Source organism: Varanus komodoensis, unplaced genomic scaffold, assembly GCF_004798865.1.
Source record: "Varanus komodoensis strain SLA01 unplaced genomic scaffold, ASM479886v1 scaffold6_2, whole genome shotgun sequence".
Taxonomy (NCBI): Eukaryota; Metazoa; Chordata; class Lepidosauria; order Squamata; family Varanidae; genus Varanus; species Varanus komodoensis.
Window position 1 is genome coordinate 13,680,799 of NW_025336346.1, and position 236,697 is coordinate 13,917,495.

At 41.8% G+C, this 236,697-nt stretch overlaps 1 protein-coding gene across 5 annotated transcripts; it reads right to left on the reverse strand.

The window, feature by feature from the left end:
* Positions 1–74,690: 74,690 nt before the first annotated feature.
* Positions 74,691–185,924, reverse strand: BICD2 (BICD cargo adaptor 2). 5 transcript variants are annotated; one of them, XM_044451116.1, is made up of 8 exons: positions 185,383–185,924; positions 120,884–121,096; positions 92,358–92,510; positions 91,054–91,506; positions 88,639–89,658; positions 86,163–86,314; positions 80,395–80,560; positions 74,691–76,946 (listed from the first exon to the last, which is right to left on the reverse strand). In XM_044451116.1, the coding sequence occupies exons 1-8, from the start codon at positions 185,620–185,622 to the stop codon at positions 76,941–76,943; spliced, it is 2,403 nt and encodes an 800-aa protein (XP_044307051.1). In that variant the 5' UTR covers positions 185,623–185,924; the 3' UTR covers positions 74,691–76,940. The 5 variants fall into 5 exon arrangements, with proteins under 5 accessions (XP_044307051.1, XP_044307050.1, XP_044307049.1 ...); XM_044451115.1 differs by having other exon boundaries at positions 80,350–80,560; XM_044451114.1 differs by having other exon boundaries at positions 74,691–80,560.
* Positions 185,925–236,697: the final 50,773 nt, after the last annotated feature.

Below are 236,697 nucleotides of genomic sequence, written 5' to 3' on the forward strand. Positions count from 1 at the left end.
AAGAGCACATTGTATGGGATCAACACGCTGCAACTCACCACATGTTTCCAGCACTGTCTTTGAGTCAATGTGACATTTGATTTGAAAAGAAGAATGGGGGCAACCTGAAATAAAGGAATGAGATAATATTTACTTTATCCTTATGCTAAACAACAAACAAAAGTGTCTTGGCAGGGCTGACCTGATATTAAGATTGATGCATCTGCTCTAAAAGTCATCAACTTAAATATTCATCCTGATAACCATCATTACAGCAAGACAATTTGTAGGAGAAATGCTAAACTAGGCTTCTTCATAATCAATTCTTCAAGCAGTCTATTATAGTCTCTAAATTATTCTACAACTGAATGACTACAGGATTAACCATATAATTTTTAAAAACATCATAGTATTGTGGAGCGATTCAGCATTGGGCAAGGCACCAATTTTTTTACTCATGTCAATGGTAAATTATCAGTCTGAAACAGGCAATCATGCTTACAAAGCCTGATGTATAATAAGCATGTCATCATGCTTGCCAATATAATAACAGATTTACAAGTGACCAGAACCTCTTCACGCATTACATTATATTACATCTGTGAAGCGAGTCCATGTGATGACTGGGGCCATACTAGATACCCTGTTCCTGGTGCTGGGTAGTGGGGCCAGCCCCATCTCTGATGTTGATATGTTCAACACAGAAATGAGAAGAGAGGCACCTGGGGAGGCTAATTACAGGGGGTCATCCTCAGATGCTGTTGGGTGTGAGAAAGACAGTTGCTCTTGCCACACAGTCGCAAGCCCTCCTGACTGCGATTCAGAGGAAGAGGAGAAGCAGAAGGGGGGCTCATGTGGGCCAATTCCAGATGTTGTAAGAAGTGGAGGTGCTCATCTCAAGGCCAGACTCCCAGCTGCTTAGGCAGCCTCTGAGAATAACCAAGAGGTACAGTTCTGGGGGGGGGGGCTTAGAACAGGGGAGTCTCTGAGACAGACAGACCTCTTGATCGCATTGTTGACACAATGGAGCAGGCAGCGTGGAAGCGTGCTCCTTTCTAAAAGGCCTCTCCTGAAGGGATGGCACCCAAACATACTCATATGAAAAGTTTCTAGAAGTAAATACTAGACCGGGTTTGACTACCAGCTGCTTGCATGCTCAGAGGTTAATTCTGGGTGTTTGTGCTCCTGGAAAACACTTTGGCCAACAAAGAATGTTTTGCAAGAAGGGTCTGTGGCTTTGAATGTGTGCAAGAAGGAAACTTAGCTCTCCACAGATGCCCCACTCGATAGTAGCCATTGAGTCAAACCTGTCTATACAACATCAAGAACAGAACCAGAAGCACATTGTCCTGTGAACTCCTTACCTATGTGCAATGCATGAAGGAGCTAACACTGTTTAATATTTAAATGCCTACATATCACAATAGAGAACAAATTCAAACTTTTATGCCCACATCATGCAAAAGCAGATTACAGAAGAAATTTTGGATTTTTTGGTGAAATATTCAAATACAGCATTACATACTTTATTCATAGGCTTGCTTTGTTATTCTGTAACTACCAGTTAGGTTCTATTAGAAGTTAGCGTATAGAAAAGCACCAAAACATAACCCAGTATGTTTGGTTTTAATATACTAGAAGAAGATAATCAATACCTTATAAATATTAATGCTACCAGTGTTGGTACTGGGATTTCAGAGTAGGGCTGCATACAGAATAAAGCTTTAAGCTAACAGACTTATTAGTTCAAATGGACCTCATCAATTCACATAAGGCTAATAAATTTCTTCAAATAGTGTAAAAGCACTAGTGAGTGAACATCTAGTTAATGATTACAACATCACTTCCTTGTCGAAGGCCACCACCAATGTCTTAAGTAAAACAAGAAATGTACAACATTGTCTTAAAGAAAAATCCAATATTCTGCGATATATGAGGGGTCTTCAAAAAGTTTCCGCACGTTTATATTATCACTGGAAACAGTGAAGGCGTTGTCTGAGAGTGCCATGTGACTAGTCTGTCTGGCAAGCCAGCTGCCCTTGCAGTTTAGTGTAAGAGTGAAGATGGCTGCGAAACTTGTAAATTGCACCAAAGAGGAACAGTGTTCTGTCATATGTTTTTTGTGGGCAGAAGGTGTGCAAGGAGCACAAAAAGCTGGGACAATCTTCTGCGACTCTCAACACCTATTCTGGAAACCTCCTCGTATCAGGAACGTGGAACAACTGCCACAAGGGCAACGTATTGTGACATGCTTCAGAGAGAACTGAAACCCACAATCTGCTCTAAAAGAAGAGGAAATCTGTCAAAGGGAATTGTGTTGTTGCACGACAACACCTGCCCCCACACTGCAGCCCACACATTGGAAACCCTCAGACAATGGAAGTGGGAGGTTCTGGAATACCCAGCTTATACTCCGGATTTAGTGCCATCGGATTCCCACCTTCTTTGGACTGCTCAAAAAAGCTTTAAGGGGAAGAAGATTTTCATGTGATGATGAGGTGAAAGCAGCAGTGCATCAATGGCTATGTGCTCAACCAAATACATTTTTTGCTAATGGCATTAAAAAGTTGGTACGATACTGGGAAAAATACTTTGCAAAGTAAGGTGACTATGTAGACAAGTGCTGTGATTTGTTCTTGAAATTCTTAATAAATAAGATTTTATAAAGTGTGGAAACTTTTTGAAGAACCCTCATATGTAACTTCATTATACAATACAATCTTGTATCTCCTGCACACTTACACATCATCACCATTAATAATTAGTTTATATCAGAGGTATTCAACATACAGATTGCATGCTGCCTCCACTGGGCCCCATTGTATGGTCTCATTGTTCTTCACCGTAGTGTCCCTGCTGTCCCATACTGCAATACTCCACTGCTCTACATTATATATTCTGAAATGTTCTCATTTGAAAGCAAACAGCACACACATAACTATAAATATCTCTGATTAAAGAATATGAAAGATTTAAGTTTTAAGCTACTTCCATGGAAGAATAACAACTGATAACACTTTAAAAATTGAGCCAATATGACTACAACTGCTGCAGAAAGTACAGGCTGTCATAAAATTAAAGTTGAAAATGCTTAATTTAAGCAGACAGGAAACTTGTTTCATTGCATATCATCATCACACAACATTTGACTCTACAAATGCTGTATTCTCTTCTTCAGGGCCAATGTTTTCCAGGATTTCAATGTACAAGCTTTATATGAAACTAAAGGACAACTATTCGGTAGAAGACAGGCTCCCTAAGAACTGAGAAAGTGCCAACTAAATCCATATATCCCAGACACCTAATTATCTCATTGACCCGACCATGAGGCAGGGCTGTTATCAAGCTTGTTATTATTGTATTTTCGCTTCGGTGTGGTGCAGTGGTTAAGAGCACAGACTGGGACTCAGGCGATTTGGGTTCTAGTCTCCATGGCTCTCAGCCATGGAGCCAACTGGGTGATTCTGGGCCAGTCACAATCTCTCAGTCCAACCTACCTCACAGGGTTGTTTTGGGGATAGGACTGAAAGCAGGAGGAGGCGGATTATGTTAGCTACTTTGAGTTCTTTATAAGAAAAAAGAAGGGATAGAAACGAATAATAAAGCTCGCTCTCAGACAGGTAGAATTAGGGGAAATGCCTTCAAAGGCATGAGGTGTGACTATTTCCACCACATTTCATTTAAGAAATGGCATCATATTTGGCACTACCAAAAGTGGTATCCACATGATGAATCAAAGTATGTATAGAGTACTGGTCTGCTCCTGGCCCTTTACAAGCTGGCTTGCCCTAACCCTGATGTGTATTCGTACAATGCAGATGTGCACAGAGGAAGCCTTTGCACATGGCGCATGAATGCAGCCATGAGATCTGCAATCCCAGTTGCACTGAGTTCCAGGCCGGGCATGTGGTTGTCAGGTGCAACACAACAACTACCTCAATGTTGCGGTTTGTCAGCACGGCCCACCTGCTTGCTGCTCACGAATGAAAACAGCGCATGTCCTTCTTCTGAACAAGGCTCTGGAATGTTGCCGACAGCCTGACAAAAGTGAATCAAAGTAAAAGGAAGAGGAAACTCACAATGAAGAGACGCAGAAACCCCAGAGAGAGAGTAAAACCTTAGCGCTCAAGGAAAAAGCAGAAGTCGGAGGAGACAATTTCCTTCCATCTTTACTTCAGCAAAACTAGACCACCGCAGAAAGGTCAGAGTGAGTAACCCAGGAAGAAGCCCAGAAATAAAGGCACTTCCAGAAATTAAATGCACATTCCACGTCACATTCATTGTACCAGCCTTAAGTGACATCTCATTTCTTCTTCTGCTTTGTTGTACCTACCACCTTGCACATAACAGGAACTGAGCTTTTAGAGTTTTTTTTTAAAGCACACACAAATGCAAAACACTTTTCAATAGAAAAGGCTGATGCAAATCCACATTTTAAATCCCTGAAGAACTCTTTCTTAAAAAAGAAATGACTGTAATTTCATTTTACAGAGAAGCAGACGCTATTTTAAAACAGATTCCTTTAAAATGACTAATGTCTTCTAAGGTGTGCTAAAGCAGGGAAGCAATGTTTTGAATGAAAATGCAACTTTCAAAATTAGCTAGTTTGGAAACATGGAGTTCTAGAAGAACAACTGATCAAGCCATTTCTAGATTTTTTGGTACACTCCAATGTTCTAAGAGTACGATGCCTGGGATACAAGCACCAATACTAGTTTAAAGGTTAATTATGCTACTTGAGATGCGACCACCAGCAAAACAATATTCCAGAACACAAAGAAATAGCTAATAGAAAATAAATGTTTTTGCTGCTTCCTAAATAAAAACAACAAAAACAAAAGAGACCTGGAGATAATATCGGTGTAGGAAACTACCTGTGGATAATTTCACATGCAGAGGAAGCAGCCTAGAAGCAGCACTGCTTTGCTGTTCTTCGTGTATCAGAAAAGCAAGCTGGGATGCAGATGATATTAGCACACAGAAGGGGTACCAAGACATTTTAACAAATCTTATAAAATAAACCCACTGCTTCTCTAAAGTCTTTATACAAAGAGAGGTTCATGCTGTTAGTTTTTATTGGCAATGTGAAGCAGTAGCTTCATTCAATAATTTGATTACAAAATACATATTTTAAGGGTCATATTAAAAATAGATGATTTATTTTGGTTTATTTCAGTGGACTGAAGTCCACGTCGTCAGATACATACACTGTCACCCTCAGTCGGTAGATACTTACACCTGTAAGTCTAGAAAACCCTAAATTGCAAACAGTGAGGCCTAGAGGCCAGGAAATGTAAGAAAAGTGGACTTGTATTCAAGGCTCAAATGTAAACAAGACAAGTACACTTAATATTCACAGAAACAGTATTTTCACAGAGCATGTCCAGACAAGTAAACCATGCAGGTTTGACCAAGATGTGATGTAATCAAGTTTTGCTTCCAGGACCCAAAGGTGCTGTTTCTTTAGGTACCAAAAATGCAGTTCTACATGATGCAGATCATTTCTGGAGACTTCATCAAACCTAGTCAGTGCTACCTGAGCAACAGAGATCCTAGAAAGGCAAACAAATTAATCTGGAGTGAGCTATTTCATGCTGTATCCCTTCAGTGCAGAACTAACTATATTAAACTGCTAAGTTAAAAGTGGGGGGGCTTGCAAAACAAGCAGAGACACAAGGCAAAATGAATCATGAGACACTCCAGTGTGTGGGCTCAGACAGAGGTGAGATTCCTAGCAGTGAGCACAGATAAACCGTACCCAGCTCCTAAGGCCTGATGTCTCTTTTTGTCTTTCTTCTGGTTGCCCACTCTCCTTCACTCATGCCAGGGACAGGATAGGAGGAGTCAATCTCTCTCTTTTCCACATCTTGTTTGTATCAATTTGTGATTTTTGACAACAAATATGAGCATATATTTATATGAAGTTTTGTATGCATTTTCCCTCCTGCAGCCATCAGTCATCCAGTGCTCTCAGTATATTTTGGACTGCGAATACCCTAAGCTCCAATCAGAATACTAGAAACTATAGTCCAGCACATTTTAAGGGCATAGTCCTGTCCTAAGGAAGACATTTTTGCATTTTTTTATATAGAAAACAGTGTCCTTTAAGCGAGATCTTTCATAATGGCTTGTAAAACTATTCCTTGCAGGCCAAAGCTGTTTATTGTGCTTCGGTTGATTTGTACTGTATTCACTGTGGTAGAATCAAAGAGCATATTTCAAATCAATTTTACCCTTAAGAGATTAGATCTGTACCAGTTTCACAATAGAACTGCCACATCATAGTCTTTTTTCAATTAAAAAGGGGTTATACACCTAAAGACACCGGCTACTGTGCTAAATTTTGACACTCTTTCCCTGTACTATCACTTTATTTATTTATTTATTTATTTATTTATTTATTTATTTAAACATTTTTATGCCGCCCCATTCGCCGAAGCCTCGGGGCGGCTTACAACAAAAAATTTAAAATAACATTTTAAAATATATAATCTAGATGACCCTTGCCTCTCTGGCAGTAGAAGTTCAATTTGCCCGCTCTTCCCTGAACAGGGCAACCACTGAACTGTGGATGGGGTCTATCACAGGGACATCCCTTTAGCTATGGGGCTGCCCCGTAGCAGGTGCAAGAAGCCCTATACGCCACAGCTGTGCTTCTATTCGAAATGGGAGATGGCAATTTGTGCAAGCTCACATTGCTTTGATACATGCACAGAATGCCACTCTGCTATTACGGAGGAAGGCTCTGAGCCACAACTCCTAACATGGCAGGGCCAAGCAGGATGAAAATGGGCAGCAATAAAGGGTGCAGGGCCATGTGGATGTATGTAGGCATGCATGCATGCCTATTAAAGCACTGCCCTGAAGTCACCAACTTTCAGAAATGTGCACTGGACAACACCGAGTTTTATCCACCCTGCTGGTGGAAGGATTACTTTTTATAACCATAGAATTGTAGAGCTGAAAAGGGCCACCGAGTCCAACCCCCCGCCTGATACTAGACTCCAAGTTAAAGTATCCCTGACAGATGTCTGTCCAACTGCCTCTTAAACCCTATAATGTGGGAGAGCCCATGACTTTCATAGCTCACTGGTACCATTTTTTCCATTTTCTGAAACCACAGGAAGAATCCACCATCTCTTATACGGTTTCCACACTTCACCATGGCTTCTCTGATCATCCAGACTCAGGTTCTCCATTTTACCATTGCTGATACGGAAAAAGCAGTTCCTGGCATGAGTGGTCAGAGAAGCGGCTACATCAAGCATTTCATCACTGCTGCCCTCAGCTACTTAGCAGCAGTCATGTCATTGCTCACTTATTTCCATTGGCTGTGTGATATATCTTTCTCCATGTTTACTTTTGGAAACTGGGAGATGGTGCAAATATAAGATGGGGGGGATTGTGGCGAAACTCTTCCCTCCCCATTTGGTAAAAATCTCTGTGGGGGCTAGAAAAGCTGGGAAGCAGCAAAGGTATGCAGGTACATACTGAAGCGTTGTCAAATGTGTAAGGACACAGATTCAACAATTGCTCCAAATGGTTTGGCAGATTTAATCACATTTCTTGGGCAATAATTTGCTTTTCGCATGTTGTTGTGCATGTTTTACTCATGCAAATGAATCATGATTATGATAGTGCTTTGACATATCCCAAGTCAATTACTGCATGATTATACCAGCCAACTACCAATCCATGATGCATAAACCAACTACATTTCCACCTTCGCATTATCATCTCCTGGAGATAATAGCACGATATAGATATATAATAGCCTGCACATAGACTGGTGGAACAGCCGTGTTGCCTATCCTCTCCTACTCATCCTTAGTTTTTACCTTTAACTCTCACTGTGGCTGCCAGGGGAAACCATCTCAAGATGGTAGTCGATTTAATGGTCCCTCTATTAATTCAGGTAACCAATGCATCAGTATTCCTCACTGTTGCTACATCTTCTGTCATTTGTCCCTAGTTGCTATGTAGGATGTGATGAGTCAATGTCAAAAGAGGCGGCTAAGTGGCAGGCCTGGCTGCAATTTTCTTCTAAGCAGAGCAAACAAGAAAACCTCCCCCCTCCAATTATTACAGCAAATAATGATTTTTAAACTATACAGCTGAGAGATTTACAACAAGTTCTCAACATTGAACAGCAGAGATTCTCTGCCCCTCCGCGATAGTTCAAAAAATCTAGTAAAGTTTTATTTACTGAGCTTTGTCATCAGAAACATGGGAAGAAATCATTTGATACAAACTCTGGGTGATGGTACAACCTAGAAATACATAACCTATCAACATTTTATAGAGTACATAACATGTCAACATTTTATTCAGTAGCCCAAGATATTCTACTAGGATAGACAAAACAACCTTGTATGCTACCTGTTTATTATTATTACATTACATCATCCCTACCAGATACCATATTAATAATTACCTCATTATTGTCTTGAAACATTCTCCAGAATTTTCTTTGAAAATCTTTCCCTAGGAGATCAATATTAAAAAGTCATCTTATATATATGGTCACTCACCTCTCCTTTGCCACACAAATATGTAGGCTAGTACTCACAGACATTTTAGCATATCTAAACTCTAAATAGATAGGCTGACTCTAAATTCACTTATTCTACTGTTTGAAATAGCAAATTAAAACACTTTTCTTCAGGTTACAATAGGTAACTTCAAAAATGGATAAACTGTATGGAGAAGAATGCATGTGGAAGAAGCATGAGGTATCACAGCATGCTCCAGTTGCTCTTTAGCTGGGCTCAAGAGAAGGGAAATTACTCACTTTTGAACAGGACTAAAGCGTGTTTATGCAACACAAAATACTATGCCAGAACGCAGCTCATCAAAGGAACATGCCAACTCTGTCATATTGAGTAAAGTATGATGGCGCTAAACAAGAGACTAGTAAATATGCATATGAGCGTCAGGCCTGAGATTGTCAGCACTTCACACCCCTTTGCAGCCATTCCTGTTCAATGCTCAGAACTTTTTATGTGAGTTCTCCACTTCTCATAATGGTCAAACTATTGCCCTTGGGTCCATTCACAGAGTTATTTGCAAAGTTTTAATGCTATAAGGGCTCCGCCAATTGTTTTAAACTGTTTAACAATAACATGAATGAAAACAACTAAAATGACAATAATCAAACAAAAGCTAAATTAAGTTGGCAACAAAACAACACAACAGACCTAACAACTGAACCATGTTTGACTCAAGGCACAGTGAGGCCATGGGAAGCGTGCCCAGCAAGGGGATGCTTCCCATGCAAGCCAACAACAGCAGAGCTGCAGACCATCACTTTTTCCCCACTGCTGTGCAAGACAGTTAAACAGCACAATTTACATATGTCACAATTATAAAAGTAATTCCAGACTACAGTGAAAACTACTGTTGATTCAGAGTCTTCTTTGACAGAAGACCTATAAAGTCTAAGCAAATCTAAATGACTCAGTCTGAATAATAATCCTGACCCAAAAGGGATGCTCCTCTTTGAGCAACCATCCCCCCCCCCCACACACACACACCCACCATCACAAAAAGTGCTACTCCATGTCTTCCTGTGCCATGAAGGCCAAGGAACTGCAGATGCAGGGAAGCATAGGGTGGCTGGGAGCTTTGACCAGTTGCCTCAGTAAGACAGGAACATGTTGCCTTTCTCCTTCCCTTCTTCACACAATAAGCAAACATTTCACCCACCGGGAACATGAAAAAAGGTTAAAGCATTTGTGCACTGTATCATGGACTGCAGTAGGATGCACTTGCATTTCTGAAGCAAATGGACAGCATTCCCCATGTTCTTGTATTGCATTTGCAGAGATAGTAAACTGCTGCTTGAGGCACCAGTGGGCATGAAGCATCACTCGGTTTCTTCAGAGTACAGACAAGCATTTGCTCTGCTCTGCGGTGGTGCTGTGCAGCTGGCATGTGCAAACATGCAACACCAGCAGTTCTGAAGGACAAGGACACACATGTCTTCTGCACAACTCAAAGTTCCAGGTTGCCTCAGAGGTTGGCTGCAATCCTCAGAGGAGCTGGGAGGAAAAGAATTTTCCCAGGACCAATGTATTGTTTTCTGGCTCAATGTAAAGCATTGGGGCGTGGACTGGTTTTGAAAGCACAATTGAGACCCATTTGATCTACGTACAAAAGACCTTCTTCTGGTAGAGAGGAAAACAGCTAGAAATGGTAATATACAGTGCCCTGAATGCCTGGGCACCCTGTGGAGACCAGCTCAGGAACTGATATTATGTGTCTAGCTGCACCTACTACTACAGCAATGGAGACAATATTGCTTCATTTGCCCTCAGTAATGATGGTAACTACCAAACGTGATTGGCTGTGTATAACCGTGATGTCATATTTGTGAAGTGAGCCTTCATTGACTGGGACTGCAAAGGGAAGGAAAAGTAAATAGTTCAGAAGATGGGAGTGGGATCGGGAGAGGCAGAGGGAGAGGGAGCCAAGTGGCTGAAGCCATGTTGTCTTTTAAAGCCCCAGCATGATACAATTCGGTCAGGAGGAAGAGGCAGAATTTCATATAGCCTTGCTAAATAAGCTTGACTGAAAAAGGATATTCATGAATGGACACGAAAAACTTATTTGTGGCAGAAATACACCTTGAAGAAGCTGATTTATCTCCTTGTAGTTCACCTGTAGCCTTGCTTTCACATTAGTTTATACAATTAGAAAGTTCAGTAATGGAAAACCTACTTCAAAAGTGAATTTAACTGTCACTAGATCAATCATAAAAACGTAAGAACATAAGCTGAGCCATGTTGGATTTGACCAAGGGTCCATGTAGTCCAGCACTTCATACATGCAGTGGTATATCAGTTGCACACAGGATCCTTCAAACAGGATGGGTACGAGAAGTACCTGAACCAGCCTAATCTTGGAAACTAAGCAGGGTCAGGCATGGTTAGAATCTGGATGGGAGACCTGGTTCCTGCATTAAGCAGGGAGTTGGACCCGATGGCCTCCTAGGTTTCTCCAGCTGTATGATTCCCTAATATGATTCACCTCCACCTGCCCAAGCTCCTCAGCAACTTATGTATGCAGGCATGCCACCTCTTGTAAAGAAGATGGCACACAGCCAGCAAGGCCTGTAGCCAATGCTAGCTTTCTCCCTCGTGCATCTGTCCAATCCCTTTTCGAAGCCATCCAGATTGGCATTCATCACCACTTACCATGGCAGTGAATTCCATAATGATATATGGAGAGCCAGGGTGGTATAGTGGTTATGAGTGTGGGATTGGGTTCTAGTCTCCACTCAGCCATGGAGCTTGTGATTTTGGGCCAGCCCCAAACTCTTGGCCCAACCTACCTCACAGGGTTGTTGTTGTTGTTGTGGGAATAAGATGGAGATGAGGAGAATTCTGTAAGCCATCTTAAGTTCCTTGCTAGGAAAAAAGGCGGAATGTAAATATAATACATAATAAATAAATGAACAAACAAACAAACAGTATGCTGTGTGAAGAAATAATTCCTCTTACTTGTCCTAACCTATGAATCATGGGATAACCTCAGGTTCTAGTGTCATGGAAGAGGGAGTAAAATCTCTCCTTCTCCAGTTTCTTTGCATTATGCGTTATTTTAAACATCTCAATCATGTCTCCCCTTCCTCACCTTTTTTAAGACAAACAGTCCCAATTGTGGTAGCCATTCCACATGGGGGATGCTCCAGCCCCTCAGTCATGTTTGTTGCCCTTCTCTGTACTTTTTTTCAACTCAATAATGCCCTTTTTCAGGTAAGGCAACCAGAACTGAGCACAATAGTCTAAGGATATGTAAAGGGAGTGTGATCTTGGCAGCTCTATTTTCTATTTCTAATTATGTTGCTAATTATGCCTAACATGGAATTTGCTGTTATTCTTTACTCCAATGGAGGCTGTTCCAAAATGAATTATTCAATATTCCTTCTGGGTCCTCATTTATTACATTTCTACACCACTTAACAGCTCAGGGGTGGCCCAAACCAAGGCTCACCAGTTGCATACAGCTCTGTGGCTTGCAGAGAGGCCAAAAAAGCCAATACTATAGTAGGTCCTTACTGGCTTCTGGCATGGAGTGGGGAAAGGGCAGGGTAGGATGTGCCTGATCAGGCAAGGTGGAGAACTGAGGCCAAGGCCAGTGAGAAACCGAGCTGCTTCCTCCACAGGCCCTGCAGGAGCTGAGGGGACTGCATGACAGCTGCACTCCCAGGAGGACTGGGTCCTTGCCAAAGCTTCTGGCATGGCGGCTGGCAATACGATCTCCAGCCACCTCTGCTGCCAAGCGATGTTTTGCACCCGAGTTCCTCAGGCAGCGGTGTGTGGCCGCTCAGTTTCCTCCAATATTCAAGGCCCACTCCAAAAGGATTTTAGTCATTTTGTCTTAAAGGCATCACAGTGCCCTAACTGAAGTTTGCTCAGCAATAAGTCTTACTATGTTCAGTGGCACTTGCTCCTAGGTAAGTGTGCATGGAATCGCATTAGCTGAAATGCATGTGAATTGATCAGTCAAGCAATTTTGTCAGAAACAGTCAATGACTCATAGCCAAGATGGAGACTCACAAGACCTCCACAAGCAGTAACTAAGTCTGATAATTGCAGCAATGCCTGTTTGGTCATAAATAAATATTTGTTCATGTCTTGCAGCTCTCAAACATCTGGCTCATACATTCACTGTATGTGGCTCTTCTGTTGAGCAAGTCTGGCCATTCTGTAACAGCTGAAGTTCTCTAGGCAGCTCATAATAATTAAAACCATAAAATACAAGGCAATAAATTCCAAACTACAGTATAAAAATGAAAATAATTAACTGAAGGGAACCTAGCCACAATGCAAAGGTTTTTGAAATGCAATGCAAGATTTAAATCATTTACTTATGAACTGGGAAACTGGCACCAAAAAAGAACACCATAAAGGCCACAGGTGAACGTTGGTAGGAAATTTATTCTACAGTAAGGGGTGCCACAGCAGAAAAGGCTCTCTTCTTAGTAGCCACTCACTGTACTTTCTTTCATACTGTACTTGCAAAGAATGGTTGATGAAGTTTATTCCTAGGTGCCATGCAGCTGCATATGGGAGCAGACAATCCTTCAGATAACTTAGCTGAGTTATAATATGTTTAGTTCTATTTGCATTACCCTGCACTCAGAGCAAAATTTCCACACCATTTCCACTTGCAGCTAAAGTGCTTTCAAGGTAACAGAAATAAATGTGTCTCCTTACCAATATTACCTTAGTCTTTGAGCATGGGAAAATACCATTTGCTGCTAAACCACTGAGGGGAAGATTTTTTTTGCCATCCCTTCGATCAATAACTAACTTGAAGAATGTCACCTGGATACAACACAATCAGATGACATATGTTAGCACAGTGTATTCCTACTACTAAAACCCCCTTGCATAGAAAGGGTCTGAGATTCAACAGTGGGAGAGGCACTGAAGTTTCCTCTCAAGTTACTGAGACCTGTAGTCTTTCCCTTAATTATGGCAAAGGATCTCAGAGAATTGTCTAGCATTTCAAACATTTGCAGATGCAAAGGAGTACCAAAATACTTCGACAAGATTGCCATAGTGAGGTCAGAAGTATGGAATTGTGGCACTCAGGTATACACTAACCTATGGAGACCCCGAGACCCAAATTTGAGACAGGGATCAGAGAGGAGTGGGGCCTGCTGGGGAATAAGGCCAGAAAGACTGGCTCAATGTCCAGTGGTCCTTTGCCATGAAGGTGCATCATGAAGAACTGCTACCCAAGCAAGCTTTGCCGGAATTTAGCCACCTGAGGCAGAATTTAGCAAGGGTCACCATTTTCATCACAAATCAAAATCTGACTAATCCAAGCATTAAAACCCAATCAGATTAGAGGAACAGTTAATGAAAGTGATGACGTGGCAAAATAGAACTGTTTCTATGGTTTTCAGCACTTAATTATGCCATGGTTTTAATTTGGTTTTATGTGATGGAATCTGTTTGCCTTTGCTGCAGGTTCTCTCTTGATTTTATTAACTTTAACTAAAGTTCTTCCCTTGTTTTAATGCTTGCATTAAGTTTATTATGATTATATATTACCCATAGAACTTTGGTTATTGGGCATTTCCAAAAATAGACTGATCCAAGAGAACAAAATGCCAGAATCTCTGAACTGCTCCTCATGTCTTATGGGGCCATCTTTCCAAATTAGGCAATTCTTGCTTCAACAGAACTGCTCTTGAGCATTTCTATCTATTCCACAGAACAATTTAATTTAATAGAATCAATAAACAAATGTTCAAGGACCCTTATATTGGTTCCCCAATTGAAGAATGCAGCACCATAATCATTGGAACTGTGCCAACATGAGTAAGAAATCCCACCAAAACTATAGGAGGCTCTATTAACAATTCAATACTAAAGTTGTTCCCTGCTGAGGTGCTGCAGATGGACCGTAAAGAAACATTTGTAGGATATGGTATGTTCAATCTGATCAGTACAGGAGCCGAGTTTGTTGGCACAACGCACCTCTGACACTTCAGCAGAAATAAATTTTGCACAGGGAGTAAGGTTTGAACTTTATTTAAGGTTCCATCCAACATACAAACATTAAGGCTCAGTTGCTTTAAGTAGTATAAGGGTGACACCCACTTTTGAGAGATCCCTAGCATAATCTTCCTTTTAAATTTGCTTTTGTAAACACGCTTCTGCAATGCAGCTACTACAGTAGGAAAGCAAGGTAATCAATACCTCAAGACAAACACTGCCACTTGTACCCATTCCCTTCCATGTGTTAACACAGAGTGCAGTTATAATTTATGGACCAGTTCAGACACCCTGACAACCCAGAGCTGCTTCACACCTTGGGTACTGCCTGATCGGTCCTGCTGCCAGCACGACCGGCTAACAAAGCAGGGACACTCTGTGTGCCACGTGTGAAGCAGGAACTCTATCTTGCCCAGGGAGTTGGAACCCAGAGTTCCTGATTCTCACATGGCACCAACCAACCCAAGACGGGTACACCACTACATCGTTTAGCTATTCCTGCTTACAGCAAATAAGATCAGACAGCCTGCACCAGCACAATGCTGTGTTTCCATAACATCCAAGCCAGCCCCATTGGCATTAAACAATGCTATAGGAATGCTCCTGAAGACTGAATGGCACAACGGTAGGATTCTCATCTGATTTTGTAGCACAAATAGAAAAAATACATCCCTTTACCACCGAGTCGAAAATACCATGTTTGACATTTGCCACCCAAGCCTTCATTTTTCACACCCCCTTTTAAATCATTATGGAAGCCATTTGTCCAGTGTAATCCCACCTAGATTCAAACTTTCTAACAACCCTCTAGGACATCTGTTGTTAGTTCTTCATTCTAAACATCATGATGCTACACAAATCCTGAGACTGGCGAGGCTACTGTTGCACCGTTAACATCACACTTACTACCACCACCTGCAATTTCCAAAGGAAACAGCTCTATGCTGTTGACTTCTCCCTTATTCAAAACTGTACACAGACTTATAGGCACATTTTGAGAGACTGTTCCAATTCCATCCCAGGAAGCCATGCTAGACAGACAGGGAACACGGAAAGGGAGAGGTCACACTACAAGGAAACAGGAGAAGCAGCGTTTGAAGCAAATTACTCCGGCAGATTTTGCTCAGCTCTGGATGGATCTGCTAATAAAGTTCAGGCATCAGGATACAGAAGATAAACGAAAGCAACTAATATTTGGAGCAAGTCAACCCAAACGTAGTGCTTGTTATCTCCACTCAAGTTGGCAGGGACCCTTCTTAATAAAGTTATTTTACATGATGTATGTTCAGCTGTATATATACTTTCCTGATTGTCAACACAAAGGTCAGAGGCTGCTCTCCATGGATGTCATACACATACATGTGATTATTTTTATATTTGTCTATTCATGTAGCAGAAAAATTAGGCTATACAAAGAAAAGGAATGAAGAGGGTAAATCATGTGAAGAAGCAATGTGAAGAAAATGATAAAATAACACGTTCATAAGAACTGCATTAATAAAAAACTGTTCCCACATTATGAAGCAATATTTTCTAATTATTTATCAGTATAAAAAAGGCATGTGAAAACCCCAAGGTTTTCAGAGCATAGTAAGAAAATGTAAAACGGGAATCACGTTGTCATGGTGATTCTCCAATCATTATGCACTTCAGATTTAAAAAAATGCAAAGAAAAGCCTAGGTTTTTATTGCCATTGCACAAGTCAACCACACATTGTCTTAGTTTTACAAAAAAAACTATTAATGTGTAAAACTATGCATATAAAACACCATTCACAGAATCCAATAATGCATTCAAACAAAGGTACATAATTTTCTGAAAAGTTACTGACACACTGATTTTTGGTCTCCAAAGGTCCTAACGCAATGACCTTGGATAAGCAATCTAACATATCTTATACATGACTAAAACACAATTTATAAAATTGTGCAAATTTAATGCTCTGCCATTTTGTGTCTACTAAAAAGACAAGATTAAACTGATTAGGGTTTAAACAGGAAAGCCTCAATACCTAATACAATCTTTTAAATAATAATATCATTGATCCAGGTAATTAAATGAAGAAAAAAAAAAGGTAAAGACAGGCAATATCTAATATTGTTTTGTGCACACAAAATCTGGGATAGCACTCAATACAGCTGTGAATTTGCCTTTTTTCGTTTACTTTAAAAGACAATACCACAACAATGGAAAATCCCTGACATCTATTAAGAAACCATTTTCTAAACAATTCTGGCATATACATTAAAAGATCTACCAAAGAGAATGAAAGAGATTGAGAGAGAGACTGAGAGAGAGAGAGAGAGAGAGAGAGATTTGCATTAGACCACAGCCTGAGAGCTTACCCGCTATTCACCAGCAAAACCCAGCTAGCCATCTGCCCATTTTTTTTCCTTGAAATGGATTCAGGGAATTGCTCTGTTGACTTCAAGGAATGATCATCTGATAACACCTACCCACAAAGTTAATCAATTAATTAAAATAGCTTTTCCTTAGTAAGCAACGGGCTGACAGCAGGTCATATGAAGGTTGGCTCAGGAGTTCCTTCATTAGTGTCTCTTCAACAAACAAATTGTCCATCCAAAATGCTGCTTATATTGATATTCACTCAGAAGCGGTAGAAATACACTGAGCCCTTCACAATGCCAGCTTGCATGATGAAAGAGCAAAAGTAGTTTTCAGGCTGCAGAATGCCTTAAAAGGGTTACCATGGAAATAAATGTGGAAAGGGGAGGGGGCTCCCGGGATGACAAATGCGGCTTCTGAGCCGAGGCTGAATGGGGGCTGTGAAAGAGGCAGAGACTATTTTACTATTACGGCTAGGATTAGACTTGTGTTTGAGTTGGATTCCAATTGCTTCACTATGAGGATGAAACGGGGCTGTTTCTTTTTAAGAGACAAGGACTTGCCGCAGAAACATGGGATGAAGGTCTTCAGGCCAACTGCTGCTCTCTCTTGCCATCAGGAACTGGGACACCTGAAAAGTGCTTTATTTGCATTTCCACAGAGGAGTCTTTGTCCCAATTACCACGTTTTAAAATAACAGTGCCAGAGAGACTGAGCTTGCTGCAGAATTAGATAGATGCAATTATGGGGATGGGTTAAATCAAGAGCATGGGTTTTGGTGCTGAAATGCTGGTGCTGACAGTTGCAAATGGATACCTGAAGTCCTCTTTTCTACAGAAAAAGTCACTGTGTTCCAAAGCAAAAGACCCAGTTTTACGAGTCACATACCCTCTCCACAACAGCTGGCATTAGGGTTGTGTTCAGAATAGACAACATCACCAGCCCAGGCTGGTTCTTCCATTAAGCATCAGCTGAAACCATTCATGTTGGTTCAAGATACCTCCAATCTTTCTTTAAAAAATTGGTTCTTTCAGTTTGCAGGCACTGATTAAATGCCTGGGGGAGAAAGAATCATAACACAGAAAGAGACATAAGCCTCTGAATGTTATAACACCCATGCCACAACAATACTGCATAGCCAAAGCATAATTTATCTATGCTTTGTAGCTAAAATATCTGTGGATACACAAAATATTTGATGCCATTTATAACTTGTTATTGCACAAGCTATAAACCTCCAGAGGAAGGAGGGTCTGAGAGAACCCCTCTGATGTCTTGTCTGTAACGAAGAAGTGGAATTAACTATATCAGTCATCTCTGACCTGCTGCCCTCCATATGTCTCAGGACAACAAATTCCATCATGCCCTGCCAGTATGTGCAATGGTCAGGGATCATGGAAATTATACTGCAACTTCCCGCATCCTGATGCCATTAAGATGTGTTAGACTGTACAAAGAAAGACCACACTATGTTACTTAAGGCTTTGCATCTTTCTAAAAACGAATGACGCTACCAACTCAGACCATCTTCTATCCTGCCTTAAAAAAAAAAAACAAATTCAAGGCAGATTACAAAATAAATCATACAATAAATATAGTAACCAATGTCTCCTACACCCATATGTTTTATTTGTCCCTAAAGGAGTAGCACAACCATCCCCATTTCCAAATAAACTCTTCCATGTGCCTTCACGTCTCTGAAGTAAGGAGAATATATCTAAAGGCCATGTTTTTCCATCTCCTCACCACATGCATCAACTCAAATCCATGGAATGCACGCAAGGCAGCATCTGCAGAAAAAGAGACATTGGTATGGAAGGGGACCAGATACTGGGCAAAAAAATCTTTCCAATGTTATCACTTCCATATGGAATCTGCCACAAAGAAGCAGTTATTTGTTTCTGCAGTTATCAGAATGCAAAAACAAATCCAACCTTTCCCAGAGCATTACCACTTTCAAAGACTGGACAGAAAGAGTTCCAAGCAATTAAAAACCCAGCTAGCTGAAGAGATGCATTTAGTGGTCCTACTGTCCTACAAAATCCTAACCAAGGGTGGGGGAACACTTTGGCAATAGTTATATGGGCTTGTCATGTCAATAACATCCTATGGGACCAAACAGAAGCTTGACTAAATGGGTAATGGGGCCAGCAGCATTACTACTTAAAGCTATGACAGTCTAACACAGCCTTCCCTAACCTGGTGGACTACAACTCCCAGAATTCCCACCCAGCAGGCCACTGGCTGGGAATTCTGGGTGTTGCAGTCCAAATGTGTCTGGAAGGCACAAGGTTGGGGAAGGCTGTTCTAGCACAGAAGAGACAGACCTTCAAGCAATGAATGGATGGCAGTTTGTCAGAGAGTTGAAGACAGATGTCACTGCAGACAGAACACATTTTGGGATTTAATGCCAAGCACTGGTCCTTCATCAAACTGATCGTGTATGTTTCTCAAGCTCCTCATGCCTTAAATAGATGACATTAGCTCCCAGAAGCATGACCAGTACTACTACAGTAGCATCCTTTTGGCAAGGCTGGGTAATTACTTTCCTCCTTCCGCCAGCCCAAAAATACCCAAAGCATTTTGTTTGTTTTAAATTAAGCATGTGAAAACATGAATCATGAAATCCTGGGGCTGGAGGGAAGAAATGCAACTTCCCTCTCCCTTTCAGCCCTGCCCCACAACTGCATCATCTTTAAAGGGTTGTCTTATAAAATAAATCAACTGAAATCATACCACAACTACAGTCCACTATGGCATATTAAGCCACATCTGGCTGTGGTACTGCAGCTGCCCTACTGGATATTCAAGCTGCTGTGGGCAGTAGCCTGGAGTGTCATGCCAGGATATTTATCTGTTAAAAACCACAGCATAACCCTGCAACAGCACATGGGTTGACCAGGTTTGTATGGCACAGCAACCCACAGTGGTTTGTTCAGCTTGTTTGTATCAGAGTAGCTTGTCATGTTCTCCAAACTCAACACAATGATTTAGGCAGTGGTTAACCATGCACAAACCACCCTATAGCACGTTGTTGATATTGTTCTCTTGCAGGGGTTTGGACTCAATGGCTCTTTGGCCCCTTCCAACTCTGCTATTCTATGATTCTTACATTACATTGAGCCACAGTCGATTGTCAACATTGGTGGTTACAGGGTAGCTTAGGATGGTCCAAATCCAACATGGCTTTTTCCATTGTGGGTTGGATGTTGTGTGGTGTTGCATTGTGTTTTGAAATCAAACCAGCCTGAGAATCCATGGCTTGTAGCAGGATTGTTTAGGTGGTCCATTCTCAGGATAGCTTGTCATGATGCCCAGATAAGACAGAGTTGCTTCTGCATCACTTCTCTAAAATAGCTAGAGAGTAGTCTGGCAAGAGTGGTGGTGGACTCTGCTGGCTGCTTCTTACGATCTAGATAAGTGTTATCTCCTCAGTCCTGAAATAACAGCAGTCATTTAACTGCTCTACTTGGGTGCCTCCCTAGATCACATCCCCTTTTCCCTATTTTGGGGAGGTAAATACACACTTAATGGAATTTTCTTTATATTTAAGGCAATTTGCACAAATTTAGGTTTTGTTTTGTTTTTTTAACCTTTAGGGATATTTGTGCAAGTTTAACGTATTTTCTATTTCAGAGAAATTTGCACGTATTTCACTTCATGTATTTATTTTAATGGGGGAGTATAAATCTATCAAAGCACAGTAATTACCATGTTTTACTGCAGTAATTTCTGTGTTAAGCAAAGCAGTTATTAAGCCGTAGTAGATTTCCACAATCTCTCCAAAAGTGGGGGAAAAAATCATGTTAGCAAATCTACCCAAAGGTAGAAAAAATCTACAAAAAGGCTCTCCACTCCACTAATAAATACAAATGTGCCCATTAATAGAAAAGCAGAGGACAACCTGTGGAGGTTTTGCTACAAAGGCCCATGAGATATATTCCAGAAACAGGAAGAGTAAGGGGGCAGAAGCCATGGCAAGCCAATGTTGGTTTCTTACATTGCCTCAACCCAGCCATGATATTTCACCATGGTAAGTTTGGTCTTTAAAACCATGGGAGAAAACAAGGGTTTGTTCTATGGTTTCTCTTTATCACCATGGATTGCTTTGTTGTCTGAATCCAAGATCATGGTTTCCATGATCCTGATATGCAACTACCACAAAGTCCCCTGGAAAGAGCGGCAACTGAAAGAGTTACTCCAGCCAACTAAACCCTTTGTGCAGATCAATGAGAAAGAAGTAGGCAACATAGTCAGGGAGTGATGCAGCTTGGAAAAGAACTTCAAGTGCAGTGGCTGATGGGATACATGCCAACAGTGGGAGGCCTAAGCAGGGAGAACTAAAACCATGACAGCACAGCAGCCACTTGATTGTCCGTTGAGTACCTCATAGCAGAAAACACAAACCACAGCAACTACACAGGGTTGCTTGCCGTGCAGTGTGAACCCAGTCAGTGTCCGACTGGCTCTCGGGAGTGCTGTGAGTTTGATCGCTGTTTTCCCCTTATCAGCCAAATTTCTTTTATCTTCCCTGAGCAACTTTGAAGAAAATGGCTATTCTTCCTATATAATCAGAATGTGATTTAGCAATGACAGTTATATAGCAGTGTTCATCTTTCTAGCGTGATTAAGGTGTCTAGATGTGATTGCCTTGCCTCTAGGTAACTCGGCAGCCCAAATTCAGAACTGTGGTGATTTAGAAGATGGGATTTAAGTTTCCGCCTTCTTGTTTTCATGCTTCACTCCCCCTTCCCTGCCAATGGAAGGTTTAAAAGGGGTGGGGGAGACACTGTGCTTTGCAAAACCTACACCTACACACACACACACCATATATATCTATGGTTCAGCACAATGATCTGGTTTCTATACCATGCTAAACTACAGTACGTTGCAGCCATGGCTATAGCAGAGGGTCTTAGCAAGAGGTCCGAGCCAAGCATGGCTTTGCATGCAATTTGCAAACAAGGTCAGCAGCAAGGTATATTTCCCTATTTTATTGCAATGACTGATAGTTAAATTGGCAAAGCAAGAAGAAGCTGCATATACTCCCAGAGTAATTACACCCCAAGAAGGAGGGTGTAATTTCAGCCACCCCTTTCAGAGTTCATGGTCAAGCGCTGAAGTGGAGGTGGGTTTTGACAGCTGAAACATGAGAAGTGGTATTCCCACTCACGCAGAGGGCATACTGATTTGACTGCTTCTGTACTAGCTGCTGTCTTACCAATGCAACTTAAGGACGGAAACTGTAGTTCTAGGCATGCACACGCTTGCAAAAAAGTGATTTTTCAAAAAGAAATCACAACCCATTTGTACCAACTTAACACGCTTTCCCATTGTGAATCCCATTCGGACAGAACTGGAAACCTGGAAAACAGGGCAGCCAAGTGTTAGAACAATCCAGCAAAGGGGTCACCACAAAGCAAAAGGCTGCGGGGGGGGGGGGTCCTCCAGAGGGGATCTGAAATGCAGCACATTAAAATGGTGGCCTGTGCACTATTTGCCTTCTAGTGTTCTCATACCCACACTGACACGTATGTGTAAAATTGCCTCATAAGAATCTGTTTAATGTGGTGACATCTTTGTGGAACTCTCCTGCAAACAAAGGCTTTTCACAAATCAACACTTGAAGGACCAACGATAAAACAGCAAGAAACACCTGTACAGCCCAAGTGTGGATTCATTTGGAACTGCTACAGTTTAAGAAGTGTCTTCTCAGCATTGCTCCAAACAGAAATCAAATTTCTGTCGCAGTGTTAATGCAAGTGTTCCCTCTTACACAGATCCTGAGGATCAAGCTGGCATTAGAACCAAAATGTAGATCAGGTCTTGGACATGTAGACTGAATCAGTCAATCAAGGAAGACATTCAGACAAAGCTTGTTGACTGCTTGCTCCTATTTTCTCTTCTTCCTTAAAAACCTGTGCAACTTGTACAAAAGGAATTCTCCTATTAATTAAAGTAACAATGTTTCCCCACACCCACCCCATTCTCCTGACCAGGTTGCCACCCAACAAAAGCTACAGCTGATGAAACACGCACATGCTGTTGCTTGTTTCCTGACTGTCACAGCAAGATGACATCACTCCCAATCAGTTCTCCTGCCACTGCCGGGAAGCTTGTTGGATTCATTCAAGGTGCCAATGATCACATTTAAAGTCCATCACGCCTGCCGAACAGAGCCTTCACACTATTGGTGCTCTGCGGTTCTAGCTTTGCTCCTAGTACTTTTGCTACATGAAATTAGATTTTTATTCAAAAGAAGCAACACTTTAAGTCTCCAAGGCTTTGGAACAAATTATTTGGGAAAAATCAGGTTGTTCTTCCCTCATCGAGAAGAGGATATACCAATTTATTCCAGAAGGCTTTTGACTGATTTAGGTCAGGTTTTTCATTCTTGCTTTTTATTGGTGATACTGGTTTGTACTGTTTTTATGTGAGCTACCATGAAGTGTGTGTGTGTGTGTATATAAAGTAGCTTCAACCTCAGTTATTAAATTCCAGGTTGAATTAATACAAAAGAAATGGGTGTGCTTCAGCACTTGATTGCCCTGATGCATAATCTGTACTGGGGATAAGAAGCCACTGTTGCAATACAAGTTAGAGAAACAGAATGGTTTCCTATAGGTAAAGGTGTCAGACAAAGGTGTATTTTATCTCCCCACCTGTTCAATCCGTACACAGAACACATCATAAGGAAAGCTGGATTTAGATCAGAGAAAGAAGGAATAAAAATTGGTGGAAGATAAATAAATAATTAAGATGATACCATACTATTGGCAGAAAGCAGCAATGGATTGAAATAACTCCTGATGAGAATAAAAGGGGATGGTGCAATAGCAGGTCTGCAGCTGAACATTAAGGAAGCAAAAACCATGATTACAGAAGAATTACATTACTTGAATGTCAACAATGGAGAAACAGAAATTGTGAAAGACTGTGCCCCAGATCAAATCAAGTGAGAACATGGAACAAGCTAGAAGCTAATGTGATGAAACTGAGGCTGATGCATTTCAAGGGAAGGCAAGACCTCCTGAGAAAACAATCACACTAGTGCGAGTTGAAAGGAGTAGCAGCAGCAAAAACACAGAAGAGAAAATACAAGATGGATTTCATAAAAGAATCCATCACCTTGAGTTCACAAGGGCTGTGTAATGTTGTCAAAGACAGGGTATTTGCCATAAGTCTGAGACAATTTGATGGTGCATAACAACAACAAACTCTATACTGGGCTGCCCTTGAAGACAGTCTGGAACCTGCAATTAGTGCAGAATGCAGTTGCCATGCTGCTGACAGCAAGGAGGAGGTGGGCCTGTATCACACCCATTTTGATGCAGCTTCACTAGCTCCTTGTCCACTTGCCGGCTCAATTCACAATCTTTACCTTTAAAGCCCAATGTTGTTTGGGATCTCAGTATCTTCCCCTGTATCGCTCTGCCTGTACACTGAGCTCTCAATATGAAGCACTTTTCCAGCTGCAATGGAATGGAACAATGGCTCGTTCCAATACAATATTCCTGATGCCTATCATGATATTAATTTGGCACAAGCAAAGGGCCCCTGTATTTTTCAAGTAAGGATTACTGAGGTAACATATACAAAATTGTTTTGGATGTATTAAAACATCTATAAATAGTGGTTGTAAAATGAGACTATTGTATTCACAATCACTATCTATGCATGCAAAACCTGGACAGTAAAGGAGCTGTCAGGAGGAAAATTAATGTGTTCAAAACATGATGCTGTGGAAGAGCTTCGTGAATACCCTGGACCAACAGTAGGAAGAATAAGTGGGTCCTAGATCAAATCAAGCAAGAACTTTTCCTGGAAGCAAAAATTACAGAACTGTCATACCTGGGACACATCATGAGAAGGCAAGACTTCCTGGAGAAGACAACCATGCTGGGGAAAGTTGAAGGCAGAAGAGGAAAACAAACATGAGATGGTTTGACTTCATAAAGGAAGCCATAGTTTACAAGAGCTGAGCACGGCTATGAGGGCAGGATATTTTATAGGGATTTTATTCCTAAGCTAGAGGTAATTTGACAGCACATAACAAGAGCAACAAAACAAGAAAAAAGACGCTTACTGAAATAGCCAAGTAAAGGATTGTTAAACTTTGAGATGCTCTTCCTAAAAAAAGTGTTGTCCAAATAAACTATAAGAGCAGGATGGCTAGAGTTTAAGACAAGAAAATAAGAAGCAAATTTTGTGCAAACCCACCAGATTTGCCATGTAATTCATGAACATTGGCAATGTGAGCTTGAGGAGTAAAAAAAGAATTTTCATCAAAATGTAATGAGCCAGGAAAACAAGACAAGGAAAATTCAAGACAAGAAGCTTGTTACCAGAAGAAGAAAATGACACAACTATTTTTGTTGTTGTTCAACTTTGTCATATGCCTTTATCTACCCTAAAACATTTGGCCTCATTTTCTGTGGTTTTAGTGAAGCTTAAAAACAACATCATTAGTTATTTAGCATATTTACAGCAAATTACGTACTTCCGTGCCTCTGTGTCTCCTGTTGAAAGGAAGGAGGGCTGGAATTATAGCTACTGGTACTGACAGTGTCAGCTTAAACAACAATGCAGCTGGCTGATTTTAGCCCCTGGACTTAATGATTTGGGGAATGGGGATTAGATGGCCACATGCACTGCTTCATTTATGAAGCACACCTTTAACCATTCTCCCTACCCCCCACTCCATGCCTACCATTTCAAGTTCCACAACTCTTCATACATTCCTAATAAACAAAACAGAACCCTGTTTTCCACCCAGCTTAAAAATATGATTTTTTTTAATTCCAGTATCTAATTGTAGATTTAAAATAAGTTAAGTAGTTGCTGTACCCCTGTTCTTTGAGACATATATTTTGTCTTACAGTTTGTGTTTTAAATACTCTGTGACCATGTAATAAATATGATGATGACAAAAAACAAGGTTTGGGCAGGGTTACTTTTTTCCACACTAAAATGGTTTAGGAGCAAACTGAACTTCCAGCATGCAAACAGATATTCCATGTAGCCTGAAGGGCCTGATCATGCCTCATCTTGGAAGCTAAGCAGGGTCAGGACTGGTTGGAATCTGGATGGGGGACTTCAACGTTGTGAACCACCCAGAGAGCTTCGGCTATGGGTGGTATAGAAATATAATTAATAATAAGATATCACAATAGATGTGTCCATCAGACAGATCAATAACTCTTTAGTTCCAAATGTTTGGCTGATGTCTCTTTGGTGAACACACCACTAGAGGGCACTGTACTTCCATGCATATATCACTAGTAAAGGCAATAGTTCCAGGTTAAAACGCCACAATATACAAATTTGCTTGAAGGCACACTTTACTTTAAAGAGAAATAAGAAAACTAGTGTCTGTGAAAAAGCAGGGCATAATGTTCCATAGCACAGCATTAGCCCATGCAATTCTTCGCCACAGCATGCTGCGATGGTGGCCACCAAAGGTTTAAAAGATTCATGTTATAATTGAGAATGCAGTCTTTTAGAAGGCTACTGACATCAAAGCAGCGAGCACATCTTCCATGTCAAATAGCTACCAGTTTCTGGGATAAGCAAAAGAGGGCAGATGTTGCCTTCATCCCATGTGGTTGGCTCCCATCAGAAGATGTACTACTTCCCCTAATGCAGGGGTGAGGAACCTTCTTTGGAAATGGGTTCCATGTTGGGGAACACCAGGGGCAAGCCAATATCCTGAAGTGGTTTGGGCACCCTGCTACTGGATGGGGTCATACCGCATGATTGCTTTCCCACCTACACACACAAACCCTCCTCCATCCCTTCCCACTTTTTGCCTTCTTCTCTAAAGTTAACTATGTTTTTAAAGAAAATAAAAATAAAAGACCCGAGCAAGGGGAATGTGAGCGTTGTTTGTTAAACAAAAGAGCAGTGCAAGAGTGCCATTAATTTTATGCACCACAGAAAATCAATTCTGCCTGCGCTGGGGAGAGCCTGTGCACGTTGGGGTAGGAAGAAGCGCATTTGGATGTCAACCCTGAGCCTTTATTTTCCAACCATGCACATTTTGTCGGAGCTGCCACTATAGCAGCATACTGCAATCCAGCTCATTGAAGCATAACAGTTCCACTTCCTCACCAGGAAAACAGTGCACAGGCTGATCACACTGATTAGGCACAGCACAGTTCAATTGAAAAGTGCTGTAGAACAATGATTATCAAGAACAAGAGAAGAATATTGGCTGCTTTAGAGAAGGCCAACAACTGTTTTGCTGAAACAGTTTTATTTCCAGGCACTGAAACACATGCTGGAATCCTAGATATATTCTGATGAATCAAACTACGGCAATCATTTCCCTCTGAGGAATGTCAGGTGGGGACAGGCGAGGGTGGAGAGAGTAAAATCGACCCATTCACTTACGTGATGGGGTGTGGACAAACTCACATTACAGCACTTCAGCATATTCTTCTCTTTTCCACCCACAGCCGATATAAGCCATGTTCTGCTTTGAAACCAAATGTGAAGTTATGCTGAGCTGAGCCTAGTGCGGGCAATTCTGCCTTTTGCCAACAGTCCTGTGTTACTTCCCAAGGTGTTTCAAGGCGGAAGGTTCAAAAAGAAGGGGAATCAGCTAACACAAGTCTTGTTCTCCATGGTCAGAAAGTCACCACTGGAAACAAGCCATTATAACAGGACATTTGTCTCCACCACCAGCACCACCGTTCCCCAGAGCGCACTTGAAGCTCACCAGCTCTAGCATGCTTCACAGAAGCATCTCTCACCTCAGCCACATGGTGCTAAGAAGGATGCTAATCGTGGATGGAAATGCCCTAAGGACGGCAAGCAAGCAATTTCGGGTAGGTGATGTTAGTTATTTCTTGTTCTCTCTCCTGGAGGCAACTCATTCACTTCCAATTATAACACAACATGTTGACAGTGTTCAGCTTCCACCACACATTCAGCAGTTAACATGTAACAGATTCTCCCTTTTCAATTAGTGACATGGAGACAAAGATTGAAATGTAAAACATCTGCATTTTGTAGCGCACATGTTTAGAACTGCAGAGGAAAAGTGGAAAATGTAGGAGGGGTCTAATTACCAGTGGAAATTTATGTCACTTTCAGCTTCAGTCGTCAAGTGTCATCTGGTGGATGGATGCAGAATTGCACTGGCAGGAAACATCCTTACAGGACAGTTCTAATACTCAGCAGAGACGGTGCATAACCCTGAAACTTTTAATTGAATCGGAGCCTTGCTAATAACTTTGCAGAGAGGTAGATTCCACCTACAGTCAGAACACGTAGGTCTTGCCTGGTTGCCCATAACATAAATGCCGACAAAGTGCTTCACAAATGGTGTAATATAGCAGGATTTTGCTCCCAGGAGGGAAGGAAGCACACCATCACTCAGCCTGCTCTCAAGCTCTTAAATACAGTTGAGAGTACATCTGTCTGCACCAATTGTTAAGTCAGATGGATTCACAAGGTTGAACTCCACACCCAGCAAATGCCTAGGAGACAACCCTACATTCCTTCATGAAACAATCCACTATTTTTTATGAGCAAGTGGCCACTACTTGACCTCTGTGTTCCATCCTCGCTCTACTAAACCTCCCATTCATCAACTCCCACCCAGACCAGAACATCCTTCCCCATCCTCTAAGCCTCTTTCCCATATGGCACTACTCAGTCACCAAAGTGCTTTCCTTTGCCAAAAGAGCTGCCTGGGCATTTCCAAAATCCAATTCTCCTCTGCCAGTAGCAAAAGCCACCAATATAAGACACTGTCCCCCTTGGCTAAAAAGGCTCGAACACAAGAGGGTCCACGGTCCTTGATCTGTATTTATTACTTTATTTTTATACCACCCAATAGCCAAGGCTCTCTGCGCAGCTAACAAGAATTAAAAACACACAAACAAAAAATTAACATCAGACAATGCGAGACCCTTGGCCCAGCCCCTTTACTCACGGCCAGTATTCAGGTGCTGCGCTGTGGTTTCTCCACTGCTGCTCCAAGCACTTCTCCCAAGAGCCCTCACAGCTGGGCCTTCTGGCTACGGTACACTCTGTCCGCAGGCTGGGTCTTGCCTTTGCTCCAGAAGGCAGCCTTTCCTGCCCTCCCCACAGCCCTCTGTCAGATCACCACCTGGAGAAACTTTCATGTCAAGCATTTGGGGAGGGGGCCAAGGCCTTTTGCTACACCTGCAGGAAAGGCAGCTTTGGTTCACTCTCCTCCTCCTCCTCTTCCACAACCACCTGTAAGGACTTTTCTGAGCAAGGAGAGTAAAAGTCTCCCCAGTTCCACAAGTGGGTCAATTTCTTTCTTTCTTTTTTCTTTTTCTTAAGCTTTTGGCTGACATTCAATTCACAAAACAAAACAAAACACGCCTCCTGGACTGTTCTTCCTAGCTGCTGATGAGCGCAAGGCCGCTTCCTAGAAGAACCAGGTGTGCGTACAAAATTGATTTACCTCTGGGTGTAGAGCTCAGCTGCCTAAGAACAGCAGTATTGATCAGTTTAAAATAGTGTTTCCTGCTCAGATGGCTCCTTTCATGTAGGTTATAACACATCTGCTAAAATCCGGGGTGCCAAAGGGTAGCCAGAAGAGTTTTCATGGAGTAGCATTTGGACTTCAATATCTTGCAAAGCTCCCCACCCCTCCCCATAACTAGCAAAGCAACGAGTAATAAAGATAGTTTAAAACAGCAGACTGAATAAAACAGCTGCATGTTCTTAATTTGCAGTATTCTCATTTGTAGATTTAAATTTCTCCTGGGGTGGAATTTGGATTAACTTGACATAAAACTTCTTCTTTGTAGTTTTATTGCTGAGAACACACAGTCCTGTTATAAATATGGCAGAGCTTATGCGAAATGGGACAGTGTCCTGGAACATAATACACTGGCCCCAAAGGCACTGGCCTATCTGCCAATAAGCTACCATGCCAAGCAAGCTCAAGGTGTGTTTGCTGACATATCAAGCCCTATGTGATACATTCCTGCTTATCTACCTGCCCTGCCCAGATGTTGTGAGCAAGTGGGGATGCCTCCCTGACTGTGCCACCTGGCAAACTGAGAGGGGCTGCTCTGCACACTAGCACCCTGAGAGAGGAAGGCTGTGGATGGATTGAGTTTCAGCTTGTTAGCCCTCATCTGGTCCACTGCAACAGCCAGAAACACCAGTTCAGCACCTCCACAGCCTCACCTGCTGACTACGCAAAGGAGAAATAGAGCTGCGTCATCAGCATACCGATGGCACCACACTCCAGATCTCCAGATGACCCCACTCAGTGGTTTCATATAAATGTTGAACAGCATGGGGGACAGAACAGACTGAACAATGTTCTCCAAGCGCCACCCTCTGGAGATGGCCCTCCAAGTAGCAGGGAAACCACTGCAATGCCGTGCCCACTCCCCCTTCTTGGTCAGCTACTCTAGAAGCAGCCAGCTCAGAATCCCGACTGAAATGGATCCTGATAATCAGTCTCATCTGAGAATGCCTGGAGTTGATTGACAACCTCCCTCTCAAGAACCTTGCCCAGGAAAGGAATATTTGCTACCAGCCTGAAGTTGTTCAGCTGGGAAGATTCTTCAGAAATGATCTCTCTCGCGCTCTCTCGCTCTCTCTCTCACTCACTCACTCACTCACACACACTAATCACCTTCTTGGCCCAGCCCCTTATTTCTTCCTTGCTGGCTTTTATAAGCCAGGAGGAACAAGGAGCCAGTACAGGATGGTTGCATGAACCTGTCCACATCTTCAAGCTGTACCATCTGAAACTCATGCAGCAAAAGTGCACCAGGCTGTGCTCTGGATATCTCCACAGATTCAGCTGTTTTAATGCTGGAGTCCAAGTCCCAGAGGGTACAAGAGATTTTTTCCTGGAAGTTCCCAGCAGGCCTGAGATGGTTTGAAGATGTCCCTGGGGCCAGAATGTAATAAGCCCTGGTCAACCTTGAAAAGCTTCACTGGGAGGCAGAGGGAAGACTGAATTGAGGCAATGAAATATGCTTTGTTTGCCAGCTTCACTGCCTCAAAATATACCCAGTTGTAGGCACATACCAGGCTTCTGTTGCATTCACTGGGAGTTTTCCAGCACCCCTTGCCTCTTAAGTTATTTCACAGCTTTCAGCTCTGGGGAATCCTGGCCCCATGTCTCCCTGCACTGATTGGGACCCTCACTCCTTCCCACTTTGCCCTATGACCTCCCTTCCAGGCACAGGCCCATATCAACAAATGGAAGGGGAAGGAGAAATGGAGACCCTTGAGGTACCTCGAAGGGCAGACAAGAGGGTCACACCCCTGCCAGGATGGCCACCCAGCTGCAGGCCTGCTTTCAGGTCTCTTCCCCACCAGCCCCAGTCCTGGGTGCAGAGAGTTGTGGCTGGATTCTGCATGCACACTTCCAGTTATCCTCTTTACCGGGGCGTCATTTCGTGCAAACAGGGGTGGTCTCCAAGACTGGTTAGCACCGAAAAAATTAAACCACAGACTTAATCAAGCACAGATAAAATATTCCATTGTCTAATTGAATTAACATTCTCTAACATTCTGCAGTAAATAATGGCTATCCCACATCAGTGAAAAAGGAGTAATTCTCAATTCTATAGTCTCTGACAGAAACCAGGAAATTCTTAAGAGAGCCATATGGCAGGCACTTAGCCACATGTCAAAGTAGGAGAGGCATCTTTTAAATCTTTATAAGGAAAACCATCCAGAAATGGTTCTGAAGCATAGATACTGGAAAATTTTCAATCTTTTTTTTAAAGTTCTGCTTCACAGAAAATATAGATATCCTTAATATAGACCCTTGCAGAAGTTATTCTAATGAGTACATCTACTCCAAAGGTGCCAAAGTCTAGTTTGGAGACGCTCTCAGGAGCTGCATTCTAGTGATAGGCAAGGTCAAAGACAGAAGAACTGGTGCCCAAACACCAAAAATGCTCAAATATTTTAGCATAGTGCGCTTACTGCCAGTTAGCTAAGACCCAGGAAGGTATTACAACCTGTGGAAAACTGCGTAAATGTCAGGAAACACCAAGCAATAAGTTGTTGGGGGAGAAAGGAGTGGGCTAGGCAAAAGGAGTACGGCTACCTAGGGAAACCCAGAGGATGGGTTGGATTTGACCTCTAAGCCTGAAACTCCACATCTTTGACCCAGCTTATCAAGGAAATTACAACTGTTCTCTCTTACAAATTGCAAACTCACTGTACTTGTCTAGGTGTCATTTTGTTTGTCAAGCAATTAATTCTTCTCCTCCAAAAGTACATACAGGATTTAGCAGATCCTTACCCAATACCAAATTGAGGGTGCCCATCACAGGATCTTTTTAGTGGTGGTGACAACTTTGTGGAATTCTCTCCCTCTGAAGATCTACCAAACTCCTTCTCTACTTAATATTTAGATCTTGAAATCTATTCTGACTTATCTGATTATTAAATCTTTATCCCATGGCAAAGCCAATAGAAAAGGTTCCCTTTAGGAAGGTCAAGTAAGTGCATGACTCTGAAGTTCCTAAAACAAGGAAATGCTGTTGACTAAGGCTGCCACTTTTTGTTGGGGTTGGGATAGAAACAAGAGGTGGGGAAATCATCCATTTCTCCTAATGGTCTAAAGCAACCTTCTCTGGAAGTTTTGAGTCTGAATCAGAGCATAAATTCCCATCATCCTCAGCCAACATGGTGAAGAATGCTGGGAATTGCAGCACAGAGCTTGGGGAAGGCTGATATAAACAAAGCAAGACTAATATGAGCTTGGAACTTCTGAAGCCATGTTTAAGGATTAACACATACAGCAATGGTTGAAAGAACATCTGTATAGATACTGCTCTAATACGAATCCCTTCTCAGTCTCTCCACCCCCTCCTCCTCGTGACAGGAGAAATGCAAGGTCTTCAGGCAAGTGAAGAAACAAGGCTGATTAACGCAAGATGAAATCCAGGCAGCAGCTCCCTTTCAAAGCAAAAATGCCTCTCTGTTTGCTACATGCATTTCTGTTCCTGTTGATGTCTTAATTCTCTTCTAGAGTTTCTCTGGCTGTCAGAGTGTCCTGGGGCAATACTTGCCAGCGCTAGACTAAGTCAAATTGGCAGTGTGAAGAAAAAATATATCTCCCTAACAAAATTAACCATTAGGAATTTCCCGCAGAGCACCAGCTGGCAGAAGATGATTATCAGAGATGACAGACACGTTTTTCATCTAGCAGGCTGACCTACCGTTGCAAGAGCCAATGCAAATCCCATGACCACCTGGGCTCCCTAAAAGACAGCAGCGAGCAGGACCAGCAGACACAGAAGGGTCTAGGATTTCAAAATGAATCCAATTTAATAGAAATACTGAAAAGCGGTGAAATAAAGCAGGAACTCACTAATTCCTCGGGCCCACAGTCACGATACCCCAGCAAACTCTCACCAGACAGAGTCCTTTATATCAGCGGCCACAGAGTGACAGATGCTCTCTGGGGTCTGGATTGAAGGAATACAGCATGTCCCACGTCACAGCTGCTGTTCTCCATCAAAAGCCAAACCCTGGTTACACTTCTATGCTGCTTAACATCAGCCCTTCCAGACCCAGCATGGTTATTCCTCAGAAAACTACGTCCTCTTTATTAACTCCATTCTGCAAACCTCTGGTCTTCTCCGAAAGTTAGGATTTTTATTTTGGGTTTAAAATTTGCTATCTTTTTCCAATTGGAACATAAGGGGTGTAGACTCATTGAAAGAACAACATCGTTATCACTTCCTGGTTTTTATTTAAAGACACAACTAAAACCTACTGTGCCATCTAAACTGAGAGGTCCTTAACAACCCCTAATTAATGAGTAAGTGGAAAAGCGAACCAAAAAAACCAGATTGCAGTATCCTGTTTTTCCTGCTGGTATCATTAAATAGTTAAAGAAAAAATATTAACTCTTTTCTCTCCTTATGAAAAAAAATTAAAAGCTTCAAAATATTAGAGCCATGATCCAATGACACATGGGCACAGAGCGCTGAATTTTCCCCAAGCTTAGCCTTTTGGAAAATCCCCAAACTACTCTTTAAACCTCACTGATCTCCAAAACCAGTTTGAAGATTTCTCTTCAGAGCTGTTCAAAGGAGAACTTCACTCTTTTATATGTCTTATCCCAACACTCTCATTTTCCCTTTATTTTTCTAAAATTTTGCATTAAATCCCCAACCCAGTTTTGCATTTGGGAGCATTTAAATAGTAGTTTACCAATTTTTAGAGATTTGTGGAAAACACACCGATTCATAAATGGAAAGCTGCCGTAATACAAAGAGTTCCCTGAGACAGATGTTTGCAGAAGTTTCCTAGAATGGAATGGAATGGAAACTAGATGTATGCACAATAAGGTTCCCTTAATATATCTTAATTATCAACACCCCCCCTTCCACGAGAGGTCGTTGAGGCCCCACCAGTGTGGGTGTTCAGAGATAGGCTGGACATGCACATGGTGGGCATGTCGTGAGCGGAGCCGGCTAATGCCGGAGGTCAGACTAGATGGCCCGGGAGGTCCCTTCTGACTCGCTTTGTTTCTATGTTTCTAAACACACAACAAATTCATATTAACATCCAGGGATTCAATCGTTGCAATAGAGAGATCAAAAGGGATCTTTTTGATCTGTGTTAGGCACCCTTTCACTGCTTCACCATCTGCTCAGCAAGCACTGCATGGAAAGCATTGTCTATCCCTACGGTTCAGACAAGGTCTTATCTCTCTGCCCCCTGCTAATCCATTTAAGTGTGGCCTTTCCTTGCTCTCTGGCACCAGCAAATCACCAGGACAAGATTCTGCTGGACAGGAAGGGAACGGGGCATTGAGTCCACAATTGCTACAGGAAAACTCTTTCCATTCCCTGTGTAGTAAAACAACAGCACAGTTCTATGAACACAATACTTAATCTTTCTGTAAAACAAATGGCAGCACATGTTAATTCCTTGTAATCTATTAGCAAAATATAAATCAGAGTGGAGACACCAACCACATGTGTCAAAGTACTTGAAACAAAAACATTTTTACTATGAGCAGTTCAGCATGTTTCAGAGGGATGGCTACATTTGGCTGTATCTCAATATATTTAATTATGTGATTTTAAAAAATTATCTGCCTTCTCCTTGTCCCCCACAAATGGTGCTCATTTAATTTGAGAAAACAACAAAGACTGGGTTTGTTGAACATTAACAACTTTATTTTGAAATAAGCTTATCTTTAAGATGCCACAAGAATGTTTAGTATAGCAGACTATTACTGCTTTGAGAAAGAGGCTTTTAATTTAAGATCTATCCCAGGTAACAAAAGCCCAGTTCACACTGGCCCCAACTATGTACTAGTTGTAGTAAGTGGGCAGACACCACACTAGCCCATTGTAAGGGAAAATAGGCAAACGTGCATCATCTCAAACTCTTTTGAACAATTACAGTACACCTATGCTTGCTCACACTATAAACTACCTAGTCCTAAATAATGTCATATTCCACAAACAGAAAAGCCTTACAAAGTGCTAGGGCCATGGAATTTTCAAAATTCTACCACTTTACAGTTTCAGACATGAGTTATGCAGATACCACTGCACAGTAATTTTCCAGAGCAAACTTTTTAGTTTTCAGAAATACTAATCGACATGCAATGCTATCCACAGAATAAGTTCTATTAACTTCAGTGTAATTTACCTCCAATGCAAGGGAAGTTGTCTTTACAAACAAGCACAGCAAGTATATTAAAGTATTAAAGGCCTTTCAGGTTTGGCAATGACTGCTGAACACTGAATGTTAAATAGGCTTAATTTTCTTGCATACTATTGCAAATGCTTTGATACTTCTTTCCAGGTTTTTTTTTTAGTCATTTACTATATAGAATTGTTAACAACAGCAATTTTCAAATGATTTTGCACAAAGATCGCACTAAGAAAGTAAGACTAACAAATTACTATTAAAGAAAAATAAAGTCAGCTATAACCATGCTCATATTTAGTGTATATTTGTGACACTTCCTCAAGATGAGCCATTTGCAAATATAAGTTACTTAACCGGTATCTTCTCAAAATTGAAATAAAACTCTGTGTTTTCCACCAGCATATACTGAATTGCAGATTACACAGGTGGCCTGGTCTGTCACCCATCACTGCACTATCATCCATCAACAAGGCCCAACTTATGTACTGCTCTCATGTACTAGTTGGGTCCTGATGATTGATTTAAACAAGGGCAAGCAAGGGGATTCCTGTAACACAGGGCATGTCTGTGTGCTGTTGCTGCTACTTCATATGGTGAACTTCATCAGTTATATTGCATGGCGTATGGTTGCCATATGCAGAATTCTTGCATTCTAACTCTGAACTTATACACAACTGAACCAAGCATGAAGAATGAGGACCTGACCTCCAAAGCAAAGCATAGTTTTATGATATGAATACATGAATAGATTTCAGTGGGCTGTGCTAGCACAGCGAAAGTATTTGCAGGATGACAGAATATCAATTTACTTGGCCATTTCTATTTAGATGAGACAGGCATTTGAACAAGTTACATTCCCCAATCTACTATTCAGGTACTCAACAGCATCTCAACAGCCTAGTCTGGTTTAAGCTTTTTCTTTGTACTTCCACTTGGCAACACACAGCAGTCTAAAAGCAGCAGCTTCAGAGAGCAGCTTTCAGGCACCAGAGGTGACAATTCGTCCTTGTACAGAATGCAAAGAGTCACTTAGGTTTTTAGAATTCTGCTTACTAGTTCTGTTTAAATAAGAATCAAAGGGTTTCCATAGCACTTAGAAAGTAAGTCTGAAACATGGCTTAACTGTTAATGCTCCATGGGAAAACTTAATCCAGTCCATTAATTATTTTTCAATAGGAAGTAAGTTTGTTACAAGCCAATTTGTGGGACTGAAGCAGAAAAGGCTTTACTTTTTCCTCTGGATGACCTAAATGCTTAGACTCTTCAGTCATTATGAAGCTATTTTTCTAAACATATTCATTTCTAAAGATTAATTACTTTAAAATTAAGAATAGCCTAAAACTTCCAGAATTGGTTTGTCAAAAAGTCTAGAGAAGAATGTACACCAAATAATATTAAGACAGCTTATGTATCTCTCCATTCTTTCTACTCGCCAATATTCTCATTGGCATCTTCCCATACCTCCCAAAATGAACTATGGCTTTTTGGGATGTTATCCAGGTTTGAGGCTATAGTTTGAGAACCATAACCATGGTGCATGTAAATCATGATTATTATGTCAGCGGTACATAACTTAGTATAGCTGTAACCTTCAACCATGATTTACAAAGCAATTTTGCATCATCACCACAGCAGGTATCTTCAAAATGTGCCTTTACCACAAAAACTCTTATCCTTTGTAACATCTCTTGCAGAGGTATTCTCCCCACCCTTTGATTTTTCCACATTCTTCTGTGCTGAAACAGGGAATTATAATCGATTTGACTGGCCCTGTTTCTATCTGATGAACACAAGACATTGAACATCGTGAAGGTGCAAAGTATTTTTTTCTGGGGCACAAACTTAAGTAAACAAAAACAAATACTTGTTGGTTGCAGAAATATTCAGCCCTCTTCTGTGACATGCCTACTTGAGCTGTGGTGCAACATGCTACCTCCAGAAGTATGTTATTGAATGGCGTCCACCTGTGTGCAATTCCAGCACCAGTGCTCTCAGATTAAATACAGCTCTTCCTGAAAATGCCCAGAGTTTATTGGAAAGTGTATATAAACAAAAGACATCATGAAGACCAAGGGGCTATCAAAACAGCTCTGGGATAAAGTTGTGAAGAAGTACCAATCCAGGGGCGAAAAATTATGCAGCCAGCAAGTGCCAGTTTGCTTTTATTTACTTGCCTTTTGTGCCACAATAAAAATATTTTGTACCTTCACTGTGTCGAGTATGTGGGAACACCAAGATGTAACAATACCAATTCACTCCATTTCAATTCCATATTGTAACACATTTCAACTCCATGTTGTAATGCAACAAAATGAGGAAACCTCAAGAGAGGTTGAATAATTCTGCAAAGTTCTGTACACTTCGCAGGGATGGCCAGCAAATGAGCTTCTGCATAGTCTGAGAAGGTGCAAAATTGACCAGGAGATTCTCGCACAGCACCTTGAAGTTGGGTTTGTGTACCAAAATTTAGGCATCATATTGTTTAAAAATCTAGAGTATATATCAGAACTGATGGTGCTTTGTAGCCAAGAGTGGCCCTACCGTGAGGCAGAGTAAAGGAGTCATCTCAGGAGACGGGTGCCGGGACATAGCAGTAAGAGGATGGAGGAGAGATCTGTGTGCCACACAACCTGTTCTGAACCTCTCAAGTTCACCTACTGCCTTCAGGTGCCTTGGAGAATGCTGTCCCATTATCAATATTGAAGTCAGGCTTATCCATTACTCTAGTAAGCTTTTGTACATGGAACAGGAAAGGAACTGCACTGCTTTTAGTTCCAGGTAACAAAATGTCTTCAGCCAACCTTGTTAACGGGGATTTTTAATTAACAGAACCAGCCAATGGATTCTCGAACTGAATGGATGTCAAATCCAAAGTTAAAGCAAGAAATAATAATTAACAACATTCTAGTGAGGGGTACTCTCAGGAATTCCTGGCAGGAGCAATGGGAAGGGTGGCTCCAGGGGTAGGGAGCCATTATGACTCAGTGGGGGCAAAGAGGAAGCAAACAGATTCCTCGACAGGCATCTTTCAGGAAAAGGAGTGAGGGGGCCAAAATACCCACATTGAATCAAAGCAGCACCAAGATGAAGGGGGGCACTGCAGGTCTGCGCTAAAGGTGGGGAAGCCAGCCACCTTGCTCTGCATGAAGTCCAGCATTATACAAGTGCAACTGCTTTTTCCCCAGTTAAACAGGCACCATTAATTTACCAATCAAGAACCAAAGGCTGGCATAAAATGGTATTTGCATCACACCCCAGAGGTCACTATGATTCAGCTGTACAATATTTATGAAGTGCTCTGAGACAGCAGAATTATAAATGCTTTATTCATTCATCCCTCAGTCTGGCATAAAAATACCTTCTATAACTGAAAATTCATCTGACTCAGCCTAGGGGAAGCCATCAAACCAACACACTACAAGGCAATAAAGCATTTGGCCCGAGAGTATCAAGTTATTCATTTTAACATTTAAAAGATCATCCCTAAAATATTAACAATACCTTTCGGAATAAAACTGTTTCTAGCCAGTTTGGAGTTTTCTAGTGCCTTTAAATTGTGTCATCAAAAGCACTGCCATACAAGAAGCCAAATTAAATGGAATGTTTTTTCCATCCACTTCTTCATATGTAGAAGTCATTTCAAAAGAGTAACTCACAATCCTATGCTCTGTTACCTACGAGTAAGTCATATTGAAGTCAGTGGGAGTTGTTTCTGAATAGAAACACAGAAGAATTTACCATCACACTCCTGAAGTTTTTTTTAAATAACATTCTAAAATATTACATACTAAAATTCTAAATTCTGCTATTTATTTTAACTTTTTTGCCCTATCATATCTTCAGTTTATTTTCACAATAAACTAATTCTTGATTATGGTTTGTCCAGAAGTATGGAATGAACTGTTGCCTACATTCCACAGCATGGCACGGCAATCTTGGAATATAATAGCTATTGTCTAAGAACTGCATGAGCTTCCTTCAGTTTACCAACACTGTTTTAATGTACCAGTGCTCTCTTTTGCACTATGCATCCTGATAGCAACTTGGAGCATGTGGAACAGCTTTGCCAGGCTGTTCATTAACTGGTTCATTAGCCACCCCCAAAAGAAAAAAAACTTTGGGATTTAGAAACCCTAAATCTGTAATCAGGGCCATAAATACTGAAGGCAAAAAATGAAATGCTGCTTTAGAAATGATTCAGCTGTAACAGATTAAGAACACAAGTGCCCTTCTGGATCAGATCAACGGTCCGCCCAGCTCAGCATTCTGCTCATACAGTAGGCAACCGGACGCCTAGGGAAGCTCCCAACTTGGGCACCCACCCATCCCCCACTCCTGTTCCCCAGCAACTGGTGCACACAGGATGCCACCTTTGATATTAGAGGTAGCATATAGGGATCATGGCTATCCTCCATTATTTTTTTCTAATTCCCTTTCGAAGCCATCTAATTTGTGCCCATCAGAACAAAAAGTCATCAGTACAAAGACATCTCTCAAAGAGGATATGCATCCTTGCGGGAAGGTAGCAGAAACACTGATAAACTGGGAAGAAAGATGTGCTGATGAACTAACACATGATCATAAAAAAAAGAAAGAAAAATGTGCATCTCTGTGGGTTTACCTTGTTGCCAAGGAGGGAAATTTGGAAATACTGTCAAAAGAGTGAAGTCTGGAGGGCTACATCCTCTGTTGCACAAGAACACAACCACTTTCACAATGGAGTGTTCTATTTCTTTCTTCTCCCTTGCAGCCCTGCTCAACCCCCCTCCCCACTCTGCTCCGGAGGGTTTGTAGACTTATTTATGCGTTCATTTGTGAAAGTATTTCTATGCTGCTCCTCAACCAAAAAGGCTTGCAAACCATGAATTAAACAAGACACAGGTTTGTACAACAAGCCACAACATACAAGAGAAAGAAGCGGGAAAGCAAGTGGGGGAGGTTAATTACTTCAACAGGGCTAGGATGATGACTCTACCCCTTCTTTCATCCACCAGTTCGGCTTGCTGGAACATCTGCTGCTAGTGACCGTGAAGAAAAGGAGTCCTCATGAGGGAGGCTTTTCAGAAGGGCTGGTGCCATCGCCCTGCCATCCCTCAGCACATTTGTGAGGCAGATTTAGAGGGACATAGGTGGTTGCAGGGCAGAGGGGAAATCTATTTCACCAAGGGTTCCCTTCCACTAGCAGAACCTCACCACTAGATAACAATCCAAAGTCAATCCTCTTTCTCCTTTTCAGACACAGTTCTAACACAAACATTGCTCTGTGCAGGAAACCAAGTTGTTGCAGGCAGGTGGCTAGTCAAGACGATCCTCTGGAACGGTCTTGAACAGCCTCAAGCCCGTAACAATATAGCAATCTGGAAGAACACAGAGTTAGAGTGGCACCCCTGGGGCCACGCACTCTGGTTGCTAATTCTTCACTGTAAATGTTGGAACGAACAAGCAAGAATCAAGCAGAAGGAGGGTGACAGCCCTTCTCTGACCAATGTTTCTTCTAGAATTCTCCAAGTTCCCTTTTCAGCTGAAAAACCAAACATTTACCCAAGGATGAGATGAAAGAGCCAGTGTGGTGTAGTGGTTAAGAGCGTGGGACTGGGACTCAGATGATCTGGGTTCTAGTCCCTGCTCAGCCATGGAGCCAACTGGGTGACCTTGGGCCAGTCACAGACTCTCAGCCCAACCTACCTCACAGGGTTGTTGTGATGGGGATAAGATGGAGGAGGAGAATGATGTAAGCTGCCTTGAGCCCTTTGTAGGAAAAAGGCAGGATATAAATCGATAAATAAATAAAATAAATAAATAAATAAATAAAATATATGAGAGAGAGGCAGGCAGAAAGAACTGCAGTGAGAAAGTGGCAGGCACAAGACCATTTAAGGCACTCAGACACTACAGCAACTTCATACAAGTCATTCCATGCCCATCAGATGAGGAATACTGCCTGATGCCAAGTCACACCATTGGTCTATCCTCACTTTCAGACAGGGGTCCTTCCCAGGCCTAGCTTGGAAGTGAACCTGGGAACCTGGACATACAAAGACGCACACCACCATTGGCCATTTCATGTCTGTCATTCACAAAGTAATTTTCCGGTCAGTTAGGAGAACGGTGATGGAAATAGCTATTAATAGATCACTTTTAAGCCAGTCTTCAACCATTACCCTGAAAACATTAATCTTATTTTTATTTGATTATAGACGGGGAGGGGAGGATTTAAACATTCCTCCCTGAGGTAAGATAGATTTAAAAATATTTAAGGGCTTTCAGAATGGAAAACTGTGGGCATAGCAACCACCATAAATATCTTTATAATAACATAGATAGATTATTCTCCCGTGGAACATTAGTTTCCACATTAAAGCCGAATGATGCGCTGAAAACAAAAACAGTAGTCACTACTATTTATAAAACTACCATTTGACAAGCTTAACAAAAATGACAGAAAACTATTAGATACTATACAAACTTTAGAAAATTGTTTATGTAACTTCTGACTTACCAAACTGTTTGACTTACCATCCTCTATACTAAAGATCAAGCAGTACACAATGCATAACTACCTAGTCCAGACTTAACACATCCTTGCATGAATATGCATACAAACTGATATTTTTGTTTTAAACGTTTAGATGTTTAGAATGTATTCCGCTGTTGTGAGCCATCAAGTTGTCTCCAATTTAAGGGTACCCTATAAGTGAATGCCATCCAAAATGTCCTGACCTTGACAGCCCAGCTTGGCTCTTGTAAACTCAAAGCTGTGACTTCCTTTATAGAATTGATCAGATTTGGTCTTCTTCTGCCTTTGACTTTCACTAGCATTACTGTCTTCTTCACTGAGCCTTGCCTGCTTTGGATGAGCCCAAACTAGGATAGTCTCTGTTTCATCATTGTTCCTTCTAAAGAAAGTTCTGGTTTAATTTGATGCAGGATATAGTTGTTCGTCTATCAAACGAGGGTATTCTCAATCTTCTCCTCCAGCACCATGTTTCAAATGAATCCATTTTTTCCTGTCAACCTTCTTCACTGTCCATCTTTCATACACAGTAATCAGGAATACAATAGTGTGCGTTGCATTTGCCTCAATCTCCAATGAAATGTCCTTACACTGAATGTCTTTTTTAGATTCTTCATTGCTGCCCATCCATGTCTCAGCTGTCTTTGAATTTCTTGGCTACATTCTCACTTTGCATTGATGATTGAGCAAAGGTATGCAAAATCTTTCACAATTTCAGTTTCTTCATTGACACTGGAGTTGTGTGATTCTTCTATAGTCGTGATTTTTCTTTTCTGAATGGTCAGCTGCCATCCAGCATTTGCACTATCTTCTTTCATTTCATGGCTGCTTTCTGTCAGTAAGATGGTATCATCTGCATATCTTATTGAGTATCTTCCACCAATTTTCACTCCTTCTGATCCTAATCCAGCTTTCCTTGTGGTATTTCTGTGTACAGACTGAACAGATAGGGACATAAACCACAGTGTCTGATACCTTTACTACTGATATCCCTTTTCTGTCTTAGCAGTAGCTTCTTGACTGGAATAAGCATCAGGATGATCCAGTGCTGAGGTACTCCCATTTCTTTCAAAACTATCCACAGCTTCCTATGATCCACAGAGTTGAAGGCTCTGCTCTAGTCTATGAAGCATATACCAGCCTTTACTCACTGATCATACAATGGCAAGCTCTTCTGTAGACCCACCTTGTGGGGTTCGGGCAATTACCTATGGAAGCAACAGACTTTGCTTTAGATCTCCAAACTCAATCTCTGGGATTGAGAAAAAAAAATGAAACCCAACTTTAATCAATGAATGAGAATGGATTCCTGTTGCATTTAGTGGGTCTTGTGCCCAAATTCTGTGCTTAATATGCCAGTACTCATAAATAATTTCAAAATGGTCTTATCAAAGCTGAAGGCATTTTTTAATGCTTTACAAGCTGAAAAAGGATACAGCTTGTGATATGTAACTGGAGTATTAGAAGCAGTGCATTTAGGTCACTTCTGCTCTTAAGAACCTTTACCAGGTGGACTGGCTCAAGTTAAACTTGCTTCAAAAAATGCTAATTAAGGTAATGCCATGTTCATTCTTATTTTTATTCTATTGCTAGAGCTGTTACAAGGATGTATAACTAGCTTTTAAAATGTACCATATGTTGGAAAAGCTGTTCTAGCTACTGTATTATTATTCCTTTCAGCCTTTTTATATGGTAAATAAATTATACAAATTATAAGGATTGCTATTATGCACATGGAATTAGCACTTTTTTGCCAGTAATATTGCGCAGCTGCAGTGTAAGGCATAAGGTGCACATTTCATTCTTTTTTAAAACAAAAATGTTTCTCCATGTATGGATGTGGGGAAACTATTAAAACTTGAGTTGTCAGATTAAAATATCATGCAGCAAAGTAGTAACGGAGCCAAACTATCATATCTCATCATGTTGAAGTACTGACCAAAAATTTGGACGGTGCGGGTTTGCTCTTTACATCTGAGGGATCATTCCCCAAGATGTTATATTTTGTCCATAAATGGATCTGAACTATACTTTAATTAAGACCCTGTGTTACATTTCCTGTATTATGTATTTTAAGGCCTTTTTAGGAATAACACCAAAGTGATGTAGCATGCCTGCTATATGTCAAAGCAATATGATATGGCTGTTCGTGGTGGATTAGGTTATCAACTCCTACTAGTAAGATGACTACATATTATTTCTAGTATCAGAGACAATATGTCTCTGAATAACAGTTGCAGAACATGTGCATTGCAGTGTTCCTGTCCTCATGTCAGGACTCTGTCTCTCTACTGCTTTATGTTTAGCTCAGCAGGCAACAGACAGTCCTCCTCTGACATGTAGTTCACAGAGTGACATGAAGATTCACCTGCACTTTGGAATGACCCTTGCCAGCATCCCACAACTGAGTGTGAGTAGCACAGTCACGGTGTTTGTACATATCACACCGATATTAAGCTCAGATGCTTTACAGTTTTCATGATCTTTTCTTCACAGTTTCTGGTACCAACATTTCTGTGACTTGCAACCCACCTCATTCATTGGGACTCTCTCTATATATAAAAAACAAAGGCAAATAAGAAAATCTATTAGCATTTTTAACACCAGGCAATTTAAAATACTACAACAACCCTTCTTCATGCTTGAACAAACAAAAATATTTGATAGTACTTCTGAAAATCACTGTAGACCTCCACATTTCAGGAGTAACAGAGTTGGGAACATCTCTTCTGTTGATGTTACGTGTAAGGAAACTCTCCCTCATACTGGAAAACTGTGGCAGGGCAAAGGGAAGAAGAAAGTTCCTGAAAGTGGCACCCACGGCCTTTCTCATCACCTACCAGGTCCCCTACCACAAGTGGAGTTTAAAAGCAGTAAAAATAAATTCTGGAAACCAAGCACTTTATAAACAGGCTGCCTGGTTTGAACCATCCAACACCCAAAGCCGGTCCCTCTCCCTTGCCTGATTAGTTAAAGTGTGAGGAGGGCAGTGTGAGAAAGCAGGAGGGATACAGTGGGGTGTACAGTGGGGAGCAGGGAACTGTGAAGGAATTTTGGGGGAAGATAAGTAAAAGGAGCCGCAGGAGGGGAAGAAACACATGTGTGTGTGAGAGAGAGAGAAAGACACAGAGAATGAGGCAGAGATGTGGATGATTGAGATCCAGGCAAATCCCTCAAAGCTGTCACTCTGAGTAAAACAGTTTGAGGACAAAATGGAAGTTTGTGGTTGGCATTTCTACTGCCTAAGTAATGAGTTCATTCTTGTCTCAGCTGTGCCCAGATGGAACTTTACTCAGCACATCACTTTCTTCCCAACCAGCATGGCAGGCACTGGGTAGGCACAAAGATTGCAGGAGCAGCATCGTACAAAGCAGAGGCAGAGCTGGGGATCAGGGGGTGGCAGCTATGTATTGTATCTATCATCTCACTTTGTGGTCTCCAATGCAGATTTAATAGAAGTGAGAGACAAAATGGACCATCCCACGTGGAATGAGCAGCAGGAGAGGCAGCATGGCTGCCAGGCACTCACTGGCCCGCTGCACCCAGCTGCCACTGGACCGCTCCCCTCCAAGTTCATTATCCATACGCAACCATCCCTTCTGCCTTCCTCGGGCGCAGAGGTGTCAGCCAGGACACACCAATTGAAGAGGAAAGATAAAAAGCTCTTCCACTGGACTGCCTGGTACCAGCTGTTATTTGGCTTTCCCCTTCCAAGTATGATGTCCATCTGTGGCCCTTCTACCAGCCTTTATAACACTGAAATACACTGACAAGCCCCCATCCATGAGCCCAGAGGAAGGGCAAATATCTGAATGAAAGAATGAACAAGTAACGGCTATTTGGCTCCTCCTGCCACCTGTTGTTGTTTGATGAAAGCAGCACAGACCCAAGTTTTATGGGACTTGCATTTTATAAGGCACCTTAATGTTGAATAAAAGAGTAAAAGTATGCTAAATAGATTAAGCAATAAGACACACATGTGTTGCAACCTTGAATCTTTCTGGTAGGACCAAGCAAAATTCACTCAATAAGTGCCCCTGAATAGCTTCTAGGATCTGCTGCCGTATCTTATCAAAGGCCACAGATAACCTCTAGCATCAGTCTCTAAGTGGAAACCAGCCCAAGTCACATGCATGATCTCAGTGATTTATCCAGGCCTAAAAGTCAGGCTTCCAGGAATATCAGAAATTGGTGGTTTTAGGTGTCCTCAGACTCGCCAGGCCATTAACCATCCAGTTTGGTTAGCACACACTCCAGCATATCAGAGGGCACACAGGAGAGCACACAACAGTCACAAGGATCTTTAAACCCTGGGTTGTTGTGAATAAGTGAGGATTCTACTGCACACTGCCCAATCACTCCTGCAGGTCATAGAAATACCTCACCAACAAGAAGCTGTGGGTTATTTGTCTAGCTTGTCTGTTCCCAGAAAAGCCTCAGCTCCTGGTTCACACACCATGAGCATCCCTAAGTTGGTTAGCTGCTTCTGCTTGTGCCATGAACACTTGGGAAGCTTGTTTGCACACAACCACCCTAGACTTTTAAATAATTAAAAACAGGTTGCTGTGATAGGCAAACAGGGCCTGCAACAGGCAGAAACAAGAAAAGGCTTCTCTGCAGTTCTATCTGCCATAGCTGTATCTTTTCAAAATGACTAAGCTACAGTCAGTTGGCTTCATTACGGATAGACTTACATTCGCTCTTCCACTCCATACACCTTATTTCTTCTGGAAATTTGTGCTGCTAAAAGAGAAATGATGGATGTTTGGAAATAAATGCATCACTGATTAAGACCAACAAGTTCAGTGTCGTTCCTCAAAGTGTCTGGAATCCAAATGAGTCCCTAAGTCTCTAGGCCTTAGCTAACAGGGCTATGGCCCTGACATAGAGAAGCATCTCCTTCAAAAGGAGATGATCCACTATAGTGGATCATTTATTACCTCCATAACATCTGTTTGTTTCTCTAGATCTGTCCTAGTCCTCCCCACCAGTTTTTATTGTTTTTTAATACAGAAAAAAAACATAAATTCAGGCACATCACAATATCAATAATATAACATACAAAAGCCCAACTAATGAATGAAAAAGTAAGTAATACAGTGCCCCCACCACCCAGGAGACCAATAATACCTCCATTTTAATTCATATATTATAGCAATTAATAATATAATATGCTTTAATTATATCCATATCCCCTCCAAAAATTCATATAGTCCTGATTAGGCTGACAATCCTTACCTTCAATCATTACTACTTTTACAAAATCTTCCCAAGTTTCATTATATTTATTTGCTTTTATTAACCCTTTTTAATTTTTATTTCTGTTGTAAGTTTATCAATAATTACCATATTCCATATTTCATTATACCATTCATGCCTTTGCAAAACCCAATTCTGTTTCCAATATTTAACTATCACTAACCTAGCTTTCATTATCAGACTTAGGATCAATTCTTTTTTAACTTCAATTATTCTTGTTTTTCAATCAACAGCAATAACATCATTCTCGGTGACATTTCCAGATTTATATCTAAAATTTCTCTAATTTCATTAAACACCATAATCCAAATCCTTTGTATATTATCACAATCCCACCACATATGTTTGTAAATTCCAATCCCTTTCCCACATCTCCAACATATATTAGAGTATTTATCATCAATTAGATCTGTCCTAGTCCTAATGAACTCTGAGAACTGATCCTTTTGATAACCTAAGTCAGGGCTAGGCAGAAGGCAGCTCTCCAGATGTTTTGACTTCAACTCCCAGAAGCGCCTGCTGGTATGGCTAAAAGTCTGGGATCCTGGGATTTGAAGTCCAAAATGTCTGGAGAGCACCAGGTCTATTTAAACAACTTGATAGAGTTGTTTTAAACCATTTTAAAAACTTTAAAAAACTTTTAAATATATATTTTCAAGATATGGTTTTAAAACAGGAACAGGAACTTTAATTGCGGCATGGCATGCAGCTCCACTCCATCTCAGAAAATGCAGAAAAATATCTCTTGATACTATTCATTGCTGCCAGATAATTGTTCTGGAACTTCAAAGCTGCTCCAGCAACTTTGGATATAATAAAGCATGGGTCCTCAAACTACGGCCCACGGGCTGGATGCAGCCCGTCATGCCCATTCATCCGGCCCGCCATAGTTCATCACGCATGCGCCTGTGATGAGGCACCGGCTTGCTCACAAGGAGATCGTTTTGGACTTGCTCGGAGAAAAGGATCTCCTTGTGAGCAAGCCAGCGCCTTGCCGGGAGATCTTTTTCTCCGAATGAGGGGGAGACCATTTTGGACTCGCTTGGAACCCACACCCATTGCTGGGATCTTTCAACTGGCCCCCTATTCAAAAAGTGGCGGCCAGTGACAAGTGGGGTCCCCCAGGGCTCTGTCCTGGGGCCGATCCTGTTTAATCTTTTCATTAATGACATGGAAGAAGGGGTGAACAGTCTGCTGATCAAATTGTGGCCACAACTGAGGAGCAGGTACTCCAGATCCAAAAGGATCTGGACAGACTATGGAAGTGGGCAGGAGACAACAGGATGGCGTTCAGTGTGGATAAGTGCAAGGTCTTGCACTTGGGGCATAGGAATAGGTGTCGTAAGTACAGGTTAGGTGACAAGTGGCTGGAGAGCAGCACTTGTGAAAGGGACCTCGGGGTACTGGTTGACTGCAGGCTAAACATGAGGCAGTGTGATGCGGTGGTCAAGAGGGCGAACGCCATCCTTGATTTCATAGCCAGAAGTGTGGCTTCTAGATCAAGAGAGGTATTACTACCACTATATACGACTCTGGTGCGTCCGCAACTGGACTATTGTGCTCAGTTTTGGGCCCCTCATTACAGAAAGGATATAGCCAGGTTAGAGTCAGTGCAGCATAGGGCCACAAGGTTGGGGGTTGGTTTGCAGGAGGTGAGACTGAGGGAACTGGGTCTCTTCAGCCTGGAGAAGAGGAGACTCAGAGGGGATATGTTGGTGACGTACAGGTATGTGAGGGGATGTCACACGGAGGTGGGTAGAGACCTGTTCTCCCCTGCAGAGGAAGGCAGGACGCACTCCAACGGAGCAAAGCTCTGGGAGCCAAGGTCCCTTTAGACGCCAGGAAGCACTTCCTGACAGTTAGGGCCCCGAGGGTGTGGAATGGGCTTCCACGAGAGGTTGTTGAGGCCCCATCGGTGAGGGTGTTCAAGGACAGGCTGGACGTCCACGTGGTGGGCATGTCGTGAGCGGAGCCGGCTGGTGCCGGAGGTCAGACTAGATGGCCCGGGAGACCCCTTCTGACTCGCTCTGTTTCTATGTTTCTAAGTTTGAGGACCCCTGTCATAAAGGATAATGTGAACTGCTTAGCTTCCTCCTATTTGCTTCTGCAGCCTGGAAACACCCCTTGTATGGGGCTGAAAGCACCAGTACTGAAAAGACACTGAAACCTTGGTGCCTAGTCCTGGCTGCGTTAGTCCAGCAGCTCGCAGAAGTGGGAGGGATGACAGCACTTTTACAGAGTGTAGCACTATGTTGGATGCTGAACTTCAACATGTATTTAGCCCAATTTTTAATAAAGGAAATGGAAATTGTGACAAGCATGAGGTTTCCTATGTTCTAAAAAGGTATCTTAAATGTATCCTTATTTAAAACACTTGCAGAGATAAACAAGCCTATCTGAGAAACCATAATGGGTCAGTGGCTAGCAATGGAAAAAGCTAAGCAGTGTGACTACTCAAATTGGTTTTTTAAGTCTCTCTCTCTATACATATACATGTATGTATGTACACACACAGAAACACACTCACAAATGGAGCTGGCTTTGTAAAGGTTGGAATAGCCCTTAATTTGATAAAGTGATGCCTTTAAGCAAATTTGCCATCTGTCAGAATTGAACACATTTTGCCCACCCAGTCTGGGTGTAGGCAGTCCTAGGCACAACCCCTGACATTGCATACCCCTATAGTGCCCTAAAAGACAATTCCCATGAGTAGCGGTTGTTCTGCAGCAGGCATATAACTCTATCCCTTGGCCTATTAATATCTCCTGGTTTTAAACATTAAGGAAAGACAGAAAATGTTACTGTAGATTTGCTCACAATGGCCAGGTCTGCACATCACAGCAAACGGTTCTGTGCCGTTTCCAGCTTGCCCTTTTTTTAATGGATGTGTCTGAAAGACAATCACGCTCATCGAGACAACCCTCTTCCCATCTGCTGTTTTCTTGCTTCTCAGGCCTCCAGTCAGTATCCCAGGAGGCACCGTGGGGAGGCATAAGGCTCCTCGCTTTGACAGCCACAATTGCGAGCAGAGCTCAGTTCGCCATGGCTGTCAAGCGGCCTTTGAACAAACAGGGCTCATGCTTTGAAGCATCATAGAGAGGACAAGGAGCTAGTCTGGCATCTTCCCCTCCTGCTTCCAAGAGGAGTGCTTGAGCAGGAGTGGGGTGCCCAATCCATGCTCAGGCAAAGGGGGGGGGGCTGATTGAGGGCCTGGTTGGGAGCTGAACGTCACTGTGGATTCCCCCATGCCGGACTCCTCTTCTTGGGTAGTAGGCCATTCTTGGTTCTGGCCTCAGTACCAGAATGAGTTACATTTTGTGGTTTGGATGACACAACCAGCTATCATGGTACTGAGAAGCTATAGAGCAGACCATTGTTGCTATTCATGGTTTCTCAAAACCAAATATACCTTGCTGAAATAACATGATGGGGTTCAGATGACAATGTCATGCACAAGCATCAGTGCAAAGTGCCAGAGCGCACACAAACGGATCATAGCTTTGATGGGAATGCAAGCTCAGACAGAGTATTTATTTATTTATTCAAGCATTTCTATTAGAGAGTTCTCAGAATGGTGTACAGAATATACTTAAAAATATCAAATAACAATTTAAAACAAATTTAAAACAAACTTGCCTATCATAAGACAACCACATAACAATAAAATTTGACAGGCGTATAATAAAACAATAACAAAACAATACATAATAACCATTCCACCTGTACCAAAACAGTTTAAAAGCCAATAAAACACAATCAACAATTAAAATGTTGGGAGAATAAGATTGTTTTGACCTGGTGCTGAAACATAAAATGTTGGTGTAGGCAAATTCCACAGTTGTGTTGTGGATTCTCAGCCAGCTCCAGTATCAGATCAAGGTCATGGAATGTCTGGAGAGCAGAGAGAGGAGTTGTTAGTCCAGGTGGCTAAGCATATCGGCCAGCAGCCCATGGGAATGAAGAGATAGCAGAACAGGAGGAGAAGCTGTCAGCCAGGACTGACAGGAGCCCCAGGCTACCAATAACAGATCATCAGTAGTAGAACAGTCAGTCTGCTATAGAGATCCCTTCTCTTGAGGAAGTGACACCAGTTGACACCAGTTGCTGGAGAAGCAGGAAGATCACAAAAGGAACTCAGAGTGCTTCACCTGCAGGAATGCACAGGCAACCGAGGTATGAGGAGGAGGAAGACTAGGGGAAGTTGGAGAGGGTTCAAAACTTCACTCAGAATGTGCAACTCTGGAGCAGCATGTTTACTCAGGAGGAGGACTATGTCTCAAAACAGACATGTCAGACAACAAAGCTAAAACTCCACCATTGCTTGCCATGTTGTGCAAACTGTCCATTATGATTATTGTTGTGTGCTGTCAAGTCATCTCTCACTTATGGCAACCCTGTAAATGAAGGCCCTCCAAAATGTCCTATCCATGACAGCCATACTCGGCTCTTGTAAAATCAAAGAGGTGTGGCTTCCTTTATGAGGTCAACCCATCTCATATTTGGTCATCCTTTTATTCTTCTGCCTTTGCCTTTCACTAGCATTACTTTCTTCTCGAGGGAGTTTTGCCTTCGTGTGATGTGAGCAAAAGCCCCATTTTTGCTTCTAGGGGAAGTTCTGGTTTGATTTGAACTAGGCCCTACTTGTCTTTTTGTTGGTCCAAAGTATTCTCAAAGTTCTCCTCCATCACCATGTTTCAATTGCATCATTTTTCTTCTTGTCAGCTTTCTTCAATGTCCAGCTTTCACATAGTGAACAGGAATACAATAGCATGGATAATATTGGCCTTGACTTCTTGTGAAACACTTTTCACAATCTTTTCTAGTTCTTTTATTGCTTCCCTTCAAGGTCTCAGTCTTCTTCAACTTTCTTGGCTGGCATCTTCATTTGAATTAATGGACTGAGCCGAGATACGCAAAAATCTTTCACAATTTTGATTTCCTTATTGTTAATAGTTTTGTGCTTCTTCTGTAATCATGACTCTTACTTCCTTAGTATTCATCCTCAATGCTGCTTTTGCACTTTCTTGTCTCACTTTCATCAGGAGTTATTGCTACTGCCGCTGCCAGTAGTATGGTACCATCTACATAGCTTAAATTATTGATACGTATATCTTGCTCCAATTTTCACGCCTTTCTCCGATTCTAATCCTGCTTTCCTTATGTAATGTTCTGCATACATATTGAACAGGTTGGTAGATAAAATACATCCTAGTCTGACACCACTGCCTATGAGAAACTATTCTGTTTCCACTGTTACTAACAAGGGCTTCTTGTTTGTGATAGAAGTTGTACGTTGGGGCAATCAATTCCTAATGCACACTCATTTCTTTCAGAACCATGCACAGCTTTTCATGATCCATACAGTCCAAGGCTTTGCTGTAGTCTATAAAAGACAGACTATGTAAAGGGCAGCCAACATACATTTGTAAGATTCTGAGTGCCTCTTCCCTTTTGGAATCCAACTTGAACATCAGGCATTTCTCACATATAGGGCAATACTCTGTGTTGCAACACCTTCAGCATCACTTTGCTCACATGGGAATTTAGAGCAAGGACCCTATGGTTGATACACTCCTTTGCATCTCCTTTCTCGGGGACTGGAAAGCATATTGAACATTTGCAGTCTGTGGGCCACGGCTATGTTTTCCATATTAGTTGGCATTATTAATTAATGCATTTACAATATAAAATAACTCCAATAAGCCTAAGATCCTCTGATTATATATGCCAAGTTTCAGATGTCCAAACTTCACCATTTTAGAGGCATGGTGCTAATGCACAAACAGACACATTATCTATTATTATTATTATTATTATTATTATTATTATTATTATTTATAACAGTTCTAATTATAGTATCTTATAGACATGAATCAAGTATTTAACTCTAGATACTTTCTTTGTGCATATATATTGATAATGTCAAAGACACAACACATAATAGTTTTAAGCTCAAGCAAAAGTATGTCAAGATATTGTCTGCAGTTTTTAATTAAAAAAAAAAACCCTTCAACAATACAACATTAAGGTTGACTCTCACACTCTTATCCTGTACCACAAAAACTTCTGTTCCCTGCCTGAAATAAACAGAATCCAAGAACAGCTTAATCTTGCATTTTAACAGTTGTTTGGGCCATATTACAAGAACCTACTCTTAAGCACATTGGTACTTAATCCTCAAGTACCAATCCACCTTGGCTGGCAAAAAGGTCCAGGTTCAGCCTGAGCACAGTACTTGAGGACCTTTTCACCAGAATAACTTTCTCTTTAAAGATAACTTTAACATCACAGGTCTGGCAAGATCTTTAGAACTTGATTCAAGCTGGAAATACTCCAGAGATGCCTCAAAGTAAAAGATGCAATATGTACTTGTGTATTTTCAATATACAATAATTGAATGCTGCAGCTGCTCCAGTCTGCCAAATCCACTACACAATGAATTTAGCAGTATATCAGCAGGAATCAGAGACTGCCTGTTGTTAACAAGGACTGGTCTACAGGTCATCACCAAAGATGTAGGGGTATGCGCAAGAGGAAGAGAGATAAACAGTATCAGTACCCAAAACACTTGGAGCTACTAACAGAGTCACAGCAGGATTGTTTCTGTCCCAGAAAGCAAACAAAAGACAGAACTGAAGGACAGATTAGAAAAAGAGGGGAGGGGCTAAGTATATTGGATTTGATTTAAGAGTGTACAACTTTAGTCACCCACATTTCATAATATGAACAATCCTGACTGTCCCATTTCAAGATGAATTTTTATTTACATATCTGATATAGCTACATCCTGCCCATAGCCCTAAACCTTCAGTCCCAGGAATATCCTATCCAGGCAGGCCTTGAAAGAGCCACCCGACAGCTGGAAAACCACTGCCAGGGAGTAAAGAAACAGCAAACTGGATGGACCAGTGGGCAAACTTCTATCCTAGAGCCTGACTACTGCGGTGCTCAGAAGCTCACAGGATGACTTTGGGCCGGTCACTGCCTTTCACAGGGTTATTGTGGGGATGGGAATGGAGAAGATGAAGCAGTGAACCAGGTATGCTGCTGTAAGTTTCTTGCAAGAGCAGAAAATGATAGGATACAAATGCAATAACGCTAACTGAAAACAGTTACTTAAAAAGCAATAATCCTAATTAAAAATGATCAAACAGCAAAAATTCAATAACCAGAAGTAGATGTTACTGAAAAAAGTAGCATAATTCAACAAACCTCCCTATTAAGAAGCACAGTTTAAGACTTAATATCTTTTAAATGATAGAATGTCATGATAGATAGTCATAAAATTATAAATGGTGTGAATAGATAAGGCACACTTTCATAGTGCTAAATTTGAAGTCACTTAATGGAATGAAGGAGGAATGAGGACTGGCAACAGGGAGTGTACCTCCGTGCAATGCATCTGACTTCTGAAATCAGCTACCAGAAAGATACTCTGATAGCCAATAACTTCAGTTCAGCTTTTAAAAGAAATTAATTATACAGCAATCCTATATTCAGATTATGAACATTTATTTATTTATTTGTGTGCGTGCGTTTATAGACGGCCTATAACTGCCAAGGCCTTCCTAGGCGGCTAGGTTTCTGTGGAGTCCCAGCTCCAACTTCAGAAGCTAGCTCCAAGGTTGGACCTAGGACTCCAAAAGCAAAGAGCCCTCCCGTCACCCTTGTAGCGGCTGTGGAAAGAACAACTCCAGTTTGCAAGGATGGCCTCGAATAAAGGCTCAGGGAGGGAGAGGGGTCGGGGACAGGCTCCACCAGCATGGGAAGCTTTCTGATGGTGCTTCAGCCTCCTTTCTTTGCATGCTGTGGCAGAACATTCGGTCAAAACCAGCTAAGTGTTTCGCAGACGGACAAAGCATGGGGGTGTTTTGGTTCCACAATCCTCCAAGCTTAGATGGTGATGGGCAGCATCACTGGGGACACTGCCCAAAAGTTAACGAAGACCGCTCAGACAGAACCTCCATCTTCAAAGGCGACATACCAGGTACTCGTGGCAAAGAACAGGTGGCAAGCGCCATCACTCCCTGCCTTGAGAACTTCCCAAGTACCTCTGGCAGGCTACAGCTGCGCAACACCAGTTGAAAAACTTTTGGCCTGATCCAACAACGCCATTCTTAACTATGGGATATGGGGATTCCCAGTATTCCCTTTTCATGAAGAAACCTTACTCTAATCACCAATGCAATCATTCATATGTATGTCAACCCGACTCTTCTAATCACGTCAAGATGCGACCACATGGAGACGCCATCGGGTGCAAAGATAAGTGCCTTTCCTCCCTTAAAACGTCAACGTTTTAGAGCAAGCTGTTTTCCCCGCGGCAGGGCAAGAATCGATCGCTCCCATCGACTGAAATGCAGGACTTATTAGGAGACAAGCAAGATTTCACGGCTGGCAGCAACAAATACATATTGCTAATTCTGCGACCCTTCTACGTCGAAGTTTCACAGGAAAACCAATCCGCTCGAGCACATTCCTGCACAAGGCAGCGGCTCCCCGCCCCCCATCCTTAGGAAAGCATAGAGAGGAGTGTGCGGCGCGGGAGAGAGAGACAATAAAGGGCTTTGGCTTCGGCGCAGGTCCATTTGGCGGTCCAAACTCGAAATTTGCACGTAAAGTTTTCCTGAGGCAAAGGCAAGCATGCAAGCAGTGCTGGAGAGAGACGAGGGGGACTAGGCGGCGGGCTGCAGCGCCGTCCACACGAGCGGCTTCTCTTCTCCCCTCCTCCCCGAGCACAAAGCGCTGCCCGTCCCTGCCCACCCCACCCTCTAAAACTCACCCTCCGACTCCATCTCTGTTCAGCTCTAGCTGCAGAGGTGCCTCCGCAACTTTGCACGGGAGCGACGGGAGCTGCGGCGCGAGGCTGGGCGCCTGCGAGGACGCAGCCACAGAAGCCGATGGGGAGAGGAGGGGGGGGCGGAGGAGGAGAGCCGCTCCCCCCGCGGGGCTTCTTTCCGGCGGCTACAGGTCGCCTCGAGGCACCGGTCGGGGAGGCTGCACCGGCCGGTCTTGCGCCTCCCTCCGCGCCGCGCCGCGGGCGCTCTGCCGCCTCGGCCTCCACCCCGCGGCGAGCAGGGAGGCGAGGCTGCCGATGCGCTGCGCCGGCTGGGCCGGCCGCCGGCCCGGCGGGGAGGAACGTGCCCGGCCTGCCAAGGCGCCAGGTGCAGGCGCAGCGCCGCGGAGGCTCGGGGGGCGTCTCAGGTTCGGGTTTCCTCCGCTCCCCTCTCCCGCCCCGCCACGGCCAAGAGCGACCAGCCCCCTCGGCCTCTCTCGAGGCGCAAAGAGAGGGCCCGCCGGAGGCTCGGGAGGCCACCTGAAAGCTTTGCCCCTCGCTCGGCTGCAGGGCTCCCTTCCAGGAAAGGCAACCCTTCGATCCCCCACCGATTCCCGGAGGTAGGCCTTTTCGGTCTGTCGCAGCCGAAAAGACGCTTGCGGCACTGTTAGCCCTTAAAAGCGCGGCCATACTTTTAAAAAAGCCCTACAACTCCCGGTATTCCCTACCTATCTGAACTGGGGAATGCTGGAAATTGGAAGGCCTTTTTTCTGAGTAGGAAATCTTCCTCAATCTGCTGTCTTCGATATATTTTGGACTCCAGCTCTGGGCAGCACGACTCAGTATTCGTGCTTCTAGCCGGCAACCCAATGAATGAATACCATCCAAAATGGCCTTTCTTTGAATTTCAAGGCTGTGCCTTCCTTTATGAAACATGTCAGTCTCATGGTTGGTTTTCTTCTTCTGCGTTAAACTTTTCCTAGTGTGATTGTCTTTCTTCTTCCTTCTCATGATGTACCCAAATTAGGATAGCTTCAGTTTCACCAGTTTTGCTTCCAGGGAAAGTTCTGATTAGATTTGATCTAGGACCCACTTGCTGTCAGCCCAGGGTATGTTTAGAAGCCCCCCATTTTCTTGTCAGCTTTCTTCACTGCCCTGCTTTAACACTCGTAGATAGTGATCAGGGATACAGAATTGCAGATGATCTTGACTGTAGTCTCAGTGAAACATCATTACACTGATTGATCTGTTATAGTTCCTTCATTGCTGGCCTTCCACATCTCAGTCTTCCAGTTTCTTAGCAGTAGGCTCTCTTTGAGTTGATGAGTCAAGGAATTCAAAATCACAATTTCAATTTCTGCTTTGTTGACATTTGGGTTGTATAATTCCTCTGTAATCGTGATTTTTTTCATAATGTTCACCCTCAGTGCTGCTTTTGCACTCTCTTCTTTCACTCTCATCAGGAGTCATTTCAGCTTGTTGCTTTCTGCCAGTAAGATGGTATCATCTGTATATGTTCAATTAATGATGTATCCTTGGCCAATTTTCAGTCCTTCCTCTGATCCTAATCCAGCTTGCCTTATTATATATTATGTATACAGATTGAACTAATAGAGAAATAAATACACCTTTGTCTGAAGCCTTTGCCTATAGGAAGCCATTCTCCACCTTTTGTGTTAACAGCAGCTTGTCCTTTATGCAAGTTAGACTCAGGGCAGAAGCACTTTATGCAAGTGCTGCGGCACACACATTTCTTTCAGGACCATCCATAGCTTCTTATGATCCACACAGTCAAAGGCCTTGCTGTAGGCTTTGAAGCACAGACTGAACTTTTTCTGAAATACTGTTTTTGTTGGGTTTTGTGTGTGTGTGTGTGTGTGTGTGTGTGTGTGTGTGTGTTTGGCATGCCAGTAGCCGTTGTATATTTGCAATATGATCTTGAGTGCCTCTTCTCAGAATCCAGCTTGATTGTCAAGCATTTCTCACTTGGGTAGGGTAACATTTTGTGTTGCAACACTAATTATGGCAATTGTAATATACAACTGGAGAGGCACCAGGTTGGGAAAGACTGCCTTAAGGTGACACGAGATGGTGTGTTAATATTTTGTTGCATTCTTGCAAGAAATGTTGCAGCTCAGGGCCTCCTGGCAACTCACACACCCACCTGTAGCAGAGGTCAAACAACATGACATGACATGGTGGAGTAGCAAGCAGAATGGCCACTTAGACATCTCCCCCATGAAAAAAGGATAGACTTGCATAACTTTCTCATGCACCTTCATCACAGTAGGGAAGGTGGTGATCTGTGTGCCTGCTCAGGTTGCCTTCGAGGTGCCAGCTGTTGGAGGACCTATTGCAAAATGCTGCAAACATGCCTTACTGCTCTTTTTCTTTATTAAGCAGACTTGGACTGGACAGCTCTTCAAATACTGGACACATTCAAATTGAAGACTGTCCTCTTCAAAACATGGTCACACTGGTAGCAAGTAGCACACATGGCCACCTAGTAACTTCCTCTTATACTTCCCAATGTATTCACTCCTCAGTTGTCATTACAGTATAATAAGGTCCTATAAAACATGGACTAAATGTGTGCTCCTGTACAGAGTTTGATATGCCTTTGTTCTCCACAATTTCTGGCGTTGCTCTAGTAAGATCATACAATCTGTCTAGCTCTTCTGTTGAGAAGGAGAAAATGGGAAGTTGGCTAAACCAGGGATGGACTGCAGGTGATCTTTGCTCCCTGCTAAGTTCAGCTCCTGCCACTTTCCACCAGCAATAATACAGTATTTGTGGGGTCAAGGTGGTTTTAGTAGCACAGAGCACTAAAGCAATGAAAGGTGCGATCCTATGCATATGTAAACTGGAAAAAAGTCCTATAACACCTCACATTACCATGCTGGCTGGGGAATGCTGGGAGCTGTAGGACTTTTCTGGTCTACACATGCATAGGATTATACCCTAAATGTCGCTCCTTTGCATTCTAAATTGGTAGCCATTACGAAGTGCTGGAAGAGTTACATTTATCTTACGGACAAGTACAGTGTAAGCTTTGGAATGCAACTGAGCTGAGTGCCTCTGAATTTCTGTGGAAAACTGCCAATATTTCTTAAAAAAATAGGAATCCCATAGATTTGTAGTGTAACCAAGCAATGTGAGGGTGGAGTCTTAGGGCAAAAATGGCCTCTGTGCCTGCCACAGTTGTCCACCTTTGTCCTAAACCAGCTAAGTCTTGTGGTAATTTAAAGACCCCAAAAGCTGTTATAGCCTGGGTTTTTGTGATCTGCCGTTAAGGTCATGAGATGCTTTATATGATGATGTGGACTGTAATCTAGAAAGCTTCTGCTTTAATAAAGTGGTAGTGCTTAAAGTGCATTTAAGTGCATTTAAGTGCATTTAAGTGCATTTATATATAAATTCCTCATGAGATTTGGAGACTGCAAACCACAAGAGTTGGAAATTAGCATCTCCTGACAAGGTTTCCTATGAGAGCAATGTGTTGCATTCTCTGGTGAATGAGGTAATTCCCACAGTGCCCCTCATGTGCTTTTGCCATCATGTGATCTTCTACTGAATGTTCAGAATAGATCCTTTGTACAAAGTCTCCCTTATTTATAAATTTCAGGATGCTCACTTAGAACTAATTTTACAGAAGAATTTTCACATGAATATGAATTAATATTCTTGTATCCTAAATATTTTTGTGCTTGGCTAGTGAAATTCTTCAGAATGAGCCTTCATCACATGTAAAACAGAAACAGTAATGGAATTAAGATGTGATTATGCTATGAAAAGGGAACACAGATATTCTGATTCCTCCCCACTCCCGACAAACGCATTCATTTGTTCTTTGAAGATCTTTAGCACCCCACTGGATTTATTTTGTGACACTATCTGGAACACACAAGCAAAGGTGTTCACAGTGGATTCCTGAGTAAGAAAGCTCATATTTAAGGAACTCAGCTACTTGCCTCTGTGTTTGGAATATTTTGGAATATTTATTATTTGGAATATTTATTATTTATTTATTCATTGATCTTACATTCCACTATTCTAATCTGAAGACTCTCCAAGCGGGTAACAATATTTCATTAAAATAGCAACAATAAAAACAACATACAATAAAACAGAGAAATATGTAGCTGAGGTCAGATATCAATAAGTTAAAATATATTAGAAGTAAAAACAGTATAAATAATATCCAAGTATAAAATCAATTATTAAAATATCTAGAGGACTGTTTTGCCAAAAAGACTGTAAAGATGGTGCCAGACAAACTACTTTCGGAAGGCCATTCCATAGATGGGGCACAACCACTGAGAAAGTCCCGAAGTATGTTAATATGGTTCTATGAACATTGAGAAGATGAGTCACTGAGATGGCCCCTCCTCTATCTGCCATCCTCTTTACTTCTGTAAAGGATGGCTCTCCCGGAAGGGCCTCCTCACATGGAAGTAGGCAGTCCTTCAGGTATCCTGGTCCCTTATATGTTAGCACAAGCACCGTAAATTGGGCCTAGAGCTCAACTGGGAGCCAATGTAACCAACATAATATTGGGGCAATATGGGTGCACAAACTTGCTTGTACCAGCAGTTGTGCTGCCCTATTCTGTACCAGTTGAAGTTTCCAGACTGTTTTCAAGGGCAGCCCCATGCAGGCCGCATTAACAATAGTCAAGCCAAGAAATTACCAGAGCATGTGTGACTAGCTAGGCTCTACCTGTCCAGGTAGGGCTGCAGTTGATAGATGCTGCTAAAAGAATATATGTGGTTAAAGCCTTTGGCTAGTACAGATGCTGCTTTTTCTCACTATAAATTGTATTGGTGAACATCAGCACAAATCACTACTTTATTGGCCTTGACTTTTTTTGGTAACTTGCCACAATGTAATATCATGAAGGGTAAATACTTTGGAAGATTGTCATAACTTAAAGCCTTTTTAAAAATATCTCCACAGTTAAATCTGAAGGTTCCTTATACTGGTCCATTTAAGCCAATGTTGTTTTCTCTAACGGAAAAGCTTTTTCTCCAAAAGTTCTACCAGAGGGCCAAACCAACATATTTTTAAATCTTTGTCTAGCATCTATGTCTCTCTCTCTCTCTCTATATATATATATGTAGAGAGAGAGAGTTTTATTCTAGAACAAGCAGGGTTGAATTTCCTAATGTAGGAAGTTGGGTGAAGGGTTTTACAATCTGAATTGGGCCCTGCACCTATTATAAAGCAAAAATTAAAAAATGATGTAGCTGCTAGACACAGATTCAGAGTTATGTCCGTTTTGGCCCTGAGCTCCTTAGAGTAGAACTCTGTTAGGTGATCTGTTCATCCATTGCACTATGGACCCTCTCCTAGTTATGTTAACAAGTTACAACTTTCTACATGAGAATGTATATTGAATATAGTATTGCATAGTATTACAAATCTTGCATTATTATATGCAAGATACTTATACTTACATACTTTTCTGACAATAGGTCGCAGTACATGAAGTTGAAAACATTCTGTGGCTGGAAACCATTTTTAGAAAAAAGGCAGTGAGGCTTTCAGTACTTTTTCACCATGAGACCTAATGGGACGATTTCCAACACATAATCTGTGATTGGGAGAGTGGAAATTGGGAAAAAGGTAGAGAGAATGAATGTGAGTTGTTCCTGCCCTTACCTTCAAGATGAGGTGGGGTACAAATTTAAATAAGTGAACATGGTGATTAGATATGATCCAGTAAATCATGGTCAGCTGACTGTGGGGTGTTTATATGTCTTTGGTCTAGTAATATATAGCTGGTTCTCCAGCCCAAAAATTAGAGCGGTACCATTTTGCTTAAATGCTGAAGGCTTTAGATAGCATGTTTGCTTATAGCCTGTGTCTTTAGCCCTAGAAAGTGCCCTCATAGAGGCAGGCTGTCAATGAGCTCAAAACCTATACTCTCCTTAAAACAAAAATCAGCCATATAAACAAAACAGCAATAGTGAACAGCAGACCCGATAGCCTAGACTTAGAGCAGTGCAACAATAACGGGTTCTCCTGGGAAATATTCAGAGAGAAGAATATGTCTAAACAAAACCATTGTATATTTGTCAAACCAGCAATGTGAGGGAATCTCCCCGGGTGGAGGGTTCCCTCGCCTTGGCTCTGGTTGGGGGAAAGCCCAATTCCTTCTCCCTTTCCTTCTCACCCACCTCCCAAGACAATGGGAAACACAGCTGGACCTCCTCAAATGATCTCTGTGTGTGGGCAGGTCTGCACAGAACAGGACAGTCCCTTAGGTAATTCAGCTTTAATTTCCCCCCCTGTGTTACCACAGGCAGTCATCTGAAACAGATTAATAGTTCCAAACAGTTTGGGCTTCAGTTTCAAATATAAAAAAGAGTAAAGACTGAAAAACCACTGCAAAGGGTGCAGTCTTGTTCTACAAAGTGAACACAGTTGCTGTGTGTGCAGCCAGACCCTTCGCATGTCTGTTCTGAAGTAGGTCCTCCGTGGAAATTTGCCCCCAAATTAGTATCTTCCCGCTGACAACCCAGCCCTGTCCCAAGCACAAGCGGTAAGTTTTTTCGTTTTAAACACTAGGTGGCAGTGTTTCAAAATCTTCTGAATATTGTGCTGTACAGGATTGGAGTGTCAACCTCTAGCTGGCTCGTTTTAAAATGGTTCCTTTTAAGGAATCAAGTGCGTAAAAAATATTTAAAGGTACCACGAGCCTTGGGACTTTTTGCCACAATTTAATCTTTCTAACATTCTTCATTTACCAAACAAAAAAATCAAGGAACTTGCTTGTGAATTTTCTTGTGTATACATGAGTCCTGTTGTAGTTTAATGTTGATCCAACCCTTTCTCTGAGGATAAAAGCTCAAAGCAATGGTTGAGCCTCATAGCCACGCAATGAGGGCGGATATGCTCTGAGAGAGCAATTAGCCTAAGGTCACATGGTGGTGTTCCTAAGGCAGACAGCGATGCGCATGGGGTTCAATGTCTGCCACGCAAGCTGCTGCACATGGCATGCACTCCCTGTTGCCCCACAGGTGTTGCCACCTGTATTGCAAAACTGGAATCCCAGCAAAGGTCCAATAAGAGACTAGCCAGGGAAATGTTTCATTAGTGGTACATTCACATTCAGGGCAGTTATAATTACACCCAGCACACGATGGTTAGATTTCCATTGCTAGAATGCCAATCTTAGAGGGGAGTTGTTGACAGTCCCCATTAAGAGTAAGCAACTGTACTGGAATACTCTGGTGCTGTTGCCTCTTCAACATGGTATGTAGATGCACATGGTCTCTGAAAATACTACACCTCCCTCAAACTCTTCTCCTCCTTTGAAAATGGAGGACAATTTCACTACATTTCTCCATGAGAAGGATTAATTTTCAAGAGTTTCCTACAGGTGAGGCTCACCATTGGCTGTGGCTGTGGCACAGCTTCATTTTTTTAAAATTGAAGCTGTGATTGCTGGAGCCAGAGAGGTGGCGCTGCAACAGCATCAGCTGTATTGGCCAACTGGCTCCCATTTTGCATGTGCCACAGTGCAGGTGTGATGGGTGTAGTGTCTAGTCTGGCTCCAGGGAAGTGGTGGAGCCAGCGCTGGAAGTTTGCTTCTTCCATGAAAAAGGCTTCTATTTGCTCTGCCTTGTTCTCAGAGTGTCTTATGATATATTTTGTGATTTTTTTGAGCTTACCTAATCACTGTGAGGTAGCTGATGGTGCTGTGGGCATGTTTTCCTTCTGCTGCACCTCTAGATCAACTGCATGAGAACTACAGATAGTGTATTTGTATTCCATCCTTTCTCCTGTTTCAAGCAACCCAAAGTTTACAAGCAGTAGTGGGTGAGGAATCTGATTTGGTGGTGGGAATCAGGGCCGTCTTAACAGCATTATGGGCAAAGCAGTGTACTGGGGCCCCTACGACAACAACTACTGTTAATTTTGGAAGTTTTCCAATTTTCCAAGGATTAACATACACAGATTAGTATGGGGCCCACAGGCAAGTGCCCATCAGGCCCATGCGTTAAGATGGCCCTGGTGGGAATCTATCCGATTTCTTCAGATTGTCTCCCATCGCTTTCTCTCTTCTGTCGGTCCACCTCACCCAGAGTGTTTGCGAGGGAGTCTGGTTGGAGTGAGTTCAAGCTTCCACACATGTGACTTGTGGGCTGTGCGTACTTGCTCAAAGAACTAAAAAATTTCTGAATTTTGAGCATAGATTTACTTACATTGTGTAGCTTGCATAAAGATGCATGTACTTTGCACAAAGAATCCTCCAGTGTTCCTGAGTATCACAAACTTGTTCTCAGTTCAGCCCACTTCTTTGCCAGGGCCAAGCAAGGGAAAGAAATCCAGCAAAGACAGAAATGGACTTTGACCTGATCTTCACATTCTTACTTGCAAGGCTCTCCTTCTCTTCATTTTATCTGTACAACAACTCTTGATGTAGGCCAGGCTGATGGTGAGTGCCTGGCCCAAAGTCATCCAGGGAGCTGCATGGCTGAGTGAGGACTAGTACCTGGATCCCCCAGGTCCCTAGTCCAACACTTTAACCACTATATCACACTGCCTCTCATTCTCTTGATTGTGCAGTGAAAAACAACACACACACTCCTCAGCATCTCACAAGTAAGATAAACACAAGAAACTCAAAGCCAACCCATGAGAATTTTTTTCACCTTTGAATTTCTTTTGAAAACAATTTCCATTTTATCAAACAGCAGAAAAAATGTGGGATAAAACTTTGGCACAATACTAGTATTACGTTCCCTTTTATCACGAAAAGTTATCATAGGTGTTGCCTTGTTCTATCAACTATGTGGGCACTATGTTATTTGTGGAAAACTGGGATGACACAGTTTAGATGGATAGATACAGCCTGTGTTATCTCCCCGCCATCACTTTATCAGCAAAGCAAATATTTGGCCATCTGTCACAGCTATTGCCTCTAGTCTTCAGAATGATGGGGTGAATGAACCAATCTGCTGCTTCAGGACCAAGGGCAGGTGGTCAGCAAACATAATTTAGAAATGGCCAGTGTGGGTGATGGCTTCTAGTGCCCTCAAGCTGAACAATTCAGATTAAATGGCAGAAAAAGCCAGATGGGACCTCCTCATGTGCAGAGCATCAGATCATAGTCCCCAGCCTAAGGCCTCCTTACTGAAAAGGGAACAACAGCGCCATCCTATGCATGCTCAGAAATAAGTTCTGCAACTCCCACAATATCTTAATTAAAATGCTAATTGGCAACTAGCTGTCCTGGATACTTTGAGTGGAGGAAAGATTTGGGGACTTGCACCAAGTTCCATTGCCTCAGATCCCACTTTCTTTGACTCGAGGTTGCCAACCGGAGATGTGGCCCCTCAGTCAAATTTGGTCCAAGGAGCCCAGGTGACAATCTCTCTAATGTCCTACATGAGAAATGTAGATGCAAATGATGAGACTGCCCACTACAGTACCAACTAATGCTATTTTGTAAGCTGCCCAGAGAGTTCTCCTAGCTAATAGGCGGGGTAGAAATTCAACAAATAAGTGCTGCTTAGAGGGTCTTTATTTGTTGTCCTAAATTAAAAACATAAAACCAACAAACAAGTCCTCTCTGGTTCGTAGGAAAAGCTTTCTGGTTTTAACCACACAGGGAAGCAGAAGCTTTGAAGTCTAAATCCAGCTCCTCCACTGATTTTCTACACTCAGGGGAAAAGAATACACATGCATGCAAGAAAGGCATAAAATTAAATAAAGCTACATGTACTATTTGCAGGATTTCCCATGCTGTTATTAAGCCACCTATGAAGAATAACTAGTCCAGGTCACAGAAATAACATTTTTTTCTTCAGCATATGCTTCCTAACTACAGTGAAGCTACTTAACAATATGGATAAAACATGCAGTGTTTGATAGCTAGTCATAGAACTGCAAACTGGTAGATTGTGAAATCAGTATCAGGTACATACAGTGTTTCATATAGGACAAAATACTGCATTTTTAAAGAAAAAGTTCCAGGGTGCTGCCACATTAAGACAGACATGCTCAGAAACACACGCTTTTCTATTGGGAATCTTGGGGGTGGGAATCTTGAGCAAATAATGAGCAAAGGAAACTTTTATTATAAAATACGTGAAAGGCTGTGCAGGGAAGTCTGATAGTCTAAAAAGAAGGTGTTAGGTATAAGGTGCTGGTGTGCCTGGTTTCTTTCAGGATCTGACAACACTAATATTTCTTGTATATACTACAGACTCCAATGCAAGTAGATAAAGATGTCAGGCAGCAGTCCTATATGCCACCAGACTGGAAGCTGCAATTATATAATCCAATGCTGCATTGCCATCTGGTGGTTGCCTTGTACATTTCCCAATTATATTACTTGAGTAGAAAGGCTTGCTTGCACCCCTTATAATTTTCTCTTTTAGAGTTCTGGATCGGGGAAAACTATCCACTATAAGTTGCTGTTCACCACTTACTTCTTCATCATCATCATCATCATCATCATCATCATCATATTACTACAACTACTACTACGTTGCATTTATTTAGCTCCTCTCTTTTACAAGGAACCATTCTGTGCCTTTCGTTACTGCAGCAGGAAGCAGAAACCCAACCAGGGCAGCTTTTCCCAATATAGAAACACTGCCATGGAGTAACTGACAGTTACCCAGATGTTAAAGGCCTTCCAGCACTCCTAGGAAGAAATCTTCAATGGATTCAAATGAATTTGAATTTCTAAAAATCCAGTCCATTATTTCCTCAAATCATGTGGCTTCTACAGACTTAGAGATCTTTTAAAGACATTATTTTATTTAATTTTACTCAAACTTAGCCATGGGAAAAATACATTAAAAATACTGTACAAAACCGCATATATTCCCATAAGATAAATCATGGAATTATAAATTGTTCATGGATTTGCGTATTTTGGGAAGAATATGCTAAATTTGGAAGTGTGAATCTGGGCAACTCTTTAATTTGCACTACTGTTTATGAATGAGTAGATGACGGAAGGAGAGGTGCCTGACAGTCCATGCAACTACATAGAACAGATTTTACAATGTATATTACTACACCCAGTAGGAAAAGGTTAATCACTTCCTTACATTAGCAACACTCTTGCCATTGTACTCAGATGTGGTGCTTCTTACTGCATTCTGGCACTCAGCCTAATCTTTTTCACAGAAGTCATGTGGAGAAAATGAGGCAAGGAGAAACTATGGACCATGGATATTGCTTGGAGCGCTTTAGAGCAAAGCAAAGATATATAAAACACGTGAAACGTGTGTTATGCTTGCTTTCAAATGGTATGACACATACAAATGGAAAGCTTCATTCTTGGTTTTCTGTGAGTAACAGGGGGGTGTGTTCCTTAATTAGTTACACTCCAAGTAGAGTGTACTTAAATTCAGACTTAAGGCTTATTCATGTTTACATAGAAAACAGACTCGCAACACTACATTTTCTATGGAAACATGCATAAGATTGTGCCGTAGTCCTGTACGAGTTGAGCTACTGAAGTCAGCATGGCTAAATTTGGATCCTGGCCTTCTCAGCCCTCATTCTTGTTCCCCTCCCTCCAGCCACTTTGTGCTACAGGTACTGCCATTGCTCTGATGCCTCCTTATTTAAAGACAGATGGAGAGACCTTTCCTGAAAGGAATGAGCCAAAGCAAAATATTAGGGAAAAAACATGAAGTATGAAGCAAAGCAAAGCAGCCACTGCAGGCAAATGCTCTGAGGGGGAAAGGACAGCATCATCACCATCATCATCATCATCATCAATAATAATAATAATAATGGTTAGGTGTTTGCTGTCAGGGTGAGGCGGAGGCATTTGTGGAATATTCTGCCTCAGGTGTCAAAATAACCCAGGAGGGAAGGGGTGCTGTATGCTGTGGAGAGGAACGGGGGGCTGGGTGCACAGTTCAGGCACCAGCATTTCTTCAGCAGCCTATGAAAAGCTCAAACATTCAGAACGCATGTTTAAAATGGCTCCTGTTTAGATCACTGACTCACACAGCCACAGAGTGGTAAGAGCAGTTACAGTATATTTTATCCTCAAAGGTATGCTATGAAGAGAAGGCAAACGATGGCAACTTGTGGAACACCATGAGATTTCGACTGGGCAGAATAACATGTTTATTCATGTTGCCTCACCTGAATAAGGACATTGTTGAGTTGGACAAAGTCCAGAGAAGGGCAATGAATGTGTTCCAGGGGCTGGAGCAACTCTACTGTGAGAAGCACCTACAACAACTGGGGCTGTTTTATCTTGGGAAAAAAGCGAGGAAGGGGAGACATGATAGAGGCTTTTAAAATAATGTCTGTGGTGGAGAAAATGGAGAGGGAGACATTTTTCTCCCTCTTCAATATCACTCAAACTTCCCATGAAACTAATTGGTGGAGGGTTTAGGACAGAGAAAAGGAAGTACTTCTTCACATAATGTACAGCTGAACTACGGAATTTGTTGCCACAAGAAGTGGAGATGGCCACCCATCTGGTTGGTTTTAAAAGACGATTGGACAGATTCATGGAGGAGGAGACTATCAGTGGCTACTAGCCTTGCTGGCTGTGTACTACCTCCTTTACGCATCTGCATGCCCCAGTTGCTGAGGACCTTGGGTAGCTGGACGTGCACCCATCCTGCTTGAGTGATCTGCAGGCAGCTGGTTTGCTCCCATGTGTACAGAGTGCTGGACTAGATGGAGTTTTTGGCCAATCCAGCATGGATCTTCTTGTGCTCATATTACCTGATATTGGCAGCTATCTTTTAACATGCATCCCCTCAAATCCACATCTAATACCAGATCAAAACTAATACAGTGGTTCTCATGCTTTTTCCCCTCTGTAGAATAAAATAAAATAAATAAAAGCCAACAGAAGAAGGGGTTCTTTGCACCTAAAATAACCTTTAAGAGGCAAGCCAGATGTGAAATCTGAGCAAGCAGCAAAGGCGACACACAGGAAGGGAGACATGGGGAGAGGAAGCTCCCTGTATCCGATTCCCTGCACAGACAGCCTGGCGGTCATGAGCTGTGATCCATCGCTGTCACAGAAAGGGGAGATGGCAGGAAATGGTTCTGCTGATCAGCCAAGAACAGCTTATAAATTTGCAGAGGGCAATAATGCACTTGTCTAGGCTAACAGGAATAAACTGCTTGAAGCACGCACATATTTTCTTTTGGAGGGTGGGAGTACTGGTGGGGGTAGCTTTATGGCACAAGGACATGGCAAGACACTAATATAAGAATGCCACACACACACACACACACACGAGTTATCAGCTGCCCTTTGGAAAGGATACTAATTAGTTGTTTTATTTTAATATAGTGTATTTGTTACTTGTAAGCTGATTTTGAAGGATTTATATCTTGGATATAAATGATTTGGATTCTTGTTTATTAAACTTATATTCTGCTAAATTGGCCCAAGAACCTTCTAAGTCCAAGTCTCTTCAACATAATTCAGCTGGTTGGTTGTTTTTGTTCTTCTCCTGAAATCTGCATCTACTCAGCTGAAACAGAAGCTGAAAGTTTGGCCACCAGGCAGTGTGGCTGTGATGTGATATCAAATGTGTTTGTGTTTCTTTGAATTGGGAACATAGAGGGTGAAGTTTCTTGTAATAACATGGCTGAAAACCATTCTCAGGGCAAATGGTGTCTAGCACATTGTACAAAAGCATAACAAAAAGCACACTGCACAAAACATTTGGGTGTTCCTACAGAGAAGAAGTAACAGAAAGCATAGACAGATGCTGTGAGAAAAGTTGGTGAGTGAGAAATTTGTATTATTTGTGTGCCAGGACCATTTTAGTGGTAGTACAGAGTATAGAGAATATTCCGTATTATTTTATGCCTAATTTTATTTGGAAATAAAGATAACATTTTTTAAAATAATGAACGATCATTATATTTAAACAGTGTAACTAATTTCTCTGATGAATACCACAGCTCTTCCCTTTGTAAGTCCCTGAAAGTGCAAGCCATGCATGTTTAGACCAATGGAACAGGGGAGAGGCTTACAACTCCTAGCATGCTATAGCAAGCAAAGCAACATACACAGGGTTGTAAAAGTAGCAGCAGTAGTATGACTATTTCTATCTGGAAGTGGCCTTCTTCATTTATCTTCAATTTCACCTCAAACCACTAGGCATCACTGCTTTTTGGTTTTTACTGCTTTCCGTCTGGTACTTCACAGAATTTTTGCACCTATTAAATTTCTTCCTACCACAAACCTGGAAAGAGTCCAGGCTCCTTGGCCCTTTCAAAGAACTCAGCAGCCCTGTGGAATAAAAAGGGAAGCATAAGGAAAGATGGTGATGATTTGATTCATAGGTGTTCACAATAATTCTTTGGGAAGAGGAGGCAAAGCTGCCAAACAGTCGGAGGTTGTAACTGAGCGCCAGTGTGGTGTGGTCATTCAAGTGTTGGACTGGGCAACTGGAAGATCTGGGTTTTAGTCCCTGCTTGAACATGAAGCGCACCGGGTGACTGGGCCAGGTGCTCACTCTCGGCCCAACCTACCTCACAAGGTTGTTGTTGAAAGGATAAAATAGAGCTTTGAAAGCTGCTTTGGACTTCTTACAAGAGGAAAATGCAGTAAATAAATGCAATGTAATAATAATTTGCTACAACACACCTGTACTCTTTCCTAGGAAGAAGGGGGAAACCCTCCAATGAACACAGTATATCTACCTGAAGAGCATCATACAGGATATTTTATGGCATCATTGCTTATCCGACGCTGACAATTTGAAATGATTCTTCCTGAAATAATTTCCTTCATCTTGGAACCTCTAGAACAGTCTTCTCCAATTTGGTGCCCTCCAGATGTTTTAGCCTACAATACCTGTATTCTGGACTGTGCTGGTTGGAGCTGAATGATGTCCAAAACATCTGAATAGAAATCCTGGATTTTGACATTTTATTAATTCATTACATTATGCTTTATGATAGCTTATTTCCTTCCAAGGAAATAAAGCCAGCTTTATCTCATCATCACAACAAACATGCTGTAAGATTAGTTATGGGCTGAGAGTCTGTGACCTGCCCAAAGTCACCCAGGCAGCTCCATTGCTGGGCAGGGACTAGAACCCAGATCTCCCAAGTTCCAGTCTTGCACTCTTGACGTTTATACCAGAATGGCTCATTAAAATGTTTTTTATAAGACTGCAATTACTTCCTCAAAGGGAAGACCCCAGAAAGGCTTAACACATCCAGAAAGTGGGTGTGTTAACTGATAGCTGTGACTTCATTGCTAAAAATACGAATATGTAGGAGCAGGCTTGTGTTTTCCAAAATTAATAGATGGAAGAGTGGCTGCAAATGTGGTTAATATTTGGGCTCTACAAAGACTAGAGACTTGGATTCTTTTGTTTTTTGCTTTAAATGTGTGCAGGTATAGCCACAATAAAACAGGATATGTAAGGAGTGCATCTTTTGTGATAGAAGCTCCCATTTACGTGGAAGCACCAACAAGTCTGTGTACATGTTCTGAGTGCATGTGCACAGACTCAAGCTTAAGGCAGAAATTATATGCACAATTATTTGGCAGTTAATGTGAATTTTTAAAACATATTATGGGATAAAATGGACACATTCAAGCAAATGTTTCTTGCAGTCTGAGCATCTGCAAACCAGAACACCAGTTGTCCCATATAGAAACAGATTGTTTCTATGTTCTGCACTGGAGCATTACAAAATCTCATAAATATCCAATCAGGCCTGTAGGAATAACCGTGTTAGTTCTGCTTCATTTGGCCAATCAGTGGCTGAAAGAGATGGGCTTGGTGAGGTCCCTGATTTCTTCCTGACCACACCTGTGGACTAGAAGATAACTCACTAACTCTCTTGAGAACTGAGCCTGGAAGACTGAAGCCTGGACCACTTCTAGTCCAAGCTTAAGTCAGTGATCTGCACAGTCAGTCAGCAAGTGAGGGAGCTCATTGTACTATTGCTCATTTGCTTTAAGGCACTTATTGTCCTATAGTGTACCAAACCAAGGGCCTAACAGGCCACAGAGTTATTTAAAAGAGAGATATTAGGAACAGCAAAATGGATCGATAACCTTTTGTGGTATAATCTGTGTGTGCAGGTTCCTCTTTTCAGACTTTACCCCAAGACATGGGCAGTGGAAGTAGGAGCCAGAAGGCACAGCTCTGCTTTCATTCAGACATATTAATCACATGAGGTAATAATCCCTGAATAAGGCTTGGGTAGTTGTAAGCAATATTAAGAGTATCATTTGCTGCTTCTTGAAGGAAAAGCAGGCCACAGGCATAGTCCCCATCTCCAAAACTGCAATTCAGAAGCTAAAGCTGGCTTCTCTAGTTTCAAGAGGAAAAAAACCTTCATAACTTGAGTTTCAGGTTGTTTCAACTCTCAGAGACCATATTCAGGTATTCAACAGCCAATCAAATGTGTGAGGCATGAACTGTAGAACGAAGATGGGGACAACTTGGGTCCCCCCAGGCATTTTAGCTACAACTCCCATCAGCCAACATAGCCAATATTTAGTGAGAATGGAAGTTGCAATGGAGCACTTTTTTTAGCCATGCCATTGCTTCTACCAGAGTGATCCTATGGTCCACAGACAATGTCTAGAGGGCCATAGGATGATTTGGATTCCAACTCCAAGGTAGAAAATCGCCCCAATCGCAGAGCTGGAAATCTGTGCTCAGATTCCTCCCCATACAGTGCAGCTGATACAGAACGGAAGAGGAACCTCAGAGATAGTTTAGTTAGCATTCTGAAGGGGTGGGGAGGGGAGGAGACCACTGTTACCAAGATAGGACATACTCTAGCAGCACTGTAGCCTTGTTCCCTCCATTTCTGAAGCTCAGCCATCAAGTAGCCAGAATTGGCTCTCTAGCTGCTTTGCAGGACAGGAGTACAGAGGTGATATTCACCCTTATGCTCCCCTTCCAGGGTGCATAGGATGTCTGTAATCACCTAAGTTCAGAATTCTACAAGCAGCCTCACTGGATTGTGCTGAAAGTGTGTTAAACTGAATGTGCTTACAACTCCACTTCAGAACTATAACCTCAACATAGAGAGCATGCCTGAGCACCTCAATACATGATTAAGGCTAAGATTACACATTAATGCACTGGCCCACATTGTGCACATACATGCCATTGGTGCATAATATAAAATTTTTTGAAACATGACATAAGAGATTTCAGATGGTAGAGGTGAAACCACGAAATTTGACTAATTTAGATTGTAGAGAGGATGTAACAGGAATTTTGTGGCAAACTATTAAGCCAAAGTCTAGACTATGACTTAATTTTTTCTACTATGCACAGTGAATCGCTAGTGAGTAGAAATACTGTCCATGAAACTTGGTTGCGTTAATTCTCGATAGAAAGGTGTTGAGTTTGTGTTACTAAATCCAATTCTCTTTCTCTTTTTCTAGGTAACAGGAGGCATCACTTCTGCTATGTTCCTCTATCAGTCAGGGATGCAATGTAAGAAAAAATGAAACTGACAGACAGGCAAATAATTTCAGCACTTTTTGAAGTTACTAAAATAAAGAGAAAGCTCAACTCCAAGGATCAGTCAGCTAATTCTATAAAACCAGCATTCCCCATTCAGGTGCCCTTCCCACACAAGTGTTTGCCAAAACACCTGGCGGGCACTGGGGTGGGAAAGGCTGTTGCAGAACTATTCTGTTCTCATAGCAAAAGGTAACACTGTAATCCAATCCTATTTTGGATGACGAGGACATCACTACAGCCAAGCATCAAGCACTCAGCATTACATCTTCGGTTGTTCATGACAGGTGGGAGTGTGTGTTACATTTGTAGAAGATTACTTTTCCTGGGATAAAGTGCAATAACACCTGTTCTTACTGCTTCTAGGTCCTCATTTTACAATTCAAATGGCATCTAAATGGAACTGTTAATGTTATTAGTGATGCCTGATAATAAAAATGTGGAACATTTTGCTTCATGTACAATAGACACCTCTAAGTAGATGGAAAGGAAAAAGGAAAACTATATCATGACAGTTAATGTTTTTGATCCACTGGAGAACACTGTGGACTAAATATTTCTCTGAATTGTATTTACTTTGACTGAACTCTGTTACTGTTATAGGTTTATTGCAACCTTGGCCAGCCTGGTGTCTTCAAGGTCTTTTGGACTACAGCTCCAAGCATTTCTGAACATCAGACATACTGTGGATATAATGTGTGGAGGCTTATGAGAGTTCCCAGTCCAAAGTATCTTGAAGGCACCAGTTCATCAAGGTTGGTCTATTGCAATATTGCAACATAGAATAAATGGGATGGGAATAAAATGGAAACCCTCTTTTGCCACCACATAGGAAAGGAAGCTATTTTTTTCCATAAATTATAATACTATTAATAAAGTGAAATACCACTATAGTTTTCCTTGGTAATATATTTGGAGTATTTTAATTATGTCTGTGTGCATTTTATACTACGTAGCACTAAATCTAGCCACAGTTTAATCCCTTCTAAATCTGTTCCATTTCATTGGGAGACTTATGTATCCATGTTTAAATTATTGCCACTTAAATCAGTGGGATATAACTTTGGGTGGCTTATATTATGCAAAACTATCCAGAAGGGTAATGAAATATTCTTTGTACGTTATCAGTTTAAAAGTCCTGAAATACTTCAAGAAAGAAAATTAACATAACTCAAAAATACACCAGCCAGAATGTCTTCTTTCTCCTTTATTGATACTGCCAATGTGACTACCTTTACACAGGTAGATTGCTTTCCTATAAAACATGCACTCTTTTTCCATTAATTTAGAATTAATTTTTTGTCCTCTACACCTCCTAAAATTATCAATTTAACACAATAGTTGTACCTTAATCAGTTCCCACATACTCCTTTTAAGTAGTTACATTAGCTTCTTTTTTCCAGGTCTGTGTAAAGGTTACTTGGCAAAAGTACATGCATATGACAATAAAATGGAGACCAATCCACCACTAAAAGGTAATGCACATAAAACATAATACAGTACTTTGACATTTCAAATAAATACCCACATAGAGATGTAATTTTAAATGTAATCACTTAAGAATCAATACTGTAACCAAAAAGATGAAAATATAAGTCCCCACCTTCTAGGAATAATAAAGTTTCTTCCAGCAAACAGAAAGCCTTTCCCCATGTTAATATTATTATTATTACAATTACTACTCTCTTTGTATTTCTGTCTCTTTCTTTTTTATGAGGAAGAAGGTGGTTTCTCCTTCCCCAGAAGTACCAAATTTAATCATTCGAAGTTGGCCTCAACAAATAGCACCAAAAGGTACATCTTGTTGATGCGTATCTCAGTTTCTGTTTCCTGAAATCACAATGGATTAGATAAAACATGCAAGAGAAAAATATTAAATGCCTTGTTTTTCTTCTTCACATTTGCAAACAATACTATGGTTAACTGGATCCACCACCATACAAAGCTACCAGAACACCAAACATCCCAAGACATCTTCTGTACTGCAACCACAAATGTGTTAATACATCTTGCTTATTTTTGTTTCATAAAGTCCATTTTGGTTCATGAAATATATTCGGGTTTTGCTTTTAAGATTTGTTCATTTATTTTTTTTCTTCTGAGCCCCTGAATTTGCATGATGGAGTATCATTGACTAACAGAATTTTTTACAATTTGCACATATATCATCTATATAGTAGGTTCACCCATTAAAAATGTGCGGTAGGGGAGTTTGCTTTGCACTTATTGCTCCACATCGCTACTAGGTTTCAAAACCATGGTTCCTTTCTTCTCGCACAGACTAAGCTAGCCTAGGCTTCTCCCTTTAAAATTATGAAAGGCACTACCGGCAACAATTAAATGACAAAAAGGCGCTGAAATAGAACACCCTGGCGCTGACAACTTTAGAATTTGTCTTTCTAAAATGTACCACAATTTGGCACAATAAAACAAAGTAGTAACAAAAACAATTCCAATTTGGAATTTAAGTGGTATAGTTGTATAAAATTCTGTTAACCAATCATACACCATGAGATTTTTCCTAAAACCCAGACATTCTGGAAGTTATAGGTAACACTAATATTTATTTTCAAGTGCCTATGACTGTTTTAACCAGAGCAAAGTCAAGTTTTCTTCTTGTTACATTGAACTATTCCTAAGAATAATAATACAATATGAAAAAACCCCAGAATTTGAATACCCTGGATTTCTCAATTAACATGGCAGTCAAAAATCAGTAATTTAAAACAGATAAAGCTTAACATTTTATAATTAAAAAGAAAGAAAAAGCTGCTGATGCACAGCACAATATATAGTTTAGCAGAACTCCTGGTTTGTGTTGAAGCTCTTTTCTAAACACAGTGTAGAGCAAAACCATATAGTATAAACTCTGCCACATGCGGATGGGAAAACATCAAGCACAAGCCCAAAAAGAAGGGAGTCTATTAGCATAAGTCACTGGGTTTTTTCTTTAATATAAACTCTTCTACAAAAAGAATAAAAAGACGTTAAAGTAAATATCAAAAGATTAAAAGTGCACAGGTTTAAACAATCAGACCATTGTTTGTTTTGTTTTAAAAATGAATGCTTTATAATGAAATAAAGAAAAAATACCCATCTGAACATTTCTAAATAAGCCATAATAAGCTACCATGGCAATTATTACATTATGAAGTATTTTTCTTCAGCATTTGTAAGTTTTCTTCCTGCAGCAGCACTTAAAGGATAAAGCTGTATTTCTTTGTATCCAGATATCATATGCCAAAAAATAAAATGAAAAAACAATGCAGTTGCATACTGGAACTGATGTGTTTTTGCATTAAGTAAAAAACAAAATCAAGAGAGAGATACATTAGCAGTGGTTTCCATTCTTTGTGCAACGGGCTACCACCACTTCTAACCATAACGACACAGGTTAAGATACGAAGCTGCACTGTTGCAATGGCCTTCTTCAGGAACTACTCTACAGCTGGAAAGTGGAAAGTGACAAATAAAAACAAAAATATTAGAAATGAAGAAAAAAAGGTCATTCTTCAATTCAAGAAAGGAAAACTTAAAATGCACACAAATGTGTGCTGCAGGAAGTCCAGAGCACATTAGTCAGCTGAGGGGCATCTGTTAGTCTTCTAAGGTAAAGAAGCCAATGTAGCTTATGTGTGCTTCAAGCATCTGAAACAATGCTTTGCTGCACCGTCTGTTAGCAAAAGCTGTGCAGGAAGAAAAGTTCCTTACAAGTCCTGAAATCAAGCTATGCTGCTCAAGCAGAAGTAAACAGTAAGAATGCAAGAGAAGTTATCAATGAAGCTGTAGCCTCTCCAGAAACATGCAGGTCAGTCAGTGTATCATGCCAGCTAATACCGAGATCAGTCAAATCATTCAGGAGAAAAGTCCTGCTTGCAGAGGTAGGTGATGGCTTAGTAAGATTTCCATGCTTTATCTCCACTCAAAAAAGCTTTATGATATAGTTAGTTTTAGGAAATGAATAACCCAGTAGGTGCAAGTCTACCCAAACACAACCCCAGTGTACACACATGGACAAATCATCTTTGGAATTACTCCAAGTTTCTGTCCAGATTTTACCCCTAGTGAACACACACACATCCAGCTGTTTCATGTAAAAGTGCAGCTGGGCTGCTCCTGGGTACTACCCTCTAAACACAGATATTGTGAATGTCCCAAATGTAAAATGGGGCAAGGGCTGATAGGACTGAAGATTTGTTTGTGGGGATGGATGTGTGAAAAGGGTAGACATAACAATGGGAAGTATTACTAAGCCGGTTGAAAACTCTCCAGCTGGGAAAAACCTATATCCAGCAAAATGAACTGACACCCTATGGCCATCTCACAATACTGAAACCTCCATATTTCATATCAATTAACTTGAAAATTTGCCAATGCAATTGATTTCTTAAAAATTTCCTTTCCCCTTGTGAGTATTCTGTGTTACGAGCACCACCAGAGAAAAGGATCCACTTAGAATTGTGATTAATAGCTCCCCATCAATATGGAAGCAAAAGTGATTGCTGCTTCTAATGGAGCAAAATAGCTTAAGTGTTCTAAATGCCTGGTAATTTCCAAGGCATTTTGTAAAAGGGGGAGGGGTTAAAAAGGCCTTTTGGATTATTGTGCATCAAAGAGGAGAAAAGCAGGATTGAACATTGTTAAAAGGTGTTCTGCCCCTAAAAATCTCAAAACCTGCTAAATATCAATATTAAAGCTCAGATTTAGGAGAATACACTGTTTTCTGTAAATGTGGTAATAAAGCGAGGCATAGACGACCTGCCATTTTGACCCTAGGCAACCTATTGAAAAATAGCTCTCAAGTTTGCCAAATCTTCAGTAATACATTAAACTGGACCATTCATAATCATGTATAGCTTAGAATATATCACTTCAAATCATCCAGTTTCTAGATGTCAGGACTTTTTTTTACCGTCTCAGATTGCAGTTTGTTCTTCCTGTTTGTTTTTCTTCCTAATCTCTCGAGAGATCCAAGCACTACTTGGCTCTCCTTTGCTAGGGAAGCAGACAGCACTCCCCTTATTACCTTACAGCAACATTGCTTGATCTCCTAACTACTTTATAGGCAGAGTGGCAATACAGAGGAAGCAAGCTGCTGATCATCTAAAAGGAAAAGTGAGATGAGACAGTACAACACCGCGTTCACATGGCTTTGGGGGGGAAATAATTGTACGACTATCAGCAGACACAGCTGTGCAGTCCTGCATCACTCTTAGTAATATTCTAGGCATACAAAGTTACTTGAAAAGAGTACAAAATGAACAGGGCTTTACATTAAAATAAAGTTTGGGGCTAGGCACTTTTGAATCTTTTGTTTCTGCTGCTTCTTTTTTTAATGTGCCTCAGTGTGCTCCTTAAATTTACCACAATTTTAAAACCAACATTTTTCCTCCAGTCATGTATCATTCCCATTTCAATAGGCACCAATTATGAAGTACACTTTCAAAAAATCATCAGACATATTGAAATTAAGTGGCTTAAAAGGGCCCTTAAAAGTTCAATACCGGATGAAATTATCTTTTTATAGATTACATATATGCTAACCTACTTCACAATTATTCGCAAGAAAAAACTGATTCTTTAATTTCTGGTGCCTAGAATGTAGAGCCCTGTGAAATGTGTGCTTGCATAAGAAATGCAGTTTGCTTTTTCGCTTAAACAAAACTCAGAGCTCTGCAATACTATTCTATTAAAGCCTTAATACTGACAGTTAAGTAGAACTGCATTGCAACTTGACAATACTAGCATATACTCCTATTAATTCTGTATACGTACTTTGTGCAGATACAGTAATAATGGACGGAACTTTAATCACTTTAAAATCCCACTGACTGAAATTAGTGTTAAGCACTTGTTTAACTTTCTCACTGAAATCAAGGAGATTAAAATGAGTTTAATGGGCTAGGTGAAGCCCCATGTGTAACACATCTTCCTGGCATAAAAGTAACAACACGACACTATTGAAACTTTTGTAGTATGTGGTAATGTCTCTCGACACAACTGCTCTGAAGCACTGAGATCCTAAGTTTGCTTTCTCCTAGCAATAAGTTTTATTTCAGAACAGGCAATAATGCATACATATCCCCTTTCTTTCTTTTTTTAAATTGTGCAATTTTCTAGGTTAACTCTCTGCAGCCAAGTCAGTGATGACCACAGCATTTCAAAAGGTATCCTCCCTATTAGGCTGTCCCAGCTTGTACAGCTGATAAGAAATCTCTTCAAATTAGCTGAGTAATGACAATGGCAGCAACCCATTGTCAGTGTAGTTTTAATTTAGATTCAGCTCTCATTTTAAGCACAGTTTCTTAATACCATACTATAGACCTAATTTTAAGTGTTTCATTCCACCACTTCTCAAACACATTAAGCAAGGAGATCTCTTAGCCAGTGAAGTTAGCCCCCTTGCTCATCACCCAGGGAAAGGATCACATTTGTGCTATACAAGCTACAGTTAGTAACACCAGGTGCAATGAACCTGGCACGCACCTTTAACACTTACCCATAAACAGCAAAATCACAGTCGTTCATCATGGAAAGAGCCAAGTGCTTTTCCACCATTTCGTTGTTAACAGCATCCCCCCTCCCCATGCGTGTGAATCAGTTACAGTTAAGACCACTATAATACAGGCTGTATTACATGGTTTAACAACATACTAGTACAAACCACTCATCACTGCAACATTAATATAGTGGGGATTTATGCTGACATTCAACAGCACAAACAGAAGCATATTTATAGCCTCCTATTTTCCTTCTTAATCACAATAGATTTTATATTTCTCACTGCAAAACACCTGGTTATTAAGCACAGACCCTTCAGACCTGTCTCCACACGATCGTATATGACTTACGCTGGGGTTACTACTCTTGGGTTTGGAAGCGGATTTTGTGCGCACCCTTTTGGACTGCTCGTGGTCCAGCTCAAGATGCTCCAGGCGCTGAGTCAAAGCCAGCTTTTGCTGAATGGCCATACGAAGCAATGAATTCAGCGTCTTCTTCTCATCTTCAGCTGCAGCCAGCTGGCGTTGCATTTCATCCAACTGGGTGACATATTCATCACATCTGCAATGAGAGAAAGCACTTTTAAAACAATACAGTTTTGAATATTGGCTAGTTCACATTGTATTGCTTTTAGTCACTTTTGAAACTTCACAAGTAGTTTCACATGTATGAGCAGCAAAATCTGTAGGCCAAGAGAACACACTGATCTGAAGGACAAAGTATTTCCTGGCTTACATGTTATACTAATTATGCAAGTATATGGCTTCCAAGACTACATAGATAGTCAAAATTAATCAGCTCGAGAACTTACAACCATCTTACTTAAGGAGGTGCAACCTTTCATAAGGGGCATGATTTTTAGTCTTAACCGTGCATTCAGCAAATGAACCTTATACTCATACTGTCTTACATGCGCATGTGCATGTGTGAAAGAACTGTATCTTATCGGGAATGTTAGTTGCACATCCTCGGACCATGAAGTTAATACTATCCAAATTGGAATCTATTATTTCTGTACCAAAAATTGTTCTCCAGCTCTGCTCACGTAAAGACTACCATATTTCCATTTACATCTGTTCTCTGCCTAACATTAGGACCTGTGCATTTCAATCAGAACTGAGAGACAGAACTAAGTAGCATGTACACTTTATATATTTCTAAAATAGGGCAACATCTTGCTACTTTCTTCCAGTAGCCTTGAACGCACGTTGCACCACGCCCTGCCCATCATGAAGCTAATCCCATTATGTCTGCATAACTTCTGCTACATTACATTTGCAGAGTGTTAATAACTGCAGGCTTTGGAGCAACAATAAAAGTTATACCATGACAAACTGCATATTTCTTTCCACTAAAGCATTCCACTGTGAAGTTACTTTCTGTACAATTCATAATCCAGCCATTCCACTATGGAAATGCCTGCTTTCTTATTGTGTATCCTGAATTGCTGATCAAGTTTCAGAGTTTTTTTTACAGCCCACAGGTTCTAAAGCATATACTGTTGCAATAGTTTTAAACCGGAGCCATAATATAAATCACATTGCTCATCTTCAGTGGCTAGTGCAGTGGTAAGGAACCACTACGGATGCACCTTGTCAGTGTCCTCAGGCAGTACCAGCTGAAACTCATCCAACAAAAGTGGGCAAGACCATGCTGTAGATTCCTCCCCTGATTCGCCTGCTATAACACTGGAGTCTTAAGTCCTAGCAGGTGACAGAGGTTTCATCTTAGAAGTGCCTTGCAAATATATCATAGCAGGCCTCTGTGGATCCACAGCATCCTTAGGGCCAATTCACAGTAAGACCAGGGCAATTCTGAAATGCTCTGGTGGGTGGCTCAGAGTGGCAAACACAGCATATTTCACTCTCCCTGAATTTACTTGTCCGCAGGCACAGGTAAGTGTGGAGTTTTTCTCCATCTCCACTTATTTTGTTTCATTGCTCTCAGCTCCAGGTTATACAAGCTCCGTGGTGCAGAGAACGTTCAGGGCCAATCATGTCAAATCCCGGGGTCATTGCTGCATATTCCAAATCAGGGTTTTGATAGGAAAGCCAATTGTATCAGACAGAAAATACTTTCAATCTCTCCCTCATGGATGCAAGGAGAAAGAGAGGAGAGTTCTGGCAAGAGAGTTCTTGCAGAGTCTCTGTAATAACAGTAAAACATCGTATAATTCCCAGCCCCTTCTCACTGATATGTTACAGCTGCATGTATATGCTATAGTTGCTATTCGTATATTTAGATTCTGACATTGTACTGATTTGTCACTTGAACTGAGAATCCTGGCTTGTTGCTCCCTGGTTTATAAGAGGAGTAACAGTCAGGATTTCTGGTTTGGATGACATGCGTAATCACACTGGCTGGGAGAAACCAAGCAGGAAGAAATCCTGGTGTACTAGAATTGTTGCTTATTGTTTTGCGCAAATGCAGCCAGTGACTAGAAAGTTCTTGCCTCCGGTTTTCCCTGTCATAGTGTCAGCAAAGCCAATTTATTAAACTGGCACCATTAAAGGGGAAGAATACAAGACAAATGAAATTTCACTAGGTTTACATGCTTAGGTAGTACTGATACATCTTTTTCAGAATTACAAAGGAAAGGTTATTTAGGACTAAGGCTTTGATAGCAACTACATTCTTGCCCCAACAATAAAACAAGGAATTCAAGATTTAATGTACATGTTGCTAATTTTGACATATTTCAAGTAAGAAATGCAGCAATAAATTTGAAGTTTTTGGCATAAGAGAAAAAACAGCATAATGGCTGAGGATAAGGCAAAGCTCAGAACCTTTAAAATGCTGTATTTAGTGGCTATATTATTCTCTTTAAAATATACCAGAGATTAATCTGTTACTAGTTATATTACTAACTGCTTCAATAGAAGTTCAGCATCAGTATAGGTCATTAACAGTGCCACACACTATTACTTCTCCACATACATTTTTAAATAATCTGCAATTCAATGCTCTGTCTGCAAAATGATTAATTAATCCCGGGATATTTTCCAGACTGCATTTCATTATAACATGGCATGGCACAAAATCATTACTTGAAAGAGTCATCTGCCATTAATTATTCCCATACAACTTATTGCAGGCTCACTTATAATCAGAGTGATGACTTGTCAGCCATTCTCCTTAAAAGCGACTATGGAAAAAATAAACTTAGCAAACAGATCCTTGGGTAATACTCTGTACTAGATTATGCTCAGCAGCACTAAACTCTATTAGAAGTACAAATAGCTCAGTTTGGAGCAAGTTTATCAAAGAGTGATTTCCTTTAGGTTTACAGGGAATTTGGTTCCAGGTAAGTAGACTTGGGATTGCACCCTAAATGAGATTCAGAAAGCCCTCAATATTGTTTTGATTATTAAAAAGGTGGATAATAAAGAGAATGGCAATTAAAGCAACATACATGGCCTTATATGGGACTCTTAAGAGTCTCACACAGGACCATATTCCAATATATTTTGCATATACCCTACAGAATTGAGAATAAAAACAGCTGATTTGATCTTTATGCCAACTGTAATTTTCTAGAGAACCCTCCCTTTTCACTTTTAGGTCCCATCTCTAACCCATATGTTGAACCTTCAGCTGTTTATGATTACATTACCTTCCTGACATGACAAGCAACCAGTCTGGCTGCTTGCCAGGCAATGTGTGTGTTTTGACAACCTAGCCTCAAGAGTTTTCCTTGGAAAGTGTCATCCTGGCAGGGAGTTACAGGGAGTGAGAAATGCAACAGTTTAGATCTGGGTAGTCAGGTTCTGGAACCTGAGAGCACATCTGGTAATCTGAGAAACTCTCCAGGGCACCACCACAAACAGGCACACCTGCCTGCAGCCATCTGTCCTCCCTGAGACTGCCTCTGAGCCTCACGTAAGGCCCAGAGTCATGAACGGACAACGAGGACAGGAGCAGCTAGAGGTCCTCACTTTTCCTTTGAAGGCTTTGGCCTGTAAGAAATGTTGTTTTGTTTTGAGTTTTAAAGTAGGAAGGAAGAGGAGACTTGAAAGGCAACGAGAAGAGTGTCCAAGACTGCACTGGTGTCTACCAGTGCCAATTGTCTACCTCTGGATTAAATTATAGATAGTTTACAAGCCTTCAGCTAACTTTTTCTTTTATCCAGACCTACATCCCTTGCTTCATAGGGGTTAAAAATGCATCTTACCACAGTGGTTGTTTCATTCCCACCTCTGAGCTGCCTTCCTTTCTGCTTAAAGCAGGGGTCTCAAACTCAACTTACCTGGGGGCCGCTGGAAGTAGAGTCTGGGTGAGGCTGGGCCGCATCAAGTATTCCACCACCGCGGTGGTGGTGGGCCGCTCATCCCGCGGCCGGCCCGGGTGCCGCCGGCGCTTTGAAGGCCACAGGGCCCCTCCCCCGTGCCTCGCCCGTCCTGGCAATTGGCCCACGGGCTTGAGACCCCTGGCTTAAAGAGTGACTGGGAGCCTATGGCAGACATGCCATTGCACCAATTTCACAGGCACCATCCTATAAAAGGATGGCCTAGTCTTTTACTAAACACCTTATATTTGGAATTCAGGGAATCTATTCCAGGCCACCTCTTCTGCCAGAATGTCAGACAGAGACATGTAATTTCTGTTTCAACTTTGCCTCTTACTATAATTGCCAACAGCATGGAAATGATGACCTCATCTTTTTTTTTAACTGATAAGGCCATATTGGAAGTTAGAACCAACGTTTTCTCTGTATGACTTGCCTGCATGACTTGACTTCTACTTTATTGAGAACCGTAAGTGAAAAAGCTCCCAAGAAAAAGCAGGAAACTTAAGCTACAGGCGAGATCAAGGAAAAGTGGGGCAGAAACCATTGACTGCATAACATGATACATAATTCAATATGCAGGTACAGGGGCTGTGAATTTCTGTTTCTGGTTTGCTCTATCAACGATTCCTCTTAACACAACTCAAAATGCATGCTGCACAAACAGCACAAAGACAATGCACCAGGATACAATAAAAATGTCTTCCAAACCAATCATGTCAACAAAGGAACAAGGACAGGGATCCAATGAAGACATCCAACAACAGGGACATTTGATAGTCAATAATTACTTATTTGGACTTAAAGTAAAAGTTCACTACAAATTAATAATCAATACATAGGTACATGGTAGATGAAAGAGAAACAATAAAAAAACTCTGCACGTAGCACCGTTTGCTTTTTTTGTAATATATAACTTTGATATAATCATTCTTTGAATTTCCCTGAAGCCTGCCACATTTCCTATTTTAATCAGGGGTGCATTATAATACTTTCTTGAAACATATAGGACCCCATTTAAGAGAAAATAGCAGAACAGCCTTCTGCTCATCTCCACAACCTACCAATGTTACAAAGGTGAACCATCGCCCCATAAAGTCCACTGTTTTTACATACCAATCACATTTCCAGAATAACTTCCTTACAGCTATTTCCTCAAAGACTTTTCAGCTGAACTTGCACATATGTGACAAGGTTCTTCCCTATTCCCACAATGCTTATCCCCAACAATTTTGCTTTTAAATAGGAAGCCTGTGGCAGGTGATGATTTGCAAGCCACAAATAAAACACACATCATCCTTCATAGCATGTGATATATAGCCATGCCTTCCAGCAGCCGCACATCTGTTAATGAGAGAAACAAACCTTCTCCACACACCGTAGTCCAGTGATTAAACTGAATGGTAAGGGAAGGACAAGTCTGTTTATATTGTCACCTTTTATAAACACCTAACACATCCCTCTAAAGTTACCAGATTTTGTGTATGATTATTTATTGTTCAATTATAGCTACACCTTCATAATGTTTTAATTTTTATTTTGTTCTTTTAAAATATAGACTCACAACCCAACTTGCACTCACCTCCACTTTTATGTTATAAATAACACACATAATCAACTTTAGGAATTTCTGATTGGCTGTGTGTGGAATGCATATTGTTAAAGAGAACATCTTATATTTTTGTGTGAACCAGAAAAAAAGGAATTTACTACAGAAAATAATTCTGTGAATAATAATCTGCAGAAAATCATTCTCTCTCTCATTGTTATTAATCAATTAAGAAAATTATCTTTATACATCACAAGTTCGATAGAGTAGCAAGTAAGTTTTTCTATGTCTTCTATAACCTTCTTATATTGAATATCCTATGTATTTACCTTGTAGCAAACATGGCCCTCAGAGAAGAGAAGGTAGCAGCATCTTCCTTTAAAGCTTTCAGTTCATTACGCAGCTTCATCATGGTCTCTGTAACCATAGCCTTTTCATTTTCATACTTGCTTTTCAAGTTGGCAAGGGCAACCTCTGCCGTCTTGTTTGCAAAAAAACAAAAACAAAAACAAAAAAAGAGAAATGTTTGCAGTTAACGGAACTTTTTCATTAGTAATTGAATAAAGAGTATTTTAATCTGTTCAAATACCAAAATGGGTTTGCAGAAGAGTAACTCCACAGGAATTAGACAGTTCCATAGGACAATTAAATAAATCACATCTTATTACATTTGAGAATACTCTTCCCACAGATCTAAATAAGAAACAAAATAGCTAAGCAATAGGCATCCTACAACTTGACCCAGCTTTTGTCATGAAACTCTGAAGTGGACCGCTACTTTCCTCCTCCTACTGCTCACCGACTGGGCCCCATTTCTTACCCCTTCATCTCAGTGGCCAGTGCCCATCTGTAAATCATGGAAAGTGTGTTCTATGAAAGGAGAATATGAAAGGAAATAAGGGCCATTGGCTTAATGCCGGGCACAGGGAATTGCAGCTGCACCCCTCACCATGAACCTGAGGAGGACGTGCTTCCCGCCCGGCCCTTCCATCATGGACAGGGACTTTCCCTGGACCCCTCCCATCTCCTAGGCAACTGGAGCACCTGGAAGGGCTCCTCAGGCAATAAGTTTTGTGTGTGTGTGAGAGAGAGAGAGACAGAGACACAGAGAGAACACACAATATATTTTCAATATAATCACAATCTCTCACAGAACCCCGGTGACCTTTTGCAGAACCCACGAGTGCCAGGGACTCCCAGCCAAGAGGTTGCACCATGGATTTGTCCAATTTGCTTTCAAAGCCAGCCAAGTTAGTTGACATCACCAAATCTTATGGCAAGGAATTCATAAATTAATTGTGTGTTGTGTGAAAAAGTGTTTTGTTTTTCCCTTTGAAAATATGCAGTTAAGTTTATTTCACTGGAGGACCCAGAGCTCTTGTATTCTGAGTGAGGGGGAAAAATTCTCATTACCTGCTTTCTTTATAATATGCATAATTCTCTCTATTACATTCCCCCTCTCCCTGTATTGTCTTTTTTCCAAGATTAAAAAAAAACCCTGAACATTTTTATTCCCCAGCTATGACTATTTTGAATGCCCATTTCTCTACCTCTCCTAGTTTTAAGTTTTCTATTTTGAGATGGGACCAGAAGTTGCACACAGTATTTGAGATGTGGCTGCACCACAGATTTGTATACCACAGTTTTATTTTTACTTTCTTTCCTGATGATCCTGAGTATAGAATTTGCTTTTCTCACGGCTGCCACAAAGAGCAGATTCAAGGGAGGGTTAAATACATTTTAAACAGTATAACCTGTACGCAGGATTATAAAATACTTACAGAAATATACTTCCACGTGGTTGGAAAAAGTTTGCAGTAGAATGAAGTGGAAGAATGGACTGTGCCTCTTTAAATTACAGCTAGGTTTAGATGTTTCCAGAAATTTAAAAAAATGTAAATAACTACAACAAAAAATAACTAGCGCATAGGAGAAATCATTCTAATCTAACCTGTCATGGCTGATATGCTGGTTTTCTGCCTGTAAGTCTGCAAATGTCTGCTTCTAAGATAAGGGACATATTTAAATCTTTGATACCACCTCCACACCTTCAACTAAAAGTGGTACAATTGATCCCCCCATCTCAGTGGACCTGAATGACTTAACAGAAAGAAAGAAGCAATGGCAGCATGCGCATTCAACAACTGAGATAACTGTACATATGCCAACTTTTGATATCAAAAATACTGCCCACCCAGCTCCGAGAACGGGTACTGGGCAGAAGCAAAATGGACACTGGAACCTAGTGGGTCTAGGAGCTAAGTCAAAGTAAAAAAATAAAACTCACGTTAATGGATTTTTAGATCACAATGTCTAGTTATCTACTGCAGTGCAGTTTTGCATGTGAAACAACAGTCCCTTATTCAGGCAAGGGGAGACAAAGACTTGGAATGAAGGAGTTGCAGGCAGCAAGAGGTGGGAGGGGTGGGTTATAGGAGAGCACTCACATGCAGAGGAATTTACTTTCAAGAAGAGGGTTAAGAACTCTCTGGCTACCGAACTCTATGACACTGCAGGGATGGAGATCCTTGAATTTTAATATAATGTCCAACTCACATTCTCTGAGCCATCAGGAAAAGTTCACATTGACTGGGGCGTGATACAGCAGATGGCTCATAGGGGCTAGTGTGTATGCAGCTATTAAAATACTATTTGCATGTCTTGACTGAAAGAGTGAGCTAGCATTTCTTTTCATGCCTGGATTCATGCAGGTATTTATCTACTGAATTCCTCTTGTTTAAAATGCAAGATCTGTGTAAAATCTTTCTTCTACACACACGTGTGCACACACACACACTTGCCCACCTGTTTGCTGGCTTTCAGCACAGTTCTCAGAGTGGCTATCTGCTCTCTCTTGGTGCTTAGCAGGGACTTCAGCTTCAGGATTTCTTCCATAAGAGCCTCTTTGTCTTTGTCCACTACTGGTCCAAGTTCTTGAGTAGCCACCTGCTGCCGTGACAGCTCAGTTGTTCTATCTACAGCTGCTTGCAGATGCTTAATCTGGTCACGGATTATGGCAATCAGGTTGTAAATGTTCATGGGTTCCTTGCGAGGATCAGATACTGGTGATGGGAGAGATGAAACTGGAGAAGGACTACTGTCACCACTGCCACTTTCTGATTTTCCTAAGTCTATAGACAGCAGGCCTTTAGAGAGCAGGATTGGTGATCTGCGGCCTTTGCCTTCAGGGCTAGTGCGTCCTCCTTTGCCCTCTTTGTAGTAATCCAGCATCACCCTGTTTGGCGTTTCATTGTTGCACATGCAGACGTGATGGTACAGGTTGGCTAGCTCTTCGCTGAAGGTGACCAGCTCATCCTGGGCTACGCTAAGGCTGCCTTGCGTTTCCCCGGCAACATCACTAACTTTCTTGAGTTCCTTCTCCAATCTAACAACTTGTTCCCTATCTTGCCTACTAGATTTTTCCAATGAAGTTATTTTTTCTGTCAGAGCATGGGCTTCTGTCTCATACCTGTTCTTATCCTCTTCATATTTAGAGTCACACTCTTCATATTTGGCCTTTAGGCCTTTAAGCTCTTCTTTTAAGTCGCTAATCTCTGCCACAGCCACTTTGTACTTGCATTCTAGGATTTCTGGGCCATTGATGTCGACCTCATAATAATCTCCATCTTCATGGCTGTCCCGTTCCTTCTCATTGTCAAGCGCTGACTGACGTTCTTTGCTGATCTGGAGCTTTTTCATGGCATTGAGGTTCTCCGTAAGTCTGCCAACTTTCTCATGCTGCTCAGAAAGTGCCCCCCGAGTGTTCTCCAATTGTTTTTGAGACTCTTGGAGTGTAGACAACAAATTCAATTTTTCCCTTTCCATCTATAATACATAAATAAATAAATAACATTTACCTTCCTAAACATATAACTGATATAACAGCTGACATGAAAGATCTTAAACGAAGTTGAAAGAATAGTACAGATAGATATCTGCCTAAGGCCATAATTATCTAATGCGAGAGAAGTACAGACATGGGCTGACCTCTGATTTGACTTGATACAATTCACATTCATTACTTCAACTAGTTGTGTTCTGCATTTGCACACATAAGCAAAGGAATCAACCACTACTATTCTGCACAATGCTCAGACTTGGGCTTACAGGTGCATTCACAAAATGGGGAACGCTAAGGTATCATGCTGTGTTTTCAAAGATGATAGATCACACAGCATATGCATCAGTAAGAATGTAGCTGACTGCAAGAATACAGCAAACAGCATTACATTTTATCATTGTGTCTTCAAGCAACAACAGCAGCTATTTATGAATTGTTTAACCCATGAACCCAGGGACACATTCAAGCACCCTGACTCCTATCCCCTCACCCATTTTGCATTCCTGGATTGTTGTGACATTCAGACCCAGCACTCGGGATTGTTGAGAGTAACAACCCACAGTTTTAACCCAGAGACAACACAACCAATATGGGGAAAAATTGGGAATTCCTGGGTTGTTTCCCAAAGTGGGTGCAAAGTGGCAGATGAACAGAAGACAGTGTGCTCACTCATGTGCAGTCACAATTCCTGAGTTAAACAATTCATTAATTTGTATGTGTAAATTGGGCATTTTATATCTATTCATGGAGTTCTTTGCACAATCCTATAATTGGGCCTCTTTCTTCTGAAACATCAATAAAAAATACTTTGAGCACATGCTGAAATTTAGGAACATTTTCTTCCCCAAAACCAGTAGCTTAAGAATGGCAAAAATTGAACCAGAAAAGAAATAATCTATTTAAATGTATACATTGCTGTACAACTTCAATATCTGATGAAATGTGACAACACTCCTCTCCAATGAATTCTACATAAACCTGGGACAAAAAGAGGACTTCAAATTTAGCAGATTATTTATACTTTGTTCTGCTCGAAACACATACAGTATGAGGGAACATAAGTATGTAAGGCTAAGAAAATATTCAAGAATAGTCTGGAGACCTAAAAAATTACTAAAATTAATTCTCTCTTTTAAGTCCACTTTTTTGAAACCAGCGAATCAGTTTGCTGATATTTCAGGTATGTGTCAATAATATAGTTGATGATAAAAATCAGCCTGATACACATGTTGAAAAGATAAGTTCAAATATACCACATGTTATTTCACTGTACTAATAAGAAGTTCCCTGAAAGAAAACAGAACCTTCAAATAACATAGATTCTGTTGAATTCATAATTTCAGGACACTAATCAATACCTATTATTAATAAATATTTACCTGCATAAGCTGCTGTTTCAGCTTCTGAATTTCAGATATATTCAGCTCACTTAAAAGATCGGATACAAGACTAGGGGCTGGAGGGAAGTTCTCATTTTTCTTGGGTGTGGGTGCTTTATTATTGCCATTGTTGATTTTACTCAAGCAGTTCTGTTCGAAGCCGTTCACAAGTTCATCATTATTAGGCTCTGTAGTTTCATCACTGAACTTCAGTCCATCCAGAGAGATGTTCAAATGGCTGGTATACATGGAATCATTGATGTTCATATAATGAGACAGCTCCTTCCGGAGGTTACTTTTCTGTTCATGTTCTGTCTTCAGGGTTTCTAAGGCATCCTCAAGCTGGCGTTCAGATATCTCTTTTAATCGTATTGCATCTTCTAGCTGGCTGTTGAGGAATTCAGTTACTTCTTCGAGCCTCTTGATTTCATGTTTCAACCCTTCAAATTCCACCTATGAGATAAAAAGTGTCAGTAACATTTCTGAGACTAAGAAGTTAAAAAGAAAGTACTAAAATGTCCTGTAAATATGAGACCAAGAAAGTCAAGAATTGTTCTCCTTCTTAATATACTGATATTCCATGTTGTGTAATGCTGCATGCTGAGTTACAGCCTGCCTTACCTAACTTAAGATGTCTCCATTTTTAGATTTTAGATTGATTCATTAGAGAAAAATCAGGTTGTAACATCAGATGCATTTCAAATTTCAGGTTACTTTCAATTCCATATAAGATATGAAACTAACATGAATATATACAGTACTTAGCCATATATCCAAGAAATCACAGAATATGTGCCTACCACCTCAGAATAACACTTTTTGTATCTGATGAAGTTGACTCTGGTTCATAAAAGTTTTGTTAGAATATGTTTTGTTAGTCTTTAAGATGCCACAAGGCTCAGTACTATCTTTGCTGCAATACACTAATATAGCTGCCCTGCCACAAAATAAATTAAGTTATTTGCATTGAGTAAGTTAAAAAAAGTTGAACCTCGAGCAATCTTCCATACCTTGGTGTCCTCCAGATATTTTAGACTGACTTTAATCAGCTCTAACCATTTGGATGGCACACCTAATGATCAGGATGCTGGACAGTGTATTCAAAAATATTTGGAAGGCACCAGGGTTGGGAAAAGCTGCTTCATTTCACCAAAAAGTGAAATTGTAATGGGTGCACACTAAGCCAGTCATGCAATTTTCTTGAGTGAAGTCTGTGGCACTGGAGGCAAGCTAGAAGCTTTCCATGAGCACAAGAAAATCTGATATCAAGTGCCTTGCCTCTGAAAGCAAGATTTCAACATCACCTGATTCTGTTTCAGAACAGAAACTTGTTTCTGAAGGCAGATATTCTCCTCCTCAAGTTCAGTGTAATCTTGCAGCAAACGAGCTTCTCGGAACTTATACTCTTTGATGTCATCACGCAAGCGACCCCTCTGGATCTCCACATTCTGATTTATCTGCAACATACACATAATAATGAACAACTATTTGTCTTTGCCACAAGACCATGTGGTCTGAAAGGAACCACTAGGTATTTCACAAATTCCCCACTCCCCTTGCCACCACAAAGGCAATCAGGACATAAAGGGTAAGACATGAATTTATCTGTAAGACATCCTTTCAAAAGCAGTAACCTTCAAGATATTAACAGGTTTTAAAATTATACACTGGTAGAATTTCTTCAAGGTGGCCCATGTAGAATTTAAGCACCAGCAACATAACATGAGCACAGCAGAAGTAGGATGGATATCAGGAAATATTTTAAATGCGAGAACAGGTTGTTCTCTATTTCTTAAGAACAACATTGAGCAGAAAAGATATAGATTCTCTTTCCCAAGAGGTTTAAAAGACAGAGAAGGGGATGAATGTGCATCTGCCAGATATGATTTAATTGTAGAGAAGTCAGCTGATGCTTCTGTGAGTCTATGATTTATTTCAAATGTCTGTTGAACATCATCATCATGGCAGTGTGGGAGATGAAAAGTGAAGCTGTTATGCAATTTCAGCTAGAAAAGAACAGCCTAATACAGTTGTACCAACATACGATTTCCCACAATGGTCTGAAAAACAAAGGAATAAAGAGAAAAGAATTTCTGCAGTTGTCTTGCAAAAATGATGGTGTTACCATATCTTTGCAATCACTGACTCAATAGCATAGCCAGCATATAGCATGGCAACCTTATGCACTTCCAGCGGTGGTATATAGGTGAGAATTAATCATCAATTATTTTGCCATTCATATACAGCATCAAGATAGGAGTCCTTCTGCTCACACTCTCACTCCTTTGCATTTCTCCGTCATTGTCCAAGTTAATGTGTTTCATGTCTCCAAAACATGACAATCTGAAATAATCTTCAGCTTCTGCTTTCCTTCTATTACAAGCCACTGCCAGATCCTGTCATTTCTTTGTTTTTCAAGCCCTTCAAGATCAGGCTTTCCCTTCTTTTACATCACTTGCTGAAACCTATTCCAAACCTCCTTCCTGCTGACTTCCCTTCATATATTGTGCTGCCTCTTCTGTCAAATAAGCATCCTTCTGTTAATTACATTTCTTTCCCACTGTTACTGCAGCACTTCCCTCTCCAAAAGCATCTGCACTAGCAGGCCTAGGCATAGAAACAAAGAAACAGAGCAAGTCAGAACGGACCTCCCGGGCCATCTAGTCTGACCTCCGGCACCAGCTGGCTCCGCTCAAAGGACCAGCTCTAGTAATCCTAGGATGAATTTTATGCAGGATAGCATTCTTGCTTCAACATGGACAGAATGCTTCTTTCCCCACACTGTCTCAGTGCACAGACATCTGTTCACTTGGAAAGGCTGATGCTACAAGAAACAATAAAAGGCCAAGCACATCCAAATCAGAGTTCATGCAAAAAGGGCATATCCAGAATCAGTTGTTCCTTTGGAACCCAGAAGCAACAGCAGCTTTTGTTATGGAATAGCACAACCATACCTTCATGGCTCTTAGTTATAAGATGCCTCTAAGTATCAGTGGGAGATGGCAATGGGGCTCATGGCCCATTTGTGGGTTTTCACAAGGTTGGTCACTGTGTGAAGCAGAATCCTACACCAGACAGGACTTTGATCTGATCCAGCAGGGCTCTTCTTATGTTCTTCAGATAAAGCAATAAAGTACAAACATTTTTCAGTGCAGTAATTGAAAAAGAACAAGGTGGCTTAAAGAGGGGTAAGCAATAAGAGTGCTAGATGATTTTTAAATGCAGTGGGTTGATCAGATAAGAAGGCCTTGCCAGACACACCAGACAGGCGCTACCTGGGAGGAAAGCACCTCTGCTTTCCAGCGCCACCCACCGCAGTAGGCAAAGCACCTGGCAGAGGGCCTTCACTTGTGTCTACGTGAGCATAATGACAGCCTGATGAGGCAACACCACAGTTATCAAATGCATATACAGGAGAGAGGCAAGGACACAAAGAAACAATGTCTGCTGTTGGTGAATTCACCAGCCCAAAACTTCTGTTTAAAAATTGCTTGGGCTATGTGGAGTGGTCTAAAATGCATTGAGTTTTACAAAGCCTACATTTCCAGCTTCTAAACATCCTAATTTGGGTGGCTTCTGGGACAAGAGTACAGAGGCAATGCCAGCACAAGGGAGGAGCAGAAACTTTAGCAAAGGACTGAGGAAACTGCCAAGGGCTTATTGCACGCCTGTCTAATCTAGATTGCTAGAGATACATCTGAAAACAAAATTTATTTGGCAAGCTTATTGCTTGCTTTTCAGCAAGACTAAAATGCAAAGGATACAAGTAAAGACATGACAATATTAAGTACACAACAAAGATGGAACGTAAAATGAAGCTGAGAAAATAAAGTTCCAGCATTTAAAAAATGAATTGGTCTAAAAAATGAAGGTTGTCACCTACCACCCAAAAGAAAATGGTAGCTAATCCTATGGTAACTGCTAATACTAGCAAGAAGAAGACGGCACCACTAGTTTTCTGGTCAACATTTACCTGACTTCCTAGCAGGGGAGCAGAAAGAAAAGATAAAGGCTCAGAGCATGAACATAATACTATGCCGGTTCATGCAGCAGGAGGCAATAATTTAGGCACCATCCCATAGACCAACAAGATCTCCTTATGTCACCTGGTGCCAGCAACAGATCTTTCAGCATTCTTCACAGTTGGGCACAATCTGATGGGGATGCCCATAAGCTCTCAAGCTCTGGCACAAAGTTATCCAATGCAGAGTGGGAGGAACAACAGAGGCAACCTCTGCCCTGCCCCTCTCCCCCTGCATTTCACCCAACAGCCATTTTCTAGGAGTAGCTAGAGGAAAAAGGGAGAGGAAAAAGAGCCTCCAACGGCTTCAGGTCCTCACTACCCCAGTCTCCTACTGAACTGCCCCCTCTGACCTTAACCTTGGAGAAGCAGGCAGCATGCTTCTTTCCACATGGGCTGCAGCAGGATGGAGAAAAGGAACTCTGATTCTCAGCTCTGACCCTTACTTTGCAGCTGAGAATCCAAACTATCCTATGCCTTCTATGTTTAGGGACCACAGTGTCATTCCCCTGCCGTTACGACTCTATCAGTCTTACGACTCAATAGAATTACACACCTCACTATCGTTTTATCGACATTCTCTTTCTTCCCCGCATGCTGTTCCATTATTCTCCTGTTTTTTCTTTATTGATTTAGTGTTCTACCTTCACAATTGGTACACAGAAGAATATTATTAAATGACAGGCATTAATACAGTGTATGAAAGCTTCCTTTTTCAAAATATGCAGAAAGTGACTGTATATTTAAAAAATGCACTCAGCTGCTTTACAGGAGCTTTGCCTTAAACTGCTTCATAAATGCAGTAGATAGTTAAATATTTATTGGTACAGCTTAAGTTTATGAATCCTAAACATCCTGCCCTGTTTTTCACAAAAATATGCTATAAAATGACTCTGTCCAATGAAAACATTTTCACATTTATAAAAAAAAAAAAGGTGACTTTTTCAAGGACAATCCAGGATCCTGCTGGAAATTGACTGGATTTTCCAACTTCCCTGATCCCTTTGAAAATGCATGTGAAATTGCAGCAAAAAGCAAAGTCATATGCACATCAATTTCCATTTAGTATCTCAATCTTCAAGACAGGTACTACTTTAAAATACTTCTTACATTTTTCTTACAGTTTCCTTACATTTCAAATTGAACATATGGGGGTCAAGTAAATGTGAAGGGCTGGATAACAGTAACAACAACGACAACAATAATTCTGGACCTTTTTTCCTGTTTTTTCCCATAAGGACCACTTTCCTTCCTCCTCCACGCCCCCCTCCATTTTTTTACAAACTGAACTATTTTGGATTATTAAAAATATTACCTTTTAAAATAATACAATATTGCTTCAGGCCCTTTGCTCTTCCAAAATGTTTGTTAAACGCTATGTATGGCTATTTTATGATAATCAAACCTGAAATGAACTTCTACGACAAATGTCAATTTGTGTGCAAAAGATATATTATATTGTTATAAACAAACAGAATGTCAGGCAGGCAAGCCAAATAAATAACACTCTTTTGGGCTAACAAATTCTTCACAGCTGTGATTGATTTAAAACAATGGTGAATCTGTGACAGAACTGGCTGTTTTGTAACCATTCTGTTTCACTCCTTCACTGACTGAGGTAAGTTGCCTATTTTATGTGTTTCCTGCCTTTTGTTGTGATAACTGATGCCATTGGTTTATTGTTTTTATAATATATTGTATTAGGTTTTTTATTACATTTTATAAATTTATTTGATGGAGGGAAGTATAGAAATATTTTCAATAAATACTTTCTCTGCAATTTTACTTGCTATTGTTAATATATCAAGTGACAGAACTTGGAGATCTAGTACTAGTTACCCAGAGATTTAGCAGCAGATCTCAGTCTAGCCTCACTTAGGATATCTACTCAACAGTGAAATCAGTTCTCCAAAAGAGGATCCTTACTTAGTCAATATGGCATCATTTACACATGAGGGGTTATTATTAGAAGGCTTAAGGAAACTCAACATTTTGCCTATCCAAAAACACCACCAGCAGAGAAAGCCTTGAGGAGGGAGACAGCAAAACCAAAACAGCCCAGTGCTGACTGCCGGAGGGGAATGGTATCCTGGAAGCAGGCATAATCAGCAGGTCTCTGGACTAACACAGAATTCTTATTGAGCAGGTCAAGCACCAATTAATTTCAATAGGCAATACTGGTTCTTTAGTGATCACTGTCACATGTGCCCAACTATATTTCTGCACAGAATGCCCAGCTGGAACCAAGTGCGAAAGCACTTGATCAGATAGCTAAGATGCTTCCCCCAGATGTGTCTTGGCAACAGGAGCAGGGAAAAGACAATCGGACAGCTGATGACAGCAACAGTTTTTCAGTGACAAAGTTCAATTGTGTTGCTTCTTTTTTTTTTCAAATGTGCCAGAAACTGCCTCACAAACATGACTGACCTTGCCTGTTTTAATTCATGTAAGATTGTTCACCACAGTACAGCCACAGCTGTGACATCTAAATTTGGAAACATTATTCATTTTGGATAAGGGACCCAAGCCAGGCATTTGTTTAACTAACCCTTGTCACAAAACAAAAACAAACACCAGAAACACAACTAGCAGTCCAAGCAGAAGATTTTTCTGTATAGACAGCACAGCTAACATTGAAGACTATAATCGGACAGTTAACAGTTTACTACCAAGTTCCACCCTGCCATTCCTGTGTAGTTCATTCTGGTTGATGAAGATGTTGCTGCTGTTGGAAAAGCTGTTAAACCTATTCATGATTCCATGAAATAAAACGCAACATGCATTATGATAAAAAACCTGCCTAATTTCCTTCACCTGATACACAATCAATGTGCCTTTGAGCTGATGGGTAATTAAGTGAAACAAATGAGGAGATAAGGTAAATTGGACAGCTGTTAAGCTGTTTCTGGGTATTTGTTTTCCAAAGAACTTCCTCACTCTCCTAATTCACTAACAATTCGAAGTAAGAACTGCTTCTGAAAGAATCACAGAAGCTGCGGTGCATAAACATAAAGGAAATCCTCTTTCCCCACTCTCCGGGTTACAGTTATGGAATCACAGGGATGATGAAATTTTACATCTGCTTCATGCATTGCTTTTTAATGCAGCACACGTAGGATGCATTTTTCTTGATTTACTTCTCTAACTGAAGCATAAAATGATAATGGCCATGATCTGAACATCCAGAATGCAGAGCACTGCATGCCTCAGTTCTTCATTTTATGTTAATACTATAGAAGACTGGAGTATTCCTTTATGAAAAGGCTGCCTATTTTAAAAGCAACTAGAGCATTCAGAAGACAAAAGCATGTAGTATTTCTTGAATCTTTTTCACCTGCCTCTTTATCTAACCTTTCTCAAATCTTTCTCGAATCAAATCTGTGCCAACTATCAGTTTGGTGGAGGTGTGGAGACACTTAAGCAGGGAATCACAATGGTAGTGAATTGGTTTTGATGGATTATGTGTACAGCAGGAGCCATCTGGCTATTCCAGTCGGTGAAACAATGCACAGTTCCTTCACCCCACTGCTGCTCGTAGAGTTCATATTCAGGATTTCAAAAACACGAAGAGCCTCGATTCCGCCTTCATCTGCTTTTCTTCCATAAGCAATGATGTATTTGCAGAGTCTGAGCCTTTGGAAATCAGCATGAAGCCTACTGAGCTGCATGCAATTTGAAAGGACATTCCCAAACACACAAAATGCAGCTAAATTTGATATTCAATTTAGTGCAGATTGTAGTGATATCAGGTTGCATCAATGCACGGGTCTCAAACTCACGGCCCACGGGCCAATTGCCGGCACGGGGGAGGGGCCCTGCGGCCTTCAAAGCGCCAGCGGCTGGCCTCCGGATGAGCAGCCCACCACCACCACGGTGGTGGAATACTTGATGCGGCCCAGCCTCACCCAGACTGCCCCCAGGTAAGTTGAGTTTGAGACCCCTGCATTAATGCAAACCAAAATTTAGTTAATATGAAGCTGATGCAAGTGTAGTCAAGGTTACTGGGTTACTGTTAGTGTTTTAGATTTTCAGTGTTTTAGATTTTCAGTGTTGCTCTGTATGTCTCTGAACTCTTAGTTTGTATAACCTAATTTTTGCTCCATTCTTTTCACAAACCTAAGAAAATCAAAATCAAGAAATCAAGATAGGACAAGGCTTTATCCACTTTATTTCATGCATGCATTTACAGAGAAGGTTGTGAATCATAAACACGGTAATGGCAGCAAAACAAGAGTGGTTGAAGCAGGGACAAGAGAGGCCAGTTTTATCTTTTTGATGGTCCGGCACACAGACAAGAAATGTGCCATTCAAGCAATTGTATTTTAACTATATTGATTTATATTCAGCAGTTTACCAGGTCATGTGAAAACTCCATCAATATTATATTATACTGTGCAAAGCATCTAATTCAGTAGTGTGTATAATAGCGATTCTCTCTATAGTACTCAGAGACTTTATTAAAAATAAATGTAAATTATTTTATCCTTTACTATAATACTTTGCTAATAAACATAAGCAAACTTATATTTAACATTTTTCATTGCCTACTTCCATCGAGTTGCAACCAATTACCATATTTTACATAGAACTGTAACTTCAAATAGTATGAATTTGAATAATGTGGCCACTTTATGGAATTCATTATCTGCACTAATTGAGACATACCTGTACTTGCCTACAGCAAAACACTGCAGGGAAGTTCAGTAGAGGTGGAGTAAACTGCCTTTCAAAGAATCTTTTCTTCCATTACCTTGGCTGCTGACAGCAAACTATTTACAGTGGGTAAAACCAAAACAGATCACTGAGAGCTCCAACAGGATCTCTCCAAACTGGGAGAATGGGCATAAAAATGGAAAATGTAGTTCAACATAAGCAAGCGTAACATAATGGACATTGGCTCAAAAGCATCCTGGTTTCAAGTACAGGCTAATGAGATCTGAGCTAGCAGCAACTGAACAAAACAGAGATCTTGAGGTGTGGTCGACAGCTCAGTGAAAATGTTGAGCCAGCGTGTTGCTGCTGCAAAAGAGACAAACTCCATGTTAGGCATAATTAGGAAAGAAATTGAAAATAAAACTGCCAAGATCCTGCTCCCCTTATACAAATATTTGATGTAATGGACCTTAGAATATCATGTACAGTTCTGGTCAATGCACCAGAAAAAGGATATTATTGAGTTGGAAAAAGTGCAGAGAAGGGCTAGTAAGGGGTTGAAAGAACTCCCCTGTGAGAAACAGTTATAACTGAGACTGTTTAACTTAGAAAAAAGATACAGGGAAACATTACAGAGACAGTTAAAATTATGCATGATGTGTGGATAGGAAGACATTTTTCTCCCTTTCCCATAATGCTGGAATCTGGGGTCATCCCTTAAAGCTGACTGGCAGGAGATTTAGGACAGATAGAAGGAAGTACTTCTTAATACACTGCATAGTTAAACCATGGAATTCACTGCCATGGGAAGTGGTGATGGCCACCAATTCAGATGGCTTTAAAGGGGGATTGGACAAATTCATGGGAAAGAGGGCGCTCAGTGGCTACAAGCCTTCTTGGGTATGTGGCACCTCCATTATCAGAGGTGGCATGCCTGCATACACCATTTTCTTGGGCAGGCAAAATTCTTATACTACTACTGCTTGAGAGATCTTGTGGGCTGCTAGTTTGCCACCGTATGAGCAGAGTGCTGGACTGAGTGAACCAGCAGCAATTGCTGTATCAATTGGTTTGATACAGCAAACCTTTTCTTATGCTTTTATTACTGGGCTTTCTTCTTCAGGAAGCCCCAACAAGCTTTGGAAAAAGCCAAGGGGATCCACAGAACAAGTCTAGAAAATCAGTGAAAGCATGTTTAGTTGCTATTCACTGAAGAAGCTACTTGAGTACAAAAGGGGCTGCAATTTCAACCTCTTCCATTGTTGCTCTGTTCTTTCCAGCTTCCCACGTATTCAGAGCAAACAGCTACTCCTGTAGGCTCCCTGAAGGATCAGGTTTCTAATCTGCATGGAGCCCATACATGGGAACATACTTTGTGAACATCTGGGAAGCCAGAAAATGGTTGCACAACAACGGGGCAGCACTAAGGGTGTGGTTCCACATCCCTCTTTCAAGTCACACCACCTTTCGCCTTCTTTTAAAAAAACGTATTCACTCTGTGTGTTTATCCTGTTCAGTGCCTACGCCACTCTTGAAAGCGGCCTAGAAATAATTTTAGATTTAGTTTTTAGATGCACACAGAGTAAGGTTGTGTTAAAGCTAATTCTTGTTACCTAGTAGCACCTTCACTAACCCAAAATGCAATCTTGCAGAAAGACCTTGGGGGCGATCATAGACAGAGGCCCAGACATCAACAACTGTGCCCATATTGAGGCCGAGCAAGAGAAGCTACTGGTCTTCCAGGTTGAGCAGCTGCATGACTATCCTTTTCCTCTCCGCGTAAGGGTTATTTGGCACATGCATGGCTGAAACACCTACAGCACCTTGATCATACATCAGAAACGTAGCAAGTCCCTCTTCTCGACCCCATCCTGGCTTTCCTAGTTTATAGCTACCTGCCATTCCTGGATATGATAGCTATCACTCTTCGCTGTCAAGCTGTCTCTGGCTAATGGAGACCCTATGAATGAATGCCCACCAAAATGTCCTGCCCTTGACAGCCCTACTCAGCTCTCGTAAACTCAAGGCTGTGTTCCCTTTATGGAATCAATCCATCTTGTATTTGGTCTTCTGCCTCCGACTTTCCCTAGCATGATTGCTTTTTCCAATGTGTTTTATTTCTCATGACAAGTTTTGGCTTGCCAGCAAGACTAACCAAAATTTGTAGATCCCTACCTACCATTTGGGATGACCCAAAGCATGGCCTGAAGCTATAGTTCTAGCTATATTTCCATTAATCATAGTGATTTCTTTGCTGAAATATATTGTTTAAAAAAAAACAAAAAAACTAGCTTCGTTTACGCAGAAAACAACAGTCAAACTAAATATCTCTTTGCACTTGAGACGCTATAGTGAAAATCACTTTGGAAATGTCATATGAGGTGGTTACATAGCTTAGCTATATGCAATCATAGCCATTATTTCTCTCTGTACATGGAATTGCTGTGAAATGACATTGGAACTGTTAAGATTAGGAGAGGACAGAAATATTAACTACTGAAGAACCCGCCACTACCTCTCAGTCATATACTTTCTGTACTACAGAAAAGTATATATTAGGTATGGCCAGACTTGCTTGATGAAAGAACCACATGTGGTAAATGTCAGATGTCTGAGAGCCACAAAACATAAACAATATTTATTTGTTTGTTATGACCAAGCAGACATGTTTGAATAAACTGCAATATTATTTGTTTTTCGGCGCCATTTATTCAAGCGGCATTTTAACTGTTAATATTATTGGTTTTATCTGGCCAGGGCGGCTTATTTTATACTGTATTGTTGTATTTTTAATTTAATATTTATATTTTTAATTTATATTATAATTATTTTAACTTAGTGATGTGAGCCGCCCTGAGGCTTCGGCGAATGGGGTGTCATAAAAATGTTTTAATAAATAAATAAATAAATAAATAAATAAATGTTCTTTTGATTTTACACCCCCAACGTACCTGCACCCAGTGTTTCTTAACAACTACAACTCCCATCAATTCCAGCCAGCACGATCAATGGATGGGATTATAGGAACTGTAATCCAATAACAATTGGAGAGCTGTAGTATGGCAAAGGCTCATAGAAAGCATAATCCTGCACAGGTTTTAAGCGGGGGAAAAAAGCCCTGCAATGGCCAGCAGAATACTGGGAGCTGTAGGACATTTTTCCACTGAATATTGCACTTTTAAACATAGAAACTTACACCAGCAGCATCCCTCCAGCCATCGCTACCATTTTCACACCATGCTCACAAGCAGGCCCACAAGTAGCTGCCATGGTATTAGCAAAGAGGCCAGCATGACTAAAACACATTCTGAAGGGGAGGTGCTTCCTACAGTGGCCGATGTGGGACACCACGTGAGGACTGGCCATGCAGGCTGTCACTGGTGCTGCTGGACGCTGGGCTCGTTGGTGGGAGATTCCAGCACGGCAGCCTACACAGCCCCCTCTTCCTCCCTGTGGGGCAGCTGCTGGCCCGAAGAGTCTGAAACCAAGAGCAGCTCCATGCGTCAGGCTTTTTTGGCCTCTATGTCAAGCCACAAAATAAACGTGAAGAGCCACATGTGGCTCACAAACCTGTTTGGTCACACTTGGCATATACAGTGGTACCTCAGCTCATAAATGCCTCAGTTCACAACCAAATTGGGCCGCGAACAGAAATTTCAGGAAAAAATTGCCTCAGGTCACAAACTCTGCATCGGGTGATGACCACGATCAAGACCATCTTCCCCGCACAAGCACGATCGCAGCCATCTCCTCCGCCCGCCCCCCAGCACAATCGCAATCGCGGCCATCTTCCCCGCTCACGGTTGCAGACTGACCTGTGGTCACTTCCTGTGAAGCTTACTGAATAATGGCTCCAAAGAAAGTGCAGAGCAGGCAGGGTGGTAAACAGAAGGTGCAGAGCAGTAATGAAGGTGACAAGAACATGCAGATTTTTCACCAAAACTGACCCTGCAGCTAAGAGACAAAGAGAGGAAACCCCTAAAAGAGATCTCCCCAGTGTCCTTATGGAGGGGGACTCTCCCTCCAAACAATAACCTCCCCCACACCTATGTTAGTGTTCTCTACCGTACTGCACATTGTTACTTTGTTGTTCTTTGTTACTTTGTTTCAAATTTTTGTGATTAAAAAAATATTTTCAGAATGATTAACCTTATTTACATTGAACTTTATGGGGAAATTTGACTTGGCTCACAACCAATTCGGGTTGCAACCAGTCGTGGAATGGATTAAGTTCGTGAGCTGAGGTACCACTGCATATACACGACACCACTGGATATTTACTACTAAGGAGCAGAACGGGACAAGTAAACAAGATAGCTTTATCCTTGTGTCATGAAGATAGGTTGTTCAACTTTCTTCTCAGGAACTAGCAATCATAACAACTAAATTCATTTACTAATTAAATTATTTAATATTTTATTACTGTATTAAGTAACATTAAACATATTCAAGCGCCTGCACCCAGATTTTGTCTGTTTTGTATGAGATTCTGATGGTTGTACTCTCAAGTCTACTGCTCCCTCCATCGTCACAAAATGTCTTGCAACAGCCTATCTGTGGTTCCTCCCCCGTCCCCCTTTGGTATTGCTTATTGTATAACAGACTGAAGGTCAAAATCAAAGTCAAAGAAAGCCACAATCATTGCATGTACTGGGGGACAGGAACAAAGCTCTCCTACCAGCATGGAGCTTATGGTCACATAATGATTTAATTAAAAGTTAAATGATGAAGATAGATCTTCATTCATGCATAGTAAGAGCATTAATTCTCAAACAACTGCATACAACCAAGAAAGGGAACTTAGGTCATTAGGGTAACATTCAACATTTGTGAATCAAAGAATTAAAAAGCATTTCTGCATTGATACATTATTTTCAAACCCGTGTTTTCTGAAAATGGTGTGCATTCCAAATCAGAAAGCATTTTAGATTTCTGAATTTATCAGGGCCTATAGAGATGCTGCTTTTTAACACCCCTCTTTTTAATATATCAATGCACAACAACAATAGAGGAAATCAGAAACAGATGTCCCCTTAAATAATATGCAGTACAATCCCTGACTGCATTTCCATTACAATTCATCATCTCTGGGATGCTTTTTTCATTATGGGCTCTCAAAGGCTATAAATGATAAATGATAGCCTCTTACAGGGTAAAATACAACATTCTTATAATTATTCTAAGGGGAAGGGGGAAGACAAAGAAAGAAACTGTCAGTTTTAAATTGGCTTCAGCAAAGATGGGAAGACCAACAGCTGCCATCTGCAACAGTACACAGAGCCAGGTCCCCAGCAGTGGACTACTCTTCTCCACGTCTAAATCTTTCTGAAGCTAATGGAAGAAATGCCATTATTGTGTCACTTTATACTGCAATGCTTTCTGGTGCCTTAAAACCAAAAAGCAGTGGGGAAGAACCTTAGCTGACCTTTCTCATTTGGCAATATGTTTGATATGAGAATTCCTTTAGGGCACAAAGCTGCTCTCTAGCATTGCTGAAAAGTAATGGGTTTTATCTAACATTAGGCCTACTTCGAGCAAGCCCACTGAAAAGATGAGAATTAAGTTAGACTAAAATTGGATAGAACCCTTCAACTACATATGTTAGAATAAGTGAAAAGCCCTATTCAGGAATTCTATATCCAATCAAAGTGTTTCTTTGGTCCACAGATCTTTCCACAAATTGATACATAAAACAATTATTATTGTGAGACTGTTTAAAATGGTGAATTATTAGTACAACTATTACTATTAAAACAATTCTTTAAAATAGAGTAAGATAGTGGGATATGTAAGATAAGAAAACAGAATTAAAAAACACCAAATTGGAGCACAATTATATACTAAAATGAATGGAGCACAAATACGAAATGGAGCACAAATACACACTAAAACACAGTTCAGTTGCTGCCTCGGTGACAGGCACAGAAATCCTGTGCGATAGACACACATAGAAGGTTCACCCAAATTCTCTGCATTGGAAGATGTTCATCTAAACATCTTGGGACCAACTGTACCAAAAGTTATCTCCATTTTTTCTGGAATACACACTTATTTGCATATAGTTCTGCACGTGAGCCATGATGCATAGCTGCCCTCCAACATGCGGAGAGACTGAGAGGACAGCAACTGTTATTTCAATCAGGATTCCCACGCCCATTTGATCACTCCAAATACCTCTGAAAATGATACAGATGGATGGGTGGATAGACAGAGATATCTGTCCCTTGATACACATACACACACGTACACATTCCCCTCATCTGGCTGGTGCAAGTGAAGCTCAGACATTTGTATAATAGAAATTCATCACATTCAGCTGGCAGAACCTTAGTCAGTATTGTTCAGTCTTGGCCTGGCTTGACTCATAGGTAGGTCGACATAAACCACTTGGGAAATTTGAAGATGAATTGCTGGGTGTGTCCTCTCTACACACATTTTAATCCAGCACCAGATCAAGAAAGTATGCCTTCTGAGGCAAATAATAAAATGACACCATCTCCCACTTCACAGGCAGAAGCCAACCCAGTTGAAGGAATGGCATCTTTCACACAAGGGCAACAAGCCAGCTTAGGAGGTGCAGGCCAGGCTGCACAACACCCTTAGCCATGTCCTCCAGTGCTGCACTGCTGACCACTCCAGCTTTTGTTTAAAAAAATACAATCAAAAACTTCTAGGGAAAACATAGCACTTCTTGCTCTGTGTGGCTTCAGAAACCTCCGTGTTCCATGAAGAATCTCTCCCTCACAAGACACTTAAGGTTTATCTTCTATTATGAGCAGCAGAACTAGTAGTATTACATTTATACTCCTCCTTTCTTACTCATATAAGGATCCCAAGGTGGCTTACAAGGTTCTCTCCGTTTCATCCACGTGGCATCAACCTGTGAGGTAGGTTAGGCTGAGAGCCAGTGAGTGGCCCAAAGCCACCCAGCGAGCTTCATGGCTGAGGAGGGCCTCCACCCATTATTAATGCTCCACACCAGGGAAGGATAAGCCAGCTGGCACACTGCACCATACCAGTCTGTAGGTTAAAACAGGGTTCCCTAGTCAAAGATGGCAGAGTAGGCAAAGAGCTGGATTCAGAAATGGCCCGTCTTCCAGGGTAAAAGGAAGGTTGCTTACCTGTAACTGTCATTCTTCAAGTGGTCATCTGTGCATTCACACAACCCACCCTCTGCCCCACTAGCTGTTGTCAGCACAAGCCCCGCCCCCCATTGCTCTCTGGGCACCAGGCATGATCACTCATGCCTTCATCATGTTTTACAGCACCCTCGCATGGCTGGGATGATGTGGTCTTTAAGGCAACTGGAGGATTGGGTGCCCCCCTTTTATCCAAACCCCCGGAAGGGGGAGGTCAGGGCTCCCGCCCACCCAATGACTCTGAGTTGCGGAAGTTTTTTCTAATCCAGGTCTTGTGCTGTGCAGCAAAGTCCGTGTGTGTGTGATGCACAGAGACCATGAAGAACTTCCAAAGTGTTCTGTGCACAGCAGGCATCCTTCCTGTTACAAATTAATGGGGCTCTTTGCACACAGAGAGGTAAAGTGCTCTCTTACAATACAATCAACTACAGACAGTTTGCAGCTGTATTCCAATGGCACTGGGTAGGATCCCATGAGAACATACTCCATTCCCTCCTAGAATAGCCATGAAGTTATTTCATGTTATAACTATTCCTTAGACTTCCCACTGTCTCATTCTGATACCATCCTGTTTTCAAATGCCCTCTCATGTTGCATTATCTCCCTGAACATTTTCACAAAGTGTTATTGCTCTAGGCCAGTGATGGTGAACCTTCTAGAGACCGAGTGCCCAAACTGCAACCCAAAACCCACTTATTTATTGTAAAGTGCCAACACTGCAATAAAACCTGAATACTGAGGTTTTGGTTTAGAAAAATAACTCACAGCCAGTCCAAGCAATCTCAATCTCAATCTCAATCTCAATCTCAATCTCAATCTCAATCTCAATCTCAATCTCAATCTCAATCTCACTCTCCCTCTCTCTCTCTCTCTCTCTCTCTCTCTCATTCTCTCTCTCTCTCTCTCCTTGGCAGTGCACTGACCGGCCATGTGAAAGCTCGGACGAGTCCCAGCTAATGAGTCACGGTTTGTGACGTCATCGTCTGGCGCCACTACTTCTTTCCGAGCATGCACATGGCCCCTATGTGTGCTGTTATCTGATGCTCGGCTGCTGGGGCGATGCTGGGGCAACTTGGCTCACATGCTGACAGAGAGGGCTCTGTGTGCCATAGGTTCACCACCACTGCTCCAGGCTCTATCACACACACATTCTGGGCATGCAGTATGTAGACCTTGCATAATCTCACTCCCAGATTCTTCATGCTTACTAAGCACCAATTCGTGAAAAAATGTTTATCAGTTGAAGTTCTGGGCATCTCATAGGCCACCTCACCACATGCAACAAGAAGGACATCAGATCTGCAAATCACTATTCAGGATGTGCACGGACCCAGCTTAACTAGAATCCAAACCAAACTAGGAGCCCTGTTCTCCAAATGTTTACAATTTTATCCAGGTTACTTAGCTGCAGTGAATATATACAGATTTTGTTAAATCTATTCTGTTTCTTTTTCACATATTGGCCTGTGCCTTTTGTCCAGTTGTTTGCTCATTGGCAGAATCGGATATTTTCAAAGGATGGAAAAAATATTTGTTCAATTTGCACTAATGCACACTTGTCCTAATGTGCTCAAGTGCAAATCTCCCCAAAAGTTTTTTTTTAAAGGTTTAACAATCTATAGAATCCATGTAATTTGGAAAAAGATGCACCTCCATGGAATCTGCAGCTCAGATTCACAGAAAGCTGAACTTACTGCAGTTTTTCCAGCATCCCTGAACTGCAGCTAAAACGCCTGCTTATGTAATGCTTAATTGGTTAAGATGGTTTGCCTGGGGAGAAGGAACCATGAAGTTGTGTCCTGTTCCCACTGCTTATTTAATCAGGAATGTAGCAACTGTATTGACCCTAACTGACTTTAATGAGTGGGAGGCAGGGGGAAGGAACCTTATGTTGTTTACATGGGAAGTGTGATTCGCCTTGTTTTGTGTCATACTTGCATTTCTGGGTTGAATCAATCTCAGCACAATAACTTGTTTCCTAAGAGAGTCATTTTTTCTTCGTTTTGACTTTTTAAAAAATCCCTTAGAATTCTAATGTTTACTCTCTGGACATGGGCTTTAGCATATTAATTAAGCATATGCCTTCAGCTGCATGCTAAGCATTAATTCAAAAGACATCTAATGCCATTTTTCCTCATATATCTGCAGTCATTTCCCTTGCTTTGGGGTGCAGAGGCCGAGGAACACAGAGTACAGCTTACAGCATCTTAATTTCACTTATCCACTCTAACACAAATGCATAGATTTGTGGATAAAATTTCTGTGTGGGACTTTGTACATTTTTATACTTAAGGCTGTTCTGTTGCATTCTTACACTGCACTCCGCACTAGTTCTTTTCTTCAAGTATTTTTTTACCCCAGCCAAACACCACCTGTTCGGCATGAATTTTTTTTTACTTGTTCTCTTATTTTCTTTCATGTTCTTCTGTTCCTAACCAGGGAATGAGATTAATTCTGTGAATTCAGGATACACACAGCACACATGATTCATGAGCAACTGATACTGTGCTGCAATTATGACAAGTCGGGGCTTTTATTCTGAACTGTCAGGAGAACGAGTCAGATTTGTTCACATCCTTTCAGTCATGCTTTCAGCTGGGCTGACACTTGTAGCAACATCAACATGAGAGGGTATCTATCTCAGCACTCATTTTGGATGTTTAAAAGACCACTACAGCTTTTCTCGAACCAATTACCACTCATAGTTTTCCTTAGGAAGATCCAAATTCGTTGAGTTACTTACCTGCCATACCCTATATATTAGATATAGGTAATGAAGTTTAATGTTTTCACTGCTCCTTTTAAACAAGAACCATTTTGAAGGCAAATCTGTTTCCCCAAAACTCATAATTTAGACTTGGCTTTCAGGGCAGGCTTTAGAAAAACTCCACTTGTGAAGTAAGGTCTAACTTCTTGCCTTGCCCTGTTTCTCTGATTACGTTAGCAGTTTGGGAATACTAATACACAAAGGACTAATCAGCATTTTAGCTATAAATCATGTTGGGAACAGAAGTGTGTTCCTGACTTTGGGAATACTCTGCTTTCAATAATGATGCTAAGGCAGGTGCTTATGGGAACTTGGAGACTGGGAACAATTAGGCTACTGTGTATACAGAAAAGAGCACCAGACAGAGCCAATCTAGGCAGATGGGGCCGAACAGCAAGCTTAGCTGGCTACTATGGTGACAGTGCTGGCACCTAAAAATAAACACTAGCTGGAAATAAGACTCGTTGAATTAGGGCGAGGGGAGATTTATGTTCCTGTGTGGGGGAGAAGCCTCACATACAATCAAATAAATATTGCTGAACAGGTCAGAAACCAGATCCTTTTTTTTCTCCTCATCTGGCCATTTCCTGTGTTCAATTTGAATTTTACCTTTTACTTGAATTTGAAAGCTGAATTGACATTCAAAGAGGAAACGGATTTATTCAGAAGGGAAAATATTTTGTCGCCATCTTGTACAAAGGCCAGAAGCAAGGTGGATAAAAACAGGCAATTTCAAAACATGCATGTGTTTTTAAAAATTTAATTTGTTGTTAATTCTGTTGTTTATTTAAAATGACTCATAAATGAATCGCTCAATTGCTTGCTAACGCAAAAAATAACATGGTTACAATTAAACTGTATCATGAAAATGTTGAAGCTAAACTTAAGGGCTGCAGAAAAATGAACTTAGCTTCCAATGCAAAATGGGCATTAATCTCAGATTTTTGTCTCATGAAAACTGACCGAGTCCAACTTAACAACAACTGGTTCTTGAGAGTTCTGTTTCTCGGCCTAAACTCCTGTGTACAAAAGGCGCAGGCGACATAAGATGGTGATTCTGAGCTTCTTGGTGGTGGAGCTGGGCCAAGAAAGGCAGCCCAGCTAGTTCAGTCAGAAAGAAGCTATAGCAGCGTGGATCAAAATATATACAGCCGGAGTCCTGTATTCATGGGGACAGGTGCCAAGCCTCGAGTAGATGCCAGAAACCACAGGTAGTAGCAAACACTACATCCACGTTACAAACAATCCATACTTTTGAACCAAGTGCCATAAAGCCTTTTTTGTATTACTGCAAGAAATAGTCCTCACCATAGAGAGAAACAATGTGAAAGGGGAGAGAGAGAGGCCTTCAGATCAGGCCTTCCTGCCCTGCCCATTCAGAGAGGGAAATTTCTTCTGCATTCCCTTGCTGCAAAGAGGCAGCACTGGTGAGTTCATGTGGGGGACGACTCTAGACAGATTTGCCTTTCTTCCACTTTTGGAGAGGTCCTGCACCTCTAACCCCATGAATGTGGAAGCCCAACTATATGTGATTTGACTTACATACAAACCGCATTTAAGTGAACACACAGTAACTGGAGCAGCAGAAGCAGGGTCCTGCTGTACTTCAAGCAAAATAAAACTGGATTTTTAAAAATGTGTGTTTTTTCCATCCCATTAATATCAGAACTTGCTAGCAGCCATGAGCATTTCAATTTTGCTTGCTATTCTGTTTTTCTTGAAAGCAAAGCTGGAAGGAACATTGCTTAAAGAAAAAGGAAGGACAAAAGTGTGCAGTGCGATTCTCCCTAAAATGATGGCTGTAACCCTATACCCACTTACGTGGGAATGAGCCCCACTGAATTTATTTCTCAAGAGAAAGGGTAAGAATTGTGCTGCTATTTTCAAATTGTCATGATCATATGACAAGAGTCTATATTGGATGACTTTAAAGGCATTACGTCAATAAATAAGAAAGCACACAACATATATACAGTGAGAGAAAGAGATGAAAAGCCTGTTCTAAGATTGAAACTTTGCAAATGATATTCCATGTAGATGTAAATTAATATGGCTTGAGTAGTCAGACTAGCACAGTTGTTCAGGAAATGTATTAATAGTTTCAGTAGGAAATTTGATTTGAATCAGTGATCTTTAAGTCCACTCCATGTGCATTTGAAATAAGGGGCATGTGCAGGCCAAAAAGCCAGGGGGACAAAACCCCACTGAGAAAGACAGGTTTCCACATGCCACCACTGCCCCACACAATATGACCCAAAGGAAAGCAGCCTGCAGGTAACCTTGCAACCAGCAGCTGCAAGACTGCTGAAGAAATGCCATAACAGGATAATTCCAGCATGGTCTCTCTCCTGTGTCTGTTGGAATCGCCACATAACAACAGGGAGCAAGTAGGTCTTGTGGAAAGGGAAATTAGAGAAGCAGCTTGAAGGAGCTTCTGTTTGTTTGTCCTAAAAAGCAATGCAAAATTCAAAACTGCCAATCCAAAGTGTAAAAAACCAAAGCCAAACCAAAGCACTTACAGTAGACTAGCTTTCACAAGTCATGGGAACAGATGACTTAGTATTAGAGGTCATTAGAGGTATTTGAATCTGTGGCCAAACAAAATCATATACGGAACTGCAGCTTGAAGAATGAAGACAAGCTACAAAAGCTTGTTTATACTGGAACAGCAAAAAATATAATGCTGCAAAGAACTACATCATTTCCCTAGTTATTTCTCACCCTAAATGTTCCTTCTTTCATTCACTCCAAAGTTGGTGTTTGTGTGGCTTTTTTTTCTTTTTAAACCAACAAAAGAAAAGGATTTTGTATTAAGAGGGTCAAAAACACTTGGCCTTCCACAAATATATTTGTACAGCTTTCAGTGAATTTATAGCCCCAGGAGACTTTTACCAAACAAAAAAAAATCCTGATTGCTAATGTAAACTATGCAAGAAGAGGTAAAAGAAGGAGCCTTCCTATTATAATCAGAAAAGGGCATTTTGTGGATTAACTTCTGGTCTATTTATGCAGCCCTGCCTAGTAAAGATGAATGATCAAAACTGAAAGTAACAACAAAAAACTTTCCTAGAAAGCAGTCTCAGGAAAATTGCCCCTTGCCATGGTTTTAAAAAGGAGCAGAAATTGCTCATACCTTCCTGTTAACACTGAATGAATCAAGAGTTCTATTTGTCCAAACATGATTTAGAAAATGGTTAGAAAGAGCATTGTTGTTCAATTTCCTTTATTTATTTTATTTATTTATTAAAACATTTTTATGCCGCCCCATTCGCCGAAGCCTCGGGGCAGCTTACAAAAGGGAATACATTCCAAGCAACATTTGGTTGCCTCATAACATGCATAAACTGCAGAATTATTCAGTTTTTCACTTTATAGTGGAAATGAAGGTGCTATTTTGGAAAGTAGAAAACCATGTGGTTAAACTTAAGGAGCTGCAATCTCACTAGGAACCAGTGCTGTTTAATCATAATCTTTTTGCTAAGTGGAACACAATAAAAATGCAAAATATTTAATCTGAGCACGGTATCCTCTGGACAGCACCTTCCAGCATTTTTCACCATTGTTCATGCTGACTAAGTCTGATGGGAACTGAGGTCCAAAACATCAGCAGGATATGCAGCTCAGCAAGACTGATTTAGTTCAACGCTTTCTTTAATGGGATGGGCCATAGGCATTCTTCACAGCTTATTGTACAGCCTGGGCAAGCCTAGGAGAGCCCCACCCATGTTGGGATACCACATCAATCCCAAATGAGCTCACTGGAATGGGGAGAAGCTTTCACTTCATGATCCCAAAGCAGTCTCTATTCTCAAGGAAGAAGTCTTGGGCATCCCAACTTTGAGATGCTAGGGTTTGGACCTGGGACATGTTGCATACACATCACGTGTTTAAATATTAAGTCATGCTCCTTTCCTGAATGATGAAATGTGTGAATTAGTGGTACACTGTTGTTTCAGGAAACATAATCTGCTGAGCTAGCTCATGACAACCAGCCTCATCTTCAGGAGCCACCCTACAAGCATGCCTTAACAGGAACAAACTGGAAAACTAGTTGTCTATTTTTTTTTAAAGGACAGCACATTGGCAATTATCCCTTTTGCATCCTATGAATTAAAATATTACACTGTTTTTGGAAATGAGTGGATAGTTTCTGTGTGTGTGCATATGAACATGTGGCTACAGAATAAACATCTTCAAGGAGGACTGGTGTGCCTAGTTAAAACAAAAACCAACCCAAAAAATAGCTCAAAAACTGGCATGGGCTATAGAAAAGAGCTCTGAAAACACATACAACATATGTAAGAGATTTACCAATGTGGCTGCAAAACTGAATTCAAGCTGCATACAAATTACCGGACATGTAGTGCACCACTATGTTAACTGCTACTTTGACAGGGACCACTTAGTTTCACAGTCCCCTTTTCTGTATTCAGACATACACTCTGTAAAGCAGTCTATCAATCTCCCTGTAAAACATCCCCTTACCTATTAGAATTCTTAATCCCCGAGACAATTGAATGATGATGCTTCCAAACTGTCTCCAAATGTTGACATGTCTATCCACAGATCTCATTGAAAGTGCTGTTTGGTTTCCCCACTGTTCCACTACCTACAGCACTGCAGCATCAAGGTGGAAACACTCCACCACTCAGCAGCCATTACGACAGTCTTCGTATACATGCCCAAAAAGGGCAGGAACCTAACCAAAATCATCCCCAGGCATATGATGTCACAGAACTTATTAGGGATGATGTGCAGAGCTCAAGCATGAATCACTGTGTCCTAATGCCTTCTGGTTGTGCAATATGACTTAGTGCAGTGGAGACAGATGTGCTTCTGAAGTTGCAGCTGAATAGTTAGAGGGCTGCCCTGTAAGGTGCACAGTATGTTAACCCAGGACTGGCAGGTGATGGGCAGTGCATAACAGAGAAAGCCCCCTCTGTACGTTCCAGCCTTGCCCTGCACCCCCGAACCTACCCTTCCGCCTGTATGTATCCTATCATAAATGAAGCAATATACTGCCGTTCTGGTGAATGTCTATAGGTGACGTGTATGTGGTGGTGGGGGGGACATTATTCTCATCCAAAACCTCAGGCAACCAGTTCTTGGTTCTACCACTGATAGAAAATACTGGGCCAGTTCTGTTGTACTACTGAATACTGGGACTGGCTGAAGGCTTCTTGGAGGCTTGGCTTGGACATTAGAGGAAATAACGTAATGCTAAACTAGAAGGACTTTTGGTCTGATTATGCAGGGCTAAGAAAGCATCCCAACTAGCTGATGTCAAACACGGTAAGTCTTCTGACACTTCAAAGGGAGGGAGGTTTCTCATTAGCAATATACTGTTGCATTAGCGGATGTTTTTCCTCAGGCTCTCCTTGCACAGTCTTGTCTTGTTTTCACAGCTTAGCCTACTCTGCAAAACAGACCATCATGCAATTTTGCCTGCTCTGCAAAACAAACCTTCAAGCTTTCTCCTGACAGACAATGCTGCATTATAAATGGAGGCAGGCTGATAGCCCAACCATCTCTACAGAGAAATTCTTGACTTCTTGCAAAGATGTACAAAAGAAAGGTGATCTTTTTCAGTGGAACAAGTTATGTGGTTGAAAAATAATATTTATTGTTGCACAGAATCAAGCAAAGGAATACTTTGTACCTTTAAATGTTATATTGACTGGAATGTTCTGTCCAATGTGCTAATGGCTTTAGAACACTTAGTAGAAGACTTAGCATGCTAACAGAAGGTTTTGATCACAGCATTATCAAAGAAATGAGGCACATTTTGGGCTACAGATTACTCTTTTCCTCCCTAGACAGGAGGCTGAAAGAGCTGCACATGTGCATTTGTGTGTATGTGCATATGTATCCAATAAAATAAATCCTAGCAAGTAGCATTTGAACAGACATAGACGCTTGATTCGAACTGAAGAAAAATGAAAAAAAAATCCTATCTCCACCAAAACCAAAGCTTCAAATTGTGCTTTACTTTCTCCTCCACTTCAAGTCAATGAATAAAGAGTTGCTTTACCAACTTCACCCTTATAGCCCTGCCACTGAGAAACTTTTGTTCTGCGTTATGAAGACCTTCATCTGCAGCATGTCCTAATATGGAACGCAGATGAATTTAGACTTCACACAATTGTTTGTATTCTACTTAGAACAGACAAAATGAAATGAATGGTAGTTCAACTGGACTAATACTGGATAGAACCCACGGATCTGGTTCATATGATTGCTGTTGGTTAAAGAAACCATGGTGACCATTATGCCTGGCATGTGCCATTTGCCTAATCATCCGCACAAGCTTGTCATGTTATCTGAACCCAGGCAGTATGGCTTCTTGGAAGAAGAAACAACCCTACAACAGAGCATTGATAATTTTAGGGTTATTTCCCTATCCAAAAAGCCATGCCATCAGGGTTTGGACAACATCACAAGTTATACCCATGCAGATGATTGGTCAAATGTTGCCTAGAATGCACCACAACTTAGACAAGCCATCATGGTTTAAGCCACTGTGATGGTGTGAACGAATACAAAGTTACCACACTTATTTTGTGCCGTACAGCTGACTTATGCTTGGCACTCTCCCCTACAGTGCAGCTTCTCAGTATTAGTCAACTAAAACACCAGTGATTTAACTGCTGGAAATGATGGTGCAGGAGGAGGCTGATGCAGAAACTCTTTTGAAGTCTGCAACTTTCAGGCCTGCTCAAGCAGAAACATACAAAGTTAAAAATAGCCTGCATTTGGAGTTCACTCTGAATGGGTTAAAGGATTCTATAGAACTGTTCCAAAGAAAAGCCGATGTGTTAAAACAAATAGTAGACAGATGATGGATAGTTTTGGGGAGGTAAAGCCCAGATGTCTTTAACATTTTGGCTTCACTTTGTATACAAAAACAGAAAAATGAACCTGGGATTGGAGGATAAAGAATGGACCAAAAACATATATTATGTTTTTAAAACATACCTTTCAGAAATTGAAGCATTTAGGCTTTTAAGAAATCAAAACTATTTGTTGCTATCAGAAAGACTTTGGTTTAATAACACACATAAAATACACAATTCTTCTTGATAGTTCAAGGAGTGTTCCATGCACAGCCTGTGATTTCCTTTTATAAGCATGGGTGCCCAAATGTTGTTAGGTCACAGCTCCCGTCATCTTGGACCATGATAACTGGGGATGGTAGGAACTATAGTCCAGGAGCCTGTGAAGACCCAAGATTACACCAAGTGCAACTTTCATTCATCTAGGCAGCCCTCAGTCTCTCTGTCATTGTCATAAACAGAGAAGGTGCAGTAAAGCTTGCTGGGACTTGCACAGGGCAGCTATCATAAATCAAATGGGGAATATTCCAAATTAGCCCTAATGGCAAGTAGCCAACTCACAGTATGCTAAACTCAGAGAAGTGTTCCAAAAGACCAGCTCTCCTCTCTCATGTTGTGTGAATGAATACAAAAAAGACATCTTAGTTCCACTTTTAATAGCCCTGCAGTCTGGTAGCAGAGAAGCCAGGGAGAAATCATGATTACTTCGCTTTAATTACCCCAACAATTTACGTTGAAAATGCTGGGCCACTTCAGTTTTATGGATTCCAATGTCATGCTTTCCCTGTCATATGTGTAGCTAAGTTTCAAAGCATCAAGATTTAAAATAAGAAAAAATTGTTAAAGACAGACATAATTGGAAGGAAAGACAGGACCACTATTGTCTAGCATTCAGTGTTCAGCTATAGCTAACAGTAAATATTTCAAAAAGCAAATCAAGAAATACTTTCAATAGGCAGTAATGTTCCCATGTGCCATGGATTTCATCTCTTATACTGCTTTCATCTTAGTTTAAGCTTTGATCTTTTATTTGCATACAACCTCTTTCACTATTGTTTATATGGGGCACTTCTGGAATTCTCTTCCCTTCCAAATTTTCTGCACTAACAACTGTCACGGGAGAGGGGCCTGTCATTACTTGGCACAATAGCCCCAGTCATTTAGGCTCAAAACTGCTTGAGCCGGTCAGCTGATGAAAAACCTTTGGGTACCACATGAGCCACTTATTCTTAGCCGGTTGCTCAATGGTCCTGGCATCCTCCCTGACACAGTCAGCCCAAAATGGGAGACTCCAGCATTAACCAAAAGAGAGATTGTGCAGCAGTTCAAGGTCTTGTCTGCAAAACTAGATCGGATTTTACCAAATTCATCAAAGTTTCATATACGTAAAACTACCTAAAGCCAGGCAAGAGATAAAATTAATCAAAAGTACAAATAACCATTATTCCTAAGGTTGTTTCCTCCTCCTGTTTAGAGGAAACACCTGCAAAGTGCATGTACAAAACTTTTACAGTTTTTTGTTTTCGTGTACTGATGGTAAATACTGGTAGTAAAATGATCTGGTTCTGGTATTAAAACAATCAACTGCACTATTTTCATCCCAGAACCATCATTTTCCATATTGAGAATCTTCCTGCAACTTTTGTGCTCCTATCAGATAGCTATAATGGAAATGTTTTTTTGTGTAAAATGAATAGAAAATTGGGATTTTGAGTGCCTGTGATCAGTTCCAACCACAGCTGATGGACCAGTAACATCTGGACTGGTGCTACTGGATGCTCTGGACTTTTGGCCTCCTTACACTTTTGGCAGGAACTCAAGGCAATCTCTTTCAGAGAGACACAAATTCCAGCGTCAATAAAAAAATGAAACAGACTACATAATTGGAAGCAGGACGTGAAGAAGCCATATTTTCACTGCAAGAACAAGATGAGGAACAGAATGTTGTAGCAACCATGCACTCTTAATATCAAAATCAGGGAAAAGCTGAAAAAGATCACTCACTGCAGCATGCTGTTAAAATACAATTTCAATAATTCCTGAGAAACATAAAGTACACTTAAATAATAAATTTTCAGTACTGAACTCAACTGACCCTGAATCAGAATTGTGGACTGAAACCAGAAACACTAGTGGGGAAGAATGCCAAAGGACAATTCTTGCAGGATAAAGAAAGAAAAGGCCTAGATGAATGATGAAAGAAAAATACGCAATTGCTAAGGACAGGCGAGAAGCAAAAGCATGAGTTGACAGAAATAGGGTCAGAAACCTGAATGCAACTTTTCAGAGACTATCACAGTGAGACAAAAAGAAGCATTACAATGGTCTGTACAAAGAAATGTAAGAGAACAACAAAAGAGGAAAAACAAGAGAACTGTTCCAGAATATCCAAAAGAAATCAAAGGGTAGTTCAAACCTGGATTAGGAATGCTACAATTCTACGAAAGGAATATACTATTTTCTCAGAAGAAAATAAACAGGAGATGGAAAGAATATGGAAGAATGATTCCAAAAGAGATTAAAAAATGAAAGAATCCTTTGAGGAAGAATTGTATGGAAAAGAGCCCACAATATCAGAAAGTGACATGAAAGCTGCTTTGATAGAACTTGGAAGGAATCAAGCACCTGGAGAAGACAGGGTATCAATACAAACTGTTCCAAGCTGTAGGGACAGAATTGGTCAAAATCCTGACAAGAGCATACCAAAATTATGGAAGATAAAACAATGGCCCACAGACTGGAACTGTTCAATATATATTCCAGTTCCCACAAAAGGAGATGCACAAAAGTGCAGCAACTATAGAACCATCACACTAATTTCCTATGCAACAAAGAATTTAACCTACATGGAGTGACAAATACTCAATGATCAAGCTGCATTCAGAAAAGAAAGAAACATACAAAATGATATTGCAAATATATGTTGGCACTGGAGTGCACCAAAGAATTTCATAAGATCAGTCTATGCATTATAGACTAAAGCAAATCCTTTGACTGCTTGGATGTCAAGAAGCTAGGAATGATCCTGAAAGAAACAGGTGTGGCTCCGCACTTGGACACCCTGATGCATAATCTGTAATGTGGAAAAGAATCTGGAGAAATGGAATGGTTTCCTACAGACAAAGGTGTTAGACAAAGGTGTATTTTATCTACCTCTGTTCAATCTGTACACAGAATGTATTGTAAGGATCCAGAGGAAGGGATGACAACTAGTAGAATATGCATCAGTAATTTAAGATATAGAAATGATGCCATATTATGGCCAAAAGCACCAATGAATTGAAATAACTCCTGATGACAGTGAAAGAAGAAAGTGCAAAAGCAGCACTGAAGCTCAACACCAAGAAAACATTAGAAATAATGTGTACAGAAGAATTACACAACTTGTCAACAATGACGAAACTGAAATTGAGAAAGATTTTGCAAACTGTGGCTCAATCATCATTTCAAATGGTGACCGCAACCAAGACACCAGAAGACTGAGACTTGGAAGGGCAGCAATGAAAGAACTATGAAAAATCACCCAGTGTAAGGTTATTTCACTGGAGATCAAGGCCAAGACCATCCACTCTATTGAATTCCTGATCTCTGTCTGTGGGGCAGACAGAGATCAGGATGTACATTTGTTACATTCTGCTGAAAGACAGCTTTGTGAATACCCTGGACTAACAGAAAGAAAAACAAGTGGGTCCTAGGTCAGATCAAACCAGAATATTCCCTGGATGCTAAAATGATGAGACTGAAGCTGTTGTACTTTGTACACCTCCATGCTAAGTCCAGACTCACTAGAGAAGACAATCATGCTAGAAAAAGTTGAAGGCAGTAAAAGAGAAACTATGAGATGGACTGATTTCATAAAGCACTGCTCAACCTTGAGTTTACAAGAATTAAGCAGTGCTGCAAAGGACAGGAGACTGTAGAGGGCATTCATTCATAGGGCTGCCATAAATTGGAGACTTGATGGTACATAGCAAGAACTATCTATATCAAAAATTCTTGATGGGGGACAATTAAGTGAAAGCATATTACAGGCTCAAAACTTATGGTGGCTAGAGAATGTAAGAGATTTGCACATGATAGCTGAAGAACTCAAGGTCTTCCTTTACCGTCAGATACCGCTTCAGCACTTCTACTGAAATCAACTAAATTTGCTGTGCATGTGATAAGGTTTTTTTTAAGTGCTTCAAGGATGGTATTTGTAACACAGTTGCCTTGAACAGCAGTGTCAAGAGTACCACTGGACTTGAAGGCAAATTATAAAACAGAAGCAAACCAAGAAATGCCTTTAAATAGTCCCCAACATATCTAATTTAAGAAGAATTGACCACATAAATAGCCATGGATTTACAAGGGAATGTAACATGATGATTTCAGAGCTCTTTTAGCTCAGGCATTTTTGTGAAAGAACTACCCTCACCTCTCTCAGTTCCTGGGCAACAGAATTCAAGCGCTCATTTTCAGACTGGGTGTTGGCAAGGACATTCCTCAGCTGCTTTAGCTCTGTCTGCAACTCCATGACTTTTTTCATGTAGTACTCTTCTTTAGTGGCAGACTCCTGAATCAAGGTCTCTTCTCTGCTCTCTCCATCTGCTGCTACTTTCTTGTGGTTGGTGTGAGCCTGACCAAAAGCCTGAAAAAGAAATCAGTTCTCTGAGAATGATATTTGCATTTAAAATCTCACTGAAAAGCATTTACAATGTGCAGAGAATACCCTGGTTAAGAAGTTGATGAGCACAGCAGTGTGCCAGGCAGAAAGGTGGCAGCAAGCGGCTTCACACATGGCAGCATGCCCTTGACAGTTCTCTTCCGTTTCTAATAAGCGTATTTCCTTATGGGGCATGTCACGTGCTTGGGAACGAGAACTGGAATTTTCAAAATGGTGACCCTAAAGCATAAACAAGGGCATTTTTAAAATCATCCTTTCTGAACATTAGGATGATGTAAGTTGTGGGGTCTAACACATCTGGAGGACACCAGGTTGGAGAAGGCAGATTTAAACCATCCATCTGTAGCCTAGCTAGGTCTACACAACATTCCACTCAGCTAGGTCAGTAGTGTTTCCCAGTTGAAGATACAGCACTGGCATTGACAAACACAATGCAGTGAACCTGGAGACAAGTAAGGATTTATGCCAGGGCTTCTGCTTGTGTGTGTAACACTAACTGCAGAGCCACACAGGCACCTACCAAACCAAGTGATCTCTGGCACAAGCCAGAGAATATAACATCAGTACACTTCTGTTGATCACAGTGGACCTGAAATAATAAATTTAACCACTTCTTTTACCTTCTTTTTTTTTTGCCTCTTTTTTTCTAAGTTTATATTGATAATGTATTTTATTTGCAACAGATACATGCCAATTAAATGCAGTTAACACAAGAAAAAAACATTGGAACACAAATGAATACACACACAATTCCAGTGCATAATCCAATATGTAAGTTAGCATGTGGTTGTACAAAATTGAAAGTAGATTCTGGCCCTTATGTTCCACTGTGCAATAAAAACTAACAGAACCAAAAGGGGATCCACATTTGTTTCCTACCAGAAATGTATCACTGCATGTTTTGTACACTTTTGGCCACATTCATCTTAGAATGTCTGTCATTCTAATCTTCATTTTACTAGGACCAAATTGAAACAGAGGGTGCATTTTGCAAACAAAATGGAATATATTTTTCTTATAAGCTATAGTCACACCCAGTTGCAAGGGGATTCAAAATTGTTTGTAAGTGGGTGGGTTGTGAGGAAAAAGGGAACATGATTCTCTTGTCAAGTCAGCTTGGTCAGCTACCTCACTCTTATCTGGTCGTGCATTGCCAACTGCCTGGACATGGCGCAGGGATGGGTATATACATCTGGAAGCACATTCAAACAAGCATCCCACTGAGAGTAATGAGTTTAGATGAGTAGCTTCTGTATCACCATTAATCTCTTAATGAAAGTCATTCATATACATTGCATTGCTTATTTTTAAATAATTTTACTATATAATCAGAAACAAACAAAACCCACACATATTAGAGAGAGTCACAAATAAATATGAGCATGCTGCTCAAATAAATCTAAACCACTAGCACATGCCTAGCAATTTAAGTTATCAAATGCCCTGCAATCCAGTTTCCACTTTCATTGCATTACTTTCAATGGAATGTGCAATCAGAAGGGCATCCAGTCCACACCCTGCCTCACAAGGCAAAGCCTCCACAATTACGGCTGGCTCCCTGGCAGACCACTGCTCAGTCTATGGAGGCTGGGGAACAGCACCAGGAAGACGGATGAAATCTCCGGCACAGCCCTGCTTCCCTTCAATCAGACATGGGACCTTATGTGAAAGCAGAAGCAGAGTAGAACGAAAGCCTCACTGCACAGTATTGTTGCAGTGTAGAAGGGCAGGGAGTGACGGCCAACGGGAAAGTGTTCTCTCTTGCAGAATAATGAAATATAGATTAATGCAGTGCTAATGGTGATTATTGCTAAGGCTTGAAATGTGTTAGGCCTTATAAAGATGGGAGGAGTAGGGTGTAGTTCTAAAGTGATGAATGAAGCATTGCTGGGGAGACATTGCTATGTGCAAAGTCATGAACGTATTACAAGATACTGTCTTGTTTGTCTCAAGGAGCCTTTGCCCTGTATCAAATATTGCACCTACGTTTGCATTTTTCCAAGCATATGCTCATATGTAAAAGTCCACGTTCTACTTGGGACAGGTGACGACCTTTCTAGATCTGTTCAGAGAGGCTCTCTCCCTGAAATGCTGTAGATTCCTAATAAGGTGTGATGCACTGCATCCAACAGAACTGGCTAATGAGATTTCTTGATATTGTGGGGGGGGGGGGGGAATTGCTTCCGCACATGATTCAGGCTGGCAGCAGTGGAGGACTTTGTTTGCTCTTAGGCTACCTATAGCCAAATATGCAATGGGCATTCTGCATTTCCTACATGATTCCTAATTGTCTGGAAGCACACAGTAAAGATGACCTCCGGTATGCACAGGATTTATTGTCCAGCTGGTATTAATGTGTAACCCAGAAGTATAGCTACAGGAGACTCTCGGTTTACCAGAACTCAAGAACCAGCACTCTCAAAAACAAAAAATCAAAGAAATAATACTTTAAATAAAAATTAAAATAAAATCAATTTCTGGCAGATATGTAAGTTTAAACTTGCCCCCCCTCCACACACACACACCACACCTTGAGTAAGCCCACGTTTGTCTCTCCCTTGGCCAATTCACCATGTGTAACTACCAGTCCTTGGGATATTTTGTTATTCAAATTTTGTGCTCCCACCCAAGCCCAAGTCTGCCCAAAGGCACCTTGCTTACCCTCAAGCAGCAGATGGGAGGATGCAAGAGGCCTGAGAAAGGTGAGAGTTGTGCAGCGCTCATGGGGGAATTTAATGTCAGTCTGTCAACGATCTATGGAATTAAGGCTCAGTCTCAGAAGATAGAAGTTTCTCTGTATGTGTCTTAATTTGCTTTTAATTATTGTATTTCAGTATTAATATCAAACCAATACAGAGTTTATGGTATGGTATGTGGTATAGTATTAGTTAGGCCTATTTTTAATAGTAACTCTCACTCAAGCAACCAGAAACTACATTTATCCGGCATCCACCTATCCCCGGCATCCACCTATCCCCACCAGTGTCAATCTACTGTACTTACCTAGAAATGGTAATATCTGAATTGCACGTGCTATGTAAGATGCATATGCAGTGCAGTACATTGTTTGGATTTTATCTTCCCACCCACTTTATTGGTAATACACTATCTTTTCTGCTAACTACTAGAAGAGGAAAAAAGTGATTTCTTTACTAGTCTCAATCGTATCAGACACCTGTAATTAGTTCTTAGGAAGCCCAGTCACCAACAGATGTTTATAAAGAAAAGAGTTTTAACATTTTGAGTAGGCATTCTCTGGTAACAATCTGTCTGACAGATGGACTGGAGTAAATGAGATTAATAATTACTGTCTTTGACAATGTCTGTTCCAACCCAGTTCTTTCTAAGTTGGCTTTGGCTTTTCCAGGTGAATGAGTAAATTCAACATCCCAGTTACTATAAAAACAAGTTTTCATAGAGGGAAAGGTTGCTCATATGGTGCTATACTTCAGTCAGGTCAAGAGCAAAACAGCCTTTCTTCCTCCTCCAAAAAACCTCCCAGTCTATCCAGTTTTCCATTAACCATTTAGCCCTTAAGCCCATATCTGTCATCACAGGAGGAAGTTTATTTCTAACATGCACAAAACAAGCCTTAGGATTTCATTACTTCGACATACTAGATAGAAAGCATTCACTGATACAGTAATTATTGAATCAAGTAGGACTGAAACATGTGATTGAACATGCCTGTTCCATCATTCGTTCAAGGCATCCATTCTTACCAGGTGGTGGAAGTCAATTTCAGAAAAACAAATCAGAGAAATCAGAGACAAATACCCATTGAGTAAATGCTGGCCAGGTTTACAAAGCAGCCCCAAGGGAAATTAAAAAGCATCACATTTCAATAAAAAACTGAAACACCATCTGTGTGAGTTGCTGTCAAATTAATTTCAACTGTACCAAGCAGCTTAAAAGCCTAATGCCCGAGACCTATGCATGTCAAAAGGTAGGTACATATATATGTGAACACCCACAAGACACCAGTAGCTCTTTTTTGTTTCTTGTACTGTGTTCACAAGTTTGATGGCGGTGCATGATCCAGGCCTTCAGGTGTCAGCGCAGATGGAAGCTGTGGTCAACAGTGTCTGCTTTCAACTTTGGCTGATTTGCCAACTACCTCCCTTCCTGTAGGAAAATGACCTAAAAACAGTAGTGTACGCACTGGTAACTTCTAGGCTCGGTTTCCGCATGTTCTACATAAGGCTGTCCTTGTGCCTGTACCAGAAACTGCAACTAGTACAAAATATTGCAGCCAGGTTGGTCTCTGGAACATCGTGGAGAGACTACGTATCACCAATATTAAAGTCTCTACTGGCTGCCAATGTGTGTCTGGATACACAACAAGGTGTTGGTAATCCCTTTTAAAGCCCTTCATGGCTTGGTTCCAAAATACCTTCTGGAGCACCTTTGCCCATATATTCTGCCTTGCCTGTTAAAGTCCTCTGGGGATAATCTTCTGCAGTTTGTTTCTAAAAGATTAATGTCAACTACCCAGAGGACATTCTCAGTGATTGTCCCTCAGCTATGGAATGATCTGTCAGGAGAAATGTGCCAGTTCCCCCAGACTGCTACCTTCAAGAGGGAATTAAAGATGTACCTCTTCCAAAAGCCCTTTCCACATAAGTACCCAGATTAATTTATTATGCTTGCTTTTAGTTGAATTTTAATCATTGTTGTTTTAATTTATTGTAAACCTCCCAGAGTCTGAGAATAGAGTAGTATACAAAAATCAAAATTATTATGAATATAGGAGTTATTTGAACCCCCTGATCATTCACTGCCTTTTTTCTATCTTTTCCAGAACGGAACAGAAAAATAAAGTTTAAATAAAATACTAGTTTCCCTACCTGAGATAAATAAGTTCATTACAATGTGTTATTTATTTATTTAAACATTTGTATCCCTATATATTGTATGTATACCAAAATATATTGTTACAGAAAAGAATTATACATAGACTTCAACAAAGGCAGCCCCAAAATCATTATTTCTCTCCATTCATGAGTTATACCTAAAACCACTTATCTGGAAATTAAGTTTCAGTATCCTCCACCTATTGCATTATTGCAGGTAGCTATTGAGCCTTCCAATATTCTAGTATTAGTGTTTTAGCTGTTGAAAGCATACAAAATCCAGGTAGGGCAACCTTGCACTAAGTTCTAAGAGATAGGCACAGATAGTTAATGTAAATGTTAGCCAATTTTCTAGCACTTCCTAATAGAATTGCTATTGGGCACTACCAAACCATGTAAGAGAATAGTTAGCCATATTGCACCTTCAACAATCAGTCAATTTAATTAAGCCCTCACTGTTACAGTGTCAGTATATTCTTTTTTTTTTTCTGAACTTAACATAATCTAAAATCCATTGCTGCTTCTGAATAGATGCAAATGAAGCAATCCATTGTCAGGGCAAAACTGAGTGCTCGAATTGAGTAACCCATTCTTGCTTAAAATCCTATGTATCATATTTGTTTACTGACAATATACAATGCCTCAGTGTAGCCTCGATACTTCTGATACTTCAGGGGACTCTGAAGGCCTAAAATACAGGACCAAACCTAAGATTCTAACAGATGTTTCAGCTGCACATATTGCCATTTAGCCATGACTGGTAAATCATATTTAGCATGCAAAACAGAGAATGGCAGAAAATTATCACTGGGGCCTACATTCTGATCCAAAGTAACAATCAGCTGGTCTGTACAAAGATGCCAAACAAATATTTTTTGCCAATCTTTAAGTCCAGCTTTCAGCACAGAGGTAATTTTGCATGTGAAAATACATCAAACTTCAAATCTGGTGAGTGAAATTTTATGCCATTATGTTCTTACTCTTACATACCTAACTGTAGGAGACACCCTATTTCTTCTGGTCTAGTGAGAGACTAATGCAATGCATTTAAAGCAAGCATGGAGCTTTCAAAACTCACCAGAAAAATCTGAATGGAAATTATAATAATTTAGTAGAAATCAACAGATAGTCTCAATGATTCAAACAGAGAAGCCAAATCCACACTTTTTAGTCATTTTTAAGGATGTTCATGGCAAAATGGTACATCATAGGAATGTATGAATCAAAGCATTAAGTACAGTATTCCAAGTGTGGTAACATGACAGATTCACACTTGGACAATGTAATACTGACAATTTTACTTTCAATTCCTTCTCTAATTATGTTCAGCAAAGCAGCTGCAGAGGATCAACATTTTCACTGAGCTGTCCATTGTAACCCCAAGATATCTTTCTTGGTCACTCATGCTTACTCTAATTCCTTGAGTGCTTCATTATTATATATTTTACAGGTGGTCATAGATCTTAAGATATGCTTAATTCAGTAAAAATTGATGTTTTCTGATGTGACTGGATGTCACAAAGACTTTTTGAGAAGGGCTTAATTAAATTGGCCAATTATTAGAGGAACAATGCTAATTCTTCACTTCTTCATATGTTCTGATAATGCCCAATGGCAGCTCCTTCTAGCAAGAGGTAGTAAGTCGGATAAATCTTATGATTGAAAGTTCTTTAATATTCAAGGATACACAACTTGTTTGGAATCATTCAACCACCTCTTAGAATTTAAAGCAAGGTCAACATAAATGGATTTTCCATGTCCTTTAGACAGCTAAAAGACTACTATTACAACATTGGAAAGATAAATGATTACCTGAAATAACAGAATAGGTGAAGGATTTAATGAAATCCTTTTTAATATGTGGCCTTTAGGCATAATTTACCAATGGATAAATATGTGGAAATTTAGGCTGCCTTTGTTGATATTTATAGGTAATTATTTTAATAACAGTTGTGTGTTCTGTTATATAGTAACATATAGAGTTTATTATATACCTGAAATTAGCGCTATGGATCTTTTTATTCAAAATTGTAATGTTTCAGTTCTGTTCCTCTTTTAATGGTGTGGTCTGAGTTTTTATTAGGCAATAAAATAATAAAAATATGCAAATTCAGATTCCATCATAATGTATATGAGTTTGGGATTTTTGCCTCAATGTGCATCAGTTTATACTTGCTTACTGAAAAAATGTAGTTCATTTTCATATCTAAGAACATGCATTTATCCAATTTGCATCAGGGTAACTGATGGCACCCATTAGTACAGCATGCATATCATTCCCCGATTTCATTCTCTATATCAAGATCTCCCTGAGTATTTCACTCAGTGCAGCAATAGCATATCTATGCCCAGTACTAAATAATTTTGGAGGCTGGTTTTGAGACACTCACAAAAAGACTATCTCTTAAAAGTGCCTGGTGTTCTTGATACTGTGAGCCCTTTGATGGAGCAGATTTTGAGAGCCTGCCGTGCTTTGAGATGGGAGAATCATTCATCCCACTACATTCCACTGACAGAACTACTTTTATTTATCAATATGTAAATAATTTATCAATATGTACAACTAAACAAATTAATATTCACAATAAGATCACAGCTACAAGGTGTCCCAGACTGATTTTTAAAAGATCGCTTAGTAATTTGGTGGCTGTTTCAAACTGAGAACATTTATCATGTGGTCCTTACTAGTGGATAAATAAACAATTTATAAAGCCAAGAGAAACTGAATATTCATGTTCAGTGTGCCATGGGAGAATGAATTACAATGCCAGTCTTCAAATCCTGCATTAAGAAGGTCACTGAAAATAATTCACTGCCAAGTAAGCAATTCACTTCCCCTTCTAGTTATATATATTATCTGAAAACGGCTGGGATCACCCATGGTCAGAAGCCAAGCATGCTTTTTTTACTTACATAAAATCAGTAACCTTAGGAATTTACATACACCTGAAAAGTCAACACGTCCACTTTTTCACTGAAGGGTGAAAGAAAATAGATACACACTGGGCCTGTTCACATGTAACAACAGAACCCATGGACCATCTAGTGCAAGCAAGACGGAACAGGGCAAGCTACCTGCACCGCACCTGCCATTTCTGCTTTTACTCAGTAACCCTTTGTAGTTCCTAGCATCTTGCTCAAACCTGGTTTGCTGGGGTGATCAGGGGCTAGACCACCCAGCAGTTAACCCAACAACTAACCTGCTCTTCTCTGGTTCATGCACAACAGCCAGTGAATGACTTAACCAATATGCTGCAGTGTTATGTGAACCAGGTCAGTGGACTGAAATGAATCCAGTGCTGTTCATCTGGCAGCAAGTTGATCACTTCTTCTTCCTGGAGGCCTTCATGCACTTGTTCAACCAGTTCTCAAGGGCTGTGGGGGTTGATTTGGGACATATAGAATGGCAAGAGGGAGGGCAATGGCACAAGTCAAAGTGTGTTCACGCAACATTTGATTCCCACCCAGCATGACCTACCTCATCCCATTATAGCCAATTCTGAAAAAAGCTAAAACACTTAATTCAACCTACATCATATGCAATTAGCCAGTAACTAAAGAGAACCACCCAGGATCAGAACACAGACCTACTCAGCCCTTTCTCTCACAGAGGCCAAACAGATGCCTTCCTGGCCTGCTTGTGGGCTTCCCATGAGCTACATAAGGAAGGTTATATAAAGTCATCCAGAGCCAAAGTATGAGGGAAAGCAGAAAATTCTAGAAATGGCTTGCAATCAGCCAAAGAGCACCAGCAGTTGCTTCCCAGACAGAATAGCGGACACAGATTTTGTTCTCAAGAAGCTGTCACACTTCCAGTATCGTGTATGAATGGAACCTAATCATATTATTGAGGCACGTGAATGTGCAAGGCTCAGGAAAAAGAATGGAAATATTCCATTGCCCCTGCCCACTTGTCACAAACTTACGTTATGATACTTAAAAGTACAGAAATATATATTGGATCTCCAATTACTTTGCAACAAAAATAGTCTCAAAATGTTGATTTCATTTTCCACTTACTAGAAGTGTTCTCACCAACAGACATACTCAAAACAAATATAAATTGTGGTGCATTTACTTTGTTCCAATATAACAGGCCTTGTTGGTTTGGTTTTTTTAAATTTTAGAATGTGTTTGTATATGTAAAGTTTACATCTTTCCCTAGAACTCTTAGCCCTTTCTGTCATAATTGCGCAGAAAAACTGCTCCCAAGGACAACTCATTATGAAAAGGTTTAGCTATCCTCAAATCAATGTACAGTTTAAAGGATTTTTAGCTTTCAGGGGACACCTGCAGTCTCAGTTTCTAAGATATCATGCTGGCTGAACCTTTGTCTATCATTTTAATTGCATAAATCATGTACTTATGATAAGCAGTGTCTTTTATCATTTGTATCAACCCATTTGAACTTGTAAAGCATGGTTGCCATGACAAAACAACTTCCCCATGCCTTTTGAATGCATTTGATGTACACCTCAAATTTCTTGCTGCAACTTAAAAAGCAGACCCTTCCATTGTCATCCCTGTTTCTCAATAAAAGGCAAAAAATTTACTTCAATGATGCAGGTGCTGTTCTTGCACACACTGTCTGTGCTCACACAACACAGCAAACATCCATGCGTGATCACCATGATATGTGGTTCTTTACCATGACCTACCCAAAAGATGATCAAGGGGTTTCCAAGTTATCACAGTTCCCATCCTCCCATTGTTGGCACATATCCCATCAGCCATTGTGTCTGAAATTCAATCCCAAGATGCATTGCTCCTTCCTTCTTCCCTTATTGGTCCATACACAGGGATTGGATATGTTATGTTAAGCTACCCAGCAAATGGGGACTGCAGGTGGCGCAGTGGTTTAAACCGCTGTGCTACTGGGCTGGTTGATCGAAAGGTCGCCGGTTCGAATCTGCACAACGGGGCGAGTTCCCGTTGCTCCGTCCCAGCTCCAGCCAACCTTGCAGTTCGAAAGCATGCAAATGCAAGTAGATAAAAAGGAACCACTTCGGTGGGCAGGTAACAGCACTCTGTGCACTTCGGTGTTTAGTCATGCCGGCTATATGACCATGGAGACTGTCTGTGGATGAACGCTGGCTCCCTCAGCTAGGAAATGGAGATGAGCACCGCCCCCTAGAGTCAGGCATGGCTGGACTTAATGTCAAGTGGAAACCTTTACCTTTACCTTTTACCCTGCAAATAAACTCTTCAAGAGATCAGGCTCATTGTGGGTTGCTCTCCTACTCCTCCCTCCTCGTTTCTTCAGCTAGTATTCCAGTGTCCTTCATTATAGAACATTTTTCTCCCTTTCTCTTCTGATCGCTACCTACTTTCATGTTTGTTTTTGTCTTGTTTTGCAGTCTCAAAACAGTACAACTAGGGCATTTTTGGTCAGAAAACTGAGCAATGAGATAAAAAAATTAAAATATTAAATAAAATGTATTTATATGAACTAAATATGTTTATAATATCATTAATTTGTTTTGTTGGGGATTTTTTTTTTTGCAAATGCACAGGAGTATACTTACTGCAATCCAAAATAAGAAATCTTATGTTTCCTTGTTTGTAACCGCTGTCAAAGAGAAAGGAGAAGAACAGAAGGAAATAAAAAGAGACTGCTTATAGGCTAATTCCCTAAGCTATTAAATGAAAAGTTTTGGTAAGGAGAAAGGGAGCAGCAAAGAACATGCATCCAAAGTGACACCAGCTTGTCAATATGGTTCTCAATTATCCAGCCTCCCCAATTCTTCAATTATTCCAGAAAAGGTGGATAACTCCCTCACATTTTAGGGGCTCCTTTTTGGAGCACTTACTGCTGTAGGAACTGCAGCTCATAGAGTTGTAAAAAAATCTGCATAGAAATATATGCAAATGTAATAGATGGGAAGTAAATGGAGAGCAATTTTGCATACATTTAAGAGTTAGGTAGGAAATGGAGGAGGAATTGTGCCCCTGCACTAATGGAACAGCTAATGCAGATGCACAAAATAAAATGAACATAATTTTACAATGTCTTGGGTCTGAAAAAATAATATGGCAACCAGTGACAGCAGCTCCAAAATACCAGTTGGGTATCAGTGAAGAGAGTCTCACTGGTGACAGCATGAACAAGATTGCAAAGTATAGCTCTTGTCAAGCAAAGCAATTAGCCTATTTCCATGACTCACAATAAAATTACTCTGCCAGGTTCCCATAACATACCATTTTGGGTCAAACAATTACTAGGAAAAGCCATGGTTTGTCTGGATGGCTAGTTTCCCCAAATATGCCAACCTGAGTGAAGCAGTCTGGGTTCGGATGACACAACAAACCACCATGGCTACTTAACTATGCTGGGTTGTCATGGCATGAGAACCAAGTCAGTGAATCATCAAGAGAGCAGGCAGTTCACCAATGCTGCAATTAAACTGAAGTGTCAAACGCTCCTGAGATACATCCAGTCCTGTAAAGACTGTATGGAACTAGAAGCAGCTGCTCCTGTACACCCATTGAGGCAGCCATTTCTTTTCCATACAAAGGTGACTGGAACAGGAAATTTCCCAAAAACACGTGATACTTCTGTTTTCAGCATGTGACACCCAATAACCATCCAGATCATCTTAGTAAATTAATAATCTACCCCAACACATGGCATAATGTAGTACCCCATTTTATTTGGAACTTGATTTGTTAGGTCATAAGTAAGCCACTGGAAAATTGATATGGAACAAATTACTTGAAGAGGCAATATTGATTTGGGTCAAGTGGATGGGTTAGAGAAAAAAATCAATATAATAGTTCTTTTTATTTGGGGAGATTTAAACGGAAAATTAGTTGACTAGGCTTACTAATTGGCTTAGGATTCAAATAGTCTAATCATTATAGATACAAATTAACATAGGAAGAACTGTGGAATCTTTTGTCCTTTTTGTAACACATACCTACTTATTACTAAAAAAGAGCTCTCACATCCCACCAGCCTCCATTACAACACTGATGTTTGCTCATCTTTCCTAGTACTCACACAGAAAATATAATGGCCAATTAGCTCCCACACACGCACACACACCCTGAGCCCAGCCTGCACATCATGATGGAAATTCCTGGATAGTTTAACCAAAGAATTCCCAGGAACAAGTATAAGATGCTTCCAGTTTTAATCAACAACTCATTCTTGTGTTTCATAACATCCAAATGCAGAAACTTTGAGCTGTTTAAAGCTAGACAATCCACCGCTTACCAGCAATTGCCCATGGTTTGTTGCCAGGCTATCTCTTGGTTGTTTAACTCCTAAAGAACCGAAAGATGTAAGTTTGGATGTCTTGAAACAGCCTAGGAATTGGGAACTTCTGGGCTGCTAACAGAAATTCAAAGTTACTCATTTACAGCTCACAATGCCATTTGCCTGTAGCAACATCTGAATTAACCAACCCAGGAATTGCCAGCACAATGTGTTAACAAGTTTTGTTTTTTTGTTTTGTTTTGTTTTTTTTTTTTTTTTTTTTTTGACCAACAGTGCTACGGCAGACTTTCCTAACCTGGTACCCTCCAGATGTTTTCAACTACAGTTTTCATGATCCCAACCAATGGCTATGCTGATGTTGCTGACAAGAGTTACAGTCAAAAAGATCCAGATGTCACCATGTCAGGAAAGGCTGTCCTAAGGCATCTGCCCTCTGCAGCATCCACCATAACAAGATGGTAAGTAATTGTGGTCATAGGACACTAATGTTCCTGTCTATACAAAGGAACCTTAATTACACATCACAATGTCCACAGCATTAACAGCTCATAAGTAAGCAAATGCTGAAACTCTGCATTGACCAACATTTGCACAAGCTGCCAGTTGCAGCTTGTGAACAAACAGTTTCACTGCCATTCCAATGATAACCGCATCAGTTGATGATTCGCCAAAATCTTCAAAATGCTAAAGTAGGTTTCAGGGGAGAAGAAAGTTTGACACATAAAGAGCATGCCAGTTGAGAGCTACTAGTTTTTAACCTGCAAGACCCACAGGAGGCTAACAACACAAGATTAAATGTTATGTATGTGCATCATGTTTAGCAGCATAAACAGAATAGCAATTAAAGAACATTTGAGACTATCAGGAAGAATGGTGGTGGTGAATTCTAAAAATCGTAATTTGCTTGTCTCCCACTAGCTTATTTTAATAAGATTTCTAGCATAGCAATTAAAGCCTGATTAGGAATACTTTGTGCATCCTGCTGTGACCTTATATGTTACTGATGTATTTCTTGACAGACTAGTTCTGAGATGAAGCTCACAATATACCTATTTCTTCCCTCCATTATGATGTGTATGGAGTGGGGAGAATCACTCTCAGATTAAACTCAGACTAACACACCAAGTAGATGACAGATGATACATCCCCCCTCCTGATTTCGTGATGTATTTCAGTTTCTACTTCTGCTTTTCTTTCTCTTGCAAATAACCACACCCCTGGCAACATTTTCATTAAAAGCTGATTGCCTCCCCAGAGCATTAAGCATTAACAGAAACTTTGGTTCCAAATTACAGGAAGAGAGAAAATGCATTTCCCCACTCCAAACAGGAACTCTCTACAATGCCCATTATATAAATATTGTATAACCACTCATCCCTCAGCAGATGGGGGCACATAAAGAACAGTTCCCATGGCCATCAATGAACAGTGGAGGCAGTTATGCAGCACTGTCACATTGTGCCCAGTGTTTACGCATGAAGTACTATTTATGCAGGTTTATATGTTACTCTTAGAGGAGATCAACCCTGACTGCTCCTTAGAAGACCAGATCCTGAAGATGAAGCTCAAATACTTTGGCCACCTAATGAGAAGGAAGGACTCCCTGGAGAAGAGCCTAATGCTGGGAACAAAAGATGGCAAAAGAAGAAGGGGATGGCAGAGGATGAGGTGGCTAGATGGAGTCACTGAAGCAGTTGGTGAGAGCTTGAGTGGACTCCGGGGGATGGTGGAGGACAGGAAGGCCTGGAGGAGTGTTGTCCATGGAGTCGCGATGGGTTGGGCATGACTTTGCAACTGTCATACGTACATACAGCTCTTCAAGGGGAAGAAGATGTTCTGCTTAAGGTTCTTCATTTAGCTCTTAGAAGTTTGCAGCAGCTTTTAACTCTCAACACTGCACTGCTCAGTGCAATAAACATCAGCTGATTCATTAACAGTAAAAACAAATAAATTTGTTGTTGTTTGCACTTTTCCCTTGTTATTCTAGGACATGGCCACATATTTTATCTTAGAGGTAGTGATTCTTCCTCCTTGGCTATCAGAATTTAAAATCTAAGACACACATAAGGAGTATAAAGTAGAGAGTTCAGCATCATGAGAAATCCAGCATCTGCAGAATCTGAGCTTTCATTCAAAATAGAAGCATCTATTCCTTACAGATAATCAAGACAGGCATCTGATGACATCTCAAATGCTGAAGTTAAGGATTGCCAGTGGTCAGGCACCTGCTCACAGACAAAAGTCGAATTAACTTGGTTGTGTTCAATAAGTTAAAATCCCTCAATTTGTATAAGGTCATTTCATGAGTAGAATTTTTACTTTTATTTCTTTGTACTTTGAAACATTTGGATGTGAACATGGAATACATCAAGCTCTAATTCTACCATAGCAAGCTGAATTCCTCTTCTAAGATAGTACAGAATATTGAGAATCCTGACCCAAAAGGACACTGTCCCTGTGCAAAAAAGACAGACCAACAAGAATTTGATCCTGACTATAAAAACCTGCTAAAACCTGACCATCATGAGACCTTGGTAGCAGATGAGATATAAAAGTTACAAAAGTGGATATAAACAGTTTAAATAAATAAACAATCAAACAAACGTTTTTCTCTTAATATAGATCAACTCATGAATCGGGCCATATTACAGGAATTTTAGCTGACCTGTCAAGTCACATAGCCCCACACTGCCTGCTCTGACTGGCAGAGCCTCACCAACCTCGGGAGCCGAGATCTGCTGCCTAAGCTTTGCTACCGAAGATCTTTTAAAAGAGGGCTGAACCTCAGACCTTCTGCAAGCAAAGCATGTGCTCACCCATTGATCCACCAGCCATTTGTACAAACAAATATGAGGGAGGCTTAATGCAATAAAGAGTGTAGTTTTGAGTGCTAATCATTCTCATGTGGCAAGTGGGGGTGGGTGGGAGATAATCAGATTATCTACCATCCTCCCAAAGCTAGAAGCAAAGGCTTGAAGAATGGAAAAAATGGGATTTCCAGATCTTCTGACTGCTGTTTCATTAGGTCACTTGGGCTTACTGTCTTTTGTTGGCAATGCTCCAGACCTGAATACAGCAAGCCCCAGACGGTCAGACTGCCGTTAAATTTAATCCCCAGGGTTTGTTGTGGTGTGGACATCTGTCCACAAGCAAGTTCCCTGAAGCCATCAATTTCACTCACTTGGGAAACGAGTCATCCATCAACTTAGTAATTACTTTTGGTCTCTGCTGACCAAAAGGAGGCAGATCTGGACAGAACTACAGCTAGTCTCCTGAGCCCTCCTGTTCTGCTTATTAGCGCAATAATGAGAGACCATTCATAAAAGAGCACAGACATATCTATTTCATTCAAAGAGAGTCTGTACAAAAATAATGCTATCCTTCATTACAGTTTGTACTGGGTGGTCTTTTAATCAGTGTTGCAAAGAGGTTGCAGGGAGTGGCAATATGGACACATTAGCAACATTTGGCCTTAGAGATGTTTTATTTGCATGCCTTCAAATGTACTGTGTAGCACAGATCTTTGTAACTCCTCCACACCAGACACAAGTGGGGTCTCTGGGACATCGACTGCACTCATTAGAGGCCTGCATTTGTGGCGTCTGCACTTCCTTGCAGCAGTATGCTAGAGGCCCTGGTGAGACTTTAATTGGCCCCTGGCAGCTGATGCCCAGAAAACAACAGTAGGACTGCCTGGCTGCACATGTGGCGTGAACGGCAATGCTTTCCCTCTGCCCTGTGCAATCCTGACTGGAGCATCGGGATACTGCTCTCCGTTAAGGTTCATAAACGTACCCAATGACCCACACGTTCTGACAAGCGGAACAATTCCAGCCTAATCTTTTTTGCCTTTTCACGTAACTTGTACCAAGTAAACATGGCAAACACCACAACTGCACTCAAAAGGCAGGAGGCCTCTCCTATGATAATTATTTCCTAATGAAAAACTGAACAATGGGCATGTAGTTCAGGTAAACAGTGCTCCGAGCACTTCAAGGCTGGGAGATTTTATTTGCCAGTGCAATCCCACAGACTGCACGTGACCCGCCCGGCCCTGCAAATAGATTTGCCAGCAAATGGGTCACGCTGTCACACACAATGTGAGGATCTCCACTTGATCTGTTAAGGTTAAACAGATACTGCCAGCCAAGTAGGCCCAGCTACATTAACAAGCAGAAACTCCAAAATTGCAAGGGATATGTGTTGCAGCCCCCCAAGCAAGAAAAATAAGCAACTTCCTTAGCAGTCGTGACACACAAGGGCACCAAGCCAACTCTGTTTGTCGATAAACATAAAGATGGAAAAAATCGCTTGCTTATCTACACTAGGCTGGGAGTATACCTAACACAAATACTCAGTGTATTAACCACCATGGAAAATTTTAGTTTTTCCCTTAAAGCAGCCTTCTTGAATCAGTGCCCTCCAGATATTTTGAACAAGAGTCATTAGGGTGGCTGGACAGATGATTGGGAAAGCCTGCTTTAAAGGGGCTCTTGAACTGCAGCTGTGCTTCCCTCAAATTAAAACAAAAATACCCCACTTATCATTTAGGAGGATAGTATAGCTAGATTTTGTTCTAGATCAAGTGCTTACAAACTATCTATGCTTACAGCATACTACTTGGCTTATTCACTTGACTCCTATGAAGGTATTTGCTCTTGTCAGGACAAAATTAGCAAATCGCTGCCATAATTTGGCTGCTGAAAGCCTGATGGGTAAGAGACAAGGTGGAATTCCTGACCTGATCAGGAATCATTGTTACCCCACATACCCTGTCTTGTTCCCCACATACCTTAGATACGTGTGCTAGTCTTGAATGTCTTCCTTTTCCTTTTGTTTGTCTTAATCCATTCAACCCCCCTTTTTTTTTACTCTCATGTGTCTCTAGCAACAGCCTGCATGTTTCCCCCACCCTTCTCCAGACTGTGTGCGTAACTAATAGATTATAAAAGCATCCTTTACAGGATCTTTCAAGCCAGTCCCTGTTGGGGCTACCCACACACTGCATGTATTTCCTGTACATCTGAATAAACTGTAATGTTCTTTGGATTTTACACTCCCAAAGTACGTGAAATACACACAATGCAGCATGTAGGTGGCCCCAAAAGGATTCTGTACAGGATGCTCTTGTAACCTGTCGCACAGGTGGTGGGAGTGTGGGCGGGATCAGTTTGCAAGAGGCACATGATAGCACAAACAAAGAATTCAGTGAATTCAGACAAGGAGCAGGAGCTTGCAGGGCAGACGCAAATTAGCGTGTGTAGAAAGGGTACACTTGAGGAATCAAAACTAACAACATACTTTCCTAATCAGGATCCCATCTTGACAATCTAAAGTTGTTCCTCTCATGGCTTTCCATGGCCATACTATGACGGAGCTTTAGCTCATCTAGTCCAGACACATGCAAGGAGAGGAAGAAGCTGGCACATTCTAGCCCTTATACTCCCACAATTAAAAGAAGAACACGTGTGACATTTTATTTTCAGCTTTTTATCCCAAGCAGGAAGAACTCCCATTTTATCCTTGTGAACAGTCTGGGCCGGGCAGATGAAGACTGGGGTTCCCATACAAGCCAGCAAGATTAGGCCGCGAAATAAAATAACACAGCCACGCACATGCAAGACAGCGTTCATTTTTTGCAGTAGGGCAGATACCAAGGTCTGCCACATCACCCTGAGAACCATTTGCTCCTAAGATCCAATGTGAAATGGCCCACATCATCCCACTAAGGACATCTGAAGAGGCCACAGGGAATCCACTTGCTTCACTGTGCAGAAAAATGGCTTTGCTGTGGTATGGCCTTTCTCCCCAACTGTGAATACTTTGTGGACTCCCCTGTCACCCGCGTTCAAGGTAACTGTGACAAGAACTGTCTTAAGGGACCATTCTCATGGCCTGAAGACAAGTGTCTGAGGCACTATAAGGTACTTTGGATTTCCTGATTCTGAGATGGCGCTTCTGCGATCCACCCTTCTGCCCCATTCATACATGCTGGGTGCCTTCCCAAGGCTGGAGGAAAAGGCGACACTCGAATGGGCAGGAAGGGAAGGAGACTGCAGGGGCCAGGACTCAAGCTATCCTGGGGCTTCTCTGGCCTCCTTTCCTCCCACTCCAAAGCTCCTTTAGTACAGGCAAAAAGTAATGATTTCAAATTAATGTGTGTTCTGATCCAGGGCTTTGGCATGGAATTATTTCTACAGTAAAAAGGGGTAGCGGGGCCCTCTCACTAGACACATGACATCTCCCTGAGGAATTGGTAGTTAGGAAGACTTACCACAAAAGCATAAGAGTTTTAGCCAATTCTGCCTTTTACAATTTCATTTCCCATCACTTTAATCTTATCCTTAGAGATACTGCTGTAATGTATTCAAAAGGGCAGGAGGATTCAATGCAGGGAGGATGATACAGCTATGGGGTCAAAGGCTGGTCAGCAGCATGATCAGGACATGCATCTCTATAAACTGAAAACTAATCTGGGGTTGGCACAGTAACATCCAAGAGAGGAATCATCTCCATTAAATCAGGCTTTAGTGTATGTCTTGCATAGATGTCTTCAAATCACGCCCCCCTCCCATTGAAAATACCCACCCAACCATTCCTCTTATACAAACTTACCAGAATGTTCAAATATACCACCTTAAAACGTTTAAATTATTTGTTATATGCAAAACTGTACACTAATAAAGCAGCTAAATGTGCAATGCTACATGTTCAGCAGGAAGTGCTCCAGGAAAATATGCACAGGATTGAACTCTGGGGAAATTACTTCTGCGACTACTTCCCCCCGAAAAATGCTGAAATGCTGAACGACAGTCATGATGCTTATGCTACTGCCGGAATGCACTGCATGAAAATAAAAAGGTTTCTGATTAAGAAATAAGTAAGTTTCTGTTTCCTACTCTGCTGTAGACACAAGGTAGATATGGAAGGATCCCTGTACTTCTCTCTCTATTTTTGGCAGAAATAAGAACTGTAGGAAAAACCCAGGTCAGGGACCAGACTTTTTGAAAAATCTATTATATAAGGAAGTGTATTGTATAAATTCCACTATTTGATCGGCGATTTTTACTATTCATTACTAACAACTTGACAACCAAACAAGGCTTGGGTGAGAGACACCATACTTGGAAAACAGTTACTATCTAGAGCAAGACAGTCCAACACATGGCCCATGGGCTGCATGCAGCTCCCCAGGCCTTGTTCTGCGGCCCCCATGGAGCTCAGAGCTCCCCTTCCCTCACCACCACTACCTCCCCCCCCCGCCACCCCGTTCAAATCTCAGTGATAGCACAGGCATATTTGCTCCGAGCTCCGTCCCATCCTGGTCTCTTCCTGAGGCTGAGGCAGAGGGTGGGACAGGTTGGCAACCTCATGATAGTTCACCCCACCATACCCCTGTGCTGCTCCAGCTGATGAATGCAAAGGCTTGCTGGAGAGAGTTCGTCAGCTCAAATACAAGAGGCTCAGTGCACCAATTCCAAGGAGGAGGAGAGGCCGGGGAGGTTACATGGGAGGGTTTCTGGGAGGGAGAAACAGAGAAGAAAGGGTTGGGCCATCCCAGAAGAGTAGTCATTGTGCTTGGGCTGCGGTCGGAGAAGGAGCTGCCTGTGATCTCTAGAGACCACAGGCCCACAAAGCATTGCTTTTCATTTAGCTAGTCCTAAAACCCTCCACACAAAAATCCACTCCTAATTACACCAAGCATTCTTAATTTTAGCAACCCAATTGGAAGGTTGGTCTTTTGTTGCTGCTGCTGCTAATCTACTGAGAATCAGAAATCCATGCTGAACTGCTGCAAGACACTCAGATCAACCAGCAGATCCAGATTTACCTTCTGTCCACCCTGACTCTACATTAGACCAATTATTTATTGGTTTGAAATGCCTTCAAATATCCATAGCTTATATCACTTTCATTCTGTTTAGATTCAAGGATAGTGTACAGTCTATTAAATTGCAATGTACCCTTCAACAATAAATAGCTAAATCCCTCAATTCTTAAGAACATGACCAACTTGCCCTCTGGACTACTGATAGTGATGCAGAATGCCAGATCAATTCAGGCATTCATTATCTGTGATTTAATTGTGAAGGGGGTGTTGGCCAGGCATGCATACTGGAGACCTGGGTGAGGCAACAGGGAGAAGCCTCTTTCTCCTGCCTGTGCTCTTCCAGAAACTCAGTGTAGTACTGGCATAGACTTGAGAACTGGTGGCATAGTCTCTGTGGATCCATCTCCATGATCCATTGGAATACCAATTCTGGTTATTTATATCTTGTGTAAAGCACTAGGTGCAGATGAGGGTTTCTGCTGAGTACAGCCCACCTTGGTGCCTCACACTCTTTCTACCTGAGTTGACAGAAGTAGGTTGGATTTGGTACTGAAAACGTGCTGGATGATTATCCTCAAGATGCATGCCCAAAGCATGCACTGGTTTGGGCTAGCAGAACTCATGCCATCAACAGCCATGGGCTGTTCCAATAGGACACAGAACACAGTTCAAAGTTCTCTCAGTCAGGAGGATATCGATCTCAACAGGGGATTTAGCATCTATTCTGTTTTATAACATCAAACATTCTCCTGCTGACATTTAGATTTAAAGCAGCTTTTCCACCCAGCAAGGACAGTGGACCAATCAAATGGCACACCCCCAGAGGCTAATGGGTTCTGATGGATTTTAGAGAATTCTGGGTGATTTTCCTGCTGGTACAGACTGGCTTTCCTGCTGAGAGATAATTTGGAGATGTCACTAGCAATTGACATGATTATGCACAGGTAGCCTCTCTGCAGAGCTCAGACAGCTCCTCAATAAACACCTGAGCAGAGGGCAATGAAAGAAATGCCATCATCAAGAGCCATCATCAAGCTGTTGCAGTCAGGGTAGCAAAGAAAGGCTTCTTTCTCATTGTCACCCCTCCACAGTGTCGCTCTAGGAGGGCTTTCCCAAGGTGTATGGAATCCTGTTACAATCTGCCCCAGAGAGAGCTGGCTACACCCTCATGGGGGGAAGTCTGTGAGAAGATAAATAAACTTTGCAAATAAAGTTAGTTTGTCCACTGTGGAGACAAGCTTGGATGCCTGTAAGAGCAGCTTTACACTTAAGGTGGGATCCTGAACTCATCTCACCTTAGATATGCTAATATATTACTGTCCTGAAACTTGCTCCTGTTGTGTCTTTTGTGTTAATCCATGCAATCCTTTTGTTCTACTCTCATATGCCTCCAGCAATCACCCCCTCCCTCCTCCAAACTGTGTATGTAACTATGTGGTAGGTTAGAAACCATCCCCCACACACTCCATCTTTGCAGAAGCTTATGAGGAGAAAAGCTACATGCTGCATGCATTTCCTGTATGTCTGAATAAACTGCCTGTGCCCACTGCTTCTTGACACCCCCATGATTTAAGTCTTCACAGCCAGATAAATTCTAGTAGCAGAATTGTAAAGCACACGGTACTATTCAATTACCCTGAATACATGTACCGTAAGTCCACTGACAATGTGAACAAGACGCTTGGTCAGATTCAGCTGACCACTTATATTCTCGACTTTTGCTTCTCTTGGTGCATTCCATCTAATAGGGAAAGGACGTCCTGCAGGTAATTGAAAATTCTAGTTTGAAATAGGCAGTCTCAGCCTCTTTAAATATTGAGTAATTGGTTCACTTGTGAAAGATTTAATCTAAAGGGCACCCTAAACTGCCAACATCTCCTTCCAAGGCAATATGCTAAAATAAGTCATCACTGAAAAATTCCAGCCACTCTAGGATGAAAACTATTTTCTAGATCCATTTTAACTGAACCTCAGGCCTTGTTTTGGAAAAGAAACTGCCCGGATCACACTGAAGGAGGCCTCTGCTGGCTTTATTCGACCTCAGCGGTTACAATTTTATTTTATGCCACCAAGAACACATGTGCAAAATCACTATGGGAAACTGTATCTCTTTGTCTGGTAACTCTGTACACAAACAAGTTTGAGCTTATCTGCACTCACCTATAAGGAGAAATATTATCGCTTCCATTTGTCCTCAAAGTTTAGTGCAGCAGAGAAGAAATGGCCCTTACCTGTGACTCAGCAGAGTTAGCTGTGGCCACTTCTTTTGGCTGGCTAGCAAAGCTTGAGTTGGCATTGAGTATGTGGCATTGGTGCCTATGAATGTGGACTCTGAGACTGACCAGCTACGGTAGCAGGCTTGAGAGCCCGGCTGTCTCTCTTTCTTTGATCAACAAAGCAGGGGATTCTACTTGCTATACTGCACACACTTAGTTTGAGAACCTGCAGCTTTAAGCTACAGCCCCAGGAGGAAGAGCAGAGCTGCCAATTCTGGATCTGGCTGGGCAGTCACAACATTGGACTGGACTTGCACTAGTTAATGGGGGAAGGGACAGGGCATTTAGATTTTTTATTTCAGGCATCAAATATCCACATGGAACTAAACCTAAAGAGATCAGTGTGCAAAGATATGCCACTTTTTCATGGTCTCATTGTTCTCAGAGCAAAGACTCCACTGTGTACCAGGCACAAATTGGTCTCACATACACACAGTAGTCTTTGCAGTTCCGTTTTTTCAGCTGAGCTGTGGAACTATTTCTGAAATAACACAAAATGCACATGCATGCATGCTTGCCTGGCTAAACAGACATCTACAAGCATAAAGAAGGAATGCCGTTAGGGTGCTAAAGACGTTGCACCTTTCATTTTTACTCCCTGTCATTCGCTGCCAATCAGAGAACAAGTGTAAAACAATTTCGATGCTATGAAGTCTCAGAGCAAATCCAAGACGGCTTGCGCATGGAGAAGGCAGCAGATCAGAAACGCCAATTTTCCATTTACTCTGACGACAGACAGAAAAGCAACATAACCAACCAAGTGCTACATCCTTCTTCCCTACATACATGGACAGATTGTTTCACTGACCAGGTCTGATCAGGGTTTTTTTTAGAAAGTGGGAAACAGCTCATAGAGATACAATTGCAACTATTTCCCAAAAGTTATTAAAAATATGAAGAGGGGTGGGGGCAAAAGAGAAGTGCAACATGTTAACCAAAGTCTAGCATGGCACTGACATGACGTAACCTTTATTGCGCTGTGTGCGTCCTGGGATCAGAGCTCTCCTCGCAGCAGGCGCCAATTAAACAGTTCTGCTGGAAGTGTGAGAAGGAGCATCTTTAATGGCCTGTGGCGCGATGCTAGTGCCTGGCTGGGGGGCTGCGCAGGAGAGGGGCGAGCCTGCCTAGCAAATTCTTCCTCCTCGAAAGCTTTGCATGTCAGAGAGAGAGAGAGAGAGGGAGCATTCATGTTGGGAATAGGCAGGCTGCTCATACCACCACGAAGGGCCTACAGTTGTTTCTGTATTTCCAAGCCTTTGCCCATTTTAATGCGGCCTGTGAACAACACTGCTGTTCTCCCAGCCTCATACACATCCCCTCTGATGGAGGCACAAGTGATATGTGGCTCTGAAATGTCAAGCAAAACAAGGCCATCCTTTAATAAATGCAACACTGCCCTTTTCTCTGAAGTGAAAGCCTGATAGATGAAGCTAATTGTACTCAACAGATGAACCAACAGGAGGCATTAACTGTTGCTTTCACTCATTCACAGGCAGGTTCAGGGGCTGAATTTTCCCCTATTACATATACATTACCATGTACAGCACCCCACTTCACAATAAGACTGTGTTGGTAGCTTGCGAATGTGTATACATGATTTTCCTCCTCAAAGACAAGTATTGTAAGTCAGTCAAAGCAGTGCCAAAGAAAGGTGCAGGGAGAATGAGCAAAGGAGTGAAAAAGGGAGGGGGCAAAGAACTAATGCAGTCTGACTCTGGGAGTAGCTCTCCACTGCTGTCATTAAAGCAGACTGCCTCAATCTCCCCCTCCTCTTTAGGGAAAAAAAGAATTACACAATCCAGAAACATGACCCCCATTAGCTGGATTTGGAAGTACGAAGGAACATGAGCGAAATAAACTTTCCCTGCTGTGCCTTGGTTTCATTTTGTGTTCTAAAATACAAACACCATCACAGGAACAAAAGCTATGCCTTGCTCTCCCTTTTGCTTCTCAAATAAACTCTCATGTAACAAAGGGCTTTATTTGACATGCCTCTGGAAGAAGCCTTACATATTCTAGGTGACTAGAATGCAAAGAGAACATCTTGGGGTCACAGAAGGAATTGTGCAACAGTCAACTTTTTCAAGGATTTTAAGAAACTGAACATTCAATGAAACCCTTTTGAAGGGGACCTTAAAGACTGGTATAAGTGCTACTACCTCCAGGAAGAAGTGAGTTAACCCCTTTTTATTTGGGAACTGCCTTTATAGGATAAATAATTTCTTTGCGAGGCCTCAATGGCACAATTGAAAAGCTGTCTTCCACCACACAAAGCAAGCTGCCTCAACCACATGATGTGCTGCTCCCACAAAAAGCTTAGCACTGGGACATTGTCATGCACGGCGATACAGAAAAAATGCCATCACATTCTCGTATTCTGACAATTCCTGCTATTATTAAATGCAGTTCTGCAACTGTGGTTCTGTGCTGAAACAGCCATTTGAGAGCATGTCTGAATTTTTAAATATTAAGGTCATCCAAAGATGTGTGTCCAATAGTACTGGCATTATCACTGTAACATAAATCCATCTCAGTGGTAACATCCATGTTAGCTGGATGGTTTGTTTATCATCCTCCACCCTTTGTTTCTAAAATGTAGGTTAAAGCCATTTTTTTCTCCTTTACCATTTTCTTATTTCCAAAAAGTTTGCAAAAACAAAAAAAAAGGGGAAAATTGTTATAATTTGAATATAATGGTTAAATTATAGTAAGAGAACTGCCATAGATTTTTTTAAATATTCAGGAAAGAGACATGGCAAATAAATTGAAACTAATTTATTTATTTATGGTATGTCTATACCATTTGATTAGTTTAAACTAGTTTTAAATGACTCAGACCTGCATTGAAAGAAAGAGTAGTTCAGCTTCTGCTGCAAATCCAATCCCTAGAGCAGCTCTGTCTGAGCCACCAGATGCCATCAGGTGCAAGAGGATCACAAATTTTCAAAGTAATCACAGCTGCTCAAAGATAAGCATTGACTGTATCAGATCATGTCCTGAAAGCCCATTTCCCCTCTCAGATCAAGAGCCTGAGCAGGAACTCAACCACCAGCTTCAGCAGCCCCAAACTGGTACCCAATGGATGCTTAGGAATCCTTCTAAGGGATGCCCTGCCAAAGGGAGCGAGGTAAAAAGCTACTAAAAAGAGCATTTTCTCACTATGGCCCCCAGCTGTTGAATGCACTTCCCAGAGAATCTCATCTGGAACCTGCACTGTACTATTTCTAAAGCCAGAAGAGGCCCTTCTTATATTCTCAGGAATTTGCTCTGCCATATTTCAAATCCTTTATTGCATTTTATATCTTTTAACTGCCACTAGGTTTTATTTTAGTATTTAAGCTCTATTTCACAATGTAATTTTACACTTTCAATCTTTATAGTGTATGGTACAGCAATGGAATAAATAAATATATATATTCCCAAGCAGCAGGTCAAGAGCCAGGTGTATCAGGAGTTTGCAGCCTGAAACCTGGAGGGTACAGCCTGGAGGGTACCAGTTAGAGGAAGGCTGAACTATGGAGTGAACATACTTAGCCACTGTCCCTAAAATCTGTATTTATAGAATAAGAGCAACTGTATTGCAGTGGACAGCACTGGACAGATGCAAAGCCCCACTCAACCAATAAGTTCATGGGGTTACTGTGATATGAAGGGGAGTCAATGACACCATATATACTCCTTGTAGGGATGCAAAAGCAATCCAATAAATTCTGGAAGAGCCAGATATAGCAGATATAACAGAAGGGGTAAGCCAAAGTAATCCACAGATCTTTGCCGGAAAAATTCAGACATGACTACAGGACTCTTCATGCACTCTGGAGAGTTTCCATAGGACTGGGAAGTATGTGTGTGGGGAGCAGGGGAGCATTTGGGCACCAGAACCGAAGACGACCAATTCCACTTCAGACCAAGGGTCCATCGAGACCATCATGCTGTTCATACAGCAGCCAACCTGCTGGCAGCACATGACACCAAGTGCTGCAGCACCTGTTCATGATCCCCGGCAGCTGAATGCAGAGGCACCATCAGGACTTCTCTCCCAGGAATTTATGCAATCTCCTTTCAATGCTATTCAAACGGGTGGCTTTTACTACGTCTTATGGTAGTGAATTGCACAACTTTAGCCTGTGCTCAGTAAATATCTTCTGTTTAACTGTCCTGAACCTCCCACCAATGACCTGGCTTCTAGTACTGTGGGACAGGGAGTTGGCTTCCACTCCTATGTCTGAAATCTTTGACAAATGCTGCAATGATCAACCACTTTTCCCAAGGCAAGGAAACGAGTAGTTCTAAGATTAATTGCAAGGCATCAAAAGCCAAGGGACATTAGTCACAGTCAGGAAGGTCCTTCATCTGTCAGCATTTATTCTTCACAGCTTAAAATACATGTGAACTCTTTTGACCAGGAAACAGGAAATCAAACACCTTTGCCCTACAGAGTGGCAATCTGGTTTTGTTGCAAACAGTTGTGGCTGTAATCATTATTCATGGCCTTGAACAGACCTGGGCATTGTATGGCCCATGGGCCACATCCGGCCCAATGGCTGACCCTGACTGGTCCGCATGAGGTCACTGGCAAATTAAAAGTCAATGCAAATATATATCATCGTAATATAGATGCAAGCAATACAACTGCACTGCTTTTATTTTGAAGGATCTGCTAAATTGAATTGAATTTATTGCTTTTCACGTAATGTTAATGTTAATGTTTTTGTGAATATTCATTAAATAGTGTTGTTCTGTGCTCCACATTTTCATTGTATCATTGTAATGTTTCATTTACTGTTTTTATAGAGATATATACTGAGCAGAGCTGTAAGTGTATTGGTCCGGCCCTTAACAATTGTCAAAGTTTCTCATGTGGCCCCATTGGAAAATTAATTGCCCACCCCTGGCCTTGAAAGTGAGATCCTTGCTACACAAATGCCAAGAGAGCCCACCATACCAAAACATTTAATGAGGCATTTTTTTCACCACTTTTTCTCACTGTCATAGAAACTAGATGCCTCCTTACACCCTGCTTTTTGAGCAAGAAAGAAAGAGGAAGAAGGGGAAGGCCATGGGGCTGATGATCATTAAGATGGTAAAATTTGCTTTGCTTTCTGCAATCACATTATTTTATTTTATCACATTTCTATACCACTGAATAGCTGAAACTTTCTGGGCAGTTCACAAAACATACTGATGATACTGGAGAGACACTGTCCTTGTAAGCTCAAATATTGCTGGAGCTTCAGCTGCTACATCATCAGTGGTTTGAAACATTTTTAAGGGCACAATTCTATGTATGTTTAGGAACAAAGAAGTGCTACAGCTCCTGGAATTTTCCAGCCAGCCATGGAAATGCCATGGAGTTACAGGACATACGCATAGGATTTTGCCCTAAGTGGCATAAAAATAGGCAGGCATCCAGGACTCTTCAGAAAAAATAGCACAGTAGCTGTAGAGAAGAAGAAAATTAAAAGCCCCCGAATAATTTTTCTTTGCGTAATTACAGTACTCTTGGTTCATTCAGAAGAGAATTTAAAAAGAAAGAAAGAGAAAGTAAAGGCTTCACTAAGTAGTAATTTTGAATTCTTTTGAAAAATGTGCCAGGATAAGTAAGGTTTCCTCCCCAACACTGTTTTCTGAATCATCCTAAAGCACCAGTGAACTTGCTAATACCCTCAGTCTGCCAACAGCCTGCATCTGCACTTAATCCACTCACAGTTCAAGGCAGGGTCTCTGGGGCAACAGGATTTGCCACAGAAAAAGGAAAAAAAACCCTGAAGGGCTGAAGTAAATGCTTATATTTATCCTTATCCTGGGTTTTCAGCTCAAGTAGGAGAACTCTATGGCCATTTCACCTTCTATTCTCCTTCTGTAAATATCCTCGACCTTCATAGATATCCCCTATCTTTCTACACCAAGCAATTGAAGGAGCTCACGACAAAGGCCTTTTTCATATCAGTTCACAAGCATGGACTTGTGTAAGTTTCCACAGAACCACACAGTGCAGTAAAATATGTCCATGTATGAAAATAGGCACTGTCTGCAAATCAAGAGAGGAGTCAATAGTTAATATGCATATATAATTCTGCTTTTTAAAAGTTGCTCCCCAAAATGCAGCATCATTGTATTTAGGTATTGTGCAAGTCTACAGAAACATTTTTCAAGAAAGTCAACTTTGGAAAGATATATATTTTTAAAATGCTTGGGCTGATGTTTAAATGTTTAAAACCACCACCATCATCCAAACCTTAACTGACAATGTTCGAAGAGTATACACATACACACCCATGTGCTGTGAGCAAAAGAATGGGAAGATATGGGTAAACTACATCTAAACACTACTTTCCATGTCCAATAGAAGGGACATTTGTAATAACAGCAAGATCCACTGACTGAAGGGAAGAATGTTCTCTCAAAGAATTCACAAGGGTACGGTTGCCCACATTCTTAAAGGATGCATCCCCTTGCCTCAATGTTTGTCTCAAAGGTTGCTTGTTAAATATACTAGTGACAGCTACATGCAGAGCTACAATTCACTGTTTGCTCATGGGCATCTTGTATATCCTTTCACAGAGCTCAGTAGTCTCCAAAGAGTCAACATTGCATAAATCCCTCATTAGTTTTTGCATTTTTGATGCCAAAATTCAAACATCTTTTAAAGAAGCTAGACTGTGCTGTGCTACTTCCAAAAGGCATTATAATTTCGCTGTTAGCTCGACTTTTGCAACCACAAGAAGATATTGCAAATGTCTTTTCTATTCACAGGTAACCTGCGGCACAGCCATAAGCTCTCCCATCACCTGAGTTTGCACAAGATACCACCTGGCCATTGCTGCTGCCACATCCATCCCCCCCACCCACCACGTCTGTTTCTGCACTTCTCTTCACCTTTCTCATTTATCTTTCAGATAATCTGCCTGTTTCAACCATTAAATGGCTTGTGAGCAGGTTACCTAAAAGCCCATTTGCTCCCATATTTTCCAAGCCAAATTTTAAAATTGTCTTCACTAGGCCCACTCCAATGTTTCTATCTAAGGAGGTAAGCAGGAAGCTATCATGGAGAAGGCCTTTTTGGTAGTGGTACCCCAGTCACAGAAAAGCATTCCCAGGGAGGTTTCCTGGTGCCATCTTTGTGGGCTCTTTGCTCCAAGGAAAATCTTTTCGCTCATCCAGGCCTTCAAAAGTAACCCATTCCATCTGAGCCTCTCTGTGTTAAAATCTGTGCTTTAACTCTGGAGTTGCTGCCAGTTTGGGGTTTTGTTGCTGTACTTAGTCTGGTGTTGATGTTTTATAGCTTATTGCAGTTTATATTGGTTTTATTAGCCATGCAAAATATACTGTATGCTATGAAAAAGCATACAGATGTTATTGCAAAAAGATTTCGGCACAGGGAATGTTCTGTCAGATGCTACATGCCTGTATCCCCATTCAGCTCATTACTGGCCAAACTCTTTTCTGGATCCCCAGCCCAAGCCAAGCACAAATGATGAAGCTCAGTCCTCAACAACCACTGCTCCTTATTTTGGGGCCTTCGTCTCTCTGTTTCTTATTCCATTTCCACACCTCAACCCACTTCCGCTGGTCACTCTCAGAGTCTTTCTGTCTCCTCCATCCTGCCTGCATATCCAGTCTTTCTGCGCAACATCTCACTTCTTTCTTCTCTCAACACCCCGCCTTGGCCACAAACTGTTGCTTCCTTTTTCTGTGTTCTACTCTGGTCTAGTCTCCTTATTCCCCTTTAATTCCTGCCTGAAGTTTGAGTGGCCCAAGTTACATCGACAGCCTATCCAAGTGCCCTTGTCAACTTCAAGGTCAGTTGAAGGTCACCCAGTGGCCACTGCTCATGAAACTGGTGGGCTCCAAGACACAAACTATTATGGGATGACTGGTGCTAAAGCAACCAATACAAGGAATGTGACTTGAAATAAATCCAAATAAACTCTAACGGTCTAGAGCAACTGTGTGAGGGACTCAGCAGCCCACATTATGGTGATGTCATTAGTCAATAATGACTCAAGGTCATTCTAAACAAAGAAACAAACAAAACCAAATGGAAAATTCTTGCTGGAGATATATTTGGTCAGATGTCTCCAAGGAATAAGCAGTGCCAACAATTACTTACAAGACGAAAAACAGGAAAGAGTAGTTACTTTTACATGCCCTTATTTTTATCCAATAGAACCCCTTTAGAAATGAAAACCATGCAAGTACAAAGAAACAGAAGGCTCATGTGACATGACCTAACAGCACAGAAAGCTATTTTTGAACTGTTGGGTCAAAAATGCATTGGGGGAGGAAGAAAGCCAAGTACAAGTAAACTATTCAGTACTGATGCATATTCTCAGTCCATTCAAGCAGACTTCGAAGTCCTAATCAGTTGTTGCAAAGTTATATTTGACTCTCATGCACAATCGCCTTCTGGTAGGTTCCTCCATTAATCTAGCAAACCCCTACCTAATGCTGCTGCATGCAGAATCTTAGCTCCCTGAGAAACGAAAAGTCAGTTACATACCTATGAAACTCCTTACCAACCTTGCTTCTGCTCCGCAATCACAGCAAACCCTGCCTCAAATACAAAGCATTTTATCTCAGGGAAGCCATAGCCATAAAACAAAATAATAGTAAATCAAAGAAGTTTCTTACCAATACCGAACAGCAATGGTATGATAAGTGGGAGAAAAAAGCATGTATATACTTATATCTCACCTTTTTTTTCTTTCAAAGAACTTAAGGTAGTTTATATTATTCTCCTCCTCTTCTCAATCTTACCTGCACAACCTGTGACGTAGGTTGGGCTAAGAGTCTGGCCCAAACTCACCCAGGAGCTCCACGGCTGGGTGGGAACGAGAACCTCTCTCTCCTGAGTTCCATTCTTGCAGTCTTAACTGTAGGAAAAGCCCTCCCCATTCTGTTTACACAATGGCAAGCCAGCTGTTCGCAGGAAACCCAGAAGCAGAATATGAGTGAAACAGCACCTTGCTGCCCATGTTCCTCAGCAACTGGTGCACATAGGGAAACTGCTTCTGATACTGGAGGCAGCATATAGGCATTAGGCTACTAGCCCTGGTAGCTCTCTAAAGGGGAATTTGTCTAATCCCCCTTTCAAACCCTCCAAATTCTGGGTCATTGGTTAGGTACTGTGGAAGTGAATTCCATAGTTTAACTACACACTGAGTCTTTCTGTCCTGAATCTGCCACTGGTCAGTTTAATGGGATGACCCAGGTTCTAGTATTGTGAGAGTTGCAGAAAAATGTGTCCCCATCCATTTTTTCTACATCATGAATAAACTGTATACGGCTCTATCATGCCTCTCCTTCCCCAGTTTTTTCTCTAAGTTAAATGCTCTCAGAAATTGCAGCAATGATATGTTACCAGGATTTTATTCTTAGTGCAATACTCCAGTAACTACTTTCCAGCACTAACAAACTCCAGGACTGAACCTTACACTGAGAGCTCTTGATAACTCATAACTCCACACCACCTTCCAGAGCTGGCCAGTTTCCTCTCTTTAACTTTCAACATTTTTCTGTGGAAATTGTTTTCCCAGTTCCCCAGTCTCTTCCACAGAAAAAGATCTCCTTCTGCCAAGGTCACAAAACCATTTTTTGCCCATTTTTGTTGACATCTGCCTTGCCTTTCAGAAGCAGCCCAAAGAGATTGCTCCTGTGTGCTATTACTTCGTACATACTCCTAAAAGTTCAGTGTCTGGGCCACTGACACTGTCCATCTGCCTCAATATGGGCAGCCCTGACTGGCAGCAACTCTCTGAACCCAGGACCTTTTGCAGGCCGAGCAGGCGCCATGCCACTGAGCTATGGCTCCTACCACAGCTCAGGGATGGATCTCTGAGGGCGATGGGCTGGAGAGGCATGGGAAACTTAAGCACAAGAAAGAGAAATGGGAGATGAAACAAGGGGGCAGGAGGGGGAGAGTCAACCTTGCAGTGCAGGAAGCAAGGTTGGCCCATAAGCCTATCGCACAGGTCTCGCATAACCCCACTGCACACCATCAAGATCCACGGCTCTCCTCTCAGTGTACCAACTGAGAACTGTGATGAACTGGTAACCTGCCTAAACACAGAATTTGACCAGGCTGTGTTCATTATAGGCCCAAGTTCCTGCTTTTCAGCATTATGCCCTGCAGTCAGCTCTAAATGGAAGGGGGGACCTTCTGAGCCACAAGGATCAAGTTTCCAGACTTTAAAACAAAGCAGAGGCACAAACCAACTATGGAAGGTAATGTTAATAATCGTTTAAAGCTGCATCTGCTGATCGTGCTCTCAGAACATCGAATAATGATGTGGGTCAAAAGCCTGGCTTGCAGTTTTAAAGTTCAGCAAAAGTGCTCACCTGCTGTGGAGGCAGAAGCCCTGCTGCTATTACACTTCTAATTGCTGGGGAGTGGAACTCTTCCATACAAGGAAATCATTAATAATCTGCTGTGCACACATTTTTATAGTCCAGTTTGTACATCAAAGGGATACTTCACCTAAAGTCAAACACTTTTTCACATCTCATGGATGCTCTACTATAAAACTTAAATATATAAAGAGGCAGTTTTCACATTAGTTTTGTGCTGAAGAAATGAGATCTACAGACTTCCTTAGAATTCTTAACATACCACAATAAATAGAGCTTCTTTTCCACAGTCCTAATTTGATGCAATTTCACTGCTGTAAACACAAAAGGGCTTTCTGCAATGTTTTGAAGGCAATGCTGATGCAATGATGAAATCATCTTCTACAGATAATGCCTAAACTGTGCTGGCACATGCTCACTCGCTCCCCCCCCCCACCGCCACAGAGGAAAAATGTAATCAAAACCACTAGACAGATTTCAATGACCACAATATACAGATTTTACTTAGAGGAAACGTGTACAGTCATACAAAACATCAATCTACACAGCATACCTCAAAGCAGATTTTCTTGGGACACTGAAGTATACTGCTTTATCATGTAAATTTCACATATTCATCTATTGCAAGAGATAGGTGATTTCAGAAGCACCCCTTACACACACACACACACACACACACACAATTATATTGCAATGTAGGTATTTTGTCATTTTAATTTTAGTTTGGAAATGTTGCATTGTAATGTTTTTACTAAACTAAATAAATACATTCTTAGCATAGCTGTACAGTTCTGAGTAGAAGGAAACCTCAAGTCCCCAAGAAAATTATCCAAATTTTTAAACAGTGAAACAAAATGAGGTATACCTCATGCTGCCAATATGCTTTTATCCATAACAGAAAAGCTCAAAAACTAGAATAAAGGTATAATCTTGAGATTTATGTTTCCCCAACATCATCCTTCCCCAGCATCATCTTAATTTGAGACTGCTGCATGATTTCTATTAATTTGAGGTTTCCTTAAATTCAAACAAAAGTTCGCTGTTACAGCACTTTGGCTGTTGGGCGATATAAAAATTATATAACTAGATAAATAAATCAACTTTCCTCACACAACTTACAGAGCACTGATAACTTCATAGCCAAGCAGGTGATTAAAGTCAAGTGAGCTATGCTACTATGTATTACTTTTTGTCTCTGAAAACAAGACATATCCAAATGCAAAAACTCAATACAGCAAATGCAATTCCTCTCAAGAAACCACGAAGAAAGAGAAGCTGGCAGATTTACCCCACTGTAGAAGTATGTTCAACAATACACTGGGATGAAAGTTTCTTGATCATGACTCAGAAGCAAGGGAATCAGTTACAGAAACATTAGAATTACTAAAATGGATCAAAGGGATCGTCCCATGTTTTAAAAATGAAACCCAATAGGCCCCTCTTTGGGAAATGAGGCAGGATAAAAATAAACCATTAACTGGAGGCAGCAGTGAAATTGCTTTATTGTCTACTTTGAAGCTTGTTTTGCATGAATTTATCAAGTTACTTAACAGGGGCACTTCTTTTAAGAGGCTGGTCATGTCTAGTAACCTTTGCAGGTTTGTTCTCCAAGAATACTAAAGCTAAAAATAAACATATATCATGTTTTTATGGAACAGCTTGAGGAAAATTATTTTAGTGTGACTGATTTTACTGTTTGATTTTAATAGAAATTTATGTTGATAATTGTAATAGTCATTATTGATCTAAATATTTTGTAAGTCACATGAGGAGGCTCTTTCGTCCTACGGAAGGCCTACAAACATCTTCAAATAAACAAAAATATGTGCTCTATTGACTAATAAGTCAATTCCAACTCATGTATACAGGAGCAATTTACAATAAATCTGATTCATTGCTAGACACCAATGGTCACTACCACTGAATCAAGATAGAAGGAACATTTTCACTGTTTTCCTGAGGCATGTATGGGTATTTCTCCTGTACAGTAATGTTTTTAATCCTTTTGCAATTGTTTAGAACTTGTGCAATGCTGTACTTCTAATGCCTTCCACAAAATGAAATTAAGAAATCAAGCCGCTACCCACATCCAGTTAGCCTTTGACCCAGTACAGTAATAATGGCATCAATATGCTAATTACATACACAAAAATTAAGACCACAGCTGAGGTTGCCTTCCAACTATGGTTTCAGTCCCCTGGTCTATACATAGTTTGTGGCATTGCAGGTAATGTGAACCACAGCTAAAACAAGGAAACAAAGGATAAACTTACTAATTTGTTAGATTTCTATCTTGCCTTGCTTCCTCTTGCAAGGAACCCAGGGCGACACACTCTTCCTCTCTGTTTTATCTTCATAACAACCCTGTCAGTTAGGCTGAGAGTCAGTGCCTGGCCCAAAGTCACCCATGTCGTTTCATGACCAAGTGGGAACGAGATCCCATGTCTCTGTTCTCCCAGTCCAATATTCTAACAAGTACATCACACCGGTTCTGCTTGGAGTAAAGACCTAGAGCTAACAAGGAAGTGGGGGGAGCATAGCTTCAAAGAGTAGACTCCCAATTTCACCCCGCCCCCCCAATATTCATACCTGGGCCTTTCTGTAAAAAAAATTACCAAGACATCTTGTTTATTGCTGGGTGATTGTTATTCTTATTTTTAATTTTTTAGAATAATTCACAGTAAACCATCCCGACACTTTTAAGTATGGGGCAGTATAGACAAGTTTTAAATAAATAAATAAATAAATATTACAGAAGGCTAGTACTATACCAAACTTATACTTTGCTCTTTGTTACCACATTTCCCACCACCCAGTGGAATTAAGCCACAAATTTGTACACATGAAATAAATGCATACATGGCTCCCCCCCACTCCGGCATAACCAAAATGCATAATGATGGCCCTGCTGCAACAGTGGCCCACATTTGATACATGGTTTTTGGCAGGCTGGTTATTCAGTCCATTCTTAAGAAAGAACTGCAGAGAATATTAGTGAAAGATCATGAATGCGCAGATTTTTATTTGCTTGCAGATGGCAGCCACTAAATCGAAAACTTCTTATGATTTAATTTATCTAAGACCCCTAGCATTGTGCTAAAGACTTCATTGCCTACTGGATTCTATGTCTAATAAAAGAATGTCAGTTTTGTTTAATTAAACACAAGAGCAGTAGAAGGATTAATGCACACACACAGCCTGAGGCTTGTGGAGGACAACTCACTTGCCGGCATCCAAGACACAGTGATTTCCAATGAAGGCGGACAGCCACTGTACTCATGGCAAATCTGTATATTTTTTAAATTCCATGAAAGCTAAAAATAAGATTGAAAGATAGAATGATACTCTCCATAATCTGCACATTCAGCCTGCATTCACAATCTAGACCCAAAAAGTTCTGCTTCGGGACTGCCGCCACCATACAGCCAGGGGCCGGCAAAGCCTCACTTGCAGCTCACTCGGAAGCCAGGCTGCCTTGCTTGCCATCCTGCACTTTCTCTTCAGAGCAATTCCACCTCTCTTCCTCTGGATCATCACCTAGAATTTAGATTTATTGAAAAAACTATTCTACAATCTCCTTCTGTGGACATTTTCAGCACAAAGCAAGTGACAGAGGAAAGTGCTTTTGAAAAATTCCCTACCACACCTTCCTTTTGCTCTCTGAGCACCACTAAATTAACAGCTACTGTGGTACCTGTGCATACCAAAACACACGTGTGCTTTTAACACTAGGCTTCATGTTGCTGAGCAGCCGTCAGAGTAAATGAAAGATCATGCAGTGAACAGGAGATCTCAACCTCCGTTCTGATGTGGCAGCACAGTGATGTCACAAAGCCAATTCAGAGGAAGAGCAATATAACCCAGATCACATGGTATGAATACGCTTTCTGCCCTTTCGCATTGCCTCCAACTGCCAACAGCCTCACTTGCTTGTCTACAGCTGATTTCTTTCAAGTGTTATCTTCCCTTTCTGCTCAGCAGAACAAACTCTTTCCTAACTGCCCTCAATATTTTATGGCACCTGGCCACTTCTTGTTTATGTGCAAAATGACATCTTATGGCTTACAGATTATGAACTGAATAGTAATATACACATATAAGTAAGTCACTCAACAATAGTGAGTGATTTTTGCCTGCTTGCTAAAACAACAGGAGGGCTGATACTGCAACCACATTTATAGAAGCCGTGTCAAATTAGGCCTTTGTGTCATCCAGTATCAAAGCTGTTCACCTCAAACATAATTCCCATGGTAAACAACAATGAACAGTATAAAACAATTCCTACAGCCTCAAACAAATGGGTTCCATTATTAGCTTAAGCCATGGCTCTCCTTATTTGGAGAGAGAAAGATAAAGCCAATATATGTTCACACACACACACACACACACACACACACACACACCATTTCAATTTATTTCACCAGAACCTTTTATCATGTATTCCCTTTCTGAACCTTTTTGGGATGACTCTTTCTGCTTCCAATTGGAACCCATCTCCAAAGCAGTCTTGGCTTAAACATCACGTTAATACTGCTTAACAGTTCAACATTTTACCAACAGCCAATGGGAAAACATTCTTGCATTATGGGCATCTGTCTAGAGACATTCTCCGGGAACCCATGTCAAAATGTGCCAGCTTAAAAGATTCTTAGCTCAGTTTAAAATCAGAAGTCTTTGTGTCGTATCAATTAACATAAATCAAAACCCACAGAGAAATGCACATTGTAATGGCTTTATTTCTAACTAACAGGGATGTCATTCATTGCCCATCCCACTCACAATTTAACTGCTCTCTCATTTTTCATTTATTGCACCTTTAATCAAAGTCCACGGGTCAGAGGGCCAATTTAGGGCTGATCTCTGCCCACCATGCCTCTTCCACTCAGAGGGAAGAAAAGAGAATAGGCTGGTACCAGCAGCAGTGAGGAGCCAGATGGCAAATATTAAGAACACAATCTGGCATAATGGTTGCCAGTTGCCAACTACCACCTTTACCACGCAACTAGGCAGTAAAATCTCAGATTAGATCAGAAGTGGGAAGGTAATCCCATAATAAGGTGAGATACATATTGTGCAAAAATCAGATCTATTTGACATGAAAAAATATGTTTTACTGTCACAGTAGAGAGTCATCATAGTACAGCATCTTTTTTCTTTTTACTCCTATGCAGAAACAAGAGACAAGGGAAAATGACAAGCTCTTTCAGTGAGAACAACGATTTTTGCCTGTACTGCTGTTGTTAGATTGCTTATGCTTTTCTTCCTTTCAAAAATAGCAAAACTGAGACTTTACCCACAAAGCAAGTTATTGAAGACCATTGTTGTACTAAGGGAATGGCCACTGTCTGAAACAATAAGCTCTTTTTAGAAAGCCAGGGATTCATCCTCTTATGTGGCATGAGAGAGGGATTTAAGCTTAATTTAGCACCATTTAGAAAAGATTACCCCTTAATTGCAACAGAAGCTGGCAGACACAGGCAACAATGAAAAGCGAATCTTTTCAAATCCAGTGAATCTTTCTGTGCTGGGCAAACAGCATAGCCAGAAGAGGACAGAAACCAAGTGAATGACCAACAAAGGTTTTGTTTTCACTATGGAGTCCTCATCCAAGTCCTAAGGAGCAAGGCAAGGAGACACACACCACAGGGAGAAAAACAAACTTGAATTCTTTAGGAACAGCTGCCGGCTCTTTTGCATATACACCACTATCTCACTGCAGGCACAAACTCTTCATTCATCAACATGCAAATTAAGAGAAATGCAGGACAAGAGAAGTTGTCAAAATGTACAGGGAGCAACTCCAGGCTGCTGAAGGCTTGAGATGTAAATGGAAAGCTTAAGGGGGAAAAAAGCAACACACACACACCACAGAAGAAAGATAAAAAAGCAAAAACAATGCCTTATTGGAATGAAACACAGAGATTTTCACTCTGCGAAACCGGGCAAGATCAGGCAGCAGATATCCACAAAATGAAGTGGCAAAACCTGTCATGCAACATAACTACATAAAATTCCTGCTTTAAAGCAAATGCTTGTTCTGGGGTCTTTTAGAGAAAAAAAAAAACAAACCCTATGGATTATAAGGTGTGCTAGTCCCCTTAAAAAGCATATTATTTGGTGTTTAATGGTGCTTGCCATAAGAGCAGGGCACTGTCTCAAACCAAAACGCCACTTCCTTAAATGTTCAATATTAGGAACATAAAATTGCACTTTCTCCAGCAGCACACGCTCTCTCACACATATTCTCCAGGGGAATAAAAAGCAGCTCCTGTTCACAAATAACAGTGGCAAATTGTAGATTAACCAACCCAACATTTGCTGGCTTGTGAGCGGCATGCAAGCCAGAGGCCAGTCGCTTCCACACTGCATAATCAGCCTGATCAGAGGCTGTTGTATGATGTGTGAACAGAAACACTTTGGGTTGCTGAATCAGATGCAGACTCCATCTAGTCTAGAGCTGTCATCACTGCAGCCAATCAGCTGCCCACAGAAAACCCACAAGCAGCCCTGGTTACACTGTGGAATGTAGAAATGACCCGGGAAGTTGACGAGATGGCTCCTAAATCAGAGAGCATGATGCTAAGGGGTGGCTTTTAAACAACTCAAACAAACAAACAAACAAACAAATGCCCTCCCTGTTGCTGAGCTCATACTGTTTCATGGTACAACCCAGAGCTGAGAGCTATGAAACAATTTAGGAGATGGCTTGAGTACAGATGGAGGAAAACTCCCAGTGAATGCAACAGAAATCTGGTACGTGCCTACAACTGAGCATATTTTGAAGCAGTGAAACAATACTGGGCTGCCTCTCCAGTTTTCTCTCTGCCACTCAGCAGAGCTTTTCAGGGTTGTCCACGGCTTATTACCTTCTGGCACTAGGAACATCTTGGAACTATCTCAGGCCTGCTATAATTTACTCGCTGGGCATGTCCAGGAAGGAATTCCTTGCATCAATGAGGACTTGGACACCAGAGTTATAGCAGCTGAATCTGGAGATGTCCAGAGAGCAACCTGCTCTGGTTTTATTGGGGAAGTATCAGTTGGTATTGCTTGAGGATGTGGGCAAAGTGCCCAGACAGGTTCATACAACCATCCTGTACTGGATCCTTGGTGCTCCTGGCTCATAAAAGCCAGTAAGGAAGGAATAAAGTGCTGGGCCAGGGAGGTGATCAATGCTTCCTTGTGAGAGGGATGGTCCCATGCTGCCTTAAAGAGGCAGAGGTGAGACTTCTTCTGAAGAAATCCTCCCTTGACCCAGATGATCTGAGTAATTTTAGGCTGGTAGCAAATATTCCTTTCCTGGGCAAGGTTCTTCAGAGGGTGGTTGCCTATCAACTCCAGGCACTCCTGGATGAGACTGATTATCTGCGTCCATCTCAATTAGGGCTCAGGCCTGCTTTTGGTATGGAAACGGATTCGATCAACCTGGATGCTGACCTATGCTAGGAAAGAAACAGGACAGGGTTGAGATCCTATTAATGCAACTGGACTTCTTGGCAACGCTTGTTCCCATCAATCATGGTATCCTTCTAGGATAACTGTCTCAGCAGGGAATGGGGGGCACTGCATTACATCCCCAGAAGGTGTATGCTTCCGGTCCCAATTCCAGGTTCTGGTTTTAACCTCTAAACCTTACATGACTTAGGACCACAATACCTGTTGGAGCACCTCTCTGAACCATGATCTACTTGGTCACTATGGTCAACCTCTAGGGCCTTCCTCCAAGTGCCAACTGCAAGGCAAGTATGGAGGGTGGCAATTAAGAGGAGGGCTTTCTTGGAGGTGGTCCACCATGTACAGCTTAACTTCCTCACTGGAGCCTGCCTGGTGCCAAATCCTTTCAATGCCTGGTTAAGACAGCCCTCTTTTCTGAGGATTTTAAGAACTTACTTGGCCATGTGAGGCCTGTTCTTTGTATTGTCCATTTTCATCATCTGTTTTTAAGTGGTTTAAAACCTTTTTCTTAGTTGTTGCCATTTTATTGTATTTTTATCATTTGTTTTCAGGGATTGTTTAAACTGCTCAGGGAGCTTTGGCTGTGGAGTGGTATAGACATGAAATAAATAAATAAATAATAGTAATGGTCGGTAGCCATTGATAGCCTTCTCCTCCATGAAGGCTAGTCCAGTCCCCTTTTAAAGCCATATACATTGGTGACAATCACTACATCTGATGGAGGTTAATTTCATAGCTTTAAACTACACACTGTGGGAAGAACATCCTTTTATCTGTGACGAATTTTCTACCAATCTGGTTGGTGAGATGATCCAAGAGTCGAATATTATGGGAGAAAGCAAAAAAATCTGCTTTCTCACTTTTTCCACTTTATGCATAAATCTGTATCTAAGCTATGCAATCCAAGATGTTGCGACCTTTTATTTATTTATTTTTAAATAAATAAATAAAAATTGTTTATATTTAGTTATTTAATTTTTATACTGCCAACAGCCCAAAGGCTAACCTTTCATCATAGGAGAGATGCTCCAGCCAGCTGATAATTTTAGCTACCTTTTCCCCAACCCAATACTGACCTTTTACAGGGCCAGAATGGTACACAGCATTCCAAGTGTAGCTGCAACAAGCATTTTCATAATAAGATTATGAACTTAGCAGTTTTATTTTCAATGTTCTTTTCCTTATGATGCCTAGCATGGACTTTGTCCTTTCCAAAGCAGCTGCCAACTGGATTGGCATTTTTACTGAACTAGCCACCAGAACCCAAAGATCTCTTCATTGGTCAGCCATTGATAGCTCGAAGTTGAAATCCCATCTGCTTATAATTGGGGGGGGGGGGGGAACACGCCTTACTTTACACATGCTTGCACGGATCCACATTTGCCATTTTGATGCCCATTCTTCCAGTATGGAGATATCCTTTTAAAGCTCCTCACGGTCCACTTTTGTTTTAAGCACCCTAAATAATTTGTTATCAGCAGCAAACTTGGTCACTTCACTGGTCTCTTCTAATTCCAGATCATTTATCCATAATGGAAAATAACTGGTTGTAATACAAACCCTGCGGGACCCTACTCAATGCTGCTCCTTTAATGGATTAAACAATCCAAGTTAACCTAAAAAGAAATAATTCATTGAATTTGAACTGTTTAATTCAGGCTTATTTAAATCATGCTAGATTGTAATCAGTGTCAGCCACCACACTAAAGCGGTCCATGGGTTCTGGGTAGTGTAACCATGCTAAAACCCCACTCTCCCTAGGTTCATATGTATAACAAGTCCCAGCAACTGCCTGATTTAGCCTGAAAATCCAACATTCCTGCCAACATGTAGCACAATTCATCGTGACTTGAAAAGTCACAGTAGACCATCATGATCATGCAAACGTGATCATTCTCAGCCATAACAGACAAGGTTGAACTAGAAAGAGCAACATGACAGAAGCCAGTTTGATAAGTTTGCCATAAAACGTCCCCAAATCACTCAAGAAAAGCTAGAAAACTTTACAAAAATCAGACTAGATTGGTTTGCAACTCTAAGCCATTTTTCTCTTTTTATTTCAACATCAGCATACATTCTAGCTTAGTTTGTATAAATAAATAGGGGGAGGTTGAAAGAAGAAACCCACTTCAAAATGACCACTTAACTTTGAAGACAACCAGGAATGTTTGTATAATACTGGAGCTTTGAACCCATTGTTTCCAAATGAAAGAACAAACCACTGTTCTCATTTGTATGTAGTCTTATACAGACATACATATTTTGCCCTTCTACTGCTCAGGGTGGTAAATAACCATGAACAAAGCACAGCTGTAGAACCCCAAAGGAGGCCTGAGAAATATGAGAGAGATGGAGGGCAGACAACTGGGAGAAACTCTCTTTCGCAGAAGCATGGCTTCGTGCCTGCACAGGAGTGGAACTCACACTCCCAGATGGAATTTGAGAAAAACCTGTAGGGGCTCCAAGAGTCATTACAGCATTCACGGATATCGTGACAGCCATACTTCAGCACATTGCGCTAAATTATGTCTCATTGAAAGAAAGCAACAGGAAGGGGATGGTTTCTGATTGCAGTAAGTTGGCTCTTATTTTATGGGCACTGCCATGCCTTAGCTATCAGCCTTCCAAGTATGAGCACTGATTTGTAGGATATTCTTAAAGATGCAGGAGGGAAGAATAGTTTCTGCAAGAGCCGCAAAATGACACAGGAAATAAAATTAAATGGAATTATCATGACATTTCACATCACCACAGATGGACAAAGCCATCTTAAAATAATGGGAAGGCTGTGGACCTTGGATTGCTGCGGACAAAAGTGGGTCTGTTAAACAGACAAACAAGTAGGTTCTTTAGGTCAGCATTGGCAAGCCAGCTCTATGAAATGGAAGGCTCTCTAGTTCTTTTCTGTAGCACTGCATGGGGGGAAAAAAACCACCTGAACCCTGGATTGCCTCCATGCCCTCTCCAGAATGGAGCCTTTCAGCATTTCCTGAAGTTCAAGGCCACACATCTGACAAACAAAAGCCAACATTATGTCCAGTAGCAGAGAGCTATGGCAAAACTAACACAGCATGGCTCCACTCGGCAAGCTGCAAAGCCCAAGTCAGAAATGAAAAGAGGACGCACCACTGCAGGCTGCCAGTGCAGCTGACCTGGCTGCACAAGGAACAGTAGACCCAGGGCAAGGGAAAGTGCATGAAAAGCACAATGCAAGACTTCACTGTATCCCATGCTCTGGTGGGAAAGAGGGAGGGAGGGTTGAAATGGTTTGGGGGTGGGGGCATTAAGGACTCTTCTTCAACAAAATCAGCAGAATAACTCTTGTGCACGTGTGACAGCAGCTGTGTGCAAGCCGCCACTGCTGCTCTGCATGGTCAGTGGTGCTTCTGCTCTGTTCTGATCAGCCTGATTAGAAACTGCTGCATGGCAAACAGACCTAGGCAACTTTCCGTTCTTTAACCTACAAAGAACCCACGAAGTCTTGGGCTGTACCCCATACAACAACCTCCAATTAATTATGCCAAGCATCAACAGCTCACATACAGCATGCAACCCAACAAATCATGGTTTATTTAATTATATAACCCATTTCTGCCATTTGTGAACGTAGTCTATATTATAGGCTTTAAGAAATGTTCTGTCTTTCAGTTCTAAAAACTAAGAAACTTGTAGTCCAGTCTTTCCCAGTATGGTACCCTCCAGACATTGGGGCTATAGCTTCCATCAATAATAACCATTGGCCGTGGTTGGTAGGGCTGAAAGGAGCTGTGGTTCAAAATATTTGCAGGGCACCCTGCTGGGGAGGCTAGTCATATTCTGGTAGAAATATTGTGATGGCTTTGCCAAAGATACACTCAAGAACAGGTAGCTTCCGAAACAGGCTCCAGCTGCAGCCAGCATCCTGACAGAAAAGAGGCGAGATTTATGCTTCACTGTGTGCCCCGCAAGCTACAACAATGGGAAGGTCAGAGTGAACATCAGACCAATTTTTATGCTAGCAGACTTAGTTGCAGAGCTTAAAAATAAAAAAGAAACCATATTTGCTCAGACTTTCTATAATCCATTTACATTTCAGAGCATCTGGCTGTGCAAGGCAAAACAAAGCAATCAATTAATTAAAAATCACATTTAATGCTCACAGATTATAACACAAATACAAAGCAACTAGTACAGACTGTGTGTGTGGCTATTTAAACAAAACAAATTAAGGTCACCATAAACAAGCTTGTAAATAGCCACTCATCTGCATGTCTGTTATAAGCAAAGGCAGTCATTTCAAAAGTGGAAAAGAATGATATATTGATGTTCTCGAAAAGAATGTGTATCCATATGCACTGACAGGCAATCTTGTTAAAAATAGTACATTCTGGGGACATATTTGCAGATCTGCTATAAAATACATTGCAAAACAACTCAACAGATTGCATACATCTTCTACAGATCTCACATTACAAACAGTTTAGGATTTGGCAACCAATAATGATCTCCAAGGAATAAATAACCCAGAACCATAGCACTCCTGTGTAATCACAAAGTCTAATGAGTCTCTTATGGCTGATGACCTTATGCTAGTTTCACGACTAGCAGAAGTACCAACATGAGCCTTCCATAACATACCACCTTCTTCAGAATTCAGTAACCACCTAAAAACTTGTCAAAGACAACATCTTGCAGATTTCTTGTACTGCTTAGAGATAAAAGAAAGCAGCAATTCAAGGCTAGATGGACAAAGTATGAAGTAAGGAACAGTTATTAAAACCTGTACATGAAGCACTCCAAACACTACCGAGTGCAATAAGAATGCCTAACAGGAATATTCCCAAGTAATTATACAGTCCGTTCAATTAAATGCAAGTAATTTAAGACAAAGACAACCTGATACTTTAAGCCAAGCTGGGAAAACTATTTCATAATATGCCAAACTAAGAAAATAATCAACATAAAACAATCATGTACATCTTCTTATAAGAATTTACAAATGGAAATCATCCACTATATTTTTTTAATCTAGAATGTGAACATTACATTTGTCAGGCAAGTATCCATTTGACTCCTTCCTAAGGAGCAGTTATGTAAGCATAATGAATAACCCAGCACCCAACGAAAAGATTCTGTGGAGCTCCACTAGCGCTGTCTGAGTGAGTCATGGCACAAATGGATGCTGCTTGATGCAACCCTTTAGAAGCGGTTGAACTTTACCATCATCCTTTACCAGTGGCTGCACTGGGTAGCTGCAGCCCAACAACATCTGGAGGACCACATATTTCCCAAGACCCTCTGGACGGGGAGCTGTCCTCTTACACTGTATAAAGCACTCCATGTCCACTAGAGGTGCTATTTAAAGAAGTAAGTACCAAAAATACTTATTTATGTATTCAATTTCTCTCTTTAGCCTTAGAATAGCTTTCTAAACCCGAAAGCCATCTGTCCCAGCAGCATCTTCGATCAGAGGACAAGGCAAGGCAAACTCACAACATTTCGATCACAAGTAGCAAATACGGATGTGTCTTTGTTAACAGCTGAACTGCTACACGTTGGAGCACGTTAACTTTGGCAGATACCTTTGCAAGGCAGCCCAGGAAAATGCAGAAATGCATTCCCTATAGGCAACCTCCAAGCCTCCATCTCTTGTCCTGACTGCACAGGCTCTAGTTTATTATTATTGAGCTAATTATGTATGGGAAGATACAAAGAATATATGCAGCTAAGTATGTTTGGGTAGCAGAAGCCGCTGGCATGCTTATTAAGAAAATTACAGTACTGCCCAAATTCTTTTGGCATATTGCTTCTTCAAGGAATGATTACGTAGTCATACACATGCATTTTCCTTAATGGCAGAGCTACGTAAGAGCCACTGTGAGCTCATGCTAGGTACACCTGCACTGGATTGGGAGTTACAGTCTCCAGGTCGAACTAGACATGATGTAGGAGATCTAGAAATCTAGACAGATCATCTGGATTTGGATATCTGGTTTTGCTTTTACAAGTACGATTAGTCATTTACATACCTGTGGATTTTAACTGGCCTACCATCACACCGGAGTTAAGACTTTGTTTAGGAAAGGGACTCATAGGTTGGAAAACCAGCACTGGGGGAAAGGTTAATATCCCAGAACAAAGGCTGCCACGTCTCCCATTTTCAAAGCACCTGTACTACATTAGGTCATTAATTCACAGAAACTGAACAAGTAATACCAACAGGAGAGCCTGATCATGGATCTCCTAGATTATGCCTAGTGTGATCCACAGTTCTGACAAAAAGCTTTATCAGAAGTCGGAGATGGGATCAAATATCAGTCTTTACATACAGCTGCTCTGTCTTTGTAGAAGAGACAGGATGTTGGGCCAGCAGTGGTTCCTTATACTGCCATTAGACGTCCATGCATATCCAAAGGTGGTGGGGCACAAGCACCAATGATGTTGCAGTAGCATAAAGTGACACTGGTGCAACATCGTTAGCACTTAAAGGAAAAGGGAACTGGCAACTTTTCCACTTTGTAAGCAAGTACAGGTTAATTTTGTGTAGCCAAATGATTACAAGATTCAGTAGTTTATGCTGGCACAATATTATTAGTACTAGTACTGTGCCACCACTGTATATTATACATTGTCTGAACAGGCCCATGCAGACATGAACAATAAATCCAAAGGGTATTAAACTGAGTTGTTGTTTTTTCAATGTGGGAATTTGAGCCTTTGGTATATATTTTGTATGCTTCCCATTCCACAGAATAGTGAAAAGCCAGTATCAGACTAACCTCTAAGGATGTATAGATTTTGCTTAGTACATTCCATCAGGGTTTGATGGACTGTCAGGTGTCTTTCATTCCAGTGTCTGCACATGGACAGAACTGGATTTTTATTTAAGGCAGTACAAGAATTTATTCCTCTTCTACGGATGCAAACCAACATTAATTCATGGCTTGCACTAATGCATATCAGTGTCTTTTTTCCCCAAAGAGTAAAACCACTAGTCAGCAAATACATGCAACTTAGAAGAAACCCGCCACCTGTGGAATCTGTAGGCTGGACTCATAGAAATCTGAATTCATTTGAAGCTACTGAGATTTCTCTGCCAGCTATACGTACTCAAAACATGACTTAGAGCCACTAACCATTACCATAGGCATTCACGTGAAATACCAGCTAATGTTCATATGAAAATAGAAATAATTATTCCCCCACATTATCCCTCTACAAAAGTAAATTTATTCATATAGATCTTCTCCAAAAGACAAATTACAATCCCATTAAATATACTTCTTAAGGGTTTTTTAATTATTATATTACGGTTATTACATGCATTTATATCCCATGCATTTTACATGCATTTTTTTCTCTTGCAAGGAAACAAAGGCAGTTTGCAAGGTTTTCTCCCTCTTCAGTTATCCTCACAACAATCCTCTGAGGTAGGTTGGGCTGAAGGACTGTGACTGGGTCAAAGTCACCCAGTGAGTTCCATGGCTGAGTGGGGACTAGAAACCTGAGTCCCAATTCTATACTCTAACCAGTACACCACACTGTTTTCTACACTAAGATTTAAAAAGCCCTTCAGTACAAGCGGTTATGGCTTGAATTATCACTTCCACGGCTCCACTCACACATAGATACTAAATAAAAGACAAAAGAAAATTCAATCAGAAACCACATCTAAGGGGAGAGTTCACAATGCTGGGAAGCTTGCCAACCTAACAACAAAAAATCCCCAAATAAGCACTTATTTCCCCAGCTGTAGCATTTCCAATAATTTATATAATCGCATGCCCCAGTAGCATCCCGTAGATTTTAGAGCAACATTCTCTTCCAGCTGTGTGCCATGGGGGACAGATGCTTTTAAGTGATTAGGTTTCATATTGTATTCAAAGAGATTTCTTAATGTAGTTCACATCAAGGTCACATTAAATTAGCTAAGCCCATCCACTCAGGGTTTATAATTGTACCACTGATGGGAAGGGGAAGGGAGGGAATCTCCCCCTCCCCCAACTCAAACTGATCTAATAGAGTCTGGTTCCCGAAATCAGGGAACATTATTTATGCAATGCTTTGAGATTCAAGTCCCACTCAGAATGAGGGCTTTGACAACTTCCAAATGCACTATTCTCCTTGCATTTTCATCATCCTAAATAGTATAATCTCTCAACAGAGCAAAAGGAATGAGCTGAAATCTAGGACTGAACTCTAGCACTGAGTCTCACATAGCAAAATCAGTTTTCGCTCAGCTGGTGCTCTTGCGAATTTAATGGCGTGAAAATCAGTACAGTCCTTGGCACAAGAGCAGATGTTCACACAGGTAGGGACAACTAGAAACCAGTCCGCTGGTCTCTATGTGCTGGACATGTGTCCTAGAATCAGGTTTTTTCTCCCTTAAAGTTGCCAAGAGCAACAATCCTAGGGAGGTCTTGGAACTGCTGCTATCCAACTGACACAAGGTCTTGCCCAATTACATGCCATGGAGTAGAAGATACTTCCTTACATCAGGTCAGGCAACAATAGCCCAGTTTAGACAAACAGCTCAATGTTTAATAAGCTGACGTATGAATCAGCTTCCTGCCCGCTCAAACAGTCTCTTCTCTCCTTGTGGCACACAGCCATTAAACTAGCAAGCTCCCAATAATCACAATTTAACTTTTCGTCCAAATCAAGAAACGATGGTTGCCAAATTCAGAACAAGCTAGGATCCTAAACCCACTTCAAGTTGTAGTTTATGGACTTGCTTGTTCTAAACCTGGGACCAAAACAGACATTACTTAAAATGGGTGAGGCAGAGTAGGCATTTTTACTCCAAGTTGAAATCCCACTCCAAAGCAAGGGGCCCAGTGCCTACTCTAGAGTAATGTGCAAGTAATTTCCAAGAAGTGACTACTGTGTCTCTAGTATGACTGTCAACTCATTAACTACTAAGAAGCCACAACAGCTTCAAGAAGTCACACCATTACCCTCTGCTTCTTTACTTTTACAATGTTCTGATCACATGTTGCAAATATGCATTGCTGCTGAAACTTGCAGAGTTGGTTTTCTCTTCCCATCTAAAGCAGACGCAACGGCTAAGGTCGCCTCCCTCTAGTTCCAAGTGGGGTGCCATGTGGGGACTCCCTCCACTAGTGTGGAGTAGCTGGATTTGTTCTTCTGAACTGATCATCAATCAAAACCAGAGATAAGAGCTAAGGGAGAAAGGAGTGCAGCTGCTGAGTGATTTATTCCTGTTTATTTTTGTGGTTGGCCCACTTACTTTTGATTAGATATACAGTGGCTTGCCCAGCTTATTTCTGCAGAGATAGGACTTACTTCTGCATAGATAGCATATCCATTCAAAAGTCTACCTGAAAGTGCTGCTGGGTGATTCTGTCTGGCTTCACTCTACCAACCCACAGAGAGACCAAGTTTGCTTATTGCTGAATGTCTACTCAGGATCCTTTGTATTGGGACTGCTTCCTGCCTACTCAGAAGGCTCCGCCCACTCTGTCCTGAGCCACATCCACTCACAACTTTTACCAAATTGGAATTTGGACCCTCGAATTTAAAAGGTGCTTGCTCACTGCTGCCCTTCTCTTCACGTAAGCAAGGGCTTGCTGCTCCCATGGACTTTAAAATGGGAAGTGTAGAGTTTGTTTCTCCCCTTTTCCTAACAAATACTAGAGACAACTATTAAAAACTGTAACGACTAGCACCCAATTTAAAAGCCAGCTTTTCTCTAAGAAATGGCCATATGATCAAACAGAATTGTAAGAGGATCAGAGGAAGGCACAGCTGTTTTTATATTTCAGAGGTCAAGCAAGTGACCTCAAATTAGGCTACACCACAAATAGGTAGCAGCTAGGGGCCTTCTCTGTGATGGTGCCTGACACCAATTCTTAACATATTTGCTTTCCTTTATTTTAATGGAATTTTTGGGCTTTTGCTATCCTCAGGCTTTATTTTTTCTTTATTTTATTGGTCTTATGCTGTCCTTTTCATGGGTTTGTATCCAACCCCTGGGAGGGGGGGTGGAGTGAACTGGGATAGAATATAGGACCTGAAAGAGGGGAGGGGAAAGAACAGGAAGAACATGGCATTGAACTTAAGTCTGTTTTTTGTGGTTCTCCTTCTCTCTCTCTCTTTTGCTGAGGGATGTTTAGAGTTTACTGTTTTAGTATTACATATTGAAGCCACAGCAGTAATTAAACTGAAGGTCAGAGATTGGTTTGGTTTTGGTTTTTAATACCCATTAGAAAGGCTGTATTTTTAACAAACACTCCACTGAAACCACACAGTAATCTGAGTTTGGTAAAATTCTGCTGGATATAGCCAGGGTAGGACAGGGGAGGGTCTGCACATTCTCTCTGAGATTTATTTAAAACAGCTGTGTGTATGAACCCAAAGTTCCTATTTCCTGTCCACCAAACATTGCTAAATGATTTGAAATGCAGAGGGGAAAGCAGAGGGAACTGAAATGCCAAAACAGCTCCTGCTTTGAAAACAAACTAAATGCAAACCTGAAGAACAGCATTTTGTTCAGAGCAATGAACGTATAAAGCCTTCTTCATCTTTTCTTCTGAGACGGTGTTTCAGCCTGCTGCTGCGGCAGAATACTACATTTGCCAAAATCTAAGATAAATGGATTCTGCTTTCCAAGTCATTAGATTTCAGAGTCTGTGCTCCCATTAAGTCCCTAATTTTGTGAGTAATTGGAGCACAATGCCTTTTTCGTTCTTTTCAGAAAAGCTTTAAAACAAAGACAGTTTGAATTCTGTGGGAGGTGAGAGCCACACTGCCTGCTCCGAAGTTCCCATGTAGCCCAAAGGTTTAGCCAGAGTTCAGCTACAAAGGTCAGTCTTACCACAACTCCTCATACAGATGGATAAGCCCCCCAGATTGCTTTGGATACTATATATAGCCAGTATATACTGGCAGTAAATAAACTGTGCAATAACGCAAATCAATCATTTGCAAACTGGCATTTGGCAGACTCCTACCTACTCACCCACTTCTGCTTTCTGAAACAACCCAGGCATAACTCATGAGAAACAAATCCAGAACTTTATCCCATAGTTTGTCAGTGGGTTATTTAACCCTAAATAGCCCAGGGTGCCATGACAATGAAAACTGCAACAAAACCCTGCAGTACAGATTGTTCCTGGAAGCCATTATTTCAGGACATTCTATTTTATCCTCCCTGCAAGTTTCCAGTTTCACCGACCACTCAGTGAACGTATTCTGTGGCCAGTAGCATTCGCCCTCCTTATCAGGCTGTTTTTAAGAGAAGGTTGCCCCTTTCCTGCAGATTTCTGGTATTTATACAGAACTTACCTGAGCATGTTTATACCCCCTGACTCTTGTTTCTCAGTGGCCTCACTGCGGCCATTACCCACAAATCTATGCCTTATTTACACAAAGTGCTGCTAACCCAGTTTATTGCATTTCATTTCAGATTCCTTCAAGTAACGTTTATGTATAAATAGTTAAATATGAGGGGTCTTCAAAAAGTTTCTGCACTTTTATATTTTATAAATATATTTTATATATTTTTGGCTGATGGCATTAAAAAGTTGGTATGATGCCGGGAAAAATGCATTGCAAAGAAAGGTGACTATGTAGAAAAGTAATGTAATTTGCTTTTGAAATTCTTAATAGAGTTAAAGAAGTGCAGAAACTTTTTGAAGAACCTTCAAAACCCGAATAGGTAAATATATTTAAATAGAGAAATATGAAATAAATACTTGGGTTGGAGCTTTTAAATCATATCAGTAAATAACGTTCATATTTTAATACTTAATTGTTCCTGTAGATATATATGTAATTTTAACATTTATTTCAAAACCCACAATCCATTCAAATTCAAGTTCCTGTTTGTTAATCAGAGACCTGGAGGATGGCTAAGGTTATGTAGGTGAGAGGCTAAGTATGGTTAAGATGACCAAGTTTATAAAGCTATTATAACAGAACAATCACCAGAGTTCTTCTCTAAGAAAATATAAGCCTGCAAATAGGTACTCAAAGGTACAGACTAGCCAAACACAAAAAAATGCACTGAATGTTCCTATAGCTTTTGCCACACTAAGTGCATTTCAGAAACCTGTTTCTCCCACTACCTGAACAAGCACCTGTAGAATGTGCGGCAAGATGCCACACTGCCAGGTTGCTTCCAGGGCCTTGAGCATAATTTGCCTAATTTGAAAAAAGAGATGAAACTGTGCTGAAAGACTAGAAGGCAGCACTTAAAATATTATATGTTGCAAGTAGGATACAATCTATTTCTAGCAGATAGGGATGCTTTTAAATCACTCGCTATCCACAGTGGGAGGACGCCTCTGGCAATGTTTCATGGACCGGCCTAATGACTGGCTGGAACAGACAAAACCAGGTATACGTTATTAACAGAAAACAGCCGCCTCTGCTTGAAGGGCTGTCCAGCCTGCATCCGGTATACTGATAAAGATCCACCAGAAATAAGAACTGAGTCTTGAAAATGTCGCTCAACAGCATCTGGACAGCAGACTTGGGCAGCCATGCAGCTCACCTCACTTTCTCAATAGGGGGGAGGGGGAACATACTGCAGGCTAATGATTATTTCCAGGTTTGCATCCATACATATAACTTAGCTTGTGAATTTTTTATATAAATAGGTGTCCTCTTTTTTGATAAAATTTCTTTTTTCTTTTGGCTAGTCATAAGGGGCCACGTTACCGCTGCCTTTAAAAGGTAGGTTTCAGAAGAAGCAGAATGGAGTCTTGTTTTATTCTGCTGATTGCAGCATCTAAGAAGTTTGCTTTCTTTAATTGATTTATGCTCATTAATCTGCAAAGAAGTTCTTCCAAGAAGCAGTAGTTCTCGTATAACAGTAGGAAAACTGATGATCCTTCAGATGTTGTAGGATTTCAACTCCCATCAGCCCCAGTCTGCATGGCCAGTGGCCAGGAATGATGTGATGCAATCCAAGTACATTTGGGGGCCACAACTTTTATACCCTTTCATTCCGCATTCTCCTCCTTGTCTGCCCTTAATCCCCAGTCACAGTTTAAGACTGAAAATTTTCCTCTCTTTTTATGCTGTTCTTGAGCCAGTGGACTTGGGCTGTTTCTTTATTTTATCCTGCCGTTCTTCCTCTTCTGGCTTACATAGTCTTCCTACTCTCCATTTTATTCTGACAACAACAACCATGTGAAGCAGGTTTGGCTGAAGTCAAAGGCCCCAAATGGGCTTCATGGCTGAGTGGAGACTAGAACTCAGATCTCCTGAGAGGCCAAAGAGATCCAAAAGTATGAAACAAAAATTAAAAGTGCTGAAGTACGAGATGGACTTTCCTACAGTAGATTGGCTCCTCTTATATCCTTGTGTTGGTGGCCAAACAACTGCCTGAAGGAAACCAGGAGCAGAGCATGACAGCAGCAGCATCCTCCACCCATGTTCCCCACACTGGAGGTTGCATAGAACCATCAGGACTAGTGGCAATGGATGGCCACCTCCTCCATAAATTGATCCAGTCTCCTTTTAAAGGCATCCAGATTGGTGGCCCTTCACTGCACCTCATGGAAGTGAATTCCACATGTTAACTGTGTCCTTTATGAAAAGACACTTTCTTTTATCTGCCCCACTCTGCCACCAATCAGCTTCATGGGATGATTCCTGGGTGTGAGAACTATGAGGGGAAGAAAGTCCACTCCCTATCCGCTTTCCTCACATTGTAAATAATTTTGTCCATCTCTGTCATGTCTCCCTTTACTCACATTATTCCAAGCTAAATAAACCATGCAGATTAAAACAATGGGGATTAAAACAAAGTAGGGAAAAAGCACAAAAGTGTCAGCCCTGCAATCAATGATATTCTCCTTCATACATTTGATCCTTGCTGCCAAGGGTTATTAAGTTACAATCAGGCAATAATATCTTTACAGTTCTTTTCTAAGAGCTATTCCAGTGTCTGCTGATTTAGCTTCATTGCATAATATGGCAAAATGAGATAAAAATCATTATCTTAAAAAAATTGGCCAGGTACGCTGAAACAGATAATGGAATACAGCTGAAATCCTAAACACTAAGAACCATGTCCCATTGAAGTCAATGGGATTTGAAGCAAACATGCTAAAAATCTTCTACGGCACTATTCCCACAAAAATAAAGCCTTAGTTTATACAACAGTTAAAAAAAACCATGCAACTCAGCTACTACACACTTTATTTGCTTACTCAATGATCAGAAAACATTAAAGAGCAACTTAGGCATTTGTTCATACCAACATATGAAGACTCTAACAAGAGAATCCTTTGGTGTTTTATCTCCAGCATACAGGACCTGGAAATGAATGAAAGGCAGAGCAACACTCCTTCAACACGGGCAGAGGCATGCTTACATGGAAACTTTGTCCCCGGGAATCTGCCCAGACTTTTTCCAGCAATGGCTTTTCATACAGACTGATATGCTCATACAGGAATCTACCACATCATTTGTATGTGCAAAAGAGTTTAAGTATTCCTCCTGTAGCCGCCTTCCCCACCCACCCCTTCTAAACATGGAATCAGCCTTTGGCAAAACTTCATCAGAAAGGGAGAGGGAGGGAGAGCAAGCAACCAAGCAGACAGAGAGAATGTCCTAGAGATGCAAACATTCTAACAGGATCAGCAGCTTTTCAGCTACTCAGGATCTAGTTAGTATGTGGAAATGAAAAGAGGAAACCTGACTAATGCAACCCCCGCCACACACACACAACACTGATTTAAGGGAAAGGAAAAACTTATTTTTCATACTAAGCAATGACATTTATTGAGATGCTAACTTTTATTTGTGCCTCTTTCCCTTTGTCAAGGTTTTCCTAGATGTTATTTCATAGCCATACTATATTATTTTGTTGCTCAGTTACTAACTCCGAACAAATTTATCTCTGCATTCTGCCAGAAGTGGAGAGAGAAAGCACAAGAAGAATGCCTGCAGAATGAATCACCCACTGGAAGTAGCCTTATGACCCTGCAAGTAGAAAGGATTAGTCATAGCCTTACATACAGTAAACTGGGGGGAAAGGAAATGGTGAAGCCATTCGCTGCTGAGCTGTTCCCTCTGTTAAGAGGTTGACCATGTTCAAAGCACAAAGATTTGACTTGGGTCTTTCAATATACAAATGTGAGCCTTTAAATATAGGCTTAAAATATTGGATAATATACCTGAACCTAACACTACAAAGGTATTTTGATTTAATATTCAAGGGCAGAAACTCAAAGTTGCTTCGGATTGCACTGATTTCCAGCCTCCATGTTAAAGATGATCATGGGATATGGGGCAATTATGTTACTATGAATATCTCAGGGATGGCAAAAAAATTTCCAATGACAGACGAAACTTGAGGCAAGCTCAGCTAGAGACCATCTGTAAAAAATGTTCTAGCTCCCCAAAATTTTCTCTAGGTTTTGTTCAGCCAGCAGTAACAATTGTTCAATTGCTGGGACTGCAAGATCTAAGCATCTAACCATGTTGTCTCAGCATAGAGCTGAAGAGCTAGAGGAGAGGATAGGAGCTTTCTTATCTTGCATGCTGAACAGCACAATCTTACATCTACATCTATTTGACTTCAGCAGGGCTTACTTTTGAGGGAACAGGTGCAGGATTGCAGCCTAAGAGAATGTTGCCAATGCATAAATAAAAAGAAGAAAGCTTCCACATATGCAGTCTAACTGGTTCATCTAAATGTCCTGCACAAGACAAACTGGAATACATGTATTATCTCCTTCAGTGGAAACGATGGTAGGAGGAAATAAAACCCAACCTGATCTGTTCATCATAGATATGAGAAAGAAGCAATTCCCTTCAGCACATTACCTTTTTTATTAAAAGGAAAAATAAACTGTCGGATTTTTATATTTCCACACACAACTCAGATCTGGGTCTGGCTTATGGGACAGAATTTGCCAGTACATATTCCTGAGTAAACCTGACAGCTTTGCAAGAACATTTCAAAACAGATTGCACAAGATAATTTTCTGGTGGATTGGGCTCCATGTTAATTATTTGTTGTGGTGCAGTGAAGGAATGTAAGGACAGAAGAAAAAACTAAAATAAATCATTTAAAATACAATGCCATCAAACATAAGATATATAAAAGACAGCATTACCCAAAACCTAAACTAGTCAAAAGAATTTGATGGACATTAGGTGGGATCCAGTTTCCTTCCATAGGTGGTAGTATCTCCTGACTGGAATTTCACTCAGCTACCCCAAAATGTCAATGGGCACTTGGATTTTGATACATTGTATCTGCAAGATCATTAAACCAGGCCTGCACAGTATCTTTGTTCTCAATGGCCATGCTGAAGAGATGCTGGAGACCCAGGCCTACACACAAAGATTTTCCCACAAAATGTACAAATCACAGCTTGATTCTTTCTTTACGAGTTGGCAGTGTTCACACATCACACGAAGCCATACACTTACTGGTCCATCATGTCATCCAGACCCTGTCATGACATCTCTAAATAATACCTTTGGTTTCCCCAAACCACAGAGACTATCGACAGATTGTTCAAAGCTTCACCATGGCTTCCTTGGTCATCCAGATACAAGATCTCCATTTTACCATTGTTTGTGTAGGGATGTGTGAATGTCCTACAATTTGAGATCAGCTCCCTGATTCCACCAGTCTGCCTTTCTGGTGAATGCCTCAAGCATCTGAATCAAGCCCCATGTGACCATTATGCCACTGACATCCCTCTTCCATGCATGTTATTGCAACCTTCGTTTGCATTGCACATGAAATGGAAGAAAGTTACTGGTTGAGCCACCAGGATTCCGGGGGCATTTACAGATTTCCTCTCAGCTCAGCTTGCTTTCTAAGTCAGGGCCAGCACCAGAGTAAATCAGCAAACTGAAGGGGTGCGGATTCCACAGAGCTTTCATCACAGGACCAGCCTTGTGGAACGAGCGGCCATGGAAGTGGCCACTCAGCCACATGTTTTCTATCAGCCTCAGCTCCCTAGCAACACAACATCACCACTTGCTTTGATCCTATTGGCAGAGCAAGGCACCCATCTCCCTGTTCAATTTCAGAAACTGGGAGAAAGCAGAAAGATGCATAGAGTGAGAAGAGGGGAATTGCAGCAAACCTGTTTATAATGGTTTAATTAAAATTCCTTTCCTGGACAGAGTAGCTAGGAAGTGTTGCAGAAATGCAGCCACATGCTGGAACAGGAAGAGGAAGAACCCACCTCAGAACAGGAGGAGCTGCCGCGATCCATACGGTGCAATAGAGTAAAGACAGCCATTTCACTGACCGACCGGGGCTGCCACGATATGTGCCAAGAGCAGGAGGACAGAACAGGGCGCACAGAAACCACGTTGCTCCGGAATCCTCCAGGCAGCACATTCTGGCAAAGATCTGCATGCCACTGAAAGAGTGCAGCGTTGTTGGCCTTCGTGTGTGAAGCCTCTAGCTACCGGAGCCACGTCATACTACATACGTGTTCTATGACGCCATGTCTTTGCATGATAGGAGTTAATAATTCAGCATCCTGTCAGATCTGCATGCACAAAGAAAGTGAGAACAACACCCCCTGGCTTGGCCAGCCAATCAGAAAGCAACTCCAGGCAGCAGCCACTTCATTTCAATTTTTTAGCTAGCTGGCTATAAATCTGGCTGACATCACAACTACAAATCAAGCCCCATGCAGAGCAGTCAACCTCCTTCCAGGCAGAGGTGGTAGGCCTCATTTTTTCAACAAATCACCAAGAGAGCCAGTCCACAATCACCATCTTCAAGCCAAAAGTGACTGGGGAAAAGCTCAAAAGAATCGTCCTGATTTGCAACAGGGGCGCTCTGTAAAAGAGAACCGCTTGCAGGATGTAAGGGACTGTTGGGACTGTGTTACGCAGTGGCAAAGCACTGATGTCTTGAAAATCCAAGACTGCTTTCACAAGTTAAAAGCAACTGGTGAAAGAAAATAAGATACATCTAAATCACAGGGGCAGTGGGGAGTGAGAACAACAAGCAGATGCTTCAAATGACTGATATCAATACCCAGGAGTTTAAATTTCTCTGGATTGCTCTTGATGTTTCTAATCCTCATGATCATGTAGGAGAGAGAGCAAAATCAAGAATGTCCACTGGCTAAGAAAAGTAACATGTGCATCTTGCACAGGGTTGTTAGAGCTACTTAGACCCATTGCAATCAAGGGGACTTGACTTAGGTTACAACGGATAACATCCAAACCTCCTCAGGGTCACCAATTCCAAGTTTCTGACCACACTGTACCCAGTCCCTGCCAGCAATGCAATCTCTTTCCTTTCCTCCTTGTTTATTAGGACAAGTCCTTCAGAAATTCCAGCACAAAACATGAACAAAAATACTGATTATCAGAATTAAACAGCTTAGTGCAGCATCCTTCTTTCCGAGATGGAACTTGTTCAGTCCATCTTGTACAAGGATGGCAAGAAGGGTGACAGCCTTCTTGGTGGTGGCCTCCCAAGTATGGAACGTTCTCTTCTCTGAGATTTTCCTGGTGCATTGTCATCCACTCAGCACCAAACTAAGACTTTTTTCTATCCCCAAGCAATTGAAAGCACATGAACCTTTTTCATGGATATTTGTTTATTTTAAAAGCCACATGTTTAAAATTCGTGTTATTTTATATTAATCTTTTTATGTTACCATATTTTATTTCTTAGTGTTTTAATCTTCATACACAACCTAAAGAGATTTAGCTACTGGGCAGTATAGAAAAGTAATTAATGAATGGATTTACAACTCCACTATCAATTGACTGGGGTAAGCAAAGCAATCTCTAGGTTGAGTCATTGTTAGAGTCAGTGTGGTATAGTGGTTATGAGTGTTGACTAAGGCTCAGGAGAACCCAGTTCTGGTCTCCACCTGGCTGTTAAGTTCACTGGACAACTATGGGTCAGTCATGTCTTCTCAGCCTAACCTACCTCACAAGGCTGTTGTTTTGAGAATAAAATTGATAAGAAACTTATAAGCCAGCTTGGGTTGGTTCCTTGCAAGAGAAAGAATAGCAAGATATAAATGAAATGAAATAATACTAAAGCAGACCCAATGAAATCAGACTGATTTCACCATGACTAACGTAGTCTAATTGATTTCAATAGATCTCTTTTCAATATGATCGAGTTGAAACCAACTTCTTCAACTTAACATAGAATCCTTTTATACAGGGTGGAAAGATCCTTCAAAAAGGAAATACGTCTGATGGAGTCCTTCTACTGCTTGAGGATAAGCACAGAAGTTTTGTACCTCCTGGAACTAAAAAGAACAGCTGTAAAGTACAGACAAGCTTTCAGCGATGTTCAGAAGAGTCATCCTCTAATGGTAGCTGAGGGCATACTACACTTTATAGTTCATCTATAAAAATGATGAGCCTTATCCACAGATCTTTGTGCACTGTGGCAAGAAGCAAACGGGTTTCTACGTGCACAGCTTCACCTGCATACATCCGGAGAACCAGGAGGATAGAGTGGGTTGACAGAAGATCAGATCGGACACCATGATGCAGGCATCAAAACCTAACCGTCCCAACAGGGAATGTGTGAGTGAAGGCAGCAGCCAAAGAGATGCATATCCTCCCCACAGTACCTCTTTCACACATGCACATTCAGTGAAGAGGTGAGTGCGCAGGTGCCTGTTTCCTGCATAATCACACCGGCAGGACTGGAATGTCTGTCATGATTATGGCGTCGTTCCCCTTGGGTAGCAATCATAAAAACCTGAATTTATAAATATGCATAGAAGAGCTTGGTAGGTGCCTCTGAAACTTCACTGCTTAATCCAAGCAGAGCAGTAAAGAGCAATGACGATAATGACAATAAGCGGGGTGGTTGGACAAGTTCTCGCTATATCACTTCCTCCTCAAATGAGATAAAATTGCACATTTTTCATCACTGCCTGACAAACAGTTGAGTTGCATTCTGTTTCACAGGATGCTTCCACCTACACTAGTAACTAACTGAATGAGGTTACAGAAAATTTCAGAACCTAAGGCTGAAAAAGAACAGGAAAGTCAGGAACCGCATTATAGACCTACTGGTGTTCCGAATTCCAGCCATTCAAGGGTGTGTGGACAACAATCATTTGAACAAGAATTCTTACTTTTCCTTTTAAAGAGGCTTGCCTGGACTTAAGAAACACCACCAAGAAAGGGAAGGCCTCTAGATTCAGCTGTCTTTGCCTTCGGCTCAACAAAAATGCTGATAAGCAGGAACATGTAATGACTGGTTTCCTACACTTCCTCAATCAGCAGAACAATACCATTGGGTTCAACTCACAGCATTCATCCTACGGAGGTTTCCAATTCCACAGACACCCATCTGCAGTATATAGGATATCATTAGACACACAGCTTGCCGCGTGAGCTCATGGAGTTGCTGCTTCTTATTCTATGCACCATGCTTTACATTGTGTTATAGCACTATGCTATGTATTGTGGACACAGCATAGCGTGAGGATACTGTCAGGGAGGCTGGTCTTAGAAACCTAGTGGCACCATCCAGTGCTGCTGCTCCCCTTAGGCCCATTTATCACACAGCACCAGCGTAAGCAACCTCTAGGGCAACTGCAATGGTGCCCACTGGTTTCCCCAGAAAACCCATTGCTTAGCATATGCTATTGCCATTGTGCTACAAGCTGCCAATGCTAATCCTTCTCTAATTGCCTAAGCAGAACAGCAGCAATAGGGTGCTGTCTCTAAATTATAAATAAAAAGGTCCGCCAACTGCCATTGCAGAATATTTGCTAACTAGCTCTAATGCTAATTCTCCTCTGTGCTATACCTAGCAGCTCAGCAAGTAAACCCCACTAAGATCAGGTGAGCTTACTTCTGAATAAACATATCCTGATTGAACACATGCAGGATAAGACTCAAAGTCTTTTAAACAAGCTTACAAAATTCCAAGTTTCTGCATTAAAAAAATCACTTTACCTACAGGCTCTTTTTCCAGACTGCTTAGTGTACAGTTGTTAAAGATTTAGAAAATCCCTAATGAGGTCCAGATTTCTCCATATCATCATTAAGGTTTAAAGAACTATAATTTTCCCAAGCCCAGTCTATACTCAGTCAATGTCAACACTGTGCATATTCTTCACATAAAAGAAACTTTGCACAAACAAAAAAATGAACTCTGGTACTGTGTAGACTGAAAAAATTTGCAAAAATTTGCTGGGAGAAAAACAATGTATTTCAGTTCTAGTAGTCATAGAAAGGGACATCAAGCTCTAGAATGGATATCTGGTCACTGGATCACCCCCTTATCTGAACACTAGAAATCCAGTTGCCTTCTCCAACCAAGCTACAAAAAGGCCTCTCATCTGTGCTTATGCAGAGATATGCAAATATTACATTAACATATGGCACAGAATAGGGCTCATAGTCACAAAGGAGCAAACATAGATTAAACTGTTGGTGATAAAACCACAATCTCGGTAAGAATATTTTCTATAACTGCACAGTATTTTCCAGATATACCATGACAATATAGACATATCCTTCCAGCAACAGATGAAGGCTGAAAACTTTCATAGATTTAAATGACATCTGAAAGACACCCTGTTTTAATTAAGTGAAATTCCCAAATTTAAAAAAAACCCCTCTTGTTTACAGGGAATGGACAATATCAAGCACATTTCCATAAAACATGTTTCATCAATAAACGTCAGCCCAGGGGCTTGCACTGTTTAGTTAAATCAGTCACATTTTACAATGGGCAGTTAAATTGGGCTTGCACTATTGCCAGTCGCACCCCATGGCTAGCAAATTGCTAACATATAATTCCACAATAAAAATACAGCTATTCTTTCCCTCATAGGCTTCCTTCTCTGCTTTTGCTCCAGTGTTACCTGTCTCCAAAGCACATCCAAGACATAATTGGCTCCCACTTTCTAATTTACCAATTGATACAACTGGTGTAACAAAGATGGCTAACACCCGAATCTCTTGCCGTCCTCACCCTGCAGATTCACAGCCTTCTCCTTTTCTGCTATTGAGCAGAATAGGCAAAAGCAAGACAGCTGTGATTCTTTTCATCAGAGCTGAAGACAGTTTTTCCAACAGGATAGGAGAAAGAAGTACATTTGCTTGCACTATAAACTGCCAAAGCACCCTTAAAGGAATGTAAAAACTGATGTCCAGGATGAAAAAACCCAGAAAAACAGTATCCAGTTGCGTGCTTTATGGCAGTCACCTAATTATACCCAGTAAAGAACCAGATGGCACACCCACTCTGCCATTATATCAGAGAGGTTCTGAGAATATAAAGCAAATGGAAGGCTGTGTAAGTAGGCCTGATGAGAAGTTTCCTTTAGTGCATCACTCACTGTCCCAACTGGAACGATGAACAATGCACCACATGCTTGACTTGACCTGCATCCTCCCCACTGGAAAGATGGGGCAGGACAGTCAAAGCAACCTGAACCAGGTGCCAGCTAGAGGAGCCACAGCCTTGGTCAAGGACTGGCTTGGCTGCACATGGGGGAGATCCAGGGGCCCTTCAGCCAGGTCATGGAAGATGTCTATGTACATGGGCAGGAGGGTGTAGTTGCATTCATGCTTGCTTGTGGGTTTGCCCATAGTGGCTGGTTGGTCGCTGTGTGGACACTCGCTGCACTGGATAGACCGTGGCCCCTGTGTCTGATCCAGCAGGGCTCCTATGTTCGTAAGCACACAGTGGACTGAGGATGAGAGGTAAAAATCAGATTCTTAGGAATCGGCTTTAGACAAAGTTTAGGTGCTTGACTGGGACTCAGGAGATTTGGCTTCTAGCCCCCACTCAGCCATGGAGCCCACTCAGCGACTTTGAGCCAGTCACTCACTGCCGCTCAGCCCAACCTACAACACAGGGTTGCTGCTGGAGGAGAGAACCTTGTAAGTCACTTTGGGTTCCTTGCAAGAGGATGAAAAGCTGCTTATAAATGCAATGTAGTAATAACAAAGAGGATTTCAAATTCCTAAGCACTGCTATGAAATTTTGAGAATTTCAAGCAATCAAGATAGTCAAGTCCCTGGCAGCCTTGTGAAGAGTTAAGTACAATTTACTCCCAGTTGCTTAACTTATTGTGCTGCTTTCAATATACTTCATACTTTCAATATACTTCATATGTCAAACATCAGCTCTACAGCCTTGCACCAGAGAAATCCTCTGAAATGAACCCTTAAATGCAATGATCTGTTTTAAAATTGAAGCTTACTTTTGTCTTTAGGCTAGACAATACGGTTAAGTTATGGAAATTCATGCTGTCAACATTTAAGAATTCTACCTCTGATGGCACAATACAAGCACCATCTGAAGTAGCGAGAAATAATGGAATCCAGGACTTGTGCCTATTGCTGAAGAGGCAATTTGGAACAAGGGACCAGCGCGCGCGCGCGCGCATTTCTTGCAGGGCCCTGCGCTGGATTGCACCCATTCCTGTCGAAGGGAATGCAAGTTCCTCCCCATGAGGGCTCTGCAAGGGGAAGCGCCGGAGAATGCCCTTCTCTGGTGGGCAGCCTCAGCCTGTCACCCGAGCTCAAGAGTATTAATCTCACAGTATCCTCTATCCTGCACATTTCATGGCAGTGCAAGAGGATACGGCAGATGTCATGGGAAGGACACGGTGCATTAGCGGAATTGCTGAGCTGCCCCTTTAAGGGGGCTGCACGGCATGACGCCAGCAGAAGAAAAGTGGGGAGAGGAGGGCGCCGGATCCTGGTTGCTTCTGTGACACCGCATCGCACGGGGAAAACGGGGGCGGGCGAGCTACGCAGCTCCAGTGAGCTGGACGGAAAACTAAAGGATGATGCCGCCAGCAGCTGCCTTCCGGAGAGGGCTCCCTCCAGGACGTCCCAAGCAGGGGGAGGGCTTGCAAGGCGCTGCAGTCGCCACGCACCCAACATAGGCACACTGGCCGCGCAGGCAGGACGGACACGCAATACGGCCGGCCTTTGAAATCTTGGGGTGGAAGGGGTGTGGCGACGCTGTAACGTTCTGCGGCGATCACCCCCCTACGCCTCCCTTTGCAAACGTCCAATTCGGAGAGTTCGTGCATGTAACCAGACAAGGAAAATGCACTGCGCCTCCCCACAACACGCACACAACGGATTAAAACAGCCTAGGAAGCCCGGAGCCTTGAGCGCTAGATTCCCGCTTATGCTCTAACCACTAACCCACGCTTCCCCGTTTCCCGTATTTGTTCCCTGCAGAAAGCGGGCGGCGTTCGATCTGCCTCCTGCTTCACGCACCGTCTCTTAAGCAACCCCCGCCCCCCGCAACTCCATTCCGCAGACAATGCAGCCGCACGATCCAGCCCCCGAGCGAGGCTCCTCACCTCCTTCAGCTGCTCCATCTCGGTACGGATGGTCTCGTACTCCACCTCCAGCTCTTCGTACTGCTGCTTGAGCTGCTGCTTCTCCTCCAGCACCACCAGCCCGTACTCCGCCGCCTGGATCTTCTCCCGGGTGGTTTCGCCCAGCTCCTGGAACAGCCGCTTGATCTCAGCGCGCAGCCACTCGGGCTCCGACTCCATCACCAGCTTGGTGTACTCTTCTTCTTCCATGGCTAGGGACATCTTTGCGGCAGAGCTACACGAGGGGGGTTTCCAGAGGGGCGAAGGAAGGAAATGCGGCAGAGAGCGAGCGAGAACGCAATCCAGGGGCAGCCCCCCCGCTTCTGCAGCCTTTAAAACCACGCCATCCTTCGAGCTATCATGGTCCTCTCTCCTCCGGCGCAACTTGCCCAGGCTGCCATTCAACGGGCAGGCTCCTTGCGCCCCGGATCGCCCCGCCTGCCGAACACGCCAGCGATCCGGAGGCTCCCTACACCATGGTTCCTGCTGCTGCGAAACTCGTCGAGAATGTAAACCGCAGTGAAATCATTCAAAAGGAACGGCCAGCCAGTTACCCTGCGGCATTGTAGGACTTGTAGTCCTGCTTCTTTTAAGGCCGAGCGATCATCTGGCCCTTGAAGACTACGAATCCCACAATGCACAGGGAAGGCGAGCACAGATGGAAGCAAGCCCTGCCCCTCTTGAAGGAATTCTAGCTGGAGGAAGAACCTGGCGGCGAGCGCTGCGCTTGTCATCCTTGCAAGTGTGGCTCTGGCAAAGCGGTTTCCCACTCGGAACACTGACCTCTGCAGGTCGTGGCCGGAAGAGCGCTCATTGTTCTGCGTGGCTACAGGGTTTCTCGGGCCGAACGCGGCTGCCTCTTGTAGCTAAACCCTTCTTCGTCCAGTCCAGACAGTGGTCTTTAGCATGAATTGAAGCTCAGCCGGGCGGACTCACGTTCAAAGCATGCAGCCACCGACCTGTGCGCAAAAGGTTTTTTCCCCCCTTACTGGCTGCGGATTGTGCGAGTAGGTGTGAAAGGATGGAAAGGGGGCCTGAGAATTAGTGTCGATGCCAAGTTTGGAGGATATCATTCTCCATGCCCTCTTCCAGCAATTACCTGGTAGTCCGCTGGGAAACAGGAACGTGGTTAGCATCCTTAACAAGGCCCTGTGTAGAGAGCAGACACTGTTAAGAAATACAGTGCACTCCCCAGGAAAATGAATTCACTTCCAACAAGTTGAATGAGCCTGATGCGCTTTTCAGAAAGGGAAGTCACAACTCTCTTCCAGACAAATTGCAGTGGCAAAATTAATTACATGTGCATCCCAACATTCCTCCAAGCTGCTCAGAGCAGCAATATTGTAACCCTGCAAAGTCTGTGGGTAGATCAGGCTGAAAAAGTGTCACTTTCATTAAGCGACCCAGGGAACCTTGTATAGCTCAATGGGAATGTAAATGCCGAAACCCATTCCCTGCATCAAGCACTTTAGATACTCCATTCTTAGTGTTTTCATATTTGTTAACTGAGTTGTATACCCAAGGAGTGAAAAAAAGCTCAAAATGGATCTCTCCAGTCTGAGTGAACCGGCAGGGCATTAAACGGCAAATACCATTGCAGTTCACTGTGAGCATAAGATTCTGTGTGGCAGATTCTGTGGTGGCAGAATCTTAACTGAATATATTCAAATGGCACCAGTAAGCTGACCAGCCTGGGATCTTGAGAGACAACTCAAATCCTGTGAGCAGCTGTTCCAAGATGGGCAATTCTGTGTTGGGGATCATTAGAAAAGCAATCTTTTAAAAATGTGTCTAAGTTTATGGTATGGCCACACTTGGAATTCCATATCCATTTGTTATCACACCTCAGAAAGGATATGGAAAAGTTGAAAAGATGCAGAAACAGCAACCAAAATGATCAGGGGGCTGAAGCAACTCCTCATGATGAAAGGTTACAACTTCTGAGGCCATTTATTTATGTATTAGGTTTGTATCCTGCCTTTTTCACTTTTTGAAAGAACTCAAAGCAGCTTACATCATTCTTCTCCTGTTCTCTCAGTCCTCACAACTACAACCCTGTGAGGTAGATTGGACTGAGAGTTTGTTACTGGCCCAAAGTCACCCAGTTGGCCCCATGGCTGGGTGGAGACTAGAGCCCAGATTGCCTGAGTCCCAGTCTCACACTCTTAACCACTACACCACACTGGCTCTCTTACTTTAGGAAAAACGGAGTGTAAAATCTCTAAGGGTGTCATGGTGAAGATCTATAAAGGTATGCATAGTATAGATGGAAAGGCTTTTCTCCATCCTTTCCCATACGAGAGGAATCATGGGTTATCTATCCCATGAAGCTGATTGGTGAGATATTCAGGACAGATGAAGCACCTCACTCAGTGCACCGTTAAACTACAGAATTGGCCATCACTTCATCCTGTGGTGGCCATCAAATCACAGAGGTCTTTAGCATGAATTGAAGCTCAGCCTGGCAGACTCAAGTTCAAAACAGGCAGCCATCGACCTGTGTGCAAAAAGGCTTTTTTAAACATCATGTTAGATGGGGATTAGACAGATTCATGGAAGCAAAAGCTACTCATAAGGGCTTTGTGTTGCCAGAACAGCAGCTCCTGAGAAACAGCTACATGTCCTATTTGTGGGATTCCCACAGGTACATGGCAAACCACTTTGAGGAATAAGATAGTAGAGTAGCAGTTTGCATAAATGTTTAGCAGGTTTTTTATTGCAAAAATCATAAATACCAAAGGCATTTGCAGTACAAAGCACATTTTCTGGAGCCAGTAGGGAAAGAAGCATGATCACATGCAGTTGGTTTTCTATATTAGGAGAGAACAATTAAATCACTGTAATTAAATAAGTATTTGGCTAGTTTTGCTTTCTTAAGTCTAGCATAAAGGTAGGATGACATCTCAAACTAACCTGCGAGTGACTGAAGGATAAATTGTGTTCCCTCTGTTGTTGTTACTTGCTGTCAAGTCATCTCCAACTTAGGACGATCCTAAGACTGAAGGCCCTCCAGAATGTCCCCTCCTTGACAGCCCTTGTAAACTCAAGGCCGCGGCTCCCTGTCTGGAACCCAGCCATCTCATGATTGGTCTCCCTCTTCTTCTTCTGCCTTCAACTGTCCCTAGCATTACTGTCTTCTCCAGTATGTCTTGCCTCACAAAACCTGGTTGCACCCATTTTACAGAAGTAAATGCAAATCACAGTTTATTTCTCATCAGAAATAATTAGCAGTGCATTAAAAAGACAAGTGCCAACCCAAACAAAAACAATTAACCATTCTGAACACGCCTAAGGATTAGATCACGAAACATTTGCCCTGCCTACTGCCAAAGGGCTTTATAAGGCACTTTAATCTTTTACTTTTCAATCATGTTGATCCAACATGGCATGAGAGAAATGTTTCCCTGAAATCATGTGCCAGCTTGGGCATTATTACAATTATTATAATGAATTTCATGCAGTCCTGGATCCTCACATATTACTGGCTTTATCATGTGACCAAACAGAAATTACACCCTCATCCTTTTCTTTGTTATAAAACTTGCCTGAAACCAAAATGTGTTTTACTTGGCTCATAGGTGAGAATACTCACATGTCCTTGAACACCTGGGGACTTCTGCAGTTAGCTTCTTTTTCAGTTCATGGCAGGTCCATGTGCCTTGGATTTACATACACTCATTGTGGTCTGTATTCTAATGTCTCATAAACCTGACATGGAGCCTCAATGAGTGGCAGGATGCAGCATTAAAGATCTGAAGCTAAACAAGTGAACTGCATAATATCCAGCTGAGAAACAATCCCCCACTTTTTTTATCAACATAAAAGTGGATGCCAAAGTCCTAACAGTTATAGCTGAATTCCAGGCAAATACCTCTAAAAATGCAGCCTAAAATATAAGCACAAAACAGAAAGTCCTTGAAAAGTGTACCTGAAAGCTCTGCCTGCCTTCTCACTGAGATTCTAGAGTAGGTACAGGAGCCCAATTCATATCATAAAATCCCACCACTGTCGTACAAGTGTCCTGATCCAGATAAGGGGCCCCTGTGTCTAGTAAAGAATAAGGAGTAAAAATAAGCATTATACACAAATTTAAAATAATGTCTACTTTGGCTAGACATTAGTCCTAGCTAGACAGCTGTAGCTTTTCCTCTGAGCTTTATACAAGCTATATATGGTGCTCTATGATGGTGAAGCTACTTTGGCGATAGAGTTCAGCACCATGAAGCTCAAAGTCTGCAATGGATGAGGAACTCCCCTAGTGCAATGGGTACTTGTGGGAATTTTCCACCCTATGTACCAAAAGAACTTGGCCAGCCTTGAAACCCATACACTTTGATGGGAGAGGCACCAGCACATCATACCTCAGGGAGCAAGACACCTTGATCCAGGCCTGTGCTAGGTAAAGGAATTTTCTGGGAGGGCGGGGATGTGTAACTTGCGACCCTTGAGATGCAGTGGAACTTCAACTCCCATCAGCCCCAGCCAGCATGGCCATTGAGATGGGATGTAGGCAGTCATGATGTGGGCAGACAGATGTTCCAAAGGAAGCAGATTTGCTACTCCTGCAGCAACTAGAGAAAGAGAGTGTCTCCTTGTCTCTTCCTTCTAAGGCAACTGGTTGACCTTTGTGTGCACAAAATGCTGCACAAGATAGACCTCTAATCCGATTCTGTGTGTTTTTCTTAAGTTCCTAAATCTTTGCAACTCTAATCTGGTAAACCAGACTCACCAACTACTTTTGTCATCTGTTTAGCATTTTGCTGCCTGAAATGAAGGAGAAAATATACAAAACCTAAGTTGACTGGCAGGTGTATCTTTGCTCAACATTGGCAATGGGGCATTTCCCACCATACCTGAAATATGCAGCCTATTTTAGGGGCTGCAGGACAGCCTTTGTGGCCCACAGCTCCCTCCTCCGATACCTTGCCGCCATCTCCCAGCATCATCCACCTGAGGTGACCACCTCCCTCTGCTGAAAGGTAGGCTGGCCCTCCACCAGCAAGCCACTATGATAAAAAGAAGCAAGAGAATAACACTCTTACTAGAGCAGAAGATTGATAAGCAAACTGGTACCTAGTCTACCTGCTTCCTAACAAATTAGCTGTGTGGAATGCAACTGGCATATTACATTAAGCAGGATTTTTTAAAGGGCAAAGTAATAAAGAAATCTGCTACTTTTTACTTGGAAACTAAAGTACCCACATGATTTGATCACTGGGAATCTACAACTGTAAATTTAAGTAGTTTTGCTTCTGGGGTTCACACATAATAATCATAGGTTAATTGACACACGTTTTTTCCATGCAGAAGTGAGAATGAATGAGTATACTACCCATACACTCATTTTTGCCTTTACACAACACATAGCATCAGCTGGGTCATACGTTGTGAGTATGACAGACATACCTGGAGCACTGAGTTGTTTAAAGACTAACCCATGGGTTAACTGCCTCATTGTTTACTCTCTACACAGCCCAGCATTCTGAGTTCATATGTTACATTCACAGCCTTTGAACTGGCTGATTGCAGGATATTAATTTAAAATGGAACTGAGGATACTAAAGTTTGGTCTCAGTCAGGAGTGAGCAATTTCAGGAAATGCGCATGCCCTTTTTTGCCTCCTCAGGCTCTTGGCAGAATTTGGTGGGGCACTAGCAGCGGCAAAAAATCAGATCATCATAGTGTTAAATTCTAAGCTAAATTCAGCCACTTGTTGTGTCCTGCAGGAGTTTGTTCCACCAAAGTAAGTAACTCTGACCTGGTACAAAGTTTCCAAATGTTCTAAAAGAAATATACCAAAGATTTTATGTTGCATGAGCAAGAGCACAATGATCAATTTAGACTAGAGAGGCTGAGTTGAGTCTAAATGCAAGTTGCAGCTTTAGACTTAAAGCCATGGAGGCAAAGAGCTCTGCATATGTCTAGAAAAACTATTAGTACTTAAATAGACTTCAGTTTCTCCAAAGGAATCAGTGGCAGTCATTCAGTTATATGGAAGAAAGTTAAGAGGTAGTTTCAGACACATCAATAGAGTGGTACTTACTTGCCCTGGTACCCGTAATACTTAAAATGGTAAAAGTATGGTTTAAATAATCATTCTTACCACCTCTCACTTCTCCTATACTGAGGCTCATTTATATTGTGCCATAGAACTTGTTGGGAGCTACCGAGAGCCCAGCTAGCTTGAGCTGCACTGTCTAACTCGAGCAACCATATCTGAGAACTCCAGGAACTGACTGCAATGTATATATCTCAGTCCTAGCTTTCAAAATACAGTTGTGTCAATAGCCCAGGCACAAAAATTAGGCCTTGCTGCCTACAATGAAATTGTTGCAGGCATCTATCCCTGCAACAAGTGAACCAGTGTGTTGCGGTCCCCAGCCGCAAGGCTCACTGGGTGACTTTGGGCCAGTCACTGACTCTCAGCCAACCTACCTTACAGGGTTGTTGTGAGGAAAAGGGAGGATTATGAGTTCCTTAAAGAAAAAAGATAGATAGATAGATAGATAGATAGATAGATAAGCAAACAATGGCAACCTATGCAGTATTTTCAAACTGCACTAGCATTGCAGTGGAAATTCTGTGCAAAATTCTAACATGTGCATTCATGCAGCAGCAAGTTAGGCAGTAAATCTCCCCTCTGTTGCATCACAATAAAGGCTATGCAACAGCCACCAACTTTAGCAATTAAAATCATTCTAGTTCCAGCAAAGCACTACATGTTTTGTAACATTGCTCACTTCAGCAGAGACAATCATGCTTGGGCCTTTGGTCTCTCCTGCCATGTCCCCACCACCCCATCCAGTTTTTTCTACATGATTCTGTTCTTTCAACTCTGTTGAGAAACAGCCTTTGGCTCTGATGGAAAAGCCCAGTGCAAATGTTGCACAGCTTCCAGCACCATTTCATATAAGAAGCATTATCAAAAGCTGCATTAGGTACATTAACTTGAGAAGGTCTGTCTGCAATGTGACAGAAGAGGCGTAATAACATTAATTGCTTTGTGCATCAGAAGCTTCACATCTTATTCTTAGACTAGCAGATGTCGGTCTGATTGCACTATTCTGAAGTTATCTATTCCTACATAGTCTTAAACAAAGATAACTAGGTTTAATAAAAAAGAGAGGCCTTTTTTCTTGGAAAAATTCCTGTACCTTTACCATTCTAACATGCACAACTTTGTAGGTGAACATTTCCTCCTTACATCCAGAAAAACTTTCCCTTTCAAATTTCTGAATTTCCAGCAGTTGTTAAAGGCACAGTGGTCTTACCAGGACCCCTCATTCAGGTGATCACTGAGAATTGTCAGAATTCTTGTTCTTGGTTGCATTATTAATTGTGTTGTTGTTGTTATTCCATTTCTATAACACCCAATAGCTGAAGTTGCCGAAGTGGTTCATGATAATTCAGAAGCATAATTATAATAAAAAATAGATACAATAAAATATACATGTTACGTAGCATTCTGCAAAGGGAGGCCAGTAGCAGAATCTTTGCTAGAAAGCACACCAATGATTGCTAATTCAGGGTCAGTCATATATAAAAGTAAGAAACAAAAATATTTCCATGTGAATTTTTAAAAACTGATTTGAGTCTTAACATGATGTAGACACCTGAGGATTCAGTGCAGGGGAAGCCTAGGGTAACAGTTGATCACTGTATGCAACTGGTGATATAATTTGGCTGGGATCAGAGCTTCTAGACTTTTCCCATTATAAAGACATAGAAGAACCAAAAGCCTCTTAAAGCTGTGCATTGCTGAGGCTGCACAGATGAGAATAAATTGTACAAATCAAACCTTTAAAATTAGGTTCAGTGAGCCAAGACATAACCTGACCCTCATGTCACACCTGGAATCTTGTAGATCCCAAGATATCTATGCACATTACCTATGGCCTACCACATTTTTTCTTTTCCCACCAAATAAGGGTCAACTGACCTCTTGCATTATGAAGATTATGCAGGTAAGTTGTGTTCAGCTAACTCAGGTATAGCCTCAGGCAGATCCAACCTAAGGGTACAGTCATAATTTAAGTATATTTACGCCCTAGTAAGGCATATTAAACTTGGCAGGTTATCATGGTTAGCATCACATTAAACAGGTTTCTCAAACCTTTGGCTGTTCTCTAACAGTGAAATGCTGACTAAATAAATGGCAATGAAGTATAAGCCAAATCCATGCTCGGCATGCATACACTTGTATTAATCAGGCATCCTGATTTCTGCAGTTATGCAAGGGCTAAGCAAAATCCTACTATGCCTCAAAAAATATAGAAGCTATACGGATCAGAGCTGAGAAACTGAATTTCCACAGAGGACCAAAACAAATGTTGCTATTGATGATAAATGACTTTATAACCTGCTTTGTTTATTTAAGCCATTGTTTGTTACTCTACTGAGGGTTTATCCAATTAGATAATGGAAAAAACTACACATTGTTTTCTTCTGTTTTCTCCCTTGCTTTGCCCATTTCTTCTTTGTATTCCAAATGACTTTGCTGTAGTACTGGCAAGTGGAGCAACTTTGTTTTTTCACCAATGACCTGGAGGAAGGCCAGTCTGCTGACTAAATCTGCGAATGCTACCAAAGTGGGGGCAGTGGCCACAATTGGGGAGCAGGTGATCCAGATCCAGAAGGATCCTGACAGGCTGTGGGAGTGAGTGGGGGGCAACAGGATGGCATTCGGTGTGGATAAGTGCAAGGTCTTGCACTTGGCACACAGGAATAGGTGTCACAGGTACAGGATGGGGAAGAAGTGGCTGGAGAGCAGCGCTTGTAAAGGGATCGTGGGGTGCTTGTCGACAGCAGGCTGAACATGAGCCAGCAGTGTGACATGGTGGCTAAGAAGGCAAATGCCAGCCTTGGATGTATAGCCGGAAGCATGGCTTCCAGATTGAGGGAGGTGTTGATGCCACTCTACATGACTCTGGTGCACCCACAGCTAGAGTGCTGGCTCCACATTATAGCAGAGACATAGCTAGGTTAGGATCAGTTCAGCTCAGGGTCACAAGAACGGTTGCTGGGTTAAGAGGGATCACATATGAGGAGAGATGGAGGGAACTGGGTCTTTTCAGCCTGGAGAAGAAGAATCTCTGATGGGATATTTAGCAACTTATAGGTATGTGAGGGGATGTCATATGGAGGAGGGCTGTGACCTGTTCTTCCCTGCAGTGGAGGGCAGGACACGTCCCAGTGGGGCAAGGCTCAAGGAACCAGGCTTCAGGTTGGATGTCAGAAAGTACTTCCTGAAGGTTAAGACCCCTAGGATATGGAATGGGCTTCATCAATGAAGGCATTCAAAGAAAGACTGGACAACCACATGTTGGGAGTTGCATGAGTGGAGGTGGCTGGAGCCAGGGGCTAGACTAGATGGCCCAGGAGACCCCTTCTGACTCACTTTGTTTCTGTGTTTCTAACCACTTTCGCTTACTACCTCTGTAGTCTGGCAAAACAGCCCACAGTTCTGGATTTACATTTATTGACAAGCCATAGTTTAGAGTCCAGAGTTCACAACCCAACAGCAAACTATGGGTTCTCTTACTGGGATGTTCATGGTTAACAAACCACAATTTGTTATTGTTTTTAGCACAAGTGGGTTTGTACAACTCAAAATCCCGTATCATGGGTGAGTGTGGTGTGTGGACCCAGCCTGTGAGTTTCTCGGTCTGCTTTTGCCTTTGTTAGTCCGTGCTGACAGCAGTCTCACCCAGATCATGAAGGACAATGCTTACCAGCATGCAGGATCTGCTATTTCGCAGGCACATCTGGTTGTGTTTTGAAAATGGCAGACGGCCAAAGACAGAACTTGTGTGAGAGGATGAGACAGTGTGGTTAGCATAATAAAAGCCTGTAACTACTGTGATGTCCAGGCTGGCAGGAGTCCAGAATCACCACACCTGCATCAAGGCATAATTATCCTGCATGTCTGTGGGGAAATCAATCTTTGTTAGGCAGGAAATGGCTGGCCTGAGCAGTCCACCCACTTTTTCTCTTTAACCTGACTCCCGTATGGAAATTATAATGTGAGACATAATGCTTATATTGTACATTTCCAGCATTTGGAGTTTACATCCTAGTCATCATTACAAGAGTTTGTTATGGTAATGATTAATGTTAATGTTAATTTTACAGTTGTATTTTTAACTTTATGAGCACTACCTTGGAACTGCTATAGGCAATGAAGGAATAGTATAAAAATGTTAAAATAAATAAATGGTATTATTTTTGTATTGCAGAAGAGGGTGGAGAGAAAATTTGAAAAAATAAGCAGGGGTTGCTTAAGGATATTTGGTATACTGTTAAGGTGAAATGTAAACCAAGGCCTTCCTTGCTCATGAGCTGTGACCTATCTATTACCCATTTATGTGAGAGTAAGCCCCCTTGAATTCAATTGGCCTTACGTCCGTGTGGACATGCACTGCAGGGCAGGAACTCTGCAACCCTGTGCATGTTTAGGACATGAGCTCTGCTGTAGCTTGAACATGGATTCCCAAGCTGATATGTCACTAGCTCAGGGTGGACAACTCTGGTGGATGCAAGGCCATTTTTTCAGCCGCTGGGCAGCCCAAGGACACATTGCTGCTGCTGCTCCCTCTGCTTTAAAATTCAGTAGCACATCAGCACCTAAACTAATAATAGTGGTCAGTACCATTTTTTGGCAGGAAACATGACAGAGCCATCTCTGCTTGCCACTGAATTCACTGATTTATTATTCTATTCTATTCTATTCTATTCATTCTATTTTATTTTTTCTGTCAATCAAATTTAGAAAGCAGAACAGCAGCAGCAGAGGCCTTGGGAGACTATATGTTGCCTGCACTCAGTTCTTCATCCTGCCCTTCTTCCTCACATCTCTGCAGATGTTTTAGCTATAGCTCCCATCATCCATGTCCATTGGCCTCAGCTAATGGGAACTGTAATCAAAAACATTTCGGCCACCCTCTCCCAACCTGGTATAGTTAAAAACACCTGAAAGCCAACTCCAGTTTTTCCCAGCTGACTTGGGCTTGCCGGGTGAAGATGATGATGTTCCCCACACATGAAGGGCACCAAGTTGGAGAAAGCTGATCTCAAAGAACTTGGGTTGGGGACGATGGTGCTAGCTAGCAGGGTGCCTGTTACATTTGTGCAACTATTTTCCAAACTGTATTCAGTCATGAGACTGAGACATGAAGTTGGAAGCCATATTTTTTCAACAGCAGGATTGTGTAGTGTAACATGTGACTAAGTTGGGGAAAGATATTGATTTCTCCTGGAATAAACGGGTTGCATAAATTCAACAATGTTCACCTGCAAAATATCCACTAGAGCTCCTCAATAGTTGAGAAACAATTGGCTTTATTGAAAATATTCATAAGGATTATGTTTGCTCTGAGTTCAGTGTAATTGATGTTTATACACGAAAATATCAATCATTAGTTGGAAGAAAGGGGGAGCCAGAAAAATGGGATGTGGCCACTCAGTAAACCCTGGAGGGTCAGTCAGTTTGGTAGTGCTGGAGGGGCAGATTTGGTTCACAGCCTGGTGCACTGCCTCCTTGCCCTGGGACTCCCTCCAAGCAAGGCTCCTCTGGACTCCTCTTTAATTGCCTTGCATGCGGTGCTCCACATTTTCCCTTTTAGGAACAATTTTGGGCCACAAATACTTTCACGGCATAATCCTATGGCAACCTTGGAGGGTTAGGGATCATCTGCTGCAGAGCAGGAAGAACACAGAGGTGATCTTCACCTCTCTGTCCCACCAGCCTGCATTTTCCGCCCATCTGACTGGGACACAAGGGAAGGGAAGGAAGGAAGGAAGGAGAGAGGCAGGAGAGGCATCAGGACACCACATGTTCCCTTCCCAAAACGCCTCGGTGCACCATTCTCCAATGCCTCTTTTACAGCCTTGGAGTGCAGCCAGCTACAAGGGGCATGGGAGGGGATCAGAGCACCACTTCCCAGCCCTGAGGTCAAAGCGCCGTTTCCGCTTCAAAGCTGGAATCTGAACTATGTTACGGGCCCTCCAGGGCTGCCTAGCAGCCATAGGATTGCTTCCTCCTGCTGACTTGCTGAATTGTTTAAAGCAGGAGTGGGCAGAAGGTAGATCTATTACTGTCAGGCAAACACCAACATTGCTTTCTTTTTTGGCACCTGCTGAACTTATTTAAACAGGCCTTCTCCGATCCAACAGCCACAGTTTTATTTGCATGATTTGATTTTAAATTGTGAACCACCCAGAGAGTTTCATCTTTTGGTCAGTACATAAATGACAACAACAACAGGATTTTAAGTCTGCATTTTTTTTAACCTCCCACTCCTTTTCTTTCATTGCTCACCACTGGGAATCTTGTTGGATATAGAGCATATCAGCTCCACAGTGTAAGTGGCCAGCTTACTTTACTGGGACCCGGGACCAGGGTGATGGAGGAAGAAATAAGAGTCCATCTTAAGTAAAGATTGGGCACCTGATGAGACAAAGTAAGGCTCAAGACAACAGCAGATGCAGGAACAGGCAAGATACCAGCAAAGGCATGGCAGGACCAGAGGCCAGGACCAGGTTATGGGCAAGACACAAACGAAAATATTGTGGCACAGCCCCAGAGAAGGCTCATATTGTTGGGGCAAAGCTAAACAGCACTAGAAAGCCTTTTATAGAGGCTTCTGTGACCCCACCCCCAGCTGGTCTGCATGATTTCACTGGCCCTAGTCCTGCTTATACCTACAGGTCCAGTGCTAACTGTCCTGACAGTTAGGACCCCTAGGATATGGAATGGGCTTCCATGGAAGGTGTTGAAGCCCCAACGGTGAGGGTGTTTGAGGATAGGCTGGACATGCACATGGTAGGCATGTCATGAGCTGAGCCAGCTGGAGCTGGGGTCCGACTAGATGGTCCAGGAGGCCCCTTCTGACTCTCTCTGTTTCTATGTTTCTGTGTTAATCCTGCTCATATTGACCAGGTAGTGCAAACTACTTTATCAGGCTACCCAGGAGTGCTTTGTTGCTTTGCAAATCGTGACTCAGTGCTTTGTAAATCTTTAAAGTAACTAAATAAATCGCCAGATTTTGCGAAGTCATTTCCAGAAGCCTCTGCCAGGGAGGATAGTGATTGGGAAAACTAATAGTTGAATTTTGAAACATTTGGAGATCTAGTTTCTGCCCACCCCTGAGTGGAATAGCTGTATTCTTTCTTTGTAGAAAATTCTTTCTACAGCTGCTTGGATTTTCTGTTTCTTGATTCCACTGCTTTTCTGATATTGTTGTTGCTGTCAGCCACTTGGAGTGCTGCTGAGGAAGGCTGGATATATTAAGAACAACAACAAGCCTGTTAAAGTTTAGGGGTGGCCTTAATCTGGATCCCACCTGCCATTCTCCGTACCTTACCTCTCCTGACCTCCACCACTTTTGCTTCATCTCTGCCTACCTAGACTTGCTCACTTCTTACTTCTTGAACCCACTCATGATCCCAACCCTTTCCTTTCTCCGTCACAGAATAAGGCAGGGTGGGTCTGGTAATGTATTCCTTTTTTTCCTCCAGCAGCAATAGTCTCAGTGTTGGATTTCTCTGCTCTCTCATACCAGCAGAACTCAGGATCATCCCATGAAGCAGATTGTGGGAAAGTCAGGACAGATAAAAGGAAGTATTTCTTCGTGTGGCATGTAGTGAAATTACGGAATGTTTTTCCACAAGATGTAGTGACGGCAACCAATCCGGATCACTGTAAGTCATGGAGCAGAAGGCATCCATGGCTACTTGTCCTGATGGCTCTGTGCTGCCGCAGGTATTAAGGCCAGGGTGCCTGTCTTCACCAGTTGCTGAGGGGCACGGGGAGGAAGGGGACGTTACATTCATGTTCTGCTTTCAGACTTCCCAAGGACAGCTGATTGGCCGGTGTGTGAGCAAAATACTGAACTTGCTCTGATCCAGCAGGGCTCTTCTTATGTGCTTACATGGATACTGTACTGTCTCATTACTTGGCTTAGTCAGCAGGTGACCCATGGCTTAGTTGCATCTGAATGAAATCCATTTTTCCTTGCCATTTTTTCTTGTTCTTTTTGTCTTGTTTAGAAAAGACAGTAAGTCTAACTTCCTGACGGATGGTTCCTTTAGTGCAGGGGCTGGCCAAAAATGTATCTTCAAAAGTTTGACCTTCAAACTTCCATCATCCCTGAGTATTGACCACACTGGTAGGGCCTTCTGGAAGTCAAAGACCAACACTCCATTTTTTACAGATCTGGCCTGGTCTCTGACTCTCTGGCCCCAGGATAACAGCTTACTAAAGATGCATCCACCCATCCAACAAGCTGGGCTCAAGTAGAGTCTCCTGCCAAACTGAAGCCAGCACCTTAGAGCAGATCGCCATAAATGCCTTATCCGCAACTGGAGTGGTAACCCTGGAGCTGTGTATGGGTGGGGACCCCTATATCCCTGATGCATTGCCTCCCACCAAATAGCCTGCACCCTAATCAGGCACCCTCTCTTTGAAATCACTGTGTGTAATTCAACATGTCCAAGGGACAGAATACTAGGATCCAGTGATGAAGGAAATCAGTTTCCCTTCAGTCTGGGCAGGCTGGTTGTACTGAATTTCAAGAAGCTAGCCTTAAATGAAGATGCAAAGGAGGACTGCCTCTCTCGCCCAGTGGCAGTGTCTTGGCTCACCGCCAGGGCCAGAGACACGGGGGACAGCCCACATTCCAATATGTCTGGCATGCCATCTGCCAGTGTATGTTGCAAAGCAGATTTGAGTGTGCTTAGTCAACAAGGAGCACATGCCCCAGCTGGGCAGGGATGGAATAGTTGTCAGGAAGAGGAGGGCCAATATTTAATCCTCAGCTGTTCACCAGTACGAGCTACAAACAGCCCTTTTGTTTAAAGGCAGCGAAGGAACCACTTGGGGACCGGTAATTAGCCTTCCTTCCAAATCCCATTCTGAATTTTTATTCATGTGTGCTTTTCCTTTCTCCGTATTTGTTCCCTTAGATGGTCTCCGTCTTGGAATGATGTGGGACATGGTGCATTAGGTGGCTTATGCTTAGAATGTTTTGCAAGTTCTGGCTCTCAAGTAGTTCTTAGAAAGGGTTCCTTTTAAGATGTTATGCCAATATCCAGTCAAAGGCAGCGCTTGTTAGGTTAGGAGGTAGAGTATTTCAAATTCTTCTTCACAGAAGACAAGTGTCTCTTCCTAGGCACCTTGACAATGAGCTTAGATTTCTCATTCTCTTTGTGAACAACACCCCTGTCAGCACCATGCCCTGGAGTGGAGATGAAGTGGCCATAGGACACTGCCTTCTACTGAGTCAGATCATCGATCTGTCTAACCCAGTTTTAGCAACACTGATTAGCAAAACATCTCTCCAGGCTACAGACAGCAGTTTTGATAAGCCTTCTGCTCACTTCCTTCACTATAGGATAGGAGCATAGGAAAGTACCTTATGCCATCAGACCAATACTTCATCTAACCACAGCGGTACCAGAACTTGATCAGACAACAGAGACTGAACTTGGCATCTTCTGCTTGTGGTGATTTGCTACTGAGTTATTCTCCTCCCATTTATGTCCGGGTCATACATGTAACGATAGTTGCCCAGTACATGTATACTTTCTGTGGTTACATCTCCCCTTACAGTATTACTGGGAGAGCCAAGATGGATTAATCATTTGTCAGTGGTTTAGACAGGACTCCAGCAATAAGCCTTCCTCTCACAGTAGAAGCTGCTTTGTACTGTAAATTGCTTTTCTAGTTTAGTTCTCCAGCCTCTATTAACCTGTTGGCTGCTTTGATGAGGTGTGAAATTGATACTCTCTTGTGTTTTCTGAGCTGTTTAAAGGAGAATGTTTCCTACAGCTAGCTTTCTTGATCAGATTAAAGAAGAATGAGTGGAGATAATTCTATTAATTAGAAGGCTATTTTTGCTAAATAATGCACAGCAGGTCTAATTTCATTCTTCTGAATTCTCGTTACTTTGAAGACATGGATTAAAAAGAAAAAAGAAAAGTGGTAGGAGATTGCACCAGCGTCTTCTGTTCAGTTGGACCTCAGTATACAGAGCTTTCTTTTGAAAAGAGATGTCTTTTCATGTATCGACCTGCCCATGTGTCCCAAATTGTTTTAGACGCTCTTTTCTGGCTTGCCCAGTATCTGAGGTGATGCAGTAGGCAGAGGAAGAGGTGGCCTTCTTAGTAGTGACACCCAGCTCTTGAAATTCAGTCCCCAGGGAGGCTTACCTGATATCTCTGTGTTAACCTTTAGGTACTAGAGGTGAGGACCTTTTTATTTTTCCAGGGCGCTCAATCCATGTTTTATTTCTGTGTGGGTTTTACATAGTACATATGATGACTGTTTACTCAGACATAAAAAGAGAAGATTAAGGGGAGAGCATGATGGCTGTCTTCAAGTATCTAAAAGGGTTGTCACACTGATGGGACACTTTTGCACTGTTTTAATCCGGGGGGCAGGGGTAAAACCGATGGGTGAAAATGACAAGGAAGCAGAGTCCAGCTAATCCTTAGGGGAAGATTCCTAATCCAAGAGCTATTTGACAGTGGAACCGACTGCCTCTTGAATCAGTGAGCCCTCCATCTCCGGAGGAATTTAAGCTGGGGAGGGATGGCCATCTGATGGTCAGGGCTCCTGTGGGTGCAAGACACATGCCCTGAAAAAGAGACTGGCCTAGCTAGCTGCCACGATCATTCCCAGTTCTAAAACTCTCTGATTCCAAATAAGCCTCACTCTCTTTGATGGTGCTTATTTCCTGGCACCAGAGTGCCAAATTCGTCTGTAGAGGGGAGGGAGAACTGGATGATACCCCCCTCACCCTCCGTGGGCCATAGGACATCAGGTGAGCCTACTTCAGACCTCCACAGCCATGGGCACAGCCACCTGATGTCCTCCCAGACCTAAGTAAGTGCAAGGGGGCGGGGGGATCGTCCGTCTGGCACATGGGCTGGGGCCAGACCTCCCTGCACATGGTTAGGCAAGGCCTGCATGTAGCCAAGCCAAGCCAGCTGAGGGCAGTGGAGAAACATCAGAAATGGGCTGCCCTGTCTCCTGACCCAGTGCAGTAAGGACAAGGGTGACTGGAACACAGTCAGGCCATCTAACAACCCCACCCCTGTGATCATCTCTGATCTCTGGTCAGAGGTAGCAGTGGGGATGGGAGACACAAAGTAGCCCGTCTGATGAGGGCAGCCATTCTCCCCAGACAAGGAAATCAAGCAGCCAGGCATTCCTGCTGGTACCTCAGATCTCACGTCTGCAATAACAGTGAGCTGGTGAGCTTTGCCATCTTGCATGGGAGGGAGCCACGGGGTGCTCTCTGAGGGGGCTTCTCCAGGAAGCAGACCTTAAGGCCTAAGAGAGCCAGTGTGGTGTAGTGGTTAAGAGCACGGGACTGGGACTCAGACGATCTGGGTTCTAGTCCCCGCTCAGCCATGGAGCCAACTGGGTGACTTGGGCCAGTCACAGACTCTCAGCCCAACCTACCTCCCAGGGTTGTTGTTGTGGGGATAAGATGGAGGAGGAGAGATGATGTAAGCTGCCTTGAGCCCTTTGTAGGAAAAAGGCAGGATATAAATCAATCAATCAATCAATCACTTGAGGACCCTCCCCAAAGGCCCCATGGTTCAAATGGGGAGTGCCAGGTAGTCCAGAAGTTCCATAGCCCCACTCCAGCAAGTGTGTTTTGGACTGCAGACTTACACTGCAATCTTATGTGGTCATATAGAGGGCTGGGTTAAATTTTATTACTGATTTTAAAAATGGAACCACACTGAACAACCATATAGCTATATTCTAAATAAATATTTTGAAAAACAAGGTGAGTCTAGCTAAGACAGATACCCTGAAATATGATTCAGCAAAAGATTCAGTATTTCCTGTGGGCCAAATAGGGTTAAAGGGATTTTAAAAATCACACTACATTTGTCAATGTCACCATTGCAATGATATCTGTGTTATCACCCAATGACATTTGATGAATGGTAATTCTTACAGTAATCATCGTTATCTGTAACTGTTGGACTCCTGTTTCCCCTGACAAAAGTATATATAAATTTGTGCATATGTGTATCGATCTGCCAATTTGTAGTTCATATTGCCTGGATTTGATGACATGGACACTGCATGAACTCTTTGACCAGAATAAATTTGTGGGGGGCATTCAATGAAGGGAGGAGAGGATTGCCTCAGGGTTCCTCTAGCCCTCAGAAACATTTAGATGGCTGATTTCAGCCATCTAAATGCTTCCCCCCACCTTGTGAGGAGAAGGGGCTGAAGCACTGCCTGGATTTGAATAGGTGTTTCACCCCTTCCCTTTGCACCTCCTGGGGTCCCTCTCCACTGCTGCTGTTCCAGATACTGTCTTCTGTCTTTAGGGCCTCAGCCAATGACATGGAAAAAATTGTGCCAGCTAAGAGGGTGAGCAGGCTCTGCAAAGACAGAGTCCCTGCTGCAAACCTGGGAAGGCTTTTCTGCAGCCGCAGTGGAGATGCTTCCTTTTTCTTTGGCCAGCCATGAGAATGAGCCTTTCGCTTTTGAATGTGCTGTAAAGCTCTGGTATTTTGTCTAGAGGAAAGGACAAAATAACATGAAACATTATGTTTGAGTATAGCTGTATGGGCTAAACCAGGGTTAAAATACACATATATATTAGTTGGCACAGAAACTGTACCCAAGGTAATTAACCAGCAATCTTTCTGATAACTCAAGACATTTTGCTTTTAAACATGATGAAAGCCACCCAGTAGTGTTTTGACAATAGACAGTTGTAGAATATAAATGTTCTAAATAAATGAACCATTGCATCATATATTTGACTGTGCTGTATTTTCAAAGACTAACTTCGAGGATCCAGTAAAACCATATTCTGTTACCATCTGTCAGTTGGGTTTCTTACCTAGGGTGAGGACAGTTCATAGGAAAGGGATGTGGGGCACCCATCCAAAACCAGTTAACCTGTTCAGCAATCCCATTGGTTGTTTATAACTCCTTGGGATTGTGTTAGCCCTTCTGCTAAAGGTATATGCTGAAATACACCTTTGCTCAGCACCTGGCAGAAGACAGTATGGTTGCAGAATAGTAGGGCTGGGTTCATGCAATACCTACAGCGCAAACAAGCCACAGTGGCCTAAATCCCCGCGTGTGGGAGGTACTATTTGCCAAATTACCTGCCTGGGCACAGTTTTTCATGTCCCAGTGTGGAGACAAAAAGAACCCTCAACCCATGGCTTCTTATTGGGTTATTTAAGGGCTGTTTCCCCTTCCAACAAGTTATGCTGCCCAGGTTGAAGTGACAAACTGCATGCAGGTAGACAATTAGTCAGATAGTACCAGCAAGCACCGCAGCTTAAACTAGCCACACTGGTTTGTTTAAGTTTCAGCGGCCACAGGATCCAAGCCAATCAATGCATAGTTTTTGCTACAGTTATGCAACTACAGCTGTAATTCAGCAGCTGCACCTCTCTAGATAGCTTGCCCATATTTTATTTCATGCAGTCAGCTGTCCTGCTGTTTGTTAAACAGGAGTTAGATTCCTGCTGCCTATTCAATAGGAAAGACCAGTACTCTGCTTGAACTCTCACACAGACCTTGAATTTCTTCCTTGCCCTTCACTTCAAGACACTGCAGAGTAGGTTTTTCATCTGTGGACTTGCACTGGAAGGTGACAGGTGAAACCTAAGTCTGCATGTAGTTATTTATCCTCAATCCTGTGTTAAAGCAATCCTTCAGGTTTTACCCTAATAAAGCCATCCTTACAGATTTTAGATGAGACACACTAGATCAGATCAAAGGCCTCTCTGGGCTGCCATTTTGTTTCCCACAGTGGCCTGCCAGCTCTACATGAGACGTGCATGAGCAGGACATGAACAAAGGAGCTGCATCCCACAGCTGCTTCCCAGCTGCCAGGATCCAGAAGCATGCTGCAAGATCCTGGAGAAAGCATACAGCCTCGGCAACAGTGGCCATGGATGGCCCCACCGCCACAGGTGTGTCTCATTTGTTCTAAAAGCCGTCCAGCTGGAAGGCCATCACCGCACCTTGCAGAAGAAAATGTGAAAAAGCATTGCCTGAATCTCCCATGTTGAATCACCTATTATGGAAGGGGGGGGTCTTCCCTCCCCCCCCCCACGTTGTTCCAGGCTCTTGGGTTGCTTTTTTGCAGGTACCTTTCCAACCGTATAATATGCTTTTAGAGTTCAGCAATCATAACTATATACAATATTCCAAGTATGTTTTCATCACAGTTCTTTCAGCTTCCCATCTGAAGCTTCCCATCTGACTTATTTTCTAGGCCCTGTATCATCTTTGTTGCCCTTCTCTGAATGCAATCTGGATTATCAGCATCCTTTTTAAACTCAGGTGCCCAAAACTAAATCCTGTACTCCAGCTGAGGTCTGACTAATACAGAGTAGTGAGTAATAAGTACTTCTCCATTTCTGGAAGTGTTGCTCCTATTTAAGCATCCTAAAACAGTGTTTCCTTTTTTTTTGTAGCTGCATCACACTACTGGCTCATATTTAGCTCGTTGTCTAGATCAGCTCCATATTAAGGCTTCAGACGTTCTATTTGGGAGAAAGTCCCAGTTTTCAGTGGGGCATCTTTCTTATTAGACATGGATAGGATCACACTGTTAACTACCTAAAATTATTAGTTGTTGTATACAATTCCTTTTGCAAAGACTATTTCCTGCCCCCGCCCAAGCTTCATATCCTAAAACTGACTGACCCAACAGATGAAAGACAGGTACAATAGGAGGGAGGAAACAAAAGCATCTCCCAACCAATTACTGGCAGGGTCAGAAGCCATGGGGAATATTCAATAGTTGATGTGAGGAAAAAAATTCCCACTGAAAATCTCACCACCCCAAGATTTCTGAGTGGAACATTGCAAGACAAAAAGGATGCATTTTCACTTGAAAATCCATTTTAACTGATGCATTCCCTGTAGTATTTTACAGGACACAGACAGCTCAAAGAACACCACCAGACAGATCATTGAAGGTCTCTGTTTTGAAGATTGAAAAATCATGTTGATAGGCTATACATGAGAATGATGGAGAAAAATAAAGAGAGAGAAGAGGGAGAAGGGTGAACATAGGAGTGGAATCTCATATTTATTTCTTTTAACCTACAGTATGAAATCTATGTGTATTTACGCATAGTGTAAGTGTGTGAAAGAGAGAAAGAGCGAAACTAACAGAGTAATTTCACAACATACACAGTATTAAATGTGTCAGTTTTTGCCCGTATCAGTAGCTGCAATGTTAAATACTTGGGGAATACTTGGGTTGGCAATACTGCAAGCAAAAGCTTGAATCAGGATAAAGGATTCTTCTCATGCAAGATTAGTATTCATACATTAGATTTATACCCCCACTTTTCTTCCTCTTGCAAGGAATCTAATGCAATTTACAAACGTTCTGCTTTTTGTCCTCACAACAATAATCCTGTGAGGAATGTTAGGCCGAGAGTGTCTGTGTTCCAAAGTCAACCTCTGGGCTTCATGGCTGTGTGGGCTAGAACTGGGATCCACTATGCCACACTGATGTGGTTGTTCATTGTCTTACACAGTTCCAGAGTGTTTCAGTTATCATTCACACCTGCTGTGTGAACGACTGCTGTTCATAGTGTGACTACCACTTTTTGCATTAATTCCCTGCTGAATGCACTGTTCACAATGCTACCACCACATCTATCGTATACAATTTTGAAATTCACCATAATAGTCCATGTGTCTGAAAAAGTGTGTGTAGTTTCTGAAAGCTTTTGCCAGAACAAACGTGTTAGTCTTTAATGTACCATGTGTTGTTTTTGTGGCAACAGACTAACATGACCAGCCTGGGAAATATACTTTTTACAAACCCTAGCACCTAAAATAAACCTAAACAAAATATTCAGGAAATAGTATTGGCCATACATATGGGGTAGGCTGGGGAGATCAATAAAAGCATTGCCTGGAAGAAAATATGTGGGATGGCCACAAGACTAGTAAGATTTTTTTAAAGTGCAAATGGCTATGTATCTTTCTGGAGTGACTTTTAGGAGCTAGGTGACCTATACATGTATGAGCTAAATTGAAATCAATGGCAAGCAAAAAGAAAGCATGTCTTAAAAGGCCCGATCCCTCATGTTTTTCCCGTAAAATAAGCCAATTCTTCAGTAGCAGAGGAATCAAACCCTGTATATCTCACCTCTGCCAGCAATCTGAGACCATCTCGCCGCCCTGTCCCCTTTGTGATGACTGCAAAGCTGCCGACATTCAAACATATGGCACTGCTGGAAATAACTGAGAAGAGCACTTCTGGCTGGAAGTGCCTAATGTACTCTGTGCTAATGACTGCAAATTGTATGGAAATTATGGCCCATTGTATTACAGAAAAGAAGTGTGCCATTATAATAGTTATCATTAAGTGACAACATGCATGTTGTGTTGATGGAAAAAGCATAATATACAAGTGTACTCACTAATTACTTTAAAACTCACCTTCCTTGCCTGTCTGAGCTCATTCTTGTATAACACATGGCCTGAAGAAAATTTGGTTAGAATGTCAGCCCATTTTAGAATGTCACACCTGTAACAGGTCATATATATATGTCCTCGAACTGATTTAAAGCTTCTGATCCCAATGGCTTTTGTTAAGTGCCATTCAGGATATAAGTCTATGAGAACTGCCCCAGGTTCCTACCATTATGTAAAGGGAAGTAGCTGCCACAGGCAGCTGATCTTGGGTGGGGCGCCCTAGAAGGCAGTCAACAAGCGTTGCCACCCCTGCTTTTTTGCTACTGAGGAGGGGAAGGCTTGTGGGATTCTCTGCTTCTGCATAACAGAGGCACACACAACTCCAACTAGGTCAACACAGTAAGCCATGAATGAAATGGGGTATTCATTCATTCATCTGAAACAGAGCACTCTGTTGAAAAAGCCAGTGGTATGCCACAACAGGACAGATGTGGACAACAGCAACACATACAGAAGCCTGGCCAGGTTTGCAGGAGCTTAGAAATGGGGTCTTTTGGGGGTCCTGCACCACCAGGCCACGCCATACTATGCCTCCAACATGAGCTTAATTTGAAGAGCATCAGCAAACCTTGCCTTCTTATTTCATTTCCCTCCCCCACTCCCCATCAAAGACTCTGCTTGAAGCAGCAGTAGGGTGGCCATTTGCCCTATTTACAGGGGACAGCAATCGGGACAGGCCTCTCTTTCAAGGTGCCCTTTCTCTGAAATGCTGCCTAGGCCAAGTCCAGTTTAAAGAACCCTCAGGAGGAAGGCGAGTGCCTTGAAGTTGCCCAGGAACAATGAGCACCTGGACAGCAGACTGCACAGGCTCACAGCTAATTCGGTCAGTTTCCCCACTATGCTGCAACGTATTTTTTATTTATTTAAGTGATGGCCATTATTTCTAAATGTGCATGTCTAATATAAAGTACCCTGTGCAAATTGTGGGCAAACCCCCTGTTGACCTTTATCCTCTCTTTTTTGGGAGGGGGCCACCCTAGAAAACAGTCTGCAACAAGTGCAAGACGGTGTCTGCTGTTGCACATGGTCTCGGAGTCTAACCAGCCAAGTCAAGAAAGGTGCCCGAATGTTAGTACACAGGACAGACAGGAGAAAAGCAGCAGCTCAAGGAGCAGAACAGGATGGGAATTGCTAACAGCAAGAGGGGCTTTGATCAGGGAAGATCGACAGCTTGCGGGGAGATCAAGATTTTTCCACATGGGCCAGCATTTATCTTCACCTTACCCTTTGCAGTCGAAGTTTTTGAGTCAGGGAAGGAAGGCAGGGATACCTGGTTTTTTCCACCTTGGTCCCAGTTTCTGCTCTGTTTATACCTATGCAGGTGAACAACACATCCTTCCTTACCTGGCACAGACAGCCTCCAGAATGGCTCACAGCCCCACTGCAGCCTGGCCTTAAAAATCCGGCCCTCTCTGACAGCACTGGCCACAGCTTGATGGGAGAAACTCTGGCTGACTGGGAAATGAGAGGGGGTGGGATGGGACCAAGCTGCATAATCACATGATGTAGTGTCTTCCCACGGCCTCGCAGCTCCATTTTTTAAAATGGCAGGCAGCTGCCTGTCTGGGGCTCCTGTCAATCGAATCTCTCACTTGCCTGGAGATGTGTCTTGGGTTTTAAAGCTACTGCTCCCTTTGCTTGCAGATTGCAGTTCCAAACCATCATTTGGTGAGATATAAGAATGGCAGTACTCGGGGCCATTGGGTTTCTATTTCTCCCCAAGACCAGGGACTGAAGAATCCCAGAGTTACACTCCGAGGCCCAACCTGAATGGTGCCACTGTCTATCAGTCATTCTCCCTTACCCCATTTTCATGGGCTCTCCCAGCCAAGGTACTTCATTCTCCAAATGAAAGCCCGTAGGGAAAGGAGAAGAACACACACAACCATTTCGGGCCTCAGCAACATACACACAAGCACAGGCATCAACAGTCAGCCACGCATCACATGCAAACACACTCGATGGTACACGAGTGCGCTCCACGTGCAAGGGCATGTAGCATCATACTACTACCTTCCAGGGAGAGGCGGTTTATGTAAACCACCTTGGGTTTACATACCTTGCAGGAAAAAGGTGGGACATAAATACAGTGCACCACGAATAGACAGAGATGAAGCAACTGAACTTCCCTTATCTGTTGCAAACAGTGCCAGAGACAGCGCCTGCTGGAAATGGCCACTTTCCTTTCAGGAAGCAGCTTCCAGCAGAATAATGTCAAATTGCCAAACAGACGTGTGTTACAGAACTCGCACGTCCTGAAAATGTAAGTCACCAGATGAGCAGAAGGAACAACCTTGCAGTATCTTATCCTTTGTAGTCCAAAAAGCCAAAGGAAAACAAAACACAAGAAAACAGGTGCAGGTATGCAGACAGCAAAGGATGCCTACACTTCTGTGCAAAAATTGCCATCCCAATCATTTTGAAATCTGGTCTAACCATGCCCCTTGCAAGGTTGATCTTCCATGCCAATGTCCTATTGGCAAAACAAATTAATTTTAAGATGAACAGAATTTTCAGGCTTTATTATAACAGAATATGAAAAGAAAGGAAAGCAAAAACACTTTTAACTACCATGCCATTCCAAGAGCTCTATGAGAGTAGCAGCAACTAAGCACTGTGGATTAACTGCACCAGATTAATGAATCTCCACAGCTGTTGTCTGAACACCTTCAGTCATGAAAACGTTATCTTGTGCACCACGGTTATAAAAACAGGGGTGTGTTTGATCATTTACAAACATGTAGAGCCTTATATTAAGTTAGATCATTGGTTAAACCATTTAGCAGATCCTAAAGTTGCAAGCATATCTTTCCCAGAGAGAGAGAGAGAGAGAGAGGCAGAGAAGAATGAGTACTAAATACAAGAGAACAAAAAGAGTACTGAGAAATGTCCATGTAGAATAAAATGATGATGTGCCCGCCATGTTTTGGTGGAAACCTTCCTCAGGGGCATCAGGATTCAATTCACTGTTGAATCATATTCACTGTCATTCTGAATAGCTCCTCAAACCTCCAAAGAAGTTTTTCTGGGGTAGGAGTGGAAATTGTAGGGCAGATAGGTGCAAGCTGAAGGCCCTAACTTAGATGAGAGTCAGTGCTTTATGCTAGCACAAAGCTGGATACAGCTTTCTGTGTGATCTATGTAAAAAAAGAAAGCGAGGGAAAGTATTTTGTTATATAGCTTCAGTCACAAGTTTCCTTCCTACAGTAAAAAGACAAACATTACATTTGTTTCCAAGCTTGGAGAAAAGGCATTTTAAAGCCTGAGAGCGGTCTCTTCCATGATCTTTTATAAAAGTGCCATGCAAACAGAATAATCTGCCTGTGTTCAAATAAACATGATTTCTGATTCATGTTAATCCAAGGAATTTTCAATTACGTACATTTTGGCATGACTAGTTTTGATTTTGTTGTTACATCTGGACCTACCAATTATAATTATGGAGTTTAGCAAAAGCAGGTAAAGACATGCCAGCTATGTAGAACTACATATCTTGATGGCAAACAATGTAGAAATGTCTTATCGGTGATGAATTTAAAGATGGAGCGCTACTACTATCTTTTCAGCCCAAAGGTAAGAGTAATGATATAATAGAACATATTACCTGAAAATATTCTTCCGTAATCAATAGGACTGCATAAATAAATAATTCTGAGAACTAGATTATGAGATCTCTGCCTAATGCCTGATAAAATTATATCCTGTAATTCTAGAATACATTTTATGAATAATGCATTCTAGAAATAGGGGGAAATTGGTGGAATGCTTCATAAGTATACAGCATATATATAAAGGTATGTTGTTGTTGTTGTTGTTGTTAGTCACGTCCGACCCATCGCGACCCCATGGACAACATTCCTTCAGGCCTTCCTGTCCTCCACCATCCCCCGGAGTCCACTCAAGCTCACACCAACTGCCTCAGTGACTCCATCTAGCCACCTCATCCTCTGCCGTCCCCTCCTTCTTTTGCCATCTATTGTTCCCAGCATTAGGCTCTTCTCCAGGGAGTCCTTCCTTCTCATTAGGTGGCCAAAGTGTTTGAGTTTCATCTTCAGTATCTGGCCTTCTAAAGAGCAGTCAGGGTTGATCTTCTCTCGGACTGACCAGTTTGATTGCCTTGCAGTCCAAGGGACTTGCAGGAGTCTCCGCCAGTACCATAATTCGAAGGCCTCAATCCTTTGGTGCTCAGCCTTCCTTATGTACGTATAAATAAATAAAAGTCTTAAATGTTGTAGTATTCCTCACAACTTCTTTCTCACTTTCCATTCTGTACCACAAAAGCAAGTGCCAAGTCTAAAACACTGAGTGTAGAACACACAGTGCTTTTGTTTAGCCTACATAAATGGGATTTTAGTTACAGTTTACATTTTTTAAAAGAAAGGACCTTAGAATTTATTTATTTATTTATTAAAATATTTTTATGCCGCCCCATTCGCCGAAGCCTCGGGGCGGCTTACAATAATAAATTAAAATAATTATAATCTTAAATAAAAAAAATATAAACATTAGATTAAAAATACAAAAATACAATATAAAATAAGCCGCCCTGGCCAGATAAAATCCAATAATATTAACAGTTAAAATGCCGCTTAAACAATAATACAGATAACAATAATGTATGAAGAGACTTGAGCAAAATATTCATGGTGGGGCAAGACATACCGGCTCACAGGCTCTGGAACTCCTTGTTGTGGTAGACCCAGCCAAGCCCCATTTTTAAAGTCTTTCCATCAACAAACAAACATGTGTTTCTTTAAATAGCCTTTGACCCATAACTGACTTATAAATGTGTGGAATTTGGCTTTCACTGGTTGTTTATCCTGATTTTAATTGTTTCTGTGACAACAGCTTTGCATGCAGTTCCTAGCCGCTTCCTTAGCAAAGCTCCAGCATGACCTTTTTCTTCCCTTCAATTCCAGTTCTCTCCGCCTGTCATCTGCCAGATGATTATCCTCCACACTTTTCTCCTAAACCTGTACCTTGTGCTACGGAGTGTCCTTTTCGGCATGGAAAAAGACCCCGAAAATTGCTGTAGAGCAGCTGACCGAATAAAGAGCTTTTATTTTCAGTCATCGACCCAAGCTCCAGGGCAAAATACAGCTTGCTTCTCCCCAGGAAGTGAACTGTTAAACAGAATTTTCCTCTAAGTGTGGAAGTAAAACAAACCAACAGCGAATCTCCCTCCCTCTGTCCTTTGTAGGTCAAGTTCAGCACCAGCAACTCTTTTATGTTCTTCGGTTTTTGATAAGCTTGAGTAGAGAATGGTCTGGAGCAGCAGCTTTCTGGGAGAGCTTGTGAATTCCATGTGTGTGTGTGACGATAATGATCATGGCCCCTCACAGCAGTGAAGAAATCCAAGGCCTTCGTGCTGGCGGAGCCAATTTGCCCTGGCGCTGGCCCTTAATGGGTGCTTATGCACATGCTGCTTCATGTACAACAAACCGACCATGTGACTGAAAGCAAGAAAACTATATAACTGCTCTAAAACAAACTCCAACGATGGGAACATTGTGAAGTAATTATTAACACAAATGGGTAGGGGTCGGCAGTAGTTCAGATGTCTATATAATACACTTGGCAGAAGGAAGGTAGGGGAAATTAACTGACAGAAGAAAATCTCTCCTCCATAACTGATTCAAGATTGGTGCGTTTTCCTGACTGTTGGCTTTTTTGGCTAATGAGGCCTATTTTATTTTCATCCACCAAAAAAGGAAAAATCTTTTTCTGCAAGTTCAAGTTTCCAGTCCCACTCCTTGTTCTATTTCCCAGAGGCTGGCTCCTAAAGAGTTCTCATTAATGGGTACTCTGGGTGTTTGGCACATGTCCACAGCCCCGTATCTTTGTGGATGTGCAGCGTGTTTCCTTAGGCCTTTAGACAAATGCCTTCAAGTTTCTGCCGTGACTCCTCAAGAGGTCACTCCACACAAACAGGGCACAACACAGATTCCCTCTTGTTATGACAGAGCTTGTGAATGCTGTATAAGCAAATGGCAGATTTTGACAAACACATTCCAGCATAAGGGTTTGAAAATTTACAGCTGGCCGTATTCTCCAGTTCAACAGAAGGAACATGGAGAAAACCATTAAGAAAATTTGTGTGGGAGTTAAAAAGTTGACTTTAAAAAATGAAAAAGGAACTGAGAATCAGGTCTTGAGTTACTTCTAGAAGATAGCATTTTCTACAACTCAGGGAGTTACTTTAATTATTAGAAATTCTTGCCAGAATTTAAATACAATATCTGCTCCTTTCATTCGGAAAATTGAATAAAACTATTTCCAGCAGATCATGCTCGCTGATAGTGTACAAACATACACACACACACACACACACACACATATATATATATATACACACTGGTCCATTAATCCTGAAGCAGTCCATAGCTGCTTTTCCATATTAAAGAGCTTAATGGAGCCAAAAAAAATAGCAGAACAACTTACATAGTTTGGTTTCCTGTCTCATTCCCACCCCTGCTTTTTTACAGCTACTTTTTTTCAGTGGTTTCCCAGTTCTTTTCCAATTGCACACATTTATCAGTTGGTGCACAGAAGGCAACATAGAAAGTTGAGTGCAAATCAGTGCGCAAGACAGTTAAATCAGGTGGATATTTTTCAAAACCTTTCCCCAACTCAGTGTGCTTTTGCAACCACGCAGAAAAGCACAACCTCGTATGCAAATTGTAAAGCTGCATGTGGTCCAAAGAAATAACCAGCAAGGCTTAGAAAAGAAGGAAACATAGGATCCACCAGGAACAATGAGTCAAGGAAGAGGATGCTGGTGATTGAACCAGACAAAAAGAAGCAGACAAAATTTGCTGGTTTTTATTTCCTTTGAATGTTTGTTTTCTATCTGCTTTGCCTGAGAAATGTGAACACAGGTACCCCTGTTCTGTTCCATTGAAAGAAGGTATTTGTATACGATAGAGAATCCTGTGGCCGCCTAAAACCTGGAACCCTCTCGATGTGTTGAATTACGGCTTCCATCATGCCCAGAGATCATCAATCTGTCTGGCTGACTGGGGATAGCGGTTACAGTATCCAGCAGGGTGACTGTGCCTCCATGGTTTCTGTCGCATGCACAAATTATTGTTCAGTGGGGCTTTGTGCTTCTTTATGCTTCTTTAACCCTCAACAAGTTGAAACCCTGATTTCTGGATTTGGGCAGGTCAGCGAAGCTTTGTTATGTGAGATCCACTGACCTGCCCACTTTCACAAGCCCTTGGATTTGGGTGATGTTTAGACGCATGAAAGCCCCACTGCATAAACAGATGCTTCCAGTAATGGATGGGCACCATAGGATAGTGACCTGGGAGTCACACTGAAGACATCTGAAGGGTCCCAGGTTGGGGAAGGCAGGACTATTGCATGGGTTACTATTTTCAGCTGAATCTGATAAAGTGGAAAAGATGTGGCAAGAGCTTCTTAGCATGAATGTTTCAGTCAAATAACTCTGAGCTCACTAGTGTGAGAAGCCAGCCTGCTTCCCAAGCCCTGCAGGTATGTCACTTCAGATTAGCCAATGGACTGGGGAGGAGGAGGATATTTTTAATACAGTCTAGAGAGCATAGAGGGGACTCTGAAATACTGCATTGGAGTGAGTAATCTAATTGTATAACAGCAAAGCCCCATGCTTTTCAGTTCACTTCCTTTAAAGGCCAGGTTCCTCTTGGCTGAAGTCTGATCAAATGATCACTGACCTTTGTTGCAGGCCTTTCAAGGCACTGGTGCAGAAAAAGAAGGGTAATTTAGAACCACATATGCTTGTGCAGTGAAACAAAGGAATGGATATTCCCAAGCGTGCCACGCACAATTTCCACATGGAATTGGGTCATCTTTCAAGGCCATTGTGTTCCATGGCTATGAAATCGAGTGGAGGTATACCTCAATTATTTTAATTTTCTGTTACCTTCTCCTGTACACAGGAATCTATCTGTAAACCTTAAAAAGGAACAAAACTATCCTATGACAAGCACTTGTAAAATGTTTTGATATGTTTCAATTGGTGGCTTGAGCTTTCAGTGGCAAAAGTTCCCTGACCATTACTCATGTTAACTCATCACTTTTACCAATCCATCTGTTTCCATATTCTTAAGGGATTAAAATGAGTTCCGTTAGCCCTTGGGGGAAAAGAAGCATCTTTCTTCTGCTGCCTTTTTTAATATGTTCCACTACACAAACACAAGGTGGTGTTGTGGTAGAATGGAACTAAGAAAGTCCAGGCTCTTTTTGTAGCACTGAATAGCATTCTAACCCTCTAAAAGAGGCTCTGGAACTGCTCAAGAAACACAGGGGAAGATAATTACATCACTCCCAAGTGACCCCGGATGAAGAACTACATGCCTCCTGCACAGAAACTCTAAAGACGTTTACATATCTTAAGTCTCTCATCCCTAAATCTCATTGATATGCCCTACCTAGGACTAACTTTGGTTTTAAAGTTGCCCCTGCGTGAGTCTACTGATGGCATTTCGATCTTCAGGGCACTTGGGCACAATGGAAGTGGCTGTCAGCACCACTTGTCCAGCTGGCAGCAGTGACCCCTCTCTGCTACCTGCACCATCCTGAAACAGCTGGGTGGGCAGCAGAAGTCTCTGAAATTTGCCCCCAAGTGCTGCTTGGGCACTTTGGGTACGCTTAACAGGTACACTCATGGACTAGCAGCTTGACAAGAATCATAAGGGTGTTTGGCCACTCGTGCAAGTAGTTTGCTTGTTATGGCTCAAAGAAACCCTACAACACAGTGCTAATTCTTATCATGGTTGCTATGATTAGGGTTACTGGGTATAAGACCAAGCAGTTTGGTCTTACAACAATGGGTGTTTTTCACTTTATGCAAACCCTGTCACTATTTTATCCTTTTATTTTTACTGCTCTGGAAGCTTTGCACCTTAAGTTGTTTTTTTGGTGAATCTTTTGCATGCTTTCACTGTAAAAAGTGCCTACAACTCCCAGCATGCCCCAGTCAGAATGGGAATGCTGGGAATTACAAATGCTTTTTTTTAAAAAAATTCTCCATGCAGGCATTAGACTGCATTCTTATATTGAAAAAAAAATAAATTTATGGATGAATGAATAAAAGACTGTTCTTGAACTATGCATGAACAATAGGACAGTGAATATTTTATAAGTAATTTACAGGTGAGCTCTAAATAGTTGGTAATAAAAACATAAATAATACAGTTTCATAGCACATGCACAAGTTCTAACTTGCAGTTGCATGTTTTACCAACTTTAGTCAATGAATTTATAACTGATGAAGGATGTGGGTCCTTCATACACATGTTGCAAAACAATTAAAGAGCCTTCTTCTTCCATTACCATATGCACTTCCTTCGGTTCCTTAACACAAGGTTGTTAACTGTGCAATGCTATGCATTCCTACTTAGACGTAAATCCTTTTGAGATCACTGAAATTCAGTCTCTGGTATAGGCGGAGGATATCACCAGGTGTACCCTCACTTAATACTCGAACAGCTAGCTAAATTAATCAAACAAGGGTTGTGCATCAGCACTGGCAGAGCAGGATGTGATGGCACATAGCTGATGGAAGTAGAGGCCAAGAGGTTTGCTTTTCACTAGAGCAATCCCCCTTTCACTACTTGATTGCCATCTTGCCCCATATTTTATGAACACAGGCACACAAATACAAATTAAATTGGTCTGAGAAGCCTCAGGCTGACCTAATCCGGGGCACATTAATAACACGCAAAAGTGCCCAAGCAGAATGATTGGTCTCTAAAGATAAGGATGGGTCAAGGTGAAAAAGCAACTCTCTGAAGGCTATTGCAGGAAATGAAATAAAATGTGCTGATTCTTCAGCACGTCAGTTACTATTAACTCTTGACATATACTGCCAAATCGCCAGCAAAAGACTCTTACAAGATGATGCTTCCTCAAGTGTTCCAAGTCCAGCATACAATGGATCCCAGGTGCCCTGACTTAAAATAAAACACAACAGTGTGAAGCAGCCCTTGGACCCAGATTAAAATAAAAGCTACTGTGCTACTTAGATCAGCTCTTTTCTATGAGTACAATAAGAGACAGGTTGTGAAAACGCTTCAGTAAATAGAGCAGTGCTGGCTATTGAAAAATTCCAGTGAAATAACATTGCCAAACTGCTTCTTCTATTAGCACAAAAAGGTACCTCACCCTCAGACCTTCTGGAGGAGACAGTCCTTAACGGCAGCCTAACATACTTTTAAATAATAAGGGATCAGTAAGAAATGCACCATTTCTTTCTATGCCTTTGCTTAAAAAAAGAAAAAGTAGTTTAACAGCAAAACCCAACTGAGGTATAAATACAAAATGTATCTTTACAATGCTGTCTGCATCTTTCCCCAAAACGGGAAAAGCAGCTGGGAGGGAGGGGCTTGTTTCTGAGCAGAAAATAAGGCAAACAGTAAAGGAAAACAGCTGGTTCTGGCTTCGGCTTCACTTACAGAACATGTATAACAAATGCCTGCTTGGAACTAAGCCCCACTGAGTACAGGAAAGAGAGTATAGTATTACATCCTTAAACCTCTGGAATCGATTGGAATTGCACTTATGATAAACCTTTGCTTTTTGTAAACATTCTGGGATAACAAATTTAGCTGCTCTGCAGTGGGATCCAAGACTACAGGAAGAGGTTTTTATATTGTCAGAAGCTGGGACTTTATTCTTTGCAAATTAATTCCCCCCAACTACTGGATAATGCTACTCAACTGGGCAATGTTATCATGAAAGTGGAGGGGGAACTAGAACATCATCTAAACATATTACCTGCTTTGTTAATATAAAGACTACTTATTTCTCTTTGTGATCCATCCGTAAAAGGAACCTATGTTCTCTACCCAGGATGGAAAATACTTCTAAGAACAGCTGGATTTTATATTTGTAAAAAAGCATATTCCAACTGGTTCTCTTTTCTTGCCCTCAGTAACCTTGGAGGGAGGAGCAGGCTCTACCTGTAGCCATCACAAAGCCTAATTTTAAAGTGTGTAAACTCCCTTTCCATCTTGCAGCCCTGAACATGCAGAGATGATGATTTCATTATCATGTGAGACTTCTTTTCCCTTCCCTGTCCTGCTTTTGTAACATCTTGATTACAAGATGTTAAGATTAATCAGGCCTGATTAAGAGACCTGAAAACCTCAAATGCTTATTCATTTTGTTAATCTTTTGGTTGGCCTGATAAATGTATTGTACCTTTGGAGCTGCACACTTGTAGCCACTCAAGGGCTAAATTTGATGCAACAGCCAAGATAAGGGCATACATCGCCACATCTTATTTATTTATTTATTTATTTAGGAGGACTTCTATGCCGCCCCATTCGCCGAAGCCTCGGGGCGGCTCACAAACCATAAATAAATGGAATACAATAAAACTATATAAATTAACAACATAAATTAAGTCGCCCTGGCCAAAGAATAAAATGAATAAATAATATTAACAATTAAAATAATATTTGAATAAAAAGGTCTTCGCCTGGCGCCAAAAAACAAATAACGACGGCGCCAGGCGGACCTCTCTGGGGAGCGCATTCCATAGATTGGGCGTCACTGCAGAGAAAGCCCTCCTCCGAGTACCCACCCTCCTAATTTCCTTCATGGAGGGTTCCCACAGAAGGGCCTCTCCCGCAGATCTCAGGGGGTGGGCGGGCATATATGGACGTAAGCGCGCCTTCAGGTAACCAGGACCCAATCTGTTAAGGGCTTTATAGGTCATCACCAACACCTTGAATTGGGCCCGGACTTCAATGGGAAGCCAGTGAAGCTGACGGAGGACTGGTGTCATGTGAACATAACACCCAGTCCCCGTCAGCAGCCTGGCAGCTCTATTTTGAACCAACTGAAGTATCCGGACTGTCTTTAAGGGTAGCCCCATGTAGAGCAAGTTACAGAAGTCAAATTGGGAAGTCACCAATGCATGTGTCACTGTCACCAGTCAGTCGTTCTCCAGGTAGGGGCGCAGCTGATGGATCAGCCGAAGCTGAAGGAAAGCGCTCCTCGCCACCGCTGTCACCTGAGCTTCCAGTGAAAGCTCCGGGTCGAGGAGCATTCCCAAGCTGCAAACCTTGTCCCTAAGAGGGAGTGCAACCCCATTCAGGACTAGGTTCAATTCACCCTCCCCAAAGCCCAAACCACCCACCAACAGGACCTCCGTCTCGTCTGGCTTGAGCTTCAGTTTATTGGCCCTCATCCAGCCCATTACCTCGGCCAGGCACCGGTTCAGCACAGCCACTGCCTCACCTGGATTGGTGGAAAATGAGAGGTAGAGCTGGGTATCATCAGCGTACTGATGATACGTACTTCACACTTTTAACCTTATTCTCTGAGACCTGTATCAGGACCCTAGTTTAAAGGAGATGGTGGATACTCCTGCACTGATATATTCTCTCTCTCTCTCTCTCTCTCTCTCTCTCTCTCTCTCTCTCTCTCTCTCTCTCACACACACACACACACACACACACACACACACACACTTATTTGCCATGCTTTGAAGCACTGGTGTGCATAAACCAAAATTTTGCCTATAAATTGGCAAAAAAATTGTGAAAATAGTACACACATGTGCCCCTGTGCTGTGACCTCACTATGGATTAGGGCTCCCTTCTTATTTATTTGTTGTGGCTTATACAACTCCTGCTGCAGTTTGGGAGAAAAATGCAAAAGTTTCCATTATCATGCACCCTAAGAAAATGTTTCTGGTTTTAAAAAGAAATACTTATTGGAAGAAAATGACATTTGGGAGTCAGCGTTATTAACAGGGTGTTTTGCATTCAGTGCAGGATTTGCCAAAAGGAAGCAGATGTAACATGCAAATATAAACCACAAGGTGGTGATAATACTTCAGAAATTCATCAAGACAGAATACAGTAAGGAAACCAACAGTGTCTGCCTGTTGCCTTCCATAAAATACTTGAAGTGAGTGTAGCATTCTTTGTAGTATAAAAAATCAGTTTACCTAAATAGACATATCACAGCTGGAGCCCTATTTATATTTATTGGGGAATATTCCCCATTGACCCCAGTGGAACTTACATCTGAATCAAAATATTTAGGCTGTGTTTTTGCAAGGTTTAGTGACTTTAATTAAGAAGCCTCTAGTGCAGCCAACTTGGTGTCCTCCAGCTATTTTGGATGTCAAGTCCCATCAGCCCCAGCCAGAGTGGCCAATAGTCCAGAATATCTGGAAGGCATCAGATTGAGGACAGCTTTTCTAACCAATTCCAGGACATGGCACCTTGTATCTTTAGAAAATAATTTCAGCTGTGCTTCAGGGTCAACTGTCATTCTGTTCTGCTTCCCTTAAGCCGGTGTCATTATTTCACCTTTTTGCCAGTCTTACTTTCTGAAAACATCAAAGATAAAACAGCAGGGATGGAAAGAATCACAGATGCTTCCCTGAACTCTTCACAGGAAGGAAGGGATTCAAAAAGTATTATTATTAATAATAAATAAAGACATAGAAGCCTCCACAAAGAGCCTGTCCTTGTTCTAGACGGTATTTCCTCTCATGCCAGATGAGTTTGGAAAGTGCTTACTGTAACACATTTTTGATGCTGCATTTTTATTTGCAGTACAAATATGAAAATACAAATTCCACACAGCATGATTGCAGCTGAGCTGCCCAAAAGCCGTTCCAAAGGTATAGCCCCTTGCATAGAATGTCCAACCTAGACAGTAAGTGTCAAGCACCACATTTTTCAATTTAAGATGTGCCATTGCTATGCCAAATAGGTCACCAGGCAAAACATTTTTAAAAACCATGCTAAATAAGCACATCTCCAAGCAGCTAACACTGCAGATTTTTGCCTGCCTGGGCTGGCTTGATGGCCTGCTGGACGTTTTCCAGCTCTGCTGTTCTATGATTCTATGAAATTAGTCCCATTACTCCCAGATAAGTGTGTATCGGACTAAAGCCTTCGAGTGATAGGCACTCAGGGATATTTGTGAATCTCAGAACTCAAAGGTTCCCGTGCATCCAATGCAATTTGGAAAGAGAAATAGAGGTGATCTTTGCCTCCTCGCTCCTCTCCCTCTGCATTTTTGTTAGCACTACATGAAAGGAAAAAGAAGGAGTCTGCCTATCTCACTAGAAAGAAAGATAGTGCCACAGGACAGAAGGGTCTTCGTCCACGAAAGTGTTTTACAGCCATATTTAGATAAATATCTAGAGTGGTGGAGACCAGGGTGACTGAACAGGAGTGTTCTCAGAAACAGCTTCCGGTTTGGGTCCAACAAACCACTCTGTGCATGTTCAAAGATTCTTCCACTGTTGGCTATTAATTTGCTGGATGTACATTGGAAATAAAGTGCTTTTCCCCAAAGAGCTGTCTGTTGCTTGAAAGAAGTGTCAAAATCCAGCTCCTGACACTATCAGAATTGGTATCCCCAAATCCAAACTATGACTAAGCCGTAGTGCTATACGGGCATTCAACATGGAAACCAGTCTAGGATTCAGGCCTCCTTAAATGCATTATGATCTCACAGAAGTCACACAAAGCACATGTATATTAATGTTCTGTAATATTTATAACATTTCTTCACATCTGTCCCATGATCCCTGTATAAGCAAGTGGAACACAGTCCAGGATACTCTGTGCAGTATCCCAAAAGTTGAAAAAATGCATTTGTTACTGCTTACCTGGTCTGTTTTGAACTCTTGCAGAATCCATGACTATCTCTGCGAGTTTGTATTTATGTTATTCATGGTCTGCAATCTTTTCAATGCTTGGTGGTTTAATCATTGTAAATTCTTGAATCCAAGCAGAAGACCCTAGTTTGTCTGTAACCTATGCTACAGCCAAGTACTTCAATATAGACAGTATACTCACTTCCCTTGGAATTCGTTTTCAGTTCAGATACATAACAGGATGGTTTCCACATTATCCTCTTACCACATTTGGGAAGTATCTGTTCCAAATCCACATCAAACACTTCAGTTGAAATTTTAAAACAAAACACCTTCTCTCATAATCAGGTGCTTTAAAAACATTTATTTTCTGCTTACCATAATCATTTTCCTTTAAGACTGAGTATAATTGTGTTGTTGTTTGTCCTTTACAATTTATTCCTATTTGTTTATTTACCAAACTTGTTTAAAAGCTGCCTGTTCGCATCATGCTATCTGGACAGCCAACTCTCTCACTGATTATTGTGTCCGTAAGTCCTCATTTGTTAGATCAACCTTCTCCAACCTGGCACCCTCCAAATGGGTTGAGCTACAACTCCAATCATTCTCAGTCAAGCAAATTTGGATTACAACATCTGGAGGGCTCCAGGCTGGAAAAGGTTGCTGCAGATATATTAGTATCTGGCATTTCATTATTAAACGTATGCATGTTATGTGAAATATTTTGTGTCCTGCTAACAGTCTCTTCGTTTTGTAATCACAAGTATGCACGTAGGCCCCTGATCTAGATCAAGACAATTCTAGGCGGGTAAAGAAAGTCAAAGGCAGAAGAAGAAAAGGGAAAGCAAATATGAAATGGACTGAATCCATAAAGGAAGGCCTTGAATTTAGAAGAGGTGAGTGGGGCTATCATGGACAGGGCATCTGGAGGGCTTTCAATCAGAGGTGACTTCACAGCACATAACTATAACAACAATGAATAGATAAAATCTCCCCTCTAGCCCCTTTCTTCCCCTTCTGCAGGGACCATAAAAGAAGGGGGGACATTCTGGAGGTTTTCTTTTTTATTTCCCTCACTGAGGGGGAATTTCAGAAATAAAGTCATTGGGACAGACGGTTCAAATCTTGCCTATTTTTTTCTTTTCTGCTCTTGAAAGTGGAACAGCAAAATGATGAGATATGCTTTGTTGTTTTGTGTCATCCTTAACTTATGGTGACGCTATGGATGAATGCCTATTTACCCCCTCTCAACTTTTAAACCTCCAGATCATTTAAATAGGGGTAGCTTGCATTTTTTCATGTTTCTGAGAACCTTAAGAACAAATATAAAACTGATAATGCCCTTAGGACAGTCATATCTCCCCCAAAAGATGAGGATCTTGCCATGAATATAAATTCCACCACTTCAGTTTTACAAGCACAGATACCAACAGCTGCCAAACCAAACTAAAGGGAGAAGAAAATATTAATTAAAGGGTTGATGTCCTGGCTGGGTACTCACTGCATTTTCCAGCAGGGACCTCACTGGACACTGCCCAGCTGAGGCTCCCTTTTTCAGGCCTCCATAAATGTGCAGGTGTGCATGCAAACATCTTAAAAACCTGTGAGCACATACTTACACATATGGGAGGGGAATTGATTTTTGAAAGCCCCAGAACACAGATAGCCAGTCCAAGGAGCTGCTGGGCACTTTGAAAGGGCAGTTAAAATGGAGATCACAAAAGCCAGATGTCAAGCCAGAGGCAGCAATATCTGAACCAAAGAGGGGTAAGGGGGGAAAGTTATAAAAATGACAGGGGTGGCAGCACACCAAGTGCCCCCTTCAAGTGCCACTTGGCACCTTGTGGGACATGTGTGACTGGTGGATGCTGACACAAGCTTGGCAAGAGTCAAGGGGCTTTTGCTGCTCCTGCCAATGGGCTCACTCATTCCTTCCCTTCATCCATGCTGGGTGCTCACCCAGGTTTGGATGACATGTAAACCCTCTGTGGGTAAAACAACCCTTAGAACATGCCAGAATTGCCAGGCTGGCTTATAAGCTCCTCAGAGTTGAGGAAATCCCTTCTATCCATGGAACAGAAATGCCCTTCTGTCCACAATCTTTTTCTCCTCTCTTCTGTGGAAAGGCATAACCCCACAAAGGGCAGGTTGGATAAACTTAACAGCTGTGGTTAATTATGCCCCTCTTCTCTGCTTTGAAGTTGCAAAGAACTGTTTGCTGTGAATGCCAAAGCATTAGAGGTAATTAAATATGTCACACCAAATCAGACAAGCCAGGAAGCTATGAGCTAATCCAGAATGCAAACCTCATTTGTTGCCCTGATTTCCCAGTGCGCATTCTGCTGATTCCAAGGGAAGGACAAAGACATAATTTTCCTTGATATGAAATATGATCTCCAAAGGATCACATTAAAACAGTAAACTTCCTCCAGGCTTCGAAAGGAAAACAGGTTGGTCTCTAAATGCAGTATGAATTTTCATACAGTGCCAGTTGCACAGAGTTGCATTACTTGCTTTCTCAATAAAAACAAACTTTTAAACACTGATTTTAATAACGGATGGATTTTAGGCAACTGGTCAACATTTTCTCAATGTCTGAATTTCCAGGTACCAGAAGGATCACAATTATTAATCCTATACAAATCCTCAACTTCAGCTCAGAGGAAGATGTTGAAAATTTCCTAGCAATGATTTTAAACTTCTCAGCACATCTCTGAGAAAGTAAAGTTGTTTATTATAACTTCCTTCCTACCACAAGTATGAAAGGGTTCCCACAGCTGAAATTAATTATGTGTTATTAAGCAACCTCTAGATTTAAATAAAATTAGCATGAATCAGTAGCATCAACACCTTATTTGGAGTTTTTTGTATGCCGTCCTATCGCTTATAGCCTTGGGACGGCTCACATAAATAAATAAACATGATACAAAATACAATTAAAATCTGGAAACACCCTGGCTGCACAATTAAAACCTATAAATATTAAACGTTATTAAAATATTTTTTAAATAAAAAGGTCTTAGCCTGGTGCCGAAAAACAAATAATGGCGGCATCGGGTGGACCACTCTGGGGAGCGCATTCCACAGATGGAGTGCCACCTCAGAGAAAGCCCTCCTCCGGGTACTTTGCCTCCTGATGTCTCTCACGGAGGGCTCTTGGAGGAGGGCCTCTGCTACCGATCTCAAGGGGCGGGAGGACAAATAAGGAGGGCAAATAAGGACACTTGTCATAGGTACCTTTGTAGCAGCGGAGGTAGGAGTAGAGCTTCACAGATTACAAGGTCTCTTATCTGTGAATATATGTGAGAAGTTGCTTCTGTAGTTTTCCTCTTTCAGGAAAGCATTACGTTTGTCACAGATGAGATTCTGACAAGTGCCTGCCATGTTACCTGAAAACAACAGATCTGTTCTAAAAAGTCTGAGTATTGTACTGGTATGTGCTTTGTTCTGTGTGCTGTATCCTTTAAATTCATTTAAAAGTATTTCTAGGGTACCATGAAAGGTAGAACCAACAGTTTTTATTCTTTGTTAAACACTAGCAGCCTTTGTTTTAGTGACCATTATTTGGTGATGATTGGGTTGCTCATGTCTGGGTCAGATATGAATTGAGATTTCTTGCTTGAGGAACTGATTCAAGTCATCTGTGCTGGTTTCTGATGAAGGTAACCTGATCAGAATAAACATTTCTTGTTGTGATTTTCACCAGCACTTTTACAAGTATTTATTACTTGGAATGAATGTATGTCAGTTTCTTCCCTTTACAATGCATCATTACAAGTTAGCAACCACATAAAGCTAGGCAAACAAAATTGTCTTAATATATTGCTCTTCTATTTATATGGTTCAGCAGAAGACATTGTACCTAAGTGTGTAACACAGAAACAGAGCAAGTCATAAGGGGTCTCCCAGACCATCTAGTCTGACTCCCAGCTCCAGCTGGCTCTGCTCATGACATGCCCACCATGTGCATGTCCAGCCTATCTTTGAACACCCTCACCAATGGGGCCTCAACCACCTCCCGGGGAAGCCCATTCCATTCCCTTGGGGTCCTAACTGTCAGGAAGTGCTTCCTGGCATCTAAATTTATTTATTATTTATTTATTTAAACAACTTATATGCCGCCCCATCGCATGAGCCTCGGGGCGGCTTACAATCATGGAGCCTTGGTTCCCTGAGCTTTGCTCCGTTGGAGCACGTCCTGCATTCCTCTGCAGGGGAGAACAGGTCTCTACCCACCTCCATGTGACATCCCCTCATATACCTGTATGTCACCAACAGATCCCCTCTGAGTCTCCTCTTCTCCAGGCTGAAGAGACCCTCACTCTTGCCCCAATTGGCATCCCCTGCAAACCAGCCACCAACCTTGTGGCCCTACGCTGCACTGACTCTAACCTGGGCAGCACTGGAGGGTTATGATGGTGGCTGTAGCCCAACATATCTGGAAGGCACCCAGTGGGAGATGGCTGTGGCAAAGATCATCTCAAGGGAATGTGCTGTGGAGGGAGGGTCTTAGTTTTAGGGGAGTCAAAGATCACCTCCAAGACAAAGGGGGTGAGCGAAAGATCACAGAGTTGATGGTACCTCGACAAGTTATCTTCAATAACAAGTATCTCTCTAGATGTCCAGCAGACACAGCATGCCATTTCCCTAAGACAAGTGAGCTATCTTAGAGTTTGATGCTCCTTTCTGAATGGATCTGGAAGACTGTGAGAGCTATCAGCTGGTGACAGTATTCCCCCTTGGGCAAGTTGTTTCCATGGGTGGTGTCTGTGGTGTATGTACATGATACTGATCAGTTGGATCCATTTCAGTCTCGCTTCTGACCTGGTTTCCCATTGTCCCGCTCATGCTCTGGACAGTGTTGCACTTCCTCTTAAGGATCAAGTTAGCAGTTTGAAAGTCCTACTGGTTTAAGCCTTACTTTGAGTGCTCTTGTGGCATCTGTGGCATGAAAGGCAAGGGGCGGCATAGAAATGGCATAGAAATGTTATAATCATCATCATCATCATCATCATCATCATCATCTAGGGGAGCAAATATTGCAGCAGCGGTTGTGGCCACAGTGCCGCTCCTCCTGCAGAAGCCTCCAATACAGCTGAGAATTTGTAAATCATTTAAATGGGAAAGAATAGAGGAAGGCTTCCCCAGCATTACAAAAATCCTTTTCAGTGGATTGATAGGCAATACAATAAATTAGTTGCTACATAGCGTAACAGTGTCATTTTTCTTGAATTCCATTGTTGTGAAAATAATGCAGTGTGCAAGTCAGCAGATCCATAAAGGCTGAAAATAGATGCCTTTACATTCTTGCGTAATACTTAATTAGCTAGAATACTTAGATTTCAAAGTCATTTCTTCTTACTACCTTCCACATGAAATGCCCTCAACCTTCCCTTTCTGTCAAATTATTTTTCTTTATTTCTTTGTAATGCCACCTTTCAAAATTAAATGTTTTTTTTCAAGCAGGTTTAAATCCAAAAATAAACAAAAATACAAAATCCAATAGAAGATCCAAAGTCCGAGAACCATTTAAACATAATCCAGCTGAACAAGAAGAATGGAACACCATCTAATATCAAAGCCTGAGATTAACTTCCGATCCAAGTTACAGCAAAATGAGAACAATAGTTAAACCAGTCCTATCCATCTCAAAGGCAAATTAAAACATAAATGTCTTCAGGGCATAATTAATGTGTTATAATCAGTTATCACTAGTATTAATCATGACTTTATTGGACAAATGTGGTTATTATTTAGGCAGGGCATACTTGGTGCCTGCACTAAGATTGTGGGATTGCTTGTCCCATGAAGGTCAGTCCAAGTCCCTCTCTGCTTGTCTCTCACTGGCTTTAAAGTCTTTTTATCCAGGAGGCTTTTGCTTTCTAAGTGCTGATCAGAATAGAACTATGCTGAACCAGACCAGTGGCCTACCAGCTACCTGATCCTATGTAAAGCTTGGCATCGTCACTGCAGTGACATTCTTTGAACATTGTAGGATGCTCATATTGAAATACAAGATAATATCAGTGCAGAGAGTTGGTGCTGGAGGAATATGGTTCTTCAGATTTACTGCTGGATTGGCCAGAAATTGGTTATTAGGCCAATGGCCTACAATGAATAGTTTCAAAGACAGCTATTTTGGTGCGGGTTCTCCTCCTCCATGTATGGATCATTGGATTGGTTCCTTTTGTGCCCTGCAGGCTACAAGAAGTACATCAGGTCAAGCTCTGAAAGAGAAATGATCCTATGGCAGCAGAGGTCTAGTTTAATTACTTCCATAAAGCTTCATGGAATATAGATATGATGTTTGGAAGCAATGGGGAATACTTTAACTAAGAAACATCCTTTCTGTCATCTTCTGTAGCTTCTAGTCCACAAGACAGGTTATGCATCAGGACAATCAAGTTCTGGGGCACACTCATTTCTTTCAGGACCAGCCATCTCTTCTCACAGTCAAAGGCTTTGCTTAGTCTGTAAAGCATAGACTGAGCTTCTTCTCAAACTCTTTGGTGGCCTCCAGGGCCAACGTATATTTGCAGTATGATCTTAGTGCCTCTTCTTTATCAGAGTCCAGCTTAGGCAGCAGGTACTTCTCACTCCACATAGGGTAAAATCTGTTGCTGCAACACTTGAGCATGACTTTGCTTGTGAAGGAGATTAGTGCAATGGTCCCATGGTTGCCGCACTCCTTAGCATCGCCTTAGTTCTCCCCTGTCTTTAGCAACTGTGTTTCTTCTATCATCCTTCTGGACTCTTCCTTTCTCTTTGCTTCAGGACTAGTCTTCTTGCATCCTTCCTTTATAATGGCTTTGGTTTCAGTCCACAGTTCTTCTGGCTCATGGTCAGCTGTGTTCAGGAATGCAAATCTGTTCTCTATCTGGAAGTTACAGTCAAATATTCTCTATCCTTAGGATGAAATACACCTGACAGTGCTAAGCATGTACCTCCTATTATGAAATACGCTATAGCAAGATATCTAGAAAGGTCATATGTAAGAGAACAAATTGCTTAGCCTCGCAAGCAGAGCACTCCATCCAAGGCTGCTTATTTCATCTTCCTGACTGAGTGGTTGCTTCCCCCCCCCCCCCCCAAGTATTACTTTCCACAGGGCAGTCACCTGCCAAAAACCCCCATAAGTGAGCAGAGTGATGGAGAAATAAAAGCTTGTCTGGAAGTATTTATGGATTCAGACCACTAGAGATGTTTCTGCAAATGCTGGCTTTCAGTTTTGTTTTGTCATGTTTAGTATTTACTTTTGCTGCCTTTTTGATATTTCTAGTCTCTCAGGTTCCCTCTAGTGGTGACTGCAACCAAAGATTCATGGATATTTAAGATAATTCTGCTATCTTGCTATATGAATAACATGGTGAGTGAAGAAAGGAATATTTACAATGCTGAAATGTTTCTTTCCATTCCTATCCCCATGTCACAATGAACATGAGATGGTCCCCAAAAGTTCTTCAAGTAGCATCTGTTTTGATATGCACCTTGTTTTTGGTTTTAGAGCATATAAAGAAAGAAGGGACACCTGCAGCTGGTAAATATAAACAGCAGACCAAGCACTTGCAGGCTTTCCCTATATAATTTATACCGGCTAATTCTCATTCCATGTATTTTGCTTATTATCCACCTGGAAGGAAATTTAAATATCACACCATTTCCATGTATTGGCTAATATAATGATGTACTAGTAATGAAAATTAATTGCATCCTTAGATAACATGGCCAAGTTACTTGGCACATTCAGGTTGGTAAGTTTTTGACTAGAATCAGAGTTGGAAAGGGCCATGAAGGCCATCAAGTCCAACCTCCTACTGTTGCAGGACACCATGTTACACCATCCCACGCAGATGGCTGTCCAGTTTCTTTTTGAATGTCTCCAGTGTGGGAGAGCCCACCACCTCTCGAGGCAGCTGGTTCCACTATTGTATTGGTCTGACAGTGAGGAATCTTTTCCTGATGACCAGCCTGAATCTGGGTTGTCGCAACTTGAATGGATTATTCCATGTCCTACACTCTGATATCAGCAAGAAGAGATCTTGACCTTTGTCTAGTCAAAGATCATGGGTTTTGAGCAGCAGAAGCTTCAGTTAGGAAGCCTGGTGAGAGCAAGGTGGTGAGCTTCCAGGATGCCAAATGGCTTCACGCCCATGGATAGCAGTCAAGCCTATCACTGTGCTGATGGCAGGGTCTCCCACTGAAGATGATCTTAAGGTCTGACAAGCTGATACTTAAAATGTAAATGCCCCATGGGAATTGTGGGAACTTGTCCTGAGACGGCTGCCACCATCACCACTGCCAAGTAAGGCCATGGAACTCTACTTTTGTAGGCCCACCAGACAGCATTTGCCCAGGTCTCCTCAGACTTGGAACCGGCACCAGGATGGGCAACTCTGTCATACTTGATCTCTCCAAGGTCTGCACCAACAATAATGAAGGTTGTTCAGATTTCACTCCTCATAGGACCAAGAAATTCATGCATAGTTTCATAAGCATTTTTCTGCAGAAATGCATCCTACAAATGCATTTTGTAAGGTGTATATTTTCCTCCAATGAGAAAAGCAGTTTTGGGTGCATGTTGAATGCCTGCATTCTTTGTTCACACATTTCAAATATTTATTTGTGATACACATATTTATTTGTGTATCTTCCCCTCCCGCAACACATTGCAATGTTTGGAAATGTAGAGATTGTGTTTAGGAAGGAGAAATACAAAGAAATACAAACCTGATTAATTTCTCACCCATACCTATTACTGGTTTTCCTGTCTAGCCCCCAGACAGTTGCCAAATGCACTCTTACTACTGCAGATTTGCTGAAAGTGACAGATTCATCTTTGCTTATACACTGTGAATAAAGTGTTTTCAAATTTAAGCAGTGAATAAAGAGCTCTAGTATTTGGCTCGCCTTTGCCCTCTAGTTTGTTGTGTGAGTGTGAGCCTGTGCTTGTCCACCAAGAAGTCAATCATATTGAGTTCAGTGAAACTTGCATACTAGTATGGGGCTGATGTTGGAGGTATGATTCGCAAATGCATGAATATATGTGAATAAGGTTGTCACTTACAGCTAATTTCACCTTCCCAACAGAGCAGAGAAAATAGTTGGAAAGCCCTTTGTACCTTTAACTGCAATTTCATATCCATTTCCACAACATTTAGGTTAACACCTTAATTTTACAGACATTATCTAACTTGCTAGCATCTGTTGATTAAGTTACTGAAATGTATGGGAAGAGAAGAGAAGAGAAGAGAAGAGAAGAGAAGAGAAGAGAAGAGAAGAGAAGCCTAAACTGAATGTGGGAATTGACTGCACTGTGTTATGTGAAATACAAAATCTCTCTACAAAGTTTGATCTGTGATGGTTCAAGTCCACCTGCTGGTTATCAGCTGATGGTGCAGTTAAAGTGCTTATCATGCAGGTATGACCTCCTGGATTTTGGAGGTTTAGTTCATGACCAACTATTACGCACAGAAATGTAATCTGCAGAATCTGATTCTCGTGATTCAATCTGATCTAGTGATTCAATTTGTATGACATAAAATTAGGAATGACTAACCGCTCACTTTAAAGGGCTAGATCCAGACTTAGTCATACTCAGACTAGATACTTATCAATAGCCCTTAAGGTAGTTATGACTAAATATGCTCATTGCTTTCTTCATCTGCTTGAAGCATGACTAAATTTGGATCCAAGCCACAGGTATCCTCCCTTTGTGTACCTACACAGATTGCCAAAAATAAAAAAAAATCCTGCTTCCTAACTCAGACTTAAAAGCCAAATGCAGAAACCTGATAATGCATCCAGATAACAAAGCCACCAGTTCCCAAGAGAGGGCCATACTGCAATCACATAGGCTGAAAAGACAGTTTGTCCTTTTAGCTCTGTGGGTCACTGGGGACCAGGCCAGGTTGAAGCATCCATCCCTTTCCAGTGTCATGTCTTAGTTCTGGGAGTTGATGATGAAAGAAGCAGCATTGATGTTCATGTCATGCTCAATTGTGTATACATACATATATGGTGGGATGGCTACAAGCTGCATTGCATCTGTTTTTAAAGTTCTTTTATGAGTTTCATTCATATAAACCATCAAGCATATGGGATGGATTAGATATGTCTTTGTTATTTAAAACATGCACATGCACATATTATAGAGGGATATCATGACCTCGACATGCACATGGTAGGCATGTCATGAGTGGAGCCGGCTGTCAGATTAGATAGCCCAGGAGGCCCTTCTGACTCACTCTGTTTCTATGTTTCAATATTCCAGTTGTTTACTAAATGCAGATCTGTGGAAGAACAATAAGAATAATAAAATAACCTATTATCATAAAACAGAAATAAAAACACTATTTGGTAAAGCTTAACAGGGTAATTAATAAAAGTAAAACTCTGAGAAGGTATTGAAAGGTCAAGAAGCCACAACAGAAAAATCCTGTTCCATCCGCCTCACTTCAGAAGGTTGTGTCACCTGATGCAATCAGATACATGTGGTTCCAATGAATATTTTGGGCATGTAAGGATCCAGCACTGTTGTTCTGACCTCAAAACAACTAATGCTGGCAAAGTAGGACCTCCCTCTCTTCTCCTTCCCCTTGCAGCTTCCTTCATGTCCCCCAAAGCTAGAGGGATGTTGGGTTGAACCCTCACTGTTTATTGCAAAGTTGATGCCAAAGGTCTATGATTATGATTTACATGGAAGCTGTCTAATTCCCACCTTACTATTTCAAGGGTTTCTTTGCTGCAAACCTTATGAAGTTGAAGTATTCCAGCTGGAATGATACCAGTTAATCTTGAAAAAGGACTGCATTGTTGTCTGAAGCTATTCTATCTTTACTTTGTCAATCTCTGTTCCCTTTAAAAACTAGAATCTCCTTTTTCTGTTTGGCCTCATTGCTGCTGTCTGGGCTCATGATGTTTGTTTCTGAAGTCTCCATGAAAGCACAAGAAATGTTTCTATTTGAAAAGGCCTCCTCCCTGAAATGTGGCCGATAAATATTCTAAGTGAAATATTCATGCTGTGCCTATCCGAAGTTTTGTTCTTAAATACATTGGGCAGTGTTCTGCCCAGCACTAGCGCTCAGATTATACTGTGCTGGTGTAGGCAACCTCTGGTGAAAAAGCTGCTGCACCAGCAAATACTATTGACTTTGGGCTCCAGGCGGTTTGCATTAGAGCGATGAACTTTGTGTTCATGCTAGCACTAAACAGGATATTCTTCAGGCTCTGCTTTGCTCACTGATTTTTATCTTAATAAGCCCTTACTTGGTAGATCAGCCTCCCCAAGTCAGGTGTCCTCCAGGAGTAATTGGACTGTAGCTGCCATCATCCTTGGCCATACCATGATCACAGGGGATAGATGAACTCTGGATCATGCCCAGTTGTTGAAGGTCATGGTGCAACTTTTTGTTTCTTTCATTGTATTATTGAATCACTACATGTCCAGCATGCAGTTGGACATATGCATGCAGCTCTTCATTTTTATTCACAAGAAGGATTGCTGAATCCTGATCCTTCCCTTCCAAGTGCTTCCTTTCCAATCTACCACCCACTTCTTAGGCTAAGAAAGCAGGAGAGGCATGGTAGTGTTTTCCCTTGATAAATGTTCCCTTGATTGAGTGTTCACCCTTGATTAAAAACACAATAGGTGCAGTTTTGCACTACAGGTAAAACATGAACTTTGACTGCTGTCCTCATCTCTGAGGGGTCCTTTGGGCCCTTCCTGGCTGCAAGAAGCTGGAATTTGCCCCAAGGTCCAGTTCTACCTGTACCACTGGCTGTTCTTGCTCTTCCTCTCTTCTGTGGAAAGGCATGACCCCAAAAAGGGACAGCTGGATAAATAAAACACCCGTAGTTAATTAACATGTCACTTGTCCCTCCAAAGAACTGCTTTCTGTGGATGCCAAAGCATTAGAAGTAATTGTGTAACACCAAACGAGACAAGCCAGGAAGCTGGCAGCTAATCTAGAATGCAAACCTCATCTGAAACTAGGGAGAGACTTTTTTCTTGATATAAAAATACAATCTCAAAAGGATCCCATTTAATTTAAGAGCAAATTTCCCCTTTGCTTCCAAAGGAAAACAGATTGGTCTGTAAATACAGCATGAATCTATATAGAGGAACTTAATTTTATTATTGCATTGGTTTCTTTTGCTTGTATTCCTCCCCCATATCTTTCTTCTCCTGCCACTTATTTGCATTCTTCAGCATTTCCTAATTTTATTTAGCTCTAACTCCTCTTCCTTTGTCTATGTGAGAAAGTGGGAAGCTTTTTTAAACTTGTGGAAGGAAATGGTTTAGCTCATGACTGGTTGTCCAGGTTTCTCAGTTGCTGGTCCCTTCGTTTCGAGGAACTGCTGAGTCAGTAGGCAGCTTGCCCTCTGAGAGTTAACTACAACTAGTGCTACTCCATGGCGGCCATGGGGCTGTCTCAACATGTCACAGGCCCGGCCCGTGAACGTGGACACGCTCTGGACCTGGTTTTCTTGACGGGGCAGGAAGAGGGTGGTCTGGGGGTGAAGAATTTGTGTCTGACACCCCTGTCATGGTCAGATCACTTCCTCGTGAGGTTTGTGCTCAAGAGTGGCCTCTCCCTCTGTAAGGGTGCGGACCTGATTGTGTGGGTCCGCCCCTGGAGCCGGATGGATTCCTGAAGGCCCTGGGGGAGTTTCCAGCTGACAAGACTGGTGCTCCTGTTGAGGCTCTGGTTGAGCTATGGAATGGGGAAATGACCAGGGCTATTGACACGATCGCTCCAAAGCGTCCCTCTCCCGCCGGGCAGAGCCCACTCTTCCCCAGGTATACACCTGAATTGCGGGCGGTGAAGCAGGCTGGGAAACGGCTAGAGTGTAGGTGGAGGAGATCATGGGATGAATCTGACCGAACACACTTAAGAGCCCATTATCGGGCCTATGCTGTGGTGGTGAGGGTGGCGAGAAAGAAATTCTTTTCCGTTTCCATTGCCTCCTCAAAATGCCATCCGGTGGAGCTTTTTCGAGTGGTACAAGGCCTGGTCTGCCCTGGCCCTAAGAAAGATCTGGTTTCACCCTCGAAGGCCCACTGTGATGACTTTGCCAAGCATTTCAGGGAGAAAATCGCTCAGATTCGTCAGGAGCTAGACTCTACTAGTGATTCAGAGGCTTCTGGAGAGATACCAATGTCGCCGTCTGGTCCAAAATTAATGGATGAATTTCAGTTATTGTGGCCTGATGATGTGGACAAGGTGCTTGGACAAGTACGTCCCACCACTTGCCTATTGGACCCTTGCCCATCTTGGTTAATAAACAATGCCAAGCACAGGATTGGGATCTGGATCTTGGAAGTGGTTAACGCTTCTCTGAGGGAGGATCGGGTACCTGCCCCTTTAAAGGAGGCGGTAGTCCAACCAGTCCTGAAGAAAGCGTCACTGGAGCCAGAGATGGCCACTAATTATAGACCAGTGGCCAACATCCCGTTTCTGGGCAAGGTGTTGGAGCGGGTGGTGGCGGGACCACTCCAAGCACTCTTGGATGAAACTGATTATCTGGACCCATTTCAGTCCGGCATCAGACCCGGGTACGGTACTGAATCTGCCTTGGTCGCCCTGTATGATGACCTGTGCAGGGAGAAGGACAGGGAGTGCATCCCTGGTGGTTCTCCTGGACCTCTCAGCGGCTTTCGATATCATCGACCATGGTATCCTTCTGGATAGGCTAGCGGGATTGGGGGTCGGAGGCAGGGGACTATGGCTCTGCACCATGGCAGCTATGCCAAGGAGTACCGCAGGGGTCCATTTTGTCCCCTTTGCTGTTTAATGTCTACATGAAACCGCTGAGAGAGGTCATCAGGAGGTGTGGGCTGTAATCAGTACGCTGGTGATACCCAGCTCTACCTCTCGTTTTCCACCAATCCAGGTGAGGCAGTGGCTGTGCTGAACCGGTGCCTGGCCGAGGTAATGGGCTGGATGAGGGCCAATAAACTGAAGCTCAATCCAGACAAGACGGAGGTCCTGTTGTTTGGCGGATCGGGCTTCGGGGAGGGTGAATTGAACCTAGTCCTGAATGGGGTTGCACTCCCTCTTAGGGACAAGGTTCACAGCCTGGGAGTGCTCCTCGACCCAGAGCTTTCACTGGAAGCTCAGGTGACAGCGGTGGCGAGGAGCGCTTTCTTTCAGCTTCAGCTGATGGATCAGCCGAAGCTGAA

Excerpts from the sequence above, each read along its gene's own strand:
- BICD2 (XM_044451114.1), bottom strand. The coding sequence starts at position 185,622 with ATGTCCCTAGCCATGGAAGAAGAAGAGTACACCAAGCTGGTGATGGAG. Across the intron at positions 86,315-88,638 it reads TGCTGAAAGCCAGCAAACAG|ACGGCAGAGGTTGCCCTTGC; the intron begins GTGGGCAAGTGT and ends TTTGCAAACAAG. Across the intron at positions 80,561-86,162 it reads AGGGCCATGTTTGCTACAAG|ATGTGATGAATATGTCACCC; the intron begins GTAAATACATAG and ends CTCTCATTGCAG.